At 52.4% G+C, this 255,469-nt stretch overlaps 6 protein-coding genes and 3 long non-coding RNA genes across 20 annotated transcripts; 5 read left to right on the plus strand and 4 right to left on the minus strand.

Moving 5' to 3' along the window:
• Nucleotides 1-1,270: 1,270 nt before the first annotated feature.
• LOC115839964 (uncharacterized) lies at nucleotides 1,271-27,357 on the minus strand. The gene is made up of 5 exons (XR_009563871.1): nucleotides 27,176-27,357; nucleotides 20,277-20,544; nucleotides 19,446-19,557; nucleotides 3,573-11,007; nucleotides 1,271-2,542 (listed from the first exon to the last, which is right to left on the minus strand). It is a non-coding gene; the product is annotated as an uncharacterized lncRNA (long non-coding RNA).
• A 6,338-nt stretch (nucleotides 27,358-33,695) lies between these two features.
• Nucleotides 33,696-39,758, minus strand: LOC115849935 (uncharacterized). Of its 4 annotated transcripts, XR_011377458.1 has the most exons (4): nucleotides 39,448-39,758; nucleotides 39,127-39,289; nucleotides 36,262-37,444; nucleotides 33,696-35,886 (listed from the first exon to the last, which is right to left on the minus strand). It is a non-coding gene; the product is annotated as an uncharacterized lncRNA (long non-coding RNA). The 4 variants fall into 4 exon arrangements; XR_011377459.1 differs by lacking the exon at nucleotides 39,127-39,289 and having other exon boundaries at nucleotides 33,696-35,883; XR_011377457.1 differs by lacking the exon at nucleotides 39,127-39,289.
• Nucleotides 39,759-39,817: 59 nt separating this feature from the next.
• PIGG (phosphatidylinositol glycan anchor biosynthesis class G (EMM blood group)) lies at nucleotides 39,818-83,336 on the plus strand. 5 transcript variants are annotated; one of them, XM_030851551.2, is made up of 13 exons: nucleotides 39,818-40,097; nucleotides 41,003-41,208; nucleotides 48,558-48,767; nucleotides 50,067-50,255; nucleotides 51,170-51,311; nucleotides 57,766-57,978; nucleotides 61,759-61,976; nucleotides 62,136-62,417; nucleotides 63,643-64,100; nucleotides 66,394-66,585; nucleotides 71,567-71,876; nucleotides 75,445-75,608; nucleotides 79,136-83,336. In XM_030851551.2, the coding sequence occupies exons 1-13, from the start codon at nucleotides 39,944-39,946 to the stop codon at nucleotides 79,347-79,349; spliced, it is 2,952 nt and encodes a 983-aa protein (XP_030707411.1). In that variant the 5' UTR covers nucleotides 39,818-39,943; the 3' UTR covers nucleotides 79,350-83,336. The 5 variants fall into 5 exon arrangements, 4 of the variants coding, with proteins under 4 accessions (XP_030707411.1, XP_060154813.1, XP_060154812.1 ...); XR_004038185.2 differs by lacking the exons at nucleotides 75,445-75,608; nucleotides 79,136-83,336 and adding an exon at nucleotides 69,420-69,551 and having other exon boundaries at nucleotides 71,567-71,690; XM_060298830.2 differs by lacking the exons at nucleotides 39,818-40,097; nucleotides 41,003-41,208 and adding an exon at nucleotides 42,450-42,493.
• Nucleotides 83,337-101,552: 18,216 nt separating this feature from the next.
• On the minus strand, nucleotides 101,553-103,005 carry TMEM271 (transmembrane protein 271). The gene has a single exon (XM_030851550.2). It carries the CDS (start codon nucleotides 102,958-102,960, stop codon nucleotides 101,863-101,865), a length of 1,098 nt encoding a protein of 365 aa, XP_030707410.1. The 5' UTR covers nucleotides 102,961-103,005; the 3' UTR covers nucleotides 101,553-101,862.
• A 1,445-nt stretch (nucleotides 103,006-104,450) lies between these two features.
• Nucleotides 104,451-110,091, plus strand: LOC132597329 (uncharacterized). 2 transcript variants are annotated; one of them, XR_009563875.1, is made up of 4 exons: nucleotides 104,451-104,884; nucleotides 107,537-107,607; nucleotides 109,174-109,478; nucleotides 109,654-110,091. It is a non-coding gene; the product is annotated as an uncharacterized lncRNA (long non-coding RNA). The 2 variants fall into 2 exon arrangements; XR_009563874.1 differs by lacking the exon at nucleotides 104,451-104,884 and having other exon boundaries at nucleotides 107,219-107,607.
• Nucleotides 110,092-118,511: 8,420 nt separating this feature from the next.
• PDE6B (phosphodiesterase 6B) lies at nucleotides 118,512-147,607 on the plus strand. Of its 2 annotated transcripts, none has more exons than XM_030851540.2 (22): nucleotides 118,512-118,979; nucleotides 121,642-121,794; nucleotides 122,091-122,180; nucleotides 133,971-134,111; nucleotides 134,203-134,277; nucleotides 135,172-135,236; nucleotides 136,041-136,107; nucleotides 136,253-136,300; nucleotides 136,987-137,136; nucleotides 137,323-137,466; nucleotides 137,861-137,926; nucleotides 138,435-138,581; nucleotides 141,123-141,230; nucleotides 141,550-141,659; nucleotides 141,893-141,980; nucleotides 142,384-142,484; nucleotides 142,727-142,834; nucleotides 143,356-143,419; nucleotides 143,721-143,795; nucleotides 145,021-145,104; nucleotides 146,232-146,388; nucleotides 147,218-147,607. In XM_030851540.2, the coding sequence occupies exons 1-22, from the start codon at nucleotides 118,512-118,514 to the stop codon at nucleotides 147,277-147,279; spliced, it is 2,571 nt and encodes an 856-aa protein (XP_030707400.1). In that variant the 3' UTR covers nucleotides 147,280-147,607. The 2 variants fall into 2 exon arrangements, with proteins under 2 accessions (XP_030707400.1, XP_060154700.1); XM_060298717.1 differs by lacking the exon at nucleotides 118,512-118,979 and adding an exon at nucleotides 119,437-119,521.
• A 1,402-nt stretch (nucleotides 147,608-149,009) lies between these two features.
• Nucleotides 149,010-150,570, minus strand: ATP5ME (ATP synthase membrane subunit e). Its single transcript, XM_060298718.2, has 4 exons — nucleotides 150,440-150,570; nucleotides 150,077-150,131; nucleotides 149,540-149,638; nucleotides 149,010-149,085 (listed from the first exon to the last, which is right to left on the minus strand). Exons 1-4 carry the CDS (start codon nucleotides 150,473-150,475, stop codon nucleotides 149,060-149,062), a joined length of 216 nt encoding a protein of 71 aa, XP_060154701.1. The 5' UTR covers nucleotides 150,476-150,570; the 3' UTR covers nucleotides 149,010-149,059.
• Nucleotides 150,571-153,063: 2,493 nt separating this feature from the next.
• MYL5 (myosin light chain 5) lies at nucleotides 153,064-157,221 on the plus strand. The gene is made up of 8 exons (XM_060298719.1): nucleotides 153,064-153,142; nucleotides 153,864-153,971; nucleotides 154,523-154,630; nucleotides 154,777-154,852; nucleotides 155,651-155,755; nucleotides 156,162-156,240; nucleotides 156,713-156,761; nucleotides 157,126-157,221. Exons 2-8 carry the CDS (start codon nucleotides 153,969-153,971, stop codon nucleotides 157,219-157,221), a joined length of 516 nt encoding a protein of 171 aa, XP_060154702.1. The 5' UTR covers nucleotides 153,064-153,142; nucleotides 153,864-153,968.
• A 27,393-nt stretch (nucleotides 157,222-184,614) lies between these two features.
• PCGF3 (polycomb group ring finger 3) lies at nucleotides 184,615-239,363 on the plus strand. 3 transcript variants are annotated; one of them, XM_060298833.1, is made up of 11 exons: nucleotides 184,615-184,806; nucleotides 199,888-200,037; nucleotides 200,374-200,526; nucleotides 203,585-203,702; nucleotides 204,961-205,057; nucleotides 205,851-205,906; nucleotides 215,605-215,715; nucleotides 216,575-216,663; nucleotides 225,118-225,255; nucleotides 234,713-234,793; nucleotides 235,335-239,363. In XM_060298833.1, exons 4-11 carry the CDS (start codon nucleotides 203,594-203,596, stop codon nucleotides 235,380-235,382), a joined length of 729 nt encoding a protein of 242 aa, XP_060154816.1. In that variant the 5' UTR covers nucleotides 184,615-184,806; nucleotides 199,888-200,037; nucleotides 200,374-200,526; nucleotides 203,585-203,593; the 3' UTR covers nucleotides 235,383-239,363. The 3 variants fall into 3 exon arrangements, with proteins under 3 accessions (XP_060154816.1, XP_060154815.1, XP_060154817.1); XM_060298832.1 differs by having other exon boundaries at nucleotides 199,891-200,037; XM_060298834.1 differs by having other exon boundaries at nucleotides 200,000-200,037.
• The last annotated feature ends 16,106 nt before the right edge of the window (nucleotides 239,364-255,469 follow it).

Here is a 255,469-nt window from a genome sequence, read left to right on the forward strand (position 1 = left end):
CAGAACACCGTCAGTATGGGAATCGCAGGCCCTGTTTCCCGCAGGTCTGTCTTCAGGATGGGGAGAGCAAAGCCGAGCAGACTTGTAGCAGAGCCTGGGGACGGGCTCCGTTTGGTGGGTCCCCCTGTTTCCTGAGTCTCGGAAGGGGCAGCTCCAGCGGGCAGTGGCAGGTTCACCCCACACCTGGGAGCATCCAGACCTCAAGGCCCAGCAGCCCCCGAGCCCTGTGTCTGGGCTCCCGGGAGGCAGACGGGACAGGCCAGCGTCCTCCTCAGCTCTCTTCCTGCCCAGAACATTCGGGGTCCGGGCCGTCATTAGGGAGAAGCAGGGATGGGGGTGTCCCATGTGGGAACAGGACATGGAGCGGCTTGTGAACGTGAACGTCCACACCGGGAATGTGGGTCGGTGGGACACGGGCACCAGGAGGGGCAGGTGGTGGGCCTGAGGAAGCAGGGCGAGGCCGGGGTTCGGGGTGGGGAGGTACAAGCTTCGCCTGTGCCGGGCCTCAGACTCCACGGGGCTTCCCTCCCCTGGTCACTGGGCAGGAGGGGCTGAGCAGCGTTGGTGGAGGGACCCCTCGCATCCCCAGGCCCTAGCAGCATCAGCCCTCCAGGCTCTGGGCCGGGGAGCCTGAGGGGTGCAGGTCCAGCTGTGCCCACAGGGAGGCCTGGAGGGGTTGGGCGGGAAGCACGGGTGTGGTCTCGCCTGTGCAGAAGCTCCCAAGCCAGTGTCCAGTGGGAGCCCTCATCTCGCACGTGGGTTTCAAGTTCACAGCTCAGATCACCTTCTAGCCGCTTGGTTTGTTTTCTAGACACAAAGTCCTAATATCTCCTATGTCCCCTGCCCGTGAAAAGGCACATCTCACCTGGCACCAGGTGCTGCCTCTGGTCCCCCCTGACTGGACGCCCAGCAGCCAGTGTCACCACGTCACGACTGTCAGGGGGTGTCAGGCGTGGGGGGACGAGAGCACACGGTCCAGGCCCATGAGGCGCCGTGCCATCCACGGAGCCGGTGCTGTGGCTGTAGGTGTTCCCTCCCCCACCACGCGGGCAGAGACCACCGTCCCCTTACAGACTGTTACCAGGTGAAGTCATGTGGACCCTGCTCGGGCCCCAGCCTGCGAGGTGCTCTGCCTCAGCGGGGAAGGTTTCCTTTTCCCACGTGGGTTCAAGTAGGCAAATAACAGAACCAAAGCCGAGACCAACACAGCACAGGCTCTACTCAGTGGCCAAAGAATGGAGAAGCGGGAACTGAGTTCACAGATCACCTTCTGGCCCTCCTGGAGAGAGTGGTTTAATTTTAAAGAGTAAAGGCAAAGGGAGGAGGAGGGAGGCTAGTGATGGGATGAAGAGGCCTTCCGGGGAAGGGGCGGGGCTTCTTCCAAGGGGCTGGGGTACCACCTCCTTTTACCCGTTTCTGGTCCTTCATGTCCAGCCATGGCCGCCGGTGGGTGTGTCACTTAATATGCTGATGTAGTAAATTCAACATGTGATGAGATTCGGGGTCAGTTGGAGGTCACACTCATTGCCATCTTGGTCCCAGCTGGTTCCATCTGTTTGTTTGTAGCGTCCTTTCTTATCTCTGGACCCCTTAACTTAAATACTTAGGGGAACTCCTGCTGAAGGTGGGGGTGCAGGACAGCCCTGTGAAAAGTGGGTACACGGGTCCTGAACAGAGCCTGGAGCAGCTCTGACAACAACAGGAGGCTGAGACGGGCGGCCAGTCTGACGCCCACACTGGGGCCTGTGGTCGACATGCGGAGGGGGTCAGCTGGGGGCACGTGTCAGGGAAGGTTCTCAGTGTTTACACAGAAGATGTGAACGTGGGCCCAGATGCACAGCTGCCTGCAGACGCTGCTACAGAAACCGCTGATTCTTTCTTGAGAAAACTGGTGGGCGGTCATTCAGGCAACAGGGCAAACAGCTTGCTCTGGAGGCTCTTGTGGGGAAGTGGGGACTTAGTAACAGGGGCTCAGCCTGCGTAACCCCAGAAGCCCTCCCAGGACAGCCCCAGAACCACTTCTGGAATGGCAAGGAGAAGTGGGTCTTCCACCTACTAGGCGTGGTGGAGAGGGCTGGGGTCTACAGGGCCGCCCTCACCTTCAGGGACTGGCTGGGAGGCTAACAGGACCCAACATATGCTTGTGGCTTGTGCCCTCACAGGTGATATGGGTCACAGCACGCAGTAGGCATTACCTCGAGGCAAGTGCGCACGCTGAGCGTCCCGTTAGTGAAACAGCATGGTAGCATGCTTTCTCCTTGAGAAGGGTGACTTCAGGTACGAAGTCCTCGAAGAATTCTAAGCAGAGTGTTTTATCATGGCAGCTCAGACGAGGGCCATGACAAAGACTTCCATGTCACATCAGACTAGCCAGAAATGTGGTCCTGAAGGCTATTCGTGGGCTATGGAAATGTAGCTCTCCTTAAGGAACGTGCAGTGTGTTGCCCATCACTCGGCATATGCAGAGGGCCTCCGAGGGACTGACCTATGGGCCTCGATGATGGTCAGCAGGCCCACAGGGGTCTGGAGGTACTCAGTGATCCTGGAGGGAAATGATGCACATCAGAGGGGCCTAGGAGTCCTGAAAAGGGTACTTCCTTTAAAATAAAGAGGAACAGCGACTCAGACCTCATGGAAACAGCTGCATGCCTCCCTTTCTGTACGGATACTCAAGGCCTTTCCTCGAGGCAAGTACTCACGTTGCGTTTCCCTTTAGCAATAGAGCATGGCAGGCTGAGCTCCACCCCGGCCATAGAAGCACCCGCTTTAGATAGAGGAAACTCATTTTCTTCCCAGAACCAGGCCTACAGTGGCTAGTGGCCTGTCAACAGCAGTGAATTTCAGGTCCCTCAAGGCACCATGCATGGCGCTTTCAAAATGGGAAAGCAATGCTAGTTCCATCAGTGCCCCTTTTCCATGGGCACAAGCGGCATACATCCCTGTGGTTTCTAACAAGTCAAAAGGGACACAGGTTACCCAGTGTTACCTTCCCCGTATCAACTCCTCGAAGCAGAGTGTTCTGCATCTACTTAACTGCCTCAACCAAGGTACGCCCTAGCTAGGCTTCCGGGCCTGTGGCTCTTCAAAAGCCGGCAGTGTTACATGAAGAACTGGGTTTTAGATGCAGTAGGAATGCAAGACGACTTTCTCCTGGAGGCAGGGTGACTTCAGGCAGGAGGTCCTACATGGAATGCGAAGCCGAGGGTTTCTCTCAGTGCAGCTCAGACTAGGGCCATGAGTCAGCCTTCCCTGGCATGTTGGACGTGCTAGACCAGTGTTGGTGACACTCTGGGAGAGCTGGGGATTTCAAGATGACCCAAGAAGGACTTCAGGGTGTTGCCCTACACACGGCATACACAGAGTGGCTGTGAAGGGCCACGGGCCTGGAAGTTGCTTAGCAGGCCCAGGGGGAAATGGGGTGACTCACTGTTCCTGCCAGGAACAGGGTGCCCACACTGGGCTCCTAGGTGTCCTGAAAAGTGTACTGCAGTTAAGATAATGCATAGCAGCGGCTTCAGCCTCATGGAAACTGCTGTACGACTCGGCTTCTGCACGGAAATTCAGGGCCTTACCTTGAGGCAAGTGCTCATGCTGAGTGTCCCAGTTGTGACGCAGCATGGTAGGATGCTGAATTCCTCCTCGAGCAGAGTGAATTCAGGTACGAGGTCCTCGAAGAATTCTGAGCAGATTGTTGTCCCATGACAGCTCAGACGGTGGCCATGACAAAGACTTCCATGGCAGGTTGGACTGGCCAGAAATGTGGCCCTGAAGGATGTTCGCAGACTATGGGAATGTAGCTCGCCTTAAGGAACGTGCAGTGTGTTTCCCATCACTCAGCATACGCAGGGGGACGCTGAGTGACCGACCTATGGGCCCCGATGTTGCTCAGCAGGCCCACAGCAGTCTGGAGGTACTCAGTGATCTTCAAGGGAAAAGGATGCACACCCGAGGGCCCTAGGAGTCCTAAAAAGGGTAGTTCCCCTAAAATACAGCAGACAGCGAGTAAGACCTCATGGAAGCAGCGGCATGCCTCCCTTTCTGCACGGCTACTCAGGGCCTTTCCTCAGGCACATACTCACGATGAGTTTCCCTTTAGCTGTAGAGCATGGCAGGCTGAGCCCCACCCCGGCCATGGAAGCACCCGGTTTAGCTAGAGGAAACTCATTACCTTCCCAGAACCATGCCTACAATGGCTAGAGGCCTCTCAACAGCAGAAATTTCAGGTAGCTTCAAGGCAGCATGAATGGAGCTTTCAAAATGGGAAAGCAAGGCTCGTTCCATCAGGCCCCCATTTCCATGCGCACACGCAGCACACATCCCTGTGGTTTCTAACAAGTCCAAAGAGACACAGGTTACCCAGGGGTTCCTTCCCTGAATCAACTCCTCGAAGCAGGGTGTTCTGCATCTAGCGAACTGTATCAACCAAGGAACACCCTAGCTAGGCCTCTGGGCCTGTGGCTCTTCAAAAGCCTGCAGTGTTACACGAAGAACTAGGCTTTAGATAGAGTTGGAAGCAAGCCGACTTTCTCCCGGAGGCAGGGTGAATTCAGACAAGAGATCCTAGATGGAATGCAAATCCAAGGGTTTTTGTCAGTTCAGCTCAGACTAGGGCAATGAGTCAGACTTCCACGGCATGCTGGACGTACCAGAACAGTGTTCGTGAACCTGTGGGCGTACTGGGGATCTCAAGCTGTCCCAAGAAAGAGTGCAAGCTGTTGCCCTACACGCAACATACACAGAGTGACTCCGAAGGGCTACGGGACTGGATGTTGCTTAACTGGCCCAGGGAGGCCTGTGGGTACTCAGGCTTCTGGCCGGGAATATGGTGCCGACCCGAGTCTCTTAGGTCTCCTGAAAAGGGTACTGCGGTTAAGATAATGCAGAGCAGCAGCTGCAGCCTGATGGGAACTGCTGCATGCCTCCGCTTCAGCAGCATTACCTACAGGCGAGTGTTCTTGCTGAGGGTCCCGTTAGCGACACAGCATGGCAGGATGGCAAATTTCTCCCCCAGCAGAGTGACTTCAGGTACGAGGTCCTCGACGAATTGTAAGCAGAAGGTTTGCTCATGGCAGCTCCCCTTAAGATAGGTGCAGTGTGTTGCCCATCACTCGATAAACAGAGGGCCTCCGAGGGTCCGACCTATGGGCCTCGATGTTGCTCAGCAGCCCCACAGGGATCTGGAGGTACTCAGTAATCTTGGAGGGAAAATTATGCAAACCCGAGGGGCCCAGGAGTCCTAAAAAGGGTACTCCCGATGAAATAAAGCAGAACAGCGACTAAGACTTCATGGAAACAGTTGTGTGCCTCCCTTTCTGCATGGATACTCAGGGCCATACCTCGAGGCAAGTACTCACATTGAATTTCCCTTTAGCTCTAGAGCATGGCAGGCTGAGCTCCACACCGGTCATAGAAGCACCTGGTTTAGATACAGGAAACTCATGTTCTTCTCATAGCCAGGCGTATAGTGGCTAGAGTCCTGTCCACAGCAGTGAATTTCACGTAGCTTTAAGGCAGCATGAATGGAGCTTTCAAAATGGGAAAGCAAGGTTAGTTCCATCAGGACACCATTTCCATGAGCACACGCACCATACAACCCTGTGCTTTACAACAAGTCAAAAGAGACACAGGTTGCCAAGTGGTTCCTTCCCTGAATCAAATAAAATCCTCTAAGCAGGGTGTTCGGCATGTAGTGAACTGCCTCAACCAAGGTATGCCCTAGCTAGGCCTCCGGGGCTGTGCCTCTTCAAAAGCATGCCGTGTGACACAAAGAACTGGGCTTTCGTGGCAGTCAGAACGCAAGCCGACTTTCTCCAGGAGGCAGGGTGCCTTCAGGCAGGAGGTCCTAGATGGAAAGCGAAGCCGAGAGTGTTTCCCAGTGCAGCTCAGACTAGGCCAATGAGTCAGACTTCCCTGGCACGTTGGACGTGCTAGAACAGTGTTTGTAAACCTATGAGAGTGCTGGGGATTTCAAGCTGTCCCAAGCAGCAGTGGAGTGTGTTGCCCTACGCTCAGCATACACAGAGTGGCTCCGAAGGGCAACGGGCATGGAAGTTATTTCGCAGGCCCAGGGGGGCCTAGGGGTACTCAGTGTTCCTGCGGGGAATACGGTGCCCACGCGAGACTCCTAGGTGTCCTGAAAAGCGTACTGCTGTTAAGATAATGCAGAGTAGCAGCTACGGCCTTATGGAAACTGCTGCACACCTCCACTTCTGCTCGGCAATTCAGGGCCTTACCTTAAGGCAAGCGCATCGCTGAGTATTCCGTTAGTGACACAGCATGGTAGGATGCTGAATTTCTCCTAGAGCAGAGTAACTTCAGGTATGAGGTCCTAGAAGAATTGTAAGCAGAATATATCCCCATGGAAGCTCCGATGACGGCCATGATGAAGAATTCCATGGCACATCGGACTAGCCAGAAATGTGGTCCTGAGGCTGTTCGAGGGCTTTGGAAATGTAGCTCTCCTTAAGGAACGTGCAGTGTGTTGCCGATCGCTCGGCATACAGAGAGGGCCTCCAAGGGATCAACCTATGGGCCTAGATGTTGCTCAGCAGGAACACAGGGGTCTGGAGGTACTCAGTGATCTTGGAGGGAAATGATGCATGCCCGAGGCACCTAGGAGTCCTGAAAAGGGTACTTCCTTTAAAATAAAGCAGAACGGCAACTAAGACCTCATGGAAACAGCTGCATGCCTCCCTTTCTGTATGGATACTCTAGGCCTTTCTTTGAGGCAGGTACTCACGTGGAGTTTCCGTTTAGCTCTAGAGTATGGCAGGCTGAGCTCTACACCGGCCATGGAAGCACCTGGTTTAGATAGAGGAAACTCATTTTCTTCCCAGAGCCAGGCCTATAACTGGCTAGAGGCCTGTCAACAAAAGTGAATTTTAAGTAGCTTCAAGGCAGCATGAAAGGAGCTTTCAAAATGGGAAAGCAAGGCTAGTTCCATCAGGCCACCATTTCCATGGGCACATGCAGCACACATCCTTGTGGTTTCTAAAAAGTCAAAAGAGACACACGTTACCCGGTGGTTGCTTCCCTGAATCAACTCCTCGAAGCAGGGTGTTCTGCATCTAGCGAACTGTATCAACCAAGGAACACCCTAGCTAGGGCTCTGGGCCTGTGGCTCTTTAAAAGCCTGCAGTGTTACACGAAGACCTGGGCTTTAGTGGCAGTCAGAACGCAAGCCGACTTTCTGCTGGAGGGAGGGTGACTTCAGGCACGAGGTCCTAAATGGAATGCGAAGCCGAGGGATTTTCTCAGTGCAGCTCAGACTAGGGCAATGAGTCAGACTTCCCTGGCATGTTGGATTTTCTAGAACAGTGTTTGTGGAACTCTGGGAGTGCTGGGGATTTCAAGTTGTCCCATGAAGGAGGGCAGTGTGTTGCCCTATAATCGGCATACATAGCCTGGCTTTAGTGGCAGTCGGAACGCAAGCCGAGTTTCTCCTGGAGGCAGGGTGACTTCAGGCAGGAGGTTCTAGATGGAATTCGAAGCCGAGGGTTTTTCTCAGTGCAGCTCAGACTAGGGCTATGAGTCAGACTTCCAGGGCATGTTGGACGAGCTAGAACCGTGTTCGTGAACCTGTGAGAGTGCTGGGGATTTCAACCTGTCCCAGGAAGGAGTGCAGTGTGCTGCCCTGTACGTGGCATACACAGGGTGGCTCCAAAGGGCTATGGGCCTGCAAGTGGCTTAGCAGGCCCAGGGGGGGCCTGGGGCGACTCACTCTTCCTGCCGGGAACAGGGTGCCCACGTGAAACTCCTAGGTGTCCTGAAAAGCGTACTGCCGTTAAGATAATGCACAGCAGAGCCAAAGCCTCAGGGAAACTGCTGCACGCCTCCGCTTCCGCACGGAAATTCAAGGATTAACCTACAGGCAAGTGCTCACGCTGAGTGTCCCGTTAGTGACACAGCACGGTCGGATGGTGAATTTCTTCTCGATCAGAGAGATTTCAGGTACGAGGTCCTCGAAGAATTGTAAGCAGAATGCTTTCCCATGGCAGCTCCGACAATGGCCTTGACAAAGTCTTCCATGGCACGTCGGACTGGCAAGAAATATGGTCCTGAGGCTTTTTGAGGGCTCTGGAAATGTAGTTCTCCTTATGGAACATGCAGTGTGTTGCCCATAACCCGGCATACACAGAGGGCCTCCGAGGGACCGACCTATGGGCCTTGATGTTACTCAGCAGGCCCACAGGGGTCTGGAGCTACTCACTGATCCTGGAGGGAAATGATGCATACCCGAGGGGCCTAGTAGTCCTGAAAAGGGTACTTCCTTTAAAATACAGCAGAACAGCGACTAAGACCTCATGGAAACAGCTGCATGCCTCCCTTTCTGTACGAATACTCAGGGACTTTCCTCAGGCAAGTACTCACGTTGCGTTTCCCTTTATATCTAGAGAATGGCAGGATGAGCTCCACCCTGGCCATGGAAGCACCAAGTTTAGCTAGAGAAAACTTATTTTCTTCCCAGAGCCAGGCGTACAGTAGCTAGAGGCCAGTCAACAGCAGTGAATTTCAGGTCGCTTCAAGGCAGCATGAATGGAGCTTTCACAATGGGAAAGCAAGGCTAGATCCATCAGGCCCCCATTTCCATGGGCACACACAGCATACATCCATGTGGTTTCTAACAAGTCAAAAGAGACACAGGTTACCCAGGGGTTCCTTCCCTGAATCAACTCCTCGAAGGAGGGTGTTCTGCATCTAGCCAACTGCCTCAACCAAAGTACGCCCTAGCTACGTCTCTGGGCCTGTGGCTCTTCATAGCCTGCAGTTTTACATGAAGAACTGGGGTTTGGTGGCATTCAGAACAAAAGCCAACTTTCTCCTGGAGGCAGGGTGACTTCAGGCAGGAGATCCTAGATGCAATGCAAAGCCGAGGGTTTTCTCAGTGTAACTCAGACTAAGGCAATGAATCCGACTTCAGCGTCATGTTGGACGTGCTAGAACAGTGTTCACGAAATTCTGGGAGTGCTGGGGATTTCATGCTGTCTCATGAAGGAGTGCAGTGTGTTGCCCTATACTCGACATACACAGTGTGGCTCCGAAAGTGTACGGGCCTGGAAGTTGCTTAACTGGCCCAGTGGGGCCTGGAGGGACTCACTGTTGCTGCTGGGAATAGCATGCCCACGCGAGGCTCCTAGGTGTCCTGAAAAGCGTACTGCCATTAAGATAATGTGGAGCAGTGTCTTCGGCGTCATGTAAACTCCTGCATGCCTTGGCTTCTGCACGGCAATTCAGGGCCTTACCTTGAGGCCAGTGCTCACACTGAGTGTCCCGTTAGCAACACAGCATAGTAGGATGGTGAATTTCTCCTCGAGTGGAGTGACTTCAAGTACGAGGTCCTGGAAGAATTGTAAGCAAAATGTTTTCCCATGGCAGCTCAGACGACGGCCATGACGAAGACTTCCATGACACGTTGCACTGGCCAGAAATGTGGTCCTGAGGCAGTTCGAGGGCTCTGAAAATGTAGCTCTCCTTAAGGAACGTGCAGAGATTTCCCCATCACTCGGCATACACAGAGGGCCTCCGAGGGACCGACCTATGGGCCTCGATGTTGCTCAGCAGGCCCACAGGGGTCTGGAGGTACTCAGTGATCCTGGAGGGAAATGATGCACACCCGAGGGGCCTAGGAGTCCTGAAAAGGGTACTCCCTTTAAAATACAGCAGAACAGCGACTAAGACCGCATAGAAACAGCTGCACGCCTCCCGTTCTGTACGGATACTCTGGGCCTTCCTTCCAGGCAGGTACTCACGTTGAGTTTCCGTTTAGCTCTAGAGCATGGCAGGCTGAGCTCTACACCGGCCACGGAAGCACCTGGTTTAGATAGAGGAAACTCATTTGATTCCCAGAGCTAGATGTACAGTGGCTAGTGGTCTGTCAACAGCAGTGAATTTCAGGTCCTTCAAGGCACCATGCATGAAGCTTTCAAAATGGGAAAGCAAGGCTTGCTCCATCAGGCCCCCATTTCCATGGGCACACGTAGCATACATCCCTGTGGTTTCTATCATGTCAAAAGAGACACAGGTAACGCAGTGGCTCCTTCCCTGAATCACTCCTGGAAGCAGGGTGCTCTGCATCTAGCAAACTGCCTCAAACAAGGTACGCCCTAGCTAGGCATCCGGGCCCGTGGCTCTTCATAAGCCTGCAGTGTTACACGAAGAACTGGGATTTAGTGGTAGTCTAAACGCAAGCTGACTTTCTCCTGGAGGCAGGGTGACTTCAGGCAGGAGGTCCCAGAAGGAATTCGAAGCTGAGGGTTTTTCTCAGTGCAGCTCAGACTAGGGCATTGAGTCAGACTTCCCCGGCATGTTGGACGTGCCAAAAGGGTGTCCGAGAAACTCTGGGAGAGCTGGGGATTTCAAGCTGTCCCATGAAGGAGTGCAGTGTGTTGCGATACACTCGGCATACACAGAGTGGCTCCGAAGGGTTACAGACCTGACAGTTGCTTAGCAGGTCCAAGGGAGCCTAGGCTTAGTCACTGTTCCTGCCAGGAATACGGTGCCCACGCGAAGTTCCTAGGTGTCCTGAAAAGCGAACTGCAGTTAAGATAATGCAGAGCAGTGGCTACGGCCTCATGGAAACTGTTGCACGTCTCCGCTTCTGCACGGCAATTCAGGGTCTTTCCTCAAGGCAACTGCTCCCATTTAATGTCCCATTAACCACACAGCTTGGTAGGATGCTGACTTCCTACCTGAGTATAGTCACTTCAGGTACAAGGTCCTAGAAAAATTCTAAGCAGAGTGTTTTGTCATGGCAGCTCAGACGAGAGCCCTGATGAAGACTTCCATGGCATGTTGGACGGGCTATAAATGTGGTCCACATGCTGTCCGAGGGCTCTGGCAATGTAGCTCTCCTGAAGTAACGTGCAGTGTGTTGCCCATCACTCGTCATACACAGAAGACCTCCAAGGAACCTATGGGCCTCGATGTTGCTCAGCAGGCCCACAGGGGTCTGGAGGTACTCAGTGATCCTGCAGGGAAAATGATGCACACCGGAGGGGCCTAGGAGTCCTGAAAAGGGTTCTTCCTTTAAAATACGGCAGAACCCCGATGAAGACCTCGTGGAAACAGCCGCATGCCTCCCTTTGTGCGTTGTCTACTCAGGGCCTTACCTCGAGGCAAGTACTCAAGTTGAGCTTCCCTTTACCTCTATAGCATGGCAGGCTGCACATATTAAAAGCAGCAAGGGAAAAACAACAAATGACACACAAGGGATCCCCATAAGGTTAACAGCTGATCTTTCAGAAGAAACTCTGCAAGCCAGAAGGGACTGGCAGGACATATTTAAAGTGATGAAGGAGAAAACACTACAACCAAGATTACTCTACCCAGCAAGGATCCCATTCAGATCTGATGGAGAAATTAAAACCTTTAGAGACAAGCAAAAGCTGAGAGAGTTCAGCACCACCAAACCAGCATTACAACAAATGCTAAAGGATCTTCTCTAAGCAAGAAACACAAGAGAAGGAAAAGACCTATAATAACACATCCAAAACAATGAACAAGATGGGAATAGGAACATACATATCGATAATTACCTTAAATGTAAATGGATTAAATGCTCCCACCAAAAGACACAGACTGGCTGAATGGATACAAAAACAAGACCCATATACATATGTGGTCTACAAGAGACCCACTTCAGACCTAGAGACACATACAGACTGAAAGTGAGGGGATGGAAAAAGATATGCCATGCAGATGGAAACCAAAAGAAAGCCGGAGGAGCAATTCTCATATCAGACAAAATAGACTTTAAAATAAAGACTAGAATTAGAAGAGACAGAGAAGGAAACTACATAACCATCAATGGATCAATCCAGGAGGACGGTATAACAACTGTAAATATTTATGCACCCAACATAGGAGCACCTCAATACATAAGGCAAATACTAACGGCCATAAAAGGGGATATCGACAGTAACACATTCATGGTAGGGGACTTCAACACCCCACTTTCACCAATGGACACGTCATCCAAAATGAAAGTAAATAAGGAAACACAAGCTTTAAATGATGATACATTAGACAAGAGGGACTTAATTGATATTTATACGACATTCCATCCAAAAACAACAGAATACACATTTTTCTCAAGTGCTCACGGAACATTCTCCAGGATAGATCATATCTTGGGTCACAAATCAAGCCTCAGTAAATTTAAGAAAATTGAAATTGTATCAAGTATCTTTTCCGACCACAACGCTATGAGACTAGATATCAATTGCAGGAAAAGATCTGTAAAACATACAAACACGTGGAGGCTGAACCATACACTACTTAATAACGAAATGATCACTGAAGAAATCAAAGAGGAAATAAAAAAAATACCTAGAAACAAATGACAATGGAGACACGACGACCCAAAACCTATGGGATGCAGCAAAAGCAGTTCTAAGAGGGAAGTTTATAGCAATAAAATCCTACCTTAAGAAACAGGAAACATCTCGAAAACACAACCTAACCTTGCACCTAAAGAAATTAGAGGAAGAAGAACAAAAAACCTGCAAAGTTAGCAGAAGGAAAGAAATCATAAAGATCACATCGGAAATAAATGAAAAAGAAATGAAGGAAATGATACCAAAGGTCAATCAAACTAAAAGCTGGTTCCTTGAGAAGATAAACAAAATTGATAACCCATTTGCCAGACTCATCAAGAAAAAAAGGGAGAAGACTCAAATCAATAGAATTAGAAATGAAAAAGGAGAAGTAACAACTGACACTGCAGAAATACAAAAGATCATGAGAGATCACTACAAGCAACTCTATGCCAATAAAATGGACAACCTGGAAGAAATGGACAAATTCGTAGCAATGCACAACCTACCAAGACTGAATCAGGAAGAAATAGAAAATATGAACAGACCAATCACAAGCACTGAAATTGAAACTGTGATTAAAAATCTTCCAACAAACAAACGCCCAGAACCAGATGGCTTCACAGGCGAATTCTATCAAACATTTAGAAAAGAGCTAACACCTATCCTTCTCAAACTCTTCCAAAATATAGCAGAGGGAGGAACACTCCCAAACTCATTCTACGAGGCCACCATCACCCTGATACCAAAACCAGAGAAGGATGCCACAAAGAAAGAAAACTACAGGCCAATATCACTGATGAACATAGATGCAAAAATCCTCAACAAAATACTAGCAAACAGAATCCAACAGCACATGAAAAGGATGATCATACACCATGATCAAAGAAAGAAAACTACAGGCCAATATCACTGATGAACATAGATGCAAAAATCCTCAACAAAATACTAGCAAACAGAATCCAACAGCACGTGAAAAGGATATCATACACCATGATCAAGTGGGGTTCATTCCAGGAACTCAAGGATTCTTCAATGTACGCGAATCAATCAATGTGATACACCACAGTAACAAACTGAAGGAGAAAAACCACATGGTCATCTCAGTAGAGGCAGAGAAAGCTTTCGACAAAATTCAGCACCCATTTATGATAAAAAACCCTCCAGAAAGTAGCCATAGAGGGAACTTTCCTCAACAAAATAAAGGCCATATATGACAAACCCACAGCCAACATCGTTCTCCATGGTGAAAGACTGAAAGCATTTCCACTAAAATCAGGAACAAGACAAGGTTGCCCACTCTCACCACTCTTAGTCCACCTAGTTTTGGAAGTTTTAGCCACAGCAATCAGAGAAGAAAAGGAACTAAAAGGAATCCAAATCGGAAAAGAAGAAGTAAAGCTGTCACTGTTTGCAGATGACATGATACTATACATAGAGAATCCTAAAGAGGCCACCAGAAAACCACTATGGCTAATCAATGAAATTTGGTAAAGTAGCAGGATGCAAAATTAATGCACAGAAATCTCTGCCATTCCTATACACTAATGAGGAAAGCATCTGAAAGTGAAATCAAGAGAACACTCCCATTTACCATTGCAACAAGAATCAAACATCTAGGAATAAACCTACCCAAGGAGACAAAAGACCTGTATGAAGAAAATTATAAGACACTGATGAAAGAAATTAAGGATGAAACAAAGAGATGGAGAGGTATACCATGTTCTTGGATTGGAAGAATCAACATTGTGAAAGTGATTCTACTACCCAAATCAAGCTACCTACTCAATGCAATCCCTATCAAACTACCACTGGCATTTTTCACAGAACTAGAACAAAAAATTTCACGATTTGTATGGAAACACAAAAGACCCCGGATAGCCAAAGCAATCTTGAGAACGAAAAACGGAGCTGGAGGAATCAGGCTCCCTGACTTCAGAAAATACTACAAAGCTACAGTAATCAAGACAGTATGGTACTGGCACAAAGACAGAAATATAGATCAATGGAAGAGGATAGAAAGCCCAGAGATAAACCCCCGCATATATGGTCACCTTACCTTTGATAAAGGAGGCAGGAATGGACAGTGGAGAAAGGACAGCCTCTTCAATAAGTGATGCTGGGAAAACTGGACAGGTACGTGCAAAAGTATGAGATCACATCACTCCCTAACGCCATACGCAAAAATAAGCTCAAAATGGATTAAAGACCTATTTAAGGCCAGAAACTGTCAAACTCTTAGAGGAAAACATAGGCAGAACACTCTATGACATAAATCACAGCAAGATCCTTTTTGACCCACCTGCTAGAGAAATGGAAATTAAAAACAAAAATAAACAAATGAGACCTAATGAAACTGCAAAGCTTTTGCACAGCAAAGGAAAACATAAACAAGGTGAAAAGACAACCCTCAGAATGGGAGAAAATATTTCCAAATGAAGTAACTGACAAAGGATTCATCATCTCCAACATCTACGAGCAGCTCATGCAGCTCAATAACAACAACAAAAAAAAACAAACAACCCAATCCAAAAATGGGCAGAAGACCTAAATAGACACTTCTCCAAGGAAGATACACAGACTGCCAACAAACACACGAAAGAATGCTCAATGTCATTAATCGTTAGAGAAATGCAAATCAAAACTTGAATGAGACACCATCTCACACCAGTCAGAATGGCCATCACCAAAAACCCTAGAAACAATAAATGCTGGAGAGGGTGTGGAGAGAAGGGAACACTCTTGCACTGCTGGTGAGAATGGGAATTGGTACAGCCACTGTGGAGAACAGTACAGATGTTCCTTAAAAAACTACAAATAGAACTACCACATGACCCAGCAATCCCACTACTGGGCATATACCCTGAGAAAACCGTAATTCAAAAAGAGTCATGTACCAAAATGTTCATTGCAGCTCTACTTACAATAGCCAGGAGATGCAAACAACCTAAGTGTCCATTATCAGATGTATGCATAAAGATGACGTGGCACATGTATACAATGGAATATTACTCAGCCATAAAAAGAAATGGAATTGAGGGATTTGTAATGAGGTGGATGGGCCTAGAGTCTGTCATACAGAGTGAAGTAAGTCAGAAGGAGAAAGACAGATACCGTATGTTGACAAATATATATGGAACTTAAGAAAAAGAAAATGTCATGAAGAACCTAGGGGTAAGAGAGGAATAAAGACACCGACCTACTAGAGAATGGACTTGAGGATATGGGGAGGGGGAAGGGTAAGCTGTGACAAAGTGAGAGAGTGACATGGACATATACACACTACCAAGCGTAAAACAGATAGCTAGTGGGAAGCAGCCGCATAGCACAGGGAGATCAGCTCGGTGCTTTGTGACCACCTAGAGGGGTGGGATAGGGAGGGTGGGTGGGAGGGAGACGCAAGAGGGAAGAGATATGGGAACATATGTATATGTATAACTGATTCACTTTGTTATAAAGCAGAAACTAACACACCACTGTAAAGCAATTATACTCCAATAAAGATGTAAAAAAAAAAAATTTATTCAACCTAAAGCCATCAACAAACAGTGCCAGGACTACTAGACACCAGTCTCCAAAGAATGACACCGGTCACCATCTACACTGCACATAAAACTAACTAAAAGCGCACAGTATTCCACATTAAACCCTTTCTCTCCTGAGTGCCCTGAAGATGCACCCCGCCCACCCAGCAGTCAGCTGCACAGGAGGATTCTCCACACTTGCTCATTTTTTCCTCTTGTGGAGTCTCCTCACCAGTGGTTCCTCAGAAAACCCAGCTCCTGTCAGGGTGGACAATGCCTCATGGTCCAGAAACCTAGGCCCTGACAGGAGACAAAGCTCCTGTCTGCTTGTCACAGAGCAAAGTCTGTGGGCAGGGTGCACCTGTGCCCCCAGGGTCACACAGGTGGGTTCGGCGCCCCCTGTGGGATGTGAGAAAAGTGCCGGGAGTGCCGCACTCACAAACCCAGAGGCCTCATCTGGGAGGCAGTTCTGCTGTATATACTAAGTTTGGAAATCCAAACTGAAATGGAGCCAAGTATCTCACTGTATCTTCTCAAAAGAGGGTTAAGGAGCAATTAATTACAAACCATATGTAATGAAATGAATGTAGACACAAACTTTACGACTTAACCCAAAATTCACTCAAAATGCCCATAGACAAATTTCAATTACCAAACTATAAAAATCCTAGGAAAAAAAAAGGTAATCTACATGACTTTGGGTCTGGTGACCTTATTCAGAAAACCAGAAGACAAACCACAAACTGCAAGAAACTATTTCCAAAACACATGTCTGATAAAGGATTTGTACTCAAATTATGCCAACAACGCCATTAAAATTTGGTAAAGGTAGAAACACACACCTGGCCCAAGAAGATAAACAGGCAGTAAATAAGCATACAAGAATAAACTCAAGATGCTGGTGGAATGCATGTACAACCAGCTTTGGAAGACACTTTGGCAGTTTTTTCCAAATCTAAAAAGTCTCACCTTAGGATCCAAGAAGTGTACCTCTTGTATTTAGACAACTGCTTTGAAAAATTGTATTCAAAGCAAAACTAGCATCAAGTAATGCACAGCAGCTCTATTCATAATGGCTAAAAACTTAAAGATATCAGGATGTCCTTCTGTAGATGAATTCATAAGCAAATTAGGGCACATACATGTCAAGGGGAGCAGAATACACCACCCCAAAATATGCCCATTTGACAAAAGGATTATTTTGGACTGACTAATTTAAGAAACAGCAGACCCAGGAGAATCTTTCAAAACCAAGTAGAAAATGCCCTTGTAGGAGGTACATTTACATTTATTAAGGATATCTCCATTTGTAAGGGTATGTCCCTCTCTGGACCAGGAATTGAATGATGACTAAATATCAAGAAAAGTTTGTTGGGACTCCCCTGCTGGTCCAGTGGTTAAGACTCCATGCTCCCAATCAGGGGACCAGGGTTCAATCCCTGGTCAGGGAACTAGATCCCGCATGCTGCAATTAAGAGCCCCCATGCCGCAACTCAAGATTCCACAGGCCGCAACTAAGACCCAGTGCAGCCAAATAAATAAATGTTTAAAAAATTAAAAAAAGCTTTTCAATGAAATAGACCTGGATGTAAATCTGTGTAACAACCATACCCTTGTTTACTGGGCTTTGACTAATAACATCCCTTAAATGGCTGCCTCCATTCCCTAACATCTTGCTTTTGTTCTGAAGATAGCATTTAAGGTAACGGCTTGGGCCATTTCAGGGAGTGACTCAGTTTTCCTGGGTATCTTTCAAGTATACAGGAGGTACGCATGGTATATATTAAACTTCTGGTTTTTTTCTCCAGTTCGTCTCTTTTTCATTACAAGGGGGATCTCAATAAAGAACATAGAAGTGTAGAGGGAAAATTATTTTTCCTCTCATATACATGCAGTGCAATACTATTCAGAGATATAAAGGAATGGACGACCATCAACCCGTGCCAAAAAAAAAAAAATAGATGCACCTAACACTTACATTGCTAAGTGAAAGAATCCAGTCTGAAGAGCTACACACTGTATGACCTCCTTTATATGACATTCTAGAAAAGGCAAAACTGACACGGTAAACAGTTTACGGAATATGTGGCTGAAATAGTCCATATGATACTTCAGTGGTGAATACCTGTCACTATGCATCTGGCTACACCCACAGATCTTTACAACCCAACAAGTAAGTTACAATCTATTCAAACTTAGCTACCTAGGATATGGGAGTGTCAAAGACTGCAATACAGAAGGTAACAAAGAATCTAACTGATTCAGAAATGTATGAAAAAACTCGCTGTTGGTAGTGGGACAAACGGGCTGACCTAAGTTAACTTTGGAAATGAGCAGACTCTGTAGGCCAAAGACAAAATGTGCCATACGTACACAGGGGACTCTATGTTCTTTCCCAGGAGGGGCAGCAGCTAACAGTACTGAAACTACGATATCAGTCGTCAGATGGAACAAGCACTGAATTTCATAAATGACAAAGGGTGGAAGCCAGGTTTCTTACCACTGGAGTTGGATGTTACAGTCAAACAAAGGGAGAAGGTTACAATATCCATGTCATAACAGATCCGCTTGGAGATATCAGTATAAACTCTCTTTAGCCTGCACATAGTTCCACATGGAAACCTTTATGATTCTGTGTATGTGCACAGGCTGGGACACATGCATATATTTCGATGTACTGTCAGCTGAGCACAGTTAGCTCCCACATGTAAGTTTTTAACACCATTCTCTAATAAAACGAACAAGGGCTCTCTGAAGAAAGGGCTGCTGCTAGGACTGAGACAGTAAATATATGAAGCAGGATAATCTTAAAATATCAGAAAGTTGGGCTTCCCTGGTGGCGCAGTGGCTGAGAGTCCGCCTGCCGATGCAGGGGACACGGGTTCGTGCCCCGGTCCGGGAAGATCCCACATGCCGCGGAGCGGCTGGGCCCATGAGCCATGGCCGCTGAGCCTGCGCATCCGGAGCCTGTGCTCCACAACGGGAGAGGCCACAATAGTGAGAGGCCCGCATACAGCAAAAAAAAATCAGAAAGTAAGGAAGTACCAAAAATTTTTAAAACCCACAAAAAAAAAATTATGTAAAATGAAAACAAGAGCAAATGGAAAAAGCTCTCAACAGCCAAAGCAAGAATGAACTAAGCAGTCTAATAATGTAGTGCTGGATTATAACCAAAAGTTTACAATAATTATTCACGTGTCCAAACTGGTAAAAATAAATTACATAGTTTTTGATGAATGGTGTTAAATAGAAATCTCCTATGCAGAAAGCTTCTAAACAATGTATATAGCCACTCAGCTGTCCATCAGGATCTGAAGCTAACCCCTCTCTCCTCAAGTGTGGCTTCTGCATTATGACTGCCTCCTACATAAGACACACAGGATGGACATGGGAAAAAATTAACCTCACTGTGGGAAAACTTGACAAACACTACCTCAGCTAGGTGACCAAAATTAAGAATATAAGTGAGAAGTTCCCTTAAGAGCCCGTCCTCTTGATATATAGTGAAGAGGAAGCACTTCACCTCTGTGGTCTGCTTTTTCAAAGCCACGTCTAACCACGGCAAAACCACCGAGCAAATCCCAGCACCCGGCAGTCTATACAATACCTGAGCAGCCCTCTTCCACGCTGTCAAGGTCATGGAAACAAGGAGAGTCTGAGCAACTGTCAGAGCCCAGAAGAGTCTAAACAGACATGATGACCGCATGTCCTCTCAGATCCTGGAACAAGGAAAGGTATAACAAAGGGAACGTGAATAGGGACTTCAGTTAATAGTAAAGTACGAGTATTTGTTCAGTATTTGTCATGATTCTGTAGAAAATTAGACAGGAAAAATTAAACGTCAAATAAGAGAAACCTACTGTAACAAACTGGAAATCTAGAGGAAAAGGGGGATTTCTTTGTAAAAACACATTACCCAAATGGACCCTAAATTAAGGAAAACACAAAAAGGCCAATTAACCACTGAGGAACCTCTTCCCCTACTGGCTATCCTATCACTGTTCCAGGCTTTCCCTCTCCCAGGACAGGGAAGGAGCAGGGACAGAGCTGTTTGGCAGCTCCCCTAGTATATGACCCCACCCAGTGTCTTCACCTCCCCCAGCCACGCCTACCCAGTGAGGACACCTGAGGAAGGGTCAGGGATTATTGACTCAGATGTATCAACCAGGACTTTTTCTTTTCCCAGCGACTGGACACACTTACGGAAGTAAAATAAATTAGTATTTATTGCAAGGGTAGAAATACATTAATACTTGCAAGTGGCAAGTTGAAGAATGGGTTTGGACCTGGCAGGTCCAGGGCCTCACACTGTCTCAGTGTGACCTTGCTTCCCTGCAAGTTTTTGTCCCCCTCAGTGCCTTTGGGGGACCCCATTCACAGGCACAGGCTCTCTCACTGCCCTTGGGCCAACAGCAGTTCTAGGCTGACAACCACTCACCATCCATTTTCTGAGAAAGAGTTTCTCCTTTTCTTGGATTCCAAGAAAGTCATGGTTTTAAATGCCTTTGATCTGGCTTGGGTTGCATTCTCATCCTTGACCCATCACCAGAAGATGGAAAATGGGACTGGCTAGATGTGGGTTGTAAATCCATCTTCCAGCTGGGTGGAACATGGGGTCATCCTTCTGCAACTGTTTGGACTGGAAGCACGTGACATGTAATTCCCAAAGGAAAACTGAGGCACTTGGGCCTGAGAACAGATGCTGGCTGGGATAAAGCAACAGATTCTATGTCAATGACAGCTCACTGCACAGCACAGAATCTGACACAAAAGAAAGAAAGAGGTTCACTTAGGGTCAGGGGCTGCAGTGACTCATCCAGTGCTCTTACTGTCCCTCCCAAGACTGCAAGTTCTTTCACTTGCTGAAAAGTCAGGATCATTGGTGGTGGTAAACTCTAGTCTCTTTCCTTGGGCATCAGGTCCTCACATCTCAGAGGCTGGCCCAGAACAGCCCATGTGCCGTCAGAAGACACACAGACCTCATTCCTGCCCCTGAGAGGTGGGAGTCCTTGAGTTATGCCATCTCCCTGGCCATATTAATTGCCCATCCCTGAAAACCAATACTGCTCCTTTTCCAGTTTCTTCTCTCTCCTTTACTAAGAGGAAGAAACCAAATGCTAGGTTGGTAAGGAAACTCTTGTGCAATGAAGTAACGGGAGGCTCAAGAATTATTCCATGCCATAGAACCCATATAATTGGCAGGCTTTCCAGAGGCAACATGGATGCATATGGCTCTCCAAGACAATGGCAGTGGCAGTGTAAACCTCACACTGGGAGGTCCAGTTGCTCCCATATCTTTGATTCTTAATGAATATGCATGTCAAAAGTTTCTAACGACTGAAAGGACAGAGGATTGCAGGGCCATGGTCTGCTATATGGGTGTTGTGTCAGGGCCACACTCCAATGTCTACAGGATTATTACCTCTCTTGGCAGCCTATGAGGCCGTGAGCAGGAGGCCTTTTTCTCAGCCACATGCATGTTGGTAGTTGAAACTTCTCAAAGGAATGTCTACACTGCCCAGGTAGCTCTTGAATTGCCCGGCATCATGATCGGCTCTGTAACTGTACATGAGGGCCTGACAATGCCCAGGCTGGACTGAGCTAGAGGACCACAGATACCTGCCTGGATAGTCAGAGGTCGACGGCTGTCCTGCCTGAGACTTGATCATCTATTCATGCCCACTCAGATGGGACAAAGGATGCCTCCAGTGCCAGGAGGGCCCCACCAGCCCTTAATAAGGCAGCATCTGGGGGCTGGCAGGTCACTGCACCCAGTCCTTTATAAATCCACACGTGTCCACTGAGTGCCCTCCAGTCTGGGCTGTGCTGGAACCTGGGGCTGCCCAGGCAGAGTAGGGCCAGCATCACCCTTCCCAGGTAGGAGGGCAGAAGGAAACCATGCGTGACTTCTGACAGCCCCCCCAATGCTTGACAGAGGTTGAGGTGGATAAGAAACAGTCCGAGACAAGAACAGACATTTCATTCTTCTCTCAGAGCCCAGGACTGGGCGAAGGGAGGCCAGAAAAACAGTTGTTGACCTCAGCTCCCTGACTCCTGTTTGACCCTGGGCAAGTCCTATCCATTCTGGAGGCTTCAGAGAGAAGGAGAGGGGAGGGCAATGAGGGCCAACTGTGCTTAAACCTAACTCTAACCTTTACCCTAAGAACCCTAACCTCTAACCGTAACCCCCTAACAACCCTAGCCCCAGACCCCTAGACCCTCGCCACTGACCCCTAAACTCTAATCCCTGACCCTTTAACCACAACCCTCTACCCTGACTCTCCAACGATGACCCATAACCCTAAACCGTGACCGCTGAACCCTCACACTGACTCAGCCCCAGGCCTAAAGCCTGGCATAGGGGGTACCGAGAAAGGACCCTATGAACTCTCAAATAAACCAAGGAATTAAATCTTCCCGACCACGAATTTAGCAATGGTTTCTTAGATTTGACAGTAAAGCATAAGAAATGAAAGAAAAAAATACATTGGATTTCCTCAAAATTACAAACCTTTGTGCATCAAAAGAGGCTATCCAGAAAGTAAAAAGACAGCCCACAGAATGGAAGACAATATTGGCACATGATATATCTCATAAGACTCTTTACCTAGAATGTACCCGGGACTTTTCCAACTCATCAACAAAAGACAAACAATACAATTTTTGAAACAGACAAATAACTTGCATGGACTGCTCTCCAGGCAAGACATACAAATGGTCAACAAGGACATGAAAAGACGTCAAACGTCAGGAGTCATGATGAAAATGCAAATTAAAGCCACAGTGTGATGCCCCTTCACACACACTAGAATAAAAATAAATTTTAAAATAAATTTTAAAATACGTAAATAAAAATAACAAATGTTGGCAACAATGCAGAGAAACTGGAACCCTTAAAAGTTACTGTGGAGATGTACAATGGTGCAGTCTATGTGCACAAACCTTTAGCATTTACTCAAGAATATAAAATATAATTACCATGTGGTTCAACAACTCCGCCCCTAGATATATACCCCAAAAATGGAAAACAGTTGTTCAAACAAAAATTTGTACACCAATTATTCATAGCAGCACTGTTCACAATAGCCCAGGGTAGGAAAGATTTAAATGTCCATGAGCAGGTAAACGGATAAGCAAAATAAGGTAGATCCATAAGCTGCATTATTCTGTCATGTAAAGGAATAAAGTAAAATTATACAGCCACTGTGGAAAACTGTGTGGTGGCTCCTCAGAAACATGGAAAATGTATGATCCCTTGATTCCACTCCAGGGTGTACACCCAGAATATTAGAAAGCAAGGACTGGAACAGATATCTGTACCCCATATTCATAGCAACATTATTCACAATAGCCAAAAGGTGGAGGCAACACAACACATCCTTCAACAGATGAATGGATAAGTACAGCGTAGTATATAGGCAATGGAATATGATTCAACCTTTAAAACTAAGGTAATTCTCACACATGCTACAATGTGGATGAACCTTGAAGTCATTATGCTAAGTGAAACCAGCCAGACACAAAAAGGACAAACGTTCTATGATTCCACTAGTATGAGGTATCCAGATAAGTCAAATCCAAAGACAAAGTAGAATAAGGTTGCCAGGGGTTGAGGGGAGTCAGTGTTTAATGGCTACGGTTTCACATGGGGAAAATAAAGTTCTGGAGATGGATGGTGAGGATATTTTTACAACAATGCGAATGTACTTAAGGCCATAGAACTGGATACTTACAAATGGTTTAAATGGGGCTTTCCTCATGGCACAGTGGTTAAGAATCCACCTGCCAATTGCAGGGGACACGGGTTCAAGCGCTGGTCCTGGAAGATCCTGCATGCTGCAGAGCAACTAAGCTCATGAGCCACAGCTACTGAGCCCTCGTGCCACAACTACTGAAACCGGTGCGCCTAGAGCCCGTGCTCCGTAACGAGAGAAGCCACCGCAATGAGAAGCCTGCACACGGCAACGAAGAGTAGCCCCCGCTCGCCGCAACTAGAGAAAGCCTGCATGCAGCAACAAAGACCTGACACAGCCAAAAAATAGAAAATAAAATAAAATATTTTTTAAAAAGCTTTTTAAAAATGGTTTAAATGGTAAATGTTATGTGTTTTTAATCCCAATGGAAAAAATGAATGAAATAACGATCAATGTTACAATGCGGTTAAACACTGAAAACATCCCAAGTGAAAGAAGCCATACAGAAAACCCACCCAGATCATGCTCATCTTGTACACTTTCAATCCAGCAAGGTTTTTAAAGTGAGGAAAAGCCCCACTGATGGTTCCAAAAAGAGAAAACTGGATTCGAATGGAAAAATACATTTCCACAAAGCTGGGGCAGCTGGTGAAAGTTGAAGCGGGTCTGTGGATAGGATTATAATGTGGAAACCATAATTATTCCTCATTTTGGGGTTATGTGCTGGTTCCCTGGGAGAGTGGCCCTCCCGGTCTCACAGGGTAAAACAAACTGGAGTATTCTGTGAAGGTGGAAAACTTTATACTGCTATTTAAAGTTTTTTATATACTTGAAATTTACTAGAAAATAAAGCACTTAGCAAAACAACCATGTCATACCATGCCAGAAATACAGACATCACACTCTGTTATAGAGGCCGAGCCCTACCCAGATCCAGTTCACCCACAGTGGGGATGCTAATCACCCTTGTAGGAGTCCACATACCACAAGAGGCACCATGGGAAGATTATATTGGGAGCCACTATGCCTTGGGTGCTGTGGATGACATGGATGTAGATCAAACAGTGGGATTTCTGAATTCTAGTTTTCCACATTCAACCACCAAATAACTGTTACATCTAAAAAATGAATTCAGTAAAGCTGCAGGATACCAAAATAAAAAGAAAAATCAATGCACAAAAATCATTTGTGATTCTGTACACTGATAATGAACCATCAGAAAAAGAATTAAAAAAAAAAAATCCTGGGCTTCCCTGGTAGCACAGTGGTTGAGAGTCCACCTTACAATGCAGGGGACACGGGTTCGTGTCCTGGTCCGGGAAGATCCCGCATGCCATGGAGCAGCTGGGCCCATGAGCCATGGCCACTGAGCCATGGCCACTGAGCCTGTGCATCCGGAGCCTGTGCTCCACAACAGGAGAGGCCACAAGAGTGAGAGGCCCGCGTACCGCCAAAAAAAAAAATCCCACTTACAATTGCATCCAAAAAGATAACTAGGAGTAAATTTAACCAAGGACGTGAAGGACCTGCACACTGAAAACTGGAAGACACTGATAAAGGAAACTGAACAGACAAAAATAAATGGAAAGATACCCTGTGCTCATGAGTAAAAAGAACACTGAGGGACTCCCCTGGTGGCGCAGTGGTTGAGAGTCCGCCTGCCGATGCAGGGGACACGGGTTCATGCCCCGATCCGGGAAGATCCCACATGCCGCGGAGCGGCTGGGCCCGTGAGCCATGGCCGCTGAGCCTGCGCGTCCGGAGCCTGTGCTCCGCAACGGGAGAGGCCACAACAGTGAGAGGCCTGCATACCGTAAAAACAAAATAAAATAAAAAAGAAAGAAAGAAAAAAACTACCCCAATATAACTTATAAATATGAATGTAAAAATCTATCACAAAATAATAGCAACATGAAACCAACAGAACTTTAAATGGATAATGCCATAAGCAAGTATCTCTACACCAGAAGTTTCAGGTTGCTCAACATATTAAAAGTAAGCAATGTATTAAAGCACAATAATATCGTATCAATTAATGCAAAAAAACTACAGTGAAAATCCAGTGTTATCTCATGACAAACACTCAAGAAAGCAGGACTAAAAGGAAATTTGTTCAATATGGAAAAGAGTGGTACAAAAAGCCACAGCAAACATCATGCTCAATGCTGAAGACTGAAAGACTTACTCCTGAAATCAGGAGCAAGGCCAGGAAGCTGGCCTCCATCACCGTTACTCAGTGGTGACTGGAAGTTCTACCCAGACTCTTGAGGAAAAAATGAAAGGCATCCGTGGGTGAATGGAAAAATTACAGCTGTGTCTCTTCACAGAACATAGGTCACATCATCTTAAATATAAAACTACCTATAATCAGCAAAGAAATTATTTGAGCTAATCAACTAATTAAGCAAAGTTATAGAACAAAATATCAATTCATGAAAATCTGTCTTATATGTATACACTAGCAAAAAATAATCTGAAAAAGAATTTATGAAAACAATTCCGTTTTAAATAATGTCAACATTTAGGAGTATATTTAATCAAGGTACAAGACTTGTTTTATGTATGTAAAGTATGTTTGAAATTACTGGAAAGTAAATTACTTTTCAAAACATCATGTATGTCAATAGCACGCCAGAAAAGCAGAGAAAACATCAAACTTCCATATAGAAGCCAAGCTTTACCCAGATCCAGTTCACCCAAAGTCCACATGTCATTTAGAGGCACTGGGGGAAGGTTATATGAGGAGCCACTGTCCTCCGTGTTGTGGACGACCTGGATACGGTAGAAACAGTGGGATTTTTGAATTCCAATTTTCCACTTCATTCCACAAAAAAGCTATTAGAACTAATAAATGAATTCAGTAAACTTGCAAAATCAATACACAGAAATCAGTTGCATTTCTAAACACTAATAATGAACCATCAGAAAGAGAAAGAAGGCAACCCTATTAACAACTGCATCAAAAAGAACAAAATACCTGGGAATAAAGTTAACCAAGGATGTGAAAGACCTGCACACTGAAAACTTTAAGACATTGATGGAGAAATTGAAAAACACACGAATAAATGGAAAGACATCCTGTTCTCAGGGAATGGAACAATTAATATTGTTAAAATACCCATTCTACCCAAAGCAATGGACACAGTGAATGCAACCCCTCCCAAAATTCCACGGTATTTTCCCCCAAAATAGAGCAAATCCTCCTAATATCTGCGTGGAACCACAAAGGACCGCAAATAGCCAAGGCAACCCTGAGAAAGGAGAACGGGCTGGAGGCATCTCCCTCCCTGACTTCACACTTCAGCACGAAGCTACAGTCCCCAAACCAGCGCGGAACTGGCTCAAAACAGGCGCAGGGACCAGAGGAACAGGACGGAGAGCCAGAATTCAGCCCACACGGACGGGGTCAGTCAATTCATGACACAGGGACCAAGGACACACCACGGAGCACGACACTCCCCACAGTAAATGGTGCTGGGAAAACTGGACACCCCATAGCTCATGCTGGCTACCCTGCACACAAACCTGACCGAAAGCCCAGCTTTGCACACCGAGCCCTTCCTCGGTCACATGAAGACGGACCCCCTCGGCCGTCAGTCGCCCCCAGGAAGCTTCTCCCCACTTTTCCTCGCTGTCTCCTCACCTTTCCCTCAGGCATCACCTGGGTCCTCAGGAAACCTGTTCCCTAGTCAGCGTGGACGCAGCCCCACTTTGTCCTGAAGCCGAAACCCCGGCGAGTCCTAAGGAGACCGAGCTCCTCTCAGCAGAGACGCTGAGCCGGGCGTCCCACCCGAAGCCCCCGCCCCCGCGCCGGAGGAGGCACAACGCCTCTCAGCTGCGCTCACAATCGAGTCCGCAGGGAACAGGCATACGCTGTGGGTCAGAGAGGGGAGCTTGGCGCCACCATGTGGTCAGTGCAGGAAGTGCAGGCAGCGCCTCCCTCACAGGTCACTGGAGACAGCGGCTCCTACTGACAGAACTGCTGAATCCATTAAACTGGAAATTCAAACTGAAGTGGAGCCTCTATTCCAAAGGTTTTCTAAAATTAGTTGAGGAACAATTAACTGGAAACCATTTGGAATGAAATGAATGTAGATGCAAACTTTACAACTTATACCAAATTCACTCAAAGTTATTCAGAGGCAAATTTTATTTTATTTTATAATTTATTTTTGGCTGCGTTGGGTCTTTGTTGCTTCATGGGGGCTTTCTCTAGTTGCATAGAGCGGAGCTACTCTTCGTTGCAGTGCACGGGCTTCTCATTGCAGTGGTTTCTCTTGCTGGGGAGCACCGGCTCTAGGCGCGCAGGCTTCAGTAGTTGCGCAGCGCAGGCTTAGTTGCTCTGCGGGATGTAGGATCTTCCCGGACCAGGGCTCGAGCCCATGTCCCCTGCATTGGCAGGCAGACTCTTAACCACTGCACCACCAGGGGAGTCCCCACAGACAAATTTTAAATACAAAACTATTCAAAACTATAGAAGAAAATTGACATGAGCTTGGGTTTGCCCATGTAAATCATGAGCTTTGGAGTTTTAACACACAACACAAAAAGGCAATCTAAAAATGAAAACAAGCAATAACATGGACTTAATTAAAGATTTGTACTCTGTGAATGACCTTACTCAGAAAATCAAAAGGCAAGTCACAAACCAGGAGAAAAATATTTGCAAAAACATATCTAATAAAGATTTTGTCTCAAAATACAAATAACTCTAACACAAACAACCCAATTAAAATAGGGAAAGATCTGAATGGACACCTGGCCAAAGAAGATACACAGACAGTACACAAAACTATGCCCAGGACTACGGGGCAGAAAAACAATGGTCCAGCTCAACTCCCTGAGCCATTTGTGACTGTGGACTAGTCCTGTCCTTCATGGAGGTGTCAGAGACATGGAGAGAGAGGAAGGGGAAGAGGGCCAGTTATGCTTAAACCTAACTCTAACCCTGACCATTCCGGCCACTTTCATTTGACATGGTTTAAGAAGTCCTAGTCATAGTAATGAGATTTTAAAAAATAAAAATAAAAGGAATCTCATAGCAGAAGAAAAAGTAAAACTGTCACTGTTTGCAGATGACAGGGTACTCTATACAGAATACCTTGAAGATGACACCCAAAACCAAATAGAACTCATCAGAAAGCACAGTTAAGTTGCAGCACACAAAATCAATCTACAGAGATCGGTTGCATCTCTATACACTCACAACAAAATGCCAGAATGAGAAATTAAGAAAACAACCCCATGGACAAGGACATTAACAAAGATAAAATACCTAGGAATACATCTAACCGAGGAGGTGAAAGACCTATGCTCAGAAAACTGGAAGACATTGATGAAAGAGACTGAAGACGACACAAATGGAAAGACATACCATGCTCATGGATTAGAAGAATTCGTATTGTTAAAAGGATTCCACACCCCAAGGCTATCTAGAGATTCAATGCCATTTCTAGAAAAATACCAATGGAATTTTTAGGAGAACTAGAACAAAGACATGAAGCCATAAAACTCCTAGAAGAAAACATAGGCACTACACTCTTTGACATCAGTCTTAGCAATACTTTTTGGACCTGTCTCCTCAGCAAGGGAAACAAAGGCAAAATAAAGCAATGGGACTCCATCAAACTGAAAAGTTTTTCAATGGCAAAGGAAACCATCCACAAAACAAAAAGGGCAGCCTACTGAATGTGAGAAATATTTACAAACAATATATCTGGTAAGTGGTTCATACACAAAATAGACCAAGAACTCACTTACACAAGTTAGCCTCCCAAAAAACAAAAACCCAAATAAAAAATTGGCAGAAGACCAAACATGTTTCCAAAGAATATATACAGTTGACCAAAAGACACACGAAAAGATGGTCAGCATCACTCATCATCAGGGAAATGCACATCCAAACCACAGTGAGATTATCAGCTCACACCTCAAAGAATGGCTACCATCTAAAAGACAACAAATAACAAGTCTCGCTCAGGATGTGGAGAAAAGGGAACCCTCATGCACTTTTGTTGGGAATGTTCATTGGTACAACCACTATGGAAAACAGTATGGAGGTTCCTCAAGTAATTAAAAATAGACCTACCATATGATGCAGGAATTACACTTGGGGGTATCTTTCTGAAGGAAACCAAAACACAAATTCAGAAAGATACATGCACCCTTATGTTCATGGCAGCTTTATTGGCAATAGTCAAGATGTGGAAGCCACCAAAGTGTCCATCAATAGACAATTGGATAAAGAAGTTTTCATGTATATGTATGAAAACTGGACACACACACACACACACACACACACACACACACACACACTGGAATATTACTCAGCCATAAAAAGAATGAAATCTTATGGCAACATGAATGGACCTAGAGGGCATTATGCTAAGTGAGATGTAGCAGACAGAGAAAGACAATTACCTTACGATATCACTTATATGTAGAATCTACAAAACAAAACAAATGAACAAACACCACAAAACAGAAATGGACTCATAGATGCCAAGAACACGCTGGTGGCTGCCAGATGGGAGGGAGTGGAGGGATGAGTGCACTAGTTGAGAAAGATTGAGAAGTTCCAAATTCCAGTTATAAAACAAATGTCCTGGGGTGTGATTTACAGCATAGGGAATAGAGTCCATAATACTGTAATAACATTGTATGGTGACAAATTGTAACTAGACTTATCTTGGTGATCATTTTGTAGAGTATAAAAATATCAAGTCACTATGTTGTGTTCCAGAAAACTAATATATAATATTGCCTGTCAAGTATACACCAATTTTAAAAAAGAAGAAAAAATACTATCTTAAAAAGAGGAGGCGGAACTTCCCTGGTGGCGCAGTGGATAAGACTCTGTGCTCCCAATGCAGGGGGCCGGGGCTTGATCCCTGGTCAGGGAACTAGAACCCACATTCATGCCACAATTAAGAGTTCGCATGCCACAACTAAGAAGGCCACATGCTGCAACTAAGACCCAATGCAACCAAATATATAAGTAAATATATTTTTTAAAAAGTGTTGGGGAATTCCCTGGTGGTCCAGTGGTTAGGACTCTGTGCTTTCACTGCTGAGGGCGCAGGTTCAATCCCTGGTCAGGGAACTAAGATCCGGCAAGCTGCACGCTGCAGGCAAAAAAAATTTTTTTAATTAAAAATGTGTAAAAAAGAGTGTAGTGAGATAAAGAGCGGGCATCAGATGAAACTTTGAAAGGATGCTGATTGAAAGGCCAAGTGCCTCCTGAAGTTTGACTCTCAAGTGGCCCAGGCAAACTGAGGACTTGAAGAGGAGGAGTCATGTGATGCTACTGAAATGTTCATTTGTTTCTTTGTTTAAATGGGGTTTATTATTTTTTTAAAGAAGTTTTGAATTCATGGCAAAATTGGGCAGAGTACAGAGAGGTGCCACATGCCCCCTGTTCTGCTGTTACTGCTCTCTCCATCCACCCCCTCCCCCCCACCCACACAGGTGCTCAGAGTTTCCCTCTCCCCAACTATCCTATCAACATTCTGTGTGTTGGTCATTATCGCTGAATCTACATGGACACATCATGGTCATCAGAGTCCAGAGTTTACACTAGGGTTCACTCCTCGTGTTGTACATTCTATGGGTTTTGACAAATGTATCTCGCCACGAATGTATCACAATGAATAGTTTCACTGCCTTGAAAGTCCTCTGTGCTTGAGCTGTTTATCATACCCCACCCCTTAACCCCGCCACAAACCCCTAGCAACCCACCCTTTCCGTGGTTCGCCTTTTCCCAAATGTCATAGGTAGTTGGTACCCTAAGATGTGGCACCTTTCCAGATTGGCTTCTTTCAGTGAGTGACATGCAGTTAAGGTGCCCCACCTGTCACCCCGTGGCTCCCTCTCTCTCTCATTTTTCTTTTCAGTGCGAAGAACATTCTGCTGCATGGATGGAGCCCCGTCTATCTGTCCATTCACCTCCCGAAGGACATCTTGGTTGCTTCCAAGTTCTGGCAGTTATGAATAAAGCTGCCGTAAAGTCCAGAGGCAAGTTTCTGTGTAGACGGAAGCATTCGACTCATTTAGGTCCATCAGTACCAAGGAGTTTGAGGGCTGGATCGTAGAGGAAGAATGCGTTTCATTTTGAAAGACACAGCCCATGTTCACAGAGCTTCTGAAGATGGTCGCTGAGAGCATGTCAGCATGCTGAGGACTCAAGCCAAGGAAGGAGGTAGAATTCAAAGGTGCCGGCGGGGAAGATGTGGCGAGACCGAACCTGACCTCCACCCTCTTAGAGCTGACGGCTGGTCCTGAGAATTGAATGGGCGTGAAACAGACTCACAGGACGGAACCATACACATTTATTTCCCACAAGTTTTACCTGACCAGGGCGCCCTCTAAGGAAATGAAGAAAGACCCAGAGAAGTGGCGAAACCTAAATTCTTTTCTGTTGGGTTGAACACAGAGAGGCGATTGTGGAAAAGGACCTACACTATGTGGGGAGGCTAAGGAGGTTGAGAATTAGGTTGAACAAGGTCTGTTTGTACAGAATTCTCTCACTCTCCACTCTCTGCCCTTAACGATCGCAATGTCACTCTCCTTCCAGCAGAGGGAAGGCGTCTTCCTCTGGGGGGTGGGGGTGCAGTGGCGGGGGGGGGGGGGGGGACATGTTATCTGCTGCTTCCAGGAAGGAAGAGGAGAAGGTTCAGAACGCCCTTCTGCACCTGCTGTATTGTGGGGGGGGGGGGAGTTGTTTTTGCTTTGTTTTTTGAAGTGTCCGTAGCTCAAGACAATATTCTGGTTTCCTTTACATCTAAGTCCTTTACCTGGCGTCTGGCTTCTGACAGGAGGAGGGACACGTTTCTGACATGACGGGCTGGGCAGGCAAGGAGGGATAAGATGGGTGCGGGCCCGTGCCTGTTCTCATGTGTTGGGAAGATGATTCTGCTTTTGCCAGATGGGATCTAATTTGTCCATGAACAATCTAGCAAGATATCAGCTGAAAAGAGGAAGAGCAAAGGTCAGAAGAACGTGGAGAAGACGGATGATAGATGCTGGGGTTTCCTGAGCAGCGATTTCATCAGAGGCACATGCACATCCCTGGTCTCTGGACCACCATGTTTAAGGCCGATTTGGTGTGTAGGTCATTTTCAATGTACGGTGGTACCATCAGGCCACTTTGGGGTACTGTCTCCGGCTAACCTGAGTGGCGCCGTTGTGCCCACATAAGACGGGGCTCACCCGGGGTTGGCATGGTGCCAGAGAAAGGGAGACAGCGGTATGTCATTGAGCTTATGGTATTTCTAAGAGAGTGACTCTCTGAAGTGACTGAGGTAGGAAAGCAGATGGATATCTGTCTCCTTGTTTCTTGGGTATGGGGATGGGGAATTTGTTTATTTTCTGGATGAGGTGAAAGAACTCTTAAAGTGAAGGTGTTTCTACAAGGGGTCTGTCAGGATGAGAGGGTGCAGGTCAGTCCATATGCCAAGAAATCCAGAGAATCTATAATGGCTCAGACTCAGGCCTTTTCTCAGAAACAGGCAGAGACAGGAGTTGGCTTTGGTCACCACAAAGCTAACTGGCACCTCAGTAGTCTCGACAGAAGGTTCCCAAAATGAATTGATTTGCAGGGGCCAGCACGCCTGCAGCCGTCTGCCCTCAGGTCTCAGCCCCCAGGTGGGGTACCTTTCACAGGAGAGATTTCTTTCTTCCTAAAAAGAAAAAAGAGGTAAATAGTGTCTCTCTTGCATGGCTCTTTTCTTAAGTAACATTTATTCAAAATAATCAATGTCACTAAGGCATACTTTGAGGGAAATGCCCTCAAATGCCCCCACTCCCCTGATTCCAGGGGAGACTTCAGGGTCCTCTCGGGTGGGAAGCACGAGGACCAACCATCAGCATCAGGGTGCCACCTGTAAGACCACACAGATGTGAAATCAACAGAAATGTAAACAAATCTGCTTGTGTGTGAGAGACAGAGACAGAGACAGACAGAGACAGACCCCGAGAGATGCACCACACCGTTCAAGATGGCCACCCCTGGGGGCGGGTTGGCAAACCTCTTTTCTTTAGGTAATATTTCAATTTTTTATAACATGTGTATATTACTTTAATAATTATAAAAAGATTACAATCATGTCAAGTCTGATCCATTCATCACTCATCTATGGAGTAATTAAAGTACAATATTTTATTTTTAAAATAAAAATGATTTATTAAAAGATTTATTACAAGCACAATAAACATTTATAACAGTAAAGTAATGAATTCTAAAGGAATTAAGAATCAAGTAAAGAACAAAAGTTTTTGGTGACTCAGTACCAGGCCAGCTAGGTGGCAGTACATAGCAGGGTCGGGGCAAGTTTCTCCAGGAGGTTGTATGTGTTCTGAATCAGCCTCCAATAGAGGTGAGGGAAAAGGTGTACAAGAATTGTACACTGAACACATGCAGATCAGAAAAGACAGTCTAGTTATTTTTTTAAATTAATTTATTTATTTATTTATTTATGGTTGCGTTGGGTCTTCGTTGCTGCACGCAGGCTTTCTCTAGTTGCGGAAAGCGGGGGCTACTCTTCGTTGCCTACTCTTCGTTGCCGTGCGCGGGCTTCTCATTGCGGTGGCTTCTCTTGTTGAGGAGCACGGGCTCTAGGTGCACGGGCTTCAGTAGTTGCCGCACGCGGGCTCAGTAGTTGTGGCTCACGGGCTTAGTTGCCCCGCGGCATGTGGGATCTTCCTGGAGCAGGGATCGAACCCACGTCCCGTGCATTGGCAGGTGGACTCTTAACCACTGCACCACCAGGGAAGTCCCATCTTGGGTGTTCTGGATGACCTGGATGTGGTAGAAACAGTGGGATTTCTAATTCCAGTTTTCCACATCAACCCACCAAAAATCTATTAGAGAAATTAAGAAAACAACCCCATTTACCGTAACATCAGAAGAACAAAATACCTAGGATTAAACTTACCCAAAGATGTGAAAGACCTGCACACTGAAAATGTTATGACATTGATGAAGAAATTGAAGACGTAAATAAATGGAAAGATACCCTGTGCTCATGGACAGAAAGAATTAGTAGTGCTAAAATGTTCATTCTACCCAAATATACACATTCAATGCAATTCCTACAAAAATGCCAAAGGCATTTTTCACAGAAACTGAACTAACAGTCCTGACATTTGTATGGAAACACAAAGGACCCCGAACAGCCAAGGGGATCCTAAGAAAGGAGAGCAGCAGCTGGAGGAAACTCACTCCCTGACTTCAAACCATATTACGAAGCTACAGTAACCAAACAGTGTAGAAATGACACAGAAAGAGACAAAGGGGCCATAAGAATAGAATAGAGAGCCCAAGAATAAGCCCACACACATGTGGTCAGTTGATTTATGCCAAAGCTGCCAAGGACATACCCCAGGGAAAGGACAGTCCCCTCAATAAACTGCCTGGAAAATGGAACATCACAAGCCAAAGGAGGACACGGGACACTGCAGCACACACAAAACTCACTAAAACCCACAGTTTTCCACATCAAGCCCCTCCTCTGCTGGGTCCTCTGGAAACAGACACCCACCCCAGGCAGTCAGCCAGGCAGTCAGCACAGCAAGCTTCTCCCCACTTTTTCCTCACCCTTTTCTCCCAGGGAGGCACCTCCCAGCCAGTCCTGAGGAAACCGAGCTCGTCTCAACGTGGATGCAGCCCTGCACTGTCCCGAAGCCAAATCCTTGGAGGTTCCTGAGGAGGCCAGGCTCCTGTCAGCTGTGCACAGGACCAGCCCTGTGCTGGCAAAGTGGGTAATGCAGGCTGCACCCACTCCCAGTTCAGAGGAGACCGAGTTCCCTGCTGGCCGTCCTGCTGAATCCACTAATGTTTGGAAATTCAAACATATGGCAGCAAATATGCCATGACTTCTTGAAAAATAGGTATAGAACAATCAGAAACCATATGCAATGAAATGAATGTAGACACAGACTTTGCAACTTACACCAAAAGTCATTCCAAAGTGTCCACAGACAAATTTAAAATATAAAACTATAAAAACTATAAAAGAAAACATAGAAGAAAATCTACATGACCATGGGTTTGGGCACATAGATCATGAGGTCTGACTTTTAACACACAACACAAAAAGCCAATGCACAAAAGGAAAAAAGTAACATGTTCTTTGTAAATTAATTTTTTTTATTGAAGTATAGTTGATTTACAATGTTGTGTTAGGGCTTCCCTGGTGGCGCAGTGGTTGAGAGTCCGCCTGCCGATGCAGGGGACGCGGGTTCGTGCCCCGGTCTGCGAAGATCCCACATGCCGCGGAGCGGCTGTGCCCGTGAGCCATGGCCGCTGAGCCTGCGCGTCCGAAGCCTGTTGCTCCGCAACGGGAGAGGCCACATCTGCTGTACAGCAAAGTGACTCAGTTATTATACACATATATACATTCTTTTCCATTATGGTTTATCCCAGTAACGTGTTCTTTATAAAATTAAAAATTTCTACTCGGTGAAATGCCTTTTCCAGAAAACTGAAAAACAAGCAATAAACTGGGAGAAAAATATTTGCAAAACACATATCTGATAAAGAATTTGTACTCAAATTATACAAAGAACTGTAAAACAAACAACTGCATTAAAAATGGGTGAAGATCTGAATAGATGTCTGGCCAAAGAAGATAAACAGATAATAAGTGGACAAAAACATGATCAACATCATATACCATTAGGGAATCACAAAGTAAAGCAGGACAGTGATACGGACCTATGAGAACTACTAACCTCCTCCCACAAGGACGACCCTGATCACTGGAGGGTGGGGAACAACAGCTCTCCTTCATCGCCGATGGAACGCGTAGACGGCCTTGAGATACAGTTTGGCAGGATTTTCCAGAGCCAAACAAGTCTCACACCTTGAGATAATTACACAACTTCTCACACCTTCAATAATTACACAACTGCTTTGTAAAACTCTATCCAAACAAAAACAAGGATGCTATTGTGCACGGAAGCTCTACTCATAATGTCTAAACCTAAATGGAATCAGGATGTCTTCAGTAGATGAATGCATAAGCAAACTGGGGTACATCCATGTGAAAGGGAGCAAAATGTGAAACGCCAAAATACGGAATTTCTAGAGACCCCAAAGAGCTAAAACAATTTTTCAAAAGAAATTCAAAGTTGGAGGGTCACACTGCCCAATTTCAAATGTTAGTACACAGCAGCGGTAAATAAAATACTCCCCTCTCCTGAAGTGTGGGTGCCACACAGTGGCTTCACCCTAAAGAAGACACACAGTACAGACTTAGGGAAAAAGTAACTTCACAGTGGGGAAAATCTGACAAACACTACCTGAGCCAGAAGATAAAGCTAACATGAACAGTGATAAGTTGCCCTGATGTATGTTCCCACGATATAAAGTCACAAGAAAGCACTTTACCCCTGTGATCTGCTTCCTCAAAACCCGTGACCCCATTTTAATCACAAGAAAAACACCAAGTAAATCCCAATGCGGGACAATCTACGAAATACCTGACTAGTCCACCTCAACACTGCTGAGGTCATAGAGTGAAGGACAGTGTGAGAAAATGTCAAAGCCGAAAACATACTAAAGTGACATTATGACTCAATGCCATGGGATACCCTGGATGGGATCCTAGGACACAAAATGGAAGAACGAAGGGAATCCAAATAAAATATGGATTTTAGTTAACAATAAGGTACCCACATTTGTTCGTAATTGTGACAATTCTGTTGAAAACTAGAGAAAGAGGAAAAATTAAAACTCAAATAAGAGAAACCTATTGCATCAAACTGGAAATCCACAGGAAATTGGTGATTTCCTAGCAAAAGCACACAATAACAAAATGCATGTTAAAATAAGGAAAATACAAACAGACCAACTCGCCTCCCGGGGACTTCCTTCCCCTGCTGGCTGTCCTCTCATTATTCTGGATTCTCACTCCTGGACAGGAAAGGAAAAGGAACAGAGATGTTCAGCAGCCCCTGTAAGGTCTGACCCCCACCCAGTGTCTGCATCTCCCCCAGCCATGCCCAGCTGAATAACGACACACTGCCAGAGGGATTCCCAGGGATCACTGATTCTGTGTCACCTAGGAGTTTTGTTTGTTTGTTTGTTTCTGGAGTATAGTTGCTTTACAACGTTGTGTTAGTTTCTGCTGTACAGAAAAGTGAATCAGCCTTACGTACACATACATCCCCTCCCTCCTGGACATCCTTCCCATCCAGGTCACCACAGAACACCAAGTAGAGTTCTCTGTGCTATACAGTCGGTTCTCACTAGTTATCTATTTTATACATAAACCTAGAACATCATAGTTTTAATTCACAGAAACGTCAAAGGCTATTTAGGGAGGTCTATGTGTCTAGGAGTCAAGGGTGGCCTCTGGCTAGCGGCTAGCAGGAAGCCAGGGCCTCAGTCCTACTGCTGCAAGGAAATGAATTCTGTCAACAACCTGAGTGAGAGTGGAACTGGATCCTTCCCCAGTCGAGACTCCAGATGCAAACACAGCCCTAGCCAATACCTCGAATGCAACCTTGCGGAGGACCCACCAAGCTATGCCCAGGCTCCTCACCCACGGACACTGAGATCATAAATCGTAAAACTTAGTTTTAAGTTACTAAGTTTGTGGTATTTGTTATGAAAAGATATAAATCTAATACAGACTGTATTATTTGCTAGGGCTGCCATAATAAAGTACCACAGATTGGGTGGTTTAAGCAACAGAAATTTACTTTCTGACAGTTCCAAAGGCCAGAAGTCCAAGATTAAGGTGTTGGCAGTGTTTGTTTCTCCTCAGGCCTTTCTCCTTGGCTCCAGATGGCCACCTTCTCACCATGTGTGCACATGGTCTTCCCTCCGTGCCTGTGTGTCCCAATCTCTTTTCTAAGGACACCAGTCACATCGGATTAGAGCCCACCCAAATGACCTCATTTTGACTTAATTACATCTTTAAAAGCACTGTCTCCAAATAAAATCACGTTATGACCTACTGAGGGTTAGGCCTTCAATATATGAATTTTGGGGAGCACCCAATTGAGCCCATAACAAGAACCACTGGAAGGGAGAAGATGTTTTTTGTTTTTCTGAGATGTTAGCAAAGTGTGGAGATTCAAAGCTCAGGCTCAGAGTCAGACTGATAGCTCTGAATCTTGGCTCTGTGGCTGTTTAGCTGTGTTACTTTGGATATGCTACTTTACATTCTGACATCATTTCTTCGTCTTCAATAAAAAATAATAAAACTACCTACTTCAAAGTGTTGTTGTGTTAACCAAATAAAATAATCCATTTAAAGGGCTTGATCTAGTGCCCGGCAGGTGATAAACTAGGTAAACCTCAGCTGTCATTAAATGGTTATTATCAACACGCATGGTTACTGTGTACTGGTGAGAAGGTGGTAGAAGCTTAGACTGTCATCGTCAGAGCTTGGGAAAACTGACTCGTTATAGACTCATCACATTTAAGGCTCGGAGACACACCTTGGAGTCTGCCTTGGGCCTAGTCTCCTTAAAGGAGACTTAGAAGGGAGGTCGGGTGCATAAGCCTTAACAAGGGAAGGCTCTGGGGAGGAGGATGTGAAGAAAACAGGAGAAAGCAGCAGGGATGTGGTCTTAGCTTAAGACTACCTTCAACTTCATTCCAGAGGAGCTCGGAGCACGAATAGCACGAGTCAACTCTCTTGGAGGCAAAGGAGCTGGGCCTTTATACTGCAACCCCAGTCAGCCATGAGCTCCAGGCGTTTGGGGAGTGGTAACTTCCAGGGCGCAGCAGTTCCCCAAGGACAATTAACTATTCAGAGAAGGGGGCGGCTGTGAGCTGTTGGCCCCCAGCACACCCAGAAGCCGGAGATGGAGGCACCAGGCAGTAAAGGGGTCTGGATGCGGCCCCAATAAAGTCCCGGGGTCCAATCCCGCACAGGGACACCCAGACCCAGGAACTCTGCTTGCCTTCTGGAGGTCACTTAGCGAGGTAACGGCAGCCCAACTCGAAGCCGTGGTCGGAGACGGCGTCCTCTGCACAGACCTGCCCAAGACACACGAGGGCTCTCAGGGCGACGGCACCTGACTCAGCAGGCTGCCGAAGAGCAAACGCGGCAAAATGCGCGACAGCTCCTGGCAGGAGGCACGGCACACAGCGTAGACTCCATAAACCCGAGACAGCCGGAGGGGCTCAGACCTTAACACGGGGCTGGCGGTGCCTGGCTGGCTGACGCCCCAGAAATACACGAGACGCCCGTGAGCTCAGGGCCGCCCCGCCCCGGAAGCGCCCGGACGCTGGCGCGTATTTCCGGCGCGACGGCAGACGCGGGGACGCCGGGGACCTGTCCTGACCTCCCGCTCGCGCTTGCTCGGAGGCGGCTCCCTGGAGGCGGAAGCCGGTGCTTTTGGGCGAGACGTGACTTGGAGTCCGGGAACCCGGATCCCGGCCGGGCGGGTGGGCACGATGCGGCTGGGCTCCGGGACCTTCGCCGCCTGCTGCGTAGTGATCGAGGTGCTCGGGGTCGCGCTCTTCCTCCGAGGATTCTTCCCGGCTCCTGTTTGTTCCTTTTCCGGGACGGAGCACCAAACAGAGTCCCCAGCGCCCGAACCCTCGGCTGGTATGGACCGCTCCCCGGGCGTCTCTGCTCCCCGGGCCCCACTCTTCCCGGAGGACCCTCCTTATGAGCCTCGCCTCTTGGACTTCTTCCCGCGGCTCCCGGGTGGTCTCTTCCATTCTGGTCCCCACCCTCTAGGGTCCCCTTCTTACCGTTCCAGCCTCCTTTTATGTATCCTACAAGTTTGTGGCAAGCACTACTACCAGCCCTACTAAGATCCTCCTCCCTGGTCACCGCAAAGTAAGATCTCCATACCCGTAAAGAGTAAGCGTCTCCCCAGCTCCACTCATCCAGTGACACCCCAACCCCCTTCCCTGAGCAGATGTTTGGGTCACTGCCTGTTCCAGGCACCCTTTTTGCTCAGGAAGACAAAACAGATAAGATTGCTGCCGACCTCTCGTGTTTTCTTCTATGGCATTCCTCTAAGACCCCGTTTTTTCCAGTAGCTAAGACCTCCCTGCCTAGGCCCCTCCCTGGCCTTCACCTACCCAACAGTATATCTTAAGTAAAGGAACTCACGTTTTGGATCAGATCCACACAATACCAGCTACTAACCATGGAAAGACAGTTTGTAAATGCTCGCGCATCCCCTACCTGCAACACTGTGTTTTAGGGCAATCTCCCTAATGTCCCATTCCAGGATACTCACAAAGGGACTCCTCTGTGCCAGTACTCCCCATCATGCTAAGGGGAATTCACTACATAATATTAGGGCTCCCTGAGCTTACTTGTTGCCCACCCCCTGATCCCAGCGTTGTTTCCCAAGAACAGGCCTTTTTCTTTGGCTCAGGATATGTAGGTGTAACAGAGTACGTGCTGGAGAAGTAAGCAGAAACTAGATTATAAGGTGCTTGAATGCTAAATAAAGGTTAAATTCAATTTTCTTTTTCTTTTTCAAACACTCTTAGGAGCCATTTCCAACTGGACCAAGCTCCCACCACCTCTCTTCAGTAAAGTTGTTATTATGCTGATAGACGCCTTGAGAGATGACTTTGTGTTTGGGTCAAAGGGTGTGAAATTTATGCCCTACACAACTTATCTTGTGGAAAAAGGATCGTCTCACAGTTTTGTGGCTGAAGCAAAGCCACCTACAGTTACTATGCCTCGAATCAAGGTAAAGAGTTTGACTGAACGTATTATAGATCATGGTTTGGCTCTTTCAGAGGTTTAGAGGGGCTCTCTGTAGTCTGTTACTTGGAGTCCCAGTTTTAACTAAGTGGAAATTAGTTTGGTGCTCTCAACCTGGCTGGGGCAATAGAATGCTGAAAAAGCCTCCCAGATAGGATGGAACTAAGACCCATGATTTATGCCCTCTGTAAAGGTAGCCAACAGCTCATGCTTCATGGGAAGCATAACATTTAGAGCCAGATCATCTAGGCCAATCTAATCCAAGAGATACCATGCTCCTTGCTAACCTGCTATCTTCTTTAATCATCAGGGGGTCAGTTAGAATTCTGGGAGGAGCCTCTAGGGTTATCTAGTTCAGTCACTTGACTTTATGGATGAGGAAGCAAATTCAGATAAGTTAAATAACTTGTACAAAATTTTAGTATACACAGTGACCAAACCAACATGATCTGGCCTCACAGATACCTGTTTTTACTCTATAAACCGCCTTCAGGTGTTCAGCCTAGTGGGAGTGCCTTTGAAGTACATACGCTTTACTGCTTTACTTAAGAACTGTGGGGAAAGAAGAGAGTAAAGCTTTATTGATTTGCTCAAAAACAAGTTTTTTTTTGAAAATAACATCTCTGCCTTCATGGAACTTTCAGTCTCTAATGAGAGACGTAGCCATTAAACAAATGAACGTACAAGTAAATGTGCAGTTACAAAGTGTGATTAATGCATAATGAAAAAGAACAGAGCGTGATGTTCAGTGCTGGTTGGGGCCTCAATTTAGATTGGGGTGGTTCAGAAAAGCCTGTCTGAGGAAATTGCATTCACACTTAGACCCGAAGGTTGAGTAAAGAAGTGGGATCAGAAAAGGACAGAGGACCTTAAAAGTTTGTGAATATACTGCAGGCCGGTATGGTGTAGAAGTCTCTGGCTGAACCTTACATCTGTGGATGATCGTGTGACACCTTATTAGTTGGTGAGAAGGTGTCACTTCTTGATTTAAAGCTTGGGGGCAGCATTAGTAGTTACTCAGCAAATGTTTACTGGGTGAGTAAAGCAGTCTGGGATTGAAGGGGTTCATGCCGCATCTTTTACTGACTTTTTTTCTTGAGTTTCCCATTCTCGCTGCCTCTTTTGGATGTGGTTTGGCCTTCATTCAATATTTATTGAGGATCTATATGTACTGTGTGCCGTTCTAGATAAGAGGGATTCAGTGAAAAAACAAGACAGCAACTGTCCTGTCCTCATGAAGCTTACTTTCTAATTGAGGGGACAGAAAATATGTAAGTATACAAATAAATAATCAAAATTGTTTCAGGAGGTGATAAATGCTACGGAAGAAATTGAGGAGGAGAATGTGATGGAGAGTGATGGGGAGTCGGGGAGGCCACCTGTAGTCAGGATGCTTGGGAACAGCCTTTAGGGGTGCAGTCGTTCTGCTGAAACAAGTCCTGTGGAAGCTGGAAGCAAGGCATCCAGGCTCCTGACCACCAGGATCACTGCTTTCTTTACCTGTCCTGTCAGAAGTGTGGGAGGAACCCATTCCTCCTTTGTTCTGATAAGAAAAGAGTTGTTAGGAATCTGGGCAGATTTGTAAGAAAAAATGTAAGTGAGCCTGGTGGCTCCAGGTTCTGTTCAGTCTTGCACATTGGCCGGTGTGGCCCTCCCTTTGGTTTCATTTTACCAAACCAGTGTTTTGTTTTGGATCCTTTGCAGGTTCTTGCTCCTCATTCTCTATCAGGGAGGAGCTAGTATACAGGAAGTCCATCCTGGAGTTAGGGTTACCTTGCTCTGGAGTTTGATAGGATCAGGTAGTGTTGGCTAAGGAGTGTGTCCCCTGCCCTGCCTCCGCCTAGGAAGGGACTTAGTTCATCTGGAGGTGCTGATACAATTGCCACGAGACACCAGTTTTAAAATTTCAAGACTAATGTCTCTAGTAGCATGTTCACATGTTAAGATGCTGCAGTAGCTTCCTTCTAAAACGTTGTAACTGATTTTTGAATGCCTTTCCTTTTCCTGGGAATTTATAGTTGTAACAGCGGCAGTTACCACTGGCTGTGGTGCACCCGTGGTGCAGGCACTGTCTTGTACACTCTTACCACGGCCCCATGGAAGCTCCATGATGTTGGTGCCACTCTCTTCTCCATTTCCCAGATGAGGAAACAGGCTTGAAGTGTGAAATCTCACAGCTGGCGTCAGAAACCGAGCATAACCTTATGTTTGCCTAGTTCCAGGGCGTTGGTTGGTCACACTGTGTTATACAGCAACACTGTGTTACACAGAATAAGGTGACCAGATCAAATTCTCTTTTAATAGTCTCTGCAGAGCCCTCCTTAATTCTCAGAAGTCAGGAAACTGCTGTTCCCAAGACCACAGCAACCCCAGGGAAACCTCCAAGGAGATGACAGACAAGCGCTCAAAATTCCTGGGCTCTCAGCTGCAACTCTTTTGCTGCCTACATGTTTCCTGGGGTGAAGGGGACACCAGGTAGTCCCTGCCCTTCTTAAAAATGTCCGTGTGAACCCAAACTAGTGTGAAGAGGAGGGAAGTACCTTATAAAAGCCCAGAGGAAAGGATGGGTAGACTCAACCCCAAGTGGTGGGAGACATTATAAACAGTCAACTGACAGACAATAAATGGAAAAATTATTCACAGTTAACAAGATGTGAACCCCACGATATGTAAAGAGGATCCAATCAAGGGCAACAATCCAGGAGCAACTGGACAAAGGATATAAAGAAATCCACATAGAAAGAAATTAAAATATGCCAGTAAGCATAGGAAAAGATTCTTAACTGTACCAGTAATCAGATTAAAGGCAACTAAAGAGTCCTATCACATGGTAAAAATTGAAAGGTTGATGATAACACTCCTCACAAGAAATGAGGTGAACAGATCTCTGTATACTGTTTATGTGACTAACTGGACTCAGCCAGCACCTCCACTACCCCCACTGTAGGCCAGTCTGCTATGGTGTGAGCCTGGACTGTAAAACTATCCCAGCACTTCTCACCCAGAACCTGTCCAAACAGATCACGTTGCTCTGCTCTAGTCCCAACAGTCCTCCAGTGGCTTACACTCTGCCTCCTAACCCAGGCCTCAGGGTGCGTGGTCTTCCCCCGTTTGCCCTTCACCCTCATCTGAGCCGATTTCCCTCTTCCTGTGTGTTTATCCACGCAGATCACACCTAGCTCCGTTCCCCATGTGTGCTGCCCCCTTTCACCTTGGGGTTTTCGCAGTTTGCTGTGTTTTGCCCTGGAAAGCCTCACCTCACCTCACCTAGACAAAACTCCACCTTCACGCCTCAGCTCAAATGGCACTTCCACTGGAGGCTTTTTAAAAGCAATTGCCGTTACATTTTTCACAGAACTAGAACAAAAATTGCACAATTTGTATGGAAACACAAAAGACCCCGAACAGCCAAAGCAATCTTGAGAACGAAAAACGGAGCTGGAGAAATCAGGCTCCCAGACTACTATACTACAAAGCTACAGTAATCAAGACAGTATGGTACTGGCACAAAAACAGAAATGTAGATTAATGGAACAGGATAGAAAGTCCAGAGGTAAACCCACGCACATGAGGTCACCTTATCTTTGATAAAGGAGGCAAGAGTATACAAAGGAGAAAAGAAAGCCTCTTCAATAAGTGGTGCTGGGAAAAATGGACAGCTGCATGTAGAAGAATAAAGTTAGAACATTTTCTAACACCATACACAAAAATAAACTCTAAATGGATTAAAGACCTAAATGTAAGGCCAGACACCATAAAACTCGTAGAGGAAAATGGAGGCAGAACACTCTATGACATAAATCACAGCAAGGTCCTTTTTGACCCACCTCCTAGAGAAATGGAAATAAAAACAAAAATAAACAAATGGGACCTAATGAAACTTAAAAGCTTTTGCACTGCAAAGGAAACCATAAACAAGACCAAAAGACAACCCTCAGAATGGGAGAAAATATTTACAAACAAAGCAACTGACAAAGGATTAATCTCCAAATTTTACAAGCAGCTAATGCAGCTCAATATCAAAAAAACAAACAACCCAATCCAAAAAATGGGCAGAAGACCTAAATAGACATTTCTCCAAAGAAGACACACAGATTGCCAAAAAACACATGAAAAGATGCCCAACATCACTAATCATTAGAGAAATGCAAGTCAAAACTACAATGAGGTATCACCTCACACTGGTCAGAATTGCCATCATCAAAAAATCTACAAACAGTAAATGCTGGAGAGGGTGTGGAGAAAAGGGAACCCTCCTGCACTGTTGGTGGGAATGTACATTGGTACAGCCACTATGGAGAACAGTATGGAGGTTCCTTAAAAAACTAAAAGTAGAACTACCATGTGACCCAGCAATCCCACTACTGGGCATATACCCTGAGAAAACCATAATTCAAAAAGAGTCATGTACCACAATGTTCACTGCAGCACTATTTACAATAACCAGGACATGGAAGCAACCTAAGTGTCCATCGACAGAGGAATGGATAAAGAAGATGTGGCACAGATATACAATGCAATATTACTCAGCCATAAAAAGAAACGAAATTGAGCTATTTGTAATGAGGTGGATGGATCTAGAGTCTGTCATACAGAGTGAAGTAAGTCAGAAAGAGAAAAACAAATACCATATGGTAGCACGTCTAAAAAATCTAAAAAAAAAAAAAAATGGTTCTGATGAACCTAGGGGTAGGACAGGAATAAAGACACAAACATAGAGAATGGACTTGAGGACATGGGGAGGGGGAAGGGTAAGCTGGGATGAAGTGGACAGTAGCATTGACATATGTACACTACGAAATGTAAAACAGATGGCTAGTGGGAAGCAGCTGCATAGCACAGGGAGATCAGCTCGGTGCTTTGCAACCATCTACATGGGTGGGATTAAAGAGGGTGGGAGGGAGACGCAAGAGGGAGGGGATATGGGGATACACGTATGCATAGAGCTGATTCACTTTGTTATACATCAGAAACTAACACAACATTGTAAAGCAATTATACTCTAATAAAGATGTAAAAAAAAAAAAGAGGAAGAGTGACAAAAAGAAAACAGACATACAGAGAAATAAAAGGGACACATGCGAGACTGTGTCCTTTGAGTGACTGAGAGAGCGGCTAGCCTTAGTTCCTGTTAGCTTTCCAAAAGTTAAATCTCTCCTCTCTGCTCGTGGGTACTCAGTATCCATAAAATAAATTCTCTTTTCTGCTTTCAAAAATAAAAATAAAACAATTGTCATTAAATTCGTCTTGGATATATACATTGTATATCCAAACACTGGAGTACTTTGTAGCTGTTTTTAAAAAAGAAGGTGAAATACCTGTATGTTTTCTGTGGAAAGGGGTTCATGATACGTTATTAAGTGAAAAAAGCAAGTTGCAGAACTATCTATATAGTTTGTTGCCATTTTGGTAAAAAAAAAAAAAATACGTACTTTATGTATTTCTGATTGTACATATACGGATGAAAGGATACTCACCCAAAGTAACTGGTTACCTTTAGGAAGTAGAATTTTGGGGTGAAAGGCTTACATTTAAAAAAATCACTTCATTGAGGTAGAATTTTCATACAGTACAGTATAGTCCAGTTTGATGAGATTGACCGAGTATATACATGCATACGACTCCCACCTCGGCTCTGGGCCCTGATCCCCACCCGGGAGTGCTGGTGGCTGTCGCTGTTTTGCTGACTTGCTGAGGCTACTTCTAGAGAGTCTGTCTCTCCTGAAGTCCTGAAATAGACGCTCACTGATGTCTCTGCTTGTTGTGGTTTTTAATTCCTGGTTTTTTCAGCCACTCTTCCTGAGGGGCAGCCAGGCCGGGATGGCTGAGCAGTGAGCCAATGACTGGTCACAGGCTGTGCTTAAACACATTGTGGTGTGGCCTCCACTCTCTACAGGGGGTCTTTGTGTGGGGCTCCAGCCGTCAGCCACTCTTCAGGCAGTTTATGAGTCTTCCCTGACTCTCACTTTGTTTGAGCGGGGCCTGTGTTCAGCTGCAAGGACCAGGCAACTAGGCCCTCTCTGTTCTCCCCTGAGTGTACACTCACCCTGTGTGTGCACACAGCCTTCCAGATTCCAGGACCATGTGGGAGCTCACAGAAGCCTACTGCATCTGTCCCATTCCCCAGACCCCCTTTGCAGACTTTTTGCTGTGTCTTACTACAACCAGCATTGAAGCCTCAGGTAGCTGTGACGTTGGCCTTCCCTGTTTTCGCTTTGTCCCTGGCATGGGGCTTCTCCGTGGAGTGCTGGATCGGGCAGGCCCCTCCGGGTCCTCATGGCTGCGACATCACAGAACTGGGTGTGCGGGAGGGGAGCAGCCCAGGTTAAAACACCACAGGTACTATCAGTTCTTACCGAAATGCAGACGTGTTTTGGATAAGAACATTTCAATTTGTGTATATCTTCGTTGAGTTCAAAGTCTTGAAGGGGTTGTTTTTGACAGTTTTATCCAGTTTTATCGTTGCTCTTCAGGGAGAGGGTTTGCCAAGCTCCTCATTCTCAAAGTCCAAGATTAACTCATTTTTGCGTTACTTTGCTGTTAAAGAAGTCTTGGCAAAATTATTACACTTGTTAGCATTGTCCAGATTCCTCTATTTTCATTGCACGGGTCCCTGGATGCCAGCGTTGTGGGTTGTCAGCAAACTCCAGATCATGGAGACCCACGACCCATTTAGATTCTGCTAAAATGAGGGAGGTGGTTGACTTAGTTCTATAGCAGAAAGGTGTGAAGACATGTCGCACCCACCCGCTCCTCCAAGAAATTACGGGGCTGGGTGGGGCGAGGAGGTGGCCCCACCAGCATCCCTGGGCGAGTTTACTGTGAGGATTCCTCAGAGTTCCTGTTAGGGACCGCTTTCCTCCCTGGGTGTGTGGGAGGCTGCTCTTTCTCTCGGGCGGGGGGGTGGACAGTAGAATGACTGGGTTTCAGGATCAGTGTGCGGGGTTTGCTTGTCGCATGAAGCAGATCTGAAGCTTAGATGAGGACCTGATGGTGGGTTTGGGTATGCAGAGTGCATGCCACCCTTTGCCATTTGTTACATGTCTTACCATCCGTCACTGCTTTTTTGACCACAGCCCTCTAGCTACCCCACGGCCTTCTCCTTTGTCCTCTCGTCGGCTGAAATATGATCAGTTCTTCACTTACTGAGTTTGCTGGTTTTGCCAAGAATCTGTGTAGCTTTTCCCCCTTTGTCCTAATACTGGCCCAGCCTTCAGCACTGGTGTTGCTTTAGCTCTATGCTTGCCTCTTCCGTTCGTTGGAATCACCTTCTGTGCCTGTTCCCACGCTGTGCGTGGATTCTGTGGTCTGACCCCTGAATGCTTCTTTCTGCAGGCGTTGATGACAGGGAGCCTCCCCGGCTTCATCGATGTCGTCAGGAACCTCAATTCTCCCACACTGCTGGAAGACAACGTGATCACACGAGCAAAAGCAGCGGGGAAAAGAATCATCTTTTACGGAGACGAAACATGGGTGAAGTTATTCCCAAAGCATTTTGTGGAATATGACGGAACAACCTCTTTTTTTGTATCAGATTATACAGAGGTCAGTTTTTAAGAAAACTATATTCTATGAGACAGAGCCTGGTACCCTCTAACAGTGAGAGGCAACGTTGTTTTGTATGTGGCTTTTATCAGTATACTGAGAATAGTATGGAGAGATTGAAAAAATTGTTCCTCCCATAATCAGCTACAAGCCAGGACCATAAACCCTAATGCAAGTGTGAGCATAGTTCTCTGAGCCCAAAGCCCAGACCGGGTGAGCACCCACTGACGGGTACCGGGGGTCGGGAAGGGCTTCCCAGGAGGAGCCGCTCAGCCGGAGTTTTGACAGGTGAGTGGGGCCTTCGCAAGTGGACAGAACGGGGTGGCAGAGTCTGCGAGTCAGAGCCTGAGGTCCCCACGGTCTGCCTGGGATCCTGCCTTGCTGCTGTTCTCCTGCGAGGGCAGCAGCATGAGGGCAGACGTGAGCTGGGCGAGCCTACCTGCTGCGGAGGGCATCGGCCCTGTGCTGCGTGTGCAGCCTCCGGCAAGGAGGTTAGACACCCCCCCACCCCGCTCCGTGTTGGCCCTGGGCCAGAGGGAGGCCCGCAGGGCAAAGGCACCGTCTGAGCTGGAGTTGGATGGACCCGTTTGCTTGGCCCGGGGGAGCGCCTGCCGTCCTGTTACACCGACACCCTTTGCCAAAGCTGACCGTATAGACACAGCAGTCGCTGACCACCCTGTGTGCGACGGCTCAGAAGCACTTGTCTTTGTAGTAGACTCTCCAGGGGGAGGGAGGGGTCAGGGCTGACCTGGCTAGTGGCTCTGTCAGGGGCTGTGTGGCTGGGAACTGCTGAGTGTGTGCCTCTTTTTTCCCCAAACAGCCTTCTCGTAGGACACAGGCAGACGCCCCCAGCTTCACCCCGCTGGTTTCTTGAACTCTGGGCACTGTCCTGTCTTAGCTAACTGCCTTAGCCCTCACTTGCCTCATAACAGCGTGACACCCATTTAACTTGGTTATCTGGTCAGCTTTAGTTTCAGCTCCGGTAGTGATCCTGAAGAATTGTTTTGTGAGAACAGCCTTTGTTTGTTTAAGTTATAATATGTTCTATCCATAACTTAGAGACATAAAAACAATATTAGTGAAAGCTTAATCTAATGCAAATATTTTTTAAGACAGTTTTTATTTTGGGGGCTGCTTTGTTTGGTGTTTTGGTTTTGGTTTTGGTCTTTTCAAACTCCCATGAGTCCTAGTACCTGAAATAAGCCCGTAGGTTTTAAATGACCATATCACTTTTCCTTGAAGAGTGAACACCGGGGAAATCAGGGAGGCTATTCATATGCACTCTTTTTCCCTTTAAAGGTGGATGATAATGTTACAAGACATTTGGATAAAGTATTAAAAAGGCGGGATTGGGATGTGTTAATCCTCCACTACCTTGGGCTGGACCACATCGGCCACATTTCTGGGCCCAACAGCCCGCTGATCGGGCGCAAGCTCAGTGAGATGGACAGCGTCCTGCTGAAGATCCACACCTCGCTGCTCTCAGAGGTGGGCCTAGAATGTCAAGGTGCCAGTGTTTCCTAGAAGAAATGTAGCTTCTACAGTGAACTGGGGTGACCTTGTGTGAGCTTCATACCTACCATCACTCAAGCAGCCTTCGCCTACAGAGCACGTGCCGTGTGCCGGGCACCGTACCCAGCAGCCCTGCGGAATAGCGGCTCTTAATATCTCTACCTGTTCATCCAGCTCATGTTTCCTGGAGGCCTTCTCTGTCGCTGTTGTCTGGGCATTTGTGGAGCTTAATCTCTAGCCAGGAGGGGAGAACAGGAAGCATAATCAATGAGCACATAAGTATTCTAGACAGTGGCCGGTGCCGTAGCAGAACGTAGGGCAGGAGGAGGGCGCAACGTCGGAGGGAAAGGCTGTAATTTTAAACTGCGTGGTCAGAGCAGTCGTCCTTAAGGACGTGGGGACGTGAGCCGAGACTTGAAGGGCAGGGGTGCCGCCGCGCCGTCTGTGAAGGTGTATGCCAGGTGCAGAAGCAGCAAGGGCAAGTCAGGGCCTGTCAGGTACATGCAGGGGCAGCAGAAGCCACTGGCCAGAGCCCCAGGGGCCAGGGGCAGCTCTGTTTGGCAGATAAGGAGCCTAGGGCATGAAGAGCAGTGTGCCCGGGCGCCCATAGCTTGCAAACGGCAAGGACAGAAGCCAAACCCTGATTCTCTGCCCCGAGAGGCCTAACACAACCCTCCTGTGCTCCGTGACCTCCATGTGATTCCGTTTGTTTTCTTTATGACATTACTCGACGTTGACCCTGCGATCTGACTATAAGCTCATAGGTTAAAAAGAAAAGAAAAGAAAAATTTAGGAAGAGCTACTGTTCACAAAGTAAAGCTGAAATCTGAGAACACATGATCTTCTCCCCAGGCTGGGTTCGGCTGAAATGTATTTCCTTTACCTTCTAGGAGAGAGAGACTCTGTTACCCAATCTGCTGGTTCTTTGTGGTGATCATGGCATGTCTGAAGCTGGAGGTCACGGAGCCTCTTCTGTGGAGGAAGTAAACACCGCTATGATCTTAATCAGCTCTGCATTTGAAAGGAAACCTGGTGAGAATTTGGGAATGTTTAACACTTTAAAACTGTACTTTATTTCTTCGCTTTCTGTAGTTTGATTTTAATTTTAAAAACCATTTAACCATTTTTGGAAGCTGTGTAAGTTTGGAAAAAACCCTGAACGATGCGAGAATGAAAAATAACGGGACAAGGGCCAGTCAGGATTTGGAGTTCACGTTTCTTGCCGATTCTTAAAATACAAATGTTCTTTTTGGGAATTGTGTGCTATGAGTGTCACCGCCTCGATATCTGGAACTGTTAGTAAAGAGTGCCAGTGGCTTAGAGACATCTGAAGTGCATGTATGACTGGGAGAAACATAAAAATTTTAAGTTAAGAAGCAGTATCCGTTATCTGAGACTGTATGTTGAACAGCAACGTCAGCGAGAACCACAGGAGCAGGACTGAGTAGGACTGAGGGCCCGCGTTCGGCACTCAGACACGGCGCAGCTCTCCAGCCCAGACACGCCGGTGCCCTCGACCAGCACGGACGTGTGCACAGCCTCTGCCCCCTCACGTCGTCACACGCAGGCAGCCGGCTCACCAGCTGTTGCCACACTGGACGCTCTGGCTTCTCTCGGGTGACCCTTCAGCACCGCTCGGCAGTGCTCACCCCTAGTCCTGGGACCTCCACGTTTCTGGTCTCCCTCTCCCTCTCCCTCTGCTGTCCAGTCTTCTTTGCTGGCTTAGCCTCCTTGCCCTGGCCTTTGTTCTGGACTGCCTTTGTTTCATTCTGCGTTCACTCCTGAGATGATCTCAGCCACTCCCATGGTTTCAAATGCCATGAATAGGCTCACACGTGTCAGATTTGTCCCTCCAGCTGTCTCCCCTTTTCCAGCCTCCAGACTGTCTACTCCACTGCCTGCTGATGCCTCCGCCTGGATCTTCCACAGGCAGAGCAAACGCGACTTCACCTGCAATCTGCCCTCCCTGTTTCCCCGTCAACAGATGGCGCCGTTCGCGCGGCTCTTCAAGTTGGAAACGTGGGCGTCCACCTCGATCTGCCCTCCCTGCTCCTCGCATGAGCCCAACCGCCTGGCTCCCAGCGCCCACACGTGCCACCTTTCAGTAGCTGAACCTCGGATACAGTGAAACTCCCGCGTGAGACTTCTCGCCTCCCTCACGGCTTTGTCTTGAGCCACGTCCTTCACTACTCGCTGAATCCTGACCTCTCCCGCAGGTCCTCCAAGTGATAACTCTTCCTCACGCGCCCGACCCCGTGCTCCTCAGCCCCTCAGCCTGCTCATACGCTCGTCCTTGGTCTCAGCCAAAAATCCAAACCACCTTCCTTCCGGTCGTCTCACAGTGCTCGTGTATTCTGCCGTCATCCTTCGCGTGGTTTGTAATCACAGCCTGAATCGTGTGGTTGCGTCCATCTCTCTCCTTGCTGTGCGCTACACTTGGGCAGAGCAGAGTCTGTTTTATTCATCACTGTATGCCTTGGGTCTCAACACTGCCTGGCATTTGGTGGGCGCTGAAAATATTTATCGAGTGAATGAGTCTTCCACTTGAGTAGGGATTGGTTGGGGAAGAAGCTCCACCTGTTTCCTTTTGTCTTTTTACAGCACTGCCTCTTGGGTGTCTGACCTCCTAAGGTGTAAGTTTTTGGCTCTTGTAACCTGAGCCTTTCCTGGGTGCCCAGCTGGAGCCTGCCTTCCAGTGAGTGCACGCAGTGCCCATCAGAGCACTGGCCTCCATACACCCAGCTTTCCCGCTCTGCACGCCCAAAGCAGGGTCCCGTGGGGCTCCTCTACCTCAGTGAGAGCCCCAGGCCAGAAACACATCCATCTGTCCACCCATGCAGCAGAGGGGTACTGAGCGCCCACGGTAGGCTAGGCGCTGTGCTGGCACTACAGACAGGGAGCTTATAGTCTGGGGGGAGAAGAGACAACTAAGCTGACATGCTTTTATTACAGGGATGTTAGCGTTATTTTTAACTAAAGTGCTGATGTTTCATTGCTCAGATGGGTATTTAAGGATCTCCTCCCTGGGAGGCCTGACACATCTTCAGATAGGAAGGGCCAGGGCAGCTGTGCATAGGAACTGCCTGCATGGGCTGCTCACGCGGCTGACCTCAGTGCCAACAGTGAGTCTGAGCTCTTTCTTATTTTGTTTACTTGTTTGTTTGCTTTAAGGGTAGTTATATTGTCTTGTCATCACGCTTATTTTTTGAGCCTTTTAGTTCATTCAGAGTTGGTTAGCCATCGTCATTGTCAATTTTGGGACATATCACCTCTTTAGTGGTCACCACCACTTCCCCCAACCCAGTAACACACCCACCCCAGCCACCGGCAATCACTCATCTACCTGTCTCTACAGAGTTGCCTCTTCTGGGCATTCCATGTAATAAATGTAGTGTCTAAATGGTCTTTTAATAAATGGACCATGTAGTAAATGGTCTGTGTGACCAACTTCTTTCACTAGGGTAATGTTTTCAAGGTTCATCCACGTTGTAGCAGGTGTCAGGACCTCATTCCTTTCTGTTGCTGAGTAATATTCCGTTGTACAGATGCACCACATTTGTCCATCCATCCGTCCATCAGGTGATGGATATTTGGGTTGTTGCTACTTTTTGGCTATTATGAATGATGCTGTAGATAACATTTATGAACAAGTTTCTGTGTGGACATGTATTTTCTTATGGTGTCATTTCCTTTCTCTAGTACAGCTTCGCTTCTCTTCACCTGTGCTGTTGTTGTCAGATACATTCCATTTCTATATGTTGTAGGCTGACAACATATATATACACACACACACACACACACACGTATGGTTTTATATATACGTATATATGGTTCTATATAATTGCTTTGAAATTTAAGAGAAAAAATGTATTTATGCTGTCTTTTATAACTGTATTACAATTTCTGGTACTCTTTGCTTTTTTTTTTTTTTAAACTGGATCCAGATTACCATCTGGAGTCACTAGCTTTCAGCCTGAAGAGCTTCCTTCAGGGTTTCTCGTAAGGCAGGTTTGCTAGCGATGAACTGTCGTTTTTGCTTTTTTAGTCTGTGGATGTCTTCATTTCACCTTGACTTTTTGAAAGGTCATTTTGCTGGATGTAGGATTCTTGGTTGACTGGTCTTTTTCTTTCAGCTCTTTGTATGTGCTGTCCTACTGCCTTCTGGCCTCTGTGGTTTCTGATGAGAAATCAATCATTAATCTAATTAGGGTCCCTTCTTTCCCTCCTTGTCTTTCAACATTTTTATTACGTCCGTTAGTTTGTGTTTGTCCAACTTGGAGTTCATCGAGCTTCTTAGATGTGTCAGTTTGATGTTTCCCATCAAATTTGGAAGATTTTTGGTCTGTTTCTCAGGTCGCATAATTTTTATCAGTCTGTCTTTAAATTTGCTGATTCTTCTGCCAGTTGAAAATCTCCTGCTGAGCGTTTACAGTGAATGTTTCATTTTAGTTACTATATTTCCCAACTTCAGTTTCCCTCTGGTTCGTTATAATCCCTGCCCCTCTGTTGCTAATCTCTATTGGATGGCGCGCTGCCATCACACCTCCCTTTACTTCTTTACGCGTAGTTCCCTTTGGTCCTTTGAATGCATTTACGATGACTGCTTGGAAGACTTTGTCTGTTAGCTCTGACATCTGGGCCCTTCCCAGGAAGAGTCTGTTGCCTGCTTTTTCTTCTCTTTGAATTATACTTTCCTGTTTCTTGGCATAATTGCTTGGAGTTTTTGATGAAAACTGAACATTAAATACTATATTGCAGTAACTCTAGCTACTGCTCCCCTCCCCTCCAAGGGCCTGTCGTCATTGTTTGCGTGTCCGTTTGTTGAGTACCTTGGCTGGACTGCTCCAGGGAAGCTTTGACCCCCACTTGTAAAGTCTGCTGTCGTTCCCGTGAGGGCGCCGCGCCCTGGGAGCCAGCGGAGCTCTGTGACGGTCACTTTCTGTGGCGGCGGCTCTAAGTTGTTGCCTCTCTTGCTGCCACACCCACCCAGCTGTTGGCTCCCCTCATTGCAGGATGATTGCTGTCTCGTTTTCGACAATTTATAATCAATGTGCTCTGCGGTCTGGTCTCATCCTATTTGGGCCACTTTGCAGAAGTCATTTCGAGGCCAGTCTTTGAGTCTCTTCTGATGCCAGGGGAGCCCTTCTTAGCTGTCTTTTCTCCCTGATCCTCTCTGGTAAACTTCCAGCTGGCCTGTGGTTTAACCTGTTGCTCTCATGAAGCTGCCAGCTTCCTCTTAGTTGCTTACCTCCAAAACCTTCATAGTTTTCAAGAGCATCCTTAGGCTTGAATTCCCCACATTCTTTTTAAAGTAATGTCAGTTCTTGTTGATACGTCTCTAAGTCTCTTTTAATTTATATGTCTCCCTCCCCATCCTCTTTTATTATGATTATCTGTTGAAGAACCTGGTCGGTTGTCCTGTGGAGTCTCTCTCTGCATTGTCTGCTAACATGTCCTTTGCTCATCCGGTAAATCCCACCTGACCTGGAGTCATGAGCAGATTCAGATCCTGTTGGTTCGGTTGGTTTGGACCAGACTCTTGCTAGCAGGAGGCACAGAGTGTCCGACTTGTCTGCTGTGTGGTGATGTCAGTAGCCACTGATGACCACCTAGGGCCACTAATTCACTAGAGGTTACAAATAGTGATGTTTTAATTCTGTAAGTCCTTTTTTTTTTTTTCACTAATTAGCCAAAATAATTCAGTAAAGAGAATCTTCCCCCATCTACTTTTTGGTTACCCAGCATTACCATTTATATAAGAGAGAGGAGGTCACTGATGGCTTATTCTTCCCAATGAATTCCCAGTTTCAAATCAGTGAATTAGTTCACTATGAGTTCACTAGCGTGCTTCAACTATGACCAATTAGTTTTTATTTTTATTTTTGGGACATTTTGAACTCATGGATTTAAGCTTGTTTCAATTCACTATAGATACTATTTAATATTATCTAATATTCCATTTGTCCCATCTTTGGGAACTGGGAACATCTTCAGATGACCTCCTGAGTCCTTCTGACCTTACAGTCCCAGAGGCCTTAGTATCTCTGAGGGCTCTGTTGCTGTCTAGTCCGAGCAGGTGTCCCAGCCGCTTGTGCACAAGCCCTTCCCTGGACCTGAAATCAGCTGCTTCTCCAAGATGCCCTGGTTCCTTTCAGTGGAAAGGGGTCTTTGAGGACCACCGTCTCACAACTAGCAGTGCTCATGCATACTGGCTTACTCATTTCTGTACAAAGTGAGGAAATCTCTTTAAAATAAAATTGATCTTGAGTTCGTATTGATAACTTGCCCTTCACTTCACTGCTGTAAAATTACCTCCTGAGATCTTTCACCTGTGCTGTCTTCCTCCCGAGCTTAGAATCCCGGTTGTCAGTACCCTCGGATCTGACGGAGTATCGTGTGAGGCCCTCAGTGGTCTCAGCACAAGACCATCACTAATATCAGAGCAGAAGCAATTTAAGGTGGGGTTTTTGTTTTGGGTTTTGTTTTGTTTCAGATCAAAGCACCTAATGTAAGAAAATTCTAGAAGGAAACAAATAATAATGTTGGGTGGAAATGTTCTCCTGAGTGAACCCGGAAGCCATCAGTAAATGGTTGGTCAAGAAAAGGTTAATACATCTCATCAAATTAAAAAGAAAAATTGTATACAACCAGAAATTGCCACAATCAAAGTAAAAGCTTTATAAACTCACACTAGAGTGTCTAAGAGACTTGCACCGGCACTGCCTGTCCCGGGTAGACTCTCCTGGTGACCCCCCAGCCCCCAAGACCTGCACTGTAGCTTCTGAGGTCTGTGGGCCAGCTGCTCTCTTTACAGATGACAAAATTCTGAGTTTCTTATCCAAAGCCTCCCACTGGATGGTGGCACAGCAGGAGCCTGAGCCCAGTGTCCTGACGTCACACCCGTTCTCCTGGCAGGAATTCGGAGGCTGGCCAGCCACTGCTGGCCTTGGACTTGTTGGTAGGCGGTGTCTCGCCTGTCAGAGTTGGTTATGGAACTTGGCCCGGCTGGACCCAGCCTTGTTCTGCTCTCCCCAGTAGAGGCACCTGCTGCTGCTCAGGATGCGTGGAGAAGTCTGCATCAGCTTCCCTGTGGGGCTGCGTGGACTGCTCTGACTGCAGCGGGGCAGGGCCGCCAGAGATCCACCCTCACCCTCGTTCAGCAGGGTGACCGTTGACCTCACCAAAGTGAACATCCCTCGGCATCCACCCCACGCTGTGAAACGCGCGGTGTCGAGTTTCCTGCGTTAGCGCCTCTCCCGCGTATTGTGTGCTGCTTTTTGGGGAAGCACCAGGCCCCGCAAAAAATGAGGATTCAGTGTTTTTACTGACGTGGAAAACAACGGTGTGGTTTCCGTCTGAATCTACACAGGACGGTTTGAAGAGATGGGTGGTTTGACTTACTTTACTTGTAGAAGGTCAAATGGAGGAGTGACCACCAGCACATGTGTCCTAGGGCCTGTCACTCAAGCTGTCTTCTTTTTTCTAGGTGACGTCAGACGTCCAAAGTATATTCAACAGACTGATTTGGCTGCAACGCTATCAATAGGGCTTGGTCTGCCGATTCCAAAGAGCAGCGTCGGCAATCTCATATTCCCAGTTGTAGAAGGAAAGCCAATGAGGGAACAACTGAGATTTTTACATTTAAATACAGTACAGCTTAGCAAGTTGTTGCAGGAGAATGTTCCATCATATAAAAAAGGTAAGCCGCTTAGCAGCTGCTAACATCTCTTATGCTGTGTGTGTGTTTCCATCGCGCCTGATGTCCCCGTGGTGTGCACCACAGCAGTCTTTGACGGTGTGTTCCTTTTCATTAGAACCCTGACTGTCACCATTAGCAACACCCACAGATGCAACCATGTAAGTCAAAATCTTTCATAAATTTACTTATTCAGCAAGTGCTGAATTTTTTTCACTAAGTTCCTGTTTGGCCAGGGGCTGTTGGAAGGACTAGAGACACAGCAGGAGGAGAGCTCTGCCCTCGTGGAGCTTATCATCCAGAGCGGGGGAGAGAGGAAAGCAACGACAGATGTCAGATAGTGATGGGCACCTTAGGAAGAGGCTCAACCAGGGAAGGATGCAGGTGGGCGAGGGCCACCGGGGCAGGTTGGCCTGGGAGGGAGCCTTGTGGCAGACGCAGAGTCTTGTGGTGGGGATGTGCCTGCACAGTCAAGGAGTGACCGGGGGCCCGAGTGGCTGGAACTGGCAGAAGGCAGAAGGAGATGAGGGCTGAGGGCTGAGGGCCTTTTGGACATTGAAGGGGTTCTCACTTCCTTTCTGAGTAAGTGGGGAGCTCCTGCAGGGTGTTGTGCAGAGCTGAAACCTTCCACTTGCATTTTCAGAGGCTCTCTCAGGCGCCCGTGTGGAGGGCTGTGTTGTGCTGCAGCAGAGCCAGGAGGCTGGTGCGCTACTTCAGTGCAAGGGGAGGGAGCGAGGGCCCAGGCAGTGGGATCCGGGACAAATGGTTGGTTCTGGATCTGCTTTGAAGGTAGGATTGGCTGATGCACTGGATGTGAGGTGAAGCAATCCAGTGACATAAGGAACAACTTGGGGTTTGCAGCTGAACGGTGAAAGGATGCAGTGAGCGTCACTGAGGTGGGGAAGGCTGTGGGAGGAGCGGGCTTGCAAGGCAGGGTGCTTGTGTGTATGCTGGGGGGCTGGGGCGGGGTCAGTGTCCACGAAGCCAATAAAGAAAGAATTTCAGGAAGGAGAGAGTGAGCATGTGTGTTGAATGGGGTTCGAGGTAAAATAAAATGAGGAATTGAGGGGACTTCCCTGGCGGTCCAGGGGTTAAAACTCCACACCTCCACTGCAAGGGGCATGGGTTCAATCCCTGGTCCGGGAGCTAAGATCCCGCAAGCCACGCGGCGTGGCCAAAAATAAAATGAGGAACTGAGAACCGTCCGCTCATACGGCAGGTGAGGTCTCAGCAACTTTGCTGACAGAGCGGTTCACGTGGAGACAGCCTGGCTGGCGTGGGTGCAGGTGAGGACCAGGGACAGGGCAACGGTCTGGCATCTGAGGTGGATGGGGCCCGAGCGGGGTGTGTCCTTAGTTTTAAGGACTGCGAGAAACTAGAGGTGTTTATATCTCTTTTTTTTTTTTTTTTTTTTTTTTGAGGGTGTTTATATCTTGGTAGGACAGCTCCCCAGGACCATACTTTCAATCAGTTTACTCTGACCCATCCAGGGACGTCAAGGCTAATGTTTGACGCTGGGGCTGGGGCTCGCTGGGAAATGCAGAGGAGGTCACCTCCCAGTTTGAGGCAACATTTGATGGGATGTTGGCAGGTCTGCCTACTTGAAGTGGTGGGGTACTGCCCAGTGGAGTGAACGCCTGTGAGTTTGGGGGGAGATGTAAACTGACCGTGAGTTGGTTGTGGAAGACACACCCTGCCATCGGGGAGTGGTTGGGAACCAGATGTCCTGAGTGGCAGGAGGGCATGGGGAGCACAAGCTCTTAGATCGTGAGACAGCCCGGCCAGCAGCTCTGTCAAAGGTGAGGCCCGACCACTGTGCACATTTCAGTGCAGACCAGAGGCAAATAGCGTATGAGTTTGGTAGCTTTTGCAAATCCGTTGTTGTTGGTAGTGTGTGTCCTTTCTCCTATACCAACAACTAATAAAAATGAAACCCAGAAAACGGTGGGGTCGTTTGCTTATTTCAGGGATAGCAGGGTAGGGAGGATTGAGCACTGCAGTGGCTGTGGCCGTAATGAGCCTGTGAAATGAACAGAGGCCAGTCCCCGGAACGAGAAAGCACCCCCAGGCCTTCACACCCCCATCCGGGATGTCAAGGCCTGCCATGATATCCACCCCAGTCTGATGCAACTCGCTCGTCTGACCACTTTTTGGTCGTAGTGGGGGCTGTTATCACCTTTGGACCTTTGCGTGTGCTCTTCCTACTGATTGGATGCTGTTGTGCCTGTTCCACAGGTTAGTTCCTGGGCATCCTTTACATTTTAGCTTCACTGTCAGACCTCCCTTGTCCCCCACACTCAACCCCATTCTTAAGTCAGTTCCCTTTCCGTTACCAAGGGTCTCTCACCGTTCCGTCTATAGTATATTTTCCCTCCGTAGTATTTTTCACTATTTGTAGTTTCATGCATGTGTGACAACCCTGCTGGATCACAGACCCACATTGTCAGGACCTATTCTGACGCATCTAGCATGTAGTCAGTGTTCAGCCCATTTTTCTTTGGACGCATGCACAGGTGCGCCCGTGTCTCTGGGACTCTAGGCGGTGGGGTGCAGACGCAGGTGCCTCCGTGTCTTTGACTTTGGGGTGTAGCGAGTATGGGTACCAGCTTGGATGCAGACTTAGACCCCAGCTCTCACCTGCCTGCCCATGAGCGGGTGTCTGCGTTGCCTCCTCTCTGAAATGGGTGTCTAACCTTTCCAGTCCCATAGGTCACTGGGAGAGGACCTGAGTGAGGGCTTAGGGTCATGCCTGCCACCAGCACTTGGTACAGGTCAGCTGGCTCCAGCAGCAGTGGTGGGGCTGCAGGCATCGGGGCCCATGCTCAGGGGTTGTGCCGTGAGGATGCCGGGCTGTGATCAGGGAAGGCAGGGTGGGGGCACTGCTGGTGGGCTGGGCCAAGGCCCCTGAAAGGCATGGCCCAGACCACCTTGGAACAGCTCTGCTTGAAGTTGAAAGAGCATGTTACGTACCAGGGAGTCTCGGGAGAGAAGTTCTTGCTCAGCCGACCAGCCGAGTTACAGTTGAGTCTGGTCCAGCCCTGAAAGGAAGGAAGGCAAGACCCCTGGCCTTGGGCGGCATGCCACTGTCGTCCCCAGTGGGGAGCCGGCTGCAGCCGGGGCTGGGCTCCATCCACGAGCCATCACGCAGCCCTGGCTTTATGTCGGCCGTGGACCATTCAGCCGGTGTGGTGCATGGGAGACATAGCTCAGCGTTGTGGTAGGAGGGCGGGGAGACTGCCACCCCTTCCCAAAGAAGACTGGTGAAGAAGGGAAGCAGGTGAAAGAGGGCCGCTGGCAGTGAGAGGCAGGAGGGGCCGGCCTGCCTCGGGAAGGGGCACGCGGTGGAGCGGGTGTCAGGCCCCTGCCTGCCCCGTCCTCACCCAGAGCGTGAGGGTCGGAAGGATTTTGTAGAACTGAGGGCTCTCATGCAGTGCATTCCTGGGACGTTTTATACTGCACCTTGAGGAAGAAGAGTGGAGAGAGAGAAGCGGGAGGAGGCGGCAAGCGGGAGGCGGAGAAGGCGGGGCTGAGCAGCAGGCAGACGCTGCTGTCCGTGGCGTGCACCGAGGGCTGGCGGGCAGGAGGGACGGCAGAGGACAGGCTGGCTTCATCCGCTGTTGGGGTTTTACCGGAGGTGTTGGCAGCCACCCCCACCCCCGGAGTTCATCTTGGTTAGGTGTCAGGCTCTGCCATGTGCCGTGAATAACTGAGCACTCTGAGATTACAATTACACATGTGCGTGCATGTCGGTGATATGTGTGTGTTGCCTTTTCTTCTCGGCAGAGCCTGGGTTTGAGCAGTTTAAAGTGTCCGAAAGGTTGCACGGGAACTGGGTCAGACTGTACTTGGAGGAGAATAGCTCAGAAGTCCTTTCCAACCTGGGAAGCAAGGTTCGCAGGCAGTACTTGGACGCGCTGAGGGCCCTGAGCCTGTCCCTGAGCAGACAAGCAGCCCAGTATGACGTCTACTCCATGGCGGTGGGGACCGTCCTGGTCCTGGAGGTATGGCTGCCTGTGCAGTGTCGCGGCTCCGCTGTTAAACTGGGCACCTAGCTTGGCCGGGATTGGGTAGTTTAAAGGACGTAGCAAGTTGCTAGAAAAGCGAAGGGAGAGCCCCCTGCGTGGTGGAGTCGCGGACGCCACCGCTGCTTCCTGTTGCAGGTCCTCGCGCTGCTTCTGCTCAGCGGCCCCCGGGCACTGAGCGGCAAGGCCGAGCTGGACGTCCCTCTGCCGTCGCCCGCGTTCTCTCTGCTCTGTTACCTGCTGGCCCTGGGCCTCGTAGCGCTCCACGTCACCGTGTGCACCTCCGCAGGCGGAACGTGCTACCTGTGCAGCCTCCCGTGGCTGATGGCAGGCGGAGTGATGGTGCTGATTTCCACACTGCTCTGCGCAGTCCTGTCTGCCCTCACCGGGATGTTTGCCGCCGGAAAGCGTCTGAGTAAGGTAAGGCCGGCTTTCCAGATAGGCTGTTCTTGTTCCTCCAGCTGATGAGACACGGGTTAAGCCCCTGGTGCGTACCAGGCATGATGCTGATGGGAGCCGAGGAAAGGGCCCACCCTTCATGGGAGCCGACAGGACGTGCTCACAGTGGCTGGTCTCCCGGGTCCCTGGGCATCCCGACTTGACACGCTCAGACCTGTGCTATGAGGTCTCATGCCTTCCTTCTCAGTTAGAAAGACAGCGTCCCTGGCGCTGTAACCAGGGGACTGTCCAGAGCGGCTGGCACAGAGGGACGGGCAGCTGGCTGACGGGGGGCCAAGAGGAGACAGACCCCGCCCTCATCCTGCCTCATAAAATGCAGTTTCCTCTTCTAGACTGACGTTCTCCTTTAGAATTCTTGCAGCCTTTGGCCTCTGACACCTTCATTCATCAGCTGCTTGTGGTGGCAGGGTGGTGAGAGAGAGGTGGGCAGTCCCAGTTGGTCCACAGTGCCCAGAGCCCGAGGGACCCAGTGCAGTGACTCATCACAGGGCCACAGACGCGCCCCCCAACCGGTGTGGTGTCGTTGACCACACATATGTGTCCCCGCTGGAGCATGGGCTTCCCTAGAGCAGTCTGATTCTCCAGGGCCTGAGCAGGCTCACAGTATCAAGCTCTGTCATGTACTAGCTGCACGCAGTTAGTAGAACAAATATCGAGGAGTACTGAATGACGGCCATGGAGTCCTCATTTTACTTTAAATGCTTTACATTAGTGTATTTACGGGCTGGTACTGTGACGCCAACTGCTGTAATGGAAACTCTCTGGATTTGTGGAAAGTTCTTGGAGAACTTAGGTGTCTGGTTCGGTGGAATACACCCTTGGGGCTCTTTGGTTTCCAGTAGCAGGCAGTGGCTCAGAGGGCAAGGACAGGCTGCAAGGAGGGTCCGGCCTGGGACTGGTGGGCAATGCTGCAGGCTCCGGCACTGCCGAGACTGCTTGGGTCCAGACAGCTTCAGTCTCCTTGTCACTCAGCTTAGGACTTGCAGTCCGGGGAGGACCGCCCTGCTGTTTCCACGTCCTCCTGGCGGTGCTCGGGGGGACGGGGAGTAGTGGGTGCCGGGCGTGAGGGCAGCAGGTGTCTGTCACGGCAGGTTAGGTCTGCGAGCGAAAGCTGTAAGCTCAGGCAGCAAGAAGATGATGTGCTGTTCAGATTTTTCCCATATAAAATGCATTTTCCTTTTTACAGAAGCCACCTCAGTGCAACGCAAGGTGGTCGGAGCTAGATCTTCTCATCTTGCTGGGGACCGTGGGCCACACGTTGAGTCTGGGCGCAAGCAGCTTCATCGAAGAGGAGCCCCAGACGTGGTACTTCCTCGTCAACACGCTGTGTCTAGCTCTGTGCCACGAAATCTACAGAAACTGCTTTCTGGGAGACGACCGTGCGCCTCAGAGTTGCCCGCACGCGGGAGAGGACTTCGACGGGGTCGCAGCGGCCCCACAGGGCAAGAGCCCTGGCCCTGACGTGTGGGAGCTCGACAGAGCGTCCAGGCACCCCTCTCCCCTGGGAGCGCTCAGAGGCCCTGAAAGGTGGATGGTGCTGGCGAGCCCGTGGCTGATTCTGACCTGCTGCCGGCTGCTTCGGTCACTGAACCAGACGGGTGTGCAGTGGGCCCACCGGCCTGACCTGGGGCACTGGCTCACCAGGTGAGGGCAAAAGCCGTGGCCTCGGGCCAGAGCCTCCGTAGGCCTGTTTTTCATATTCAGGATAGAAATGGCATTTGAGATCTGAAGAAATAGAAAACTAACCCATGATTTGACATTGAGAGGTGAATTTATTTGAGGCTAGCTTGGTAGTTTGGTTTTTTATCGCTGAATCCCTGTAAGTGTTCATGTTTGAGAACCTGTGAATTTTAAAATGATCACTGCAGCAGGATGTAGTTTGTCCCTCGCTGCCCTGCCCCGCTGGTGCGAGGCTGGGGTGACAGGCTGGCAGGGCCTGTGCCCAGGAGCCCTTGGGAGAGTGGCTTTGCCTTCTGGGCTTCCGCCCTTCTCTCCCCGCCCCCAGGAAGGGCAGCTGCGTTGGTTGGAGCCTGTAGGTGAGCCTTCAGCCTCCTCTGAGGCCTCTCACGAGTGGCTGGGAAATGTAGTAGAAAGTATAGCAGGTACAGAAGATTGAAGTACAGAGAAGAAACTAGGACAGAAAAGACCAGCATTTGGTCATATCATAAGTTTTACTCTCTGTCAGTGAAGGCTTAGAAAACTAAAGTATGGGAGCAGTGAAATGAGAAAGTGTTTCCAAGAGTGGCAAGGGTCACTGTCGGATCGCTGGGAAGAGCTTCTGTAAGAATTGTCAGCAGGAAGCAGGGCTCAGGAAGGTCGTAGACACGTTCCTAAAGGAGGAAGTGGCAAAGGAGAGAACAGGAAGTGCTCACTCCTGCTCGTGATTCGGGAACTTCAGTTAGATAAGAATGTGCGGTTTTATATGTGATGAGGGAGGGGACAAAAACCCAGGCTTGGCGAGCACCGGGGAGTCCTGGGGCCACACACTGGCACAGTCCTTTTGGAAGATACCTGGAATTGTACATCAAAGGCCGTAAGCTTGTTTATTCCTCTGGCCAAATAATCCTCATGATAAATTTCTACCAAGTGTTAACAGTACTAGCAAACCTTCGGCAACCATAGTAATCACAGGTAGCGTTTTTCAGGTTCCTGCTGTGTGCCCACTCATTTCATTTTCACAGCAACCCTGAAGAGAGGGCGCTGGCCTGTCTGCGCTTGGGGTGTGAAAGCAGAGGGGAGCTGAGGCAGCACCAGGCGGAGCCAGAGCACGTGAGGATGAGAGCGTGCTGGGGCAGCACAACGACCTCACTTCTTATTTTCCTGGGAAGCTGCAGCACTGCGGGAAGATCTGCTGATTTCCACCCACAGATGCACTAACATGGTGTGTAGGGATGCTGCCACCACCCCTGGCCCACTCTCCAGGGTGCAGCTGTGCCCACTCCTGGGTCTAGACCCTCCTCCAGCACACTGAACCCCCACCCCTTTCCATCAAGGGCGCTCCCCTCCTGCAGCACGATTCTCCCTGTCAGTTTGTAAAGAGGCTGCAGTTTCGGTGATTCCTCCTCCAGGGCAGAGCCTTTGAGAGACGCCCAATCACCGTCTCTATGCTCCATTTTCCATTTGTGACAATTAACAATCCAGGATCTGCATGGAACATGCAGCTTACAGAGCAACAACAGAGGCCCCAGCGTGGCCCCCATCACCGTCTGCCATTCCCGGGACCCGTGCCCTGACACTGGCCTCCTTTCCTCTGCATCTTCCCAAGTTCGTCTTTCCGCGTGGCGTATACATGCCTCGGGTTAACGGCTCGTGAACACGTGGGCTTTGTGAGTGCGAGCTGCAGTGACTAGCATGGGAAAGAGCCCTGCTTTCCCAGGGCTCAGCTCGCCGAGGTGGCAGGGAGCGGTGGGCAAGGGCCGGGCAGAGAGAGGGCCTGTGACAGCCACGTGCCCAGCCTCTTCACCAGATCTCCCCGCCTGGGAGGGGGCAGACGCTCCTGCGTGAGTCTGTGTGCACTGACGAGTGAATGCAAGAGGACAGTGCCAGGATGTGTGCGTCTCCCGTGAGCGGGCGCACGCGGGTAAATGTGCAGTTTGCACACAACCTCTTCACCTGTGGTTGGGGAAAATGAGGCTGCCCCAGAAAGGGGGCACCAGGGCAGCCAGCGGGCAGTGTTGGATATATCGCTGCCCTGGCCAGTGCAGAGCTGATGGTAGCTACCAATTGTGAATGAGCAATGAGAGATTGGGTTAACGGCCCTTTATTTGTTCCACTTTAAGAACCTCTGTTTGAATTTAAAAAACAAAAAATTTTCTTTTTTGCTTTTCAGGAAAATGAGCTCTTTTTCCTACAGTTCTGAGAAAGCCACTTGGTGTAGATCCGTAATATCGCTAGTTATCCTTGGTAGTAATTTTTGGCATTTTACATTTCATTTCAGCTCTGATCATAAGGCTGAACTGTCTGTTCTGGCCGCAGTTTCCCTCATCATGATTTTTGTGTTGGTTCAGAAGAGGTGCTCCCTGGCATCAAAAGTGGCCATGGCGTTTGGCCTGCTGGGCATCTATTGCTACAGGGTGGCCATTGGAAATCTGCTGTTCCCATGGCAGCAAAACAACAAAGACATTTCAAAGTAAGTGTACTGGCAGACACAAGCACTTGTTTTTAGATCTGTTCTAATGTTTTATGTACTAAAAAATGCCATGCAATCTTGAGAACATTGGAGTTTGGTCTTTGTGAATTGTGATTTTGTCAACGGTTACTGACAATGCCTCAGTGAACCAATTCTGTTAGCCTCTTTTTTTGAAAGGAGAGAGACGAATAACCTGGAAGTAAGGTCACTAAGATTTATTTATTTTTTTTAGTAAGGAGTTCTTTAAAAATAAAGAATTTAAAGGATTCAGTTTTGCTCCATCAAGAAGTAACTAGTAATGAGGATAATAACGAGTGGATGCTGCCTAGGAGTTGGGGGGTGAAGCATGCCAGAAAACCAAACTTTCCCATAACTTACGTGAGTTCCTGGAGCGGAGGCTCATGGTGATTGAATCGTCAGGACCACTTTTTGCATGTCAAAGTGGCAGCTTTTTTGTTTTTAATGGTGATGTGGGCTGGGGTGGGCAGAGCCTGTTCTGGAGGGCTGTTCGTAAAACGTGTTAAGAACCTTGACTTTGTCCAACCCTCTGACTTGGGTGTCCTTTTCTAGAATTTATCTCAAAAATACAACCAGAGGTGAGGCGAGAGACTGGGATATGGGCATGCTCTCTGAAGCATTACTTTACAGTTGCACAGAGTAAAAAACAAGGTAGTTGGCCAACAGTAGTGGGTAAGCCTCGGAGTTATGGTTTCAGGTCTTACATTTAAGTCTTTAATCCATTTTGAATTTATTTTTGTGCATGATGTAAGAGAGTTGTCCAGTTTGATTCTTTTAAACGTAGCTGTGTAGTTTTCCCAACACCATTTATTGAAGAGGCTGTCTTTCCCCCATTGTATATTGTTGCCTCTTTTGTTGTAGATTAATTGCCCATATAAGTGTAGGTTCATCTGGGCTCTCTCTTCTGTTCCATTGATCTATGTGTGTGTGTGTGTGTTTGTGCATTACCATACTGTTTTGATTACTGTAGCTGTGTAATATGGTTTAAAGTTAGGGCACGTGATACCTCCATCTTTGTTCTTCTTTCTCAAGGTTGTTTTGGCTATTTGGGGTCTTTTGTGTTTCCCTACAAATTTTAGAATTCTTTGTTCTAGTTCTGTGAAAAACACCATTGGTATTTTGATAGGGATTACATTGAATCTGTAGATTGCTTTGCATAGTATGGTCATTTTAACAGTATTAATTCTTCCAATCCAAGAACATGGGATATCTTTCCATCAGTTTGTGTTGTCTTCAGTTTCTTTCATCAGTGTCTTATCGTTTTCCAAATACAGGTCTTTTACCTCCTTAGTTAGATTTATTTCTAGGTATTTTATTCTTTTGATGCAGTTGTCAGTGGGATTGTTTTCTTAATTTCTCTTTATGATAGTTTGTTGTTAGTTATAGAAATGCAACAGATTTCTGTTTATTAACTTTGTACCCTGCAACTTTACTGAATTCATTGATGAGCTCTAGTAGTTTTTTGGTATTGTCTTTAGGATTTTCTATGTATAGTATCATGGCATCTGCAAACAGTGACAGTTTTATTTCTTCCTTTCCAATTTGGATGTCTTTTATTTCTTTCTCTTATCTGATTGCTGTGGCTAGGACTTCCAATACTATATTGAATAAAAGTGGCGAGAGTGGGCATCCTTGTCTTGTTCTTGATCTAGATCTTTTCACCACGGAGTATGTTAGCTGTGGTCTTATCGTATGTGGCCTTTATTATGTTGAGGTATGTTCCCTCTATACCCACTTTCTAGAGAGTTGTTTTTTCTTTTTATCGTAAATGGTGTTGAATTTTGTGAACTGCTTTTTCTGCATCTATTGAGATGACCATATGGTCTTCATTCTTCAGTTTGTTAATGTTGTGAATCACTCTGATTGATTTGTGGCTATTGAACCGTCTTTGCATCCTTGGGATAAATCCTGCTTCAGCATGGTGTGTGATCCATTTAATGTTTTGCTGAATTCGGTTTGCTAATATTTTGTTGAGGATTTGTTACCTGTGTTCATCAGTGATATTGGCCTATAATTTTTCTGTGTGCAATATCTTTGTCTGGTTTTGGTATCAGGGTGATGCTGGCCTCATAGTATGAGTTTGGAAGCATTCCTTCCTCTGTAGTTTTTTGGAATAGTTTGAGAAGGATAGGTATTAACTCTTCTCTGGATGTTTGGTATTGCTTTCCTAATCAGAGAAAGAAAAGCAAGTGTTATCCTCTCTAAAAAGGTGTCAAGGTGAATTCTGAGGGCTATGGCCCGGTTGTTTGGGTGGCTGAGGGGCACAAGGGCCACACCTGGAAACAAGACCTGTCAACTGGTGTGGGACGTCAAGGTGATGCCAAGGGCCTGGCTGAGGTGACGGCAGAGTGGCAGGCCTTCACCTGAGGCAGGGAGGTCAGGTGGGGAGGGCATGGTGGGGAGACATCTTAAAGACTGTTCACTTCAAAGTCTGAGACTCTGGGCAGATGTCAAGGCTGGATGTCACATGTGAGGGCGTCCAATCCAGGGGTGTTTGTTTAAATCTCAAAGTGCAACACATGAATAAATTCCTCTTTCCTCTCGGATACACCTGATTTCACTTCAAGACTTCGATGACTTCCTTACCTTTCATGGATAGAACAGCATGTACCTTGTTGGTGCCCAAAATATAGGCCAGTGCACCCTTTCATTAACCTGCACTGCTTGGTTCACATCCGTCCCGTAGAATGCTTCCATCCGCCACCCCGATCTGTCCTGATTCTAGACCCCTCTTGGTTCCAGATCTGCCCCAGTTCTAAAGCTGCCCTAATTCTAGGTCTGCCTGAAAGCTGCTTCTCTCCTTTCAATCCCCGCAGGTGCTGCTGTCCATCAGTATTCTAGAATCCTCTACATTTAACTCTTGACTTTCATCTCCACTCTGAAGCCCAGACCTGGCTGGAGCAGAAAGCCAATTTTCAGTGTTCTGGATGTGCGGGCACAGCTGACTGGTGAGGGCAAGAGGTGGACCCATTAAAGGCATCCAGTGGCGCTCTCCCTCCTGTTCACAGTCAGTCCTCCTTGATACAGAACCCAGCCCCTTTCTTCTTTGAAACTTCTCTGATCCCTTGGACCTTTGCTCATTTCCCCCTCTTTGACCCTGTGGGTCCGTCATCAGCACTCAGCTTAGCACACACCTTGGCGTGGTTGCATCTGACCCCAGCTCCTGCACCAGGGTGAGCCCCATGGCGGGCCTCATATCAGCCTCTCGTGTCTCCATGTTGCCAGTAGATAGTGCTCCACTCTTTAAACTAAACTGATCATCCTAAAAAAAAAAAACCATTTTTTAAAAACGCAGAAACTGGGCTTCCCCGGTGGCGCAGTGGTTGAGAATCCAGCTGCCAGTGCAGGGGACACGGGTTTGATCCCCGGTCCGGGAAGATCCCACATGCCGCCGAGCAACTGAGCCCGTGTGCCACGACTACCGAGCCTGTGCTCTAGAGCCCGCAAGCCACAACTACTGAGCCCACGTGCCACAACTACTGAAGCCCGCACGCCTAGAGCCCATGCTCTGCAACAAGAGAAGCCACCACAGTGAGAAGCCCATGCACGGCAACGAAGAGTAGCCCCCGATCACTGCGACTAGAGGGAGCCCCGCATGCAGCAACAAAGACCCAACGCAGCCAAAAATAAATAATAAATAAGATAAATAAGTTTATTTTTAAAAAATGTATAAACCTTTTCCTAAGAAAATCTGATATAGGAAAATTCAGTTTTCAACACAGATACATTCTTTTTTTTTTAATTTATTTACTTTATTTAATTTCGGCTGCATTGGGTCTTCATTGCTGTGTGCAGCTTTCTCTAGTTGAGGCGAGCGGGGGCCACTCTTTGTTGCAGTGCGCGGGCTTCTCATTGCAGTGGCTTCTCTTGTTGTGGAGCACGGGCTCTAGGCGTGCGGGCTTCAGTAGTTGTGGCACTCGGGCTCCAGAGCACAGGCTCAGTAGTTGCGGCACATGGGCTTAGTGACTCTGCTGCATGTGGGATCTTCCCGGACCAGGGCTTGCTTGAACCCGTGTCCCCTGCATTAGCAGGCAGATTCTTAACCACTGCGCCACCAAGGATGTCCCCAGATACATTCTTAAGGTGAACATTTCATTTAAAATTTGATTTACTTAGCGTCACTTTAAATAATCAGCTTTTCTAGTACTGTATAAAATGTTTGATTTATGAAATTGATCTAAAATATGTTTTAGGAATGTATAGTGCCATAAATTGTATCCTTTACAGATGATGACTGTGCTAAAGTACTTAATCCACAGTAGTATTTAACATTTACCGTGTGCCAAACGCTTTACGTGCGTTCTCTTGTTTAATTGTCAGGACAGCCTTGTGAGGTGTAGGTACCATTTCTCTTCATTTTATGAATAAGAAGCTGAGCATCAGAAGTTGTAATTAACTTGCCCCAACAGCAGAGCTCGTCTGTGGCAGTGCCCAGACTAACCTGGCGCCACCTTCCTCCAGACCCGCAGTCTGGACCGCACCACTGTATGTGTGTGTCTGTACACACATGCAAGCACGTACTTAAATCTGCTTGGTTGTGAACATGCTCGGTTGTGTCTTAGCATTTATGAACTTACGGAATTTCCTGACAGAGCTGGACCTTATCCTACTGCAGTGTTTTTTCAAACTAACTATGCAAAGCAGGTGGACAGTTCTTTCGGCTACAAGTAATGGCTCTGGTCCTACACCTAGGTGATCCTTGGGCCACAGGAGCAAGTTTTCCTGTAAGCCGGCTCCATCAGAGAAGTGAGCACAGAGCGGACAGGCCTGCCGGCCTCTGGGCGGGGCGTCCTGGGAGGCTGATGTGCAGAGGCAGACGCCCTCACTTCCACAGAGCTCCCCCGGCGGGTGGGTCCTGAAGCTTGTACTGTCAGCTCAGTAGACACGTGGTTTTCATGGGATAACGTGTGCTTGAATTTTTCTAGCTGGTGCTAATGAATCTGACTTCTTTTGCTTTCTTTAGGGGCATCACCGAAGCTCGTTTTGTTTATGTCTTTGTCCTTGGCATTCTGTTCACGGGCACCAAAGGCTTGCTTAAATCTCAGATCACTGCTGATGACTTCACAGTCAAGACCGTGGGCCTCTGGGAAATATACAGCGGGTTAGTTCTGCTGGCGGCGCTGCTCCTCAGACCTCACAATCTTCCCGTCTTAGCCCTGAGCCTCGTCATCCAGACCATCATGACTCAGTTCGTCTGGCGGCCCCTGAGGCACGACGCAGCTGAGGTCACCGTGATGCATTACTGGTTCGGTCAAGCGTTCTTCTATTTTCAGGTAGGTTTTCATCATTATCGTGGGTAGAAGACTATTAACTTTTTATGTCGTTTATCTTTTAGTTTTTCTTTGAGAAAATTTTACCATAAGCTAGGAAGTTATGCTGTATGTTTAGTGAAAGAACTGTCAGTATGGCGTGGTGAATCACGCTTAAATTGCACGTGTAGCGTAAAGTGCGTTTAGTCATTTAAGACAGACGTCCTTGGTGGGGTGTATAGTAGCTGCGCTGGATCTGCTCTCAGCGGGCGGTTAGGGCAGCGCATCATGTTCCCGTGGCTTTATCAGATGTGGATGATGACTGCTCTCACCTGCTCCCTTGGCTGTCAGCACTAGGCATTTCTGGGGCTCCCCACTTGGTTATTAATCTCTTGGGCCCCGTGCTTGTCACGTCCTCTCCCGTGTTGAAGGGCCCATAAAGGCAAGTCCAGCCGCCTCCAGGGTAGACCTCAGTGTGCAGCTGTGTACTTGGGAAGCACCTGGACAGGTGAACAGAGCATCCAGCTCCCGGCCTTGGAGGGACCGAGTTCCACCCCAGCCTTCCCGCATCGCTGCCCTGGGTCAGGTGGCCCCGCCCTCGACCTGTACCGCACACATCTCCCCTGAGGGTGGAGCGCAATCGCCGGAGTCCCCATCTCGCTCCGCGCTGTCCGGCCAAGGAACTTTGCAAACCGACTGAACGTCTGAGTGTGTTTTCTCGTCTGTACAGTGAGGATCTGCATTTCCTCCCTCCTCTGTCCAGACCCTGGAGCTTGCCTGGTGCCCCGTGTCCCGGCAGCTTGGCCTGGGGCCTCTTCCTCGTCTCCTGGTTTCTGGCTGCTTCCAGCCTCACCACAGTTGCATGGCTTTTCCTTTTGTTCCCTGAAGCCCAGAAGTGGGCAGGGGTAAAGTACTAGAAATCTGTAAGTCCTGGAGGGATGTGACCTGACCCTCCCCCTGTCTGTGCCTCCCCAATCCTCCAGCCCCACTTTGCTTCCATCTCCCTTTCACTCCAGCTGTAGCCTCGCCCCAAGGACCCCCACTTTCAGTGCCTACCGTTGTCACCAGGACCCCGCAGCGACGCCACAGCTGGGGTCCTTGCGGACCCAGGGCGTGGACCGCACCACCCTGGCGTCTGAGCCGCCCGTCGCGGGAAGGCGCCCTCTCTGACAGCCGAGCACTGGCCCGCGGGTTCTGTTCCTGTGTGTGCCTCATGCTGTGTTACCACCGAGGACACAGCTGTTCATACCTCTCAGAAGGTCACAGGCGTCATGGATGTGGGGAAGTGCAGAGCTTGCATTTCCAGAATTGCGGAGTACCAGCCGGGAGTGGGAAGACAGCGAAGGGACCAGCGTGAACGTGGGCCCCAAGGGAGGAGGGAGGAGAGCGGCCGAGTACCTCTTCCGGGCGCACCTGCGTCAGAGCTGTCCTGCCGGCCGGTTGGCGTAGCTCATGTGTGGCCTCGGAAGGACTGTAGGTTTCACTGCACATTTCAAGAAATGTCCAGATGGCCCATGTCAGTCTGTTTCCTCTCTTCATCTGGACGTCACTTGCAGGCCTGTTCCTGGGGGTTGCCTCCCGTCTGGAGGTCAGTTAATGATGGTCACTCTGTCTCTGAGCACAAGTGGCTTGGTGGGGAATGGGAACGCTGTCACATCGGAAGATCGCCTCGTCCCTCTGCCTTCTCCAGGCTCCCCAGGGCCCAGCTGAACCGTGGGCCTGTCTGAAGAACACAGGACACCCCTGCCCGGGGGCGCACAGCCCCACAGCTCTGCGTGGGACGCCTCCCGGCAGCGCCCACACAGTCTGCAAGCTGCAGGTGTGTCCTGGGGGCACAGCAGACCCTGCTGGCCTGATCAGGCAGGTGCCCACAGTCTCCCTCTGAACCCAGACGGAGAAGGCGGCTACTGCTCAGGCAGCCTGGCTCCGCGCTGAGGCCTCAGTGTCAGGAAGACTGAGCACAGGTGGCGCCCGAGCGGGGAGGCAGACTCTGGCGTTCGGTGTGCTCCCCTGGGGGGCATGTGGCCTCGTCCCTCGGGGGTGAGCACGAAGCTTCCGTGACGGCATGTGTTGCTGGCGCGTCTCAGGCGCTGCCCGTGGGCAGCCAGAGTGCATGAGTCCAGCGACCACGGGCGTCCCTGCAGTGGCGCCGTCAGACGTGCTAGAGGTCCTCGGGGGCAGCGCAGGTCGGCCCTTGCACGGCGGGCCCCACAGCAGGCCAGACGAGCAGCAGTTGTGCGGCCTTGGGAGCAGAGCGCCCCTGGGGCCGTGCTCATCTCCCCTCCCACAGCCCTTCCCTCGGGCATCTCCCTTTTCTCACTGTCGGGTTTCCTGGCAGGAGAATCACAGGCTCTCCGCTCCTTCTTCCGGCCTTCAGCTCACCAGCTCCTCGTGGTATGGGGTCAGGAGCGTGGTGCCCAGCTGGCATCCACAGCTCTCCGCGGGCCCCTGGGTCTCTCCCTGCCTCGGTTCCTCACCTGCACGGTGTCAGGACTGTTGAGGATCTAGAGAGTTAACGCAAGGAAAGCCCCAGAGCATGCAGGCCGCGCCTTAGGTCGACCCTCTCTGACGGCTGAATCGGCTTCAGCGGGACCTCCAGCGACCTGCCTGGTGTGGGACCCGCTTTTCCATCTTCGGCCCACCTCCCCTCAGCATGGCGTTTGGGACTCTTGTTCTCCCTCCCCTGCTCCTCTCGCAGCTCTAGGGTCTCCTCCTTCTCCAGGGAGGGAGTCGTGCAGTTGGGGGAAAGCCCAGGCGGACGTGGGCAGAGCAGGGGGTCAAGGGGAAGCTGCACGAGGGAGGTTATTGTCGAGGGAAGAGCGCGGCTCTGACATGTGTGGGGTCTGCACCACGAGCCAGTGACTGCCTGGAGTGCCACACGGCTGAGGGAGAAGGCGGTGGGCTTCACCCAGCCGGACTTGTGTCCCAGGCCGTCGGGTCAGGAGCTCCCGGGAGGGGCCTTCGCTGGGCTGGGACAGACATTTGTGCCGTCAGACCCGTAAACATCATGAGTGTCTCAGAAAAGGCCCCCAGCGTCAATAAAGACTGAGAGTGGAGAGGGACTGAACCTCGTGAGACCCTTCCCTGGGATTCAAAACCCCACCCTCCCTGCGTGGGGCAAGCTGTCCTGTTACTGGCCCAGATCTTGCATCTGACACCTGAGCCGTACGCCAGGCAGCCAGCCCGCCCTCCCTCTCCCACCTAACAGTGGCGTCCACCCTCGAGCGAGCCGTGTGGCAACACCGCCCTCAGCTCCCCCGTGCCACGTGCAGCCCCCAGACTGGGTCCCTGAGGAGGGAGGTCGGTGTGTCTGTCTGAAGTAAATAGATCTGGGGAAGTTTGGAATTTTCCATAGTTCATCATCAGACTTACATTTGTATAGTCTCTCGAAGGTAAAAGACATTCCACTTGCTCCTCCTGCCTGGGTGTGAGGCGGGCAGGTGGAGGGACAGCATCTAAGGTCAGCCCCGGAACCAGGAGTGAACGGGCAGCTGGGGCGCCTGTGTGTCCAGGTCACCGTGACCGGCTCTCACAGTTGCTAGTGGCCATGGTACGAGACCAGCCGGCTCAGCCTGTTTCTCCCCATGTCCAGGGAAACTCCAACAACATCGCCACCGTGGACATCTCAGCAGGCTTCGTGGGCCTGGACGCCTACGTGGAGATCCCAGCCATGCTCCTGACGACGTTTGCGACATACACGGGGCCTGTGCTGTGGGCCAGCCACCTGGTAAACTTCCTGACCTCAGAAGCCAGCAGGTGAGGCTCCTTCGTCTTTAATCTGATGGCAGATCAACTCATGTTCCAGAGACAGGGTGCCTGAACCCCAAGGGCTCAAAGGTCTCGATTTGCATCCGTTTCCTTGACCTTGAACAGTCCACAGTGCGTGGCAGGGCTGGTCTGTGTGGGGGCGGCTCAGACACCCCTGCTGGCTTTCTCCAGCTCATACCAAGGTGTGTCTCCAGAGGGACAAGAAGGAAGGTCTCTTTTCATTTTCTCTGCTTGCCGGTGACCTGGTTGGAGCACGGGGCAGGGGGGGATGGCAGAGGGGATGGCGGTGGGGAGGGGGGGTTCCCTTTGGAACAAGAGAACAGGAGATGCTGCTTCTCACTTCCAGGATCCCTGCTGGAGGGAGACAGGAGCCTGGACAGTCCTGAGGGGCTGGCCATGAGGCTGCGACTCTGTGTTGCCCTGTCCTGCCCCCATGAAGTCCAACGGTCACCAGCCCCAAAGGCTCCTTTCCCAGCAGACTGACGGGGCAGCCCACTGCTCTGTCCTGCCCAGCACATCCATCCGTCCACCCCTCCCCTGCCTGTTTACTCCACAGCATTCCCCTCCCCTCGCATGCAGTGCTTCCTTCCTTGTTTATACCCGCTCCCCTCAGAAAGGGGGCTTCGTGAGGAAGGCGCCTCCAGCTTCTACCCACACAGTGACCTCGGTGCCTGGGCCCACCTGGCAGAGTGCAGCCCAGGTGGTGTGTGGCTGCCTGATTCTGCGCTTCCCACACGGGCCCTGGCTCCCCGGTCTGTAAAACGGGCGATGGTGTCGCCGCCATGGGTTGTAGGCCCATGTGAGGTGCCGCGGGGTGTGAGGCTCCCTTAGTGCCTCTGAACTCCTAACACGCTCCCCTCCGCACCCCGGGGGGCCAGGCGGGTCAGGGAGGCCCCAGGAGGACACTTTGCAGCTGAGGGGAGGGCGAGCTTTCTGCCCCCGCCCCCCTCGGGGCCCGCACCTCCCCGCCCGAGTTAACAGCACAGGCCTCACTGCGGTGACGTCTGACCCCACACTGAACCCGCCCCCGCTTCCTCGGCCCCCTTCACGGGTTCTTCTCAGTCCCACGTGTCACCCCCAGACCAGCTCCTGAGACACAGGCCTCCGGCACCCTCTGCCTCTGCACCAAGCTCACGTCCACATCGGTGGACGGGGCGAAGGTGAGCGTCAGATTTTGGAGCAAGAAAGCAAGGGACGGCTCCCCCTGAGGAGGGTGGGCTTCTGCTCTGAGGCCGCGGCTCCCGGTGGGCTCCACCTGCTCTCCAAAGTGCCATGGCTGAGCCTTGGCTTCCCCAGCGAGAGGCTCTCTTTCCCCAGCTGCAGGCTTCCTGAGGACGAGGAGTGCCTGCGTGTGGCCTCTGGGGTGTCTGTGGGCAGACTCCCCTCTGATCAGCCGCTGCCTATCTGGTCTCCCGCGAGCCGAGCGCCTCTGGCGGGAGCGGACGGACGTGGGGTCGCTGTGGGGGAGCCCAGGACGCCCTTCCAGGCTTTCGTGCTGGACGTGAGCCCACGTCAGCGCAGGATCGCTGCCGAGCTGGGGGTTCTTTCATTAGCGGATTCCTAGATGCCCCGGGGGGTGGGTTTGGTGGGGTCGAGAGGCCCAAACTGACCGACAGGTGTCTTTGCATGTCGGGGACCAAGGGGCCGTGAGCCGGTGAGGTGCGCTCACTGCTGCCCCAGAGGGCTGCCTGCCCTGGAGCACGGCTCTCTGCGTGTACCGCGTCTGCAGACCCCAGGTCTGCTGGGCAGGGGGACCCAGGCGGGTGAGGGCCAGACGGTGAGAGCCTGGGCTTCTGTGAAGAGCAGCTTCCTGGTGCTAAATTCACAGCTTGATTTTCCTGGCGCTTCTCATCTATTGCACTTGTACTGGGGAGAAAAAAGACAGATGAAAGCATTTCTTTAAAGTGAGTTGAAGCATTTTAATCAGTTGGAGAGTGTTATATGACGTTTTCCCTAATTAAGGAATGTTTCTCCTTTATTTTAGAAAAGGTTTTTCTTCATTTTCACTCAAGTTTCACTCATTGTTTCTACTTTTTCTAGTAAAATAAGAAAACTATAACCAGATTAAAGTGGTAGAAAAAGAAAACATATTTCTAATGGCTTAAAATTTGGGCACTGGGTGGCCCGTGCCCCTCTGCTTTGGGAGCTGGCCTCCGGTCTGGAGCTCAGCAGCAGGGACAGCCGAGTGGTCCAAGCTGCAGGTCCTTCGTTCATCCCCTAGGTCGCAAATTGTCATTTGTTGAGGTTACGGGAACTGTCACCCCACTGGCTGTCGCTCTGGGAAGGGACCTCAGTCAGTGTCTTCCGAGCGTGTGAAACCGAAACACAAGGAAGTGAGTGTCCTGAGCTCCCCTCCCTCACTGTCTGGTCAAGAGGGGAGTGGGGTCAGCAGGCTCCCAGCTGAGCACAGACGCCCTGATGCCCCAGGAGAGGGCAGCAGAGCCCGCGCTGAGGCCCGCCATCCACTAGGCCTTTCCCTAGGGTGCCCTTTGCTGGGTGTTGGGGGAAAGGCCCTGGGGAGGGAGGAGGCAATGCTTCGGGGCCCAGCTCTCCAGGGATCCCCTGCGGGATGGACTGGATCCCAAGTGGGACCCAAGGCGTGGGCATGAGGAGTCACTCCAGGAGCGCGTGGTCTGGTGGGGCAGCGGCGAAATGAGCCAGTCACAGCACTGCTGTGAGGGGTCAGGACGGCATCCCAGAAGAGGGCCTGCAGGTGGGCGTCGAGGCTGCGTGATGCGTCAAGAAGGAAGCAGAGCGTGCTGCCTACTGAGGGTGACGGGCAGCTGGAGAGCCCAGCAGGAAGGACGGGCACTGAAGCCCCAGTGGGGAGCCAGCTAGGGCCAGGCAAGGACACCTGCACGCGTGGCGGAGCCCCTGCGCCAGGAGGGGTTAGCAGCAGCGATGCATGTCGCGGAGACTCCGTGCGGGGTGTGAGGAGAGGCGCCAGGACCGGAATCTGGAAAGCCTGGCCCCCGAGGATCTGTGGGTTGACGAGGAGTGAAAGGTGCCTGGGTGATGGAATTTGTCATCCCGAAATGGTCACAGTCCCCGGAAGGTGCCTTGAAGAACAGGCTAGATTTATGTAAAGTGTGGGGATGGCTTGGAAGCAAAGGCAGTGCGTGCATGTGCCTTGAGGGGGACTGTTCTTATTTCAGGAGTGAGCCAACGTCCCCAGACCAGACCGGACACCCCCCTGGACACCACACGTATCTCATCCTTGCGTGATTTGCTTTTCATTGTTTATATGTTATAACGTGTATAATTTTAAAATAAATAACTGTAGAATTCGGGGGTGCATTTTTCAAAACTGTTTTGCAGATTGTGGTGGCCCTAAGTGACTGGAGGTGCCCGTCTGCAGCTGTCCTCTCCTCGGGCGCCACAGTGCCCACCAGACTAAGTCCCAGGAACAGGAATTACTGTAGTCAAAGTACAAATATCGATTATGTGTGTGTGTTCACGCCTCACATGAGCCAGAAGTGGCGTGTACTAACGCGCGTTTCCCTTTTTATTAACAGCGGTTCGGCGCTGAGTCATGCCTGCTTCTGCTACGCACTGATTTGTTCTATTCCAGTTTCTGCGTATATCATTTTTGTGACATCCCTGCGTTATCATTTATTTATATGGAGTGTCTTTTCTCCAAAACTTCTCTATGAGGGAATGCATCTACTCATCACAGCTGCTGTCTGTGTATTCTTCACAGCCATGGACCAAACCAACACAAAGTCTTAGACTAAGTTATTAAAAAGAATATATTTTTTAAACTTTACTGTTTACTTCATGGATTTGTATAATGAAAGAAATCTGTTTAAATGCAAGATCATTCTTAAAAAAACAAGGTGTGAATTCTATAATGTTGATAATAGTTTCCATTTCTTTGACTACCGTACTTGAATTTAGGTTAAATAGTAAGTGGTTTAAAAAGGTCATTTTGAAATACTTAGTTCGGATACGAATTGTATTCCCCTGTTGACAATCACTCCAGAAACTTCTGAACTTTTAATTTCCTCTGGATAAGTTACCCAAATATATCTGTTTAAACTGAAGAATAAAAAGTTTCCAGGTTTGTCACAGTGCACGGGAGCCTCGGAGGGCCTGGGGGCTCTGTGGGACAGGGCTCATCTGCTGCCGGGGTCCCCTCGCAGAGCTCAGGAACTACCGGGGTCCCCAGCTGCTTGGGTTTATGTGGGCTACGTCTGTCAGCATTTATGGCATTTAAAATTAAAACTAAGGCATTCAAAAATATGTATTCATTTGAAAATAAGGTTATAAACCCATTGTGTGTTAATATAACATTTTAAAGAAAAATATTTTTTCCAAAACAAAAATATTGAGCGAGGAGAGTGGCATTGCTTTACATTTTTGTAAATCTAATGTCTGACTTAATTGAAGGTGGTTGCATTCTGCATCTGTCTGTTGTGGTGTGTGTGTGTGGTTGCAGCAGTCGCACAGATATGTCATTGGAAAAGGGAAGAGTACTTTAATATCCTTTTCTGATCATCATGGATGTTCTTTCTTGATACTGCACTAAAATTGGACCTGTGGTAGTTTCTTAAAGGTTAGTTGGAGAAAGAAGAGATGAGCGTGTGTAAAACAGGTGAAGACCTACTCAGGTCTCACCTGAGTGAACAGACTGGCACCCACGTCCGCTGCCAGGTTTGACAAGGACTGTGGCCATGTTAGGTACTGTTGTTGGGGAAAGCTGGGTGAATTGTACGTGGGCCTCTCAGTAATATTTTTATAACTTGTGAGATTTAAACTTTTCAAAATAAAAGTTATTTTAAAAAAGAACAGATCAGTTGCATTGTGGAATCTGCAACCATATCACTGAACTTTCATGCTCTGCTTCATTAAAATCCATTGATCTGTCTTGCTCCCTGAATGGATCTTTTCCATGAGGGATCGGTCCGCTTCTGCCAGCATGTCCTAAGGGACCTGGTGCCCCTGTGCTGAGCTACGGCAGGGAGGTGCACCGTGACCACAGGCATGGCGGTTTGACCCACTGTTGTTCTTAATGTGCTTGGTGCCCATCACAGGCAGCCTGTAGAGTTTATTCGAAAGAATGAACCTCTGATCGTTCTTGCTGAGGTACTAGGAATTAGAGCCTGATTTCAGCCCCTGAACAGGTATTTGCTTCCTGGGTGCCAGCACATCCTGAGCTCTGGGGAACCTTACTGAACAAAACAGGCAAAACCCTGCCCTCATGGAGCTGACATTCTAATGGAAGAAGGCAGATAAAACTCAGATCCATTGTTCCCTGCTGAGAAGAAAATAATAAAGAGGGGAAGTGTGTAAAGAGTGGCCAAAATGCTGTTTTTAGAGAGGGTGTTCACAATCAGCTATTCTGAAGAAGCAACTTTGAGCAGAGCCCTGAACAAAGCGAGGACGAGCTACACCTAGGTCAGCACAGCCCCGCGGCAGGAAGGAGCTGAGGGAGATGGGCAAACAGGGAGGGAATGGAGCGGGCTGGCCAGCTGCTGCTGCAAGAGTGCCACAAAGCCAGGACAAAGGGGGACTGACCAGAGTACTGGAGGGGCACGTGCCCCAGGGGGAGCCGCTGAGGAAAGCAGGCAATGCCCTGTCTGCAAGGCCCTTTGCCTGTGACCCTCCCACCATCCTGGACTATTATTACCAGAACTAACCACAGATGAAAAACAGGTGTAGAGGCCGAAAATTCTGTTTGGGGCCACAAAGCTAGTGAATGTGTGGACAGTCTGAGCAGACACTATGAGGCTCTGCTGTGGTGAAGGACGTGGGATGAAGAGTTAAGTGCAAGAGAGCTGGTCCAGGGTCAGTGGCCCTCTGGGCTTAGTGGCCAGCGGAGGGCAGAGCAGCCACCCAGCAGGAATGCAGAGGAGGAGCAACCTGGGGATGCAGGCAGTGTGTGAGAACGCTCAGGGTCACCCCCGACCTGGTGTGAGAGGAGAAGTCTCCAGACCTCGCCTCCTGGCCCTGTGTTGGAAATGGCAGCATTCCCCCACCCCAGGTGCCCATCACACCCCCCTCAGTGGCATATGCCACCCATCGATGCACCCCGTCACCTGGCCTCAGTCACAGGCGTCTCTCGCCTGGGTTCTGAATAGAGCAGGCCACGGTCATCTTTGAAAGTAAAAACCAGGCAACAGTGCCCTGGTCAAAACCCTTCTAGGGCTCATCTCATTCATTTAGAACAAAACCCAAGCTCCTGGTCCTGGCCTGTGCCGCCCTGCCCTCACCTCAGCAGATGCCCTAGTCTGCAGCCTGCACCAGCTCCTTCTGCACACAAGGCAGTGCCCAGTCGTGTGTGGTACGGTTTATGGAGCTGTGCTTTCCTGCACTGTTTTCTTGACCTTGAACCTTCTTATTTCTCTTTTTGCTGCCCTCTTCCCCCTCCTCCTTTACCTTCCTAGGGCCTGCCCCACCCCACCTTTTTAAGGAAAAATAGTATTTTTTGTCATTTTTTAATTGTAAATACTTCAAACAATGAAGAAAAACACACCTATGATTGTGGATTTATGTGTTTCTTAGATCTGTTAGATTTTCTTCATATATTTTAAAACTGTTATTAGACACATATACACTGTTTGTTATATTTTCCTTATATATCTACTTTGTATCATCATGAAATATCCCTATTTATCTCCAGTAATACTCCTTGTCTTAAATTCTATTTTGGCTGATATTAATACTGCCACTCCAACTTTCTTATGATTACTGTTTGCATATATCTTTTTCCATCCTTTTAATTTCAGCCTACTGTGACTCTGTTTAAAGTGGCTCTTGTAAGCTCAAAATTTGCATCCTGATTTTTTAATCCAGTCTGACAATCTCTGCCTTGTAATTGAAATATTTAGTCCATTTACATTTAATGTAATTATTGATACAATTGGATTTAGAGCTGCCATTTTTCTCTTTGTTTCATTTTTGGTCATTGTTATCATTCTTCTGTGTCTCCTTTCTTGTCTTCTTTGGGTTAATTTAATACTTTTTAGTGTTCCATTTTATCTTCACCATTGTCTTTATATTAAACTAACAGACTATCTTTTAGAATAGTTTTTGTTGTATGGAAAAATTCAGTGGAAAGTACAGAGAGTTCTCATGTTACAGTCTCCTCTCTGCACACACACACAGCTTGCTCTATTATTAACATTGTGCGTTAGTGTGGTACACTTGTTACAATTGATGAGCCAATATTGATACATTATCATTAGCTAAAGTCCATAGTTGACATTAGTGTTCACTCTTTGTCTTATATATCTACTGGTTCTGAGAAATGTATAATGACATATATCTACTGGTATATCATCATATAAAATAATTTCACTGCCCTAAGAATCCCTCGTGCTCCACACCCTCCCTGGAGCCCCTGCTCTTTTTATTGTCTCCATGGCTGGAATGATACAGTCTGTAACTTTCCCAGGTTGGCCTTTTTCACTCAGTCACATGCATGTAAGTTTCCTCCATGTCTCTTTGTGGCCTGATAGCTCATTTCCTTTTAGTGCTGAATAATATCCCACTGTTTGGATGGACCACAGTTTATCCATTCACCTACTGAAGGACTTCTTGGGTTCTTCCAAGTTTTGACAACTATGAATAAAGTTGCTGTAAACATCTGTGACTGGCTAGTGTGCTCAGTGGGATTTCAGCCCCACTTGCCACACACCAAGATCTTGGGACACAGTGTAGAGCTGCATGCAGGGACCTGAGCAGAGCAGAGGGAGGTCCCTGGATATTAACTGTGCAGAGACCCCCCCCCCACCCAGAGCCCATGTCAGGAGGGATGAGAGCTCAAGAAGGAGGTCTGTATGAAAAGAAATCCTGGATTACTTGGAACATTTGAACACATGGAGAGAATGTTTTCACTTCTGTCAGAAGTTGGGGGTGGGGCTTCCCTGGTGGCACAGTGGTTAAGAATCCACGTGCCAATGCAGGGGACACGGGTTCGAGCCCTGGTCCGGGAAGATCCCACATGCCACAGAGCAACTAAGCCCGTGCGCCGCAACTACTGAGACTGCGCTCTAGAGCCCGCGAGCCACAACTACTGAGCCCGCGTGCCACAACTACTGAAACCCGGCGCCTAGAGCCTGTGCTCTGCAACAAGAGAAGCCACTGCAATGAGAAGCCCGCATACCACAACGAAGAGTAGCCCCCATTTGCCGCAACCAGAGAAAGCCCACGCGCAGCAACAAAGACCCAACGCAGCCAAAAATAAAAATTAATTAATTAAATACATTTATTAAAAAGAAAAAAATTAAAAGTTGGGGATGACATGGCCACAGGTTCATGGAAAACATCAGTTAGCTGTTAATTTCAACAAAAACAAGAAAGAGAATGTAGTCGCAGAACCCCATTTACCTCACCTGTGGACAATGTTTATGATCTTAATAAAGGAGAATACTGATTTGACCCCTAAAAATCCAGAAACTCTACTGGGGAGAGAAGGTTGTGTGTCAGGTGGAGGGTATAAAAAACTAGTCCCAATGTTCAATAGTAAGAAATCAGCGGGGGAAGGGATAAATTGGGCGATTGGGATTGACATATACACGCTACTATGTATAAACTAGATAACTAATAAGAACCAACTGTATAGCACAGGGAATTCTACTCAATACTCTGTAATAACCTATATAGGGAAAGAATCTTAAAAAAAAGAGTGAATATATTTATATGTATAACTGATTCACTTTGTCATACACCTGAAACTAACACAACATTGTAAATCAACTATACTCCAATAAAAATTTTGAAAAAAAGAAATCAGTAATCGTCTAAAATGGAAATAACCAGCACAGTAGTCATTTTTTCCATACATATGGAGGCATATTATCAAAGAAAATGGTTGCTTACAGGGGTGGAAATATGAATAGACAGATAAAACAATAGTACAATTGACTTTCAAATTAGACGTAGTATTAGCTTGACTTAAAATTGAACACTGGATTAGTATAATTTACCACAGTAACAGATTAATCCAGGAAAAAACTGTGGAAGGAAAATCAAAATGGAGTCAGTATTGCTAAGAGAGCTCTGAAATGGAGCTGGGGGCCACTGCGGGAGCTTATACGGTCCCAACCTGAATGGAATCTGACCTTTTGACCAGTTAAGCTCCCAATGAAGGCATCTGCCGGAAACTCCAGATGCTAATCTGACCCTCACCCTGATGACAGCCGTCACGTAAGGACGAATAGCTTCTTTCTTGCGTCAGAGCACAGCCTCATGGCTTTTGCTTTATCAGCCTCTGCCTCTTCTGTTCCCTGGAACACGCTTTTGGTTTTACCTGAATCTGTGCCTCCTGAATTATAATTCTTAAGACCCCAGATAAACTCTTTCCTTAGTTGCAAGCTTCTGTGGCTTTTTTTCCCCTTTGGTTGACAAAACAAATGATCATGATAATCGATGGAAAAATACATAGATAAATTCAATGCTTATTTATATTGGAAAAAAAAACCCCCACACACAAAAAAGCAAATCCATTCCCCCCAAAAAACTCTTAGCAAACTAAAAAGAGAAGAAACTTCCTTGATGTTAAAAAAGTTATCTACCAGAATTCCAGGCAAACCTCATATTTAATGACTTAGCTCAGAGAAAAGAAGAGGAGGCCTGTCATTCCACCTCTACTCAACTTTGTGTTGGAGATGTCCAGGAGGGAAAACTTTCCCCTTGTACCCACCTTGAGTTTTTGTGGCTGGACTAATAACATTGACACAGGGCAGATTAACAGGAGACAAAGACAGAAACTTAATTCATGAGCACAGAGGTCTCTTAGAAAGGACTTAAGAAGTGGCCAAAGCAGGCAGCTTTTAGACTTTTTAGACAAAGAAGCAATAAATTTGAGAGTAAGTGACAGGACAAAGAAATTTAGGTTTGGGTGCTTGACTAGGAAGGAATTTATGGGACTTCTCTGCTGGCACAGTGGTTAAGACTCCGTGCTCCCAATGCAGGGGGCCCGGGTTCGATCCCTGGTTAGAGAACTAGATCCCACATGCCACAACTAAGAGTTTGTGTGCCACAACTAAGACTCAACACAGCTAAATAAATAAATAAATAAAAAGGAATGTAAGCAAAATTTGGGTTTGAGTAGTAAAGAAGTAAAGGTTTGTTTAGACAGGTTTCTCGCCCTGAATTCCCTGTCTCTGGAGATAAGGGTGTCCTTCTACGTCCAGATGCAGGGAGGGCACCTTCACATGGGAGACATTTCCTGCTTTCAGGGCACAGAGGGGAATGTCAGAGTGTCTCAGTGTGTTGGCCATTTCCTAAGTAACTTTAATTCAAACTAACTAAAATGCCACTGAGGTACATTTTTCTACCTACCTTGGGCCCCAGCAGAGGTCTTAGCAAGAACACTTGGATCACTTGCAGAGTGTTTGGAAACCAAGGACATCATTTACGTCAACTGAAATTTTTAAATGCACAACGTGACAGCTGTGAGTTTCAGTTTTATTCAGGGACATTACTGATCACAATAGCCTAGGAGACGGTCTCTCAGGTAGCTCTGAGGAACTGCTCCGAAGAGGTAGGGGAGCAGTCAGTATATGTGGATTTTTTGGCTGGGAACTACTCCCATCGGGGAGTTTGAGCCACCCGTCTCCTCGCGTGGCCCCGCAATAAACCTTTCTCTGCTCCAAACTCCGACGTTTTGGTTGTTTGGCCTCACTGTGCGTCGGGCACGTGGACTTGTGTTCCGTAACAGTAGGTTAACAACTGCAGTGGTTAATGACCTGGCCCTTGTAGAACCCGATGGAAGACAACATTATTAGCCACAGATGATATTGGAAATGGACAAATAATTAGAACTAAAAAGAAATTTTTGCAATGTTGTTGGTTACAAAATTAGTACACCAGGTCAGTAACAGTCTTTACACCAGCAATAACCAAATAGAACATGAAGTTTTTAAAAAGGCAACATTTACAATAGCCACAAAAACTAAAATGCATCTCAGGGAAAATCTAACAAAAATCAGGCAAGGCAGTTACAAAGAAAAGTATTAAGCTTTATTGAAAAACATAAAAGAAGACACAAATAAGTGGAGAGATAGACCTATTCAAAGATGGAAGGACTCAAAATCACAGGATGGCATTCTGCTCAGAGTAATGTGTAAACCCATGCAATTCTAGCCCGCGCCCTGGCAAGGTAACGCAGGGTACGTGACGGTCTTATCTGAAATGCACATGGAAAGTGCCAAGAGCAACATTCTGAAGAAAGACATCGGACATGCAGTTCAATGGAGAAAAATGAATGACGTGGAAGAAAATTTGTGTAAATATAGAATATCAATACATGTGAGTGTCGGGGAGAGGGAAATTTTCCTGCCCCTTCTAGGTTCTTCCCGCTGGTCTAACAATTAAATTGACATGAGTCAAATTAACAGGAGAAAATCAAACTGTCAATGAAAAGTTAATTAGTCAATCTAAGGAAGAAATGGAAAATTTTATTTGCTCCAAATTTGAGGATTATAACCCATGAAGAGCATCTCAGAAAACTGAGAACCGTTCTGCCTGTTAGAAGTCAAGGCATAGTTACATACGTTTCTTGAGACAGAGGGCTATACATCAAAAGATGTGTTATTGACAGTTCACATAGTCCAGATCTAAGCGGCATCGTGATGGGGCATGTGACCCCTTAGAAGATCGAGACGGAATGTTATCTTTAAGGAGTTGCCTTGTTGGCACTGGGAGAACGTTGCTCTTTACGGTTGAGCAGGTGTTCCTGCCAATGGGGAGGTTTGCTTGACGCATAATGCGTATCCACAAAGCACGGTGAGGGCAGAGAGGAGGCCAAAGGGCAGAGGAAATGTTTTATGTTTAACTTTTTCTTGTCTTGCCATAAAATATGAGTTTTATTTCACAAAAGTTTACTAATACGTATACAGGGAGAGACCCAGGAAAACTGACCAAAATGGCCAAAGCCCTCACCTTTAATACCATCCTCAGCTAAAGACAGAAGAGGATGTTTAGGGTGGGATGAATCAATTACGGGCGGTTACAGGAAAAGCACAGTAAACAAGGGTAAGATTGTGGTGCAGATTTAAGTCAGTGCCTGCTCCACTGTTAAGAGTTTCTAGAGGTTTGGTCACCCTCCTCTTCCTGGTACAGAGGTGAAGACGCCCTCACAAATGGAGATTTCCCTTAAAAGTGTAAATGTTTCTTACAAAAGGGAAGGAAATTCCTGCTTGGTTTTCAGAGTTTTCCCCATGTCCTGCTGTTTCTTAGAAAATAACCAGCTTAAAATAATATGCTGTGAGACACATTTTAGGGTGGCAAATTTTGTTCCCCTATGTGAGAGATGATGTTACAAACAGCTTAAAAATAATAGATTTAATAAAGGCACTGAAATAAAAAAGAAAAGGTGTGAGAAAAATTAGCTACCCATACAATAAAGATAAAATGATAAAGGAGATACATGGATAGATGACAGAGAGATACACACACACATCTGATGACAAATTAAAATTATAATAGAGTAATCATAGTGAAACTGAAGAGGACCCTGTGGGGCTCCTGGACACAGAAGCCTTTCTGTGTCCCCTATTTCTTGTTTATAGGGAACAGACTCCAGCCTCCATGACCTTCCCTGAGTCCTAAATGGCAGGTCCAAATAGTTGCTAATCAGGGAAGGGAGGGGATGCAGAGACAAGGGAGGAGTGGCCAAAAAACAATAGCACAGCCTTGGGGGAGGATCCTGGTTCCCCTCAAGGGATACACATAACAATATCTTTAGGCCTCCCTGGTGGCACAGTGGTTAAAAATCCGCCTGCCGATGCAAGGGACATGAGTTCGAGCCCTGGTCCGGGAAGATCCCACATGCTGCAGAGCAACAAGCCTGTGCACCACAACTACTGAGCCCTCGTGCCACAACTACTAAAGCCCAAGCGCCTAGAGCACACGCTCTGCAACACAAGAAGCCACCGCAATGAGAAGCCTGTGCACCGCAGCGAAGAGTAGCCCCCGCTCGCTGCAACCTGAGAAAGCCCACGCGCAGCAACAAAGACCCAACGCAGCCAAAAATAAAATAAATAATACTTTTTTTAAAACACCAATATCTTTGAGCTTCTTACAGAACTAAAACCCCCAACAAATGGAAGACTTCAGCATTCTTCATTCCAGAGAAGACCACCTGAGGCCAGATTAAAGGAGCGCAGGCCCTGCACACACCCTGATCCTTACCAGCAACCTGCCTTTGAACCATTATAAAACTCCTCACCAAATCCTCCCGGGTGGGGCCACACAGTTTTTGAGGGGCATGAGCTCACTGTGGCCCCCTTTGCCTGGCAAAGCAATAAAGCTCTTCTTTTCTACTTCACACAAAACTCTGTCTCTGAGATTTGATTCGGCACCAGTGCACAGAGGCCAAGTTTTCGGCAACAATAGCTCAGGCTATGATCTTGGGCGGCCTTGGCCTGCAGCGACTTGAAGCAGGATTTCGATTCCTGGCCAGAGACTGAAGTCAGGCTGCGGCAGTGAGAACGCTGAATCCTAGCCACTAGACCAGTGGCCAGTGACAAGGCCCTGGCCCGTACGGCTTTGCAGAAAATGAATTTCCACAAAGAAACAGAAAGTAGTGAAATAAGTGAAGTGTTTATTAGGAGGAAAAAGAGTACGTGTGAATAGGCACACGGGGAGGCTCAGAGAGAGAGTGGCCTTCGTGGTAGTTTTTTTTGTTTTCTGGGGGGGTTTTGGGGGGTTTTTTTTGCGGTACGCGGGCCTCTCACTGTTGCGGCCTCTCCCGTTGCGGAGCACAGGCTCCGGACGCGCAGGCTCAGCGGCCATGGCTCACGGGCGCAGCCGCTCCGCGGCACGTGGGATCTTCCCGGACCGGGGCACGAACCCGCGTCCCCTGCATCGGCAGGCGGACTCTCAGCCACTGCGCCACCAGGGAAGCCCCTTCGTGGTAGTTTGAATCACTTTTATGGGGCATTTCTTCAGGTTTCCTTTGCCTCATTTGGAGTCCGTATTTGTTTTATCTCAGGACCCTCCCATGTATGTGCATCTCTTAGCCAAGAGGGATTCTAGTGAGGAGGCCTATGGGTAGGTTGGCATCACTCCCTTTCTGAGCTCCAAGGAGTCTTTCTGTGCCTGTGTAGTCGGGAAGGTCTCCTTGGCGTCAAGAATGAGAAACGCGTGGCCTCTCATCTGGGCGGGGCTCAGCTCGTCCGCCTCTGCATCCGGCAGGCTCTGCCCACGGGGGACAGACTCCAGCTGCTCAGCCTGGGGCCCATCTATCGCCTGCCTCAAGGCATACGAAAATGGAGTCAGGCAACCACTGAGGACCTGGTCTCGGACACTACCTGCACCACGGAGAACGTGAACTTTCTGAACCGTATTAAACTCAAGGACACCACCAGCCGTTCTCAAGACGGTGTCTGCTGGCCACTGCCAGCTGTAACCTTATGATCTCAAGGTCTCCCCTTCTAACTATGCAAACATTTCGGACTCCAACCAATCCTTGCTTAACTAGCATCCTTACTTCTTGCCAGCTCCAGTTATATTCTTGATAAAAAAAACTCATTTAACTAACTGTAACCTTGCTGATTTTGCCTTCATACGCATCCCCCGTTTTGTAGTCCCGCAGAACACAATGCAAGTAATCTTGAATTTGTGTCTCCTAACACCTAACAAACCCCAAATAAACACCTTTTTATTTTAATCAGGTCTCACCTCAGATTCTAAAATGTTGGTTAACACGTACATTTATATCTAATAATAAAGGAGAAAGTGAGATGTCTACCTTAAATTATAAACAAAGATAACTTCCCAGATGGATTAAAGGCCTTATTGGGGAGAGGGAACTTTCTCACTCTATCCCTCATGAGTTCTTGTGGCTGGACTAGTAATGAAACTGACTCAAGACAGATTAACAGGAGAAAAAGAAACAAAATTTAATACATGTGCACAGAGGTCTCATAGAAATAGTACCTAAGAAGTGGCCAAAGTAGGCAGGATTTATACTTTTTAGACAAAGAAACTATAAATTTTGTGAAGGATTGAGAGGACAAAAAAACTTAGGCTTTAGTGCTCAATTAGTGAAGAATCTGCTTTAAGCAGAGTCTGGGCTTGGGGAATAAATTTTAAAAGTAACAAGGTTTGTTTAGACAGGCTTCTCAGTCCTAATTCCCTGTCCCTGGAGATAAGGGTGTCCTTCTATGTCCAGATGCAGGGAGGGCACCTTCACATGGGAGACTTATTTCCTGCTTTCAGGGCACAGAGAGGACGTTCAGAGTGTCCCTTTTGCATTGGCCATTTCTTAAGTAACTTTAATTCTAAATAATCCACATGCCATTAAGGCACATTTTGGGGCAGCCTACCCTGGGCCCCAACAACTTAAATGTAAAAGCAAAACTGTAAAACTTTTACAAGAAAAGGAAAAATATCTTTAAAACATCAGGATAGGGACTTCCCTGGTGGTCCAGTGGTTAAGAATCTGCTTTCCAATGCAGGGGCCACGGGTTGATCCCTGGTCAGGGAACTGAGATCCCACATGCCGCGGGGCAACTGAGACAGCGCACCGCAACTACGCCCACACACTACAACTAGAGAGAAGCCCGAGCCCTGCAACGAAGAGTCTGGGGGGCCAAAAAAAACAAAAACAACAAGCCACCAGGATAGGGAGAATTTCTTAAGCGAGAAACGAGAAGACAAGCGTCGACTTACAGAAAAGTGCACAACATATGTGTTGTGAGCTTAAGTTTTATTCAGGGACCTTACGGAGGACAGCGGCCTGGGAGACAGCCACTCAGTAGCTCTGAGAGACTGCTCTGAAGGGGTCAGGGGAGAAGCCTAGTTTATATATCATCTTTGGCCTGGGAACACGCGCAGTAAAGCTTACATCCTGGTAAAAGACTACTGCTATTCACAAAGAACAGGCATCTCAAGTTAAAGGTTTCAGTGCTTTTCTATGTAGGGGAAGATGCAAGAGCCTGGCTTCATTAAAATTCTTCCTGAGACATGCACCTAATGATCTAAGGAGACTGCTTGTCCAAAGCACAGATCGCCCATCCTGCTTTCTTCCTAAATTCCTCTCAGGGTGCATGTCGGTCAGCACTGCAGCGGCTGATGACTTAATCTGTGTTTTCTTTATTTATCACAAGCCATATAGGAAAGGATTAATAAATGTGATTTACTTTTTGACAAATGACACCCCGAACAAACGAAAAGGCAACTCAGCTCTGGGATAAGGAGTAGTGTACCCAGCGTATGTGTCTAGAAATCAATCAGTAAAAAGACAAGCAATTTTTTTCATGCTAGAGAATAAGAATGTAGGAGTTACAGAGCAGTCAATACCTCACTAGTAACTGTGGAAATGCAGGTGAAAACTGTGAGATACCATTTCACAGCAACTAACAAGAGGAAACACGAGGGTCTCTGAGGGAGGTTCAGGAGACGACCCTGAGCTGCAGGGCGGGCAGGCCCTACACACGCCTACCCAGAGCCCCCATGGTGCAGCTCCTGGGAGGGCAGAAAGGCACAGGCCCCAGGAACACACCTGAGTGTGGGGCTTAGAGAAGCCTTCCCTGGGAATGAGACAGGTGAGGGGTTTTGTGCAGCACGGATTGTAAGGGGAAAAAGGAAATCCCCTAGGAGTGACTCAGTGGGGAAATGGCAAATGAGCTCAGGGTTGGCTACACGATCGGACACAGCACAGCAGTTAGAGTACGGGAACAAGAATTCCAGTAAGACCACAAACAAATCTCAAAGACATGATGTTGAGGTTAACACACTACGTGTCCTGCGATATTATCATTTACAAAATGTGCATGTGATGAAAATGTGTTTCTCAGATATATTTGCTCTTCACCCACAGTTCCTGGCTTCCAGTTCCCAAAACCCTTGGAGTTTTCATATCGATGAGAGCAACGGGAGTATCCTTTGTTACAATATTTGGCCTCTTGTCTTCAGTTTCTGAAAGTGTTTCACGGCCATGAAGGTGAAGCGGCTGTCCTGTTATCTGTAACAAGCCCTTTCTATCACAATTGGGTTTATGTTAATGAGGTGACTTTTGTATCCCAGCCCAGGATGGGGGCTGGTTGCCAGGAGAACCAGCCAGGTGATTAGGGGGCTGGAACTTTCAGTCCCACCCCCTCATTTCTGGGGAGGGGAGGGGAGGGGCTGAGGTTGAGTCAATCACTCTTGGCCAATGACTTAGTCAATCATGACTATGTTTAATGAAGCCTCCATAAAAACCAAAAAAAAGGAGTTCTTTTTGACCCTTTTTGGAGAGTTTCCATGTCAGGGAACCTGGAAGGTTCCTGGTGGCACCGTGCTGGGCCCCCAGCTCCACAAAGACAGAAGCGCCTCTGTTCAGGACCTGGCCCTGTGTGTCTCTTCATCTGGTTGTTGATTCATATCCTTTAATATCCTTTAATAATAAATCGTTAAACTACTGAGTAAACATAAGGTTTTCCTGAGTTCTCTGAGCCATTCTAGCAAATTAATGGAACGACCAGAGGAGGGACTCATGGGAACCTCTGATTGATAGTCAGTCGGTCAGAGGTACAACCTGGACTTGTGTTTGGTGTCTGAAGTGGAGGGCAAAATCAGACTCTACCTCGGGGTTGATAGTGTCAGAATTGAGTGGAATTCTCAGATCCCACGCTGGCATCAAGAACTGCTTGGTGTGAAGAAGCCTCCACACACAGTCTTTGAAATTGGGTCCAGGAACTCTTCTCAGTATGACACCATTATGTAAAGTTTAAAAACGTGCACCCCAATGTTCACTGCAGCACTATTTACAGTAGCCAAGACACGGAAGCAACCTAAGTGTCCATCGACAGAGGAATGGATAAAGAAGATGTGGTACTATATACAATGGAATACTACTCAGCCATAAAATAGAACGAAATAATGCCATCTGCAGCAACACGGTTGGACCTAGAGATTCTCATACTAAGTGAAGTACGTCAGAAAGAGAAAGACAAATACTCTATGATATCACTTATATGTGGAATCTCAAATATGACACAAATGAACTCATTTACAAAACAGAAACAGACTCACAGACATAGAGAACAGACTTGTGGTTGCCAAGGGGGAGGGAGTGGGAGTTTGGGATGAGCAGATGCAAACTAGTATATACAGGATGGGTAAGCAACAAGGTCCCACTGTAGAGCACAGGGAACTATATTCAATATCCTGTGATAAACCATAATGGGAAAGAATATCAAAAAATGTATATATATGTATAACTGAATCACTTTGCTGTACAGCAGAAATTAGCACAACATTGTAAATCAACTAGAGTTCAATTAAAAAAAAATTCAAAGCCACACTATATAATATGCACAGACATACACTTTTGTTGTGGAAGCACGAAAACACCCCGGGCATGACCCACAACCAACGAGAGGTGAGTGGTGACCCAGAGGATAAGGGGGACACCCTGGCTGCCCATGTACCACTTTACATCTTTAGAAATAGAAGAGAAATGGGGACCAAGTATGGGGAATGACATTTTAGACTGTTAAGAGTTTTCTGTTTTATTTTTATTTATTTATTTTTTGTGTGTGATACGCGGGCCTCTCACTGTTGTGGCCTCTCCCGTTGCGGAGCACAGGCTCCGGACGCGCAGGCTCAGCGGCCATGGCCCACGGGCCCAGCCGCTCCGCGGCATGTGGGATCTTCCCGGACCGGGGCACGAACCCGTGTCCCCTGCATCGGCAGGCGGACTCTCAACCACTGCGCCACCAGGGAAGCCCTTCTGTTTTATTTTTGATGCAATGTAAACTGAATCTAAGCAGTGGATATGCGTGTATTATATTACATGAGGTACGTTGTATTTAACATTTTTACTGATCAAAATAAAGGAAGCGTGTGGGGAGGAGACTGTCCGAAGTTAGGCTGGTCAGCAGCCACTAGCCACGGAAGCTCTTGAGTCTTTGAAACGTGGCCGGTCCAAATTGAGATGTGCCTTATGCGTAAAGTACAACCAGATTTGTGCACTTAGTATGGGAAAAAAAGAATATTAAAGTCTCTTTACCCCCAAGAGTGAGCACATGCACTTGCACCAGGGCAAGCGGCAGGACGGGAGCGCGCAGCTCCCTCCGGAATTCCCGGCATCTGGCCCAGTGGGTAGCTGTTGAATGAACACTGGGATGAATTAGCAGAGGCTGAGCTGAGGGCTTGGTGACGGGCGTAGGGATGGAGTCCCTCAACCAGGAAGAGGGAGATGCTGAGTTTTGGCAAAAGGCTGAGTTTAGGGTCCTGAGGTACCCTTGTGGGAAGCAGTCAGCCATGAGAGCAGGCTGCGGACGTGCCAGGCATGCCGCCACTGCCCGAGGGGACTGTCCCTGCTTGTTCCCCTCCTTGTTCCATTCCATGGGAGATAAATCACCAGGGCCCAGAGATCAGAAAGAGTGTAAACTGAGACAAGCAAAGCTGTCTCCCCCCGGCACGTGCAGGTTATTTTTGATGATTCTGGGTTTATGGGTTTTCTCCCAGGGAAGTTAACCCAGAGCCGAGACAGCCATTAGATGATGTAAGGCACCGTCTGGCAACCTCCCCTTTTCTAGTCTGTGTAATCTGCAGCTGTAGTGCAATCAAATCTGCCTGCAGCCAGCAGTTGTCTTGGTCCTCTGACCCCATTCGTCGGCGCTGCTTCCGTTCCTGAGCCCTTCCCTTCTGGCTCTGGGCGGTTTGGTCTTCTTCGTCTGGCTGGTCCGCGACAGACTCTGAAGGGGGCAGTGAGAAGGCCGGTGGCTGAAGGCACAGAGGTCTGGAGGGAGCTGGAGATTGTCACACCGCCCGCCCCACGCCTGGGCCCACAAACGCCCACAAACACCACTTGGGAACAGAACCTTGGCCCTGCTTGTGGCTGCAGCCGGCAAGGGGCCCGGGCCCCAGGCAGCACTGGGCTCAGACCGCTGTTCTTACACCAGCTCCATCCCGGGCACACAGCACGTTCCCTAAGCTTCGGTTTTCCCACCCGTAAAGTGCCGTTTCCAGGATTAGGGGAGGCAGTGGCTGCAAAGTGCTTGCCACAGGGGGCCTGGCCCATGATGAGCCCTCAAGACAGTTAGCCCTTGATCAGGGGCTGCCTGTGCTGACAGAGATGGCGGCGGGTGTGGGCCCCCGGGGGCTGGCACGCAGGCTCCGTCAAGGCTAGTTGCGTGGGCAGGTGAGGGCCAGGTCTCCGGCAGCCCCTGGAGCTTTTCCCAGCCTCCAGGAAGGGATGGGGATGGCAAGAGGTGAGGGAGGTGGGAGGGGGGCAGAGCTCACAGCTGTGGGCGGCTCCACTGGGCAGGGGCAGGGGGCACTGCCTCAAGGGCCGGTGGAGCAGGTGGTCCAGCAGGTGCACCTGAGGGGCGCTCCCAGCAAAGGCTACGTCCCAGCGGGGCCATGACATGGGGCGGGGACAAGGGTCCAGGAATCGGCAGAGGCGCTGAGGGGACTGTGGGAACCAAGGCTGGCAGGTGAAAGAGCAAGTGGGGAGAAAGCCCTTAAAATGAGCAACACCGAGGCCGCAGCAGGGTCCCACGCTGCCCCAGGCAGAGAGGCCTGGAGATGGGAGAGCCCCCTTTCAGAGCAGCCTGGGGCCGGGAGCACACAGTCCGTGGCCTTTCACCTCAACACGAGTGGAGTATCCCAGCAGGAGGAGAGCCTCTGACACCAAGGCCACCCAGCCCCCGACCTGCCAAGAAGAGGAGGGTGATCCATTCCAGGCTGGATTCACCAAATATCACAGTCTCCGGGGCTCGTATCTGAAAATGTTTGCAAATACACCAGATGGAACTTATTTTCAGAAAGGTTTTCGCGTCGGGGGATTAATTTTACTCTTTCAGCTTCTTTTAGAATGTTCATCTGAGGGCTGACGAGGGCTCCACCAGCTTCATGCCTGTGCCCCGGTTCAGGGGAGGGGTGCCTGTCCCCAGGGGTCCTCAGAGCTGGCCCGTAGGAAGGAAGGAGCAAACCACTCAGCCTCGACGGACTTCTCTACTGGATTCAATATAGTTCAACACTGTCCTCCCCAAATTCTTGTTCACCCAGAACATGGCCTTACCTGGAAATAGGGTCTGCGGGACCTAAAGCCAACGGTGTCCTTCTAAGAGGCAGAGAAGGACACACAGAGGTGGAGGCCACCAAAGGCGGGCAGAGATAACGGTGAGTCCACAGGCCCAGGCACGCCTAGGACTGCCAGCCCCCAGGAGCCTGGAGGGGGGCACAGATGGATTCTTCCTCAGAGCTTCCAGAAGGAGCCAACCCTGCCGACCCCCTGACCCCAGACTTATGGCCTCCAGACTGTGAGAGAATAAATACTTGCTGTTTTAATCCACGTAGTTTATGAAGCCTTGTGACAGCAGCCCCAGGAAACTAAGATAAGCTCCTAAAACGTCCAGGCGCCCAAGGCAGCGCAGACCCCTGCGAAGGTCCAGGCCCCTGGACCTTCCTCGCGCCCCTTTCTCTCCTCTCTGACTTAGCGACGCCTCTCCGTTAGCTCCCCCAAGGAAGCGCACCAGCCTCGGTCGCCACATCTACTTCGGCCCCACCAGACAGGAGCCCCCTGTGGCCCACAGAGAAAGTTGAAGGGTCAGGCTGGGCCAGGTCCACGAGGGTTTACTTTTCTTCAGAAAAGGCAGTTCTTGAAAGTTTCTGGGTAGGACAGCACGATCTGACACACGTTTTAGGAGAAAGTTGTATCAGGAGTGGAGCTGAGAAAGGGCTCAGGCTGGCAGTGTAGGAATAGTGGAAGGGCATGGCCAAAGCCAGCCTGGGGTCAGGGAGAAAGGCACCCCTCCAGGTGCCAGAGCCGTCCCCATTCCCCGCACCCCCCGGGAGCTCCTGCCCTCGGTACAGCCCAAGTGGTCGTGACCACGCAGTCTGCTCTTTCAGGACAAGCGCCGCACAGAGACAGGAAGGAAATGATCATTTTGTGGAATGTGTTGTGCTTTAACACAGACCTCACTGATCCTAAAGTAATGGGATTTCTATTGACATTCTGTTGAGGATCAATACTAGATAAAAAGGTAAAGTGGAGATCTTGGCTGCTCTACATGAAACTCACATGCAGCTTCTCTAGATGAAACAGCAACAGGAACCACCAGGCTTTCTCCCACCTCCCCAGTGAGTCCTTAGAATTCAAACTGGGGACATAATGATGTACGGACACTGTTTTCAAAAGTTACATTTTCTTTCCATTTTGGTGGGTTTTTTCCTGTCAATCACTAGGCTGAAAAGTAGCAAATTAAGCAAAGATATTGGATCATCTAGAAAATAAAGCAATGGACATTAGGCTGCTGCCTCTGTCTCCTATAGAAACAGGTACACAGGCATATAAAGAGTTTCTACTTATTCATATGCCAGAATTCATTTTTTTTCGTCTCTCATTTATTAATTTTCATGCATATCTCGGTGAGAAAACAGTGCTTTGGGGCAATAGCAACACTGAGGGCTTGCGTGCAGCCCTCCCCCGGCCCGGAGGTCACCCAGAGGTCAGTGCCCACCAAGCCCAGCAGTGTCTCTGCAACACTGCCGCCTGGGAGCCTGGGAACTCAGCCTGCCCCCAGCCTCCCTGACCCCGGCGTAGCCCTGCTGTGGCTGGCTGTGCTGTGCTGGCTTCTGGGTGAGGAGCCGTCCCACCAGCTTGCCACTCCTGGATGTGACGGAGCGTGCAGGTCTATGTCGTGCCACTCAGCACCCACAGGTGCCCTCCAAGCGCTGCTCCCATGATGCCTTGTCAAGGGAAGCAGCAGCCCACGGCCAGGCCACTCCACCCGCCACGTTGCACCTGGCCTCCTGGGTGCCCCAGGCAGGGCCACTGGCCTGGCCCTCAGACCTCGCCGGGGAGGCTGTGTGTGTGTGTGTGTGTGTGTGTGTGTGTGTGTGTTCATACACTGGTGCATGTGCTTGCAAACCAGTGTATGTGCGGGAGTATGAACACATGCATGCATGTGCACACGTGTGCAATTGTGGGCTTTCCTATGTGTGTGTGCACTCACGTGACGTGTGTACACGCTATGTGCATGCATGCATCGCACATAACTGTGTGCATGTGTGTGCATTCATATGTGCGCGTACACACGTATGTGTGTGCCTCTGTGCACGTCGGAGGTTCCCACCTGCTCGGTGTCACGACACCAGCCAAGAGTAAAAACATTGCTCACCAGCAGTTTCATCTTCACCACAAACACCATCTGCCTGATTTTTTTAATTAAATGATTGTTTAATTGAATATCAGTCAAAACTTCAGTTTTGTGGTTGCGATTTGTGTTGCCGAGAGCACGTCCTCTGCCTGAGGAGGCAGTAAACCCAGGCACTCCGGGATCACTGGTTCATCAGTCTCAAGAAAACACGGCTTGTTTGGTGACTGTGTCATGTGTGTGTTAATTAAATTATTCTTTTAAATGTAAACAACCTTTATGTTTAAAATAGTAACTTACAAACTCAGCATTAAGTGATGTAAAAACACTAAAATGTGTTTAGTTTAATTTTGGTATTTCACCATGCTAATAAACTCTTGGTCTGGCCTCCAGCAGGCCAAGAGTTTATTATAATTCTGAGAAATAGAATAAGACCCATATTTCAAGAAAGCTCCAAGGACTGGCACTATTTTCCAAGGAGCATAAAGAATCAACTCTAAACGACTAACTTAAACTCTCTAAAAGGAGAACAAGCGTGAATGAGATGGGCTTGCGCGGTGGTAACATTCCAGGGCGCTGGAGCCATCACGGGAAGTTTGTCCCAATTAGAAGGAGCTGGGCAACTTCACGATTCTCCACTCGTTTCCCCGAGTACTGGTCTTTGGAACAATTTGAGTGTAGGGACATTTGAGATTTTCTTTCCTCTAGTAAACTTTAAAAATTAAAACCCTGGTATCCCACATCATTATATCAGCTTCTATAACGTGGACTTAACCATATTCATGGAGTTAGAAACACATCTTTAAAAATTCCATCTGGCTTCTTGGTCAAACGTACATTTGACAGGGGAGAAGCCGCTGTCTGCACCCCCAGATGCTCTCTGCTGTCCCGCCCCGTTCTGCCTTCTGCTCTATCCCAAGGAAAGTTTGATACTTGGTTTTGCTTGCAAATTTGAAAGATTCATAAGGCATCTAACATTTTCAGCTGCACAGACCGTGTAAGACAGAACCTCAGAAAACAGGAAGGATGCGGGAGGGTCTGACATCTGATGTCTGTGCTGCACACGTATTTGCTCCGTGCCGGGGCTCCCTGCCCAGCTGCCTTCCGCAAGAGCCCACCGTGTGCCCCGCCAATGGGCACACTCTGGCCAGGCTGCCCCCTTGTGCAGTTCTGGAAGGTAAGCCTTGCAGCTGCCAGTGAGGGCTCTGCTCCAGGACGGAGCAGCAGCCTCGCTCAGGGGGCAGGGAACGCCTGGTGCCGTATTGATCTGGCTTAGGTAGATGGGCTAAGTATTTTACAAGTCACTTTTGCTGCCACTTATCGCTTTTTCTACTTACGTTGATGGCCAGTGGGCCGGGGGTGGGGGGGCAGGGGGCCCCAGGCCTTAAGGACCGGCAGTGGGACTAGTTGGGCCGGGCCCTCAGCCTGGCTGAACGAGGCCCAATATGGACCATTATCTGAAGAGGTCTGTGGATGAGGACCTAGTAGATTGGCTTTGAATGATTCTTTTTCCTCGGGTGGCATCAGCATAACAAGGAGAAGACACTGCCCATGGCCTCTCCGATCAGAATCCCCAGGTTTCAAAGTAATTGTCCAAGCATCAGCACGACGGCTTTGCCACCTCCACTGAATGGTGACAGGTCTGTGCTTCTCTGGGTAGAAAGAGGGCCTCCTCTCTCTAGCAGTTTCCTTTGCCGCTGGGCAGTCTGGCCAGGTCCCGGCTGGACGTGGGCCTCGGTCACCTGGGTGCATGGGAACTCGAGCTGCAGGCAGTGCACCTGGGAGCTTAGGAGAGGTCTCACCCCAGAGCCCGCACCTGGAAGCTACACTAACGCGAAATGTGGCTACTTTTTCACAGTTAGAAGTGGACCCCTGTGCACTCTAGAGAGATCACGCGTTATTTCCGTAGCTTTCGTCACCTCAGGCGTCTTGTGCTGTGCTCACCCTAGCAGCGCACAGTGTGTCCTCAACTCCTCCTGCAGGAGGCATACACCATTTGGGTCAAGGTGGGGCTCTGCTTAGAGCACGTTCAGAATTAGCGGCACACCTGCCTGCCACCACAGTTCCAGCACATGGGAGTCGGGTCACCTTTTCCCAAGATTCAGAGCCTGCCTGGCTCCCAGTCAGCCTGCAAGACTGGGTGGAAACACACTTCACCATCATTTGGAACGCATTTCATATTGCATGTGTAAACACGCACACACATGCATATCCTAATGATTTGAAAGTACGACCTTCACATCAGTTAAGGCTATTTAAGGGGTATATTTCAAATGAAATGCTATAATATTCAAAATCACCAGATTAATGAGTTAATCAACAGGATAATAATCTTTGCCAGAAAAACTATGACTGTGATTTTCCAGAATAGGATCGGATTGTTCATATGTATTAACCAAAATAAGGTCAGCTTTGCTGTAAAAACCCCATCGCCAGTTTCCAGAAAAAGAAATGTATGGGACCTGATACACACACAGAAATTTAGCCTCAGAAAGAGGCTGGATTTAGTCAACCAACTAGCATAATACAACTGTTCAAACTCAACATTCGTCTGACCAAATTCAATCATTTCCCCCCAAAACGGATTTGTGTCGACATCCTCTAACCCCAATTTGATGAATATCTCCAATAACATGGCAATAATTTAATAAAGGAACTCACCAATTTTAAATTGCAATAAATTTACCAAACATTTTCACTGTTTATGGAGAGCTTTACAGTAAGAAAGTGTCAACAAAAGCAGGCACATCCGTGTACAAAGTGTTGCTGTTGGTGCTTCTTCACTTCCATTCCTGAAGGACCAGCTGCTCTGCCTTTCTGTCCTCTCAGCGAGCGTTCTTCCGGCCGCGAAATCACCCTCTGGGTGAGCTCTCACTCGGGTCTCGGAGGGCGCCCAGGGAACGGACTTGCCAAAGAGAAGTGCGGTGGGGCGAGCCAACCCCAAAACATTTATTGTAAACTTTAAAATGGAGTCCGGATACGAACAGACACAGAAAAGAAGAGAAACCTCCCAGACACAAATAATCATACTGGAGGGCCAGTCTCGTGGCGGGGGGGCCCCAAGAGGCGCTGGGCCAGACCGCCCCTGAAGATGCGTCGCCACGGAGAGGCCTGGCTTTGCGCCCCGCCAGGCCCCGACCTCCCTCGCTGCGGTGGCGGGTAGGGAGGCGGCCGCAGTACATCCGGATCGGCCCGGGGTCTCAGGAGGCCCGGCTCGGCTCGCAGGGGCGCGCCGCCTCGCAGGGCGGCCGGCAGCAGTAGGGGTAAGAGGCGTTGAGGTCGGGGTCCGAGGGCGCGTACCCCGGCAGCTCCACAGACGGGTGCCCCCCGCAGCACACCTCCACGCCCGCCTCGTCAAACGCGTGGAAGACGCCCACGTTGATGTAGGAGACCGCGTGGTGCGCCGCGAAGCCCGCGCAGTCCCCCGGGGCGGCGAAGTCCGACTCCTCCGGGGACAGGATGGAAGCCTCGCTCGGCCGCTGCTGCAGCCTCCGCCCCCGCCGACCCCGTCGGCCCCGCCGCGCCCGGGAGGCTGGCGGCTGCGCACGGAACCCCGGGCCGCCGCGGGGCCGCGCCAGGGCCCGGCCTCCCTTCCGCCGGCCGCGCCGGCCGCGCCGGGCCTGCGAGGACTTGTAGTTCTTGACCAGCAGGAGGCTGAGCAGGCCCAGGAGGCACTCGAGCGAGTTGAAGACGGTGGAAAGCACCAGGCCGCGCTGGTAGTCCTTCAGCTGGCGGCACTTGGCGGACGTGGCGCTGTCCAGGGTGCTGCGGCCGCGCGGCGCGCCGGGGGCCGGGCCGGGGGCCGCGGCCGGCGCGCGCGGGGGCAGGCAGTAGTGGGAGTACTTGCGTTCCACTAGGGACACGGTGTCGCCGTCGATCACGGCGCCCGCGAAGGCGCTGAGGACCCCGAGCATGAAGACGAGAACGCCCAGCAGGAGCAGGTTCTGGCTGTTCACCCGCCCCGAGGGCCCGGCTGCGCTCCCCGGCTCGCCCGGCGCAGCCTCCGGAGCCCCTGCTGGGGCCGCGGGGCCCCCGAGCGCCGGGCCCGGCCCCGGCCCCGCGAGCGCGGCGTCCCGGGGCCCGCAGCAGAGCAGGGCGGCGCCGAGCAGCGAGAGGCCGGCGGCCAGCAGCAGCCCCGAGTAGAAGGCGCCGGCGGCCGCCCCCAGCCTGAACGGCTCCCCGCGCAGCTCCGAGCCCAGCGAGAAGCACTTGAGGCCGACGGCGGCGGCACTGAGCGCGCAGGCGAGCAGGAGGCAGGAGGAGAGCGCGGCGCAGGCCCCGCGGATGCTCCACTTCATCCTCCGCGCCCGAGCCGGCCCGCACCCCGCGCGCCCGCCGCCGCCCGCCGCCGCCCCCGCCGCCTGCGCCTCCTCCCGGCGCCGCGCGGCCGGACCGCCGGCCTCCTCCTCATCCTCCCGCGTCCTCCCGGGCCCGCGCCGCCGCCGCCGCCGCCGCCGCCGCCGGAGCCCGCATCCTCCGCCTCCCGCCGCCGCCGCGGCCCCGCGCAGGGAACCGATGCGACGCGGAGGACCGCAGGACGCGCGCGCCCACTCCCCAGCCCGCGGCGCCCCTCCCAGGACGTTCAGCTCCCCCACCACCACCCGCGGCCCGGCGCGCCAGGCCCAGGCGCCGCCCTCCCCCCTTCCCCCCAACCCCCGTAGCCCCTAGGACACCCCTCTGCCGCCTCCCCAAGGAGAGGTGCCCGCTCGCCGCGTCTCTCCGCCTTCCTCCCCCTATCGGCGCCCCTGCCCTCTCTGGGAACACCCCCCCCACTCCTGCCTCCCTCCCCTGATGCCCCCAGGCCCCACCTCCGGCACCTCCCACCTCTCGAGACCCTGCGTTTGCGTTCCCCTGGTCACAGGGCTGGGGTCTCACTCCGTGCCCACTGGCCCGCTAGAAATCAGGAAGCCTGGGAAGTCAGCTTGGGGGCAGGAATAGGGGAGCCCCGGCGCTGAGGGGCTACGGGGGAGAGCCTGACTGCAGGACAGGGGAAGAGGCGAGTCTGGGGGAGAGCGGAAGGAGGGAGAGCCCGGGTGGGAAGGAGGTTTGAGCCGGGGGTGGGGCGGGAAGGGACGGGGAGAGGGGAGCTCGGGGGAGGGGTGATCCGGGCTGCTGGCGGGATGAGGGCGGGAGTCTGGATGCGGGGTGGGGGGGAGGGCTTGGAGGAGGAGCTCAGGTGCTGCGACCCTCCGGCGCCGCCCGGGTAGTTCTGGCTCGAGTGCGCGGGGGAGGCGGTGGAAGTGCTGCGGAACTGGAGGTGAAGCCTCAGGCAGAACCTCGGAGGAGTCTCGTTGCGCTTTAGTCTCAAAAGCCCTTCTCAGGGATCATGCAGGAATTTACCCCAGATGCGGGTGCGAGTGAGTTAACTCATCAGAAGGCGGTTCATGGCCTGAGAGCAACGTGGAGAAGGGGGGTGCAGCGCGGGGGAAGGTAAATCGCTTCCTTCCGACCGACGCGGGCCGAGAACTCCCGATGAGGGAGAGGAAGGCTTGGGGAAACGTGGGGCGTGGAGATGGCCTTCCCCCAGGCCTCTCTGGGCCCCCATCCTCCTCCCGGAACCAGGCCTGAGAGGGGCGTCTCTGGAAAGCCCTCTGAGGTCCCACCGGGCCGAGCGGCTGGGCCCGCGCCCTCGGCTCTTTCCACACCGTCGCTGCGGCTGCTGCAGCGAGGCACGGGGAGCCGATGACTCACCCTGCCGGCTAATTGCTGCGTTAAATAACTTTGCGCTGGATCCAGGGGAGGCGGGAGTGGCAGCGGCTAGGGAACGCGCTGGGGGAGGAGGGGACGGGGGAGGTGGAGGGGTGCTTTGAGAACACACCCGCGTTCCTGCCGCCCGTTCGGCAAGTTCAGGCCTGTGAAGACGTCCCCCAGAACTCACAGCGTCGTGCCCCTTCCTTCATAGAGTGTCCACGGTGCCCGGCGAGCAGGGGCACAAGCCCCCAGAGGCCCCTTGCCTCCGGAGAAAGCCTCCCGCATTCGCCAGGCAGCCCGCGCGCAGGGGTCCCTCGCCCACGTTTCACGGAAGCCATCTGCCCAGTGAATATATGTGAGCGCCCTTCATGCGGCTCTCTGGACATTTGCGTGGGATCGACTTGAACGTCAGTAGCTGCGCAGAGAAGGAGCGGGTTTCGCTGTATTTTTAGCGGGGAACGCAGGTTTTAGCACATCGGCTGAGCCTCCTGATTCCGTCCTGCTCCGCATGCATGACGACTTGCCAGAAAAGTAGGGGTAGTGAGCCTTCTTTCACATTTATGGTGTATAGGTTTTAAAAGGACAGTGTGTAAATCAGCTTGTATAATAATCGTGGCACCCACGCGCGTAAGCGGAGTTGCCATGAGCTGACTTCCAATGATTATTTCGGTTTCCAGGGAGACGAGGTTTGCAGCCACCTCCGTGAAGGACGGAGCCGCTTCTCCATTCCCAGTGCAGTGCCGCAGCAGCCCGATTGATTAGGCTCTGCGGGGAGAGGGGAGCTGACGTCGCCTGGTCCTGCGCCGGGCCTGGGCGGGCTGGGGGGCGGGATCGTGCAGCAGCCTCTCAAATCGGAAGACCTGAGCTAGGCAGGTCTGTGGTTTAGTATTTCTCCGGGATCTGGCCTCCTCTCTCCTCGCGAGCCCGCCACCCGCCCCCCCACTAGACACTTCCCTCCCCTGGACCACCTCTGTGTTCCTTAAGTGAGCCGTGCCTCTTCCACAAGCAGGGCCTTGACACGTGCTTTTCTGCTTTATGTCCCCCATGCCACATCCTCAGCCTTTTCATTTCTTAGACCTTAGCTTCAGCTCCCTTAATCGGACCTAACTTTTGTTGGGTGCCCTCTGTCCTGCCGCCATGTAAAGAGTGCTCCCCAGGGCTTTTGTTCAGTCCTTGCAACAAACCCTGAGGCACCTGGCACTGTGACCCTAACAGAGGCTTCCCACCCAAAATCGGGTGACCTGTGGAGACAGAACTCAAACCCAGACTCTGTGCCCTCCCCCAGCCCCCCACCTCCCTGCACCCCACCACCCTGCACCCCACCTCCCTGCACCCCACCACCCTGCACCCCACCACCCTGCACCCCACCTCCCTGCACCCCACCTCCCTGCACCCCACCACCCTGCACCCCACCTCCCTGCACCCCACCTCCCTGCACCCCGCCACCCTGTACCCCACGACCCGGCACCCCACCTCCCTGCCCCCCACCTCCCTGCCCTCCAGCTCCTAACAAAGAGTCTCCCATAACAAGCAGGATCTCCCAGTGGTCTCAACGTCTGTCTTCCCGACCAGACTGGGAGCTCGGTGCAGGCAGGGTCTATATCCGACTTGTCCCCACCTTCTCCCCGTCAGGACCCGGCGCTGCCCTAGCCGAGCGGAATGGACGAGCAAGCAGATGGATGAATGGGTTGATGGCAGCCAACCTGGGGTTGCTGTGTCCCGTGACAGCATCTAACATCAGTCCAGTTTTGCTCACAAGGAGAACAGGGCCAGGTGACACAGGCCAGGCCAGCAGGCGGGAGAGGACCCACCTCCCTGTTGCGGAGAGCTTGTGGAGCTCTGCGGGCAGAGAGCGACCAGCGGGTGTCCTGTCGTAAAGGGTCTTGAGCTGTGCAAGTTCGGACTTCATCCTGAGGATGGGGAGACCCTAGAAGGGCCAAAGGATGCTGTGCTGTGTTTTAGAAGCACTGCTGCGAGAAGGCTGGGCTGCGGAAATGGCGGCATGTGGGGGGTCTCATGCAGGTGGACAGTCCTGCCCCCATCACGGTGTTCATCTCGGGTTTTCCCCACCGCCCAGCCTCCCACCGCCTGGCACTCAGCAGATGGTCAGCTATCTTGCCGAGTGTGTGTCTGTCTCCCCTCTGTGTCCGCGGGAGGGAGGGTCAGAAGTCTGGGGTCCCTGCCATACACAGCTCACAGGGCCCGTAACCGCCCACTTTCACAGTGAGCGCCTCTGCACCTGAGCTGCTTTCTGACACCTATGGCCAGGGATGTAAATTAAAACAACCCATGCACATTTTGAAAGCTAATTCCATTGCTTTTTGACAGAATCCTTTTCCCCAACCCCTGACGGGCTCACCTGTGCAGCTCCTCCCCTCCCAGCCACCCGGCAGCGGCCAGAGGGGACCCTGGCACAGCTGCGGTCCAGGGAGTGACTTGGGGGCCCCCACAGTGAACTCTGAGGCAGGGAGCTCACTCTGGAAAGAAGCACCGCCCTCGTGAGAAATGCGTCTCTAGGTGGTGAGGGGCAGGTGGGAAGGAGTAAGTTTTAAAATCACAGACCCTACCACATGCCAAGCAAATTCACAGGGACCCTTGAGTCGCCAGTGCGTGGGACACATCACTGCCACATTTTAAAAACAGGGCCCAGAGGGCTTCCCTGGTGGCGCAGTGGTTGGGAATCCGCCTGCCGATGCAGGGGACACGGGTTCGTGCCCCGGTCCGGGAAGATCCCACATGCCGCGGAGCGGCTGGGCCCGTGAGCCATGGCCGCTGAGCCCGCGCGTCCGGAGCCTGTGCTCCGCAGCGGGAGAGGCCACAACGGTGAGAGGCCCGCGTACCGCAAAAAAAAAAAAAAAAAAAAAGGTAAAAACAGGGCCCAGAGAGCAGAGATGACAATGTTTTTAAACCGTCTTGTGTTTTTTTCTGATTACAGAAGCAACCATGTGTCAAGTGAAGAATATTTTCCCCATTAACTTTAACTTGCATTTTAATCTCACATATTTATTAGCATTTAAAGTCCAACCTCCTGCTGTGTTCACTTCAATTAATTTGTCTGATTCTAATTAGTTTTTCTAATTAGTTTTTCATTTAACTTTCCAGCATTTTTATCCTTTATCTTTTTAACTGGTTAAATGCTCAATTTTTCTTTTATTATTAATTCTAAGCCCCTTTTTTTCCCAGGAACAATCAGTATTGATCTTCACGTATAGGTGCAGTGTGTGCATCTCTGTGCCGGCGCTGCGGAAGTGATGGTAAGTGTAAAGCACTCAGTCTCACAAAACCAGAGCCAGTGAATTAACGGAGACACAGCAGGCACTTTACTATTTTATAAGCTTTTGTCTTGTGCAATATAACAGAGCCACTCCATAAAATATGCATGTAACAGTTTAATGACTTAGATATGAGCATCCGCGTCCTTGCCACCACATCAGGAAACAGAACACTGAAGATCCAAAGCTGCAGCTCGCCCTGCCCGCCCCCAAAGGTTCTGCTGACTTCACTGAAACCACTTCTTTGTGTTTATTTGTACTTTGATCACCTAAGCATGCACCCCTAAACATTTCAGTTTGGCTTTGCCTGTTTTCTGAACTTTGTACAAATGGAATCATAGAGCATGATTGTTGCACATCTGGTTTCTTTCATCCACCTGAATGCCTGTTGTCGTGTCTAGTTTATCCCTTTTACTGTTGGTACTAAGCCACTGTGTGAATGCGCTGCAATTTATTTACCCATTTTACTGATGATGAGCCTTGACTGTTTGTAGTTTGGGGATATTATGAAGAAAGCTGTTTTGAACTTTCCTATGCTTGTGCACTGACGCACTTGAGCCTGCATTTTGTTGGATCACGAGTAATGTACACGTTCAGATTTTTGTGTGCGTTTTTATTGAGACACAATTTATGTGCAATAACAATCACTGATTTTAAGTGTTCGATTTGATGAGTTTGGACAACTGTACACATTGGTATGAGTCACCACCACAGTCACAATACAGGACTAGTCCAAACCCTCCACCAAAGTTCCCCTTTTCAGTCATGCTCTCCTCCACCCCAGGCCCTACAGAACTGCTCATCTGATTTCTGTTGCTGTAGTTTTAGTAAAAACTTTCATGCTCCTACAATCATAAAGTAGGTAGTCTTTCATGTTTGGCTTCTTTCACTTGACAATGCTTTGTTTTTATTGTTGAGTAGAATTCCACCAAAATTTGACTATCCAGTCACAAGAGGACGGACATAGTTTGTCCATGTGGAGTTGCTATGAGTTAACATTCACGTGCAAGTCTTTTGAGAACGTATGTGTTAATTTTTCTTGGGTATATACTTAGGAGTGGAATTGCTAGGTTGTGTCTTACTTTTACATTTAACTTTGTAAGAAACGGACTAATTGTTTTCCAGAGTGGCTGTACCATTCTGCACTCCCCTCAGCAGAATGGAAGTTCCCAGTACTGCATCCCCTCACCAAACCTCGGTGTTATCAGCGGTCTTCTTAGTAATGCTGACCAGATGGTTTTGATTGGAATTATATGAACCTGTAGATTAATTTGAGCATAACTGATATGTTAGCAATGTTGGATCTTCTGATCCATGAACAAGGCTTATCTCTACATTTATTTAGGTCTTCATTAATTTCTCTCAACCTTTTATAGTTTGCAGTATACAGGCCTTGCACACATTTTGTTAAGTTTACCTTTAAGTATTTCGTATATTGAATCCTTCTGTAAATACTACTTTAAATACTACTTTCTTGTCCAATTGTTTGTTACTAGTATATGGAGATACATTTGATTTTTATTTATTTGTTTGTTTATTTTTTTGCAGTACGCGGGCCTCTCACTGTTGTGGCCTCTCCCGTTGCGGAGCACGGGCTCCGGACGCGCAGGCTCAGCGGCCATGGCTCACGGGCCCAGCCGCTCCGCGGCACGTGGGATCCTCCCGGACCGGGGCACGGACCCGTGTCCGCTGCATCGGCAGGCGGACTCTCAACCACTGCGCCACCAGGGAAGAAGCCCTACATTTGGCTTTTTAAGTTGCCTTTTAATTCTGCATCCTTGCTAAGCTGACTTATGCTAGCAGCTATTTTTGTAGATTCCTCAACATTTTCTGTATAGACAATCATATCACAGGTAAGTAGAACCAGTTTTAATGCTTCTTTCCTACCTGCATGCCTTTTATTTTTTATTCATTTGTTTATTTATTTTGGCTTCCCCGCAGCATGCGGGATCTTAGCTCCCTGACCAGGGAAGCACAGGGTCCTAATCACTGGACCACCAGGAAATTCCCCATTGTTTCTGATTTCAGTGGGAAATCATTTGATTTTTCATCCTCAAGTATGATGCTTTTCTGGCTGGAGAAAATTTTCATCAGGTTGAAATCTACTTCGAGTTTTCTGAGAGTTTGTTCAATCATGAACAGGTGATGAGTTTTGTCAATTTGTTGTTGCTGTTGTATTTGTTGAGATTATTACATGGCTTTCCTTTTTCAGTCTGTTAGTACGGTGAATTACATTTATGGCATTCCTAATCTAAATCCCACTTGGTCATTCTCAAGCAAGCAGCATCTATTGCCTATTATCAGGAAGAGACGTACAGACACTTCTGCCCACTACATCTTGCTTTAGGAGTCACCAAGGAAACACGATACAGTCAAGCACTCACGGAACAAGCTTTACGCAGAGAAGGGACAGAGCCAAATAGCAGCTTCCCAAGTGAGTGCTGGTCTCCCGAGGCCGGGGGGGGGGGGGGGGTCCTTCCCAGCAGCTGACATGTGGCCATTAGCCTGCACGCACCCTGCTTGTGCTGCGGCAGCAGGACCCCGTCTCCTCCCTACAAGGAGTAGATGTGGGGTTGGTCAGGTGCCCTACGGCACACACTCTTAAGCAGCACAAAGGAACACATATCGAGCCTAAAACGGGAAAATATTCCCACACAAGGTGGCAAGCCCAGTGCAGGCTTGAGGACCCTTTACCTCTTGGTGAGGAATTGCTCCAGGCCCAAGGCCCATTGTTATGGGCCAAGTGGGGGATTAAAAGACTGTGTGCGCAGGATTGCCCTTCTCAACAGTCATAATGTGTTGTCCTTTTTATCCTGGGGCGGATGCGATTTGCTATTATTTCGTGGAGGATTTGTTTTTTAACATCTTTATTGGGGTGTAACTGCTTTACAATGGTGTGTTCGTTTCTGCTTTGTAACAAAGTGATGCTGAGGATTTTTGTGTCTAGGCTAACGAGGGTCACTATTTTTAGTTTTCTTGTAACGCTTCTGTCTTGTTCTAGTGTCACAGTGATGCTAACGTCATAAATGAGTTGCGAAGTACTCCCTTATTTTCTCTTTTCTGAAGAATCTGTGTAGAATTGGTATTATTTCTTCCTTAATTGTTCGGTAGAATTCACTTGTGAAACCATCTGGGGTTAAATTTTTCTTTCTGGGATGACTTTAACTGTACATTGAATTTTTTAAATCAGTTATAGGGCTACTGAGGTTGTATGTTTGTCTTGAATAAGCGTTAGTAGTTTGTGTCTTTTGAAGAATTTGTCTATTACATTTAAGTTTTCAGATTTGTTGGCATAAAGTTGTCCACAATATTCCCTTTTAAGTTGTGATTTTTATTATATGTAAAATATATCTCAATAAAGCTGAAAGAATAAAATGTTTAAAAATTTAAAAAAACCTTTATGTCTGTAGGGTCTGTAGTGAAATTCCCTCTTTCATTCCTGATATTGATAATCTGTGTGCTTTTCGCTTGATCAGTTTGGCTAGAGGTTTGTCAGTTTTTGACCGTTTGCAAAAACTAGCTTCCGGTTTCAGTATTTTCTTTATTTTTTGTTTTATATTTCATTGATTCTGCTCTTTTATTTCCCCCCCTTTTTTTCTGCTTACTTTGGCTTTAGTTTGCTCTTTTTTTTTTTCTGGTTCTGATTTGAGACCTTTCTTCTTTTCTTAGGTGGTCCTTTAATGCTATAAATTTCCCTTTAAACATTGCTTAGTGGCTTACATCAACACTGAGTGAATTGAATCCCTTAGTTTGAACTTGAATTCATAAAAGAAAATTCACTTTTTCTTTACATGCCCCCATAACTTTTTAAGGTGGTACCTGATGGAAGATACTAGAAGGTAGTACTCAAACTGAAAGACAGGAGCTGGGAGAACGGATGGATGGTGGGTGGAGGGATAGATGGATAAATAGGGTAGGTGGGGGACTTCCCTGGTGGTCCAGTGGTTAAGAATCCGCCTTCCAGTGCAGGGGACACGGGTTCGATCCCTGGTTGGGGAACTAAGATCCCACATGCCGCGGGGCAGCTAAGCCCGTGCACCGCAACTACCGAGCCCATGAACCACAACTAGAGAGAAGCCCACGCGCTGCAGCGAAGATCCCGACACAGCCAAATAAATAAATAAATAGGATAAGTGGATAAAATAAGATGCAAGATGGACCATAGGACCAGTGGTGACAGTGTGTCACGAGCACAGGGTCAACTCAACTCAACCCCGATCTGCGGTTAAAGAGGAAGTTAACTTCCTGTGCTGTGCTGGGGTAGTAATCAGCCTCAGGTGAGCGTGGCTTACAGCCATCAGAGTATCCCTCACTCATACTTCATGGTTGCAGGAGGCTGTGGTCTGTCTTCTTCGTTCTAGGACCCCAAATAGCCCCTTCGGGGATGTGACGCGTTCATAGAAGAGGGCTAAAGGGCCCTGGAGGCCCCCACGGCTGCTGAGAAGGGCCATTCTTGCTTCCTTCCACAGGCCATTAGCCAAAGCCACAGGTCAGTTGCCTGAGGTCAGTTGCAGGGATGGGGGGTGGAGCTTAATCCTCTTACCGGACTGTCGGCCGCTGCTTTTGCGATCCCGCTGGGCGGTAGTATCTTATCCCGACTCCTTACTTGTCACCTTACGTGCAGCCACGGCTTCTTCGGAGCAGACTGATCCTTTGAACCAGAATGTTCTGTCTCGGGGCTTTGCAACGTTCCTCTTGGCCTGAGGTCATCGCCTGAGTTTTCTGTCTCAGTCAAGCACACACCCCGTCTGAGGTGAGGGCCCACCCCTTTCAGCTTGTTTTCTGTGCGTTCAGACGCTTCCCACGGTGAGTCTCACTGAGATTCACGCTCAGGCCACAGAGCCTACTGGTCTGTTTCTCTGGGGAGCCCGGGCTCACAGATGACCGCTGAATTTCCCCCACAGGTTGAGAAGAGCTGCTCGCAGGGTGAATGAACACCCACTGAGGAGGGTGGGCTCCAGGCCCGTCCCCTCAAGTTCTCGGCGCTTCCCTCCTCTGGTCTCGGCCCTGCCCTCAGACTTGCCTTCCCAGTACAGCCACAACTGGGCAACCACTGTGCATGTCCCAGAGCAAAGAATCATGACTGGCCAGCATGGCCCGGGTGCTTCCCTCTGCACCGGTGGCAGTTGTCAGGAAACATTCGAGGCAGCTGCAAGCTGGCCCGCAGCCAGTCTCTGGCCCCAAGATGAGGCTGGCTTAGACCAGGCAAACTACAGTCCACAGCCAAACCTGGCCCACCACCTGTGTCAGCCTCCTGGGGCTGCCCTAACCGAGTACACCACGTGGGGCTTGAACAGTTTATTATCTCTCAGTTCTGGAGGCCAGAAGGCCAGGCCTCTCTCCAGCTCTGGTGTGGGCTGCCTGTCCTTGCGTCCCTTGGTTTGCAGACACAGCACTGCAGTCTCTGTCTCCGTCCACGGGTGGCCTTCTCCTCTGTGCCTTTTCTTATAGACGCACCACCCACCCTAGTCCAGTAGGGCTCATCTTAAATGGGTTACACCAGCAAAGACTTTACTTCCGAATAGATTCACAGATTCCAGGTTAAAAAACAAAAGGCAGGGCTGCCCTGGTGGCGCAGCGGCTGAGAGTCCGCCTGCCGCTGCGGGGGACGCGGGTTCGTGCCCCGGGCCGGGAGGATCCCACGTGCCGCGGAGCGGCTGGGCCCGTGAGCCATGGCCGCTGAGCCTGCGCGTCCGGAGCCTGTGCTCCGCAACGGGAGAGGCCACAGCAGTGAGAGGCCCGCGTACCGCAAAAAAACCCCCAAAAAACCAAAAACACAAAAAACCAAAAGGCAGAAGTTAATTCACCAAGGCCTTCTTCACAGAGTTAAACAGAAAAGACGAAGCCCCGTGGCACCAAGGGGATGCCTGCTCCTACGCCCCTGCCCCCGAGCGCTCCATGTGCCCCTCTCAACCCACCCCGTGGAGGCGGAAAGCTACTTGGTTGGCAGTCACAGCCATAGGTCCTTTTCTGGTTGAGCTAAGCGAAGCTATTAAAATTCTGTAAGCTTGAGGGATTCCATCTCTTCTGCCCCTGGATCCATGTCGGTAATGGCCTGGGAGGCCCTTACCTGGAGGCAGGCAGCTTTAGCAAAGCCACCTGGCAGCACCCGAGGCCACGCCTTCTCCGGGGGGCTGGCAGCAACAGGTGCCGGGCCCCTCCATCCGCTATCTCAGCTGTTCCAGAAGTGGGCGGAGAACAAGACAGCATTTAATTCCCATCAAAACTCACACGGGAGCATCGTAAATGCCCATGAACAGGAGACTAATGAAATAAGTGTGGAAGCTCCCCCAGATGGAATTCTGTGCAGCCACTAAAAATGGTGATGGGCAGGCCAGAAAAGGCCGGTGCCCTGGGTCCCAGTACAGAATCGCTGGCTTGGACTTGTGTGCAGAGAGGAGGGACCAACGTCGCCAGCAAAGCTCCTGGCCGGGAAACGGCGCCAGTAAGCGTGGCCGCATCTGCCCCCTGGACCCGACACAGCCCCTTCGTGGGAGTTGGCAGGGTGATTCTCTGCATTGCTAGCTCTCCGACGACACGTGTTTTCTCGTGTTACTTCTAACATGTCCGATTTCGGTTGGAGAACTGCCTCCTGTTGGGTGGTGACCCACGGGGAACATTGCGTGAGACTCCCGCTGTGGCCCCTGGGGTTGTCACAGTGCCCCAGGCCGTCCCTCTGGTCCACCTCACCCCCTCTGACCTCCCGCCTGGGGCTCGGGGAAGGCACAGTCCCCCTTGGCTGCCTCTTCTGCCACTTCTGGCCGAGGGTGGACCGCCACCCCATGGCAGGGCTGCCCACAGAGCTGGGGTGCCCCTGAGGGTGTGGAACCTCACTCCGCATGGGCAAGCCTTAGCCAGTGGGAAGCGGGAGACCGGAGGAAAAGAGGAGATCAGGTCCCCTCCTTCCTGCTTCCTCAGCTGTCCTGGGGCACGTGACCGAATGGTCACACCTGCTGCTTGGCCAACTGTGTCTGTGGCTCCTTGGGAACCAGGGTTCACTCTCCGTCCACCCCCACTACCCCCGGGATCATACCTCTCTTGTGAAGTATTTGCCCCCGGCTCTGCTTTCAGGGAATCAGCCACACACGACAGGACAAGACGCCCCAAGTCTTAATGGCTTAAGCAACTTCCTGTCTCATGATCTGTGGGTCACCCATTTGGGTGGGGTTCAGCTGGGCAGTTCTGCCAGTCTCGCCTGAGGTCACACTGGGGCCGTGGTCAGCTGGCAGCTGGCCTGAGGCGGGACGGTCTACGATGGCCACACTCATACGTCTGGCAGTGGGGCTGGCCCCTGGCTGGGGGTCGGGGCCCCTCCGCACGCCCCCGCTCCTGCCTGCCGCAGGGGACCGGCTCACAGGGACCTCAGTCACCCTGAGCCTCCCTGGGGGCACCACAGAGCCTGCTGGGATGGGACCAGGGATGTCCCAACCTTCGGGGGGCACGTGTTCTCCCTCCTGCCCCTGCCCTTTGTGCTCTGGGCGGCTCCAGAGCCGCACCCCCGCTAGGTGTGTGGTCCCACCTCCGTGCCACACTGAAGATGATGACAAAACATGGGTGAGGACGTTCCAGCTTCCCCTGGACGCCACCGCCCAAACGCCAGGCGCCGCCCTGCTTTCTCTTCTCGGTCTGACGTTGTTTCTTACCCATGTTTTGGCACCCCCAGACCGACACAGACCCCAGATGGGTGGTCATGTCGCCACCTCGTCCCACTGCTCCCAGCTCTGCGCCCCCTCCCCCCAGGCCCCCTCGAGGTTGACCTCTGCTCTCTCCCCAGTCCCAGCCTGCCCGCCTGGACCTCCGCGGCCTGTTTAGTGGGTCCTCGCCACGCACTTCATGTCGCCACTGCTCACAACAACACACGGCAAGGTGCTGGTTGGCTACAGTCTGCCCCGGAGTCAGGCAGCGGGGTGGGGGTGGGGGGCAGGGGTGCATGGGTCAGAGTCTGAGCGGCTCCCCTCACCCCAGGCCCCGTTAGCACCCATCCTTTCACGGCGGGACCGCTACCGCCTCCTCAACGTCTCTCCAGCAAAGCCACCCTGTAAAAGGTCTTAATGGATGTGTCCATTTTCTGCACCACAAAGTTCATGAGATTTCTGAATGGGAACTCCGATTTTCTCACCCTTTCCACCTCTTGCCATTCCTCTTGACTGGTTAATTTTAATTTCAGGGCACTTGCTCCTGGTGAAATTGCATCCTCTCCACAGTTTGGGACAGGAACCTAGAACTCTCTCCACGTAATAGCTATTGAGACGCGCCTTGTTGTAAATGGCTCCCAGGATGGGCTTGCCGATAAAATCCCACATGATAATGAGGGAAAATTAGCAGGACCCTGGTGAAGGAGCAATCCCATTTCTCCTCAAACGCCCTCCAGGTTCACCTGTGGAGAAGTTACCTGTTGTATCCGATGGACCCTTGAACACAGGTGTACGTCACGTGTGCACCTCCCAGGTGCAGCACCTCCCAGGTGCAGCACCTCCCAGGTGCAGCACCTCCCAGGTGCAGCACCTCCCAGGTGCATCTCAAAGGTGTGTCTCACAGGCGCGCCCTCCAGGAGCCCCTCCAGACGCGCCCTTCTGCACACCTTGCAGGCACTCCCTAAGTGGTGCATCTAACTGCATCGAGCCCACCCCTGGGGGCTGCTCAGGGGCCCAGGCACCACGAGTGGGCACACTGCGAAGTGAGAGGGGAGGAGCGCTACGGGTGAGGCGGCTGGGCACCTCCACCCGGGAGCCGCACCTCTGCTCCCACACCTGCAAGCACGTTAGGGCTGGGGGCGGCAAGACCCACCAGTAGATCACTCACTGCCCCCGGTGTCCCGCGAGAGCGCTCCGCACCGACCCTGCGCTGCAGCCCCGCGAGCCCCTCCAGCGGGGGCGCCTCTGGGCCCAGGGCCGTGCCCCCAGCCCCGCCAGAAGCGGGCGCGCCTCGCACAGCTGAGCGCCACGCCTACGTCCCGCCCTCTTCAGCCCTGCGGGAAGCGGAGAGGAGAGAGGCACAAGCAGGCAGGGTGGGCCCGGGTGGCGTGAGCGGAGAGTCCGGGAAGCATCCCCCCAGAGACCCGCTCGGCCAGATGGCTGCCTCGTGGGCACTGGCCTCACATCCAGGCGTGACCTGGACTCCAGCTCTGGGGGGCTCTGGAAGCCGTCTGGGGCTGAATTCAAGCGCGGTGACCACAGCCCTGGCCGCAAAGCCAAGCACCAGCGCCCGCCCACAGCACTTCCCACGCGTGTGGCTGTCCCTCGGCCCCAGTCACACTCACTATTTTCAGGGAAGTGGGGGACCTCAGAGCCGACCCGTGAAAAGAATCTGTTGGTGACTGAGCGGAGGCAGGAACGTCGCGGCCCGAGGCCAGTGCCCGCGCTTGGCCCGCTGGGCCCACTGTGGCCGGTACAGCTGCCGGGAGCCCGCCCGGGGCGCACGCGGAAGGCTCCCTGGAACGGACTCGTGCAAGCACAAGGGGCGCAGGCGCCACACGCAAACGCGCGCGTGCACGTTTCTACCAGCTCAGTGCACGCAAAGCGTGCCTCCCAGTTCGGAGCATGATAACAATATAGACACAGGCAGCATGAGAAAGACAGAGACACTTCAGGCTCTGGCCCTCCTGGCCCTCGGTGACTCCTGGTTCCAGCTGAGCTGCTCTGCTCCCGTCTCTGCACAGGGTGGTTAGCATCCCTCTGGCTGCTGCAGAAGGTGAGCCCAGAACGCCAGGCGCCCACCCAACCTTCGTGACTGATGTGTGCGGCTGGTCACACACACATCGCGGTGTGATGTGTCACACCGTGGACAGAGCTCCCACCCCCAGCTGTCCAGCAGTCCCCGGGCACACGTGCGCACTCACGCACGCACACACCCTCGTCCTCGTGTGCACCCAGCACCCAGGCACATGTAAGCACACACACTCACGTATGCACACACATCTGCACATGGTTTCTGTGCGGCGTGAAGGGCACTCCTGCAACCAGAGAGTCAGACTGACCTGGGATGAGTCCTCCAGTCGTAACCCCCAACCTCTCTTATCGCATCCTGGCTCACAGGGAGGCTAATGACTGTCTGACTCGGGGGAGGACGGCCGCGCCCTCAGCGGGAGAGCTGGCTGCCGTCTGGGCCCAGGGACCCCTGATTGAGGCACGGACGCTCAGGAATGATCCCGTCGGTAAATATGGCAGTGCCGGCACTGCAGCTGTGGGCGCTATGCAAGGAGAGGGTCCAGCAGCATGAATAAGGGTCCCAATAAGTAGGAATTAGGCCGAAAGGGAGATGCGTGCTGGGCATTCGCCAGGACCATTTCTAACTAAGGCTGCTGCCTCTTAACAGACAAGAGCCGCCTTCTCGCCACAGAAGAGAAGGGGAAGGCCCCCCTTACGGTCACACCCCCACACCTTCCTCCCTTCTCCCCACTTCCCTCCGTGGACGTGGGCAGCCCTGTCGGGAGTCCCTCCACCTCCCCAAGGCAGAGCTGGTGCCCTGCCACCCCACCACACCTCAGCCCGGGTCTGGGGCCCAAGAGACTTGGAGCTACCTGTCGGACCATCCCAAGTCCTCGGGCGGCCGCTCAGGCAGAAGGGGTCATGGCACTCCAGGGGTTACCCCTCTCCAGGGGTTACCCCTCTCCAGGGGTTGGGTGTGAGGGCTTATCCCAGCGCCCAGGATCCCTGCCTCAGGCAGAAGGCCCTGAGCTGTCCCGCTGCAGCCCCCAGTCCAGGGGGTCTGATTTTCCAGGAAGGAAGCGGGCAGTCCGGGACCTAAGGGGAGGGAGGGAGAGCAGGCGTGGGCGCGCCAGCTGGTACGGTAATCAGCGCTAAGAAAGGCTTTGCTGATGACAGTGTTTGCGGGAGGGCCTTGTGCGCTGGGGGCTGCCGCTTCTGTCAGACGGGCAGCCGGACACCATGAGCCTCAGCGAGGAGCAGGTGCAGACGTTCCTGGACCAGAACCCTGGCTTTGCGGACCAGTACTTTGGAAAGAAGCTGAGCCCTGAGGATGTGGCCAGCGCCTGCGAGGATGGGTGCCCGGCGGGCTGCACCAGTTTCCAAGAGCTGTGCCAGGTGGAGGAGAGCACGGCCCTGTTCGAGCTGGTGCAGGACATGCAGGAGAGCGTGAACATGGAGCGCGTGGTCTTCAAGATCCTGCGGCGTCTCTGCTCCATCCTGCATGCCGACCGCTGCAGCCTCTTCATGTACCGCCAGCGCAATGGCACGGCCGAGCTCGCCACGCGCCTCTTCAGCGTGCAGCCCGGCAGCGCCCTGGAGGACTGCCTGGTGCCTCCTGACTCCGAGATCTTCTTCCCACTGGACATTGGGGTCGTGGGCCACGTGGCTCAGACCAAGAAGGTGGTGAATGTCAAGGATGTGACGGAGGTGGGTCCTGGGCCTCGTGGGAGTTGGCGAAGTGTTCCCACAGTCCCCGAAGGATGGGTCAGCCCACTGGCTGTGAGGGGGCCCTCGGCTTTTAGGAAGGCGGCCAGAGAGGCAAGTGGAACAGGTCCAGGCCAGAGCTCGCGGGAAGGAAGGAGGCCCTGGGGTGGCTGGGAGGGCAGCTTGGGCAGGCCCTGCTGCCCCCTTGACTTATGATTCCCTGGATGGGGGTTTGGGAGGATGGCGTCTGAGCAGGGGCTGGTGCAGAGGCCCAGAATGGAGGGGCCAGTGGACCCCAGAGCCCTAACCATACTGCTCACTGGGGCAAGCAAGTTTGGGGGTTCAGGAGAAGCTGGTCCAGGTTCCCCGGTCGTCCAATGGTTAGGACTCGCCAGCTTCACTGCCACGGCCTGGGTTCAATCCTGGAACTGAGATCTGCAGGCGTCACAGCCAAAAAAGAAGCAGCAGCAGCAGCAGCTGGTCCAGGAGGGGGCAGGAGGGGTGGACGCAGTGAATGCCTGGAGCGGAGAAGTCTGGGAGGACAGGTTCTGGTTGGACGGGAGGGAGGGGGAGGCCAATGACACTTCTGGGGGTGGGGCTGGGTGCCAGGAGGACAGATGCCCCAGGGGAGAGGGCGGCTGGGACTGGGGGGAACCACGCCTGTTGGACACGTGTGAGGGACAAGGCCCCGAGGGGGCGCAGGGAGAGCTGGCCGCCTTCTCCCGTCCCCTCCGTCCCACCCCAGAGAGGGCTGCTGCTATGGCCTGGGAGCGGGAAGCAGGAGCCTCGGGCTGGCTCACCTCCTCCACTTTCTGTGAAGGAATCCAGAGGGCGTTACCCAGCGGGACAGGCCTCTGCCAAAGCAGCCAATGTCCCCTCGTTCCTGGAGACAAACGGACGTGTGGACGGACCCCCAGACCCCTGGCTCCTCGGCTGCAATCCTCTTAAACTTATCTGCTCAAACAAGCCTCGGCCCAGCGACCTGAATATAGTAATCTCTCAGATTAGCTTCATCTTCACTTCCTTTTTAGGAAACGGGTCACCCGTGAATTGGGATGTCAGGAGCATAAATTACCAGGAACAGAAGTGCGGCAGGAATGGGGGGAACGGGGGGCTACAATGAGTGCCTCCCCTGCCACCCCCGCCTCTCCCACTATATCTTGCCCCCTCCCTTCTGTGAGCCTCCAGCTGCACCCCCCACCTGTGCTCTTGGTGTCTCTGAGGGTCTGGTTCAAACTGCCTGTGCCTGCCCCGGGGTGGGGCTGTCTCTCCCTGGGGCTCAGCTCCCTCTGATGTTTCCACAACTGCCCAGCACGCTAGATGCCTCCTTCATGGGGCAGGGGCATGGCATTCACCTTAATCCTCAGGGCTACGCTGCAGTGGAGCAGAGATCAGGGTCAAAATCAGCAAAAAGTCGAGTCTCCAATAAGTGTATCATGAAGCCCAGATGTCACTTTATGAGGGGAAACTGAGGCAGAGCCTGTGTCCCACCGTGGCGGGGGGGTGTGGACAGCGGTGGCCAGAGGGGGCGCCGCAGGGCTGTGATGTCACCCCGCCACCCCTCTGTGGCCCCTGAGACCCCAGGGCTCATGGGGAGGCAGCCGGGCAGGAGGTCCCAGAGGGTCCGGCATGTCGCCAAGGCATCTAGACCCTGTCGAGGTGGGCGGCTGGCCGTGGGAGGAAATTCCCAGGAGCCGGGGTGGCTCAGAGGAGGGAGGAGGGGGCAGGACTGCACAAGCCATGCGGAGCACAGCTGGGTCAGGAGGCGGGGGGCCCGGGATGCTGTGGTGACCGATGGCTGGGTCTGGGCAGTGGAAGCAGAGAGCTGGGGGCACTTTTAAGAAGTGGGTTGGGCCGGAGGGGCAGGGAAACACCAAGGCCCAGGTCCTCTCTGTGCGGCGGAGGGTGGATGCCGATCCTCGGAATGGGGACAGGGGCGGGCAGGTGTTTCTGGCAGTGAGATCAGGGGCAATGGGCCTGAGGCTGGTCGCACTCAATCAACTGGGCCAGGACAAAGCTCAGATGAGCTGTTCCCTGTGGAGACAGACCTGAGAGCCCTTCCACTGGCCCCTGACTAGGGAGAGGCCCCAAAGAGCAACTCTAAGGCTGGAGGAACCTGCCCTGGGGGCCAGAGTTGGGCAAAGGTCTCATCTTGGGGCAGGAAGCCCGCTGGAGCGTGGGCCCAGGAGACGCCCCCCGGGGCGTGGCAGATAGGTCCTGGGTATGGGAGGTGGCCCAGGGTGGCTGAGGGCAGCAGGAGATGGCAGCCTAGACAAGGAGGGGCTTGGGGACAGGCAGACTAGACAGACTCAGGAGACATCTAGAAGGCCAGTCGGCCAGATGGCAGCAGACGTGGGAGGAGCTAGGTCTGCCCGCAGCCCAGGGGGCGTGCAGAGCCTGCAAGGCCTCTGCAGAGCCCGTGGATCGAGAGCTGGGGGTCGCTCGCTCTGAGATGTGGTGATAGAGACTAAGGCAGGCTGGAGCCCCGAGGGCAGGCCATTGGCTGTGTCCTCATGTGCTTCCCAGGCTCCTGATACCCGGGGCATGGCCACCTGGGTCTCAGCCCTGGCCTGGGCAGCTTAGCCCTGACCCCCAGGGACCAGGGAGACCAAGACTCCAGGTCCGCAGAGCGACGGCCTCTCCCTTCTCTCCTCTTGCCTTGCAGTGTCCCCACTTCAGCTCCTTTGCTGATGAGCTGACCGGATATGTGACAAGGAACATCCTGGCCACGCCCATCATGAACGGCAAAGATGTTGTGGCTGTGATCATGGCTGTGAACAAGCTGGACGGCCCGTGTTTCACAAGTGAAGATGAAGACGTGAGTGTCCGGGAGCCCTCTGGACGCGCACACGCGTCTGTCCCCGGGTCTTCACGGTCCAGTGCCTGGCGGGGCCCACGCCTGGCAGGTGACGTCTGTGTAGGCACCTCTCCTAGGCTCGGCTCCGAGGGCTCATCTACACATTTGTGTACAAGTCCACGGCCCGCAGGCTGAGGTCCATGCTGCGCGTGCGGCCCCGCCTCCAGGCAGCTGGGTGTCTCCTCCACAAACGCACACCTGGGCACACATCTGAAAACCAGGGTTCTGACCTGCTGTCGCCACAACTCCCGTTTCAGGTTTTCCTGAAGTATCTGAACTTCGGGACGTTAAACCTGAAGATCTACCACTTGAGCTACCTGCACAACTGCGAGACACGCCGAGGCCAGGTACCCGCACGTGCTGCCAGCCAGGGCACCCCCGCCGGCTCCAGGCCCTCCGGGCTGCCTGAGTGTGGCCAGGTCCCCCCACCCTGGTCTCTGGACAGAGGCACATGGTTCTGTGGGCACCTGGGCAGCCGAGGGAGAGGGCCCGGGGCTTTCGTGGCTGCGGACGCAGAGCTGTGAGTATGCCGAGCTGAGGGCAGCGAGGCCGGGTGCCTCGCCCTCGGGCCCCGGGGCTGTGACCACCTGCAAACACGGGCGTCAGCATTCCTCCCTAGAAGCTGCCTCAAGCCTTCTGTGGAAGGAGCAGGGGCGGATTATGACCGTAGAGCAGGGGCTGAGGGTCCCACAGTCCGCGGCCGAGCCTCCCGGTGGGTTCTGCCTCTGGCCACACAGGAGAGCAATGGCTTCCAGGACTGCAGTCGGCTTCCCCCTGAGCGAGGAGGCCCGGGGGCCCCGGGGGGACACGGCGCTCCACCCTCTGTGGCCCGTGCAGAAGGCGGTAGCGGGCGCGGACACGGTGGGGCGGGCAGGGCGTGAGAGAGGGCACTGGGCAGGGCCTGAGGCCGCAGAGGAGCTGGAAGCCTGCGGCCAGCGGGACTGCAGCGTGGGGCTCCGGAGGGCACGTCAGAAGGCCACCAGGTGGACTCAGCCCCACGCTGTGGGCACGGGGTTGCACGGGGGATTTGTTCGGCCCGCTTCTTTCCTTCTGCCGACATTTGTCTGTGAGTCGGGACTCTCGGGTGTTTCCGGCGCGACCCGACTGATTTCTTTGCTCAGCCTGTTTTCTCAGCAGCTCCTGCGCCCTCTGACATGCCCATCGACCCCATCTGTTTGGTTGTTTGGTGGGTGGATTTTTTTGGTTTGGGGGTTCTGCACCTCCTTATTCTCTGGCACTACAAAATGCTTCCATCTCATTTGTATTTTCTGGCCCAGTCCTGGAATTAGCCATTCCTCAAGGAGTACTGGTTCTTTTTGCTGGAGACGGTCTTAGAAACAACGACCTGGGCACCAGGTGTGATCTTGGCTTGGCGTGTCATAGCTTCTAGGTCCTCTCAGCTGACGGAGCGAGGAGATAGGTGTGTGTCTACAAGCCCATGCAGGTGCACGTCTGTAAATACTTCTGCGTGTAACCATCTGCATCTGTATCAAGTTAAGCCTGAGTTCTTGCTGATGCCACCAACCCCCATCATCCCCACGTGGATCGTTCTGGCCTCCGCCCCCCCCCACGTGGATCGTTCTGGCCTCCGCCCCCCCCCACGCTACACGGAGACCCCTGGCTCCCGTCCTCTGCCGTCCACTTAACGTCGTTGTCCAGCCCCCTTGCACGCGTACAGCAGGGTACCTGTGACCCATGAGAAACAAGCTCATCGCTGGAGCACAGAGATGTGTGCAGCTCCTTTGCCTTTACTCTTGCAGACGCCATGCATCTCCAAAAACGCTGAGGTCAGCACCTTTTCCCCATCCGCTTCCGTGAGGAGATCTCTTGCATTCTCTTGTCACAGTCTGCATTCTTTCCTGGAATCCCCCAACCTACCAAATGATTTTTTTTTTTTTTAATTTATTTATTTATTGGCTGTGTTGGGTCATCGCTGCCGCGCGCGGGCTTTTCTCTAGCTGCAGTAAGCAGGGGCTTCTCTTCGCTGCGGTGCGTGGGCCCCTCACTGCGGTGGCCTCTCCTGCCATGGAGAAAGGGCTCCAGGCGCGCGGGCTTCAGCAGCTGTGGCTCATGGACTCCAGAGCGCAGGCTCAGCAGTTGTGGCGCACGGGCCCAGCCGCTCCGCGGCACGTGGGACCCTCCCAGACCAGGGCCCGAACCCGCGTCCCCTGCACTGGCAGGCGGATATCTCAACCACTGCACCACCAGGGAAGCCCCCCAAATGATTTTTAAATTTGCAAACACTATGGTTCATTCTTTGTGCCGTAAATTTCTACAGGTCTTGACAAATACGTCATGACATGTACCCACCATTACAGTGTCATAAAGAATCATTTCACCACCCTAAAGACCCCCACCTCCACCAAAGCCCTGACAACTACTGATATTGTCACTGTCTCCATAGTTTTGCCTTTTGTAGAATGTCATGCACTTGGAATTATATGGTATGGAACCTCTTAGGACTGGCTTTTTTCACTTAGTAATATGCATTTAGGGTTCCTCCGTGTCTTTTCATGGCTTAGTAGCCCATTTCTTTTTTTTTTTAAGCATCTTTATTGGAGTATAATTGCTTTACAATGGTGTGTTAGTTTCTGCTTTATAACAAGGTGAATCAGCTATGCATATACATACATCCCCATATCTCCTCCCAGCCCATCTCTTTTTGTTGCTGAATAGTATTCCAATGTCTGGATGCATTACAATTTATTTAGCCATTCACCCATGGAAGGACATCTTGACTGCTTCCAGCTTGGGGCAATTATGAATAAAACTGCTATAAACATTTGTAGACAGGTTTTTGTGTGGGTACAAGTTTTCAATTCAGTTGAGTTAATACCAAGGTGTGTGATTGCTGGATAATATGGTGTAATTGTGTTTAACTCTGTGAGAAACTGTGCAGAAGTGGCTGTACCGTTTCACATTCCCATCTACAATGAATGAAAATTCCTGTCACTCTGCATCCTTGTCAGCTTTTGGTATTGTCAGTTATTTAGATTTTAGTCATTCTAATAGGAGTTTCGTATTATTGTTTTAAATTACAACTCTCTAATGACAAATGATGTGGAGGATCTTTTCATATACTCATTTGCCAACTGTATATCCTACTCTTTGGTGAGGTGTCTGTTCAGATCTTTTGCCCAATTTAAAATTATGTTGTCTGTTTTCTTACTGGTTAGTTTTAAGAGTTTTTTTGTAAAACTGGGGTTTACGTCCTTTATCAGATATGTATTTTACAAATATTTTCTCCAGAAGTATAGCTTGTCTTTTCATTCTCTTACCAGTGCATTTGGGAAAACAGAAGTTGTACATTCTCTTTTTTTTAAATCGAGTGTAGTTGATTTACAATGTTGTGCTAATTTCTGCTGTACAGCAAAGTGATTCAATTGTACATATGCATACATTCTTCTTGAATATTCTTTTCCATTCTGGTTTATCACAGGATATTGAATATAGTTCCCTGTGCTGTACAGTAGGACCTTATTGTTTACCCATCCTGTATATACTAATGTAAGTGGTATTGTGTTCTTAATTTCAAGTTCCAATTGTTCATTGCTGGTATAAAGGGAAGCAGCTGACTTTTGTATGTCAACCTTGTTATCCTGTGACCTTAAGACAATAACTAGTTCCAAGAGGTTTTAAAGATTGATCCCTTGGCATTTTCACATAGATGATCATGTCATCTGCAAACAAAGACAGTTTTTCTCCTTCCCTACCCATGTCTATCCATTGTTCTTCCTTTCCTTGCCTTATTGCGTTCGCTAGGACTTTCAGTACGATGCTGACTGAGCGGTAAGAGGGGCATCCTTGTCTGGCTCCCAGTATTAGGGAAAGAACCAGTTTCTCACCATCAGGTATGACATTCGCTGTAGGGTTTTTGTAGAATTTTTATCTAGTTGACCAAGTTCCCCTCTATTTCCACTTTGCTGAGAGCTTTTATTCCGAATGAGTGTTCGATTCTGTCAAATATTTTTCTCCATCAATTGATGTGATCGTGTTATTTTTTTCTTCTTTAGCCTGGTAATATGGTGGATTACACTAATTGATTTTCAAATGCTGGACCAGCCTTGTGCACCTGGGATAACTCTCACTTGGTCACGGAGCATAATTATTTATATATACTATTGCATTTGTTTCACTAATATTTTGTTAAGAATTTTTGTACCTATGCTCATGAGAGATTTTGGCCTGTAGTTTTTCTTTCTTGTAATGGCTTTATTTGGTTTTTGTATTAGGGTAATGCTGGCCTCAGGGAATGGGTTAAAATGTCTTCCTCTGCTTCTATTTTCTGGAAAAGATTGTACTGAATTGGTGTAGTTTCTTCCCTAAATGTTTTGTAGAATTCGCCAGTGAATCCATCAGGGATTGGTGGTTTCTTTTTGGAAGGTTATTAATTATTGATCCAATGTCTTTAATACTTATAGCTCTATTAGGATTATTCTATTTCTCCTTCTGTGGGTGTTGGTAGTTTGTGTCTTTCAAGGCGTTGAAACATTTATTTAATCTAAGCTATTTAATCTAGATTATTAGATTGGGGGGCAGAGAGTTTTACAGTTTATTACTTATTTTCTTCTGCCTCCTTTAGGCTTAAATTAGCCTTCTTTTTCTAGTTTCCTAGGATTAGATTATTGATTTTAGATCTCTCTTCTTTTCTGATATGTACATTCAATGCTGTAAATTTCCCTACAAGCACTGCTTTCACTGCATCCCACAAAGTTTGACATGTATGCATTTCCATTTTCATTTAGTTCGACATCTTTCTAAATTTCTCTTGAGACTTCTTCTCAAGAGAAATGTATTAATCAGAAGTGTATGCTTTAATCTATTTTGGAATTTTCCAACATCTTTCTGTTAATGACTTCTAGCTTATTGCCCTGTGATATGAAAGTGTATTCTTTATGATTTTTAATTCTTTCAAATGTGTTAAGATGTGTTTTGTGGCCCAGAGTATGGTCTCTCTTGGCGAATGTCCCATGTGACCCTGAGAAGAATGTGTATTCTGCTGTTGTTGGATGAAGTAGTCTGTAGATATTCATTATATCCATTGCTGTTTAGTTCAACTATTTTCTTACTGATTTTCTGCCTGCTGGATCTATCAATTCACTGAAAGAAGAACATTGACGTCTCCAGCTATAGTAGTGGATTTATCCATTGCTTCTTGCAGTTCTAGTAGTTTTTCTTTATGGAATTTGATGCTCCATTGTTAGGTGCATACACAGTAAGGGCTGTTATGTCTTCTTGGAGAAATGACCCCTTTATCGTTATGTAATAGCCCTCTTTACTCCTGATCATTTTTCTTCTTCTGAAGTCTGCTTTGTATAAAATTAATATAACTATTTAGCTTTCTTTTGATTGGTGTCAGCATGGTATATATTTCTGCATCCCTTTAATTTTTCCCAATTATTTTCATTGTGGTAAAATACACATAACAAAAAATTTACTATCTTAATCATTTTTAATCTACAGTTCAGTGGTATTAACTACATTCATGTTGCACAACCATCTCCACCGTCCATCTCCAGAACTCTACACAGCTTCCCAAATTGGAACTCTATCCTCATTAAGCACTAACTCCCCGGTACCCCCATCCCAGCCCCTGGAAACCACATTCTACTTTCTGTTTCTATGAGTTTAGCTCATACAGGTGCAACCCTACAGTATTCATCTTTCTGTGACTGGTTTATTGCACTGAGGAGAATGTCCTCAAGGTTCATCCCTGTTGTATCATATTACAGAGTTTTCTTCCTTTTTAAGGCTGAATAGTATTCCATTGTATGTATAGGCCACATTTTGCTTATCTATTCATCTGTTGCTGGACACTTTTGTTGCTTCCACATTTTAGCCATTATGAATAATGCCGCTGTGAACATGGGTGTACAAATACCTCTTTGAAACCCTGCTTTCAATTCTTTTGAGCGTATGCCCAGAAGTGGAAATGATGGATCATATGGTAATTCTGTTTAATTTTTTAAAGAACTTCCATACTGTTTTCCAAAGTGTCTACACCATTTTACATTCCCACCAACAGTGCAAGGCAGTCCCGATTTTTCCACATCCCTGCCAATACTTGTTTTCTGTTTTGTTTTGTTTTTAACACTAGTCATCCTAACGGCTGTTAGTTAGTTCTGACTGTAGTTCTGATTTGCATTCCCCTAATGATTAATGATATTGGTCATCTTTTCATATGCTTATTGGTCATTTGTATTTTTTCTTTGGAGAAATGTCTATTCAAGTTCTTTGCCCATTTTTAAATCTGGTTGTTTGTTTTTGTTCTTGTTGTTGAATTTTAGGAGTTCTCTACATAATCTGGGTATTAATCCCTTATCAGAAGTGTGATTTGCAAATATTTTCTCCCATGGGCATTGCCTTTTTACTCTGTTGATGGTGTCTTTTGATGCACAAAGGTTTTTAATTTTCAGAAAGTCCAGTTTGCTATTTCTTTCTTTTGTTGTTAGTGTCTTTCAAGTCATATCCAAGCAATCATTGACAAATCCAATGTCATGAAGCTTTTTTCCTGTGTTTTCTTCTAAGTTCATAGTTTTGCATGTGGATATCTAGCTTTCCTGGTACCATTTGTTGAAAAGACTGCCCTTTCCCCACTCAAGGGTCTTGGCATTCTTGTCAGAAATCATTTGGCCATATATGCTAGGGTTTATTTTTGGACTCTATAAGCTATTCTTTTGGTCTGTAGGTCTGTCTTTATGCCAGTATCACATGTTTTGATTAATACAGGTTTGTACTATGCTTTGAAATCAGAAGATATGAGGCCTCCGGTTTTGTTCTTTCTCAAGATTGTTTTCACTATTCAGGGTCCCTTGAGCGTCTATATGAGCTTTAGGATGGGTTTTTCTACTTCTGCAAAAACATCATTGAGATTTTGATACGGATTACATTCAATTTGTAGGTCACTTTGGGTAGTATTGACACTGTAACGATATTAAGTCTTCCAATTCATGAGCAAAGGATGCCTTTCTAAGTATTTGTGTCTCCTTTAATCTATTTCAGCGATGTTTTATAGTTTTCATCGTTACAATAATTCCAGCAATTGTTGTAATTGCTCATGTATTTACCTTTGCTGGGATCTTTATTTCTCCATACAGCTTTGAGGTCCTTTCATTTCACCTGCAGGACAGCTCTTGCAGGGCAGGTCTAGTGGTCATGAACCCCCTCAGCTTTTGTTTTTCTGGGGACGTCAATTTCTCCCTCGCTTCTGAAGGACAGCTTTGCCGTTATTTTTTCTTCTTCTTTTAGGCACTTTGAATACATCAGGCCACTGCCTTCTGGGCCCAAAGTTCCTGATGAGAAATCTGCTGATAAACTTACTGAGGATCCCTTGTATGCGATAAGTCACTTCTCTCGCTGCTCTCAAGATTCTGTCTTCCGACAGCTTGATTATAATGTGTCTTGGTGTGGGTGTCTTTGAGTTCATCCTACTTGGTGTGTTTTGAACTTCTTGGGTGGAAATATGCATGTCTTTCATCAAATTCCAGGGGTTTCCAGGCTTTATTTCTCCAAATATTCTCGCTGTGTGTCCATCTGCCCTAGGTGAGGTCTAGCCCATCTCCCTTGGAGGAGGTGTTCTGAGTGGCTCTCATTCTGCCCTTGCTTTGAGGCTTGCTTTCTCCCAGCTTCCTCTCGGCCAAGCCCCTTAACCTAACTGCTGTGAAGACATCTCCCCAAATTCGTATCAGCAGCTCCATAACAGTTGCCTCAAGGCAAGATTCAAATCCAGCCCCACATACCCCAGGTGCGGGCCTAGTGAGGCACGTCTGGAGCATTTTCTGGGTCTTACCCCACCACACACACTTTCCCCCAGTGGATCTCCCCCAGGGGATTGTGTTCCCTCTGTAAGAAAGACAGGTCTCAGGAGAAGCCAGGGTTTTGATTCTCTGCCTGTCATGTCCTGAGTCCCCACCTCCCTCTCTGGATACCCCACTTTTCTGCTCCCTCTCATGCAGACTGTCTCAGGGTCCCTGTCCTTCTGCACCTCTCATCAGCCACCCCAACTCAGCAGTCAGAGCCATACTTTGAAAACTTAGGTCCTGTCACTTGGTGGTCTTCAGGGACTCCCCTGCACCTTTCTGGCTCACCCCATTCCACCATTCCGCCCCAGCCATGCTCCCCTCAGGGGCCTCTGTATTTGCAGGTCCCTCTGCCAAGAATACTGTCCCACACACCCCATGGCTCCTCCGTGGAGAGATCTCCCCCGACCTGAGCATCCCCACACTCTGGCCCTGTATTCCCTACCCAACTCCACCTGCCGTATCTCCTGCATTTACTCATCTCCCTGTGCCAAGCCATCTGGTTGGTTGGTTTGTTCATGTTCTAGCTGCCACCCCCTCCCCGCTTTAGAAAGTGAATTCTAAGAGTTGGGGATTTTTGTCTGTTCTGTTGTCCAGTTATACCAGACCTAAAGCAGGCAATAAATATCATTCCAGCAAATGAATTTCTGACACTTAGGAAACACGACTATCTGGAGACTCGTTTCCAGCTCTTCAGACCGCGTGCATGTACAGACGTGCTTTCGGTGGGAGTTCTAACGGGGACTTCCAACAATGGGCATACACGTCTCAATTAAGTACTTTGATTTCCACTCAGACATTGCCTAATCCCAGTAGAAAGCCGTTTCTGAGACCTTACACTCTGAATGGCATTTTAAAGAAACCTAATTACTTCACAGCTCTACCTCACAGCTCTTTTTGAAAAAAGTCTAAAATGAACCAAGCCTGGCTGCCACGTTGCCTGTGGTTCAGCCTGGTGCCCGCTTCTTCCTCGTGCTGTAGGGGAGCCCCGACCTCCAATTAAAGCAGTTCTCAGCACAGTGCCCACCCTTCCCTCCCCCAGACCTTAGCAGCCCTCCAGGGTCCTAGGCCCCCCTCCCCAAGTCAAGAACCACTGTCAGTCCTTCCTGATCACTATCTCCATGGACTCTGGCTCAGGGGCTCCCGTTAATCCCTTTTTGAGAGTGTCTCAGCCACTTTGGTCAGAGGCCATAGAAGCAACAAAGAAATCATAGGTTTGGCCCTGGGATGTTGGAATTTATCTCAGACCTGCTGCGTCAAGCTGACTGGCCAGCTTTAGCTGTGGTTCCCCCTGCCCAACGGTCCATGTTGCACCACAGCTGGATGAAAGTCCCCCGGGGTGCAGGGCCTTGGCCTCCGTGCTGCCCCCCAGGCTGTGCTTTTGTCCACGACCCACTGGCTGGTGTGAAGACTGGAGCATGTGTGCTGCCCCTCCCAGGATGGGGTGGGAGACGTCCCGATGCAGGAGCTACAGAGAGAGCATACAGGCTCAAATGCTGTCGCGCAGCCCTGACCTGCGAACAAGTGGAAGCGTTCAGAGGTCAGGATATGTGAGTCTGAAGCAACAAGGAGGGGCTGGCTCTCCTCCACCCCGGGCGGTGCAGGCTGGTTCTGTCATCGCAGCTCCCACCGCGATGTCACTGGACGCGAGGTTGGGAAGAGACGGGCCACAGTGTGGACCTTCTTTCCACCATCAGAAACCTTAGGAGTATGAATAACAGTGAACTGTGGCGAAATAATGAGGAAGCAATGCATTTCCATATTTATTACCTTTGCCTTAATGTAATTTTTAATTTAATTTAATTTATTTTTTGGTCGCATGGGTTGTGAGATCTTAGTTCCCCAAAGAGGGATTGAACCCACTCCCTTGGCAGTGAAAGCCCCCTTCTTGGGGGCTGGAAAACTCTAAACCCTGACCTGGCAGTGGCTACAGGTGCCTCCGAAGATGCCTGCACCTCACTCAGGGTGCACCCTGGACTCAACTCACAGAGTTAAAAATGGAAACAGGAAGAAGGGAAGGGCAGAGGCCTGGGGTGGCCCGCGCTCCTGGCTTCAGACCACCGTGGACACGCTGCCTGGCCCGCTGAGCCCCCGTTTCCTTGGGGCTATATTAGTACCTGCTTCAGAGCAGGGTCCAACGTGGGGACTGGTCCTTGGTCCGACTGGCGCACTGGAAGGGCAGGGGAGACAGGACACTCTCTGCTGGGACAGAAGGAGGGGACAGGGTGGAGAGTGGAGGAAGGTCTCGCCTAGAGGCTGTGCGGGGACACCTTCTCACTCTGTCCCCCTCCTAGGGGATGAGTTTGGGGACTGAATTACTCAGATGGCTCAGAAATTAGGTGTGTGGCCCAGATACCCTCACCCCTGAGCTCAGCTGTCCAGGACATCCCTGAGCGCCTGACCTCCCCCACCCTGACATCTGTGACATGGGTTCTGGTCCCAACCAGGACTGGTACCCAGGGATAGCTCAGCGGCTACCTGTGGGATAGATACACGGGAGACTAGCACTCACACACACTCACACTCAGATGCACACATTCGCACACACCCACACTCACAGACTTGCTCTCACTGGCACGCGGGTCTCTTAGAGAGTCTGCCACCTGGGAGCCTCGCACATGTGTCGGGGGAGGGGGGGCTCCATGGTCACCCACACCCACTGCCCTGCATGTCCTTCCTCTGTCAGCTGGTGACTAAGCACCTCAGTCCCCTGCCGCTAACGGCCTGGAAATGAATGCACCCGGCACGGAACTCTACCTTCCCCCCACGCGCATTGGGTAAGGATGCCGATCTGCGGCTCCCCAGCTCTGTGACCTCGGGAAAGTCAAGTAACTTCGAGACCTCAGGTTCCCCACCTGTAAAATGGGGTAGTGAGGTTCTGCCCTCTGAATGCTGGGAGGATTAAAGATCCTTAGAACAGCGAATCTCGCCGCCTCCCACGCACTCTGCAAATGCAGGCTGAGCACTCCGGGGCCAGGCGCTGCTCTAGCCATGAAAAAGCTGTGCCTCCCAACCTCATGGAGTTTGCGGTCGAGTCCGGAGACAATGAGACTGTACATCTGAGAGGCCGGGGACGAGATGGGGTGCCGCAGGGCATCTGGTGCCGCAGGTGCTCAAGGAGGGCCTTCCCTGAGCCACTTTAGGCTGAGACTCAAGGATGAGAAAGTTCTGGGCTGAGGGCTGTGAAAGCAGAGAACAGAGCTTGTGCAAAGGCCCTGTGGTTGGTCAGAGTGAGCTTTGAGGTCACAGTGGGAGTGCGATTCAGACATACGGGGCAGAGAGGTGGCGGGGGCAGACCGCCGGGAAAGCCTCCTCCACCAGTGGGGAGAGGTGGGCACGGAGGGGGCGTGGCCGGGCTGCTGGGAAAGCCTCCTCCACCAATGGGGGGAAGTGGGTGCAGAGGGGGCGGGGCCGGGCTGCTGGGAAAGCCTCCTCCACCAATGGGGAGAAGTGGGCACAGAGAGGGTGGGGCCGGGCTGCTGAGAAAGCCTCCCCTACCAATAGAGCGAGATGGGCAGTGGGCTGCCTCCTGGTGAAAGGACTCTAGGGCAAGTGGGGTCTCCAGTGCCCATCCCTACCTGTAACAACAAAGGGTGCAGGTGCTGCAGAGGGCCCCGAGGGTGGCCAGCAGGGAGGGAGCCAGGCAAGGAAGAATTGCAGTGGAGGCGGAGGGGCTGGGCACCAGGCCGCCCTTATTAAAGGTCAGAGGGCACGGAGGTGGTGAGTGAGTGTGAAAGGGTGGGGTCTAGAGGGACCTGCCTGTGGGCCGTGGCTGAGGAGGGGGGAGGAGAGCCCGATGGGTGGCCCTGGACAGCAGCCTGGGGCCCAGTTGGGCGTCAATGTCTGGGGCAGGGTCTGGCCAGGGCCACTCTCAACTCACTTTGCAGAGACCACAAAAGCACTTGACCTCCAGGAAACAATGAATTCCTGTTCTCAAGCCCCAGCTTCTCACAGGCTAATTATGGAGGGCTGGCTGGTCAGATCTTTGCCCTTCAAGCTCATGGCAATCGATTTCAGTTTTCACTCATTCCCTCACCAACCCAGCCTGAGGCCAGCACCAGGCAGTGAGCGGCAGGGATGTGGCCAAAGACTGGAGACTTTACCTTCCAGAAGGTTTGCAGGGCCCGAGGCAGGGAGCAGGGAGTCACGCGCTTGGATCTCAGCCTGGTGCCGGCACCCTGTTGGGAGAGGCACCGTCACCAGTGTCCCCCAGGGCTCCGAGGTCAGAGCGCGTGTGAATGTGTGTGTCTCAGGCGTGACAGCTCACACCCAGGTGCCGCTGTGGTCAGACGGGTGTGGGCAGGTGTGGCCACGACCCACAGGTATGTCACTCCCCAGGTGCTGCTGTGGTCAGCCAACAAGGTGTTTGAGGAGCTGACGGACATCGAGAGGCAGTTCCACAAGGCCTTCTACACTGTGCGGGCCTACCTGAACTGCGACCGATACTCAGTGGGCCTCCTGGACATGACCAAGGAGAAGGTGAGGCCTCAGCGCCCCAAGGACCTCCCGGTCAGCCTCGCCCAGCTCCGCCGCTGACTCAGTGACTCACTCCCTTCTCTCCTCCACCCAGGAATTCTTTGACGTGTGGCCTGTGCTGATGGGGGAAGCCCCGCCGTACTCAGGCCCACGCACACCTGACGGCCGTGTGAGTCATGGGGTTGGGGGGAGGGACAGGCCCTGCCCGTGCACCCTGGATTTCCTGGCTCCAACCCCAGGGTGGGAAGGGGCCTGTCCCGGCCCGACCCAGGGTGGGAGAGGGAAGGAAGGCTAGGGGAAGGGTGTGGGCGCCGAGGACGAGGCTGTGGGCCGGCTGGCTATCTGACCGCTGCAGAGGTCAGGCCCCCGGGGCCATCTCCCCTGACTCCAGCCCTGCAGTGCTTTGGGGCCGAGGGCCAGGCCTGGTCTCCTGACAAGGGTTGTCAGCCTGGTTGTAAAGACCAACATCGGTTCTGGTTGACCCTAACCTCCCGCTGCCCTATTCTTAAATCATTGTAACATCTGCCTGAGTGGGGCTTCGTGGGTGTGTGTGAGCAGGGTAGGGACATGGGCAGGTATCTCTGTCACTTATTGTGCGTCCAACCCGGGTCATACTTCAGAGCGTGGCCATGCCTCAGTCTCCCCTCCTGTCAAATGGGGATAATAACAGGGCATCAGAGGATTCCATGGGTTCTGTGTGCCAAGTGCATGCAGGATTCTCTGCGCAAAGGCTGGCTGTGACCACGGCTTCTCATAGTTATGTGAGTGTGAGTGAGTGTGTGAGTGTGTGTGTGTGTGCGCGCGTGTGTGTCACAGACGTACAGGCCTGGGTCAGCTGCGTGCATATGTGTGAAGGAGCACAGGGCCCAGTTTTTGCATGGGCTTGAGTGGGACACAGACGGAGGGAAGACAGATGTAAACCAGAGTGTGTAATGCGTGTCCCACGACGGTTGGCGCGCGTGTACATCGTGTGCACCTGTGTGCCTGTGTGCAGTTATGTGGGCACATGTCTTGACGGGTTCCCGTCGGGAAGCCCCTCACGCTTGCTGGGTCTGTTTCTCAGGAAATCGTCTTCTACAAAGTCATCGACTACATCCTCCATGGCAAGGAAGACATCAAGGTCATCCCGTAAGTGTCGGGGTTTTATGAGGAGCACTGCCCAAGGGCAGGACCACCCCGGACCCCGGCTGGATTGGCCTGAGGACCTGTCGCAGCGGAGTCAGCGGCCCCGGCTTCGGCCCCGCACACCTTAGTGCTCCCTGAGCTGGGGGGCGCGGCAGGATGCGGTGGGGAGGGAGGCCCACTTACTGGTCTGGGAGGAAATGAGTGGGGGCCTGAGGAGGCCCGAAGCCCCACGGCTGTTGGTGCGGGTGCCCAGGGGGTCAGATGAGCTGTCCAGGTGGCCCTGTCAGCAGCGACTGGCCCTTGAGGCCCTCAGGGTCTTGTTTTGGTTGACCCAGACAGCCCAGCAGGTAGAGCCCCTGGCAGGGGAGGCCCAACACTGCACACCCAATGGGGCGGGACAGGAGGGGACCCAGCCCAGCGGGTAGCAGAGTCGCGTGGAGCTCAGGGCAGCCCAGAGAGACTGGCAGGCGGCAGCTGGCCATTACCAGCCCTACAGCCGCATGGCCGTGTGGCCTCCGTGGCCCCACTAGCCTGTCAGGACCCCAGCCCGCAGGTCCCATGCAGCGACTGGGATCCAGGGCCAGGCCCTCAGGGGTGACGCGTGCGGCCCCCTGTAGGGCAAGGGGCCTCAGCGTGGGCAGAGGAGGAGTGAGGCCACTCAGGCGCCCCCAGACCTCACCCCTGGCCTCCCCCGTCTTCTTCCAGTCCTTGCCAGCTCCCCACAGCCCACCTGGGGTCAGAGACGGGAATCAGCACGAACACACAGCTGAGCATCTGGTCCTCTGACCCTCTGCTTCTCTCCCACAGCTCACCCCCCGCCGACCACTGGGCCCTCGCCAGTGGCCTTCCAACCTACGTGGCAGAAAGTGGCTTTGTGAGTCCCCCGGAGCCCTTCCCACCGGCCCGTGTGCCCCGGCTTTGCTCACTTGGAAGCTCCTCAGCTTGGACAGAGTCTATGTTAGAGTCATACTGTACATCTGGCCGCTTCAAGTGAAACTGTGTTTCTGGTCCTTTTTCAGATCTGTAACATTATGAACGCCCAGGCTGATGAAATGTTCAAATTTCAGGTACCCGTCTATTCATTCATAGAAAGCGTGTGGTACTTAGGAAAGAAGACATTGTGACTCAGAAAGGAGGGACTGTTTAGGGAACAACCTCACGTCTCACAGGCTAACGGCAGCAAACACGTGTTCCGTACACACAGGTCTGCGTGTTGGCTGGGCACGCCTGTGCCTGGCGAGGGTTCACGTCTGCTCCATGTGGGGACACATGACCAGGGCGGGCTCTTTTCTGAAGTAGGCCTAGGTCAAGTGGACCAGTGGAGACGGGCTTTGTGTCTCGGGGCCTCCTCCAGGAACTGGCCAGGGTCCCTATTTCACCGGCCAGGCATCAGTGGGATGTGAGCTAGGACCCACTGTAAGGCCCACTGGGACGGGGGTGCTAGGCCCCTTGGTCAACAATTATTAGGAACCTGGCAGCAGGGCACTCAGTCAAGCGGGGGGCCTTCCAAGGGTGGGACCCTGTGCGACCACAGCACTCACACAGCGAGGCTGCCCCTGTGGACAAGGCCTCCCTTCTCCTCTGGGGAGAGGTCACAGCACACACCCTTGGGGGCCAACAGACAGGAACAGTGACCCAGTCTCCACAGTCTGAGGGCAGAAGAAGCGAGGTTCACACTCCCTGGCTGACAAGCCGGGCCCGGGCCAGGGCCAGACCCAGGGCAGCGGTCAGCTCCAGACGCCTCTCCTCGCAGGAAGGGCCTCTGGACGACTCTGGGTGGGTCATTAAGAACGTCCTCTCCATGCCCATCGTCAACAAGAAGGAGGAGATTGTGGGGGTCGCGACGTTTTACAACAGGAAAGACGGGAAGCCCTTCGATGAGCAGGACGAACTCCTGATGGAGGTAAGCGCCTGTCCAGTGGGCCCCAGAGGCGACGCCTGTGTGGCGGGGACACCGCCTGCTCCGGGCCCCGACCCGGCGCGAGAGCCCGGGAGGAGCTGTGAGGCCCCATCCCAGGGGCTGGAGGCCGGCCCCCTGGGAGCCCCCTGCGCACCGGGGGGGCCCGTGGTGGGTGACGCGCTCCTGCAGTCTCTCACGCAGTTCCTGGGCTGGTCGGCGCTGAACGCCGACACCTACGACAAGATGAACAGGCTGGAGAACCGCAAGGACATCGCCCAGGACATGGTTCTGTACCACGTGAGATGCGACAGGGACGAAATCCAGTTGATCCTGGTATGTCGGTGCCCCGCGGGGAGGCGGGGCATCCCAGCAGCAGAGGCACCACCTGCAGCCCACTCGCCGCGCCGCACGGCTGGGCAGCCCTTCCCTGGGCCCCAGGCCCTCAGCTGTGGGCAGGCAGCGATCACGGCCCTTCTGGTCGTGCAGTGCAAGGCCTCCACCGTCATCGCCCTAGTGGAGAGCTTCGACAGGCGTGGAGAGGCAGGGACGCGTAGGAACCGCGAGCCGGCTGGGCTCTCATCGTCGCCGTCTCTGAAGCCAGAGGCCTCAGCTGGGGCTCCTGGAGGCTCCCGCTGTTCTTTCGTGCCCAATGTCACTTTGTCCCACAGTCAGGAGGGGTGTAGCTGACACTGTCGCTCTGTCTCTTAGCACACGGTCTCTCTCCTAGCCAACAAGAGAGCGTCTCGGGAAGGAGCCTGCGGAATGCGAGGAAGATGAGCTGGGGAGAATCTTGGTCAGAACCTGACTCCCGCCCCCAGGTGGAGACTGGGCGGGCCTGAGGGGGGGGGGGGGACGCCTCCATTCCCAGGAGGCCGGAGTGAGCTTGGGCACAGAGCGTGAGCTTGTGATGTTTGCCGCTGATACGCGTCCACGTTCCTGCGCATCGTGTGTGCCCGTGTCAGTGCATGTGTCTGTGTGTCCTTCCGTGTGCCTGTATATTCACGTGTCCTTGTCTCTCTCTGCGTGTGCCTGTGTATGTGTGTATCTTTGTGTTTGTTTCCCTGACAACATCACCGTGTCTGCCCAGCTGGCAAGTTCTCGTTGTTGGGCCACAGGTGGGAGAAGGGGAGAGGAAGGGGGCTGAGCTGGGAGGGGATGTGAGTGCCCCAGGCTACTGGCTTGATGTTACCGGACACCTGGGGTGTCTGATGCTGGACAGAGTGTCCTGAGAGGAGAAGAGACAAGAAACAGGCGGGGCTTCGGTGGGCCTGCCCGCTTCAGCCCCACAATCCTTCCCACAGAAGCAAGAGCTGCCGGGGCCCACCAAGTTTGATATCTATGAGTTCCACTTCTCTGATCTGGAGTGCACGGAGCTGGAGCTGGTCAAATGTGGCATCCAGATGTACTACGAGCTGGGAGTGGTTCGAAAGTTCCAGATCCCCCAGGAGGTGAGGGGTCATTCATGATCAGGGTCTCAGTTCAGGGAGAGGTGGTCAGGAGTCCCAGGTCCCGCAGGAAGTCTGGGGGCAAACATGTTCATTACAGAATGGACAGTGCAGGCCAGCAAAATATTCAGGGCAAGTGTGCCTAGAATACATGACTGGCTGGCTGGCTGGCTGGCTGGCTGGATGGATGGATGGATGGATGGGTGGATGGGTGGATGAATGGATGGATGGATGGATGGATGGGTGGATGGATGGATGGATGGGTGGGTGGATGGATGGATGGGTGGATGGGTGGGTGGCTGGCTGGCTGGCTGGCTGGATGGATGGATGAATGGATGGATGGATGGATGGATGGGTGGATGGATGGATGGGTGGATGGGTGGGTGGCTGGCTGGCTGGCTGGCTGGATGGATGGATGGATGGATGGGTGGATGGGTGGATGGATGGATGGGTGGATGGATGGATGGAAGGATGGATGGATGGGTGGGTGGATGGATGGATGGGTGGCTGGCTGGATGGCTGGCTGGAAGGATGGAAGGATGGGTGGATGGATGGATGGATGGGTGGATGGGTGGGTGGCTGGCTGGCTGGCTGGCTGGCTGGATGGATGGATGGATGGGTGGGTGGCTGGATGGATGGATGGGTGGATGGATGGATGGATGGATGGATGGATGGATGGATGAGTGGATGGATGGATGGGTGGATGGATGGATGGATGGGTGGATGGATGGATGGGTGGATGGATGGATGGATGGATGGATGGGTGGGTGGCTGGCTGGATGGATGGATGGGTGGGTAGCTGGCTGGCTGGCTGGCTGGCTGGATGGATGGGTGGCTGGATGGATGGATGGGTGGATGGATGGATGGATGGGTGGATGGATGGATGGATGGATGGATGGATGGATGAGTGGATGGATGGATGGGTGGATGGATGGATGGATGGGTGGATGGATGGATGGGTGGATGGATGGATGGATGGATGGATGGGTGGGTGGCTGGATGGATGGATGGGTGGATGGATGGATGGATGGGTGGATGGATGGATGAGTGGATGGATGGATGGGTGGATGGATGGATGGATGGGTGGATGGATGGATGAGTGGATGGATGGATGGGTGGATGGATGGATGGATGGGTGGATGGATGGATGGGTGGATGGATGGATGGATGGATGGATGGGTGGGTGGCTGGATGGATGGATGGGTGGATGGGTGGATGGATGGATGGATGGATGGATGAGTGGATGGATGGATGGGTGGATGGATGGATGGATGGGTGGATGGATGGATGGGTGGATGGATGGATGGATGGATGGATGGGTGGGTGGCTGGATGGATGGATGGATGGGTGGGTGGCTGGCTGGCTGGCTGGCTGGCTGGATGGATGGATGGGTGGATGGATGGATGGATGGGTGGATGGGTGGGTGGCTGGCTGGCTGGCTGGCTGGCTGGCTGGCTGGATGGATGGATGGATGGATGGGTGGATGGGTGGGTGGGTGGATGGATGGATGGATGGATGGACGGACGGACGGATGGATGGATGGCTGGCTGGCTGGCTGGCTGGCTGGCTGGATGGATGGATGGATGGCTGACTGGATGGCTGGCTGGCTGGCTGGCTGGATGGATGGACGGACGGACGGACGGACGGACGGATGGATGGGAAGTTTGTTACACAGGTACTCCAGGCAGTCTGATCATCAAGTGCATCACTGGGCAGCAGTGGGTGTTTGGTTTTGGAGGAAGAGGAGACAGAAGCAGCCCAGCACCTGTGCAGAAAGCACACAGCGCCCTCTAGGTGTGAGCACAGAGGGCCCCTCAGAGACTGTCCCAGGGAGAGGGGCACAGCCTTCCCAGTTGTGCTGCTTCCCTGTGGTTTTCCAGCTTCTGCCCTGCCTCCACCTTCACGCCTCAGGGAGCATCTGCTTCCCCAAGGCCAAGTGAGGGAACCGTCTTTCTCTGTGCCCTGGAGAACAAGTGCAGCAGGCTGGCATTTTCTATAGACATTGTACAAAAAACAAAGGGAAAACACAAAAGAAATAAACTGTAGAAAGTATTAACAGAATAAAAAATTTCCAAATAATTTCTGGCCCTAAAAACCACAGTGGAAGCAATGAGAGGCTCCCTTGGGCCCATGTTCTATTGTCCACAGATAACTGCTCACCCTTCTGCCACCCCTCGGCCTCTGGACCTTCAGCCACCATCCCCTTTCCCCCGTCACTGGGCCAGGTGCCCACACATCCTGCCGCATTCAGATACCCATGGCTGAAATGGACCTCGTCTTCTGAAATATCCCAGCCCCCTCTCCTGGGGTCCGTGTCTCAATCTGGGGCTTCGCAATAGGACGGAGGCCCAGATGCCCTGCTCTTGGCTTTGGCTCCACCCCTCCGGCTGCCTGCCACCCCGGGTGCACCCGGCAGGTGCCACCCACGAAAGGCCAGTGGTGGGGCGGGGACGGGACGTGGGCCTTTCCCACAGCTGTCAGCTGGGAGAGCGACGGTGGGACCAGGCGCTCGGTGCCTGGAGCCCACGTCTCCACCTCCCTCAGGTCTTGGTGCGGTTCCTGTTCTCCGTGAGCAAGGGGTACCGGAGAATCACCTACCACAACTGGCGCCACGGCTTCAACGTGGCCCAGACGATGTTCACGCTTCTCATGGTGCGTGGGTGTGGCGGGGGTGGGGAGAGGGCTCACCCGTCTGATCAGGGTGGTGAAGACCCTCCCACTTCCAAGGGCAGCACCCTAGATGGCGGCCCCTCCACGTGGGAGGTGGGGGCCTTCAAGGGCAGAGGCCCCTCTGACTGGCGCACACCCCCAGCCCGGGAAGTGGATGGAGAGCACGTGAGCTGGGAAGGGGCAGTGGGGTCGGGCCCAGCTCCCCGCCTCCCACACCCCTGCCCCCACCCGGCAGAGCAGGGAAGCAAGGGCAGGCGAGGGTGCTGACGGGCTGCAGGATCGTGGGCTCCTGTCTCTGCAGACGGGCAAACTGAAGAGCTACTACACGGACCTGGAGGCCTTCGCCATGGTGACCGCCGGCCTGTGCCACGACATCGACCACCGGGGCACCAACAACCTGTACCAGATGAAGTAGGCGCGCTCCTGGGGCGCCCACGTGGCTGTGCGCTGGAGGCAGCCACAGCGTCCCCGGGGAGGGGCCTGCGGAGAGCTTGCCTCCCAGCAGAGCGGCTGGGGAGAGCGCTCGCCTCTGAGGGCCTGCCGCACCCACAGGGGTGCCCGTTCCTCATGGGGGGAGCTGGGGGCAAACAGGCTGCTCTGGGGCTCCTGACCACTGCTTGCTTTTCATTAAACCTCCGTGACAGATCCCAGAACCCTTTAGCCAAGCTCCACGGCTCCTCGATTTTGGAACGACATCACCTGGAGTTCGGGAAGTTCCTGCTCTCCGAGGAGGTGCGTGCCCTCCCTTTGCTCTCTTGCTGTATTTCCTGGCCGACTGACCTTCGCTTGCACCCCTGGAACTCCACTGCCAGCGTCCACACCACACAGCTCTGGCGCTGGAGAAGGGAGGCAGGCTTTGTGGTGGTGGCGATGGGGGTGATGGGATGGGCCTGGTGATTCCAGTTTGGAAATGCCCTCACGGGGGGTGAGGTGGGCTCAGGTCCCTGGAGTGTTGGGGGGAGGGGGGGGCCTCCCGGTGCAATGTGCGGCCACCTGGGCCTGGGGCCCATGACCCTTGGGTAGAAGCTGGCCAGCAACGCCAAGAGGGACAGACGGATGACCTCCAGGAGGGGTGGGGGAGGGGAAAGGACGGGGAGTGGGGGGGACGCACCTGTGACCAGAGCCCCGCCTGCAGACCCTGAACATCTATCAGAACCTGAACCGGCGGCAGCATGAGCACGTGATCCACCTCATGGACATCGCCATCATCGCCACAGACCTGGCGCTCTACTTCAAGTGGGTACCACCGCCCACCCGCCTCGTGGAGACCACCAGGAGGCCCCATGGGGAGGGAGCCTGGCTGGGGGGCACCTGGGGCTCCAGGCAGACAACCCGCCCCGGGGCCCCACAAAGGCTGCACTCCCCACCTCGGTTCCTCTCCTGGAAGGGCGTGTGGGGTTGAGATCAAGGAGGACGTGTGGTCCTGCGTGGCGTGAGGGGGCGGGGGTCAACTCCCTCCCTTTGTCCTTGGGGTTCAGGAAGAGGACGATGTTCCAGAAGATTGTGGATGAGTCCCAGAACTACGAGGACAGGAACAGCTGGGTGGAGTACCTCTCCCTGGAGACGACGCGGAAGGAGATAGTCATGTGAGTGCAGGGCGACGCCTCCCCCGCAGGACCGCGAGCCCCAGGGCCCAGACGCTCCACAGCAAGAACAGCCCACTTCTCACAGCTTCAGCGCCTCCTACCAACGCTTCGCCTCGCCCGCTCTCCTTTCAGGGGAGCAGCAGCAGGACTTGGGGGTGGACGGCCTTGTCCACAATTACATACCGTGCTCGCTTCATGAGCCTCCGTCCCTCACCTGCAAAGTGCAGATTCAGAACTACGTCCAGCCCCAGGCCTGTCCCAGAGGTCCAATTAGGAAGTATGTGTAAATCACTGGTCCCCCAGAAGCACTTGCTGACCTTCCTGTCCCTGGCTGCCTAGGGAGAGGGGCGAGGAGACGGGGAGCGTGGGGGAGGCGTGGAGTGGGGTGCAGGGTAGCACCGTCCACTGCCGGAAGGACACTGGGACTTGGACCTGTGCCTCCACGGTCACCGGGCCTTGCAGAGGTGGAGGGGAAGGGGGGAGGCCAGTGTGGATGTGCCTGGAGCTCCGTCTGCCCACAGGGCCATGATGATGACGGCGTGTGACCTGTCTGCCATCACCAAGCCCTGGGAAGTCCAGAGCAAGGTCAGAGTCATGCGGGGCCCCAGACGTCTTGCCAGTCCTCACGGGGTTGCATCCAGGTGCAGCCTGGGATGCGGGAACAGAGCCATTCATCTGCAACTAGTGCCGAGGGCTGCTGCCCAGCTCTGGGGCCCAGCCAGTGCCGCCACGGTGGAATGGGCTGCCGCACTCCCAACCTGAATAGTAGGGACACCAGAGTCTGGGGTGCAGAAGACCAAGGGCACCGGCCAACCTGACAGGATCTCAGGACAATATCTGACCATCACCGAATCCACAGCACGCCTGCCTTCCGTGTGCCTTTCAGGTCGCTCTGCTGGTGGCAGCTGAGTTCTGGGAACAAGGGGACCTGGAGAGGACAGTTCTGGATCAGCAGCCCATCGTGAGTGTTGCTTCCAGAATCCTCCACATACCCATCACGGTGCTTGGGAGCCTCGGACAGGGGACCCCGGGGGTCTGGGGTCCTGGGACCTAACTCTCACTTTGTGGGGTCATGTGACATGAATCTGGTGAGAATTTAGCTGGGACCGAATCTGGGTAAATTGCGGAAAAGGCAGGGGTTGGGTAAAACTGTGATGCCTGCAGTGATGGAAAGCTGTTGCCGAAGCTGCAGAGCCCGACTGGGGCTCATGACCGAAGGCCTCCACGGGCCCAGGCAGCTCTGCAGGGAGGAGGGGGAGAGGAGGCGGGGACCGGGGGGCAGGGCTGTCCAGTACTGGAAGGACCCTGGGGCTTGGACCTGTGCGCACGGTCGCCAGGTCACAGGGGCGGAGGGGAGGGAGGGAGGCCCGTCTGGGCGTGACTGGAACTCAGTCTGCCTTCAGGGCTATAACGATGCCGGGACCTTCAGCTCAGCAATGTGGGGGTCAGGAACCTGTTGCTAGACCGAAGTGGCACCTGCATGGGGACAAGGACACGAGCATTACCCAACAATGGGCAGAAGAGATGGAGAGAGATTTTGTCTCACAAGCCAACTCCAGCCACTGAAGAGCTCTCTGAGCACCGGGCTGGGAAGGCTCTGGGGCCAGGCGCAGGCTGCAGGAAAGGGTGCCCTGACCAACTAGCAAAGTCTCTTGAGGGAAGGGCAGGCAACCTGTCAGTCTCCTCCGGGCCAGGCCTCTAGGGTCCTGCATGGCTCACTCCAGCACACCGAGCTCCAGACAGAGGGCAACTCCGAGGAAGAGCCTGCCAGCAGGCAACCGAGGGTGGGGGTGGGGGAGGGGGGGTCCAGAGTCTGGACACCAAGGACAGCTCCTTCAAGAGCATGGGGGTTTGCCCCCTTGGGAGTCACGAGCCAGGCCTTGGGTCAGCACCATGGATAGCTCAAGGGGGGGGGAAGCTGGAGGAAGGGGCTCTGCGCTCCACGCCTGGCTGACGTGGCCTGAGCCCAGCGCTGCCTAGGGCAGCTCCCCAGAACGGGGCTGTGGGTCGGAAGGGAAGGGGCGTCCTGGCTTTCCCTTCCAAGGCCAGCTCATCCCCAGGGCGCTGCTCTCTTGTCTCCGTGGACAATTTCACCGAGCCGGGGTGGGGCTGAGTCCTGGGGGCTTGGGGAGGTGTCAGGCACGCCTGCCACCAGGTGCCTCACGGTGTCCCTGCTCCCCCACAAGCCGATGATGGACCGGAACAAGGCGGCCGAGCTCCCCAAACTGCAGGTCGGCTTCATTGACTTTGTGTGCACGTTCGTGTACAAGGTGAGCGGGGTGGCCCAGGGCCTGGCTGGGTTTGCAGGGGAAGGGCGGGGAATGGGCGGGGGTGGGTGCGGGGGGGACGGTGGCTCCCATCCCCCTTGAGTCTGCACTCGGAATCGAAATCCTCAGCGTCACCCCAAGGGGTCCCCTCCCCATCAGCCCCCCCAGTTTCTCCCTCCCAGAACGTCCTCCTGTTCACCTCGAGGTCGCACCTCAAATGTCCCTTCCCAAACCCCGTCTAAGGCGCCCCTGCCCAGGGCTGCGCGCTGTTTTCAGGGCACTGACTGCAGTATACGTGCAGTGCATTTGTTCAGTGTCTGCACCCTGGGAGGAGGGGGGTGGTCCGCTGTCGCCAGCTGGGTGCACGCAGCCCAGCAAACACCCGGGCACAGCCCAGTGACAGTGGGACGCATGCCAAGGAGCTGGGACAGGTGCTGTGACATCAGCTCCAGGGACTGGCAAGGGAGTGAGGGGGCAGAGCCCGCCCGAGTGACACACACCATGACGTCACAGGCCCCGCCCATGTTGGGGGGGCAGACCCCACACTCCGAGGAGGTTTTCAGGTTGAGTTGAGTGACGTCCCTCCTGCTCCACTCCCCACCCCAGCCCCCGAGGTCTCACGCTTCCCTTTACCGAAACACCAGCTCCCTTTTCTGCCCCCGCCAAGGGGGGGCTGTCAGTGCTGGGGAGGGAGGCGGGACCAGGGTGCACATGCTGGTCCTGAGGTGGTCACTGCCGGGGACCACCAGGCACTCCCCTCCCACTGCCTTCCCCACCTGCGTCCACCCACACAGCCTGCGGGCGTTCACACGTGTTCCTGGGCGAGCGTGGGCTCTGTGTGACGTGCGATGTGCGTATGAGAGAGGGCAAAGGAGCCCCAACACCTGCACGTCTGGGCCGCCTTCCCAGCCCCCCCTGCCGGGGGAACGTCCCTTCTGCTTTGATGCTTTCTACTCTATTCTTGGGGACCTCGCCCCACAGCTCCTGTTCTAACCTCAAGGACACAACCCCCCACGTCCTTCTCCCTTTTCAGGCCTCTGCTGGGCACGTGGCACCCCCATGCACCCCCCCAGCCCAGCCCGCCCAGGAGCCACTGGGGCTGTGGCCTGACTTCTCGGTTCCCTTTCCAGGAGTTCTCCCGCTTCCACGAGGAGATCCTGCCCATGTTCGACCGGCTGCAGAACAACAGGAAGGAGTGGAAGACCCTGGCTGACGAGTACGAGGTGAAGGTGAAGGCCCTGGAGGAGGAGCAGAGGAAGGAGGCGGAGAGGACGGCGGCCAAAAAAGGTCTGCGCTCCACACCTGCCGCCGCCAAGACCACACAGCCGGGCCTCGGCCTGCAGGGCCGGGCACGAGGCAACAGAGTTCAACTCGGGGAAAAGCCAGCCTTCAGGAGGCCCTGTGGTCGGCGCACCAGGGCTCCTGGCTGCACAGGGCACAGGTGGCCACGTGGGGAGGCCCACCCCACAGGAACAGCCCTGCTGATTCAGCGTAGCTGGAGAGCATGGGGGCGCGCTTGGGGTCCTAGCCGGGGACTCAGGAAGGAAGTAACTGAGTGTTACCTCCTCTATAAAAGGAAGGAAAGCCCCGCTGAAATAGCGTGAACTCTTAACAGCTCCTCTGTTCCATAATCAATCAGCAGTGCCCTCTTCGGGAGCTCAGAAACTCTACCTCCGCTCCCCCGCCAGCCCGAGATAACAGCAGACGCATAGAAAATGACAGGAAGCGAGCTAGGAGTCAGCGTGCGCGGTGTCTTTCCCTGCGCTGCTGCACCTGTTCACCTTCACCCTGCAGTGCGGAACGTGGCTCTATTGGAACCACTCAGCACGCCCCCCAAATCAGAACCTGTGAGCTGCTGCCTTGGTTGTCGCTTGCGCTCTGGGACTTTTATCGCCATTCCCTGAAACGTCCCGCAGGGGAGGGAACCAATAGAAACAAGCCAGCTTCAGAGAGGCCCAGGCTGGAGTGTCACCAAGGGCTAAACTAGTAACTGCTGGGCTAATCGGCTTAGGCCAACCAGCCCGTCTCTGCCCTTCCTCCTGCAGGGTGTGTGGAGGGGAGGAGCTTGGCGCGCCCGTTTCTCACTCACCGCTCACCGTCCTGTCTTCTCTTGCAGCCGGCACAGAAGTTTGCAACGGCGGCCCGGCACCCCAGTCTTCCACCTGCTGCATCCTGTAAGCCGGTCAGCGGGCCCCCTGCCCCCTCACCCCACTGCGGCTGTGCCTCTAACCACTGGTACAAGAGGTTAAGAAGCCTGAGAAAATAACTGAAGACCATTTTGGATATTTTCAATTTAAGGTTTGTGTGTTTACGAACCAAAGCCAACTACGAACGGTCTGAACAGTACAGCCTACCTTACACTCATCCACATTTTGGATGCACAGTAATGCCACCAAGATCTTCAAAAAGGGTCTGTAAACTGTGTGTCTAAAAGCACCGAGTGAATATATTCACACTGCACGTGTATCTATGTATATATGGGTGGAGAAATGGATACACAGATGCCAATTCCCATCTGGTCTAGGAAAAAATACATGCACAAAAATTGAGAATAAAATCAAAAGAAAACACACTGCCCTTTTTTTACTTGGTGGAGGACGCTCATTTGTGACCAACCACAAAATCCTGCCAGAAAGGTCCAGGCTGTGAGAACAGCAGTGATCAGACGTGAGCGATCTGTGCAAAAATAATCTGTAATGAACGCTGCCTGGGAGCTGCTCTGAACCGCGCTGACGGACCAGCGCCTGTGGTCTGCCCAAGTCCTCCTGCGCCACTGAGGTTTCCTTCATGGGAGCAACCACATGCCTCCAAGGACCTAATTAATGGTTCTGAGCCGGGAAGAAAAGCGAGTCAGACCCAAGTGGGACAATGCAAGACTCACGCTTGAAATGGGTCCTAAGTTACCTGATAGAAATTAAGGACCTTTAGCTCATAACGTGAGCTCCAAAGCCAATGTTTCCAGATACCGGAAACTCTTCCTGGCTGCAGCCTTGGCCAGAACTGCAAGGCCAAATGAGTTGTTCTAAGGCCGGTTCAAGATGCTGCCCTCTGCCAGCACTCCCGGCGGGGGTGGGGGGTGGGGGGCGAAGGACACGCCCACAAAACCTTCAGCTCACAGTGGCACCTGGTGGTGACAAGGGCCTGCGACTGGGGGCTCCTCCAGGTTCCCAGGGGGACCCAGTGCCAGCTACCCACCAACCTCAGGATACCCCAGGGGGTGTGCACCACCACGCACTCCAGCCTCACCTTAACTGAAAACGGCTGTACGCTGCTTCTCACCTTCTCACTTTTGCAGATGAACTCATTTGACAAATAAACTGGGGCTCTAAGCATAGGCAATGTGCTCCTGGCACAAAACTGGGAACAGCGACTTGACACCAGGCCTGGGGGTGAAAGGCCGCAGCCACCAGGGGTGGAGTCTGCCGTCTGCTCAGGCACAAAGGCCTGAGGCCCCTGAACACCTAGCTGCACCCCAGCCTGGTCCTCAGGAGGCCACATCCCCTCCCTGGGGTCAAGGGGAGAACGTGCAGGAGGGCGATGGAGATCCAGGTCCCAACCGTAGAGGCATCAGGCCATCTCCACCCCCACCATCTGCAAAGCCTGCCCCTCCCCTGCCCATCCAAGGGTCTGGGCCAGGCTCGGAGGGCAGAAGACGGAGCAGTGCTCACAACGCCTGGCCAGCTGGGTCTCCGCTACAGATGCATCCTTTGGCCTCCGCCACAGATACCCCGGCACAGGCGACGGAGGTTCTGTGCATCCCGCCCGGTTTATGCACTGGTCACTGACTGGTTCTTCTGGAATCCCTCCCCACCCGCACCCCACATGACCTGAGAAGGTAGGAACACAACTGCTGAGTCTGAGTCCAGAAACCAAACAACCGGGGACAGTAAAGAGAAATCAGAGAATCACACAGTACAGCAGGCTTTATTCATCCACACTGCTCCGGGGAAAGGCGGGCTCACTTTAATATGCTGTCCTCTTGGGCTGAAAGATTGGAAGGAAAACAGACGCATCATTACACACTCGGGCCATCCAAAGGGCCCACTTTCGACGTTTGGTGTTAAACCACCCAGTATCTCACTCTGTGGTGGGCCTGGCTATGCTCTGCTGCCACTCCCATCCTGGGCCTTCCTTACCCCTGCCCGTCCTGACTGCAAGCTGCCGCCGCAGGCAGGGAGAGGTGAGCCTGGTTCTGGTCCTGGGGCCTCGCTGAGGGTGGCCGACAGTTCACGCCCAAGGCCTCACTAAAGGGAGTTAGCACCATGCACCCCCAACACCCACACCTGCTCTCCCTCCCACTTCCCCAGAAGAGGACCCAGGGGCCAGCAGGGACCAAGACAGCGGCCCTTCCCCTCCACTGTGGGGCTCATCTGGACCAGCAGCTGTTTCTGGAAATGCGGGTGGAGAACAAATCCATGAGGTTCGGCAACACGAGTACCTTCTGCCAGTTCTCTCTCAATGCGCCTCTGCTCATCCTGCTTCTTCTTCTCCTCAGCTGCTATCCTCCTCTCCTCCTCTGCCCGGGGTTTCAGGTAATCTGTTAAAGGAAAGGGAAAGGGAGGGATGATATCAGTGAACTTTTTCACCGACGCACTGAGTAAAAGGAATTCAGTGCACAAGCAAAGTCATCTTCAGGTGCACCGTGAACGCCAGAGATACCTGTTTTACCTAGATATGCGTAAAGGCCGGACACTCCTCAACAGAGCCCCACCCGGAGGGCAGGTACAGGGTCCCCGCTGCCACCCCGGGCGTCTTGCCGCCCCTCGCTCAGGTCTCTGTGCTGCAAGGGGCTGCCCGACCAAACTACACGCCTGCCGCGGCGACGCTCAAGGGTCCAGCCCGCTCGGGTTTCTGGGTCTGGCGCCTCCCGCCCTGCCCCCTCTCCTGCCCGGCACCCGGGACCCCGCACCGTCGTCGAGAAGCCCCGTGAGCGCCCCGTGGGCTGGGACGGCTTTATACGCCCGTGGTCACTCACCGTAGCGCTTGGCTCCGTAAACCACGCCGAGGAACAAGGCGGAGTAACGGCCGAGCTGCGGGGAAAGGGCGGTCAGGACCGGCGGAGCGGAACCGGGGTCCGGGGGCTTTCTCAGCCCGCGGGGGGTCCCGGGCGCGGGGGACGCGTGCGGGGAAGGGGGGGCTCGCACCCGCGGCGTCTGGGGCCGATGCGGGGGGCGGGGGAAAATCGCAGCCTCCGGGTCGGGGCGCGGGGCGGGGTGAGAGAGGGTTGGTTGTCCCGCCGAGCGGAGGCCGGGCCGGAGGTCTCGAGCTCCGCGGAGTCGCTCACGCGCGGGCCTACGCGGAGCCGAGCACCCGGCCGCGCCCGCGAAACCTGGTTCACCTTGATGAGCGGAGAGACCTGCACTGGCGGCACCATCTTGCCCGTGACCTTCGCGCCGGAAGCACAACGCGGACCGAGGAGGACGCTCCAAGGGCCCGGAAAACATTGGAGACGCAGACGCTCACCCGGCTGGGCGCATGCGCCGTCAGCAGCGAGAAGGCGCCGGAGCCTCCCCCTGGCGGCCGGAGGGAGAACGGCGCGCGCACCCGTTCGCGGAGGGGTGACGTCACCAGGCGCGCGGCTCGCGACTGGCTCCGCATGCGCAGTGGCCCAGGCGGCACGTGCTGGTTCCCCAGAGCGGGTGCGACCCCTCCAGGCACTGACGTTTTCGGACCAGGTTGAGCACACATCGAGGCCCGCACAGCACAGGTACAAATATTTGAAAAGTACAAGTCCACATTACAAAGTGCGAAATAGAGTTCTCGCTATCCTCCTTCCCTGGGCTGTCCCGCCCCGCCCACTGCTGCAGTGCGGCCCCAGCCGAGGCTAGTCCAGGCCCGCAGCAGCCCCAGGCCAGCCCAGAGGACAGCCCAGGAAGGGGCTCGAGGCTCTGGGCAGGGAATCCGGGGTCCGGGTACAAAATGTAACCTGAGTGCAGGCTGGCTCCCAGCAGAGAGGGGTGGCCATGGCCGGCCCCTCTGGGCTCACAGACACGCCAGGCCGACCATGTGGCCTCCGAGTCGCTTCCCAGGACCGCACTGCCTGGGGTGCCCCCTCCTGCCACCCCCACCCCCGGTCCCAGACCCAGCCCCCCGGCAGAGCTAGAGTTTCCTCACCCTAGGAGCCTCTCCAGCAGAAGGGGGCTCAGGTCTTCCTGAGAAGGCCACCCTAGCAGAACCTGCTCCCTGGGTCTCCCCGACTCCAGCCCTCAGGATCATGGAGCCCCAAGCTTCAAGGTTCACATCAGACAGGTCCTCGCTCACTTCTGCTGCCCTCTGTTGGGGAGGCAGGGGTTGCACTGGTGGGGTACTCTGGCCCCCTCAGAGGAGAAGACTGTCTCCCCCAGATCTGTGGTCAGCCCCAGCGAAGACACAGCTGACCAAGACCAGGTGTGCAAAGAGGCTGCCCAGAGATGGGCAGTGGTGGCCGGACAGCCTCCCAACTGAGCCTGCTGTGCTGACACACAGTTCCCATGGCAACGGGGCTTGGGGGTCTGGTGGTAGGACCACCCATGCCTTGGGCCCTGTGCTGCTCCAGGCATAAACTCCCGGAGAACCAGGGCTCGGGGCTCACAAGCATCCCTGCTCCACTGCTAGGAAGATCACTTCCGATTCTAAAGAGAATAGAATGCAGGGACAAAAATTCCAGGGCACACAGAATGTGCTCGGTAAATCTGCCCCAAGGGGAAGCCCCTCGGCAGCCACCGGGGCCTGAGCAGACCCTGCTCCGTCTCCAGTTGCTGGGGAGTCCTGGCTCTGGGCCTTCCACTGGGAAGCTAGTAAATCACCTGTGCTGTTTCCTGGGCTGGGAGTGGGAACGCCAAGGCGGATCCTACAGGGCAGCTGGGCTCTTTTCTGAACCCTCTGAGGACTGCTGCCTGACACCCGTCCTCTGTGGCCTCTGCGGGGCCTGGGGTGGGGGGAGGGCCTCTTGACCCGCCCCCTCCCCACTCATTCCTTCCCAAGGAAGCTGTAGGCACACACTGACTCCACAAGGCACAAAGTAACCCTCCTCCACCGCCCACATGCTGTGTCAATGCTGAGCACCACCCCTCCACCTGCATCTGGCCCTGGAGCAGCCGGGCAGATGACCTCAGGTGGCAAATGTGTTTTCCCTTCCCTGGATTTTAAAATAAACCAGATTCCTCAGCAACTCCTTTTTCCAGAATCAAAAATAAATTTCTCTGGGGCTGAAGGTGGGGCCAGAGTGCTGGTGGGGGGACCACATACCAGTAGCTTCCACGGTGCCGGGGGGAGTGGCGGCCAGCGGAGGGCACGCACAGGCCCAGGAACACACGCTTACGGAAACCGCCCAGGGAAGACCCCTGAAGCCGGGGAGACCCACACTGGCCCAGAGTCCTTCCTGGGGACTGTGGGGTGGGGTCGGGGCGGGGGCATCTAACCTGGCTCAGGACGCAGGGGCCGCCTGCTGACACTCCTGCACCTGTCAGGGCAGCTGTCCGTGCTGAGTCCCGATATTCTCCCAGGAGTCAGGCTCTGCGGCTATCTTTAGAGCTGTGCTCAGACAGGCCGGCCACAGGACACCTCCCCAGGGGCTCAGCTAGCCTCCTCCGGCCCTCCCCAAGCCTGGGCCTCCTGAGCACAGACCCCATGGGCCTACCCCTCTCTCGGTGTGCTGTTCCCCACTCCCGCAGCCCGGCCAAGGTCCGTCCCGGCGTCGCACCCAGACCCGCCTGGCTGGGAGTGATGGGGTCACCGCGCAGCCCAGGCCCAGGTGTCCCACATCGGTCACACGTTAGCCCTCCAGGGGTCCTCCAGACAGAGCCCCCAGGAGCCCCCAGGTCCCTCCAGGCGGGTCACGCATCCCCAGCCAGCTTCCTCAAATGGTGAGCTGGCCCTGGGATCGCGGATGGCAGCACCTCAGCAGCACCACGTGGCGGAGGGTGTGTGCCCCTCGCCTTCCAGCCGCAGCAGGTGCTGTGTGGCTCGGAGATGTGCCCCGGAGGACCCCCACCCAGTGACTGCAGCTCATCCCAACCCCACCCAGACCTGGCCCCGGAGGCTCAGAAAACTTGTTCTCCAGGTATGAAACCACCGTGGAATCCCATCTGCCCACTTCATCCGCCCACTGGCCTCCTCCTCCTGTTCGGCCTGCAGACCCACCACCCCCACCCCTTCCCGCCACTAACTCTGCACTTCCCCACCATCGAGGACCAGGGCATCTTCTCCCTGACTTTGTGGTGGCCCCCAACATCTGGTACCACCAACGGGCACCTGGGCCAGGTCCCCTCCCCAGACTCTGCCCCTGGGGCCATGCTGTAGCAGGAAGATCTGGCTGAGTGCTGGGCCCAGCCCAGCCCACATGGGCCATCCTCCATCCCAGAAATGTCATCCCCCTCTGAGGTCCAGGCAAGGAGCTCCCTGCCGTGGGGACAAGAGGGCTGGCCCCAGGGCTGGGGTCAGGGCCTGGGACGTCTCTGCCACCAAGGCGGGGAGGCAAGGGCAGACAGACATACTCGGGGGACGCTTGCTGACTGGCCACCAGGGTCATTCACAGTAACTGTTTGCAAGTCTGGGAAAGGTGCCCCTTCCTCTGGTTCCCGCAGTCCCCAGGCCCTTGACCCATGTGCAGGTCACCCGAGATGCACAGAACACAGACTGCAGGGTAGGGGGCAGGTGGGGAGGTGCCTGAAGGCCGGGGCTTATTGGGCCAGCAGGATGGGGGCGTCTGACCCACTGCTGGCTGCCAAAGCTCACTCTGCAGTTGTCCAGTCCCCCGGGTAGCCCTGAGCCTGTCCTTGTAGGGAGTGGCAGCCGGAGTCTGAGCTGTCCTGGGGGACTGGGTAAGAGCTTAAGACGGACGACCTCAGCAGGGAGGGCACAGACCATCGCATCAGGCAGACCCAGGCATGGTGAGTGTGCTGCGCGTACACACACGAGTGTGTCTGTACCTGATGTGCGTGTGGGACCGTGTGGATGGGTGTGTGTGCACGTGTCACATGCATGAGTGTGTTTTGCCTGATTACGTGTGCACACAAGTTGAGTTTGTGCACATGTGTGAGGGTCTGTGTGTGCTGGGGTTTGGGGGAGATCTGTGCCTTGTGAAAGCCCTGGTGACAGCCTGGGGCTGGAAGGTGGGGGTCCTGGCCTTCACCCTAGTGGGGTCCCCAGAACAAGCCCTTCCACCTTCTGGCCGCCGGCACGGTTCACTTGCTCCCTGTTCCTCCTGGCTGGACTGCAGACTGAGCAGGGCATAGTTCAGGGTGAACCCCGCATGGGTCCCTCTGACCATGCCAAGCACCTGCAGCTGCCCCAGCCCAGGGACACGGGCTTGGGGCCCCCTGGAGCCCCAAATGCCACGGTGCACCCGTCCTCTGCATTGAGTCTCCCCAAATGCCTGGCTGCCCCCAAGGAGACCCTCGGTCAGGCTGGGGGACGCTGAGCCTTGGTGTTCTCATCTCAGGCCAGCAGGAAGGCCAAGAAGAAGGAGGGGGGGCCCCTGCGGGCCCAGAGGGCGTCATCGAATGTCTTCTCCAACTTTGAGCAGACCCAAATCCAGGAGTTCAAGGAGGTGAGGCCCTGCTCTTGTACCGGGAACCCCTCCACCCAGAAGCTCATACCTGAGGGGTCCCCTGGGAAGTGTAATGCAGGTGACAAGACCCTCGATCCAGAGCCAGGAAAGGGGGTGCAGCCCAGTGAACCTGGCCTCGGTTCCAGGCGTTCACACTCATGGACCAGAACCGAGACGGCTTCATTGACAAGGAGGACCTGAAGGACACCTACGCCTCCCTGGGTATGTGCCCCGGGGGCAGAACTCCAGCACAGCACCCCGACTCCCCCGCCCTCCGGCTCCAGTCCCAGAGCCTCGTTCCGCTCCTGGGCCTTAAAGCCTGACCTGACTTCCCGTGGGCTCTGGGGAGGAGGGGGCCTCTCCTGGGGAGAAATTCCCCTCTAGTTTGACCAGGGCGGGCAGAGGGCATCACAGGGTGGGTGGCACAACCCAAGCATGGGCATCCCAGAGCGGGAGATGGTAAAGAGCTCGAGGAAGGCGCTGCTGCCCCTGCGCGGGGCAGGCTGGCACTCCCACCCCCGGCACGGTCAGGAGGCCCAGGAGTGCAGCTGAGAGAGCACACAGAGACCCACCAGAGGCTCGTCCTTCGCAGGTGGCACGGCCCAGCCCGCGGCCCTGCCTCCCTCCCCACCTGGGGACAGCTGTCCTCAGCCTGAGGCGGCCCTGCCCTTGGAGCTGGGGGGGCAGGCTGGTTTCTACCTGGGGGGTGCCCCCTCACACCCAGGTAACAGATCACAGGCCTTCCGGCTTCTCTCCCCCACTCAGTCCACCTCCCAGGGCTGGGGTTTGGGGCTCTGCTGACCCTCAGAACCTGTATCCATCCACCACGCCTGGGCCAAGGGTGCCTGCACTGGCTCACCTCCCTCTCTCCGGTCGTCCCATCTTTGTTCTGGGGTTGCCTGGAGAATGATGGAGGGGGGTGGCCCCGTGGGGCACCTATTCGGACCACAAGGCAGCCAGGGCAGGCGACACTCCTGCCCTGTGACCCCACCCCCACCCCACCCCTGACGTCTGCAACAGGCAAAACCAACGTCAAGGATGAGGAGCTGGACGCCATGCTCAGGGAGGCCTCGGGGCCCATCAACTTCACCATGTTCCTGAACATGTTTGGGGAGAAGCTGAGCGGTGAGTGGGCCAGCCCGCAGGTCTGCCAGCGCAGCGTGTGCGCTTACGTGGTCCCAAGCGCTTAGAGAGCCACACGTCTCACATAGAAACCCAAATCTGCAGATCCCTTGAAAAGCCCCAGGACCTGGCATTCCGGGACCCACATCTGTGGGGCCTGTCAGCCCCCCTGGGTGGGTGAGCTGACAGCCCAGACCCAACGCTTCGCCCACTGATGGGGGCCTCTGTCCCTCATTGAGAACTCGCCCAGCTCTGGGCCTAGCGGGACCCAAGGGACCCCGAGAACAGTACCACTGGGGTGGGAGCTGAGGGTCTCCCAGGTGCTCAGAGTGGGAAGGCCATTCAGGGCACTGAGTGGGCGAGGGCGTGGACCCCAAGTTGCCCAGGACTCAAGGCCTCCTGTGGGCAGGCATGGATGCCGAGGAGACCATCCTCAACGCATTCAAGATGCTGGACCCCGACGGCAAAGGCAGCATCAACAAGGACTAGTAAGTGTGGCCGCAGGCGCCCGGGCGCCACCAGGGTAGGAGGGGTGCCAACCGCCCCACCCCGCTTTCAGGGTACCCGAGGGCCGGATCAGCCCTACCCACACGGGGCCAGTGGTCACTGCCATTCAGACCATCGCTGGGTCTTTAGCCCCTCTGGGGGCTACTTCAGCCAGGCACCGTGAACGGACCTATTCGGTGCGCCAGGCACTGGCCCCCAGGGGCGTGGGGGTCAGGGAAGGCTCCCTGTGGGCACCCACCCACCCCACCCCAGTGCCCAGGACTCACCCGGAGCCAGGCTCCCAAGAGGCACCTGCCCTGTGAGCGGGTGGGATTGAAGGGGGGGCACACCCACCTCGGAGCAGCCCTGCCCCCCCATGTGGACCCGTCACGGGGCTCCCCCGGGGCCACCCCTCCAGTCAGGGCCATGCCTGCTCCGGAGCAGCCTAATCTGGCCCCTCCCTCCTGTCCTCAGCATCCGGCGGCTGCTCGTGTCCCAGGCCGACAAGATGACGGCTGAGGAGGTCTGTCCCCTCACCCCACCCCCCCTCCAAGGCCCCCACCCCCACCCCACCCCCAAGGCCCTCTGTGAAGCCCAAGCATGGCTCTCGGGGCTCTGGGGGCTCAGGAGGGGGATGTGCCTCAGCCCCCAGGGGCTGCAGCCTTGGGGAGGGTGGGATGTCCGGTGTCCAGGAAGGGAGACACCCGCCCCGGCCCCAACCCTTGCTCTGCAGGGTCTCCCCCCACTTCCTTCCCCCCAAGCACAGAAACAAGACAGAGCCTGGAGTCCAGTTCCTGTGATTAATTCACCTGCTGGCTGCGGCCTCGGGGACCCTCCCACTCCCTCCCACCCCTGCCTGGGCCTCACGACCCCCACCAAACTCGCAGGTTGACCAGATGTTCCAGTTCTCCACCATCGACACTGCAGGCAACTTGGACTACAAGGCCTTGAGCTACGTGCTCACCCACGGGGAGGCGGAGTGAGGGCCACCCCTCCCCCACTGGGCCGCGGCCAGTTCAATAAACGCGAACCCACAAACCGGCCTGCAAGTGTCTCTTTCGGGGGGAGAAGTTGCCCCCCTGGGGGTGGGAGTGTCCGTGGGGGCAGAAGGGTCTTCAGGGGGTGGGAGCATCTGCGTGGGGCCCACCCTCTGCTTCCGGCCCAGCCGGGCCCCACCTGCTCTCCCCACCTGTGCTAGCGCCGGGCTGGGGGGCTGCTCATTCAGGGCTCAGCAGAGGTTGAGCATGGCTCTGGGATAGGCTCCTTCAAGGAAGGCCTTCCCCACACCTGTCCACTCCAGACTCAGCCATGCTGGGGCCCTCAGGATCCCCAGCCCACTCAGCGCCCCTCAGCCGTGCCCCCGGGCCAGGCCGGCCTGCCCATACGCAGCCCCTGCCCCAGCCACCCTGGGTCTGGCCTGGCCGCCGGAGCGCCCCGCCTGGTCAGCGGCCTCTTGCCTCCACAGCGGCAGCTCTCCTTGCTACAGCCACAGGGAGTCCCCTGGGCCGGCCTGCCTGTGTTCGAGGACCCCGGGCCCCCCGGATGCTGGTACCGTCCCAGCCTCAGGCGTGACTGGTGTAGCCGAGGGGACCAGGGCCTGCCTCTCCTGGCTGCCCCTTCACGGCCCCAGGCCCGCTTCTCATCACACCAGCTGCTCCCCGGCCTCTGGTCCGCTGCAGGGGCCCCATGACGTCTCAGAGGACTCCCAGGGGGAGGGAGGCGGAGCCAGGATCACCAGCTCCAGGAGGGGCTGCTGGGGCCCGTGGGGGTGGGGGGGCCGCGGCGGGGCCTCGGGGGTGGCCGCCGAGCTTGCCGGGCGCACCTCTTCCTGGACGGAGGGGCTGCGTCGGCCTCGGCCTGCAGGCACCGGTATGGGGTGTGCAGGAAGAGCACCCCAAAGCAGCTGAAAAGGACGCACAGGCCGGCCACCAGCAACGTGGACTCCGGGGGGCCGTGGCCCAGCTCTGCCGAGGCTCCCCAAGTGCCAGAGTGCCCCCCCCGGGTGCAGGGGACCCCGAACCCCACTAACCATGACCTCAGAGTGACCCCGGGGACAGATCCTGTCCCAGCCCCAAGGGGCCCCAAAGGTGGGTTCACAGTCATGAGCCCCGAGGTCACCGCAGCGGGTCTGGGGACGAGGGCATGCAACCATCTCTCTGGTGGCGACCCCACTCCTGTCTCTCACACTCTCTGTCTCCGTCTTTGTCATTCTCACTGTCTGACTCTCCCTGTCTCTCTTTTATCTCATTTCAAAACCAGTCACATAGGGGTTAGAGGTTGAGCTCTCGTAAGGGCCTCAGGGCTGCTCCCACCAGGCTGAGCCTGAGGTTCGGCCTGTTGCCCTCTGACCCCACCCGACCCCCCCAACCCCCGCCGTGGGTGCCCTGCACCCACCCACCAAGGGCAGCGGAAGTCACCAAGAGGCGCACGGAGGGGAGATTTCCCGGGCTAGGTGGGGGCCGACCTGCTGGTCTGCGCCCTCGGGGCCCCACAGGCTGCGGCCCTCACCCTTCAGGCCAGCGGGTCCTGGCCGTCCCGGCAGGTGGAGAAGGATAGCTCCACGCGGCGCACGGTCAAGGAGGCCAGCAGCGCCATGCTGAGCACACCCTCGGGCTGCCTGCACAGCCACGAGGCCCACAGCCCTGCCCGGGGCACTGCCCCGGCACCCGTAGTCATCCCGAGGGCAGGGCGCTGCTCTGGTCACCGTGGGCCCTGCGGCCAGCCCAGGCCAGCACACGGCAGGCGCTCAGGTCACCTGCTGTGTGGCCTGGGGTGGGGTGAGGGGAGGCTCTCTGGGTCCCCAGGGAAGTGTTGGGGGATGGGCACTCACCCCAGCACGAGGACCAGGCCCGTGGCCCACCCTCACCCACAAGGAAGGAGTGCTCGACAGCCAGCTAGCTACATGGCGACAGGCACCGCTGAGAAGCAAAGAGCCCAAGCGGCGAGCAGGTGGCGGCCAGCTGGGACCCCTGGGGGCAGCGAGCCGCACAGACGGATGCGGCAGGAGTCAGACGTGCCACAGCCCTAGACGCCCAGACCCTGCCAGGCCCTGCACCTGAGGGGCGGGGCAGTGCCCAGGGTCAGAGTGGGTCTGGATGTCCGTTACGGCCGACCTGCCAACTCCCCCACCCCGGGGCACCACACTTTGACTCGCGCAAGGTGGTCTCGGCTCAGAGGACTCTCACCAGGGCAAAGGCCACGCAGACCGGAGATGTCAGGCAGAGGCCGATCCTGACAGCTCCAGTGAAATGCTTGGCCCGGTCCACGCACAGGCCAAGAGGCCGCGCCCCCAAGGCCCCAGACGCAATGAAGAGAGCCCCGCAGAGGCCTGCAAATTCCTGGAGGAGGAGAGGAGGCGGGGGCACCCTGTCATCTGGGGCCCGGAGGAGGCCCTCCCCCTTAGGATGCACGCCGTCACTGGGGAGCCCACGGCAGGGTCACTGAACGGAGCCTGAGGCCCAGGCAGGATGGCACGGAAGGCATGGCTGCACCGCTGGCTGGGGGAAGAGGTGTCCTCCCCGGAGGCGCCATTTCCCTGCGCTACCCCCAGCCAGGAGCTCAACAATTGCTAGAGAAAGGGCCTGCCTACTGCAGACACCCCTCACTGCCGGCCACCCCTGAAAAGCTGGGAACACGAGAGGCCCGAACCCCACACCCAGGGCTGATGCAGACAGTGGAGGGCGCGGCCAGAGGTGCTATGAGCAGAGCAAGGCCCCCTCCTCTGCATCTCCAATATCAGCGGGTCCCCCAGGGCTGGGGTGGCTGGGGCATGGCGGAAAGCGCCACACGAAATCCCAGTGGAACACACTTGGGCTCTGCCAGCACCCCCTCCCCACGGCCACCACCCCGCTGTCTGCAGACACAAATTTTCACACAGCATCTCAGTAGCGCCCACATCACCCCGTCCAAGTGTGGAAACCCAGCGCCTGGGGAGGTCGTGGGCCATTCCACAGCCACCAGCGGGAGAGCAGCGGCAGAAGAGAGCCTGTGGGGTGACAGGCCCCCAAAGCTCCGTCCTGCCGCGGGGCCCCCAGGGCAGGGCCGGCACCCGTGCTGGAATGTCCGTTCACCCAGAGGATCTGCTCCAGGAGGGACGAGAAGCTGGAGCAGATGCCGATGCTGCCCCCAAAGCACGCGGCTAGGGGCCAGGATGATGTAGGCCTGTTCCCTGCGAGCTAAAGGGGAGGGGCTGCTCAGCCCAGGAGCTCCAGCAGCACAGCCAGAGGCTCCCGGGGCAGCCCCGCCCCCTTCCGGGCAGCCCCGGGATCCCACAGCACACGCGCGGCACTGACCACTCCAGCCCCGCTAGGAACTTCTGTGCGGTGGATGGACAGCCCCCGCGGAGGGCGGGGCGGGGCGGGGGGCGTGCTCTCCCAGACGCAAGCAGGGGCCAGCAGGGGTGATGTAGACGCCCAGCTGCCGGGAGGGTACGCACGAATGCACACGCGTGTGGCTGCCTCACGCCCGCTGCTCCAGGCTCCTTGCCGGCTACCCCCACAGGTCATCCCCAGGTGGACGTCGGCAAGCCCCAGGGCTGTGCTGGGGCTGCTCTGCTTTGCTGCATTTGGAAACCCAGCTTTCAAAATACCACCCAAAGATGACTGCAACACCGACAGCCTCAGCTCAGCCCTCTCCGGGAGCTCCACCCAGCGGCCACCTGGAACCCCCTCCCACCTCTGTGAATGACCCCAACACTCGCCCAGCTGGAAGCCCCTCTCACCTCGGCACACCTCCAAACCCCCAGCCCTGAGCCTGCCCCACTGCCCCACCCGATCAAAGCCCTGGCTCTCTCCCTGGACACTCGGCACACCCTTGGCTCTCCGAGTCATTCTGGACCAAATGGAGTCACTCTCCCCTCAGACGCCCCCGAGGTGTCCATCACGCCAGTGTTTTGCCACCTGGGCTGACCCTTCCCGCCACCCTCCCCTTGCTCAGCGGACACACTGGCCTCTGGCTGCAGGCCCCACCCGTCAGCCTCACATCCACCTCAGAGCCTGCTGGTCCCTCATCTCCCTCCCTCGCCCCCCACATCTCCCTCCCTCGCCCCCCTCATCTCCCTCCCTCGCCCCCCACAAACGCTTCCTTCTGCGCCAGCCGGCCTCTCGCCTCTCTGGAGCTGTCTCCCCGCCAAGGAAACCACCGAACATCCCGGTCCCTGGAGCTGTGCCTGATGCTGGGAAGGTGCCCAGTACTTGCATACTTGCACATGAGGAAACCCCACATGCATGAAGTGCAACCCATGTGTGACCGCAGAAGGTGGCAAGTGCACACTCACACAGACAGGTGTGGACGCACGAGCCCGCCACTACGGCACTCATGTGCACACACGCACTAGCACACTCAGCCCATAAACGTACACACACATGCAAACACGTAGCCATTCATGCACACCGACACACTCTACACCATACACACGGGTACACACACATGCACACAAACACATGTGCATGCATGCACACACACTCACATGCGCACACTCCTGAGCTCCCTCACCATCAAGGGGATGTCCTCCTCCTTCTTCACCAGGGTGGGAGACAGCGGGCTGGCCACCAGGATGCCCAGGGGGTTTGCTGAATGGACGGGGACATGTGTCAGCTCAGAGTGGCAGGCTGGTCCCCAGCCCCCAGGAGGAGTCCCCATCCTCCAGGAGCGGGGAGCGCAGAGGTGCCGGGCCACGCGCTAAGCCAGCGGGGACGTCGGCCTCACCCCCGGGACTCACACACAGTGCCGATCATGTTGGCTGTGGCTCTCTGGTGCTCGGGAAACCACAGGCGGCCCGCTTGGCTGGAGAGATGACCAGGGTCTGGGCGAGGGCACAGAGGCTCTGCCCACCCGTGAGGGGAGCAAATGGGTTCTGGCGGCTAGTGATCATGCAGGGCTGGGAGCGGATCCCTCTCCCCGCAAAGTTCAGCCGCGCACACAGGACGGTCTGCAGGGCTGGGGTCAGAAGAGCTGCCCACCAGCCCAGACTCCCCCCTCCAGCACCGCAACCTCCACCCACCATGCAATGGCTGGGGACCCGGATCTAGGGAGGAGGCGACGGCTCTCGAGCCCACACTCGGGGACCCCGCCCATCCCAGAGTGGGCCCCGGTGTGGGGTCCGACTCACCACCCAGCGGAGCCCAGCAGAGTCCAGAACCCAGATGGCCACCACGCCGAATGGGATGGACACCACCAGGTAGGCCAGTGAGAGCCAGCTGATCTGCTCGGTGGAGAGGAGGAAGTGCTGGCTGACCGTGTCGGCCACGGGTGCGAGGCTGGGCCACAGCTGCAGACACAGGCCGGCACCAGCCCAGGAGGCACTACAGACACCACGACTGCCTGCTGTCCTGCGCATGGCTGGCTGGTCTGTGGGAGGAAAAGGCCCAGTGGTCCTGTCAGGGCCAGGTTTTCTCCCGGTCATGCCAGAGGGAAGGCACGGAGCGGGGGCTCAGCCAGCACGGCCGGGCCGCAGACCAGCAGCCTCTCTGCAGGCGTGGTCCCAGGGGCAGACAGAGGCCACACCTGGCTGGAGCCTGCAGGACAGCAAGTCCGCCCCAGGACTGACCCTCCAAGGAGAAGGCCCGAGGGCTGTCAGCAGAAGAGAGGTGGCCACCGTGCGGGAGCGGGAGGGGGCACCTAGACTGGGTGCGGCCAGAGCTAGAGCACAGGAGAGGGCCCCCGCCCCCAGCCACGTGCATGCGTAGTTTGCCCAGATGGGCCAGGCAGAGGAGCACACTGGGGGCCACTCAGCGGACACGCAGTGCCTGTGGGGGACACCCAGGTGGACAAGGGCTTATGCAGGAGGGAGGGGGAGGCAGGCCCGGCTTGGCCCAGAGATGAAGGTGTCGCAAAACAAGCCCGTGAGCGCTCCAGCTCGGCGGACCCAGCAACGCAGGAGCTCGCCCCGGGCCAGGTTCCCCACAGTGGAGGCTCCGAGATCCAGGCTTCCTAACCCAGAGGGAGCTCTGACCACAAGGCCTCACGCGACACCGAGCTTAGGCAACAGCTGCCTTTCCTTCCCTTTCTTCAGGACAGAGCCGGGCGCAGATCTCCCAGGTTTAGGAAGAGCTCCGTGCAGGCCCAGCTGCTTCCCGCCCGGCCTGATCCAGCGGCGAGAAAGCCACACCTGCCCTGCTGAGCAGCCAAGCTCATCCTCCCTCGCCAGCCTCGCCCCATCCTCCTTCCTCCCCGAGCTTGTGGCCGGAGGGGCAGAGACAGCGACGTGGGGACAACTGTTTGCCCCCAGTGACGCATTTCCCTTCCACCTGTTCCCAGCCTGCCAGGTGCCCCCGCACGTCCTTTGAGAACGCTGGCGGCCGCCCCACACACTGGCTCTCACCCAGACCTCACTGCAAGCACAGCCCCACCGGCCCTTCACACTGCCCCTCAGAACCCGAGGGCCCTGCTCATCTGGCCGCAAAGGGAGTAAGCAAGGGGCCACGCGGACTTGGCCAGGGCACACCTGGTGGTCCCTGCTCCCTGTCGTGACCACGCAGAGATCATGACAATTCCCGGTGAGATTCTTGTTTGTTCCATAATGACTTGTGAACGAGAGAAGTTCAGTGGGACAGCCGCGGTGTCCAAGGGCCTTCTCAGGGCCGCCCGATGCCTGTCCACACCCAGACTCATCAGAGCAGCTCAGGGGGCTGGGGGAGACCGCTGCTCTGCATTCTCAGACCAATGCACCCCAACCAGTTCTGGCTTTACAGCGTCTAGACACAGGGACGTGGTGAGTCCTGCAGAGAAAAGAGGCTTCTGGAGTCCCGGCAGACCCCAGGCCCAGGCTGCAGAGGCCACCTGTCCCAGCATGGGGCCAGCCAGCAAGGAGAGGAGGGAAAAGGCCCCAAGAAGTCTGGAATGACATCCAAGAGGGGCTGCCACCCGAGAAGCTCTCCGAGGCGGGGTCCTCCTGCCTCGCCTGACACCTCTCCTCCTCTCGGTCTCTGCTTCTGACTGTCCCTTGGCCGCTTGGCGCCTCCCTGAGCTGTGGGTCCCGCTGCCACCTGCAGCTCTGCACTACGTGATTGTGGCCACCCAAGGCTGCCCAACCAGTCCCTGGGATCCTGAGGGAGGCCAAGCGATGTTCCTTCAGGCAGACGCGGCAGCACAGGAGAGGGGAGCCCAGGGAGCCGGTGCGGGCAGCACTGCAGCCTGGTCCCTGGGGAAGGCAGCCACTGGGGTCAGCTTTGGGAAGCGCGTGCAGATAGATGCCTGCCCAGGGCCCCGTCCAAGGCTGGAAGGGAGGAGAGAGGTCCACCGGCTGAGCCCGGCAGGCAGCGTGTGATGGGCTGGGCAGAGCGACTGGGGCCTCAGGGGTGAGTCTGGGGGAGAAGCAGATAAGGAGAGCTGGGTCCCTGGAACTGGCAGACCCGGTTCTCACTGCCTGCTTCTCTGGTCTCAGGGGCTGTGATGATGAACACAGTCCCAGACAACAGTGGGGACAGTTCTAGAACAGGTGACGGGTCACTGCAGACCCCAGCTGGGTAGCTATGAAGAGAATGGTTGGGTAGGTAAGGAAGGCCTCCTGTGAGGGACCTTGGAACTGAGTCAGAAACCCAAGGAGGGCATCCAGGGCACAGGTAAGGGGGTGGGGAGGGCAAGGGCCAGAGCCGGATGCCAAGGCCTGTGCCAGGGGTTTTGCTCTGCAGAAGGGGGGGGCACCGCTGGAGGAGACCTTCTGGCTGTGGACGGTGACCCCCTCCTGTGGCAGGAGAGGGATCCTTTCCAAACCAGCGAGGGTCGCAGGACCCAGACGCAGCCCCCGCGAGGGCAGACACAAGCCCCCTTCTCCCTGCTCAGCCGCGGCCAGGGAAGGGCTTCTCCGCGCCTGTCCCACCCTGAGGTGGCCGGCGGCCCCGCCCCCGCGCTCCCGCCGTCCCGCAGGTCCCGAGAGGTGGAGGTCGGTCCCAGACCGGCCGCAACCGGGTTCTCACTGTCCGATTCTCCGGAGAGCCGGCGGCCGGCGAGCACCGGGACGCTGGCGGGTGCGAGGAGCGCGAGCCCTTGGGCGCGGCAGTCGGGGCTCAGCGGGGTCCCGGCCTCGGCTCGCAGCCCCGCCCCGAGCCCCGAGCCCCGTACCGTGGCGTTGGAGCAGCGGCCTCGCCAGGCCTGCCTCCCCGCCTCCCTGATCAGCAGCAGGAAGGCGCGGCGGTGCGCGCAGGGCCGGTTGCCCGCCAGCACGCCCCGGGCGGAGTCGCGGCGCCCCTGGGCCAGGCCACCGCCCGCCTCGCCGTCGCCGCCGCGCCCTGGCTGCCGGCTTTTGGAGCCGCGCGTGGGCTGGGACCGCCCTCGGAGGCGCGGTCGGGCAGGGGTCACCACCCCGCCAGGCGGAAGAGGGACGATTCAGAAGCTGGATCTTCCCCCGTCGGCCGGGACAGAAGGCGGCCGCAGAAACAAGAACAGGGTCCCCTGGCAGGGGCCAAGCAGGGCCGCGGCCTCTGTGGTCTCCCCGCGGTGAAGGCGCCCACGCGGCGGGTGCAGGACAGGGCGCCGGGAAGTCACCGCCCCGAGGGGGGGGCCACACTTCCTGGAAGGTGTTGTGGAAAGATCCTTACCCCCCCCCCCGCCCCCCGCCGCCAATGCCTGAGGTCCAAACAAGTCACAAGGAGTAGCAGAAGGCCGGCCTGGAAGAGGAGGCTGGGGTCAGTTTGCAAAGCGCCTCGAATCCGCACTAGTCATTAGAGTCAGCCCCGTAGGGCAGAGGTGGTCCCGGCAGAGGAAGGAGGGCGGGGCCACCTGTCCCCCGACAGGGGAAGGTCTGTGCCAGAGCACGGGCCTTCGCCCAGGGCGGCGGCAGGCAGCCTCTCCCGCCTGGTTATTATCTGCAGTTTACAGCTGAGAAAACAGCTGGGGCCGAGCTAGGAGATGTAGGTTTCTGTGCGCTGGAAGGGAGGGAGGAGGGAGGTACCACCTTGTCCCTCTTCCACAAGAGCTCCCCTGTGGGCGCAGGAAGTCTCTTGTCCAGCTTCCTCCCTCCCCCGAGGTCCACCTTGGACACCTCTCCATGGCTCCCCTAGTATTACTCCTCCTGAGGGCACCTGTGTAGCCCCCTGTGTGGGGCTGACATAAATGGACGTGATGCTGCCTTGTGCTCTCCGCCTCTGTGATGCTCCAGCTCTGCTGTGGGACTCCCCTCCCCGCCCAGAGGGCTCTTATGCGGAGGCAGCACAGAACAATCAGTCACATTTCTATACACCAATTTGGAACGTGTGGAAACCAAAATTAAAGACACATACCATTTACAATCATGTCAAAGAAATTTAAATACTTGGGTGTAAACAGCAAAGCGTACACAGGACTTGTATGCTAAAAATTATGCAACGGTAACGAAAGAAACCAATAAAGACGCAAAAAAAATGAGACAGACACCATTTTCATGGATCAGAGAACTCAGCACAGTGAAGATGTCAAGTCTTCTCAGAGTGACCTGTAGGTGTAACAATTCTTAACAAAGGGTTATTGTAGACGTAGACTGGGAGAAAATATTTGCAAACCATGTACCCCACGAAGGACTGGTATCCGGAGTATATAAAGAGCGCTCCAAACTCAACAACAAAACACATGTCCAATTAGAAAGTGGGCAAAAGCGGTCAAGGGGCCTGTGTCTGTATCGTGACTGTGGCGTGGATACACGGACCCGCACACGCGATACACTCGTGTCAGGTACACACACACATACACACACAGCGAATGCAAGTGAAACGAGAAATCTTAAAAAGATCATGGATTACATCAGCAACTGTGTTATGGCTGTGATAGAGTACATCTGTGTTTTGCAAGATGTTACTTTTGGGGGAAACTGGGCAAAGTGTACAAGGAATCTTGGTATTATTTCTTAAACTGCATTTGAACCTATAATTATCTCAAAATAAGAAGCTTAACTTTTAAAACTTACATAATGTGGAAAGTACATTCATTTGGAAACAATGACTTTTTCTACTCACATTTAATGGAAGAGTTTTGTTTAAATTCTGGACAACTATCTTTACCGTGAGCATCTACACTGTTCAGGTTTTGACTCAAGCTGCACCGGCACCCACACGAGTGTCCTTCTGCACCTGGAGCCCACGTGCACATCTCTGGAACCACCACAGCTTGGAGGTACATACCCTTCAGTGACCTCCGCACAAGACCCACCTTGCATCTTATTGCCGAAAATCATCTTTAAAGGCTTGTTTAAAATAACATACAACGATCTTTCCTACTAAAAAAAATTCTAGAAAAAAAAAAAAATAACATACAACGCACACAATTATGACTAAATCTGTTTCAATTTCTTTTTTTCCTTTTTTCTTAACCAAATATAGGCTCCGATCAGCATCCCACTCTGCCATTAACTGAAGCTTTTTCAGGCTGATGTGTCCTCCTTGAACTGCCTCCTGCTCGTGATTAGGCAGCTGAGGGGCGTCTCTTTGCCAAGATTGCAGCACATCTTTGCTGAGGATGATATTGGAGAAGAAAGCTCACCTTCCAAGAGGCGCTGCCTCATCCGTTTGTTTGGTGTTTACTTGGTTTTTATCTTCTCCCCTCAGGAGAAGACCAGCTACTCGGGGGCAGGAATCAGTCTGTCCACACCCGAATCCCTGGGGCAGGGCGGGGCCGGCATGCGGCTGTGGCTGAGAGTGGACTGTGTGGGGTGGGCGCGCTTTCTGCCTTGTGCCCCCCTCCGTAGCCCCTGCGTCTCCAGGCCCCGGCCAGCCTGGCAGGTTCTCGGACGGGGCCCACTTCTCCAGAGCGCACCCCTGAGGCGGAGCCGGCCAGACCGTCTGGTCCCGAAGCACAGCGTCCCTCCCAGAGTCTAAGCCTTTACTGCTTCCCCGGTCCCCAGCTGCTGAAGGCCACACACCCCAGCACCACCTGACAGGGAGGTGAGTAAGCAAATCAGCATCTGGATTCTCCACCGCATCAAAATGACGTGACTTCAGCCTTATCCGTGTGGGAGGCCGAGCAGGGAATCTGTCCACTGAACACACTTGACAAACCTGCACCGGACCATGAGCCTATCTACTCAAACAAAGGAGCGCTCTGGCCACCGTGGCCTGTGTGCAGTCGGCTCTCCCCGAGAGAAGCCCTTAGGGTGGCGGCTCCCCACTGCCCACGTCTGCCCCTCTGTCTTCCCCCAGCATAGCTGGGGAAGGTCAGCACGGGCTTACATACACCCCAAGGTCCTGGCAACAAGCATCCGACCCACCTTGCTGCCCCTTCGCGCTGGGGAGCCTGTGACCCCATCCACCCACACTTTCCAGAACCATTCAGCCTTTGAAGAAGCAGGGGCTTCTTGTGTGTGTGTGTGTGTGTGTGTGTATAAAAAAGATGGACACCTTTTGTATGTGCAAGATGTGAGGTCGTATTGTTGGGGCGGGGAGAAAGAGAGAGGGAGGGAGAGAGAGGGAGGGGAGAGGGAGGAGAGGGAGGGAGGGAGAGAGAGGGAGGGAGAGAGAGGGAGGGAGGGAGAGAGAGGGAGGGGGAGAGAGGGAGTGGGAGAGGGAGGGGGAGAGAGGGAGGGGGAGAGGGAGGGGAGAGGGAGGGGGAGAGAGGGAGGGAGAGAGAGGGAGGGAGGGAGAGGGAGGGAGAGAGAGGGAGGGGGAGAGAGGGAGTGGGAGAGGGAGGGGGAGAGAGGGAGGGGGAGAGGGAGGGGAGAGGGAGGGGGAGAGAGGGAGGGAGGGAGAGAGAGGGAGGGAGAGAGAGGGAGGGAGAGAGAGGGAGGGGGAGAGAGGGAGGGGGAGAGAAGAAGGGAGAGAGGGAGGGGGAGAGAGGGAGGGGGAGAGAGGGAGGGGGAGAGAGGGAGGGGGAGAGAGGGAGGGAGAGAGAGGGAGGGGGAGAGAGGGAGGGGGAGAGAAGAAGGGAGAGAGGGAGGGGGAGAGAGGGAGGGGAGAGAGGGAGGGGGAGAGAAGAAGGGAGAGAGGGAGGGGGAGAGAGGGAGGGAGGGAGAGAGAGGGAGAGAGAGAGAGGGAGGGGGAGAGAGGGAGGGGGAGAGAGGGAGGGAGAGAGAGGGAGGGGGAGAGAGGGAGGGGGAGAGAGGGAGGGGGAGAGAGGGAGGGGGAGAGAGGGAGGGAGAGAGAGGGAGGGGGAGAGAGGGAGGGGGAGAGAAGAAGGGAGAGAGGGAGGGGGAGAGAGGGAGGGGAGAGAGGGAGGGGGAGAGAGGGAGGGAGAGAGGGAGGGGGAGAGAGGGAGGGGGAGAGAGGGAGGGGGAGAGAGGGAGGGGGAGAGAGGGAGGGGGAGAGAGGGAGGGAGAGAGAGGAAGGGGGAGAGGGAGGGGGAGAGAGGGAGGGGGAGAGAGGGAGGGGAGAGGGAGGAGAGGGAGGGAGGGAGAGAGAGGGAGGGAGAGAGAGGGAGGGAGGGAGAGAGAGGGAGGGGGAGAGAGGGAGTGGGAGAGGGAGGGAGGGGAGAGGGAGGGGGAGAGGGAGGGGAGAGGGGGGAAGGGAGGGGAGAGAGGGAGGGGGAGAGGGAGGGGAGAGGGAGGGGAGAGGGAGGGGGAGAGAGGGAGGGAGAGAGAGGGAGGGAGAGAGAGGAAGGGGGAGAGAGGGAGGGGGAGAGAGGGAGGGGGAGAGAGGGAGGGAGAGAGAGGAAGGGGAGAGGGAGGGGGAGAGGGAGGAGAGGGAGGGAGGGAGAGAGAGGGAGGGAGAGAGAGGGAGGGGGAGAGAGGGAGGGGGAGAGAGGGAGGGGGAGAGAGGGAGGGGGAGAGAGGGAGGGGGAGAGAGGGAGGGAGAGAGAGGGAGGGAGAGAGAGGGAGGGAGAGAGAAGAAGGGAGAGAGGGAGGGGGAGAGAGGGAGGGGGAGAGAGGGAGGGGGAGAGAGGGAGGGGGAGAGAGGGAGGGGGAGAGAGGGAGGGGGAGAGAGGGAGGGAGAGAGAGGGAGGGGAGAGGGAGGGAGAGAGAGGGAGGGAGAGAGAGGGAGGGAGAGAGAAGAAGGGAGAGAGGGAGGGGGAGAGAGGGACGGGGAGAGAGGGAGGGGGAGAGAGGGAGGGGGAGAGAGGGAGGGGGAGAGAGGGAGGGAGAGAGAGGGAGGGGAGAGGGAGGGGGAGAGGGAGGAGAGGGAGGGAGGGAGAGAGAGGGAGGGAGAGAGAGAGAGGGGGAGAGAGGGAGGGAGGGAGAGAGAGGGAGGGAGAGAGAGGGAGGGGGAGAGAGGGAGGGAGGGGAGAGGGAGGGGGAGAGGGAGGGGAGAGGGGGGAAGGGAGGGGGAGAGAGGGAGGGGGAGAGGGAGGGGAGAGGGAGGGGAGAGGAAGGGGGAGAGGAAGGGGGAGAGGAAGGGGAGAGGGAGGGGGAGAGGGAGGGGGAGAGAGGGAGGGAGAGAGAGGGAGGGAGAGAGAGGAAGGGGGAGAGGGAGGGGGAGAGAGGGAGGGGGAGAGAGGGAGGGAGAGAGAGGAAGGGGGAGAGGGAGGGAGAGAGAGGAAGGGGGAGAAGGAGGTGGGTATGTAATGTCGTGCGTGGCCTGATGTCCATCTATTTCGTGTGTGTGTTATTAGATGGTATCCAGTGTGTGGTCACGGTGTTTTATGTAAGGCTGTGTGGCTAGTGGTTAGTAAGGTATGTGTGGTGTGAGATGGGTTTTGTCTTTTGTGTGTATATATGGAGTAGAAAGTTTACCTAATTTTTCTGCCTGAATGGAAAAAATGTGCATCTTGTTCTTTGGTGTAAGATGCGTGTGTTAGGTCAGAAACCGTGAAGGGTCTGAGACTGCTCTCTCTGCAGCTAACAAGGTGACCCAGCACAGTCTCCCACGTGTGCATCTGCGGGATCGCGACCCCCGGGTCAGAGGCAAAGAGTGTTGGTTCCCGGCAGCCGCAGCGATGCCCCGGAGCAGCTCCTCCCCGTCGTCTCCACGGGCATGCAGGTGGCACCCGCGCCCGCAGAGGGGTGTGTTTCAGAAGAATCCTGAAATTAGGAAACTCTGATCTTATACAGGACTGCTGGGGACCTCCCCATCCCGCCTTCCAGAGAGAGAAACCTTCTCTTTACTCTGAAATGTAAGCAAATCTTCTCCAGTGGGGACATTCCTGTCTGCCCCGGAATGTCTCTGAGACAAACCTTCTTGACTTGGCTGTAAACGACCTTGCTCTGAGAGCCTGGACCTCGCAGAAGCAGAGGCGTGAGATGTTCACGGAGAACTGCTTCCCAACAGCATCTATTGTTTAAAAATACTTCAAGATGGGTGTCAAATTTTCTATGTGTGGATATGGCGCGATAAATCTTTTAGCATTGTGTTCTGAGCTGGAAAAGTATGGTGTGTGTGTGTGTGTGTGTGACATGAGTGACTAATTTATTTGTTTAAAATGTGAGGTGGGTGTCTAGCTTTTTTCTCTATATGGCTGAAATTAGTATCTCATTTTTCTGTCTACTGTGTGGCATGATATTTTGTGTATGGTATGAGACAGTTACCAAATTTTCTGGTATACATCGGGAATAGGTATCTATTTGTGTGTGTGCTGTAAGTTGAATATCTAATATTTTGTATATGATATGAAGTTGATATCTCATTTTTTGTATGTATGGTGAGAGAGGGTATCTAATTTTTCATATATGTGTTTTTGAGATGGACATCTGTTTTGTGTATTGCGTGAGATGGTCATTTATGTATATCTTTGTGTGTATTTATGGTGTGAGTTATCTAGTTTTAATTTTTCCATGGAGATAAACATGTAGCACTTTCATTTTCATCAGTTCTAAATATTTTGTACTTTCCTTTGTAATTCTCTTTTTTAAATAACAGCTTTATTGAGATGCAATCCTCATGTCATGTAGTTCACCCATTTAATGTGTAAATTAAGTCGATTTGAGTATATTTGCATATATATCTGCATATATATCTGCATATATATGCAGCTATCACCATGATCAACTCTACAGCATTTTCTCACCCCCGAAAGGAGCCCTGTCCTCATTAGCAGGCTCTCCCCAGTCCCCCCAGCATTCCAGCCCCTGGCAGTCACTAATCTGCCTTCTGTCTCTTCAACTGGCCGATTCTAGATAATTCATTTAAGTAGAATCATAACATGTGGTCTTTTGTGACTGTCTTCTTTCACTGAGTGTAACGTTTTCAAGGTTCATCCATGTTTATGCATGTGTTAGTACTTCCTTTCTTTTTGTTGCCAAATTATGTTTCATTGTATGGATGGACCACATTTTGTTTATCCATTCATCAGCTGATGGACATTGGGTTATTTCCATCTTGAGGCTGTTATCAATAATGCTGCTATGGACAGTTATATGCCAGTTTGGGGCAGACATTTGCTTTCGTTTCTCTTGGGTCTGTAGGTGTGGAACTGCTGGGTTATATGCTAACTTCACATTTAATTTTTTCTGAGGAACTGCCAGACCCTTCCAAAGCAGCTGCACCATTTTACATTCCCACCAACAATGCCTGAGGAGTCCAATTCATCTCCGTCCTTGGCAACGTTTGTTTTTGCCTGTCTTTTTGATTCTAGCCATCCTAGTGGGTGTGAAGTGGTATCTTGTGGTTTTGATTTGCGCTTCCCTGATGGCTAATGATGTTGAGCATCTTTTCATGTGCTTATTGGCCATTTGTGCATCTTCTTTAGAGAAATATCTATTCAGATAATTTGTTCATTTAAAAAATTTATTTATTTAATTTATTTACTTTTGGCTGTGTTAGGTCTTCGTTGCTGCGTGTGGGCTTTCTCTAGTTGCGGCGAGTGGGGGCTACTCTTCCTTACGATGCACGGGCTTCTCATTGTGGTGGCTTCTCTTGTTGCGGAGCATGGGCTCTAGGCGCACGGGCTTCAGTAGCTGTGGCACACGGGCTCAGCAGCTGTGGCGCGCGGGCTCTAGAGCGCAGGCTCAGTAGTTGTGGCACACGGGCTTAGTTGTTCCGCGGAATGTGGGATCTTCCCGGACCAGGGCTTGAACCCGTGTCCCCTGCATTGGCAGGCGGATTCTTAACCACTGCGCCACCAGGGGAGTCCCAATTTGTTCATTTTTTGAGTGTTTGTCTTTCTTTTGTTGAGTTATAAGGGTTTATGTGTTGTTTGTATTCTTACATATTTTATGTGTTCTAGGTATGAAACTCTTATCAGATATATGATTTGCAAAAGTTTCCTCCCATTCCTCGAGCTGTCTCTTCACTTTCTTGATGGTGTCCTTTGAATACGTATGTTTTTTGTTTTGATGATATTCAATTTATCCATTTTTCCTTTTGTTGCTTGTACCTATGGTATCATGTCTAAGAAACAATGCCTAATCCAAGATTTATACCTATGTTTTCTTCTAAGAGTTTAAAAGTTTGAGCTCTTACATTTAGGCCTTTGGTGCATTTGAGTTAATTTTCGTATACGGTGTGTGGTAGGAGTCCAATTTCATTCTTTTGCATATGAATATTCAGTTTTCCATTTCTTGAAAAGACTATGCTTTCTCCATTGACTTGTCTTGGCATCGTTCTTGAAAATCAGTTGATCATAAATGTGAGGGCTTGGGCTTCCCTGGTGGCGCAGTGGTTGAGAGTCCGCCTGCCGATGCAGGGGACACAGGTTCGTGCCCCGGTCCGGGAAGATCCCACATGCCGTGGAGCGGCTGGGCCCATGAGCCATGGCCGCTGAGCCTGCGCGTCCGGAGCCTGTGCTCCGCAAGGGGAGAGGCCACAACAGGGAGAGGCTTGCATACCGCAAAAAAAAAAAAAAAAATTAAAAAAAAATGTGAGGGCTTATTTCTGGACTCTCAACTCTAATCCATTGATCTGTATGTCTGTCCTTATGCCAGTACCACACTGTCTTGTTCACTGTCGCTTTATAGTAAATTTTGAAATCAGGAAATGGGAGTTATACATATATATATATATATATATATACACACACACACACATATATATATATATATACACGTGTATATATATTGGCTGCGTTGGGTCTTTGTTGTTTTCTCTAGTTGCGGCGAGCGGGGGCTACTCTTCGTTGCGGTGCGCGGGCTTCTCATTGCTGTGTCTTCTCTTGTTGCGGAGCACGGGCTCTAGGCGCACGGGCTTCAGTCTTGCAGCACGCGCACTCAGTAGTTGTGCCTCACAGGCTTAGCTGCTCCGCGGCATGTGGGATCTTCCCGGACCAGGGCTCGAACCCGTGTCCCCTGCATTGGCAGGCGGATTCTTAACCGCTGAGCCACCAGGGAAGTCCCTGTTCTTTTCCTAGATTGTTCTGGCTATTCTGAGTCCCATGAATTTCCATACACATTTTGGGGTCACATCATCAGTTTCTGCAAAGAAGCCAGCTGGGTTTTGATATGGATTGTAGATCAGATGGTTGAACATTGATATCTTTTTATTTTGGGGTGGCTGCATCGGATCTTAGCTGCGTCACGCGGGATCTTCATTAGGGCATGCAGGATCTTTCGTTGTGACGCAAGGGCTTGTCTCTAGTTGTGGCTCGCAGGCCCCAGAGCACACAGGCTCAGTAGTTGCAGTGCACAGGCTCTCTAGTTGTAGCGCGGGCTCTAGAGCGCACAGGCATAGTTGCCCCGTGACATGTGGGATCTTAGTTCCCCTACCAGGGATTGAACCCTCATCCCCTGCATTGGGAGGAGGATTCTTAACCACTGGACCACCAGGGAAGTCCTGGAAAATTGATATTTTAACAATATTGTCTCCAATCCATGAACATGGATGTGTTTCCATTCATTTAGGTCTTCTTTAATTTTCTTCAAAAATGTTTCATAGTTTTCAGAATATAAGTATTGTACTCTTTCATTACATTTATTAGTAATTTGATTTTTAATTAATAACGCTGTACTTTTTAGAGCAGTTTTAGGTTTACAGAAAAAGTTGTCACAAAATACAGAGAGTTCCCACATGTGCCCTCTCCCCCAGCCCCCGCATACCACCTCCCCTATTAACATCAGTATATTTGTTGTAATTGTGAACCAGTATCAACACACTGTTACTAACTAAAGTCTGTGGTTGACATTGGGATCACCCTTGGTGTTGTACATTCCATGGGTCTGAGAACTGTATGATGACACGTATCACCATTACAGTGTGACACAGAGCAGTTTCCTGGCCGTAAAAGTCCTCTGTGCTCCACCTGCCCATCCCTTCCCGCCCAGACCCCTAGTAACCACTCATCCTTCCTTTATCTCCATTGTTTTGCCTTTTCCAGAATGTCATAAAGTTGGAATCATACAGTGTGCAGCCTTTCCCACTGGCTTCTTTCACTTAGAAATATGCATTTAAAGTTCCTCCGTATCTTTTCATGGCTTGATAGCTCATTTCTTTTTAGTGCTGAATAGTATTCCATTGTCTGGATAGACCACAGTTTGTCCATTCACCTATTGAGGGACATTTTGGTTGCTTCCAAGTTTTGACAATTATGAGTAAAACTGCTATGAACATTCATGTGTGACTTTCTGTGTGGACATACATTTTCAGCTCCTTTGGGTAAATACCAAGGAGCACAGCTGTTGGATCTAATGGTAAGAGAACGTTTAGTTTTCTAGGAAATTGCCACACTATCTTCCAATGTGGCTGCACCATTTTGCGTTCCCGCCAGAAATGATGAGAGTTGCTGTCGCGCCACATTTGGTGCTGTCAGTGTTCTGGATTTGGGCCATTCCATTAGGCATGTCGCGGTATCAAAATGTTGCTTTGATTTGCATTTCCCTGATTACATATGATGTGGACCATCTTTTCATGTGTTTGTTTGCCATCTGTAAATCATCTTTGGTGAGGTCTTTTGCCCATTTTAAACTTCGGTTATTTTCTTATTGTTGAGATTTAATGGTTCTTTGCATGTTTTGCATAACAGACGTGTTTTGCAAATTTCCCCCCAGTCTGTGGCTTTTCGTTTCATTCTCTTAGCAGTGACTTTCACAGAGCAGAAGTTTTTAGTTTGAACGAAGTCCAATTTATCCACTTTTTTCCTTCAGGGCTTTTACATTTTCAGTGTTATCTAAGAAGTCACCACCGAACCGACAGTCACTTGTATTTTCTTCTATGTTATCTTCTACGGGTTTTATAGTTTTGTGTCTTACACTTAGGTGTATAATTTTTGTGAAAGTTGTAAAATCTGTGTCTTTACATGTGTTACATGTTTTGGCATGTGGGTGTCTACTTGATCCAGTAACATTTGTTGAAAAGACTGTCTTTTCTCCATAGAATTGCCTTTGTTCCTTTGTTGAAGATCAGTTGACCAAATCTGTGTGATTCTATTTCTAGGCTCTCTATTCTCTCCCATCGATCTATTTATCTGTTTTCACCAGTACCGTACTAACTTGATCACTGTAACTTTATGGTGAGTCTGGAAGTGGGGTAACCTCAGTCCTCCAAATTTTTCTTCTCCTTCAATATTAGGTTGGCTGTTCTGGACCTTTTGTCTCTCCATATAAACTTTTTTTTTTTTAAGATGATTTTTTTTTATTCATTTCTTGCGACGTAGGGTCTTCGTTGCCGTGTGCAGGCTTTCTCTAGTTGCGGCAAGCAGGGGCTACTCTTTGTTGCAGTGTGCGTGCTTCTCATTGCGGTGGCTTCTCTTGTTGCAGAGCACAGGCTCTAGGCATGTAGGCTCAGTAGTTGTGGTGCGTGGGCTCAGTAGTTGTGGCTCGCGGGCTCTAGAGTGCAGGCCCAGTAGTTGTGGCGCACGGGCTTAGTTGCTCCGTGGTACGTGGGATCTTCCCGGACCAGGGCTCGAAACTGTGTCCCCTGCATTGGCAGGCAGATTCTTAACCACTGTGCCACCAGGGAAGTCCTCTCCATATAAACTTTAGATTCAGTTTGTCCATATCCACAAAATAATTTGCTGGGATTTTGATTGAGATTGCATTGAATCGATAGATCCAGCTGGGAGGAGCTGAGATCTTGACAGTATTGAGTCACCCTATCCATGTACATGGAATATTTCTCCATTTGTTGGGATCTTCTTGATTTCTTTCATCAGTGACTTGTAGTTTTCCACATTAGTTTCTGTACGTAATTCACAAGTTAGTTGGAAATGTATTTCTAATTTTCCAAAGAAGAATTTTTAGAAAACTGTCTTATTGTTTAATTCCATATTACTTGCAGAGATGTCAGAAAGTGTCGTTTGTATGAAATAATTTTTTTTCAAATTGTCTGAGACTTTCTTTGTGATTGAATACCTGGTCAGAATCAGGCTTCAGCTATTGCCAACGTGGTGTCTTCTGACGGTCTAGGCGCTGTTCTCCCATCAGCGTGTGCCTTCTCTGGCCAGAGGAGGCTGGCGGGTGGCTGACCTCCCCTGTGTTTCCCCAGCTTCAGGGGTTTCAGCATGCTCTTATCTTTACGTTAGTGTCTGGATCTGTGGTTAGTCTTTAAATCTGAAACTTCAGCTCCTCTCTAATCAACTGTTGCCTCTGTGTCCTCCCACCTTTCTTCTGTTAAATCTGTCTGCCGGGCCAGCCCTTGACCACCCTTCAGTGTTCACCCGCCTTCCTGCTCCGCTGCCCCAGCCTCAGCCTCTGGCTGTCATTTGCACGTGGACGTGGCCTCGGGACCAGGCTCCACTCCAGGTGCAGAGTCTACAGCTCTGAAGAAACTGACAAAGGCACCCCCGCCTCCCAGGGGAGCCTGATTTCCAGAGAGGAGAGTGAAGAAGACAGAGTCTGTACTGCGCCCAAAGGTGGTGAGCACTTCAGAAAAAGAGCAGAGAGGGCCAGCAGTGAATGTGCTTGCAACTCTTAAAGTTTTTATAATGGAAACAAACACAAAGGGAGAGAGAATTGTATAATAAACACACGTGAATATATCACTCAGCTCCAGTTACGTCAGCTTGTGGCCAATCTTGCTTTCTCCGGATTCCTCCCCACCTCTACTCCTCCGAATTATTCTGAGAAATTACTCAGACACCATATCATTTCCATCCCTAGATATTTTAGTGTCTATCTCTGAAAGATAAGGATAAGATAAAGATAACCATAATTCCATGATTACATCTGGAACACTGACCATCAAGTACCGCTGCAGCGTCCAGTCGCTCCAACTGATGCATGTGTGTTTAGTTTGATTTAGTTCAGTTTGTTTGATTCACGATACAAACCAGCCATTGGTCTACGCTCACCTCCTTCTCCATCTCTAGTTTCCCTCGCTGTATCTTTTCAGTCCCTCGCAAGTTGTTCTTGGAAGAAGCGGAGCCTCTCACGCGGCAGCTTCCGAGCTTCCCGAGCTGCCTCCCTCCTGCCGGGGTGCCTGGGTCAGAAGCTGCTCTCCAATAAAGACCTGGGTCAGGAGCTGCTCTCAGGAGATGATTTTAGGAAGCAGGAGAGAGTGAGAAGTGAGACACAGGCAGGGAGGAAACACCAGACACAGAGGCACATCAACAGGGCAGCTTGCAGGAAGGGGGCTGGACCCCTCCCGGTGCTGGAGGGGTGCACAACGTGGCCCCAGAGGAGCACCCCCGCTGCCAGCCCACCGTCGGGGGCTGACCCAGGCAGCGCCTCTTCCTCGCCTGTGTGGCCACGGGGGCTTCCCCCCGCCACTTGCTGGAGAGACTGAGCAGACTGTGCTGGCCACTTGAGGGCGCTCACGGGGAATGGTGTGGGGTGAAGCACAGAGCATTGGCTGTACTTGGATTCAGGTTCGGCTTTTTGGTGCGGCCTTTGAGCAGAAGGCATGCATGTCTGACCATCTCCCTTTTGGGTTGGCATTACCATTAGGACTGTGAAATGGCAGTATTTTAAATTTTTTATTTATTTTATTTTTGGCTGCATTGGGTCTTTGTTGCTGTGTGCGGGCTCTCTCTAGTTGCGGCGAGCGGGGACTACTCTTCCTTGCTGTGTGTGGGCTTCTCATTGCGGTGGCTTCTCTTGTTGCGGAGCATGGGCTCTAGGTGCACGGGCTTCAGTAGTTGCAGCACGCGAGCTCAGTAGCTGCAGCACACGGGCTCAGTAGTTGTGGCGCATGGGCTTAGTTGCTCCGTGGCATGTGGGATCTTCCCGGACCAGGGCTCGAACCATGTCCCCTGCATTGGCAGGTGGATTCTTAACCACTGCACCACCAGGGAAGCCCATTAACTCTATATTTCTTCTTCATGTATTAGCTGGAATATTCACAAAGAAAACGGATCCCTCATCACGTCTTTGGTTACCCTGCGATGCGGTCTGTATACAAGGCCAGGTGGATGATGGGTTTTCTCCCATCATCTACCAGGTTTGAAAATGACGAGTTGGTTCCTCAGAGCCCTACAGCAACACCATGTTGGGTTTTTAAGCAGCATATGTATTTGTGGTTTAAACACATCTGGTGTATTTTAACCTGCTGCCGCTCTTATTCTCTTTGATGCTTAGTGGCCCGCATTTGGCTCCTGGCTCCTGGCCACGGCAGCCTGTGCAGCGCCTTTGCTTCCTGTGGCCTTGTTCGTGTCTTGACCCACGTCCAGGCGTGCCCAGCCATCTTCCCGGCCTTTGAACACGTGGGATAGAGTTACAGGAACCGTTTTAACGCCTGTTCGACCGGTTCTGGCATTAGCGTCAGCAGTGCGTCTGCCTCAGTGACTGACTTCCGCCCCCACTGCGAGTCGCAGGTCCCTCCTCTGCTCGCCCGGTGAGTGGGACTGGACCCCAGACGCGGGGCACCGTCCTTGTCGAGTGCCTCCCCCTCACGCTTTGTCCTGGCTGAGGTGGGGTTCCTGGACACACTTGGTCCCTTCCATGCGTTTCCTCAGCAGGCTGACGGGGGCTGTCTTTCTGCTGAGGCGGTGATCTTCCGGCCTGGTGCCTGGCCCCCACGGCTCCTGGGCTGGCAGGACACGCCCAGCCCTCTGTGACCTCCCAGAGCGTCTCTCCTGGCGCCTCTCAGGGGTTCTACGTAGCCCCGGGCAGCTTCCTCCACGCACATCCCTATCAGGGCTCGGCCTGGACTTGGCACCCTCTGCCCAGCTCTGGAGCGCCCTCCGGACAGGCCCTCCCCTCTGGCCCCCCGCCCTGCAGCCTCCAGCACTTTGGCCTCTGGTCGTTGGCTTGCTCCATTTGTCCCTCTCTGTCGGGAGTCACGGCCTGCACTGCCTGATGCGGTCCAGCGTTTAGCTGCTTCCGGTGGGAGGGTGAGCTCAGACCCTCCACACACAGGCTGACCTCAGGCAGCGGAGGCCGGAGGCCGTAGCCACCTGCTTGTCGTGGAGCTTTGGGGTCAGTGTTGGCCACCTGCCTTGCTGCGCTGCTGCGTCCCCCTCTGTGCTTTATGAGGGGTCCGGGGAGACGTAAGTCCTGCTCCTGGCACCACCTTCATGGAAGCCACGTGGATTTCTAACACAGGCAGGTACGTGGAATGCATAGTAGGAACCCCGCATTCTGGGTATGCGGTGGCAGGGGCTGAATACCCTTTTCTCCATCTTGCCCATCTTAGTGGTGTGCCCTGGACACCGTCCTGGAGGAGACCCCATGACGGCATGTACAGGCGTCTGGCGCTCCTTTTACAGCTGCAAGCCCCTGTGTGGAGGGTCAGTGGTTTATTAAGGACTTGCACCTGATGCCACGTGGACCGTTCCAGTTTTTTCTATTACAAATTATGTTGCAATTAGTAGCCTCATTCATGAATCTTCTGCATTTTTGCCAGTGTATCTTTGGGATAAATTCCTACTTGGTGATTGCTGGGCAAAGGATAAATGCCCACATCATTTTGCTGGATATTGTCCATCTCCCCTCTGTTCCCACCAACAATACATGAGATGAGAGTCTTGCCAACAAGGGAGGCGGTCAAGCGCTGGGGTTTGTTGCCAGATTGGTCAAGAGAGGCCTCAGGAGATATCTGAGCACAGGCCTGAGTGCGGGAGGAGCCATGTGGGCGGCCAGGGAGCGCCACCCAGGCCTGGGAGCAGCTCAGCCGTGGCCGTGAGGTGCGAGGGCCCGGCATGTCCAGGAGGGCCGTGGACGCCAGGCCAGAGCCGGGGCAGGGCCCAGGCCCAAGGCAGGACCTCGGGACGTGGAGCAGCTGCTGGGCTGCTGAGCAGAGGCGTGCTGCATGCTGACCCAGGCGTTGAGGGGGTGGCCCACTGGCTGCCCTGTCCGCGAGAGACCGGGGGTCGGGGGCGGAGGCTGTGACACCAACCCAGACGGGACAGGTGGGCTCGGGCCGGGGCAGCAGCCGCTGCAGAGGCTGAGCGCCACGGCTGCATTAGGCAGGTTTGAAGATAGAGCTGAGAGGACTTCCCCATGAACTGGCTGTGGGAAAACAGAAAGAGAGAAATCAGGCATGAGTCCAAATGTTTGTGGCCCAGCAGCAGAAAAGATGGCACGCCGTGGGCTGAGACGGGCAAGTTCACCATGTGCAGTCCACTGAGGGACACAGCGGTGCACAGACGCCAGTGAGAGCGCTGGCCAGGAGCGGCTGCAGGGAGAGGAGGGGAGGCCGGCTCGGGGGCAGAACACGGGGCAGTGGGCCAAGGGGAACGTGTTTCCAGGAGAAGAGAGCAGCGCGGAGGGGCAGAGATGACGATGGAGGCAGTCCACAAAACCTGGGGAGACCTGGACCAGAGCATTTTCCTGGGGGAAGGCAGAAGGCTGCAGGGTTAAGAGATGAAACAGGGAGGGAAATTGGGGCGGGCGAGTGTAGACAGCACTTCTGAGGAGTCGTGCTATATGCAAAGACGAGCAGAGCAGCTCTAGGTCAAGAGAGAGCCTGTTTGTTCTGTTCTGTTGTTCAGATGGGCAGCCTCCCCGGAATGGCCCACCAGAGGGGAAGGAGACACAGGTCCATCGGAGAGGGGCAGGGAGGAGGCCCCCGGGGGTGGCTAGGAGGCAGAGGAGCGAGGACCGCTCGCCCTCTGGGGAAAGGGGAGGCGTGGGCGTGGTGGGGTGGGGTCACCTCTCACTGCTTCTGTCCTGGTTTCTGGCTCCTTCTTTTCGTTCCGCCCTATGGGGTATATCCACACAAGGTCACCTGTAGACTTCAGTGAGTTCTGACGCATGTACACAGTCAGGAGCTTGTCACCACCACCAACACAACACACATTTCCATCATCCCAGGTGTCCTTGGGCCCCCGTCACCTCCACTCTTACGCTTTTGCTCTGAGCGAGGCCCCTGGACGGTTTCGGGCAGAGGAGGGACATTCCTTGGCTAATGTGTTATGAGAGTTACTCTTTCACGTTAAGAATAGATTTGGGGCCCAAGGACAGAAGCAGAAGGCCAGTGCTGAGCTGATTCTCCAGCTGGGGGAGGTGCTTGGCCTTGGGCCGGGGGGGTGGGGGTGGGGGTGCCGTGGCAGATTCTGAGGGGTCTACTGACAGCCCACGTCAGTAGAGCTTGGAGGCAAGGACCCCGGTGCCTCGGCTCAGCAGGCAGGAAGGAGCCCTGCCATGGGGCTGTGGGAAGGCCAGGGGTTGACCTTCTGACATCAGAGCCTGAGTTCCCTAGAGATATCCCAGCAGAGATGTGGTCAGGCAGCTGGACACCGGAGCCCAGAGTTCAGGGTCAAGGTCTGGGGTGTTGTCACTGATGAGGTCACCTAGGGAAACAGGCGGGCAGCACAGATGTCTGGTGTGCATCCCCAGCAAGAGGCCCTAGGCCTGGAACGAATCTGGAACCGTTGCCACGCCTCACACGCCTGCTCCTGGCTCTGCCCCATTTGCAGACCGGTGGCCACGGTGTCACAGGGTTGTCAGGTGACTTCCTGGGGCCACTTTGCCCTCAGCCTAGGGCTGCTCCCACTCTGCTGTCCCCTGCGCCTCCACTTCCGACCTGGGTCACCTGAGCTCCCATTGTACTGGAAAACAGAAGCAGCTAGAAGAGACCATGCATCAGGGTCTTCCCCTCCCCCCCAACGTGAAGGGCTACCAACTGCCCCCTGCATCCAGTCCCCAGTCCTAGGTGGGGACCTCAGCTCATGCAGCGTGGTCATTCTCCCCCTGTACCCAGTCAGCACCACTGAGGTCACCAGGGCTCCAGCCCAAATAGCAAACTGTCTTCTCCTCCTGGCCTCCGAGCCCCATTTGTGGCTTCCATCTACAACCTTGAAAAGTTGTCTTATATTTGCCCTCCTCCTTTGAGCAATCTGTTTTCACCCCAACAATGCCTCCACACTGCACTGGCCATGGCCCCGGAGGGGCCTCACTACCCTCATCCCTCCAGCAGCCAAATGTACATCACTCACCCCTGGGGTCCTCTTCCCCAGTCTGCTCCATCTGGGTCTTTCTCACTGACTCCTCCTGGACTCCCGGGTTTCTCCACCGGGAGGGCTGCAGGGGGCTTGGTCCCCCATCCCTCACTCGCTCCCTTGACCAGCTCATCATCTCCAGACACTGCAAGCTCACACTGCACTCCTGCAGCCCCCAGCCTCACAGCAGTCCCAGTTGGGGGTCTAGCGACATCACCTCCCCAGGTGGTCAGCAGCTGCCCACCCCTGCCTCCTCTCAGCAGTCCCACCCTTCCCGCCCTCCAGGGCACCACCAGGTGTAGCGCCCTGGCACCCCTGCGCTGCCTCCTGCTCCAGCCTCGCCCCCGCAGACACAAGGCAGCGGGACGCCAGTCCCGTGCCCACAGTCCTCTGCTCAGACAGCCCAGGCACCTCGCATCTGACCTCATCTCCAGCCTCTCTGTGCCCTCTAGCTTTGGGGCTGGTCTCTGGAAAGCATCCTCCACAACCCCCTCCTACTTCGGGGCCTGAGGCTGGCTGGACTTACTGCCTGTGAACCGGCCCCATCCCCAGACACTTGCAGGGCTCGCTCCCTGCGTCCCTTCCGTGCCCATTCACTCTATGTAACCAACTCCGGACACCCACTGCCTCCCCCACCCGGCTTGTTTCCCACAGGACACCGCATTTACGTTCTCCTCTGTTATTCCCGCCCCCCCTCGCAGTGCGGACCCTACGAGGGCGTGGACGTCACGGTCACTGCTTACAGCTCCAGGGCGGGGCCTGCGGAAAGCCGGAAACAGGGACGAGCTGTGGGGTCAGCCTTGTTGTCTACTGTCCGGGAGCCCGGGAGGCAGGTTCCCTGTCTGAGGCGCCCCCGCTCTTGCCTGGTGCTAGCTCCCAGGAAGAACAGGAATGCAAGAGCAAGACCGCCTCCCTCGGAGGAAACCCCTGGTCCCGGAGCGCCAGCTGCCTGCAGGTTCCAGGGTTCCGCAAGCCGCTCCCCCTCCTGGCGCAGCGCCAGCCGACCACGCCCCGTCCCCGCCTCGGCCCCGCCCCCAGGCCAGGGATCGCCCTACACCTCCTCGAGGCCCCGCCCCACCTCTGGCCCCGCCTCCCCGACCCCTCACGGGCCTCCGCTCAGAGCCGGCCCCGGGGCTCTCTAGGTCCCTCTCCCTCTGACCCCGCCCCCTGTCCCCACCCACACCTTCTGACCACGCCCCCTCCTAGGTCCCGCCGCTGGCCCCCTCGCCTCTCCAGGTCCCAGGGCCCAGCCCAGCCCGGACGCGCCTGCGCCCTCTGACCACGCCCTGGCCCCCGCCCCGGGACCCACCGACTCCAGGCCCCGCCCCTGCCCCGGCTGCCGGGTGGGAGCCGGTCCGCGCAACGCGCATGCTCCAAGAGCGGCGCCCCCGACTCTGCGCTCGGCTCTGCTCGGGCATTTCCGCCTCTTTGTTTTAAACTCCGGACGGATTTTTTTCTCCTGCTCTTGGGGGGGACCCGGAGGGAGCGGCGCCCCCTCCCTCTCCCGGCGCGGCCCCCGCGTGCGCCCCGCTCGCCCGCAGCTGAGACGGCAGGTCAGTGAGTCCGCGCCCCGCCCGGCCTGGCCCGCGGCGCTCGCTACACAGGCCGCGGCCTCGGTCCGTGTCCGGGCCCGGAAGGCTCCGAACCCCGGCCCGCGCCCCTGCGCCCTCGTCGGCCCGGCCTGCGGATCCCCGACTCCGTTCGGCGGGGCCGGGACCCCGGGCAGGGCCCGACCTCGGGACCGGTCTTCGGGGAGGGACCAGGGAGGACTGGACCCCAGGACGGGTCACCGGGGAGGGACCAGAGAGGACCGGACCCCAGGACGGGGAGGGACCAGGGAGGACCGGACCTCAGGACGGGTCACCGCGGAGTGACCAGGGAGGACCGGACCCCAGGACGGGCCACCGCGGAGTGACCAGGGAGGACCGGACCCCAGGAATGGCCACCGCGGAGGGACCATGGAGGACCAGACCCCAGGACGGGTCACCGGGGAGGGCTGGACCCCGGGACCCAACAAGAAAAGGACTAGGAAGCACTCACTGTACCCTGAGACAGATCACCTAGGAGAGCCCAACCCTGATATGGGTCATGGAGGAGGGTCCAGCCTCACTATGGGTCACGGAGGAGGGCTGGAACCTTAAGACTAAGCAGGAATCAGAGAGAGCTGGACCCGAGACAGGTCACCGAGCAGGGCCAGGACCCAGGAACAGCTGGGACACTGGGACAAGTCACTGAGGAGGCCTGGACGTTAGGATGGGTCACCTGGGGAGGTCTGGACCCCTGGACTGGCCCCCAGTAGGACCAGAATTCTGGAAGCATCCTGTGAGCACCTCTGGGACCCTGGGACAGCCCCTCTTTCCCAGGAGGCCATGACCCTGGGACTGTGCCATGTGAAGGGCTCTTGCCTTGTGACAGGCTCCAGGGATGACCCAGGTAGGTCACGTAGGAGAGTCGGACGTTGGGGCAGCCGTGAAGAAGGCTGGCGCTCAGAGAGGGCCACAGCCGTGATAAGAGCTGGAACTTGGAGTCAGGTCCCCAGGGAGGCCAAGGCTCTTGAATGAGTCCCTGAGAAGCACTCAGACCCCAAGGGTGGTATGTAAGGGGCGCCGGGACCTCAGGCTGGACCCCCAGGGGATTGGGCCCTGGGGCAGGTTCCAGAGGTGCCCAGAATCTACCCAGCCCACTCAGCTGGACCTGGCTTCTATAAAGGCTCTGGAGCATCAGGGATCCTGATGAGCCCCACAGGTGCAAACCAGCCCTCTCCGTGAGGCCCCTGAGCACCTGGGCCTCACAAACCTTCCGACCTTCAGCAGATGCTGCCTGGGCTGGGCCCTGGGGGTAGGCAGGGTTGAGGCCCATCCTCCCAGCTCTGGGGACTCAAGTGGGGGTGGGGGTGGGGGCTCATAGTCCCCACTGGCTCCGTGCCCCAGGCCAGTGCTTTGCCCCTCCCCAGACCCAGAAAGCTGTCCCCTACCCTGTTCTCCCAGTCCCTGCTCCAGGGCTTCCATCCTTTCCTTACCTGGGCCCTGTGGTCAGTGTCAGGCACCTTCAACCACTCCTGTCCTCCCCTCCCTCCAGTGGTGTTACCAAAAGAGTCCCATTCTCAAGGTCTGGAGGTGTTTTCTGTGTCCAGGAATTTCCAGGAGGGGTGGGGTCCAAGCTGGGAGTGTGGGCTGCGGGAAGGGTTTGGAGCCAGACGGCCCAGTGCGTGTCAGGTGAGCCATCAGGCACCTCCTGCGCTCCAGGAAAGGACCTTGGGATGGGAGCTTTGCTTCTCTGAAACCTTCGAAGCAGACTTCATTTAGATCTTGCCTGTGTTGTCCTTTAATTTGGAAGTGGGGATGGAGAAGTGCTGCCCTTTGGCTGGGGAAGGGCTCCAGAGTGTGTCCAGTAGGATAATGTTGGAGGAGTTTGAGAGGATGGAAAGCCCAGGCAGGCACTGGTTCCCTGGCATGGGGTGGGCGTGCAGCACATTCATTGCGTGGACGAAAGGCGGGAGTGCTTTCAGAAAGGTCGACCTGTGTTAGGGTGAGGCACGACTCTAAACTTCCCAAGGGAGATGCTTGAAGTGGTCAGTTCAGTATTTCATTTTGTGCCATAACTTCACTTGTTGATTACTTAGGAGAAACCCCTTTGCATTTTCAGTGTAACATTTCACTGTAACTAAGCTTAAGCGCATGGAGCCCCTGAATAGTCCAGCCTATTTTGATTTGTCAAATGTAACCACACTTGCGACCTTGTTACTCAGTGCTTGCTTTTTCTGTGTGTTTGTGTTTTTTTGTTTGTTTGTTTTTTTAATTTATTTGGCTGCCTCGGGTCTTAGTTGCGGCATGTCTTAGTCGCGGCATGTCTTAGTTGCGGCACGCGGGATCTTTCGTTGCGGTGCGCGGGCTTCTGCGTAGTTGTGGCCCGCGGGCTCTTGGGCTCGTGTGGGCTTAGTTGCCCCGCAGCATGTGGGATCTTAGTTCCCCAACAGGGATCGAACCAGCGTCCCCTGCATTGGAAGGCGGATTCTTAACTACTGGACCACCAGGGAAGTCCCTGTGGGTTTTTTTTTTTTTTTTTTAACATGTACTTTGCTTTTTAAAAAACTTAATTTGCTTTGTGAAGCTTTGGGAAAGACTTGTAAAACTGGGCATTCAGGTTTGGTTAGGCTCTTTATTTTCCCATTTTTGGATTTCTGAAGGTGTGATAGTGCTGGATGGTTGTATTATTTATATATTACTGTCCCGCAAATTACCCCAAAGTGTAGTGCCTTAAAACAGTACCAGTTATGATGTCACAGTGTCTGTGGGTCAGGAGTCCAGGCACAGCTTAGCTGGGCCCAGGGTCTCACAAGGCTGCCGTCAGGGTGCCCACCGGCGCTGTGGTCTTGTCTGGAGGTTCATCTGGGGAGGATTTGCTTCCAGGCTGCTGGCTGGAGACATCTGTGGGGCAGCTCAAGGGCCAGCGACAGGACAAGGGAGCAAGCAGGAGGCCACAGTCTTCATGACCTAATCTTGGCAGTGATATCCCATGCCTTTTGCCATATCCTTTGTTAGAACCTAGTCATCAGGCCCAGCCCACGCTTAAGGAGGAGGAACTCCACAAGGGTGTGCTTCCTGGGCGGGGTGGGTTTGGGCCATCCTAATGCCTGGCATTGATCAGGTGGTGTTAGCTCCTGAAGGGCCTGTGCCTGAGAAGTGCCCTGCAGGTGAATGAACAGAATTGTGTAGAGCTGTGTGCTCAGCCCAAGGTTGCAGCAGCTCAGCTGTCTCTTTAGTTACACAGGTTGCTCTGATGTCACCATTGTGATGATGGGATGACGCCGGAGCTTACGCATGACAGGAGAGAAATTACAAATAAGAAAGCTTTTTAGGAATTAACTTAGAACAGCTGTAGCAAGCCATAAGCTCCCCCGCTTCCCACATACAATTAAATTGTAGGTGTGTATGTGTCGGTGATACAGAGTTCTTGGAAGCTTCAAGTACAGCGATTTTAGTTGTTTCTAGAGCTTCATTTTATTCCTGCTAATTATTTTCCTCCAGAAATGATCAACTGACATTTGTAAGACGTTTTTAAGATGTGAGATCCCAAAATGTTTTTATTTGACCTTTGTAGGGAAGGATGCTCCAGGAACCTGTGTGCAAGGGCCTCTTGTGCTCAGCCCTGTGGCTTCTCCTCCCCGGTGCTTGGACTTTGTGGCGCTTGGGGTGGCGCTGCAGCACAGGGCTGTGAAGGGCACCTGTGCAGGGCCCGCATGGGAGGCTCCCTCGAGAACTTGTCACCACATGGAGGGAGCTGTCCCCCCCTGCCACCCTGCTCTGTGGACCTGCCAGGTTTCCACCCTGCTGGGGTGAGGCAGGGCCCTTTGCCAGTGATTGGAATTATTTATTTGGGTTGTTTGCTTTGGATTATAAAGCGAGGTTTGTTTTGGTCTGTACTGTTACTCTTTAATCTACTAAGTGGCAGGATTTGTTACTTCATTGGAGCTTTATTTGGTTAATGGTCAGAATCGAATTTGAAAATGTAATTTTCTTCTCTATTGAAATATGTTGAGGTTTGGGGACGGTTTCTTACTACCTTTCTGATATTTGCCATCACTATTGCAAAAATGCTGCACAATTCATTGTGTGTCAAAAAATGGAACTGTTCTTCAGCTCTACAAGTTGATAGTTTTTCATTGAATTTTAAAAAGTGACTTTTTAAAAATAACTAGAGGGACTTCCCTGGTGGCACAGTGGTTAAGAATCTGCCTGCCAATGCAGGGGATACGGGTTCGAGCCCTGGTCCGGAAAGATCCCACATGCTGTGGAGCAGCTAAGCCCGTGCGCCACAACTACTGAGGCTGTGCTCTAGAGCCCACGAGCCACAACTACGGAGCCCGCAGGCCACAACTACTGAAGCCTGCATGCCTAGAGCCCGTGCTCTGCAACAAGAGAAGCCACCGCAACGAGAAGCCCGCGCACATCAATGAAGAGTAACCCCTGCTCGCCGCAACTAGAGAAAGCCTGCGTGCAGCAACAGAAACCCAACACAGCCAAAAATAAATAAATAAATAAATTTATTTATTTATTTAAAAAATAAACATAGACTGTCTTTTCTAATCTGCATGTTTCTCCCTACAGCACTGAATTATATGAAGGCCCAGACGACAATAATGAAACACTTAACATGTGATGAGAGGGTTAAGGCGGGAGCATTGCTTCAGAATTGTCCATTAAATTAAGCAAAACCCTCCATTGAGAAGAACTAAAACTCACTAGAAAATATTGTCCTTAAAAACCAATTGTTAGGTTCACTGGGTTTTTTTTTGAAGAGAACTTACAATGCTTAGGTGAATTTAGAGAGTTGAGGTTAACTGGAATTTTTTTTGGGGGGCAAATGCATCAATATTTGCTGGACTTTGCAACACTAACAGCAAATTCCAGTTGTTTAACACAAAATAAGCGAACAGTGGAAAGCTGTCCACAGACCTCTTGACCTGTGTGGGTCGTGTCAGCTGCTGTATTTGCTGATTCTTAGCAGGGCCTGGCCTGTAATAGGTGCTCAATGAAGAATGACTAAAAGCTGACGTTGTTCCCTTTTGTGGCCCTGTTCTGAAGGTGTTCTGTGTATTAACACCTTCAGTCTTTTTTTTTTTTAATATTTATTTGGCTGTGCCGAGTCTTAATTGCGGCATGTGGGATCTTCTAGTTGTGGGATCTAGTTTCCTGACCAGGGGTTGAACCTGGGACCTCTGCATTGGGAGCGCGGGGTCTTACCCACTGGGCCATCAGGGAAATCCCAACACCTTCGACCTTAAAGTCACCCCAGGCTGCTCTCTGCTCACCCGCACGTGCCTGGCGAGGACAGGCAGGCACAGGGCACGGTCACAGGTAGTGAGGAGCAGAGGAGGGTTAGCCTCTTTTCTTCTCAAGTAATTTCCTCTTTTTTACTGAAGTGTTTGAGAAAAAAAACACAGTGGAGAAAAACCAGAAGAATTAGCCAATGAGCACTCTTCTGCCTTCCCCTAGATCCAGCAGTTACTTATGTTTTGCTTATCTCTTTTTTTAAATACGTATTTATCGTTGAATCATCTGAAAGGAGCTGCAAACCAGCTGCCACGTTCCGTAGGTAATTCAGAGCGCGGAGGTCCTAGTAAGAGGATGGTCTGCGCACGGCTGTAATGTCACGGCCACACCTGAGAAGTAGACGCTTACCCACATACGGGCTAATTTCAACCCTCCCCGGTGTCTCAACAGTGTCTCCCAGGGCGTTTTCCCTGAACCAGCCGCAGTTCCCCGTGGGGCACTGGGGGTCACGCCCCCTGTAGTGTCTTTCATTTCAGGCTCCCCACTTTCCCCATACAGCATCGACTTTCCCAGGCCATCTGTCACATCTGAGTTTTTCTGATTCTTCACTTACGGTGTCGTCCACCTTCGTCTGTTGTCCTGTTGACTCCGTGGACTACAGGGGGTGAGCCGGAGGCTGGGCCAGGCTCTGGGTTGAGCTGGCTTCTCAGGCACTGTTGTGCTTCGTGCCGTGCCGCCAGGTTGTGGCACCGCTCGGCCAGCGCTGCCTCGGTTCCCAGGGCCCTGTGGGCTGGGCTGAGTCCCCAGGGAGCAGAGACTGTTGGGGAGCCCAGGGGAGTCGTGCCTTCGTGCTGGAGAGCTGCCCTCGCTCTTGCAAGAGGGTGAATCCATCAGCCGCCTCCATGTGTGTCTGACGGGGAGGCGTCCTGGAGCCGCTGCATCACTTCTTGCGGGCACATGGTGGTGAATCCCACTCCAGTCCGCTTTGTTGCTCTTAGCAGACTTTATAAAAGGTTTAGGGCTTCCCTGGTGGCCCAGTGGTTAAGAATCTGCCTGCCATGCAGGGGACACGCGTTCGAGCCCTGGTTCGGGAAAGTCCCACATGCCACGGAGCAACTAAGCGCATGTGCCACAACTACAGAGCCTGCGCTCTAGAGCCCGCGTGCCACAACTACTGAGCCTGTGCACCACATCTTCTGTGACTGTGCACCACAACTACTGAGCCTGTGCTCAAGAGCCCGCGTGCCACAACTACTGAAGCCCGCGTGCCTAGAGCCCATGTTCCGCAACAAGAGAAGCCACTGCAATGAGAAGCCTGCGCACCACAACAAAGAGTAGCCCCCACTCACCACAACTAGAGAAAGCCCGCGCACAGCAATGAAGACCCAGCACAGCCAAACATAAATAAATAAATTTATTTAAAAAAAAATATATATATATGTAAAAGGTTTAGTGGGTAGAAATTTTTTGAACTTGTTACAGGAAATAGGGCTTCTGCTATCGCAGAGAAACTGCCTTCTGCACGCTGGAGCTGGGAGCTGCTGGAGGCAGACGGGTTTCCCTGGCGTTTCACTGAAGGGGCCCGGAGAGCGTGCCTCAGCGTGGCTGCGGGACAGAGCGTCGCGGGCTGGTTTCTGTTGTTTTAATTTATTTATTTATTTATTTTTGGCTGCATTGGCTCTTCGTTGCTATGCGCGGGCTTCAGTAGTTGTGGTGCATGGGCTCAGTAGTTGTGGCTCACGGGCTCTAGAGCGCAGGCTCAGTAGTTGTGGTGCACGGGCTCAGTAGTTGTGGCTCGTGGGCTCAGTAGTTGTGGCTCGCGGGCTCAGTAGTTGTGGCGCACGGGCTCAGTAGTTGCGGCACATGGGCTCAGTAGTTGTGGCACGTGGGCTCTAGAGTGCAGGCTCCGTAGTCATGGCTTGTGGGCTCTAGAGCGCAGGCTCAGTAGTTGGCGGCGCACGGGCTTAGTTGCTCCGCAGAATGTGGGATCTTCTCAGACCAGGGCTCAAACCCATGTCCCCTGCATTGGCAGACGGATTCTTAACCACTGGGCCACCAGGGAAGTCCTTCACAGGGTGGTTTAAACAGCAGGCATTTATTTCTCACAGTCCTGGAGGCTGGGGTCCAAGCTCAGGGTACTACCAAGTGGGTTTGGTTCCTGGTGAGGACCCGCATCCTGGCCTGCAGACGCACCTTCTTGCTGTGTCCTCACAGGCACACAGGGAGCCTGCTGAGCCCTTCCTCTCAGGGCACCAATCCCATCCTGGCCCCACTGTCCTGAATCTCAACCTCCCAAAGGCCCCATGTTTGGAGATGGGGGTTAGGGCTTCAACACATGAATTTTGGGGGCACAATTCAGTCCATACCAGGGGACTCCCGCTGCTTCCATGTGTTTGTTAACCTGATTCTGGTCTCTAGAATTGGGAGAACACTTGCCTAGTGAGAATATTTCCAGAGTTGGTGGTGACTCTGTATTTTACATGCTTGGGACTTCTGCCAGCATCGTCCATTTCTCTAAACGCTATTGTCTTCGTTTTCTATTGCTGGAAAGCAAATTGCCACAAACTTAGTGGCTTAAGAGGACACCCAGTTATTAGTCACAGTTCCACGGTCAGGAGTGCAGCCGGGTGTGGCTGACTCTTCTGCTCAGGGCCTCAGAGGCTGAAGTCAGTGTGCGGGCCAAGCTGCAGCTCTTGTCTGGGACTCACCGCTGGGGACTGCCCTCAGCTCCTAGAGGCACCCCCGTTTTTTGCCCAGGGGGCCATGGGCAGTTGACAGACCATGTTGCTTTCTGCCAGGTCAGCAGGGCTCATCCCTCTGACCTTCTCTTCTGCCACCAGCTGGAGAAAACTCTGCTTTGAAAGACCATGCAATTTGGTCAGGCCACTGGATACCCGCCCTGTGTTAAGGTCAGCTGATTTGAGACCTCGATTACATCTTCAAAAACCCCTTTACAGCAGTATGTGGGATAGTAAGGCCAGAGGTGTGTGTACACCGGGGCCCAGAATCCTGGGGCCTCTCAGAATTCTGCCTACCATAGTCTCCCCTCTGGCCCCCCTAAATTTCATATCCCCCAAGTGCAAACCACACTTGCCCCTCCCTTCCAAGGTTCCGCAGACTCTCATCCCCTGGACCACCTGTCTGGTGCAGCTGTGAACCAGCGAGGTGGGCGCTGTGCCCGCCCCATAGCACCACAGGGCAGACATGCCAGCAGGTGCAACTGTCCTAGTTCAGACGCGGGAAGTGGGGGGGTGACAAGGAGTCGAGTTGCCGCGCAGTTCTGAGACCCTGTGGGGATCCCGGCCCAGGTCTGTGGTTCCAACCGTGGTTTTTTCATGAAGGGGCCCCGTGTCTGCTGTGGAGTAGCGTCTGCAGCCAGCTGCCTGCCAGTGGAAACTTGGGGTCCCCCAGTCCTTTCGTGGCATTTTTCGTGGTTCTCCAAAGCTTGGATCTGAGTGGGAAATCGATGTGATTATGCAAATACAGTCTGTTTCAGGCTACGTTCTAACTGCACCTTCCCTTTGGCCTCACTTTGTCTGACGTTACTGTCCTGGCCCAGGTTCTCGAGGGCTGGGCCTGATCCCCGCACCCTCCTTGGCCCCCCGTCTTCACCCCCGTCCTGTCTAGAGGGCTGGTGCTGGGCGTGCGGGGTCCCTCGCCCTGTCTGCACGGTGCCCTGCCCCCCGGGGTCAAAGTTGGGACATCCGTCCACGTGGTTGCACTCGGTCCCAGTCAGAGCGGCCCAGCCTGCTCATCACTGCACCTGTGCTGACATGCGAGCGCCTGTTGGCACGTAACACGTGTTCAAGGGCGTGTTTTGAAGCAGTGTTTGAGCGCGTTTCCTGAGACCTCTGAAAGTTCGCACCTGGTCGGTAGTTCGGCTGGATGTAGAATCTACCTTAAAGTTGTCTGTCTTTGGACCTTGGAAAGAGTCACCGCTTTGCCCCGTAGAGTTCGGTGCAGGTGAAGAGTCTGGTGCTGGCTGACTCCTGCCCTGCGTGGGGCACCTCCTTTCCCCGGAACCTTTAGGATCCTTCCTGGCGCCCCTGACGGCTTCAGACGCGGGGACCTGTTTGGATATGGATCGGCACTTGGTCCCTTGCCGTCTGATTCTTCCAGCTGGGGAAATACTCGAATCACTTCTTCCAAGTCATGAAATGCTGCCTGTAAACGAGCATGGTGGAGACACAGGGATACGCGGGTCCTCACCACCCAGCCTGAGGAGTAAGCGTGAGACTGGGCGTCAAGGCCCTTCTGGTTTCTTTTTCTGAAACACCTGTTGGTTGGATGTTGCATCCCTTCTCTTTCCTGTCTTTTCTACCCTTTGGAAAGATTTTCTCAACTTAAAAAATATATTTATTTATTTATTTGGCTGCGCCAGGTCTTTTTCGTTGCAGCACGCGAACTCGTAGTTGTGGCACGCGGGATCTAGTTCCCTGACCAGGAATCGAACCCGGGCCCCCTGCATTGGGAGTGCGGAGTCGTACCCGCTGGACCACCAGGGAGGCCCCAGGATTTTCTCAACGTTATCATACAGTCCTGTTGAATTTTCAGTGTTGCTGGTCACATGGCTGACTCTGTAGTCTAGGGAGGTGGGTGATACAGAATCAGTAAGTTACAGGTGTGGCGGGTGGTAGCTCAGAGTCCTGTGCCGGTGGGCATGGACCTTAAACAGGGTGGCCTCAGAAAGCTCGCTAGGGAGGTGGCACTGGAGCAGAGGCTTATTGGGGGTGACCGTCGGAGAGAGAACGTCCCAGCAGAGAGTACAGTAATGCGAGGACCCCGAGGAGGGACTGCACTTAGAATGTTCTAGACCCCCAAGGGGGTCCACCGTGGCCATCGTGGAGGAAGGTGGCCTTGGGGCCTCGCGGGCCACCGGAGGCTGAAGCTTTCCCCGAGCCTTTGCAGGATTTCTCACCGGGGACCCCTCGAGCCGTGTTGGGGTCAGTGTGGCCCGGCACGGACGGCACGGGAGCGGGGCAGGTGTGAGCACAGAGCCCTGCGGGGCCGTCCACCTTTCAGGCCTTGCTCAGACCCAGCGCTGCTACCAGAGTGTGAGTCCCGCAACCCACTGTGTGCCAGGCACCGTCATGGGTGTGGGCTCGCCTGGTGAGCGAGGCCGCCGGGGCCGCAGGGAGCAGTGAGGCCGTGGGGCCGGGTCGGCCAGGCAAAGGGCCTCGGGGGGCCCGACAGAGCGGGGCTCCTCTCGTGCACCCGCCCGGGGCACCGGGGTGGCCTGTCCAGCTCGCCTGGGTGCAGTCGGGGGCAGAGCTGAGCACAGTGTCCGCGCGGAGCGGCTGGTCTTGAGAAGAGGGTGTCGGCGGGGAGCAGAGGCCGGCAGTTTGGTGAAAGGAGGAGGAGAAGGTTTCCCAGAGTGCTTGGGTGCCGGCTGACTGGACAGGTCTTACTTCCTGGGCACCGGCTCTGGGGCGGGCGCCCTGCTGGACGTGGTGCCCCGTGCTGAGGACACGGCCTCGGCCCTGCCGGGGGCGCCGGCACAGACACCGAGGGTGGTGACAGCGTGGGGACAGGACAGCGAGCGGGTTAGGACTGGGGCTTGGGTGGCCTCTCCGGGAGTCTTGGGGTCTCTGGTGGCCGCCCTGAGGATGCAGTGTCAGGCTGCCAGGGAGCAGCACGTACACAGCTGAGGGGTGGGCAAGGCCAAGGGGAATGGAGCCGACTTGGACAGGCGCCGTCGCGGACACCGACGTGGTCAGGGCGGAACGTGGAGGGAGGGCACCCCTTGTCAGCAGTCGGGTTCCTTCGGTTGGTTTATTCAGGGGTGTGTGTCTGGTTTGTGTTTCTAAGGCTGCTCAGGCTTCTCTGTGGAGAAGGGATCGGCGGCGCCGTGGTTGAGGGGGCCGTCCGGCCAGGAGCCACGGCATCATCCAGGGCGGGGCCACGGGCGCAGAAGGCCGCGGAGGATGTGGTGTTGGGGCGAGGCGGGGAGAACGGCCCTCCGGGCACAGGTGGCCTCCACAGTGGGCGTGTCCCCGGAACGGCCGCCTGCACAGAGCCGCGGCCACAGCGCTCGCGGCAGCCTCGTCCCCACAGCCCCGAGGGATGCAGGCAGGTTGCCGCTGTGGGCGAGGGGCCGGGCGTCAGGGCAGGCGCCGCTCAGACAGAAGGAGTGAGCCACCGTCCACGCGCCGTCCATGCGGCCGCTCGGCGAGTCTCAGGACGGCGGCTTGCCCCGTTCACACAGCTTCCAGAGTCAGGGCCCAGGCGGTCCTTTAAAGTACGTGCTGTTGTTATTTGTCAGACGTTCCGCAGTGCAGCTGTTTAATGAGTTTACAGGCTACTGTGAGCAATTCTTTGCCAATAAATTTGATGACCCGTTTCCTAGGAAAGTATAACTTAGCAACACTAACCCCCAAATAAATAGAAAATGTTAAGGTTCTCATAAGATATGTGAATGGCGGGAAGCATGACCGAGGTGGGCTTGTGTGGGGAGGCAGTTCTTTCTCCGGGGGTCCTGAGGGGAAGGGGATGGGACTGGCTGAGGCCAGCGCCTCTGGGAGGGGCCGAGGGGCCCCCCGGTCACATGTGGCATGGCCACAGTTGGAGACCCCGGACCGTGCCCCGTGCTGAGTGCCAGCGCGTGCTCGCATTTTATTCGTGCGTCACGAGGGTCTGAGGATGCATTTGAGTGAGAATGAGGGTGTGTGTGTGTTAAAAGTATTGGAGGGAAGTGCACTGTTACACTAGGAACAGCAGTAAATGTTGGGTGGTTAGGGTTGTAGGGCTTTCTCCTTAATTACATTCAGTAAAGAATTCCAGATTGTGATTAGTAAATGCATTTATGCTGCAAAACAAACCCAGTGCATTTCCCTAGAGGACGAAAGGGATAACGTAGGTGTAATACAAGGGCAGCGGTGCAGGGAAGACCCCTCAAACATGCTGTGGAGTCAGGGGCGGGGGCGGGAGCAGGGCCGACGGGGTGGGCAGTGATCCGAGGTGAGTGGACAGGAAGGCAGGGCCTCTTCTCGCAGGCGCAAATGCCCCCGGCACCCGGGGTGAGCCTGAGGGTGTGGGGAGCGCGGCCTGGCCCTTCTGCAGTGTCGGGCTGGGGTTGGTCTCCATGACCTGCTGCTTCCCCCGTGTCAGGGGCCACATGAGAGGGGTCAGCTGGGCTGCAGGGTGGGCAGTGGCCTTGGAGATTGGGGGCGTTGGCGCTGTCCTCGTCACCGGAAACTTGTCGAGAGCACATCTGTGGGGTAGGGGACGGAAGACGGGAGGGAGAGGTCTGAGCAGGTGGGTGGGTCCTGTCGAGGGGGTCCTGTCGGGAGGGAGGTATGGAAGTTTCTGGAATGAGAAGGGCTTGCTGGGACCGTCAGAGCCCTCGAGAAGCAGAGTGGGGACTGGATCAGCCTGGAGACCAGAGAACGGGGTGTGGAAGCTGATATTCTATCCCCAGGTAGGAGGGAGAAGGGTCCCCTTGGAAAGCGGGTGCTGCGGGGGTGCAGGGGGGGTGGGGAGGTGGGAAGAGGCCACCTGGCAGTGTTGGGGCCCCTCGGGGGAGGCCAGGCCTCCTGGAGCGTTGGTGTCCTGGAGCGCCTGGCCAGTCACGAGCCCCCAGGGGTGCTGACTTTCTGCCGTAGGCCGCGTCCAGAGGACTCGGGACGCTCAGCCGCGCTGCTCCCCACGGGCGGCTGCTGGGAAGAGCTGTGAACGTCAGGCACATCTAGTGGGTGTGTGTGTTAGTGGCTCTTAAATGGAGAGCTTTTACCAGGTGTGGACAGTTACCTCTATTCTTAGTTGCTGAGAGTTGTTTGAAAATCATGAATGGATAATGAGTTTCATCAAGTGATTTCTGTGCGTCTATGGGAGGATCTTATCGTTTCCCTCCTTTTAGCTTTTGTCATGAATTCCATCCGCTTCTTACACGAGTCCCTCGTATTCTGGGGTGGCCCTCCTGCACACCCCGGAGGACGTGTCACGATTGTCACTTGGTCTGTCCCCCGTTCCACTCCGGTGTGTGTTGTGTAGGCCTCACGCAAGAGTCGGGAATCTGTCTCAAGGATTCTCTGGGCGGGTCTGCGTGGGAGGGGGGCTCCCACAGGTTTGGTAAAACCGGCCTGGGCCAGCTTCCTTAGAACTAACTCTGCAGGTTCTGTTTCTGCTTGCCTCAATTCTGCTGAGTTATTTTTCTAGGAATTTATCCATTTCTTATGAACTTTCAACTCGATTGGCATGAAGTTGTTCATGATGTTATATTATTACTCAGATGTCACCTTCTCAGTGAAATATTCCCAGCCACCCTGTTCTCCCGACCCCCTTTCCCCGCTCTGGTTGGTCGTGTTTGTCACCTTTGACATCTAAATAATGGACCTGCTCGTGGCATTTATTATTTATTGTCTGTCTTCCTCCATGAGAATGTGGGCTCTAGGGATTTGTGTCTTTTTTGTTCGCTGCTGTCTAAGAACTCATGTCAAGCGTCTATAACTGTGTAGCTGGCCACACCGAGATTAAATCAAACTGAGTACACTGAGGTGCTGCGCTCACACTTGGCCAGAGTTCAAGGGCTCGGTGGCCGCCGTGTGGATGGCAGGTGGAGCAGTTTCCAGCCTCACGGGCTCTGCTCTGCACCCCACAGGGGCTCTGGTCTCACCCCACAGGGGCTCTGGTCTCACCCCACAGGGGCTCTGCTCTGCACCCCACAGGGGCTCTGGTCTCACCCCACAGGGGCTCTGCTCTGCACCCCACAGGGGCTCTGGTCTCACCCCACAGGGGCTCTGCTCTGCACCCCACAGGGGCTCTGGTCTCACCCCACAGGGGCTCTGGTCTCACCCCACAGGGGTCCTGCTCTGCACCCCACAGGGGTCCTGGTCTGCACCCACGTTCGGGTCTCCTCTGTGTTCTCTTGTAAGTGCCTTTTAATCTCCCTGAGTAACTGACCCACTTCCTCCCTTTCTTCCTTTTTCTTGTAAAAGTTAATTGAGCTTTAAAGACTAGTTACTAAAGCATGCAGTTATGGGAAAACTTGGAGAGTAAAAGTGCTATAAGTTGGGTGTGATACGAATCACTTGAGTATCAGGCCTCTTGTCCCAGGTGTCTCTCGTGGTTTCGGGGCCCTGGTGCTTTCCACCCCTGCTTTTCAGAAGGGAGCAGCCCCCGGGCCCTGCCCCCTTCCCCCCGATGGGTGGGGAGACCTCGGGCTTCCATGAGGAGGGGGGGCATGGGCAGACGAGGGGGGGTCCACCGAGGTTCTGGACGCCCAGCCACCCCACCCCTCAGACCCCCGAGAGCAACTGGCGGCTCTCTGGTCCCGCAGCTCCCGTTGCCCCGAGTTGAGGCCAGGTCCTTCCAGGGGCCTTGTGCTACCGATTCAGTGCCGCCCTTCCGCTGCCCCTTGGTTGGCCTGCCACTCGTCCTAGCCCCTCACCTGTGCTTGCCTGTGCTCACCTGGCTGAGGCCCCAAGGCCCCACGCGAGCCTGCACGGGCCCGCTCCATCCCCACGCGCTGGTTTGTCTGTTGTCCGTGCTGGCCCCAGAGCCCGGCTCGAGCCTGTGGGCGTCCTCGTTCCGGGTCACTGAGTGAGCGGCCCGGGGGACTCCTTCACAGGGCGTGAGATGCGAACAGCATCACAGAAATTAAATAACACGGTTCGCTCTCGCCGGCGTCCCTGAGGCCCAGCCTCCCACTAGGTCACCCTGAAGCCCACCGCCTCCCCAGGAGCTTTCCAGGGCCCTTGTCCTGCTGTCGTGGTCCCCAGAGCACGTGGTGCAGCCGCTGCATGCCCCCAGCTCCCAGCAGCCCTGGGCCTCGGTGCCACCAGGCTGCCACCCAGACCTGCCCCTGTCTCCGTGGCCCGTGCCTTTACTGTCAGCCAGGCTTGTTTTTCTTTTGGTTGTTTTAAGCAGGTAAAGGAAGAGACCTGTTTACCTGAGCCGCCGAAGCTGCGGGTCCGGGGAGCCAGGCTCTGTGTGGACGGCACGTGTGGGTGACGCCTCGTCCCGTGTGTCTCCACAGGCTTCAGAATGTAGCGGAGGATCCGGCTGTGTGTACAGGTAAATGCGGCGTAAACTTCGATCTTCCTCTCCTTTCAGTGCATGTGAATTGATTACATTTACCTTGAATTACACCTTACGAGTCTGTTGTAGCCACAGAAAAGGTCAGTGCCTTGTAACGCCTTTAAAATTTAACGTGGGGCAGCTCCAGAGCGGATCAGGGCACAGTTATTTACACATATTCAAGTTTCCTCTTGATTAACGTTTCTGATCGACTCTGTCCCACTGTTTGCTACGTGGGACTCATCTAAAACTTCTAGCAAGACTGTAATTACAGGGCTGTGTGCGTCACATAAATGACACGAAATTGAATAGCAGGTCCCGTTTCTGTGCTAGAAAATGGAAAGACAGCGAGAGACACAAGGCAGGCACAGACGTGACGAGCCAGAGCGCGGAGGGCACGGCGGACGAGGAGTGACCGCGTTGCACCCGTAGCCGGAAGCGTCCGATGCAGAGGCAGCAGGAGGGGACAGACGGCCTCGCAAGGAGGTGGGAGATGCGGCCTTCTCCGGGCGGGCCTGCTGTCCCAGGAAGTGTCCGAGCTACTGCCTGGGCCCCGCAGTTGGCAGGGGAGCACGGGACCCAGAGCCTCGAGCCGCCATCCTTCTCTGTCTGGATGGGCGCCCACCTGGTGTCTGGTGTTGGGTGTCGGATGCTGTGCAGGGAGGCCTGGGGACCGTACCGCGGCGGTGGTGACCGTGAGCGTTGGCCCCTCACGACGGCAGCTACTTGTGTGCCTGGGGCCGGCATGGAGGCCCCGTGTGGGCAGAGCTGGCTGCCCAGGCCCCTTGGCAGGCGCTGCGCCTGGACAGCCTGGCCCCCTGTCTGGCCTTAGCTTTTACGACCCTGATGGCATTGCAGAGTGACCTCTCCCCTGGGGACTCGGGGTGGGGGACCCTCTGGCAGGAGTCCTGCCAGGGGTGCTGTGTCCTTCTCCGTGTGATGGTTGGCCGGTCCTCACCTGGGTGTCACCTGGTCACCCAGTCGGGGACCTCTAGGGGTTTCTCCTCTGAGGGTCCCGCCCTCCCTTGGGGCTGATGAGTGTTTGGTGGGGAGACGCTTGGAGCCTTTAGGAACCTTCACTTCCTTGGCGAAGTCTCGCTGCTGCTGACCACCCCCTGAGGATTCCTAAGCGAGTGGTCACTGCAGTTGTCCTGGGGCGGTGACCTTGCAGCCCTCCTTCCATTTATCAGCTCCCATTCTGCGAGGAAGGGTGTCCCTTGTCTGTCTGTCTGTCTGTGTAGCCTCATGGGCCTCTGTGTTATCCTGCCGTGGTAAGCAGTGATAGTAGTTGTTCCCTATCTGAGCACAGTGGGGCCCCAGGTCCTGCTATGCTCCTTGCCCAGCCCGGAGTTGGTTGCGTATCCAGGCAGCGCTGGCCCCTTGCGGCAGACGTGGTGTGGACACGCCAGGTCCTAGGGCTGCCCAGGAGTGGTCACTCCCGGGCCCTCCCAGCAGACAGAGCTGGGAGTGAGTGGGTGAGTCCACACTCGTGTGCATACACATGTGTACCTGTCTGCCTGGTTGCCACTAAGCACGAGTTCGCACTGACCCCAACCCCCGTCTGTGTGACTTTGGAGCTGGTTTTGGTTGTGATCTGGCTGTGGGTTGGTGACGTGTGTGAACAGCGCCCAGCGAGCCGAGGGCACAGCGCCGGGCTCGGTCGTGCCGGTGGTGGACGGCGCACCCTGGGCCTCGGCGTCCAGCGGGGACGTTGCCCAGTCAGTGCTCTCCCGTCTCTGCTTTGCTTCCCTTGGGAGTGACTAGGGTTTCTCTCTTTTAGATTATTTCCCATTACTTCCTGCTCCACGAGGCGTGTGGGCCCTTCTCCACGGAGCCGGTCCTAGTGGGTGCGAGTGGTCAGGCCGGGCCTGGCACAGCACGTGGTGACCATGACACCAGAGCGAGTGGGCCTCGCAGACGTGGGCTCGTTTCCCGTGGGTCGGCCCGTGGGGCGCCTGTGCGAAGCACCCCTTTTAGTCTCTCCTGACAGCTCAGAGCCCACTGCAGGGGCCGAGGGAGAGGTGTCTCTAGCGGGGACACGCGTCGGCTCGCGCCTGTGATCGAGGGGAGAGGAGAGGCTCGGGTGAGAACCGCGAGTGTTGCCGCACGTCTTACTCTCCGTGAATAAAGTCGTAGGGCGTTCTTGCTGGTTTACAGGCTCTCTCGCTTTATGGGTGAACTGAGCCTGGCAGCCTTGCTGGTTGCGTCAGTCTGCGCTGACAGGCTTTTCCACTGGGTTTCAGTGCAGGTGACGATTTAGTCTCCAGGGGGCCCCGCCCGCCCAGCCGTTTCCTTCCCTCTGCCTTCGGGCAACAGCGTTGAGCCGCGGGAGCCCGTGCGCCATGTGCGCTGTGGCTGCTGGGCGAGGCGGCACTGTCCAGCCTGCCGCCCACGCGGATGCGGAGGCCCTCCGTCTCCTGGAGCGTGGTCCTGTCTCTCTCTGCGGAGTTCTCTTGGTGATGCTTGTCTTGAAAATTCCCTGCATCCTGCACGGCGTCAGCATCCGGCGAGTCTCCTACTTGTACTGCAGGGAACCCCCAGGAATCTAGTGGCTGTGGCCACATGGGTGTCTGACCTGCCAGCCATGCAGGCCAGAGTCCAGAACGGGTCTCACGGGGCTAAAATCCAGGTGTGGGCAGGGCTGCTCCTCCCAGAGAGGCTCCTTCCAGCTCCTAGAAGCCCCCTCCCTGTTCACAGCCCACAGGCAGCTTCTCCTGTCTCCTCCGAGCCTCGTGCCCTCGTACGGGCCCTGTGGTGACACGAGGTCCCGCTGGGGCTTCCAGGGCCGTCTCCCGCCTCAGGGGCCTTTTGCCATGTGAGGTGACACACAGGTTTGGGGTAGGATGTGGTGTCTTTGGGACTGTTTCCCCTGCTGCACAGCATTGTATTGGGTCAGATGACAAGACCCTGCCCTCGTGAGCCTGTGGTCTGGCAGGAGAGCCAGGCAGAGCCACCCCAGCTCTGGAGGGCACCCGCCCACCGGCGCAGAGACGACGCGTCCACACTTCAGTGCACAGACGTTTGGACTTTTACGATGCCGTGTTGTGGGCTGTGCTTCCCAGGGTGGGGGGGGGGGCCTTAGCTGCTCCCATGTGGTCGGCTTTACAGAGGAACCAGAGCTCCAGAGAGACCACGTTTCCTTCTGCCTAGACCCAGCCTCAGCTCGGCCCACCTGCTCCCTGGCCTCTCCGCCCACTGCTCCACAAACCTCCCCTGCTTCGCGTCATCTCACCAGCTGGCCTCCGGGGTTCTGAGCAGGAAGAGAGGGCCCGGGGGCCCGGAAGGGGGAGAAGTGAGAAGCGGCAGCGTGACCGCGGCCCAGCGCTGCCCTGGGGCCAGGATGACCCAGTCCTCCAGGGGCGGCTGGGTGGTTGCCTGTCTCATGGTGGAAGCAGGGCCGCAGGGCGGGGACCTGGCCTCAGCCCTGCTCACTCTGAGCTCCTCCTGGACACACAGACTGTAGCTCGATTTCCGCTGAACCCAAACCTTTGATGAAACATCACACCGTTTCATGTATTAGTTAATACGTGTTTTTTTCTTGCAGAAGCCAAAGATGTTGACCAGAAAGATTAAACTCTGGGACATAAACGCCCACATCACCTGCCGCCTGTGCAGCGGGTATCTCATCGACGCGACCACGGTGACCGAGTGTCTGCACACGTGTATGTGCGGAAAATTCTAGAATGTGGCCTTAGCTGGGGGTGGGGGGGCACGGTGACTGCACACATGTATGTGCAGAATATTCTAGAACGTGGCCTTAGACAGCCGTGGGGGGGGAGCAGTGACTGAGTGCACACATGTATGTGCGGAATGTTCTAGAACGTGGCCTTAGACAGCCATGGGGGGGAGCAGTGACTGAGTGCACACATGTATGTGCGGAATGTTCTGTGTGCTCTTGATACTTTGGCTTTTTTTACCAAAAGCTTTTAGCTCAAGTACACAGCAGGACACAGCAGCAGGAGTACAGGAGATCTTGAAGATAAATGAGAAAAATTGTCTGAAGTTAAAACACTGTGGGTAATTTCAGTAGACATGTCACTTAAGAAAGCTGAATAAAAAGGAAAAATTAGGTATTTCGATATAACAACTAAACCGTTACGTGTGGTACGACAGAATATTCGTTTCTAGTGGGCAGAAATGCTTATTTTTGCCGTTTGCAAATGACTTCCTTAAACTCCGTAGACAGAGGAGTCTGCTCGTCTGCCGCTCAGGCCAGTGGGTGTTTGGAGGTCTGGACTTCGAGCTGGCGCTGACCTTGGGCGCGCCTTCCTTTAAGCCCCGCCGCCCTTGCCCCTGCCGAGCAGGCTGCAGCCTTCACCTGGAGGCTGGGTCCTCTTGTGCGGCCGGCCCAGGAGGCCGAGGGGCAGGCACTTCCTAAAGGAAAACGAATCCTCTAACACTGATGAGTTTTGATCCTGTATTTTTCAGTTTAGAAAATAAAATATTTGCCAGTTTTGACAGAATTTTTATTTTAAAGTTAATTGTATTTTAAGATATTGGCTGGCAGTATTTTATGTTACATTCAGCAAATTTTATCTCATTTTGTCCTACAAAGAAATCCGGTGATCTTTCAGGCTAACTTCTAGAATGTAACTATTCGCCCCTGTGGCGGAGCCCCTGTGGCGGAGCCCCTGTGACAGGACGTGAAGGCGCATCTGCGGCCCCCTCAGCTGCTCCTCCAGTTTCCCCTCCTGTTTCTGGGCCTCAGCTCTGTCCAGGGGCAGCTGATGCTCCTCCGTGGTGGTGGACCCGGGCGGCGGGCCTGTCACCAGTGTCCCGTTGTGGCCTCGGGGAGCCCTGCCGGGAGGAGCGGAGACCCCGCCGACGCGCTCCCTGACGTGCGCGCTCCCGTTCCCTCTGATGCGCGCCCCGCCCCTCTGGCGTGCGCACGCATCGCCCTGACGTGCGCGCTCCCTGCAGTCTGCCGGAGCTGCCTGGTGAAGTACCTGGAGGAGAACAACACGTGCCCCACGTGCAGGATCGTCATCCACCAGAGCCACCCCCTGCAGTACATCGGGTAAGCGGCCCGGGCCTCACCCCGAGCCTCGCGCCGCCCTGCTCGGCCGGCCGCCCAGTCGGTGCAGTTTCCGCCGAGGCGCTGGCCTGAGGCCCGGGGCAGATGGGGGCCGCCCTGCCAGGAGGGGCGGGGCTGAAGGAGGGGGCCGGCTGCACTTTGACCCCCGAGTTGAGGTGTGTCGTGGGAGGGAGAGGCCGCTCCCAGGTCAAGACCTAGGAACCAGCCAGCCCGATGTCAAGCCGTGTGGCAGCGGTTCTGCCCAGCGTCCTGTTCTTGTGGGTCGGACGAGCTTTCTGAGAAGCTGGTGGCTTTAGTAGCAAATTCGGAGGGTGTCGTGTCTGCTGGAGGCCAGCTGTGTTTTATGCTTCTGTGTGTGCGCACGCGCCACGCGTTCAGGTACACGGGAGCGTGAAAGGTATTTCTTGGCGCGGACCCTGGTCGGGAAAGTGTGAGAAACTCCCTTTGGCCTGGCACAGCCCAGGCTGCCTGATACCTGTTAGGACTTGAGAAGCCCAGCGGGCAGAGGGAGCTGGTCACCGAAGGATCTTGCCTGTGTCCTCCTCCTCATTTGAAATGTTCACAAGCATATAGAGCCCAAATTGAACAACGGGTTCCTTCCGGCCATGTGTCGCTTCTGCTAGCACAGACTTGTTCTGAAGTGCAAACTGGAAGCAAAATTCAACCAAAACTCCAAATTTGTGATTGTGGAGTTTATTATTGTTAAATGGAAAACGTTCGAGAATTAGACAATTGACGCTTCTGGCTAACCCACCTGTTCTGTTCTTTTTGCCAGTCATGACAGAACCATGCAAGATATTGTTTACAAATTGGTCCCAGGCCTCCAAGAAGGTAAGTGTCAGAGCATCCACCTGGACTTCTGCGTCCGCAGCACGGCCTTTGAGGGGCTTTTCTCTCCGGGGTCCTGGCTTTGGACGTCTCGCTCAGCCGGCCGGCCAGTCGGTGCAGGTTCCGCCGAGCCGCTGGCCTGGGGCCCGGGGCGGATGGGGGCCATGTGCTGGCCGGTTTCACCCATCATCACTCACACCTCCCACTTCGCTCAGGAGGCGCAGGGTAGCCTCTCGCTTGTGCCGCCTGGAGGTGAGGCCGGGAACCCTGTGTCAGTAAAGTTTAACTGGAGTTAAAGTCCAATCTGTGAGAGTTGAGAAGAAGTACTCTGTGGCACAAATATCCTGCAAGTGGAAGCGGCTGTTCTTTTTAAAACTTTTCTGCGGTTCTGAACACTGAGACTGTCCTGCCCTTGTTGAGGGGCAGTGACTGGGGGGGCGGGCGGGGACACAGGCCTCAGAAATCTGTTCAGTGTGAGCAGTGGCTGGTGAAGCACTGCCAGCTGATAAAAGCTAGGCACAACTTTCTTTCAAAGATAAGATACGTTAGCAATTCATTTGGGCAGTGTTTTCTCACTGCCGTGTTTCAGAAGAGGGTTATAATTTCAAGTACAGGCTTATTCAGTTAGGTCAGTGGATGTCACATCTGATCTTTAAGACACAACCTAGGGAGTGATATCGTTAAAGTCTTCTTTCATTGTTCATAGAATTCATTCATAAAAGAAGAGTTTAAATTTCTTGAGTAAATGTAGATAAAAACAATCATATTCGGACATTTGAAGGGTTTTCTAGTACTGGGGGAAGGCAAAGACCGCAGGAAAATAAAGTGCTGACACCGTTCAGAATCGTTGCAGGATATTTGCAGCGTGCAACAGGCAAGATCCCGTAAAGAACTCGATGTGTTTATGATCCAGGGCCAGGAGTTGTCAGCTTGTGGTGAAACCTGTTCACCTCCTTCCCCCGCCCTTCCTGTTGTTTCATCTGGAAACGTTGCCGTTCGTTCCCCAAAGAGAAGGATTTTTCTTCAAACTCGGAGCTACAGCACCTTTGTAAACCGAGATGACAGTACTGATTCCTTGTTGCATCAGGTCCTAGTGGGTGAGGCGTTCCCGTCTCTCGGGGTTTAGTTGGTCTCAGTCAAGGTCGACGCGGGTCCCCCCCCGGCCCCTCCTGTCTCCACGTTCCTGTGTGTGTGTGGGATCAAGAGGCCCTGTTGGACTCTGGCGCCTTCCAGTGTCACTCCACCCAGACGGGGCCCTCGCAGATGTGGTCCTGGCAGCCAGGTCCCGCAGAGCCCGTGAGGCCTGGAGGCAGCCAGGCCGCGCCCCCTGTTCCGTCACCCGCCTCCACTGATGGCAGGGAGGCCTCCATAAAGACACGCTCCCCGGCTTGGTTTCCCAAGATCCACTCTGTACAGAACAGCAGAACAAATGTGTGAAGTTTTCCTTTATTTGTTTACGGAAAATGAGCTGGTTTCCCAGCCGCTCCAGCCCCGATCAGATGGCTTTGAGCATTTACTGTTCTCAGGTTATTGCAGTTACTGTCCTTTTTGAAGTTCAAAGCCTCCTCATCTGTGGCTGGCGGGCTCTGCCTGCTTGGCTCCCTGGAGCCGGTCTGCAGGGTCTGGGCTCACCCCTGCGGGCGGTGGTGTCTCAGGCCAGCAGTCGGCGCGTGGGGAGCACAGTGACGCGTTCTCAGTGGAGCTTTGGCTTGTGAGGGAAGAGGGCGGGTGTAAGACTCTGCCGACTTCTGCCGAGCCTGTCCTGTGCACGCGTCCCCTCGTCCTCTCCACAGGCAGCCTGTAGCCGTGATCGCCACCCTGACGTGGAAGAACCGGAGGGATTCCAGAATTCCCCAAGTTCACACTAATGCCCAAGGCAGCCTGAGCTCTGCCCCCAGTCCAGGGTGCTTTCTGGGTAGGCAAATAATCCATTCCTCTGTTTTCTCAAACTTTCGGTCCTTTGTCGCTCTTTAAAAGATCGCTGTAGTGTCCAGGTCCGCAGCAGCGGGCTGTTTGCTGAACGTGGGCTGTCTGCAGGTTCTCTGGTTGGGGCCAGCTTGCAAAGCTGGTTTCTGAGCTGGGCCCTCTCCCGGGTCCTCCAGAGAGTCCGGAGCACGCTTCACCCGAGACCGAGCAGTGGCCCTGGGGGCCCGGGGTGTCCGGAGGATGCCCTCCTGCTCTGCAGCCCCTTCGAGCTGCCCACCCCGCGGCAGGGGCTTCACTTCCCGCATGCGTCCTCTCGCGAATTTGGGGAATAAAAAGTGGCTTGGCGTTCTGGATCCAGCCTGTGGCCGGTAGACTGTTCTTCTGTTCCCTTGTAGATGAAGCCTTTTAGGTGGAAGAGGAGTTTTTTAGTTGTCTCTTGTTTCTTTTTGTTTTTATAATTCAGAAAAGCCTGTTTTCCCCGAGGCAGCATCTGTACCTGTACACTTTATCGTGACCTGTTTTGTGTGACATGCCCTCGCGCAGCTGCAGCTGCTCCTCTCCGGGGTCTGCTGGGGCCCCTCCCGTTCATCCAGGCTCCTCTCCTGACCGACACTTCACGTGTGTCGTCTTTTGCTTTCACCTGGGGGAGGGGCGCGGTGAGTGTTCTGTTACGAACTTTGTGGACGTGGGTGAGTGCGTCTGTGGGCTTTATTCTGGAGCAGGGCTGCTCTGCATCTGCATCTCTTTGTCTTGCCTCTTCGCGCTGGCTGAGGCAGGAGCCGGCAAACCCCTTGCCGACCAGACCCGGCCCTGCCTGTTGCGTGCAGCCCCTGAGCCAAGGGTGTGTTTCACTTTTTTCTTTTTTTTTCACTGCGCTGGGTCCTCGCTGTGTTTGGCCGTGCACGGGCTCTTAGTTTCCCTGCGGCACGTGGGAGCTTAGTTCCTGGATCAGGGATCGAACCCGTGTCCCCTGCATTGGAAGGTGGATTCTTAACTACCGGACCACCAGGGAAGTCCCCACGTTTTTAAATAGTTGGAAAAAATCAAAAGAAAGAGAATATTTTGTGACATGAGAGTTTTGCGTTGAGATGTCTCCGTCCACGGATGGTTTGCTGGAACACAGCCCCGCTCATTCAGGGACGCACGTTTGTCTCACACTCGACGGCGGCTGGAGCATCTGCAGCAGGTGGACCAGCCCCGTCGGCACAAACGCTGTGGAGGCTGTATTACCAGCACCCACCGCATCGAGACAAGGGGAGAAGCGTCCAGCGTTTCAGCCATGGTGACGGGTGGGTGGATTTGTCCTTGGATTGTCATTGTCAGCCGGGGAAGCGTCCTGTTTATCTTGCGGTGACACTACATCTGTGTTAAAATAGAAAGTTATAAGATGTGTTGGCATCAGACTAAACACTCAGAGGAAAGCAACTTTTAGAAAGAATTGAAAATTTACAATGGAATGTCTCATCACAGCAGGATTTCTTCACAAAAATAAGAATAACCTATAAGGCTGCAATTAGAGTAGGTTTCTGGTTGGCTCATTTGTTGGTCACGGAAGGAAAATCACTTACTAGTGATAAGTTGGTTAAATGTTGTTTGATTGCAGCGGCTGAGGAAGTCTGTCCAGAGAAAGTGAGCCTGTTTGAGAACAGGAGCCGTGGCGGGAACCATCGCTCAGGGAGCTGACAGTTAGGGGCAACGCCAGCCCTCGGAAGCGAGGCGGGCAGTTTGAGTGGTTTTCCTCGGCTCCGGAGTCTCCGATCTGCGCAGTGTTTATTGGGTGCGTTTGACGCGACGGGCGAATGAGCCTCTGCGCAGAGTCCACGGGGCACAGCCGCAGGAGAGAGGGTTTTCCGGGAAGTTGAGAAGATGCTAATTCAGTACAGCCTGAAGTGGGCTCTGTTGAGGCGTGTCACAGCCGTGTTGGTGAACGTGTGTGGGGTCAGGGAAATGCTTGCTTGAACAAATTAACTAAACTGCGGAAACGTTAGGTTTTCAGTGAAAGCTCATCACGACGCTCATCAACCAGCAGCTACTTCGCAGAAGGTACTTGGATCTCTCGTATGTCCTGAACCAGTGGTGTCCACGGTGGAATCCATTCACGCTTTGGGACGTAATCATTTGTGTGAATTTTTGTCAGAGTTAAAAGCTGAGTACCCCGACTTCCCTTATCACAGCCGCACAATATTTTGATGCCTTGGCGGTGGTAAGTTTTTTGTTGCGTGTGTGTTTTTTTGTTTTTTGAGGTTTTTTGAGCTAAGGGCAGATTGAAGTTTTTCTGAATGAAAAGAAACACCTTTAACAACGTCACACCGAATGGCTTTGGAAATTTGCTTTTGTTAAAGACCTGATAATGTTCCTTGATGAATCCAGCCTAATGTCATAAGGAGAGCAATACTGAAATGCAAAACCTGCAACGTGGGAAGTTTTCAACAACTAACGTCTCTTGAATCGCAAGCCCCATCCAGCTGCCGTGCAGACGCCCCGGGCTGTCGGCAGCTCAAGGGGAGCGGAGGCCACCCCCTAGACTCACAGCAGACCTGTTTGCAGAGCCCCAGCAAACAGCTCTGGTGGAGTCCGGGGCCCGGTGCAGGTGAAGCAGCTTCCGTGTTTCAGAATCCATATAGCTGTGCAGTCGAGGGGCATCCGCCTGACCTCCACTGGGAAGTGATCAGTCTGTGGAACAAAGGCAAATCCCAAGAGAAGAATCTAATAGAATTCCCTCAGCGCCTTCTGAGTGACGACTGCTCTGGACTGAAGTCAGTATTTCTGTGTGCAAAGACATTTTCAAGGTGAAGTATGTAAGATCTCCTTACAGATGAACACGAGCGCTCAGTTTTGGCGCTAAGCAGCGCGCACTTTTTACCCCACTAAACAAACGTCATCCGCCGCCCGACAGGCGTCCATTCTTCTCGTTAGTGGCCGCACTGTAAAGTTCGTGCTCGGGTATTACTACTGTGTCTTTAACTTCGTGACTTCAGGTTTCTGGTGCCTCACCTAAGGAGCTTAGGAGTCTCCACTCGTCCCAGCGACAAGTAAAAGGCAGAACGCACTGAACAATCAGCCGTTCTTAGATTGTAAGAGAGGAGGGTGCAGGGCCAGCCGCTGCCCCCGAGATGGGGGACTGACCACAGACGCGGGGGCACACGGCTGCCTGCCACAGACTCAGGACTGGAAACGCCTGGGCAGGAGAGACTGGTCTGTGACTCAGGGGTCACTGAGGCTCCTGGTGGACAAGTCCAAGAGTTGAGACCTGCCCGGGGGCTGTCACAGCGGGCCTCGCGATGCTGTGAGGTTCGTCTCCGGGAACTCGACCAGGTTCCCCCAGCAGGGGAGGGGAAAGAAATGCCCCAAGCCCTGGGCACATCTGAAGAAGACCTGACCTCTGGGGACCCAGTTAACCACAACCGTGCCTGCTGGGCTATTAACAGAGCAAAACTGGCCTGGGGGCAGGAAAGACCCAACTTCAGCCACCTTGTCCCGCCCGAGTGGGGAGGAACACCTGAGAAGCACGAGCGAGGTTCACAGTCCAGAGGCCCAGGCTCGCCGAGGACAACCGTGGTCAAGGCTGTGGGGTGTCCCGTCCCCGCCACCTCACCACGACAGCACTGAGGCCTGTTCACAGCAGTGCCTTTTACCCAGTGTCATGTCCAGCTAACAAGAAAAAAACGACGAGTCATGCTAAAAGGCAAAAAACAGAATCTGAAGAGATGGAACACACATCAGAACCAGACATGGCAGGGATGTTGGAATTATCAGACCGGGACTTAAGACAACTGTGGTCAACGTGCTGAGGGCTCTAATGGATAAAGTAGACAGCATGCAGGACATAAGGGGAATGTGAGCAGAGAGGTGGAAATCCTAAGGAAGAGCCGAAAAGAAACGCCAGAGATCAGAGCCCTGCAGCAGAAATGAAGGTTGCCTTTGACGGGCTGATTAGAGTGGACACGGCTGAGGAAGGAACCTCTGAGCGAAAGGACATCTCGACAGAGTCCCTGAAAACCCAAAAGCAAAGGGAAAAGCCTGTAAAGAACAGAACAGAACATCTAAGGCCTGTGGGGCAAAGGTGTAACACAATGGGGAATCCAGAAGGAGAAGAGAGGGAAGAACAGAAGAAATACTGAAACATTTTAACTGAGAATTTCCCCAAATCAATGTCAGACACCAAACCACAGATCCAGGAAGCCCAGAGAACACCCAGCAGGACAAATGCCAGAGTAATTACACCTGGGCATGTCGGTTTCAACGTACAGAAAGTCAAAGATAAAGAAAAAAGTCCCGAAAGGAGCTGGAGGGGAGGGGTACACTTTACCTACAGGGGAACTGAGATAAGAATCACATCTGACCTCTCCTTAGAAACCTTGCAAGCAAAGAGTGAAGCGACATATTTACAGTGTTGAGAGAAAAACCAGCAGCCCAGGATTCTGTACCCTGAGAAATTATCCTCCAGAAGTGAGGAGAAATACTTTCTCAGACAAAGAGAAATTGGGGGAATTTGTTGCCAGTAAACTTGCCTTCTAGAGATGTTGTTAGAAGAAGTTCTTTAGAAAGAAGGAAAACGATAAAGGTCGGAAACTCAGATCTACTAAGGAAAGGAAGAGCATCAAAGAAGAAATAAGTGAAGGTAAAATAAAGACGCCTAACTTTCTTGTTCCTCATTTATCTAACAGATAACAGTTTGTTCAAGATGATAATGGCAGCAATGCACCGATATGTACGCCTGTGTACGTATTGTATTGAACATGTATCTACTTCAGTTTCCTCTGTAAAAATTCTGTTCTCTCTTCTGTTACGTAAGTACTGATGAAATGTCTCGGTTTTGATGTTCAGCTTACAGAGCCCCAGATATTCGCTGTCTGTGCTTCACAGCAGCGTCTGCCAGCCCCGGGCTAGAACTCTGTGACGTGGGACCCGTCCTGTTCCTGACCCCGGGGAGGTGCTCAGTCTCTGGCCCGCAAGCCTGAGGTCGGCTGCAGGCTCCCGCGTGCCCTTCATCAGGCGCGGCTGCTGTTTGTCAGGGGTGGATGTTGGATTCCATCAGATGCTGCTTCTGCACCTGTTGTGATGATCCCGAGGTTTGTGGTGCAGTGGAGTACATGTGCCCAGGGCGGTGTTACTTTTTATAAGCCTTTCCTCCCTCCCCGAACTCACAGCATCCTAGTCTTACCACTGTCATAACTTTCACCCCAAGATGAGGTCATGTTCTGTCTATAATGTTCTCATAACAGTTTGTTGTAGAGCTGCCCCGCATCCGTAAATATGATCTGTGTCATCTTTTCTGTTGGCTGCAAAGTATCCACTGAATAAATGGCCCACTCTCTTACCCCAGCGTAGCAGATAAGTTAGATTTATCTTGCGTGGCAGCTGTCAGTAGTGGATGATAGTGGTATCTCCAGTGTGGTGTTGAGAAGGGTTCTGAGGCTCTGTGGCCCTGTCTGGAAATGTCTTCTGGGACAGAATGAGTCTGGCGGGGAGTCAACTCTTCTTTTTTTTTTAATAAATTTCATTTTATTTATTTAATTTTTGGCTGCATTGGGTCTTCGCTGCTGCGTGCGGGCTTTCTCTAGTTGTGGTGAGCGGGGGCTACTCTTCGTTGCAGTGCGCGGGCTTCTCATTGCAGTGGCTTCCCTTGTTGTGGAGCACGGGCTCTAGGCGTGCGGGCTTCAGTAGTTGTGGCACTCGGGCTCCGTAGTTGTGGCTTGCGAGCTCTAGAGTGCAGGCTCAGTAGTTGTGGCACACGGGCCTAGTTGCTCCGCGGCATGTGGGATCCTCCTGGACCAGGGCTCGAACCCACGTCCCCTGCATTAGCAGGCGGATTCTTAACCACTGCGCCACCAGTGAAGCCCCGGGAGTCAGCTCTTCTGATTGGCCCAGTCCACGTTGTCAGACACTTGGCATTTAGGTTGTTTCTGATACTTCACTGTTGCAAATAAGGTTTTATCTTCTTATGCCCTTACCGGGTTATTTCCTTGGGATCCATCACTAGCAGTAGGGACTTTTGGGTCAGCAGTTAAGTTTTAAAATATTTTTTATGTATATGCCGAGGTACTTTCCTGAAAAGTTATCCCAGTTGACATTTCTACACCTGTGTATATCTGACATTGAGTATTGTTATTTTTCAATCCTTTTTCATTCTTGTAGGTGAAAATTAAAGAAATGGAAATTAAAACCAGGTACAGGCAGACCTCGGAAATACCACAGGTTCGGTTTCAGACCGTCGCAGTAAAGCGAATGTCGCAATAAAGTGAATCACACAGATCATACACAAGTGCATGTAAAAAAGTTATGTTTACACTATACTGTGGCCTATTAAATGTGCAATAGCATTATGCCTAAAGAGCAATATACATCTTTTAATTAAAAATACAAAACAAAAAAACAATTAAAATAGTAACATCAAAGATCACTGATCACAGAGACCATAACAAATAGAACAATAATGGAAAAGTTTGACGTACTTCGAGAATTACCAAAACGGGACCCAAAGTGAGCAGATGCTGTTGGAAAAAGGTGCCGACAGACTCGCTTGACGCAGGGCGGCCACAGACCCTCACTGCGTCCCGAGTGCAGTGTCTGCCCGTGTGTGAAGCGGCATCCTGTCCACCTGTCAGGTGAGGAGTCCCTCTTCGCGTTCATCAGGGGGGCTGTTACCTGCAGACCCCGCCCTCCCTGAAGGACAGACAGGAACGGGCTCCCACCACCAGCAGTGCGTTTCAGGGCTTCATTCCTCTGCCGGCATTTCTGTGACTGTTTAAGGGAAATGTTTCCTTTCAAGCTGATCCCAGATTTACAGACTCGTGGTTTCGCCGTCTTTGGTTCCAACGCCCCCGGCTCTGGGCTGGCCTGCGCTCACCAGTTCAGTTCTGAGAGGCCTCCCTCTTTCCGTCCGAGTCCGCTGCCTCACACTTTTAGTTTTTCCTGCACAATCAGATATTTTGGAGTGTCTGTGTGGGTCCAGGAAGCGACCAAGGCATGTTCCTGGCCCTTGCGGAGCTCGTGGTGTTTAGGCGAGACAGACGTGCAGGGGGGAGGTACCACCGAGCTTTCCTTGGTCACCTGCACATAAATCTTTTTCACAGCGTGACTTACACGTTATTGGTTTGAGCAGCTTAGGTTTAAATTTCCTTTGCTACCTCCCGTGTGGCCCTGGGCGGTGACCGTTGCTTCGTTACGTGCATGTGAACTGTACATCAGTAGCCACCTTGTGTCACGGAGTCGGCCCTTCCCAGGAATGTGCGAGGGTCCAGCCTGGACCAGCTGTCCTCTCGCCGCCCGGCCCAGTCCCCACTCAGTGGTTGGAGACCGACGGCCAGGGCAGGAGGCCGCGTGGTGCCCGTCGTCCCCGTTCAGTAGGGACCCTTCCCCTGTGGTGGGCGGCTCCGTGCCTCCAGGACTCAGCGAGCTGTGACCGCCAGCCAGAGACGCCAGGGAGTACTGGTTCCCCCCGTCGGGCACACCTAGGGGCGGCCACAGCGGCGGTGGGGACGGCAGCCCTGCCTGGGAGGGGCCCGCGGGGCTGTGAACGCGCATCCGGAGAACCGGCCGTGCCCCCACTTGGGGGGCTCAGGCCCCGACCCGGGACGCGCCCCACGGCCCACAGCTGGTAGCTGCTCCAAAATTTGAGGGGGCACGGTCCAAAGCTGTTATCTTCTCACGAGTAGAAGCCTTCAGACTTTTAATCCAAGCCTTCAGTTTTCTTCATGTGATATTTGTGAGCAGAATTTTAATGTGATCCATTGCCTACTTAAGATTAAGGATTATATATTAATTTTTAATAGCGGAAATGAGAAAACAGAGGGAATTCTACCACAAATTAGGCCTGGAAGTGCCTGGAGACATCAAGGGGGAGACCTGTTCTGCGAAACAGCACCTAGATTCCCATCGAAATGGTGAGTGAGCTGGGTTTTATTTGCTAGACCTTTTGCTAAGAGCCCCTTGTGTCCCTCCACTCCCCACACAAGTCCTTGACAGAGGTGTGGGCAGGCGTCAGTGTCACTTAGGTGGTGCTGAGAAATGGCGTCTCCGACCGAGGGGTTACGTGGTGGGCCAGTGAGAGGAAGCCTGAGGGGGTACCCGAAGGTGCCTGGAGGTGGGGTGTGGAGGGAGCACGGGCATGCAGACGGCGGGCCTCCCAGGGCTCTTCTCCCGGCTTTGTCTGTTTTCTCACAGAATGGCCAAACTCCACTTTGGCTATGACGTAAAATTAATGGTGCTTTAGAATCTGTACGTATCATAACAACTTATTTGAATCTTTGACGCCGTGGACCACACAGATTCCGAAACCCCTTTAGTCCGCCGTGTGCTTTTCTAACATCGTGAGCAGCAGGCAGAGGCTTGGCTGTCGGCCTGGGAAGCGGGGGCTGCAGACTGTGCGAGCTCGGGGCCCCCGGGGAGGCGAGGCCAAGAGGCAGCTAGGGAGCCAGGAATCCCGCCTTTCCCTAGGTGGGGTCTTAACATTTAAAGCCGTGCCGGAACAGTGAGAGTTCGGGGATGGCTCGCTGCCTGGCGTAGTTGAGGCGCGAGGCGTCGGTGGTGCTGGGCTGGTGGGGCGCCTCTGCCCGCACACGTGCCACTGGCCCCGAGGGCGCAGCACGTAAAGCACCGTGGAGAGCAGCGCTCCCTCAGCTCTCACGTGTGCAAACTCTTAATACAGTGGGTTTTTATAGCGTTCAAGTGTACGGTAGAGTTAAAAAACAACGGTTTAACACGTTGGATTCAAGACCCAGTATTTTCTGTTTTTGCTAAAAGGAGAAACCAAAGCGGATGACAGTTCGAACAAAGAAGCGGCAGAAGAGAAGCAGGAGGAGGACGGCGACTACCACAGGAGCGACGAGCAGGTGGGCGCTGCCTCGGCCCCCGCCCTCCCAGGGCCGCTTCTCGTTTAACAAAGAAGGAGGCCGAGGGCGACAGGCAGTACAGACGTTAAAACGTCAGCAACTTTCTTAGTTTTTCCTTCCAATTCCTTCCTTTACTTACCTTTCTTTCCTTTTTTTTGGCCGTGCCGCGTGGCTTGTGGGATCTTAGTTCCCCGACCAGGCCAGGGATCGAACCGGGGCCTTTGGCAGGGAGAGCACCAAATCCTAACCACTGGACTACCGGGGAATTCCCATTCCCTTCTTTTTTTAATTGCCAAAGTAATGCATACTCACTGTGGAACATTTTAGGTATAAAAAGTTTAAAGTTCAGCCTCCACCCCCCGTGGGTATCTTCAGCTCCCCCCGACCCCAACCCCGGGTTGTCCTGTGGAGAATGTGGGGCAGGCATCTTCCATGCAAAGTAAGGTGAGAATGTAACCTTGAGGGCGCTATTCATATGTCACTTACTACATTATCAGATGAAAAAAGGAAAACTAAGTCATCACAGTGATGCTACAAAAGAGTTTGATAAAATCCCGTATCCACGTCTGTGGGTCTTTTTATTAGGGTACCTTGACTCGACAGCTACGGCAGTCGTCACACTTCATGATGGAACAGAGGTGTCTCGTGAGTGTCGGAGCAAGAAAATGTCCCTTCTCAGCTGTCACTCAGCATGAGTTGGGGGATCCAGCCCAAATAGGAGACGGGAGAACGTGAGCCGGGCGCGCCGTGGCTCTCAGATTACACGTCTTGTGACGTGGCACCTCGGACAGCGCAGGGAAACTGTTCGTTCGGGTGATGGGACCAGTGTGTCATAGTCAGACGCTGTGGGCGGCCTTGTTCACATAACTAATAAAAAGGCTGAGGCCGCCTAACGAGAAGTGTGTGAGGCTGAAACAAAGACACGCTCTTCTTATGGGAGAACGTAAGAGAAAACCGAATGGTTGGATGTTTCTGGATGGAAAGTTGGTGTCGGGTTCTCCCCAAATTAATCTCCGTGGTTGTGACTTTAACCGTTTATTATGAATAGGAATTTAACCAGTGGCTTCTGAGCCTCATCTGGGAGAGGAAAAGCTCGGGAATAGCCACGAAAACTTAGGGCCATTGGCTGTGTCAGGGTATACGTGTAGCACAGCCACCCACACACACTTACGCAGACGGACACCTCGGGAGACACTGCGGTTCGGGGCCAGACCGCTATATAACACAAGTTGTGAATTTTGGGGGTTTCCCAGTGCATATAAAAGTTATGTTTCCACCGTGCAGTAGTATGTTTAGTGTGTAGTTTCGTCATGTCTAAAGAACAACGTACATTGCTTAATTAAAAGATATTTTATTGCTAAAACTTGGTCATCATCTGGCAACACAGGGCTGCCACAAATCTTCAGTTCATAAAAAACACAGTATCTGCAAAGCACAATAAAGCAAGGTCTGCTTATATCCACCTTTCTATATATACATACATATTCTAATCAGTGCATATATATTTAATAAGTAAAACATGAGGATGTGTACACTTATATTTATTAAAGACGTAATTAAATAGTGTGGTTTAGGTATAAGAACAGAATAACGGAACCTTAATTTTCCAGTTTATATGCTTGTGTTGCTAAAACATTTCCACAAGCATCACAGGAGTAGAAGCGCGTCTGTGTGGAATGCTGGGTGTGCTCAGATGCGTTTCACGTGAATGGAGAGAAGAATAAACATTGGGGTGAAGGACGCCCCTCTGGGGCCCGCGTGTCCCCTCTCCTGGGCTCTGATGAGTTACCTCTTGTTGGACTTGGAGGCCCCGCGGGATCTGGGGTCGGAGCTGCCGGCCCGGCCCTTCCAGGCACAGGGTGGGCCCTCTCGCTTAACCCCTGCTCCGTCAGTGTTCAATCTCCAACGTTCGTGTTTATCGTTACTAATATTTCCCTTTTCTTTTTTACCCCAAACGTGCCGAAGATTTGTCTATTTGAGCGGTTGCTTTCAAGAGCCAGCAGCCTGCCCGGGGGGTGGGCCCCGCTGCATCCCTGTGGGGCGAGAGTCAGTGCCAGGCTGAGCGCCGCGCACCTGGTCTGTCACTGCTCTGAGCCGCGTGCTCTCACCAGATGGCTTCCAGTAACCAGGACGTTCGTCTCCTCAGACGTTCCCCTTCCTCAGGAGCGCGCCGTTTCCCCCGTTCGGAACTTGGCAGGATCCCTGTCCTGGGGAGGTCAGGGCTTTGGGAGCCCGTCTCTGCTACCATCCTGTGTCTGGTGTCCCACCTTCTCCTCCCACTCGGGGACCCTGCTCTCCACGCTGCCTCCTGGGACCCTGAGCCCCTGGGCTTCAACTTCGGACCCCTTCACAGCTGTTCTTCCCTTTTTCAAATAAGTTGTTCTGTTGTTACTTTAGTTCCAGGCCACTCCTCCCGAGAGCCTGCCCCCTCCATCCTCCAGGGCAGCTGCAGGCCCACCGGGCAGGGCCAGCTCCTTCCTCCTCAGCCTGTGCCGGGGGTGGGCTGCTGTTGATTACACAGGCGGTTTCGAGCGTGGGGTTGACCCCCCCACCTGCTGCCGTCCCCCCGCCTCCTCTCCGGCACCGGGACCCTGGCGGCCTATCTGCTCCTGGCTGTCCCGGGCCTGTTCCTTGCAGGACACTCTGTCCTTCCGGTGGCTTCGTCCACGGTGGGGCTCAAAGGGTCTGTGCTTGGGAGTCTGTTCAGCCGCCTGTTTGGCAGTGTCCCTGCCGCCCGCACCGTGGCTCCCTTGGGAATCAGGTGTCCTGCCGCCGGGAGCGGGGCGCCCGGTTGGTCGGCACCTGGCCTGCCATTCCCCAGGACGTGCCACGCGCTGCCCGCGAGGACCCCCGCCCTGTGGGGCTGAGGCGCCCTGGGGTCGGGGCGCTCGGAGCCACGGGGTGGGGACGCACCAGGGGCTCCAGGCGTGGGGCGTGGGAGAAGGGGAGAGGGTGGGCCCGGCCCGGAGCAGGGCCTGCCAGGCGGGGAAGGGCCCCGGAGCGTGGGCAGCGCGCGGCACAGGGCGTCAAGCGCTCAGCCCGGGAAGGGTTAGAAAGCAGCCGCGGGACTTGCTGGGCTCTCCAGAGACTGTTTACTGAGCGGGTATCCCAGCTGGGTGGTATGATGTAGCCACAAACCACAGAGCCCAGGGAACAGGTGTCTTTGTGCAGCTCCCTTTTCTCAGGTAAAATTATACTTCTGAGTTTTTTTGAGGTGCGTCACGTAGCCGCTTCCTGTAGGTGCCGTGTGACACGGAACAGCTGTAGGACCGGCAGTGTGTCCCGTGTCACGTACATAGCACACGCCGTGGGGTGAGGATTTCACTGTTTTCTGTCTGATGCTCTGATTATTCCAGCCCTCACGGACTCCTGGGTGCTGGCCCCAGCCTCCCCGGGCACGTCCTCCACGCGCTGGATGGAAAGGTCGTTTCCTTTCCATCTCCAGCTCCCGGGGAGGGGGGTGTGGCTCTCTCGGTTCCTTTACATGCAGATCGCGTTCTGTGTCCGTGGGCCTGTGTGTTGGGTCTTTTGGCGTTTTCTCAGTCATTCTGCAGGAGTTGGCCTACACCTTTTTCATAGGCATTTGTTTAGTTTTGGTATCAAGGTAGTAAGTCTCAGAGCTGGGGATAGGCTCTCTTTTCCCATTTTTATTTTCTAGGAGAGTTTGTGTGAGATTAAGAGCATCAGTTTTGTTGACTGTTTTGGTTAAACTTCCTGTATAAAGCCATCAGATCTTGGTTAATTCTTTTGGAGAGGGGTAGGAAGATTTTTAACCATCAATACAAATTAAATTTCCTTAATGATTTCAGTCCTACTCAAATCTTCTGTTTCTTTTTTAGTTCATTTGATCAGTTATATTTTTTCTAGGAAACTTTCTGTTTGGACTTAGGTTTTCAACGCTTGGGGCATGAAACGGCCCCTAGAATTCTCTGCTTGTCTTCGGGCCTTGCCACCTGTGCACCTGTCTCTCCGTCTCTCTTCCTGGCGTCACAGCATGCCTCCCGCTTTCTTGGTTGTTGTTGCCAGAGGCTGAACCACTTTCTTTTCTGCCAGTCTCTCCTTCCTTCTGCTCTTCCTACATTCCCTCTTGTACTTTTCTCTTAATTTCTTGAGTTGAATTTTCATATAGTTGCCATTATACTGTTTGGTTCTAAATATTTTGAAATGTTCATTGTGATTTCTTTTTGACCCACTACTTATTTTTTAAAGTATGCATTGAAAATTTTGAACATCAAATCTTACTAAAAAGCTACAGTAATCAAGACGTTTGTTTTAGGTGTTAAGGTAGACTTTTAAGTCAATGGAACCAATTCTGGAGTCTAGAAATAAGCCCTTAGATTTAGGGTCATTTGGTTTTCAGCACGGGTGCCACGGCCCTTCACTGGGGAAAGGATAGTGTCTTCTTCGAGTGGTGCTGGGACAGTTGGACGGACATCCACGTGCAGAAAGGTTCATTTGTGCCTTGCCTCACACCACATACGAAAGTTAGTTCAAAATATAAGAGCTAGGGCTTCCCTGGTGGCACAGTGGTTAGAAATCTGCCTGCCAATGCAGGACACACAGGTTCGAGCCCTAGTCCGGGAGAATCCCGGATGCCACAGAGCAGCTGGGCCCGTGCGCCACGACTACTGAGCTTGCGCTCTAGAGCCTGCGAGCCACAGCTGCTGAGGCCCCGTGCCATGGCTGCTGAAGCCCGCGCGCCTGGAGCCCATGCTCTGCAACAGGGGAAGCCGCCGCAATGAGAAGCCCGTGCACTGCAGCAAGGACCCAGTGCAGCCAAAGATGAAATAAATAAAATAAATAAATTGATTAAAATATATATATAAGAGCTAAAAGTTGAAAACCTTTATAGGAAAACATGAGAGAAACTGTTTAGGGCCTTGGGTTAGGCCTGTAGTTCTCAGATCCAAAACCAAGAACACAACTCAGGAAATAAAATTGATAAACTGACTTCATGAAATTAAGAACTGCTGCTCGTGGGACTTGCCTGGCGGTCCAGTGGTTAGGACTCCACACTTCCACTGCAGGGGGTGTGGGTTTGATCCCTGATCGGGGAGCTAACATCCTGCGTGCCGCATGGTGGGGCCAGAAACTAAGACAAATTAAACATAAAGCAAGCAGCACTTTGAGAAAAGAAATGAAAGAACTGCTGCTCTTTGGGACCTCTCTGCTGGTCCGACGGATCGGACTCTGCTCTCTCACTGCCGAGGGCCCATGTTCAGTCCCTGGTCAGGGGCCTAACGACAGTGCAGCCAAAAAAAAAAAAAAAAATTGCTGCTCTTCAAAGGACTCTATTAAGAAAATTTTAAAAGGCCACAGACTGGGAGAAAATACTGGCAAATCACATTTCTGGAAAGGACTTGTATCTATAATATATAACTCTTAAACTCAATAAGAAGATAAACAGTCCAATTAAGAAATTGGCAAAAGGTTTCAGTAGACGTTTCACCAAAGAATTACAAATGGTTAATAGTCACGTGAAATGATGTTCAGCAACTTTAGTCATTAGGGAAATGCCGATTAAAACCATAATGAAGTAGCATTTTACACTCACCAGGATGGCTACAATCCAAAAGGCAGCCGCTGACAGGCGTTGACGGGGATGTTGACAAATGGGAAGTGGTCAGCGGTGCAAGGTGCTGCCGTGCACCTGAGTCTCACACCGCTTTACTGTGCGACAGAAGTCCGATGGGAAGACTGCGTCTTGTATGATCCCATCTATAGCCTGTCCAGGAGAGGCCGGTCCACAGACACAGGCCGAGGGGTGGCCGCCTGGGGTGGGGCGGGGTTGACCACCGAGGCTCCGAGAGTCTTTATGGGCTGACGGGACCGACCTCAGACTGGATGGTGGCGATGGCCGCCCACCTCTTTAAATGTACTAAAAATTCCTGAGTGGTATACTTAAAACAGATACATGTGCATTATACCACAATGAAGCGGTTAAAAAGTTACAAACATGCTTTATCTTGGTGCGTTTAAATAGGTAATACATTCATACAGTCCAGAGGTTAACACTGTGTGAAAGGTTTAAACGTGTTACCGTCCTGAGTTCCTCCACGTAGGTCATACTCCGTGGTCACCCCTGCGTTCACACAAACTGAGCCTCCTCGTCGGGTGACACGCCCGTAGTTGGGGAGCCTGTGCCCTCTCTACCTGGTCAGCACCTCTGACGGGCACGAGGCCTCTCCGGCTGGGGTACAGGAGTGCAGCCGGCGGCCCTGCCCGTGCCCACGCGGCTACCGGTGCTGGGTTGAGGGTTCCGTGTGCGGCTGGTTCCTGCCGGGGTCTTGGGCCTGTTGCTTTGGCCCTGGACACAGACGCCCGTCTGGCCCGTGTGCCTGCGGCCGGCTGACAGAGACTCTGAAAGCCCCACTGCGCCGGAGACTTCTCCTTCTCATCGTTCTGTCAACTTAAGTTTGCTGCTCGGTGCATTCGGCTTCAGAAATGCTTCCCATCCTTAGGGAGTTTCTTCTTATTAAGAAATCTGTTTTATGTAATGACATAGCTCTGTCTGTTTTATTTTCGCCTGGTATTTGGTATTTCAGTTTTTTTAACATCTTTCTTAAATGTGACACTTTCTACAGCAGAGAGCTGGGGTTTTTTTAAAAATTGAATCAAAATTTATTTAACTGGCAAGTTATTTTACATTTACCACGATTGCTAGTAAAGTTGGGTTTGTTTCTGCTTTAGTTTGTGCTTTCCATTTGTATTTTTTATGCCCCCTCCCTTGAGTTCCTTCTGTAGAATTAATAAATTTTATTTAATCTCTTTTTTGCCTCTGACTAGCAGGCTGTATGTCCTATTTTTATTATTTTAGTGCTAATGAAATTCTAAAATGAATGCATTTTTTAAAAGTCCAGAATTAACATGAGTCTCTTTCTGTCCCTCCTAAACACCAGAGCTTGCCTGCTGCCTGGGCGCCTCCTAAACCCCAGCCAGTCCATCCACTTCAGGCTCTTTCTTCCTGAGCTACATCTTCTCCTGCTTACGTTCTGTTTTCGTTCGCAGATGACTTTATTCATTTCCACCCTGAATGATAATTTCGCTCTTCCTTCTTGTCGGCTGAGGGTCTGGGCTCGGTGGCCTGAGCGCCAGCCCTGCCTGTGGGCCCACCTCTGTGGCTGCCCTGGGCCTTGGCCCCCTGTGTTGAGGGGTCGCCATGTCTGTCTGGGTGCAGGTTTCCTCTTACTTCCTTTGTTTTGGGTTCTTTTGCTTCCTGAATTTGAGGCCTTATGTCTTTGATCGTTTGGGGGGATCCTTAGTCATTATTTCTCAAATTTTGCCTTTCCCTTATTTTCTCTTCTTTCCTCTGGAACTCTTGTGATGTGTTTGTTAGACTCTTCGATCTGTCTGCACGTCTCTTACCTTTCTTTTGTTTTCTTATTTTAATTGATATCTTTGCTCAAATTGATCTTTCAGAAAATTGATCTGCCTTCAGCTGAGACTAATCTGCGATTTGGCCATCCATTGAGTTTTTAATTTACGTGAATAGGTTTTTTATTTTTAGAAGTTACATTTGGTTATCTTTTGTACCTGCCTGTTCTTTATTCTTAGTGTGTTATGTTTTTAATTCCTACTTTCATGCCTCTAGTAGTTTTAGACATACATATTTCAGTTAATTCCTTTGTTAATTCTTTTGCCTGAACTTTGGGGGTCTGCTTGTGCCATTTTTTGTGGCTGTTGCGAGAGAATTACTTGCCTGTGAGTGAGGTGAGGTGAGGTATCTAAGGTGGGACTTTCTCAACTGTGGCCGGGGCTGTCCCTCCTCAGCACATTCCCTTCTGCGTCTGCCAGGCACCACCTGATCCTAGAGTCACTTTTCCTTAGTTTGTCGTCTTGAAGTTCGTGCCACACACCGAGTACTCTAATCCCACTGAACGCGATCTTCCAGGATAGAGCTGTGAGCTTCAGACTTTGCGCCTTTGCTCAGAGTACGCTGTTCTCTAGTGAGTTTGCTGTCTCCTTCAACCTCCTTTGGAGACCTTCCTCGATGAAGGGTCCGTGGTGCCTGCCGTGTGTGTGGCGTGTCTTTCCTTGTGTCTTTCCTGAGCACTTAGCACAGCCTCTGGGGAGATGCATGTGTGTCCCACCGGCCAGAAGCTTTTAGAACAGGATTCCAGTCTTTGTCGGTTTAACTCTGAGGCCAGCACATACTGCCACAATAAATAAATAATTCTCGGGTTTACTTTAAAGTACTATGCTAATAAGACAGAATAAATAGTGTTAGATTTTTATTTCACAAAATGGCAAATAGTAAACAGATTTTTAAGACAGTGTAAAACGATTAAAGTGAAATTCTTTTTCTACGGTGTTAGGTCAAAACAGATTTATGATTTCAAAAAAGTCAGCGTTCTTAGATTTAATGGAATCCGTAGATACCTAAGAAAGCCTCCAGTGAGTAGCCCGGTAGGGCCCCCTTGATGAGCCTGCCCAGCTGTGTCCTTTCTCTTGCAGGTGAGCATCTGTCTGGAATGCAACAGCAGCAAACTGCGGGGCCTGAAACGGAAGTGGATCCGCTGCTCAGCCCAGGCCACAGTCCTGCACCTAAAGAAGTTCATTGCCAAAAAACTCAACCTCTCGTCTTTCAACGAGGTAAATAGAAGCTATAACCAGTCACTTCTGGTTTGTAAAAGTGATGCTTCTGAAGTTCTTCGGGTTTGTTTGCTTTTTACGGTCCTGTTTGGACATTTTCAATCAGAAAAAAAAATCTGCATTTGTTTTGCCTACCCCCAGATAGTGTGATAGTAAATAGCGGTGAAGACAGTGGAGGCCCAGAGCCCACAAACACGGGAAGCCACTGTTGAGAGAAGAGGAAATGCCAAGGGGGCTGCAACAAGATATGTTAAATATTTTCTTTTTTTTTTTAAATTCATTAATTAATTTGTTTATTTTTGGCTGTGTTGGGTCTTCGTTGCGGCGCGCGGGCTTCTCACCGCGGTGGCTTCTCTTGTTGCGGAACACGGGCTCTAGGCGCGCGGGCTTCAGTAGTTGTGGCGCACGGGCTTAGTTGCTCTGCGGCATGTGGGATCTTCCCGGACCAGGGCTCAAACCCGTGTTTCCTGCATTGGCAGGCGGATTCTTAACCACTGCGCCACTAGGGAAGCCCAGGATATGTTAAATATTTTCACCACAAAGAGAAGTTCTGTTCTTCAGTTTTGCAAACGGATGGATGGGTGGATGGGGATGGATAGGACGGGTGGGTAGATAGAGAAGATACTTCCCAGTTCCGATAAATGCTGAGAATAAAGTAAAACGTGTCCCCTAGTGGTGCAGAGCAGGGCGGTGCACAGAGGGGGTGAGAGCACATCAGCTTAGGGGTCGTTGGGGAACCCTCCCGAGGGCGTTCACTTCTGCTCAGACATAAACTGTCAGCAGGAGCTGGCTGTGTACCAGCAGGCGTCAAGAGGAGGCACTGGGGGGCCTTAAGCCGGGGGCTTGTGGTGAGAACAGCCCTGAGGCTGTGAGGCAGGTGGGCTGCTGGGGTTCCGAGACGGAAGCAGGAGCGACCGGTTGAGGGGAGTCTGTGGCAGAAGTCCCAGGAGAGACAGGCCAGGGTAGTGCGGTAAGGATGGAAAACGGAGGCCGACTTCTCAGGTGGGCTGTAGAGAACAGTGGGTAGGACGTGGCCCTGCAAAGACGTGTGTCCACAGCCAACTCCGCAACCTGTAAGCGTGGTCTTTGCCAGAAAAAGGGTGTTTTCAGATATACTGAAGTTCAGGATCTTGAGATGAGATAATCCTGGATTATCTGGGCTGCCCCTAAATTCAGTGACATGTGCCCTCACAAAAGTGAGGCAGAGGGAAATTCGAGACACGCACAGAGGAGAAGATGGTGTGAGGACAGAGACGAGAGGCTGGGGTGATGCGGCCACAAGCCAGTGGATGCCTGGAGCCCCCAGAAGCTGGAAGAGGCAGGAAGGATCTTCCCCTGGAGCCTCCAGACTGAGCACAGCCCGGCCGGCACCTTGATTTTGAACTTCTGGCCTCCACGTCTGTGAGAAAATGAGTACCTGTCGTTCTAAGCCACCAGGTTTGTGGTACGTTGTCATACCTGCCGTGGGAAACCAAAACAGATCTCAGTACCAGGAAGTGGAGTGCTGCTGTAACAAATACCTAAAAATGTGGCGGTGCCTTCGGATTTGGGTAAGAGGTACAGGTTGGAAGAATTTTGAGAAACACGATTTTTAAAAACCCGAATTGCCTTGAAGAGACTGTCGATATGAACGTGTCCATTAAAGGTGACTCTGGGGACGGCCGAGAGGGAAGCACGGAGCGTGGTGGAGAAAGCGCCCGTCACCTTTGAAGGTGCGTGTTGCACAAACAGAGTGTTGGTGGAAATAGGAGTATTAAAGATGCTACTGGTGAGAGCTCAGAAGGGAAAAGGGAGCATAGTATTGGAAATGGGGGAGAAGAGTGATTCTAGCTACACAGTGGCAGAAAACTGGCTGAGTTGTGTTCTGCGGTGTGTGGAAAACAGAACTTGGAAGTGGTGAACACGGATATTTAGCTGAGGACATTTTCAAGCAAAGTGCTGAAGACGTGGTCTGGTTTCTTCTTGCTGCCTGTAATAAAATGTCAGAGATGAATTCAGGAAGGAACTGCTCAACGAAAAGGAACCAGCACTTGATGATTTTGAAAAGTCACAGCCTATCCAGATTGCAAAAAGACGGTAATATTAGGAGTTTGACCGTTAGAAAAACATGCTCTGGAGAGAAGGCCAAGTGTGCAGCTGTTCAGCCTTTTGCTGAAGGGATTAGTTGTTTGACTCACGGCGGCTCAGCATCTCATGGCGGAACAGAGAGGAGTTATCCAGGAAAGATCTGCAGAGCCTGGACCTCTGACACACATGGGAGACGCACAAGGTTTCTAAGAACGTGCTGTCAGCAGAAGCACCACCAACTCGTACTGAAGGGGACAGAGACAGGAAGAAATGAGAGGCTATCAGACTTCCAAAATTCTGCGCGCGGGGAGTAGGCTGGTGGAGCTGCCAAGGTGAGCTACCGCTAAAGGAAAAGGAGGAACGGCTCCAAGGCAGAGCCCGGGGCCCAGAGGGTGAGGCCATCAGGGCCCAGAGAGCAGGAGGAACGGCTCCAAGGCAGAGCCCGGGGCCCAGAGGGTGAGGCCATCAGGGCCCAGAGAGCAGAACCTTGACCCACAGTGAGCTGCTCTCAGGTCTTGAAACCTCATGGAATTTTCCCTGCTGGATTTCAAACTTTATTGAGACCAGTGATCCCTTACGCCTTCTAATGTGTCTCCCTTTTGGACTAGGAATATCTATCCTGCCCCAGCCTTGTATTTGGAAAGCAGATAATGTGTTTTCTAGCTTCGCAGGTCCACAGCTGGAAAGGCATTTGCCCCAGGAGGCATCGTACCCAGAGTCTCACCTATACCTGACTCCTGTGATTTAGAAGATAAGATCTGGGACTTGGAGCTGATGGTGTGTAGATGAGATTTGGGGATTTGGAGTTGATGCTGGAGTAGATTGGGTCCCTTGGAGATGTTGGGGTTCGGTGAGTGTGTTTTGCACGTGGGATGGATGTGGATTTTGCTGGGTCAGAAGGCAGACTGTAGTATGTTATGTGGTGACACAGCCAAAAGATATGTCTACTTCTAACCCCCAGAACGCGTGAATATGACTTTATTTGAAAAAAAAGATTTCTGCAGACATGTAAAGAGTCTTGGGATGAAGAGACCATCGTGTATTATCCAGGTGGGCCCTACATTCAATAACAAGTGTCCTTATGAGAGAAGGCAGACACAAATTGTCTCAATAGATTTAATTATACAAAGTATCTTCTCAGACCACAGTGGCATGAAGTTAGAAATCAATAACCAAGGGAAAACTGGAAAATGCACAGAATTGTGGAAATGAAACAACGCAGCTTTAAACAGCCAACGGATCAAAGGTTAGAAAATACTTAGAGAAGAATGAGAACAAAAACACCACGTCCCAAAACTAACGGGATACAGTGAAAGCAGTGCTAAGGGGAGATTCATAGCTATAAACACTTACCTTAAAGACAAGGCAGATCTCAAATCAACAACCTAAATTTACAACTTAAGGAACTAGAAAAAGAAGGGTAAGCTAAACCCAAAGCTAGCGGAAGGAAGAGAATAGTAAAGATTAGAGCAGAAATAGACAAAATAGGGAACAGGAAAACGATAGAGAAAATCAATGGTTCTTCAGAAAGGTCAGCAATGTTGACAGACTTGTAGCTGGATGAGCTAAGAGAAGACTCAAATTCTGTAATCTGAAATGGAAGTAGGGACATCACTACTGATTCTTCAGAAATAGGTTGTAAGAGATCACTATGCACAATTGTATGCCAACAAATTGGATGACCAAACGAAATGGACAAATTCCTAGAAACACAAAGCTATCAAGACTAAGTCACAAAGACGTGGAAAATCTGAATAGACCTATAGCTCATAAGGAGATTGAATCACTAATCAAAATCTCCTAACAAAGAAAAGCCCTGGACCTGACAGCTTCACTGAATTCTACCAAACATTTAAAGAATTAATACCCGTCCTTCTCAAACTTTTCCAAAAGGTCGAAGAGGAGGGAGTGCTTCCCAACTCATTTCATGAGGCCAGCATAACCCTGATGACAAAGCCAAATAAAGACACTACAAGAAAAGAAAACTACAGACCAATATCCCATATGCACATTGATGCAAATATCCCAACAAAATGCTAACAAACAGAATTCAGTATATGTTAAAAGGTTTTACACACCATGCGCAGGCGGGACTTATTTCTGGAGTGCAAGGATGGTTCAGCATATGAAAATTGATTAATATAATTATGCCACATCAACAGAGCGCAGGAAAAACCACACGATCATCTCAGTTGATGCAGAAAAAGCATTTGACAAAATTGAATACCCTTTCATGATAAACACACTGAACAAACTAGAAAGAGTAGCCATATATGAAAGTAAAATAAAATCCATACATGAAAAAACCGTTCTGAATATCACACTCAGTGGTGAAAAAGTAAAAGCTTTTTCTCTAAGATAAGGAACAAGCCAGGGAGGTCCACTTTTACCCTTTCTAGTCAACATAATACTGGGAATCCTAGCCAGAAAAATTAGACAAGAAAAAGAAATAAAACACATCCGAATTGGAAAAGAAGAATTTAAAACATTATCTCTGTTTGCAGATGATATGATTTTATATGTAGAAAACCCTAAAAATTCCACACACACAGACATGAAAAAGAACCTGTCAGAACTAATAAATTAATTCAGCAAGGTAGCAGAATAGAAAGTCAACGGAAAAATCATATGCATTAGCTCAGTATCAAAAAAACAAACAACCCAATCCAGAAATGGGCAGAAGACCTAAATAGATATTTCTCCAGAGAAGATATACAGACTGCCAACAAACACATGAAAGAATGCTCAACATCATTAATCATTAGAGAAATGCAAATCAAAACTACAATGAGGTATCACCTCTCACCGGTCAGAATGGCCATCATCAAAAAATCTAGAAACAATAAATGCTGGAGAGGGTGTGGAGAAAAGGGAATCCTCCTGCGCTGTTGATGGGAATGTAAATTGATACAACCACTACGGAGAACAGTATGGAGGTTCCTTATAAAACTAAAAATAGAACTACCATATGACCCAGCAGTCCCCCTACTGGGCATATACCCTGAGAAAACCATAATTCAAAAAGAGACATGCACCCCAATGTTCATTGCAGCGCTGTTTACGATAGCCAGGACATGGAAGCAACCTAAGGGTCCATCAACAGATGAATGGATAAAGATGATTGGCACATATATACAATGGAATATTACTCAGCCATAAAAAGAAACGAAATTGAGTTATTTGCAGTGAGGTGGATGGACCTAGAGTCTGTCATACAGAGTGAAGTAAATCAGAAAGAGAAAAACAAATACCATATGCTAACACATATATATGGAATCTTAGGGAAAAAATGGTTCTGATGAACCTAAGGGCCGGACAGGAATAAAGACACAGACGTAGAGAATGGACTGGAGGACACGGGGAGGGGGAAGGGTTAAGCTGGCACAAAGTGAGAGAGTGGCATGGATGTATATACACTACCAAATGTAGAATAGATAGCTAGTGGGAAGCAGCCGCATAGCACAGGGAGATCAGCTCGGTGCTCTGTGACCACCTGGGGGTGGGGTAGGGAGGGTGGGAGGGAGACACAAGAGGGAGGAGATATGGGGATGTATGTATATGCATAGCTGATTCACTTTGTTATAAAGCAGAAACTAACACACCATTGTAAAGCAATTGTACTCCAATAAAGATGTTAAAAAAATCAGATGCATTTTTGTACATGAGCAATGAACAATCTGAAAAGGAAATTACAGAACTCATTTCATTTATAGTAGCATCATAAAGAATAAAATACTTAGGAATTAACCAAGGAGGTGAAAGACTTGTACAATGAAAGTTACGAAAATTGCTGAAAGAAAGACAAGCACGTGGAAACACATCCCACATTCATGGATTGGAAGACTTAATATTGTTAAAATGTCAGTATTACCCAAGTAATCTACAGATTCAGTGCAATTCCTATCAAAATCCCAAAGATGTTTCTTGCGGGAAAAAAAAAAGAAATCCATCCTAACTTTTTTATGGACTCTCAAGGGACCCAAATAGCCAAAACAGTCTTGAAAAAGAGCCAGACTGGAGGACTTGAACTTACTCTAAAGATAACACGAATCAAAACTGTGGTGTTGGTATAAAGACAGACAGACTAATGGAGCAGAATAGAGAGCTCAAAAGTAAACCCTCACATATGTGGTCAACTGACTTTTGACAAGGGTGCCAGGACCCTTCAATAGTCTTTTCAACAAATGGTGCTGAGAAAACTGGATATCCACATGCAAAATAATGGAGTTTGACCCTTACCTAATACGATATACAAAAATTAATTCAAGGGACTTCTCTGGTGGTCCAGTGGTTAAGACTCCGTGCTCCCAATGCAGGGGGTCCAGGTTCAATCCCTCGTCAGGGAACTAGATCTCACATGCCACAACTAAAGATCCTTGCGTGCCGCAGCGAAGATCCCACATGCCTCAACTAAGACCCAGCGCAGCCAAATAAGTAAATAAATATTTTTTTAAAAAAATGTATCAGGGATATAAATGTAAAACCTAAAACAATAAAACTCTTAAAAGAAAACACAGGACAAAAGCTTAATGACGTTGGAGTTGTCAGTGATTGGTTGGATAGAATACCCAAGGGCACAGGCAACAAAAGGAAAAATAGACAGTTGGGACTTCCTTGAAATTTAAAAAAAAAATTGTACACAATGGAAGAAAGTATTTGCAAGTCATATTTCTGACAAGGAATTACTATCCAGAATATATAGACAGTTCCTAAAATTCAACACAAACTCGAACAACTTGAGTAGACATTTCTCCAAAGAAGATATATGAGTGGCTGACAAGCACATGAAAACATGCTCGGCTTCCCTGGTGGCGCAGTGGTTGAGAGTCCGCCTGCCGATGCAGGGGACACGGTTCGTGCCCCCGTCCGGGAAGATCCCACATGCCGTGGAGCGGCTGGGCCCGTGAGCCATGGCCGCTGAGCCTGCGCATCCGGAGCCTGTGCTCCGCAACGGGAGAGGCCACAGCAGTGAGAGGCCCGCGAACCGCAAAAAAAAAAACAAAAAAACATGCTCAACATCACTAATCATAGGGGAAATGCAAATCAGAACTGTAATGAGACCCAGCCCATACCCAGTAGGATGGCTACCGTAAAAAATACGTCGCAAGTGCTGGTGAGGAAATGGAGACGTTGTCACCCTGTGCACTGCTGGTGGATGCAAAATGGTGCAGCCACTCTGGAAAACGGTACGGGGGTTTCTCAAAAAACTAAACATAGAGCTACCATGAACACCAACAATTCCACCTCTGGGTAAAGATACCCAAAAGAATTGAAAACAGGATCCCAAGGAGATATTTGTACCCCCATGTTCGTAGCAGCATTATTGGCAGTAGGCAAAAGGTTATACATGAACAAAATGTGGTCCGTCCATACAATGAATATTCAGCCCCAGACAGGAGGGAAATTCTACACCCGCTATAACGTGGGTGAACCTTGAGGACACGATGCCAAATGAAATGGGCTGGGCACAAAGGGGCAGGTACTGTCTGATTCCACTCTACAAGGTCCCTAGAATCATAAAGACAGAAGGTAGAATCAGGGTTTCCAGGGGCTGGGGACAGGGGGATGGGAAGTTATAATGGGGACAGAGTTACAGTTTAATAAGATGAAAAGTCTGTGGATGGATGTGGTGACAGGTGCACGTTACGAATGTATTTAATACCACTGAGCTGTGCACTTAAAAATGGTTAAGATGGTAAATTTTATGTGTATTTTACCACAATTTTTTTAACAATATAAAGGAATGAACTATTGATACCCACAGAGAAAAGAGTAGAGAGAGTTTTGAGACACAGAGTGGAAGGGCCACCTGAGGATGGAAGCAGAGGTTGGAGGGATGCAGCCACAGGTCAGGGAACCCTGGAGACTCCAGAGGTTGCGAGCCCGTGGACTCCCAGACTGAACTCTGAGGCTGCGTTTCTGGAGTTACACGTCCCAAAGTTATGGTGTTTCCATGGCAGCCACAGGAGTCACAGGTGCCGGACCCTTCTTCCCTTGCCCTGAGAGAGAAGTTTAGAAGACCATCTGGGGGCTTCCCTGGCGGTCTGGTGGTTAGGACTCAGCAGTTTCACTGAGGTGGCCCGGGTTCAGTCCCTGGTCGGGAACTAAGATCCTGCAAGCCATGCGGTGCTGCCAAAAAAAACTAGAAAATATAAAAATAAAAGACCATCTGGGTCAACAGCATTTGTCATCAGGGAAGTGCAAATTACAACAGCAAGATCCACTCCACACCTGTCAGAGCGGCCGGAATCCAGAGCGCTGGCGACGCTGGGTGCTGAGCAGCAGGGACCCTCATCCCCACCGCTGGGAACGCAGGACGGTGCAGCCGCTCCGAAGGCAGCTGTGTGGTTTCTCACAAAACTAAACCCACTCTCACCATACGATTCAGCCGTCAAGCCCCTTGGTACTTACCCAGAGGAGCTGAAAACTTATGTCCACACAGAAACCTGCACGCAGATGTTTATAGCAGCTTTAATCGTAGTTGTCAAAACTTGGAGACAGCTAAGGTGTCCTTCAGAAAGTGAATGGATACGTAAACAGTGGCCCATCCAGACAAATATTACTCAGCACTAAAAAGAAAGGAGCTATCAAACCATGAAAAGACACGGAGGAGCCTTCAGTGCGTACGACTGAGAGAAAGAAGCCAGCCTAGAAGGCTGCCCACTGTGTGCTCCAGTTCTATGACATTCTGGAAAAGGTAAAACTGTGGAGACAGTGAAAGGGTCACTGGTTGCTGGGGGCTGACGGGGAGGGATAAACAGGCAGGGAAACGACTCCGTGTGACGCTGTCATGGAGGACACACGTCGTCATACGTTTGTCCAGACCCCCAGAAGGCACAACACGGAGCGTGAACCCTCATGTGAACCACAGGCTGCGGGTGGTGAGGGCGGTCATCGGTTGTAACGAACGTTTTCATCGGGGCTGTTGAACGTTTTCATCGGAGGCTGTGAGGTGGGGGCAGGAGATACACGAGAACTCTACCTTCTGTGAAATTTTGCGCAAACCTAAAACCGCTCTAAAAAGTCTTTTAAAACTAAAAAGGGAGAAGCTGTCTGTGGAGCCCATTACCTTCTTCCACTGAGGTGAAGGGGACAAACCTGGCCAAGAGGGGACTGATGTCGGGGGACAGCGTGCTCTCTAGTGAAGGCAGTCTGGGCGCCAGAGCCCCGTGACGGGGGCGCTGCCTTGTTGTGTGCGGACGGAGGCCCCCCGGTGCTCTGGGCCCGCTGGGGGGGTTGGGCCTTCCAGGCGCCGCTTCACACCTGTGCTGCCCCAGAAGGAGGGCAGGTGGCCCTTCAGCGACTGGCGTGACCGCTGCGGCCCCAGAGACCATGTGTCCTGAGCGCCGAGCCCTTGGCCCCGCTGACCGAGGTCTTGTTCTCCCGTCAGCTGGACATTTTATGCAACGAGGAGATCCTTGGCAAGGACCACACGCTCAAATTCGTCGTCGTCACGAGGTGGAGATTCAAGGTGAGACTTTGGCGTGACGCGTTGTGTGTGATTTTCAGGGTCTGCTCAGGACAGCAGCTGCTTTGTGGGCACATCTGTTTCCTGGAGTTTAGGCATAACGAGCAGACCAGGCACGGGGTTGTCAGGAATGCGGCCGTTCTGAAGCTGCATCGGCCTCAGAGTTGTGTGGTCGGGGAAGGCGTGGTCTCCAGGCCCTGACTCGCCCCACCCCTCCTGGTTGAGGTGACCGGCGTCCTGGGAGGGAGTGGCCGCTGCAGTCAGAGGACACGTCCCCTCGAGCCGCAGCGCCTCTCTCTGGAACAGGAGGCAGATGAGTGGGACCCCATCTTCGGGGGCTGCCTGGGAGCAGGGTAGAGACAGCCTGGCCGACACCCCCAGCTGGAGCCGAGGTCTGAGGGCGAGTGGGGCACAGAGAGAAAAGGCAGGAGCAGGTGTGGGGACCGGGCGTGGGACCCACCCTCGGAGCTGACGAGTGTGGGACCATCGCCAGCCTGTCCCCTTGGGGTCACCGGTGCCGTTCCCTCGCCCCCTTGTCTTGCAGAAAGCACCGCTCCTGCTGCACTACAGACCCAAGATGGACCTGCTGTGAGCCGCGGCACAGCAGAGACTCAGCCGCCGGGCGCCCCGCGAGTACGCAGCCAGGCGGGGCCGCCACCGCGTAGGATGCTGCCCTGGGCACCGTTTGGACTGGGTCCCGAACAGAGAATATTTATCACTTTTGTATGAGAATCACACTCACGAGGCGCTGCGGCACAGGGTTACGGACGCGCCTCGCCTCGCCTCGCCTCGCCTCGCGGCCGGGGCGCCTCTGCCCCAGCGGGAGGGTGTGGCGACGGCCTTCGCCGACCCGTGACCTTTGCTTGCTTTCCAGGTCTTGAAAATCTCGGTCACTTCCGTTCAGTTTATGAATTAGGTTTCACGATAAGCCCCCAAAATACTTGTACGTTTACTGAATCCTTCCTAAGTTATTGACAAAATGTCTTTTCACGTGAATGACGATATTTATGTGGCCTTTAGCTTCCTGAAGACTTAGAAGATATATAAAAATTTAATTTAAAAGCATACCAAAAGAGGCTTCCATGAGTATCGTGAGTTAACCATGGTATTTCATTTTCCACGTCAGGGAACGTGAAGCCGAGGGCCGCCCTGACTCCGGGGGGCCCGCAGCCCAGCTGGGGGGCTGCACCCTGACCCCGACGCGGCTGCCCCGCCCGGTCAGCAGGGCGGACCGGAAGACGACAGTTCGCAGAACGATTCTTGTTCTCAAAAATTGTTTCTCTTAAATAGGGCACAAGTTGTTCAGTGCCGTCGTTTAACTTCCCGCTTATTCTTTCCCATTTTTGTTTTGCTGAAGAGATTGATGGTGGTGGCGGGGGGCCTTTCCCGAGACGGCGCCCCCGTCCGCGGCGGGGCTGGTGCCCAGGGGGCGTGTCTCCACCAAAGCCCCACGTGTGCAGACCCCGGGTCCCACCACGCCCGCCTTCAGAGGTGGGCACGTCCCCGTGCTCTCGTGGAGCAGCTGGCGCGCTCTGGCCGCTGTTGGCGGGCACGCTAGAGCCACAGAGGGCGGGCGGGCGGGCCCCTGTGCGGCTGAAGCGGCTTTTCCAGTGACTTAATGACCTACAGCGCGGGCAGACGCAGCACACCCTCTGTTAGCCCTTTCTCCTCCCAAATGTTAATATTTTTGTGGAATTGGAGAATAAACTCTTTGCCAGCACATCCATTTTTGTTCCTTTAAGATAGTAACTTGGAATGTGTAACGACAGGAGCAAGGAGACGGGCCTTCTCCGGGTGGTAAGCTGGTCCCCGCTCCGTGGCCGTCCCTGTCCGCGTCCGGTGGCTTCTGCCTGACCTTTGGGCTCCTCCGCCTCTGTCACCTCCTGCATCACCGGGGCGCTGGGGTCCTGGGGCCGCCTCACTTGGTAGGTGGTCCTGACGGTGGCTTGAGAGCCGGGTTTTCCATGAAGAACTTCACCTTGGTGACTAGAGTTTTTCTCGAACTTGCTTTGGAAGTGGTGGTTGGGCTCATCGACATTCAAGTTTGTTTGTTTGTTTTCTGCTTCCTGTTTCATACTTACAGATGTCAGAAGCAGCTCCCTTAGTGATGGGAAAAACAAATTAACTCAGTCCAAGTGGTTTTAATATAAGGCCTTTCAGAAACCTAAAAGCAAGTTTTTCTTAGGAATTGGTCAGAGTTCATCTCTCTCTTTAAGCCCGTTACTCCCGGGACCGTTTGAATGTTCAGTTCCCTGCGCCTGCTGTTCATGCCGATCGTTTGGTAGGGTCACTGTTCCAGGGTTCAGTGCGTAGATGTGTGTGGCTAAGTATTACCTGTCTACCTCAAATACACATTTCTGCTGAAGCATTCTGTAAAGCCGCGTGTTCTCAGTGCAGTTGAAGTGTGCCGCTAGAATTTAGGTATTTTCCTGTGTGATGAAGGGAAGGAAGGATTAAACAGTGTGAGCGTCCAAATTCAAATAAAATTAATTCACAGGTCAGATTAAAATGAACCTGGCTGTATAATCTCATAGTATATATTTGTAACTTTGCAGCTATCTTTGCAATCACTTGCATTTGCTATGGTGCTAAGTCGACGTACTTAATACACAGAGAGGTGGAGATGAGTCAGAGCTGGCGTCACCATCCCCACTGGGCCCTGGCCACCTGCTGATCCCGCGTTTGTGTCCGTGTTACCCTGATGAAACCTCAGCAGCAGAAGTACCCATTTTCCTAAGATGTCCTCGTGCAGACCGTCTTCACTGCAGGAGATCCCTGTTCCCGCCACCTCCGGTCTGACCGCAGCCTTACGGGGACGGAGCTGGGGGCCTCGCCGTCAGAGGGAAACTTTCACTTTTCTCTCGTGTCCGTTTAACATCAACGGCAGAATTTTATCTTTTCCAGCATAAAAGCCAGGATCAGTTAGTGATTGGATCCTATTAAGTTTGTTTTTTGTTTTTAACAGATGGAGTTACTGTGAAGTAGTTTTCACAACTCTTCATGCTGGTAAAACAAACGCTGTCAGTTACCGAACGGCACCCTCGTCAGCAGCGTGGGCTCGTCAGCAGCACAGGGTCTCACTAGGTACAGGTGTCATGAAAATAGAAGATTCAGATAGAATATATAATATTGAATTTAAGATTTGGGGGGTTAAAAAGAAGAAAACTTAACTTTATAAAATTATTTATTCTATTTTAAGCCTTCTGTCATATTTTCCCATCCAGTTGTTTGGTTTCAGTGGTCCAGCTTTATTTACAGGCATATAAGATGAAATTGGGAGGCGTTCTGCAAGCTTCTTCCTTTTGCTTTGAGTAGCTTCCGACTCGTGTGCTTTGTGTTACCCGGATGAGAAGCGCTTGGTGCTTCTGCGCGATAGGCTCCAGCGGGCGGCGTCACGCGTCCGTGGAGCGTCCGTGGCATCTGCTCCACTGAATGGAGGCAGTGTAGGCGGACTCTCAGAACGTGTACGTCCAGCCCTTTGGTTTTCCTTTTCCGTCGTCGTTCTCATGAAAACACTGTTGCTGGGAATGTGCGTGGGCCTGTGCAAGGGGCTCGGCCATCGGTAAGAGTGAGTGACCGGCCAGCGGCCGCAAGTTGACGTGTGGCCTAGGCTGGCCTCGTGCCTCAGACCCCGCGCGCTGGTGGCCCAGGACGCGCCCCCGTGTCGACCACAGATGTGACGGTGCTAGTTTCCCAGGCTCCTGAGCCCGCCGGCGCGTGCGGCCTTGATGCCTCCTCGTGGCATTTGAGGTCTTTAGAAATTCGTTTGTTTTTTCTTCAAAGCCCGCAGGATGGATTTTACAGTGATTTTGAAGTGTGTCATTGGATTGAATATCATAGGAACAAGCCAGCTGATTTCTACCTTGCACGTGAATATTTGATGTGCTCTCAAAACATTGAAGACACATTTAGTGCAGATAGATCACAAGAAGTTCAGTTTCTCTGTTTCCTCAGGAAATCATTTACACTCCAGCACATCACATGTGACCTTAGCCTGATAAACCAATGTGTTTCTCTGCCTTGGTATTTAAACAAACTACGTAGGTTGGGATAAGTCGGTTAGAAAACAATTCAAGCGACACCACAATCATCACTGAGATTCTGTCCCTTCCTGGGGACCGCCGGGCCCCTCACCAGCTCACGTGGTCTCTGTGTCCGTGGGTGCATCTGAAGGGGGCCTGACGTTTACGTGTCCCCTAGAACGTGTGTAGCATTAGCGTAAATGTCTAGTTCAACAGCTTCATTGGGTGCAAGAAAACCATTTTTCCCGTATGATGCAGCGTTCAGGGGCGAGAGCCCTTGCCGACCCTGGCATCCCGCGTGGAGATCGGGCGCTCTGGGGGATTGTGGAGGTGACGCTGCAGACACATGTTTTTGACTGTTTAGTTTGGAAGTTTACATTTTTTATGCTTCGTGTTGGTGTGTAATTTTTTGTACTCTTGGTGGCTAGGTTTTATCTAAAATCTTTTTTGGAATATTGCTTAACTGTTTTGATTTTATGATAGTGAAGCTTGTATTCAGTGTTTTGCCAATTGATATTATATGCTTGTAATAAAAGCAAAAGGAAAACCTACCTAGTTCTCTGAGGCTGGACGTTTGTTACCTAAGATGTTTGTAAGAGCGTGAGATAGGTGCCCTGTTAGGGTGATACGGTGTAACGAAGAGTGCCGTGGGTATTGGTGAGGGCGCACACACGCCACACTGGGCCCTCCCCTCCCACCCCAGCCTGGACCCTCACAGGTTAACGACTCTGCCCCACATGGCGTTTGTGACTGACTTCATGAAGCTGGTCCAGTGTTGGCGCCAGAGGCTCGATGGGAACTCTGGGAGCCCACACGCATCTGTGTGCATGGAGAGAGAACTGTCTTTGGTTGGTAGCTGTGTGTGCCAGGGAACCTGTGTGAAAGAAAACCTCTGATTCCCCTGAGCGGTGGGCCGCCGGTTGGAGTTGCGCCCTCTCTTGGCGTGTTGGGACACGTGTGCATACACAGTTCTCGTGAGGGTGCCCTCTGCCTCCCTTTTGTTCTGTCCAGGCCTTGGTGGGGGCGGTGAGTGATGCCCTCCCACACGGGAGGTTCTAAGACTCATCTCTTCCGGGGACACCCTCACACACACACCAGAATAATTTTAATCTCGGCACTGGGCCCCGTCAGGTTGACACATGCGATCAGCTATCGCAGACAATTTACTATATCCATAACTTTTAATTTTTAAAGGTTAAGTAATTCACAGCAATCTTGAAAATCTGAGGAAACCAGAACTGAAAAAAAGGGAGAATATGTTGACCAAAATTATGCTCTCGTGGGTTTCAGACCATTAAACTTGAAAGATAAATTTAGTCTTAAGAAACTAATTGTACCTATTTTACTTATTTTTGGTAAATCGTTTACTCCACCTAACGAATGTCAGGGTGCCGAAGCCACGTGTAAATGTCCACGTTCACCGGGGCGCTGGGTGGGCTGCAGGGACGGCAGGAAGCAGGCTTCATCAGGGCCCATGACTCCAGGAAAGAGTGAGAAGGAGATCAGCCAGGCCCAGGTCTCCCCTGCCCCCCAGCCCCTGAGCCTGGGAGGAGGGGCTGCGAGGGACTGAGGGGAGGCTGCGCCCGCCTGTAGCTCACACAGGAGATTTGCTTCTCCAGCGAGACTCCATTTGCATGAAACATGCAAGTCCCGCTTTAACCGGCAGCGCTGTTACAGGTGTGATCCTGCATCCCCTGCCGTGAGACAGAGGCTTTGGAGGCCGCAGGAAAGGAGCACGCAGCACGCACAGCCAGGGGCCTCAGCCACACCTGCTGCCTGGCTGAGGATAAATGTCTCCCTTTGACTTTTGGTTCTAACGGATAAAACCCCCAGTGGGGCCAGCAGTCCTCGTTGCGGCAGCTGTGGCCAGGCCCGGGGCATGGGGCCCTCTTGCTAGGTCGGTAACCTCGCGGCGCCCACTCCCAGTTGCGCTGGAGTGCAGCCGTGCTCCTGTAGGTAACAGGCCCCTGCAGGGTGCGCAGGCAGCCCCTCCGTCCAGGTGGCAGGCAACACCCCATCATTTGGTGTGTTTTGCCTTTACGTGGCAGGTGGCCGTGGGAGGCCTGTCAGTCTCAACCACCAGCAGGCTGACGTATCCGTCAGACTCTTGTTGCAGCCTGATTGTCTCTGGATTTTATTTGAATGTGAAAATATAAACCATTTGACAATGAATCCTGTGGGGCTTTTTGTTTGTTTTTTTTAACGTGTGTTGGGTACTATGATAACAAAGTTGCTTCTTGAGGAACATTTTTAGTCAAAAACCTTTTGAGGCATAAACAGATCTGGCCCTTATAACAAACAGACCAAGTATGAAAATGCACCGGCTAAGTACGTATTCTTGTTGGTGGGAAATGGCTTTTTCCACTAACACCTCAGGAAGCACAAAGCAGGCATTAATCCCAGCTCAGTCCTGGGAGGTGTTTCTGGTGATTCTACTGCTTACAGGCTGTTGTCTGTAGGACCCCAGGGCTTGGGCGGGGAGGTCCTGCGACCCCAGGGCTCTGGAGAGATATGGGGAATGGTCCCAGGACAGCCAGGGGTCCCCGGGATCCACACTTCTCTTCCTGGCCCCGCGTGGTGCTTTGGCTGTGCAGGTGTTACAGGTGTTACTCCCCCTGCCCCTCGGCTGTCTCTGACCCCACACCCAGGGCGGCGGGAGGGGCCCGGAGCCCCACCTCCCGCGAACGCAGCCAACACGGATCGAAATACTTCCTGATGGAGCTGCGGCTGGTCTGGGCCGCCTGCTCCCTCAACGCCCAGGTTGGCCCCTGTGACGGTTCCTTTTGAGGGCTTGCTTAGTGACGCTCCCAAGGGTGAAGTGGGGCCCCCGGGGGCCTGCCAGAATCGCAGGGTGTGTGTTCTGTTTGTCGTCCAGCGTGGAAAGCGCTTCCTCGCACTGTGTCAGTGTCGCCTTTTCACCCGTGACGCTCGTGCGCTCAGACCCCCTTCAGGGTCTTGCAGAGGGGCTTCCGGGTTTTCCTCCCACAGGGCTCACGTATTTCTAGTTTGGCTTATTTCTTGTGTTTCCTCAGGGAGGCGGGGCACCTGCTTATATGGAATGGAGAAGACACTGGTGTTTGTACCCAATCTGCTGGTTCCGGGAGTGGCGGGGTGGGTGTCCTGGACGCCCACAGGCAGCAGTGTCACAGCAAACACACGGACCCCTGTGCTCCTCTGCGGGCTGCGTGTGCACGGCTGCATCTCGAAGAATGTTGGCGGCGAAGGAAGCTTGCTGTGCGTTCAGACTTGAGTGGGAAGACTCTTGACGTCTCCATTTAAGCACGGTTGTGGAGTTTTGATAAATACTGTTGACTAAGTCGAGAAATTTCCTTCTGTTAAAGCTCACTAGACATTTTAGTCTAGAATGTGTAATTTCCATTTTTTAAATTACAAATTTTAAGTAAAAAAAAATTTTTTAAGTAACCTTTCTGTTTTGTTTTTGGATTTTTAACACATACACAGATTCATGCAACCACCACTACAGTCAGGACACAACAGCTCCATCATCCCAAAGACCTCCTGAGTGCCGGTCCTCCTCTGCCACCCCCACCCCCCATAATTCCTGGCAGCCACTGATCTCCGGCATTGTAATCTTGCCTTTACCAAGGCCAAGGCGGCTCCAGCTCCCGCTCAGGTCCCCACAAAGGCTCCCAAGTAGAGACCTTTATCTGCCCATGTGAGGACAGAAGGACTAGTGTGACCCCTGGGCTGCTGTCTGCATGGGGCTGGTGTCCTGTGCTATTTGTATAAATAAACCTGAGGCAGGACCTGTCAAAAAAAAAATGTCGTGTAAATAGAATTGTACGCGTCACCTTTGAGACTGGACTCCTGGACTCAGCGTAGTGCCTTTGAGATCCATCCGAGTGGCCAAATGGCTCATATGTCCTGTGACGTGGATGGACCACAGTTTGCCGGTTCACCTGATGAAAGACTTTCGCATTTTCAATTTTTGATGATTGTGAACCTCATGTACAGGTTTGCGTGTGGACGTAAGCTTTGTTTCTCTACAAAGTAGGATTTCTGGGTCGTATGGTGAGTGTATGTTTAAGAAACTGCTGAACAGGATTTCCCTGGTGGTCCAGTGGTTAGAATCCGCCTTCCAATGCAGCGGGCGCGGGTTCTATCCCTGATTGGAGAACTAAGATCCCACATGCCGTGTGTTGTGGCCAAAAAGCAGAAAAAGAGAAAAGAAGCCTCGAGCGACAGTTTCCAGACCGGCCGCCCGACTTTGCATTTCCACCTGCAAGGCCTGAGCCATTGCAGCGCCCCGCATCCCAAAGTGCCAGTGTTCTCTTCGATTTTAGACGCTTTTGGTGGTGTGTAGTGGTGTGTCACTGTGGTTGGAATTTGCATTTCCCTAATGGCTTTCATGTTGATCCTCTTTTCATGTGCTTGTCTGTCATTACATCATCTTTGGTGCACTGTCTGTTCATGTCTTTTGCCTACTTTTTAACTGAGTTATTTTCTTACTGAGTTTTGAGAGTTTTTATATATTCTGGATACAAGTCCTAAGTTTGATATGTGATTTGCAAATATTTCTCCCCGTATTTATCTTGTGTTTTCATTTTCTTTACACTGTCTTTGGCAGAGCGAATGCTTTTAATTTTGATGAAGTCCAATTGATTTCTTCGTTTATGAATTCGTTTATGGATTACGCTTTTGATATCATGTCTAAGAACTCTTTGACAAAGGCCAGGTCATGAAGGTATTTTTCTGTTTTCTTCCAAACATTTCACAGCTTTGTGTTTTACACTGATGTGTGATTCATTTTGAATTAATTGTGAGATGTGAGGCTTCGGTTGAGGTTCGATTATTTGCATGTGGACGATCAACCGATCAACTTTTCAGCACTGTTGAAAAGGCTGTCCTTTCTCCACTGGATTCACTTGCACTGTTGTCAGAGGTCAAATGGCCATATCTATGTGGATCTGTTTCTGGACTCCTTATCATTAATTTCTGATCACTGACTGTGTATTTGTCCTTTGCTGATACCATACTGTTTGGATAGTTGTTGCTTTATGGAAAGCATTCAAATTGGGTAGAGTGATTTATCCAACTTTGTTCTTCTTTGTAAAAATTATTTTAGCTACCCTGGCTCATTTACCCTGCCATATAAATTTTACACTCTTCTTATCTATATCTAAAAAATGTTCTGCTGGGAGTTTTGGAATTGTGTTAATTCTATAGATCACTTTGGGGGAGATTGACATCTCGACTATGTTGGTAACCGAGCAGGACCCTGGGCAGCCTTCCCGGGACAAACATTCCCCACCATGTCCTCTGCCTGCCTCTTGTTTATAGAAAACCTTTAGCCTCCTAGGCCTTCCCTGAGTTCCAAAGAATACATTTAATCAGAGAAGTGAGAAAATGCAGAAACAAAGGAAAACAGCCAAGCAAGACAAAATCATAATAGTTTAGCCATTAAATAGTCAAGGACCTCGAGGGCTATAGATACTATTCTGAGCCATATTCTTGAGCTGTTTTGCAGATTCTGAAACCCCCACCAGGTGGAAGAAGTTAACTGTATGCTGCCCACAAACACATAGACTCCAGACTGGCTGAAACCAGAAGGTTGATGCTGCTGACTCCTAATTACCTCACCACCAACCAATCAGAAGAACGTCCACAAGCTGATCACACACCCCCACGACCCCGCTCCCTCACCCTGTCTTTAAAACCCTTTCCCTGAAAGCCATCGGGGAGTTTGGGTCTTCTGAGCACTAGCTGCCTGGACTCCTTGCTTGGCTCCTGCAATGAATGCTGCCCTTTCCTTCACCACAACCAGTGTCAGCAGATTGGCTTTACTGCGTGCTGGTGAGTGGACCCAAGCTTGGTTCAATAACATGTTGAGTCTTTCAGTCTATGAGCATGTTATGTCTCTTCATTTATGTAGGTCTTCTTTCGTGTCTTTAGTCAGGATTTTGTGCATACAGATCCTGTGCATGTTTGGTTAGATTTATACCTAAGTCTCTCTGTCTGCTTTTCTCTCTCTCTCTCTCTTTCTGTCTCTTTCTCTCTCTCCCTCACACATGCATTCTTTCTTTCAAGGCTGCTGTTGTTTTCAATTGCAATTTTCAATATTTTATTGCTTTTTATTGCTTGTACGTAGTAATAGGATTGATTTTTGTGTGTTACCCTATGACCATATTGTTTTAGATTAGTCTGGGATTTTCTACATAGACAGTCATGTAGTCTGTGAATAGGAAAAGTTTTGTATCTCCTTTTCCAATCTCTATTACCTTTATTTCCTTTTCTTGCCTTATTGCACTGGCTGGATCCTCCAACACTGAGTAGGAGTGGTGAGAGAGGACATCTTTACCTTGTTTCTTATCTTAGGGGGAAATCATTCAGTATTTCACCGTTTAGTGTTACACAATTACACAATTCTATACATCACAATTCATAGAATTGTACACTAAAGGAAAAAGGTCTTAGTGTATCATAATTTAAAAAATAAATTTAAAAAACAGCAACTACCGTCAGTAAACAATTGGAATTTGAAATTAAAAACACAATACCATTTACATTAGTACCAAAAAGAAATACATAGGTGTAAATCTAACTAAATATGTATAAGATCTGCATGAGGAACTATAAAGTTCTGATGTAAGAAATCAAAGATCTAAATAGGTGGAGACAGAGTCCATGTTCATGGGTAGGAAGACTTAATACTGTCAAAATGTCAGTTCTTCCCAAATGGATGTATAGGTTCCATGTAGTCCCAGTTAAAATCCCAGCAGGTTATCTTGCTGATATTGACAAACTCATTCTGGGGTTTATATGGAGAGGCAAAGACCCACAAAAGTCAACACAATATTGAAAGAAAAGAACAAAGTTGGAGGATTCACACTACCCTACTTCAAGACTTACTATAAAGCTACAATAACCGAGACAGTGTGGTAGCACTGAAAAAAGAGACAAACAGATCAGTGAAACAGAATAGAGAGACCAGAAACAGACCCACGCAAATATAGCCAACTGTTGACAAACGAGCAAAGGCTATTCAATGGAGGAAAGGTAGTCTTTCCAACAAATGGTGCTGGAGCAACTGGACACTGATATGCCCAAAAAAAAAAAAAAAAAAAAAAGCGAGAGAAAGAAACTAAACACAGAATTTAAGCCCTTCACAGTAATTAACTTGAAATGCATCATAACCCTACATGTAAAGTTAAAAACTATAAAATTCCTAAAAAATAACAGGAGAAGATCTAGATAATCCTGGGTTAGCAGCAGCTGCTTAGATACACCACCAAAAAGCATGAAAGAAAAAACTCGTCAGTTGGTCTTCATTAAAATTAACAACTTATGCTCTGTGAAAGATACCATTAAGAGAATAAAAAGAGGAGCCTCAGACTGGCAGAAAATCTTCGCAAAGCACAAAACACAACACATCTGATAAAGGACTGTTATCTAAAATATACCAGGAACTCTTAAAACTCAACAATAAGAAAACAACTCAAAAAATTGGCCAAAGTCCTAACAGACACATCACAAAAAAGATATACAAATGGCAAATAAGCATATGAATAGACACTCAAAATCATGTCATTTGAGAATTGCAAATTAAAATAATAATGAGACACCTATTAGAATGTCCAAAATCCAGGACACTGACAACACCGAATGCTGGCGAGGTTGTGGAGCAACAGGAAGTCTCGTCACTGCCGGTGGGAACGCCGAATGGTGCAGCCACGTTGGAAGATAGTTTGGTGGTTTCTCACAAAACTAAACATACTCTCACCATGCAACCCAGCAGTCGTGCTCCTTGGTATTTACCCAGATGAGCTGAAAACTCATCCACACAAACTCTTCACAAACGTTTATAGCAGCTTTATTCATAGGTACCAAAATACGGAAACAACCAAGGTGTCCTTCAGAAGGTGAATGGATAAATAAAGTGTGGTCCATCCAGACAGTGGGATATTATTCAGTGCTATAAAGAAATGAGCTTTCAACCCATGAAAAGACAGAGGAACCTTGAATGCATATGACTGAGTGAAAGAAGCCAATCTGAAAATGCTACCTACCGTGTGATTCCAGCTATGTGAAACGCTAGAAAAGGCGACACTATGGATGCAGTAAAAAAGATCAGTGACTGGAAGGATTTGGAAGGAGGGATGAATGGGGGGCACAGAGGAATTTTAGGGCAGTGAAACTATTTTATATGATAATAGTGCATATATGTCATTATGCGTTTGTCAAAACCTGTAGAATGTACAACACAAAGAATGAACCCTAACGTAAACTATGGACTTTAGTTAATGACAGTGTATCCACATAGGTTCACTGTTGTAACAAATGTACCAACTAATGCAAGATCAAAATAACAGGGGAAACTGGAGGGGACGGGAGGGGGTGTGTGGACATTCTCTGTGCTTGCCACTCAACTTTTTTGTAACTCTAAAACTGCTCCAAAAAATAAAGTCTATTAAGTTTTTAAATAGACAGCAACTGAATTTTTATTGAAATATAGTTAATTTACGATGTTGTGTTAGTTTCAAGTGTATAGCAAAGTGATTCAGATATACAGGTATATCCTTTTTCAGATTCTTTTCCATTACAGGTTATTACAAGATACTGAATATAGTTCCCTGTGCTCTACAGTAGGTCCTTGTTGGTTGTCTATTTTATATGTAGTGTGTGCATCTGTTAACCCTAAACTCCTCATGTATCCCTCCCCTCCTTTCCCCTTTGGTAAGCATAAGTTTGTTTTCTATGTCTGAGAGTCTGTTTTGTAAATAAGCTCATTTGTGTCAATTTTTTAGATTCCACATATAAGTGATATCATAGGATGTTTGTCTCTCTCTGTCTGACTTACCTCATCTAGTATGATAATCTCTAGGTCTATCCGTGTTTCTGAAAATGACATTATTTTATTTTATTTTATGGCTGAGTACATTATAGTGTGTGTGTGTGTGTGTGTGTGTGTGTATCACATCTTCTTTATCCATTCATCTGTTGATGGACACTTAGGTTGCTTCCATGCCTTGGCTATTGTAAATAGTGCTGCAGTGAACATTAGGGTGCATGAACCTTTCCAATTTTTTTTAATCTTTATTGGAGTATAATTGCTTCACAATTATAAGTTTGCTTCACAAACTTCACTGTGTTAGTTTCTGTTGTACACCAAAGTGACTCATCCATGTGCCTACATATGTCCCCATATCTGCTCCCTCTATAGCCTTCCTCCCGCCCTCCCTATCCCACCCCTCTAGGTGGTCGCAGAGCACCGAGCTGATCTCCCTGTGCTATACGGCTGCTTCCCACTAGCTAGCTATTTTATGTTTGGTAGTGTGTATATGTCCATGCCACTCTCTCACTTTGCCCCAGCTTCCCCCTCCCACCCTGTGTCCTCCAGTCCATTCTCTATGTCTGCTTTATTCCTGCCCTGCAACTAGGTTCATCAGTACCATTTTTTTTAGAGAGGCACATGAAAAGATGCTCAACATCACTAATTAGTAGAGAAACGCAAATCAAAACTACAATGAGGTATCACCTCATGCCAGTCAGAATGGCTATTGTCAAAAAATCTAGAAACAATAAATGCTGGAGAGGGTGTGGAGAAAAGGGAACCCTCTTGCACTGTTGGTGGGAATGTAAATTGATACAGTCACTATGGAGGACAGTATGGAGGTTCCTTACAAAAAACTAAAAATAGAACTACCATATGACCGAATTTTTTTTAATGGACAAAAGATCTGATCAGAGACTTCTCAAAGGAAGATAGACAATGGCCAACAGGCACATGAAGAAGTGTTCACCGTGAGCTTCAGGCAAGCAAGTTAAAGCCAAGATGAGACACCATTACAAACCCACCAAAACGACTAAAACTTTAGACTGTTACAGACTGTTTGTGTGTCCCCCCCCCAGATTCATGAGTTGAAATCCTAAACACCGGTGTGGTGATGTTAGGAGGTGGGGCCTTTCGGAGGCGATTCAATTGTGGACGGATTAGTGTCCTTTTAGAAGAGCCCCCGAGGGCTCCGTCCACCCCTCTGTCACGTGAGGACACAGCGAGAAGCTGCCCTCACCAGACACCGAATCTGCTGGCACCTTGATCTCGGGGTTCCAGCCTCCAGAACCGTGAGGAGTAACTGTGCTGTCAAAGCTCCCGGTCTGCAGTGCTTTTTGAAAGCAGCCCAAACGGATGGAGAGGCTGACAGGCCAGTTGACGAAGACGTGGGACTGGTTCTCCAGGCATCGCTGGCTCCGCTGACGCCCCCAGAACGGCTCTGGTGTTTCTTCTCAGTTGGGCCGGACCTGCCCACAGCCCAGCACTGCCACTCGTGGGAATTTACCAAAGAGAAGCAGAGGCGGACGTCCTTAAAGGGACTCTGCTGCAGCTCTTTACGACTGAAGTGCACACGACCCCATGGTCATCTGTGGGGACACAGCGAGCGTGGGGCCTCCGCACGCCCGGCTCCGCCAGGTGGGCACAGCCACCTCCAAGACACGCGGAAGTGCTGGGCACAAAAGGGAACCTACCACACGACCCCGCTCACGCCCAGGAGAGGAGCAGACAGACCAGGAGCTGGAGGTGGGAAGAAGCCCAGCAGTTGCTTCTGTCGGGGAGGATGGCGGCTGCGCGGGAAGGGGCATGGGGGAGCTTTCTGGGGTGACGGGCAGATCCTGCATCTTGACCAGAGGAACAGGTAACCTAGAGTTTGTCAAAAATCATCGAACTGTGCACTTAAGGTCTGTGCACATTTCTGTATGTAAATTCTTCCACGATTTAAAGGAAGAACACAAAAGGAGACTTTGGTGTCGGCGGCCCCTGGATCTCTGGGGTTTTCTCCACCCTCTCAAGCTTCCGTGCCCCATTCTGCCCGCCTTGATGCCACGGGCCAGTGGGATGTCCTGCAGGGTGTCCAGGGGACCTGGGCACTCTTCAGACGACATGGCCACCAGGAGGAGGTCCGCGCTGAGCGCACACTGCTGGCTGTTTTAGGGAGTGCAGGCTGCCCACCCGGAGACACAGTGACCAGCGGCTGCGCACCAGGTGCGGGGGCCTCGCTGACCCCTGGGGAGGAGGCGTCCTCCGGCACCTGTGAGGTCACAGGCTTGGTGAGGGTCTGGTGAAGTAAAGGGGCGTTGGGGACCACCGGCCGCATCATTCTGGAATCTGTTCTGGAATCCGCACCCTGCAGCTTGGGGTTGGGAGGGGCCCTCGCGGTGTTTGCTGGGTACAGCATCTCCATCTCCATCCCGTCCACGGAAGGGCACTGGTTTTCTCCACTTTAGGACCAGCTCCAGAGTCCTTGCCGGGACTCAAATCTCGGAGCCGCAGGAGGGCACCCGCCTTGTGCCCACTGCCCGGCACCCTCGGACCCAGATGGCGGAGCTCAGGGTCCTGGGGCCCTGCCCCTCCGACCCAGCCCAGTCTGGCTGAGGCAGGACCCTACTCTCTGGGCAGCAGCTGCAAGAGGAGGGCGACAGCTTGCGGGGAGGCCGCCCTTCACGCTCAGGCCTCCAAGGGAAAGGGGTTCAAGATGGCCCCGGGCTCCCTCCGGGCACTTCCACCCCATGAGCTTCGTCCCCAGCAAGGCCCAGCTCAGCGCAGGAGACGTGGTGGCCTGCCGCCGTCACAGCCCTGTCCTGGGCAGCTGTAGCGGGACAAACAGGGTCTCTGGATAGGCTGCCCGAGGCCCCTTGAGTCAGGGTGTCGACGCCCTTTAGGATCCTGGTGGCACCAACAGTGACCAGCTAGCTGCCTTGCAGCCTTGCCGTGGCTGTTATGGCCTTGGTGCTGGGCACGTCACCAGGGGACAGGTGTGGTCACTGGATGTAACCCTCCCCACTGGCCAAAAGCCACCCCTCCGATCTCATCCTGAGGGCCTGCTTTCTCAGTCCACTTTTGGTGTGGACAGTCACCCAGAATTCACCCCAAAGACAAAGGCTGGTGTCCAACTCCTTCACCTGGAGGTGCAGAATTACCACGTGAGAAGCAGGGGTGAGATTCGGGGATGGAAGGCAGCCAGTGTGAAAGAGCAAAGCAGCCCTGACGTCCAGGAGCTGAGCCCTCACCACCACCCGCCCCCCGGGAGCCGGCCCCACCCCCCCACCAGGTGCTGGCGTCCCCCTTCGAACAGAAGCAGTTTCGCACGACACACCACCAGGCAGAGCCGCCCTGATGGATCCAGACATAAACAAGAGCGCGTAGTAACTGCATCCGAACACAGACAAAATGTAAACTCTGACCACAGAAGTGACCCAGCATCCCCGCCCTGGCCGTGTTTAGCGATCACAGTGTTACCCGCTAGCCCTCTCCCCTCCAGATAAGATGTACTGAGAAGCCCCATCACAGAAGGTCCCCCAGTTCCTGATGGCACCTGAGCCAGGACGAAGCCCGCTTCCTCAAACTCTCCACCCAAATCACCCGCCGTCCCCCAAATCCTAGAGGTCCCTTCTCACCGAGACGCCCATCGTGTGTGTTCTCTCCCTAACTTGTTCTGCTGCAGGGCACTGCTGGAGGATTTCAGCTGCAGGACATTGGCACAGAAGAGGCCCCTTCCTGAGCCAGCCTCATGGTGACCAAAGGTTACTCCTGTGGGGGAGCTTGGGACTTGGGGGACACGTGCCTTGGAGATGTTCCCTGTCTGGTTCCAGGTGGAAGGAGCTGGGGTAGCTCACCCGCATCCCCCCGCCGGTGCTACAGTGTCATCTCGCTGGGACTTGCGGCTGGACACAAAGGCAGAGCTGCCGTCTGGAAAAAGGTGTCAGACGAAGCAGCGGATGCGGGCAGCTGGGAGGTGACCAGAGTGACCAGCAGAGAGTCCCGGGACACAGGCGGCCACCCCGTCAGCTGCTCTGACGGCTGATGTAACTGGACATATTGGGACTTGGATTTGCCACCTTTTTGTACTTTCTACTTGCTTTTCTCCCCCCTCGTTTCTATCCCCTATTGATTAATCAAGGTTTTTTCCATTTATTCTTCTACAAGTTGGTGAGTTAATTATACATATTTATATTCTACTGTTTCAGTCTTTTAACCAATTTATAATGACATACTAAAAACACAACAATCTATTTTTATGTCTTCTCTGTCCTATGGATAATTTAGAAGTTTAATTTCCAAACATGGGGGTTTCTGAATCTTTCTTTGTTGTTAATCTCTAGACTAGCTGCCCTGAGGCTAGACCGCGTGTTTGGTTTTTGGGGTATTTTTTTTTTCATTTTGCCATGCTGAGCGGCTTGTGGGATCTTAATTGCCCGATCAGAGATCGAACCCGGGCCGCCGGCAGTGACAGCGCGGAGTCCTAACCACTGGACCGCCAGGGAAGTCCCCCATGTGTTGTGCTTTTTGCCAGTTCCATGATTTGTTGGGACTATAGCTTCATGGCCCGGTCAGCAGTTAATTTTTGTAAATATTCATGGAACTTGAAAAGAATATGTAATTTTCTGTCCTTTTCAGTTGAGTGCAAAGTTCTATGTACGTTCAATAGGCCAGGTTTGCTAATTGCGCTCTGAATCTCTGTATCTCTTCCTGATTTCAGCTGCTCGCTCTGTGTTCTGTTTGTTACTGAAGGGATGTGTGAGATGCTTTCCCACAGAACTTGATGGTGATTGAATTCATGTTCTTACGTTGTGTTTCCTGAGTTATTTTTCTTCCGGGGGGGCCCGGGTGGCCACTTGTTTGTAGCCTGGCAGCTCCTGGCCCTGCGGGCTCCCCCCGTTTTGCTCCTGCTGGGCCAGCTCTGTCGGGAATTGGGTTCCAGCTTAGACGCAGGCGAGGTTCTGCTCTCTCCCCATCTCTGAGGCCGGTTTGCTTTTCCATCTGCGTTGGGAAGGAGGGCTGCTGGGCTTTCCAGGACCCTGCACACCTCAGTGGCCTGAGAGGTTGGCAGGGGCCAGGCCAATCAGGCGAACCTGTGCTGGACCAGGACGGTGTCAGGCCACCCGGCCCGGTTCACCCCACGGGGCGGGGCCGGGGGGCATCATCCAGAGCCGGGAAGGAGCCAGGACTGCGCTGTGGGTTCAGGCTGTGCGGGCGCGTGAGCTGGCTCGGGGCTGAACCCGCGCTTCCCTCTCCTGGGTCGGTCTTGCATTCAGGGGCTGGTTTTAATGTTAACTGAATTGCATTATGCCTTTTTCAGTAAACTTTTAGAACAGTTTTAGATTTCCAGGAAAATTATGAAGATAGTGTGGCGTGTTCCCCACACGCCGCCCCCAGTCTCCCGTCCTCTTAACGTCTTGTCACAATGAATGAACCAACACTGATACATTTGCATTAACTAACGTCCATTCTGTGTTCAGATGCCTTTAGTTGTTTTACTTGATGTCCTTTTTCTGCTCCAGGGTGTTATTAAGGAGCCAAACTGGGTCCACTCGCCTGCACAGAGTAAAGCCCGTCTACCGACAGCAGGCCGTGGTGAAGGAACGCACAGCGCTCGTTGCAGGCGCCAGGCAAGGAGTCCAGGGCAGCTGGTGCTCGGAAGACTCAAACTCGCTGATGGCTTTCAGGGAAGGGTTTTTGAAGACAGGGCGATCGAGGGGGCGTTGTCGGGTGCCTGCTCAGCGGGTGGACATTCTTCTGATTGGTTGGTGGTGAGGTAACTGGGAGGCAACACCATCAGCCTCTGGTCCTAACTGACCTGGAGTCTGCGTGCTTGTGGGTGGCATGCATAGCTTCTCCCACCCGGTGGAGGCTTCAGTGTCAGCGAAGCAGCTCAAGGACGTGCTCAGAGTATTATCGGTAGCCCTTGGGGAGGAGCTACAGGTGCCTGACTGTGTTTAATGGCTAAACTATTATCACTTTGCCTTGCTTGACTATTTCTGTTTGTCTCTGCATTTTTCTCACTTCTCTGATTAAATGTATTCTTTGGAACTTAGGGAAGGCCTAGGAGGCTAAAGTTTTTCTACAAACAAGAGGCAGGTGGAGGACATGTGCGGGGAAGGTGTCTGTCCCAGGAAGGCCCCACAGGGTCCTGCTCGTTACAATGTCACATCACATCAGTCGTCATGCCCCCTCAGGTTCCCCTGGGCTGTGACAGTTTCTCAGACATTCTTTGTTTTTGATGACCTTGACAGTTTTGAGGAGCGCTGATCAGGTGTGTAATGGCCCTCAAATGGGGTCTGATGTTCTCCTCAGGGTTAGACTGGGGTTACGAGTTTGGGGACCCCAGAGGTAGGCTTCCTCTCTCATCTTATCACATCATGGGCACCTGCTACCAACTCAACCAGTCGCTGCTGAAAATAACCTCAATCCCCTGGGGGCGGGGGTGGCATCAGTCAGCCTTCCCCACTCGCTTTTACCCTGTTAACTCCTGTACCACACTGTGTGCTTCGACAGGAAGTCAGCAGGTGGAGCCCACGCTGAAGGGGCGGGGCGTTTGCTCCATCTCCGTACGTGGACCCCTCTGCGTGGCAGATTTGTCTCTTCCCCCCGACTCACTTATGTGTTTAAACCATGTACCCTAGCGTGGACTCATGGGTTATTCTCCAGCACGACATTGCTCACGTTGGGCCAGGTTTGGGAGCTCAGTCAGTGGCTGCTACGCCCCTTTCTCATGCCCCATCATTGTGGGTCCGGTTTGTGATTTAGCATTTCCTTGTTTCCAGGCTCATCTTGTATATTTCCTGCCGCAGCCATGGGTGAATTCCTCCTGATTGGTGAATTTTGCTTACTTACTGAACTTTATTTCCGCTCACTGTATGAGGAATTAACTGCAGGAGAGAGAACCTGTGCAGACCGTCAACCTCCCATCTAAGCCTGGGGGTTCTGGCCAGGTGCAGCCCCTACTGTCTGGCCCCAGTTCTGGGCGGGTGAGGGAGGGGGCCAGGAGGTGTGATGGGGAGTGCCTGCTCCCCCCCCCCAGGGCCCCACGGCCCGTGCCTGGTGGACATGTGTGGACAGAGGCTGACTTCTGGCTGACAGACCCTAGAATCTAGGACTCCTTTGAGAGAATCAGGGGTTTGGCCTCCTGGACACAGAGCCCAGGGCCCTCCTGTGGGCAAGCTCTCTCTGCAGCAGCTCTGCTCAGCTGCCGGTGGAACCCACAGATTGAAGCAAATTAAAGGTCAGCACTTGGGCGGGGCTCGAAAGCCAGTCAACAACCCATTAACATTTGCCTTTCCAAGAAGCCATCTTTGCACTGGGCACTTGGGAGAGAGCCAGGGAGAGGGAACGGCAGGAGCCATGCGCAGGATCCCCCCCAGCCCCTGGGTCTCCTGCTGCAGCAGGGCGGCAGCCAGGAGCTTCTGCCGGGGCCTCACCCTGTCCCCTCCCAGCCTCAGGCCTTTCCCCAGCCAGGCCGGGCCCTCCTCTCCTTCCCGGCATCGTCCTTTGCCCTCTCCGCAGCATAAATCTCAATGCACTCACTCAAGGGTCCAAGAAACATTGTTTATTTTGTAGAAATCAAATTAAACGTCACCTCCCATATGCCTCATCTTCGGAGCTGAGAAGTCACCCTGGGCACCACTGGGGCCTGGGGGCTGGTGCTCGGCCCTGAGTGGAGACCCTGGGGCACAGCCAGGCCCCACCCTCAGGGACAAGCGATGTGATAGTGAAGGATTCTGGGTGCCCAGGACTCTGGTTCTTCCCCAAGCCTCAGGCAGCAGAGTGAAGACCCACTACCGGCCAGCACTGCCGCTGGAGCCTCCTCCACCCCCGAGCCCCCTCCTCAGCTCCAGCTCCCACGGTGCCGCAGGGACCACTATG

The sequence above is a fragment of the Globicephala melas genome, chromosome 5 (genome assembly GCF_963455315.2).
Source record: "Globicephala melas chromosome 5, mGloMel1.2, whole genome shotgun sequence".
NCBI classification, from domain to species: Eukaryota; Metazoa; Chordata; class Mammalia; order Artiodactyla; family Delphinidae; genus Globicephala; species Globicephala melas.

What these genes read in the sequence shown, in the direction of transcription:
- PIGG (XM_030851551.2), top strand. Translation starts at nt 39,944, where the DNA reads ATGCGGCTGGGCTCCGGGACCTTCGCCGCCTGCTGCGTAGTGATCGAG. An exon ending in TTGTATCAGATTATACAGAG is followed by an intron (nt 48,768 to 50,066) that starts GTCAGTTTTTAA and finishes TTCCCTTTAAAG; the next exon opens with GTGGATGATAATGTTACAAG. An exon ending in AAGCGTTCTTCTATTTTCAG is followed by an intron (nt 71,877 to 75,444) that starts GTAGGTTTTCAT and finishes CCCCATGTCCAG; the next exon opens with GGAAACTCCAACAACATCGC.
- PCGF3 (XM_060298833.1), top strand. Translation starts at nt 203,594, where the DNA reads ATGTTGACCAGAAAGATTAAACTCTGGGACATAAACGCCCACATCACC. An exon ending in CACCCCCTGCAGTACATCGG is followed by an intron (nt 205,058 to 205,850) that starts GTAAGCGGCCCG and finishes TCTTTTTGCCAG; the next exon opens with TCATGACAGAACCATGCAAG. An exon ending in TCACGAGGTGGAGATTCAAG is followed by an intron (nt 234,794 to 235,334) that starts GTGAGACTTTGG and finishes CTTGTCTTGCAG; the next exon opens with AAAGCACCGCTCCTGCTGCA.
- ATP5ME (XM_060298718.2), bottom strand. Translation starts at nt 150,475, where the DNA reads ATGGTGCCGCCAGTGCAGGTCTCTCCGCTCATCAAG. An exon ending in AGGTCTCTCCGCTCATCAAG is followed by an intron (nt 150,132 to 150,439) that starts GTGAACCAGGTT and finishes CTTTCCCCGCAG; the next exon opens with CTCGGCCGTTACTCCGCCTT. An exon ending in TGAGAGAGAACTGGCAGAAG is followed by an intron (nt 149,086 to 149,539) that starts GTACTCGTGTTG and finishes CCAATCTTTCAG; the next exon opens with CCCAAGAGGACAGCATATTA.
- TMEM271 (XM_030851550.2), bottom strand. Translation starts at nt 102,960, where the DNA reads ATGAAGTGGAGCATCCGCGGGGCCTGCGCCGCGCTCTCCTCCTGCCTC.
- PDE6B (XM_030851540.2), top strand. Translation starts at nt 118,512, where the DNA reads ATGAGCCTCAGCGAGGAGCAGGTGCAGACGTTCCTGGACCAGAACCCT. An exon ending in ATGTCAAGGATGTGACGGAG is followed by an intron (nt 118,980 to 121,641) that starts GTGGGTCCTGGG and finishes CTTGCCTTGCAG; the next exon opens with TGTCCCCACTTCAGCTCCTT. An exon ending in ATGAGCTGGGGAGAATCTTG is followed by an intron (nt 137,927 to 138,434) that starts GTCAGAACCTGA and finishes TCCTTCCCACAG; the next exon opens with AAGCAAGAGCTGCCGGGGCC.
- MYL5 (XM_060298719.1), top strand. An exon ending in AAATCCAGGAGTTCAAGGAG is followed by an intron (nt 154,631 to 154,776) that starts GTGAGGCCCTGC and finishes CCTCGGTTCCAG; the next exon opens with GCGTTCACACTCATGGACCA. An exon ending in ACAAGATGACGGCTGAGGAG is followed by an intron (nt 156,762 to 157,125) that starts GTCTGTCCCCTC and finishes CCAAACTCGCAG; the next exon opens with GTTGACCAGATGTTCCAGTT.